We start from the raw sequence: 288,358 nt of genomic DNA on the forward strand, positions 1-288,358 counted from the left end.
GACAGCAGCAGGACTCCAGCCTGCAGCAAAGGGCTTTCCTGGGAGATTTTCCCTCTGACCAGGAAGGAACCATGTCCCCCTGCTGTTGAGACATTTAGGCCTCTGGTCTCCTCCTTCTGACGCTTGGGCTCTGCCTCTTGTCCAGACCCAGCAGTTGCACTGCAGTCAGTCCTGCCAGGTTCCTCAGGTTTCTTTCCTGGCACCAGACATGGTTTTCTGCTGCAAACTTAATCCAAATAATTTTTGCATTGTTCTTTCCTGGCCACTGTCTTATCATCTCTTCACTGTTCCCTCTTGGCTTCCTCTGTGGTTCCCATCTGTCTGCTGGCTCTGTGTGTATCTGTAGGCTTTGCTTCAGTCAAATTTTGATGTCATTCATTGGACATCTTGTTATTACTTGCCTCAGCATTCTGGTTTCTCTCTGCTCTTGTCAATGCATTCCATGTCTTTCAGCCTCTCTGAGTGGAATCTCAGTGCAGTGTATCCAAAAAGGCCTGAGCTGAAGGGGAAGGCAGGATGCTGTGAAGGTGCCCATGAAAATGTTCACAAGCACAAGGTGAACAGAGCTGAGCCCAGTTGGCCAAAACCCCTAAGATGCTCTACAGGTCTGTGTGAACTCTGCCAAAATACAGTTCTGTTCTGAAAGCAGGCACTGCTTAGAGTTTTGCTGGAAAATCACAAGTTTCCTGTCTCCACGTGACTGCTGAGGACCCGCTTTGCCAATCTCCACGCAGACAGCCAACTTGATGCACATGGGAATAAAATTACTTCATGCTTCCAGGTAAGTACCTACCTATCTGGTAAGCATTTAACTATGCCTTGGGTCATTCATTGGAGACAATTCAGCAAGACTGACATAAATACATGATATTTGGAGAACAGTTCCAACACTTCTAGAAGTTGCTCAGCAGCCTTCATGCAGCAAAAGTGGCCAAAGAGGAAATGTTAAAAGTTTAAGCTTTAAACCACCATTTGTGTCACCTTGTGAAAAGGGAGGGTGATACAACAATTTATAATCTTGGGCTGAGTGCCTCACTGTACAGGGACATCTATTTTCAGTTTAATAGAACAAACCTGTCTTTTATCAAATGTTCAGCAGTTCTTGTCACAGCTATGCTCAAATGATCAATAATCCCTTGGGACTGAGGTGTTGTGGTCAGACTGTCAGCAATATGCCATCTCTGGCCATCAGTCAATGACATTTTCCAGCAGCCCAGCAGCCGCAGCCCACACAAAAAAGAAAGCTTTGTGTCCTGTGAGACTGGGCCATGCCAACCTCCTCTTCACTGCCCACACTTCAGTTCACAGCAGGGCTACACCTGGGCAGGGAAGGCTGAGCCTCCTGACAGTCACCAGTGTGAACCCCACCATCAGCACTGTCCTGGTTTGGGCAACACCTCAATAAACTGAGTGCAGCCGAGAGTTGTTTTCATTCTTATTCTGACAAATCAGCTAATTAGAGTACAAAATAATATTCTCAGGCTTGGCAAATCCTTTTGACTTTGAAAGATTTTAAAATTTATTTTGGTTTTTCTTGCTCAGACAACATGGAGACTCAGTGCTAAACTACACAAAACAAATTAAATATCCAATTACAAACAGTTGGCTCTGGTCTGGAAGCACTTCAGTTAACTGCCATGATTCAAAGGAGAAAAATTATTTCATTTTGAATACCGTAATGCTTTTTAAACACAGCACATTGGCTGACCCATCCTGGATCATGACCTCAAGAACTTCACATACTTGTTTTTGAAAATGAGGTTTGTGCCTTGTCCTGTTAAATGGATGTTCAAGCTGCAGTGAGGGGAGAGGAGCTGCCCATCTGCCCTTGATGATGTTTCAAGCAAGACACAGAGAGGTCTAGGGTGACCTCTCTAGTGTTGTCCCAGGCCTAACACCAGTCCTGACTCCCTAGCCCTGGACCACAAAGGTGCAAGAAACCCCCCAGCAGACAGAGACAGCTCTTCAGCAAGGAAGGGAATGGCTCACCTGTATGAGTGTGTCTGGCAGTGCAAGGATTTAAAGGGTGTTACATCCCTGAGTCTTCCATGGCAATATTCACAGGTGCTGCCATCAGGGATTGACAGAACAAAACCATTCTTTTGGGCTGGGTTCATACCAAAGTGTGTTTTTCAGATCCAATGCTGAAATTTCCTAAGAAGACACCAATTCTCATAGCTCAGGTGGACATTGGTACCTGCTTTCCAGCATTTGTCCTTCAGCGTCACAAAGCGCAGAGTTTTAAAGCAGCACCACATGCCTTCAGAAAAATATTGGGGTGCAACACGAGGTGAATGAGCTGCCTGATCCTGTAGAGGAGATATTTGTGCTCAGAGGTGTGTTAAGTTTCACAAGACTCAGTGCAATCCCCAGGTTCCATGTGGACCACCCAGCTGCATGGCAAGAGACCCATTTTTTTTCTCATGGTTTTGTCCATACTTTTGCAGCTTTTACAGTTCTTTTGTTTTCCCAGCTGTTTGCCTGAGATCAGGTCACAGAAAGCAAAGGGCTTGGTCAGAATTTAAACAAAAGCTCTTTCAAATTTAAAAAGAAGAAACTTGCAGGGAGACCCCTTTTCCAATGAGGAAGAGTTTGATTTGGAGGCTTTTCTGCAAGGAATCCAAGGCTAACTTGACCCATGACTAGCACTGCCAAGGTGTGTAAGGTGGGTGAGATTTGATTATCTCTGTAAAGAAAGAAAATTTCAGGAAATCTGAATATTTTAGGTCATGGGTTGGACTAGATGATCTTACAGGTCTTTCCCAACCTAGTTAATTCTGTGATTCCGTGAAAAGGCTTCAGCAACAGAAATACATACCCAGGATTTAAGACAGGGGTTAAAATCTCCTTCCTGATAGGCAGCCATCAGAAAAATCAAGGAGGATATAAGGGAAGGATATAAGGGAAGATCAAAACCTCAGATGTATGTATGCAGAACAGAGAAGCTCAGTTCCTAGCACAGCCATGAACTGGGTGGGTGATTGAACACAGTCCTTGTGAGGGGGAAATCCCAGCCTGACTGCAGGGTACCAGCCCAACCCACAGCACAGCACAGCAGGGCTGCAGGGCAATGGTGAGGAGCTGAGAGAGGCAGGTTTCCCTGGACACAAAGCAAATGCTGCCAGTTTTACCCTTGGACAGATTTCCAAGAACCACACTGTCATCAAGTAATTCAATGGTAGCTTCCTTTTGTTCCTAGAGCACAGAGATCAAGATTTCTACTTGCCTAGCAGGAACGGAACAGGCTTTGAATGAACCAGAATTCCTGGAGAAAAACATGACCTCTTTCATTTTATATATGTAAATCCCACAACTTCAAGTGTCCCATGAGCAAATCGGGGTGTCATACATCAATCGCTGACATTTTATGTCCATGCAGACAGAGTATCCTGCACTTTAAGCAACTGCAAGAACAGAAATTTTGTTCCCATGGAAGCTATTTTTTTGTTACACTCCTAAACCTAATCTTAATATGTCCCAGTGTACTTTGGACAGTGGCCAAGCTGTGCACGTGTGGTAGGAAGCTGCCTCGCACAGCTCTGTGCAAAACGGGACAAGGGAGAGTGGCTCCACAGGCTCCTGTGGCATCCAAGCCCAGGAGAGGCAGGAGGCAGCAACAGCAGCTTGGCTGGCGAGGGGATGGTGAATGTCACCCCACAGGGGCCAGGCAAGAGGCTGCTGTTGCTGAAACAGGGTGGAAAAGCAACATGTAGAGATTAAAAATAAAAAAGGGAGAGCGAGCTCCTTTGATAGCCTCAATATCACAATCAGGAGAGACTTCCTGGCCTCATATTTTCCATATAAACACCCTTCACTGGGTAAAGTTAATGGTTCCCCAACTGCAGGGCAGAAGGGCTTGATCAGTTTAATTGACGTCACAGATTGGGTATTTTAATGAAATGTGCTTCCCCCATTTATATGTTTGACCCTAACCTTTACCAGATGTTCAATTCCTGCTCCCTCACAGACACTGCAGCTCTGTGTTTGGGAGGCTCTTGGAAAGCTGAAATAAAATCCTCTGACATGAACCCTTTTGTTTGAGCTGCTCCCTGCCACAGGGACGGGCTGCACAGAGGGCTCAGCCAGCAGGAGTTGCCCAGGAGAGAAGGGGAACAGAGCCAGAAGGATCACACCGTGCTTTGCCTGCCTGTGTGGGAGGGTAAAGGATACAGTGCTGCTCCCCTGCCACTGGACAGGGATGAAATCACAGTCTTCCCTTCCAGCCCCTCCAAACTGTGGCCCTGAGACCAAAAGAAAGAGCCAGAAAGCCTGAACTGGGGATTTGGCTCTGCCATGTCCCCTTGGGCACTCTGTTCCTGCCTCTCAGCCTTGTTTTCCCAGGCATAAAACAGGACGATGTCCCTTTGCACAATTACATCCTGTGTTTATCAGGGGCAGGGCTGGGCTGGGGAGAGGCTACAGGGCTTGGATTAGGAGTGCTCCCTCCCGTCCCCTGGGACAGCCCAGGCTCTTCCTTGGGCAAGAAGAAAATAGCACCGCACACCCAGCACCCTTGTGTTGCTCTGGATGCAAATCGGCTCCAGGCTGAGACCCTCAGAAGTTCTATCTCCCTGAGCTCTGCAAGAGTGAAGCCAGCTGGAAATAAACCATCAGGAAAAGGGCATGTCATCAAAAAAGATGCCATCAAAAGTTTTCTAGTGTTTGATGGTCATTTAGAATGTTTTCTGCTTATTCTTTGAAGATAAAATGATGGAGCGAGAGAGGGCTAAAAGAAGATCCACATTGCCAAACCTCAGCTTTGGTTTTCAATCATTTTAGATAAATTGCAAGCTGAACCCCAGCCACCCTTTAGTTCTGGGCTTGGATTAGCAAATTGAAAGTCACAGATGAGGTTTTGCAAAACCAAACCCATATCCTCCTTGGCCTGCTTCTGTCTGAAACTGATCTTGTCCTGAGCAAAAATGAGTGAATCACTCTTTAAAACACATACACCAAAAATGCTGAACTCAACAACCACAAACTGAGTGAGGGAGAGTACAAAAGCCTGTGCAAGGCACTCATTCCTTTTAACCCCAGAGAGACCGAACTTGCAGCACCAGCACTTTCCAGCAAATTAGGCAGCAAAAACATTTGGAAATGTCAAAAAAAAAAGAAAAATGGATGATTTTGTTTTTGGTAATTCCATGCACACACATAAAAACTATGTATTCTGTGGCCAAACATTTGTTCCCAAGCAGATGACAGTGGCTGTAAGCATGGCAGCCACAGACCTGCTCATGTTTCACTTTGGCATTGATCCTGCAACAAGGTTCAGTGGATTTAATCAAAGTGGGTCTGGGGTTCTCCTGAACCCAGGATAAAATCCAGTGCAGCTGCCCTGCCTCAAGCACACACCTCGCTGTAACCCCAAACAATACCCATGTGTAGGTTGAGTTTAAAGTGTTGATTATGTTCTTGAAAGTCACATCTGCATTTCATTGCAAATGAAATCTTCCTCCTGCCTGCTGTAGCCAGAGGATGAAGAGATGCTCATGAAGGACAAGCCCTGCCCTGTCAAGGAGCAGAGGACAAAACGTGATGTCCCTGCAGCACTGCCCATGTCAGCACTGGCTGTCCCACAGCACCACCAGCCAGGGGTTGTGTTCCCAGAACATGCAGAAAGAAGTGGGAAATATACAGTAAATCAGATCCCATCTCCTTATCATGAACCCGTTAACATCACCACGCTTTTATTAGCATGAAATCCTAAATCCAGCCATCAAGATATTCATGTAATTGCAATCTGATAAAAACAGCAGGTAGAGCCTCTCTCAGCCCCAAAGTGGGCAGAAGGGCTCCTCTGAATTCCCAGAGTCACACAGAAAACAGAGCACCAACAGTTAAGAGTACTTCACCAGTGGTAATAAGAGGGATTCCAGCAGAGCAGGAAATAACATCATTTTCATTTGAATCAGGGCTGAGAATGAGACCAGGCTGTCTTCCCTGCCATAATTTACACATCCTCACACACAGACATATTGGAAGTGACTTTTCCAGCCAGCCAGGAGACAGCCACACAACCCACACCAGCTCTGGCAGGACTCACATGCCACAGTGTCCTACAATGTGTCTGTCTCTCTGGAAGAAACATGTGGAGAGTTGTTTTCCTACTTACTGGCAATGAATTGTTCCACTTCTCTTGCTCACCAAACGCTTTATGTTGTGGGCTTTTTGTTTGCTCATTTGTTGCATCTGGAGTGGCAAAAGATTGTCTGGGCTCTCGGGATCACACATCAAAGCTGACAGGGGCAAGCAGCTTCTTTAGAGACACTTCTTAAACCCCACTTTCAGCCCCACATTCCAGCCCACCCCTGAGGGTCACAGCCATGCTTAGAAGACACCTGGACCCTTAACTGTCCAGGCTTTCCCAGTTCCTGCCTTCTTACACATGACTTTTCCACCACCACTTCTCCCCAGGGAAGGTGAAAGGACTGATGTCTTGTCAGTGCTTGCTGTGTATGGATTTGTCATGGTTTGACACCGGCCAAGTGCCAGGCACCCATGAAAGACTCATAAAAAATTAATAAAGGCTTCATGTGCTGAGATAAGGATCAGGAGAATACACTTCAAGGGCAAAACAGGCTCAATTTGGAGGTACAGAGTAAATTGATTGCTAACAAAATTAGAGGAGGATAATGAGAAGTAAAATAAGCCCTTAAAACACCTTTTCTTTCCCCCAGCCCCTCCCTTCTTCCCACCAACAGCGCAGGGATTCCGGGCAGGGGGATTTGGCCAGTTCATCACCTGAGGTTTTCTTCCACTTGGCTCAGGGAGAGGAGCCCTTGTCCTGTGAGGCTGTGGGGTCCCTCCCACGGGACAGTTCTCTGTGAACTTCTCGAGTGTGGCTCCACTCTCAAGAGCAGCAGCCCTACCACACCTGCAGCAGCGTGAGTCCCTCCCAGGGGCACACAGCCCTCCCAAAACTGCTGCAGCGTGGGCCACTCTGCCACGGGGTGCAGTCCTCCAAGGCCAGGCTGCTCCAGCCTGGGAGCAGGGCCCCCTCTCTCCACTGGGGCTCCCACTGGATCACAGCCTCCTCCAGGCATCTTCCACTGGATCACAGCCTCCTCCAGGCATCTTCCACTGGATCACAGCCTCCTCCAGGAATCTTCCACTGGATCACAGCCTCCTCCAGGAATCTTCCACTGGATCACAGCCTCCTCCAGGCATCTTCCACTGGATCACAGCCTCCTCCAGGCATCTTCCACTGGATCACAGCCTCCTCCAGGAATCTTCCACTGGATCACAGCCTCCTCCAGGCATCTTCCACTGGATCACAGCCTCCTCCAGGAATCTTCCACTGGATCACAGCCTCCTCCAGGAATCTTCCACTGGATCACAGCCTCCTCCAGGCATCTTCCACTGGATCACAGCCTCCTCCAGGCATCTTCCACTGGATCACAGCCTCCTCCAGGAATCTTCCACTGGATCACAGCCTCCTCCAGGCATCTTCCACTGGATCACAGCCTCCTCCAGGCATCTTCCACTGGATCACAGCCTCCTCCAGGAATCTTTCACTGGATCACAGCCTCCTCCAGGCATCTTCCACTGGATCACAGCCTCCTCCAGGCATCCACCAGCTCTGGCATGGACACCTCCCCCAGGGGCTGGGGGTGGATCTCTGCATCCCCTGTGGATCCCCAGGGGCTGGGGATGGATCTCTGCATCCCCCGTGGATCCATGGGCTGTGAGTGGATCTCTGCATCCCCTGTGAATTCCCAGGTGCTGTTCATGGATCTCTGCATCCCCCCTGGATCCCCAGGGGCTGTTCATGGATCTCTGCATCCCCCGTGGATCCCCAGGGCCTGGGGGTGGATCTCTGCATCCCCCGTGGATCCCCAGGACCTGGGGGTGGATCTCTGCATCCCCCCTGGATCCCCAGGGGTTGTTCATGGATCTCTGCATCCCCCCTGGATCCCCAGGGGTTGTTCATGGATCTCTGCATCCCCCCTGGATCCCCAGGGGTTGTTCATGGATCTCTGCATCCCCCCTGGATCCCCAGGTGCTGTTCATGGATCTCTGCATCCCCTGTGGATCCCCAGGGACTGTGGGTGGATCTCTCCATTCTCCTGGATCCCCAGGGCCTGGGGATCGATCTCTGCATCCCCTGTGGATCCCCAGGGGCTGGGGATGGATCTCTGCATCCCCCTGGATCCCCAGGGACTGTGGGTGGATCTCTCCATCCTTCTGGATCCCCAGGGCCTCGGGATGGATCTCTGCATCCCCTGTGGATCCCCAGGGGCGGCAGAGGCTGAGCTGCTCCAGCCTGGTCTCACCATGGCTGCAGAGGAGCCTTGGCTCTGGCCCCTGAAGCACCGCCTGCCCTTCTTTCTCCACTGACCTTGGTGTCTCCATGTTGTTTCCCTCACATGTTCACATCTCCTCTTCTCTGGCTATGAAAAAACTTTGCTCACTTTGTTTTGTTTTTCTTCTTAAGCCTGATATCACAGAGGTGTTACCAACCTCCCTCACTGGCCCAGCCTTGGCCAGCAGCATGTCCATCTTCAGAGCCACCAGGGACTGGCAATGCTGGACATGGGGGAAGCCTTCAGCAGCTTCTCACAGAAGCCACCCTGTGCCTCCCTCTTCCACTACCAGAACCAGACCATGCAAAACCAACACATATCCCAAGGACAAGGAGCTAAAAAGAGAATTCCAGATTCCCTTTTGGAGCAAAATCCCTTATCAAGGGCTCCATCCCTAAGAAACTTCTCTTTAGAAATCAGCTGTGGCATGGTCTGACAGGTGGGCTGGAGGAGATTATTCACTATCACCTGGGGTGTGTTGTTTGGAGACCAATTAGCCTTTCCCAGTTAAATGTACTTTTCCTCTCTGATTAAAAAGGCACTAAAAGCAATACCCTGTAATACACAAAGTGTCAGGATCTGAGCTGATCTCCATTAATGCACAGCTCCTCTTGCTGCAGCCATCTCCCTGGAAGGCTTCACTCAACTGCAAAAGGAAATTGCCTCAAGTGAAGGAAAGTGGAGCCAATGAAGCAGCCAGCATATGAATTCTTTTTTTTTTTTTTTTTTTTCTGTTTTCATAACTGGGGACCATAGACAGACAGTCTGGATTTATGGCAGGGTTCACAGCTTTGCTGCCTCCCAGAAGCTGCTGTACAAAATGAGTTATCACCCAAAACAAAGAAATCACCGAGTCAAGAGCCTGAGAGGGAAGAAGTGCAGGTTCTTCTCAATGAAACTAGTAATTGATAGTTAAATATCCAAATGTTCTTTTCATCTTCTCACTGAGATGTGTCACTCCCTCTTTTTTGTATTCATGAATGCATTTATTCAAAAGCATGGATAAAAGTAAGGTGACAGGGCCAGGCTGGCAGGAAGATGCCACCAGCACCAGCATGGAAATGACAAGTGCAGCGAATTTGGTGGCTCTGGCTCCCTGGCTCACATGGGAGGGGAAGGAAGAGCAGGAATTTGAAGATGGCTGTTGTCTTGGAAGTGCTGAAGTCGCTGTTGATTTTAGGCCAGGGAAGGATGATCTGATCTGCTGCTGTTCCCTTGTTGTCTTGGCTCCCACTCCTAAAGGCACTTAAAAAGCTGTCTAGCTTCAAGTATGTGCTTAAGTGCTGAATTAGTGAATTAGCATATTTGCTTGTCTGCAATCTCTTCAAAAGCCAATTGGAAGCCCTGGGATTTTGATGAATGTCTTTGATGGCCCCTGGGACAGAGCACAGGTCCCAAGTTACCCTCTCTGACCACACCTCTGTGTCTGTGGCAGCCCTGTCCTGAGGAGCTGCTGTGTGAGAAGAAGCTGAGCTTGGATGCTCCTCTCTGGTCATCTCTGAGCTATACTGATGTAATTTTAGGGATCAGTTTCCTCCTGTCACTTGCCACACTCAGTGCTTTTTGGAAACTTTTGGTTGCATGAAGCAGAGCTCACTGTCCCCCTCCAGAAATGAGCTGATGTTCTCATGCTCAGAGTCTGCTTTTCCTGTTGACTGAGGCTCTGAATTGCAGTGATGCTTTTCCTTGGATTAAATTAGGGGGAGCTGTTTCCAAGGAATCATACATATAGCTCACACCAAAGCTCCACGAGCAGTGATGCACCCCAAGATGCAGCGGACGTGACTCACGGTGACTCACGGGCCGTGTCCAGCTGCCAAACGAGTCAGCACTTGCAGCAACCTCACCACAGTCCTGAGACCTGTGGTACCCTGGCCATGCCAGGTAGGAGGAGATGAGCCCCACACGTCCCCTTGCTCCTCAGACCACAGCAGTGGCCCATCCCCAGCACTGTCCCCGTGGGACCTGCAGCTCTGCACCATCAAACTCCCCAAAAGGGAACTTAAAATCTTCTTCAAAGCTTTCGTTTGTTCATGGATGCTTATAACAAATAAGAGCTGCATTTCTGGTGAGTATCAAGCCTGGGTGCAGAAGACCTCAAGTCTTCTCAGCTCATTAAAAAGCAGAGAAGCCAATTCCAAAGGAACTTGAAGCCAAATGAAGTGCTGAAACAAGCTGTTTCTTTTAAAACTTCTGCGGGAGCAACATCCTTGTTGCTGCAGCCTCAGGGGAAGATCTCAGCCCTGGCTCATGTGCCCCTTCCCCTCTCACTTTTGCCAAACTGCAGCAAATAATGGATTTTTTCCCCTTCTGTGGAAAGTCTAAGCTAAATTATTGATGTTTCTTGTAAAATCTGGAAGATCAAGCCTGACTTCCCCACTCACACCCCCGTGTAATTTATGGTGCGGCTCTGCAGGCGCAGGGGAGGACTGTGACCATCTGTTTTTCTGGATGGGAGAGGGAAGGAGCCACAAGGAAAGTTCTGGTGGGGCAGCTCAGCTCTGGGCTGTGATTTATAACTGCAAATACAACAAATCCTCTCCAACTGCCCTGGCGTTGCTCAGGAACCGGAGTCCAGCTCACAGAGCAGGCTCAGGTCACTCGGGTTTAATGACCACTGACTTGGGAAGGTGTGGAAAGGCAGATAAATTGCTGCCCTTGGTCCAAAACCCCTGAGGCTGCAGCTCTACAGCTGACTGATGGGATGGAGTGGTGGACACTGCCCTGTCCTGGTGACCTGACTCACAAAATGAGGCTTAAACTGCAAATGGAAGGGCTAAGTCCTCTCCTTCCCATCCCAGAGGCATTGCTGGCACCAACAGCCACAGCAGCTCCATCCTGGCAGTTTCAGCACCTCCACTTGAAAAGAGGAGGCAGGATTGAAATTTTATTTTTGAAAAAATTCACTGAAAACATAGCTCAAAAATTCCTTTTTTTTTCACATTTTCGAGATTTCAATTTTTCTTTTTTTTTTTTTTTAGTTTATTTCTCATTTGGAGGAAATGCTGGAACTATTTCCACTTCTGTTCTAAGATGGGGCACCACTTTAATTTTGAGAATGTTAGAAGAGGTCTTTGAAGTTATTTTTAGAGGAAAACCTGAAAATCTGAACAAAAGTTTCAGCAAAATACAACATAGGTTCAGAAAACATCCTAATATCTACAAATCTGTACTTTTCACTGGAAAAAGATGCATGAGAAACTATTGCCTGTGTTTACAGAGAGCTGATGGGAAGAGTCTGGTTGCTGCTATCCCACAAGGGCCTGTTCCTGTCCCATCCCATCCCAACCGTCACCTCCCAACTGGGATCCCCCAGATCCCCTCATACTCAGCTCTGCTGGTACAAATGGCAGCACCAGAGTCAAAGGGATGAGTTAGAGGATCAGCAAGGAGCTCAAATTTCCCAGAGTCCCATCAGCTGCTCTCTCTGAGGACCATGCTTGAAACCACTGTTGGAAGCAGCCAGCAGGAGCAAAACCATCCTGTCTTCTGTGAATTCTATGTCCAAAACAACTGGGTGCATTATTTAGCTTAAATGATAAACTAAATATTCTTGGGTTTTTTCATATCCAGCAAGGCAGACTAGCTAAGTCAGAGATAGGGTATTCACAAGTCAGTTCCTTTGGAATAAACAGCTCTTCCGAGAGCATTTTCCAAATTGCACCAGAATGCAGGGAGACCCTGGGCTGGGGTTCCTTGCTCTGCTGCAGTTGGGTGCTTCCCTCTGTGGCTGTGTTCCCCACTGGAGACAGTGGGATGGACACAGCGAAACATCCTTGCACACATACATGGCACTGAGTGCCTGGCAGCCTGTAGGGATGTCCCAAGGAGAGGGAGAATGGACACACCGATAGAAACCCAGCAAGAGGGGCAAAATCTCAGACTTTGCTCGCTCACCACTGCTGCAGATAAATCACTGCTTTTACAAGGCATTATTGAATTCTTTCCAGGCTGACCATCCAGCCCCTCCACCACCATAGAGCAGACTGGCACAGAGTTGTCCAGACAGGATATCCTCCAGGGAACAGCCTCTGCAGAGCACAGAACAATAGAGCCCTGCCTCTGGAACTGTGGATACACAACGTGCCCAGCCTCTTCTCCCCCAGCCCTCAGCTATCTGCTCTCAGCACAGCACCACGGTATCAGATCTGCATCAGCATCTATTTCCTGTTTGTGAGAGTCCCACCATTGCTACAGGGAGCAGAGCAGGCTCTGTCCTGCACCTCTGCCCACCCTGTGGATGCTGCAGGTTTTGAGAGCTCAGGTACCTCCACGTTTGCTCTCTGAGCACAGCAAACCCACCAGCCAGTCCTGCCCATGGCAATGGCTACAGGGCCTTCTGCAGCTCCACTTCCATAGGTTCCCATCCCTGTTTTGGGATCAAGCACATGTACATAACATCATATCAAAGTCTCTCATGAGGGCTTTGAAGAAACCATAAGACTGAAGCATTTTCCAGTCACCTTGTGCACCAGGTGGAGAACATTTCCAGCGGTTGTAAAACACCCAGCCAGTTGCTCTTGGTTAAGATGCACTGAGTCAACTGCTGCCAGCTCAGCTGCCAGGCCCTATTCTGCTCTCAATTATACAAATTTGGCAAATTTGGAACAACTTCTCTTTCACAGCATAACCTTGTTTAATGAAGAACAGCATCTGGTGTGCTTTCTAGGTTCATGCTGTGTAATGGGGAACAGACTTGAACCTCTGACTCATCAGCAAGGGAACATATATGGAAATTAAGCTCCCAATAGGTAAACATCTCTTGAGTACAGCTTTTTCTTGCCCTGGTTGTGGAAGCAGTGTGACTTAGCACTGAACTGCAGCCTGATACCCACTGCATGCAAAGGGCAACTTCTGTAGCACTGAAAAGGTTATCTACTGCTTGACAGTGAAATAGAGAAAGTCTCTTTAAAAACCATTTCAGACTAAATGCAAAGCCCTGACATCCTGTCCCTGGAAGCACGAGCTCCCTGATGGGCCCAAAGGGATGGCACAGCACTAGCTCCAAGAGCCCCAGGGATATTTTTTGTGGTGTGTCCCACCTAGCTCCTCCCTAGTGACTCCGCTGAAGCTGGGTTTGATTTGTTAATGTATTCATCAGCATGGAAACTGTTTATACAGGATTGTGGGAAGAAAACCCTTCACAGAGGCGTTTGCTACCATGGGTTGGCCATGTGTGGGGCCAGGTGGCTCCTTGCTGGCTGCCAGTGTCCCCTGGCATGCCCTGCCCTGCAGCACCCCCATCTTTCGCTAGCACCTGAAGACAAAGAGCACAGAAAAAAAGCTCCTTTTCTCCCACAGGCAAAGCAATCCCACAGTGCCATCACAAGCAGGAGGCACTGTTGGGAATGCCCGAGGAGGGGGGCGCAGCCTGGATTTCAGCAGTGCAGCACTAACTGGCCCGTGATCACTTATATCCCAAGACTTGGCCATTGATGAGGATTTTGATCCTTTGGGATCTTCGTCATCTTGAACCATACCTCAATTTCCTAGCCTCTGCAGCAGACAGTGTACAGCATCATGTAAGTCTGTGAGAACAGAATGGAGTGAAAGCCCTGTGACTGAGGAATCTCTCTCAAAAGACTTAAATGAGGCTCAAGCAATTTTTTTAAGCACTTTTTCTTATTTGAGCACATTCTTTCCATGTGCTGAGTACTCAGGGTATCACAGAGAAGAAGCAGATCACAAAAAGAACCTTAAAACCCCCTAAATAATCCCTGGTGTCACTCCATGACAAACCAACCCCCAGCCTGTGGCGCTGGATGCATTTCACAGCAAGAAGAGCATTTTGCTTCATTCCAAGCAGGAAACACCCATTCCAACATTTGCTTTCTTTGCTGGGTACTTGTCTTTCATTCTGCATCCCTGAGCTACTGAAGGACTTGCAAACATTTTGTAATTCCAAGAACAAGCACATTAAAGCCTCAGAGCAAGGGGAAAGCCCTTTTCCTGCCAACGAGGCACTTTATTGTCAATACCCCATTGTTGTACTCACTCTCACCACCCCTTAAAGCAATTAATGGATAAATCACGGATTTTTCTGTGGCATTTCTGTGGGTGGAGTTTATTCCCATCCTTATCTGAGCAGCGGATCTTTCCCACCAGTAACCTGGTGCCAGGGTGTCCCACAGCCCCTGACGCCGGTGCGCGCTGCAGAACAAACAAACTCAATTAGGGGAGGATATTTACAATTGCTGACCAAACTCTCGATTTCCTTGGTAAGCTCCTCCAGACAATGTGCTCCAGCCCCCAATTGTACTGTCAGAAATTCATACGGGCCCAAGAATGAGAAAATATTGTGTTTAGATTTGTGATAGGCAAAGCAAAACAAGGGAGCGATGTTTGTGGAGGGTTCTTCCCCAACCCCATGTGTTTGTTTATTTTTACAGCCACAGAATGGAGCAGGATGAGTGCAGAGCATCCCCTTGCCCACTGTCCTGCTCCTGCCCAGAGCCAGCCCTCAGTGCTGGCAGCAGCAGGGCAAACTCCCTGGGAGAACAGAGCTGCACCGTGTGCATGAGGCTTGTTGAGACCCCAAACTCCTACAGTGCCTTCACTGGGCTTATTTAAACAGCTTTTCCCAGATCTGCCAGGATTCAAACAGGAAACTGTGGTGCCAACACGGTGGCATTTGCAGTGGAGGATAAAAGAAGCGTTCACCTCTTATTACAGCTGCAATTCCTGCTCTTTCAAGGGGAACCCTGCAGGCTGCAGCTCCCAGCCCCATCCCACACAGCTCTTACAAGCTGAGATAAAATACCCCCGTTTGCAGGGCATTTTCCCCCTCAGGGGAGCCAGACTTTGCTCCCTTTCAGCCCTGGTTTGTGTCAGCATCCAAACCGCCCCCACAGGACATGCTCACCTCAGGCCGCTCTCGGCTGTAAACTCCTAAATCCCCTGAACTGAGAAGTCCCTCCTGAATTTGAGCTGCCCTGGAACAAGCAAAGTGTCCCTCCTGGAGAAGGTCTGGCAGCCATGCCCAGGTGAGTGGTGCCGTTCCACAGAGCCTGGCCCTGAGCTGCTGCTGGAACACAGCCTTGCAGAGGATGATGCATCTCTGGTTTATTCCTGTGCTAGAGCAACCTTGCTGGGGCCATGCTTCCCACAGGATGCTAAAAGGTGCCACATTAGGAGCAACACCTTTGGAGTTTTCAACACAGAGGAGATCACGTTCAGCCCTTATTTTTGCCCCAAGCAAAATTCAGGCTTTTACCTTCATTAATGCAGACTAACAACAGAGCGTAACTCTGTGTGGGCTGATGGCTTAATGTTGGAACCAATTCTGTTTCTTATTAAATCGAGAGCAAGCCTTGAGTGATGGCACTGCAAGCAGTGTTTTCCATATTTTCACCAGTTTAATGAAAGCCAGAATTTGGCTCTACATCTTAAGAGATAACACTCTCTGTACTTGTGGCCAATTTATGAATGTCTTCCAGCATTGTGCATCTCCCTCCAAAACCCTTGCAAGCCTTCCTTTATAGGTTATCAAGGGATCAAGGTCTGAAAATCCATGAAATACATGGGCTGTGCAAGATTTGCATTTAATTTAGCATGGCTTTTCTTATCTTGTTTCACTGAAAACCTCCCTTTGTTATTTAGGGGATTAGGAACGTTCAACAAGGGAGGAGGAGAAGGGGCTGATGGCTGTGGGACTTGAATTCAGTAAAATACAGAATTATAGTTGTTCCTCCTGATTTACAGCAGACTAACATCGACCTCTTGTTCAGAGAGGGAATATAAATTAGTTGGTTAATAAGAACTGGATTCCAAGCAGCTGGATTAGGATCCTGTAACACTCATGTATTCTGCTTCTCTCTCCTTGCCCTGTTAATTGAGTGCAGGCCACCCAGGGTAACAAAGACATATGACAGAAATATAGTGTATATTTATGTTGGCTCATCTTGCTGTAATCTCCTTCAGGGTATGACCTGATTTTAATAACTCAGCCTATCACTTTCTGGCTCATTTCCTTATGTGCTTATAGCTTATATAGTGCCTTTTGGTTTATTCTTTTAGCACATTTGGAAAAAGAATGTTAAAAAGAAACAAGAAAACCAAAGGAGAGAGGAAGAGGGAACATGGCTACAAAAATTCATTAAAATCCATCTCCATCCTAAAAATATTTATTAGCACAGATCACCTCCTGACAGTGTTTCCACACAGCCAGTAAGAGCATTTTCAGCACAACTGGAAGATGTGAGTGCTGCCATCTGTTCCACCCTCAGTGAACTGAGAACTATAAACATCTCCAAGGCTGGGTCATTTATCATTACAAGAAAGTATACAAAGAGGCAGGAGTTGAAGTAAAATCAGTTTCATCGTGGGAAGAAATCTGATTGTAAAGGCACACCAAAATATCTTACAGTGTATTAGTCTTCCTAAAAGCTTGCAATGGCTTGTACATTTGGTTCTCTGGAGCAGAGATTGCCTAAATTAATTTAAACCTGCCTGTTTACAATTCTTTGTGCACTTCTGATATTATTAGTTTAGATAGTTGTGTGGTGTTGATATAGTTATGCTGCTAGAGTACACTCAGAGAAATTATGAACTTTAATGGGAATTCCAAATATGTTACTGAGATAAAGAGGAAGAAAACCTACTGAGCCTCAGTTGTTTAGCATGGAGCAGAGAGGTATTTGGGGTGGAAGTCTGCAATCAATGATTTTACCTCAAGACCTTTTAGTTTCCACATCCTCTGTTCCACAGCGCTTGTTCCCCCGTCTTAAAGCAGGTACTTCCTAAAGCTGAGTTTGGAAGAATTAGAGTATGAAGAAAATGTCAGATGAAGGTAAGCTCATCCCAATGAGAGGAATGAGAACTGCCAGCCAAAGAAAGGGAAAAAGCAGCTGAGAGCAGATTGAAGAAGAGATCCCCAGGCACAGTTGTGCCTCCACGATGCAACAAAGGGTTCAAAGGAGCCAAACATCTTGAGGAAAGAAAACAAAAGAACTGGCCTCACGTGAACTTTAATTTTGTCCAGAAATTCCACTCTGGATCAAAGAGCTACAGTGAAAGTTTAGTTGGAAACAGCATTTTCCTGCACAGAAGTTCAGCTTCAGCAAGTGGAAAACTTTTCCCCTCCTCTTGAAAGACTAGTTTTGTCAAAGTCCTGGCCTGTTCTAGCCTAAGTCCAAAGGCTTCTTTTGAGGAAAAAACAAGTGCAAGTTTGGACTATTATCTGGGCAGGCAGGGCAAGCACAGAGGGAACATTGGGCGACCCCTTTAACAACTGCTCTGCCAAAAGCCCGGAAGGTAATTATGGGTTACAAAGAGCCAAGAAAGAAAGTGGCTGGTCCACGGGGAGATGTGGACGTGTCCCTGGGCCTGAACTAGGAGGATGTGAAGCACAAGGTGACCTAGAGACAGAGTCATGAACTTTTGAGATGTGTCTGCTGAGTTTGGTGCTGTTCCTGTGAGGAAAGGAGCTCCTGGATGAGGCTGAGGGAAGAAGCTTCTGCAACAGCAAGCAGAGACAGCTGTCTCTTGTGTGCCTCCTCTTGAGTCATTCCAGTACAACTGGAGCACATGGACACATCTGTGAGTTGTGTCCTGTTGTGGGATGAAATTTCACATTTCAGAAAAGCAAGAGCCATACCAGCTCCGAGTGTTAACCACCCACACTGCCCTCTGATGAGGATTTCATAATTTGGCTTATAAAGTTCAGACATGAAGGATTTACTGACTTCTCCCCACAGTTTATTATTTATTGACATGGTTTTCTTTGCAAATTTCAGTATCCACTGATGTGCTAGTGTTAGCACTGGAAAACAAAGTGTAGAATGATGCCAGTGAGCTCTCTGGCTGCTGCTCTCAGCTCTTCTGAATAGACTCAAAAAGTTATTGGAAATCTAAAGACTTTTGTCCAAAGCTGGAATTACTATCACTTAGGTTTTCAAGGAACTGCACAGGGGGTTCTTTACAAAAATTAGCTGACAAAATTCTGCCTTTATCCTTTGAAATAGGAGCACAACTCAGGAAGGGATCCTCAGCACTGCAGACACATAATTGTTCATATCCACCTAGTAAACTTCATCTTAGGGGGCAAAAAACCCAACCAACAGTTTCTTTCCCACACTTCTTGAATGAAATAATACTCTCTGGTGGCTAGAGAGACCTCCTTCCAAGAATATTCCACCAAGAATATTTATGGCCAGCCTACACTTTTTTGTTCTTATGCCAATGTTGCCCTGTTTAAACAGTTCTTTCTCCCTGGTGCTTTACCCCTCCAAAGCATTTATTACCATCCTGATATAATCCAGTGAGGATGGCTTTTACTCAGAAAGCTTTTACATCTTTCCCATTTGTTTCTCTCTTGCTGTCAGAGACTCTTAAGTACCTGTCCCAGGGGTCACTGCACCTGGTGGCTCACCCCAAGGTGACAGCATAGCAACAACTGGATCAACTCACAGATTACAAAGAGTTGTTGAACATCTTCTTAATGATGTCCTGTTTGTTCACTGTTAACGTCTCTGAAAATGGATACAGGAAGAGGAATCTGACTTTTAGTCCCAAGGCTACCATTGAGTGACACCTCAGCCATTGGGAGCCTGTGAGACATCAGCACAGAAAGAGTCCATGGAGGTATAAATGCACATCTTCATCCAAACATCATTAAAAGTTAATTTATATCTTCACAACAGTGACCACGACTGGATACAGGACCTGATGGATCAGTATTCCCGCCCACAACCCCTCCCCAAGGTGCTGCAGGTATTCAGTGCTCACACAGCAGCTCAGGGCTCTGGCAGATGTGTCGTGGCATTTCAGAAGCCCAGAAAACGATGTGTCATCCTTGCAATAATTAGGTTACAGATGTAAAGAAAGGCCAAAAAACGTCACACCACACAGATCTGAATGTTGGTTCTGCCCACCTCAAGAACTGTGGATGTTTGCTCTTGAATGTTTTTGCTCAAGCTGAGGCTGGAAAGGAATCAGCTTGGCACGTTCACACTTGATGTCTTTCTTTTGCAGTGATCCCATTGTTCTGAAACATAATGGGGCAGAGTTTTCTATAGTCCCACTGGGACTGTATGAAAATTGAAATCAGCACTGAAAAGTGTGCTGTGTAATGCTGCTGCCTGCTCTTAACACCGTGATTTCAGCCAAGAAACAGTAAGTTATTCACATTTACGCCCAGTGAACTGGAAAGTCTTTTATTCAGGCTCCACATTAAATTTCAGCTGCCAAAAATGGTCTCATTCTTATTCAGGTCAATACTTTTGACTTCTTAAACTTGTACAGTTCCCAGGGCAGCTCAGGCCTGCAGCAGCTCTGAGGAGCTCTGTTCTCATGGTGTTGTTACTTGACAGCATGTTGATTTTAGGGCACTGGTTTCCTTCAGACTCCTTCAATCAATACCCAGTAAAGGAGCAGGGAAAACAAGCTAGTCAAAGGCATTGTATTCTCCCCAAAATTCTGAATTCCTGTCAACATCCTCACCTTTAACATTAAATCTTGAGGCTTGAGGCTAGACCTGATTGCAGAGTATTTTGTGCTTCTCGCCTTACCCCACACACATGTACAGCTGAGGTCCAGGGAGTCAGACTGACCAACAGCCATTCTTCAGTGCCACATGTATAAAGCCTCTGTCAGTGCCTCACAGTGCCTCATTTCACAGCTTGCACTTCTTTAGAAAAGCCACTGATGAACTTTTCCCTGCCATTTACACTGGTGACATTCACTCAGGGACTGAATTCCTGCTATGTGCTGAGGGACAGAAGAGCACCAGGAGCCCAGGGAGGATGCTGGGGAAGAGATGCTATTCAGGGCTCCTACCCTGATGAGAAAGGGCTCACAAACCTGAAGAGGCTGCAGGTGCTGTGGATCTATAGGAACTTAAAATCTTCAAAAATACCAAAATGGGTATCATGGGAATCATAATAAAAGATGAAAAATTACCAGACTGCTTATCCCTGAGGAAATGATGTTTCTTCTCAGTGATTTGAGATGAGGTTCGGGGATATCCAAGAAGCTCAACTGCCTGTTCCCTCAAGCAGGTAGGGACAGAAAGCACTGGCACAGAGTTAGTGGGGAAAAACCCCAACTTAAACTGCAGCCATTCAGTAAAGGCTGTCTGGTCCCCACCAGCAGTGACAGCCATGTCAGCAGCATGGGACAGCACTGTGGTCTGCACCAAGCCCTCTGAAAAGGAGCTCTCTTTGTTTTTAATTTTCCCTTTCCACAGAAGTTGTGCCAGCACAAAGCTGGGGAAATTGAGTATTTTCTTTGGAAATGCCTCAGAGATAACCAGGCTCTTAGTAAGTGCTGCAGATATGGCACCTTCCACACACACACCTCGGCAGAGGGCTGAAGGAGCAGCTGGATGTCCTTAAGCAGTGCTCTGCTCCTGCTCCATGCTGGGGCAAAGCCTCACAGTCCTCATCTGATAGGGCATCCAACCTCTCAGTGGGTGCTGGCCTCCTCTCTCCTGGCAGAAAATGGTGAGCAACAGGCTCTTGTGAGTCTGTACCAGAAGATTTCCTGCTCCTGGACATGCCTCATCATGGTAAAATCCATTTCACCACACCAAGCTTCCCCCCAGCTCAACACAGGCTGCATCAAGGGTCATTTCCTCTGTGCCCACAGACTCTGCTGGGACTGTGCTGCTGTGGCCAGCACAATTCCCTGCTAGGTCAAACCCAGGGTGTATTTGGCACCTTGACATAAAGCACCAGGCCAAAACTGAGAAAAATCCACAGTTCACACCAACAAAGGGCAGGAGGTGCTTTGCTTCCTTCTAAAGATCAGCCAAGGTGGCATTTAAAACCACAGTCGATGATATGTGACAAAGGATGGAACACCAACACACCTGAGCTCACTGCTCTGCCCTCCACAGGTTTGGGTGCTGGAAACCCCAAAGATACACACTGAGGAATTTTGGGACATGTGGATGTTTTTGCACCTGTTTGTAAATGCAGCTAATCCAAAATTAGCCAGGAGAAGTGGAAGAATCATTTGTCAGCTCCTGGTCTCCTCAGCCATCTTGAAAAAAATGTCACAGATACACTGACGCTTCTGCTGTTGATTTAAATAGCAGCCACCGGCCAGGATCCACTGCTGGGTGAGGGGCAACGTGGAGCTCCTGTCTCAGGCTCCTCCTGTATCAGATGACTCACCAGCATGCCTGAGAAACTCCCTTGGACCACAGACTCCAGTAGCAACCCCACAACAAACACTGTGCGGGGCTTGCAGCCACCCCTGGGGTTTAGGACGCGGCGCTGGCAGCGCTTGGCAGCGGAAGGGAGATGGCACAGCTCTGCTCCCTTCTGCTGCTGCCTCGTGCCCACGCTGCTGGGCTGGCACTGGGCTGGCCATGATTTCCTTTGCCCCCTAGTAGGTTGTTCAGTCTCTCAGTCCTGTTTTTTCATGAGTACATTCATGACAGTAAAACCTCCTCCCCAACCTTTCCAACCTTTCCTGTGAGCTCCTTGAACAAGAGGACGCTCATGCTCACATTTATTGCTCACTGTGGTGGCTGTGCCCTTGTGCTGCCCCATCTCTGGACTGTGACTGCTTTTGTGGGGCTCCACTGAAGTTTCGTGGTGCACAAATGCATCCTCAGAACATTGGGTTTGTGAAGCAGAAAAAGTCATACCCCAAAGCAGCTCCTGCAGCCACCCAGTACCTCCTGTCTGCAAAACAGGCTAAGGAGGGGTTTCTGTTCCAGCCCATGCTCTGGCAGCATGACCTGCCAAGCCTGCCTTTCTCACATGGAAATGCAGAACTCCTAGGAGTGACTAGGAAAATCATTTCCCCTCCGCCTCTCCTATCATGCTGAGGGCAGGAGTCTTGATTGCAGTGCTCCCACCCCTACCCCAGGAGAGCTGTAGCTCTACCTCCAAAATGCAAGTTAAGCATTCTGCCTCTGTGGCTCCCCAGCTCTGGAGAGGACACTCCTAAAAAAACACTTCTCATGTGGACCAAGAGAAACTGCAGAGCTTCCTATTAGCTCATTGTGATCTGCACTGTGACCCTCTGCAGCTGCATCAGACACACCTTCAGCCTCCTCCAAAAGCAACTCTTGTGCCTAACTCCAGCTTTACTCACAGGAGTAACTTCTGCTCATTCTGTTTCACCAGAACTAGTGGGGCTGCACACAGTGAAGGGCAGTACTTTAATATGGGTTAACAGGAACAGGCGCTTCATGCCTTAAGGTATCCCAGCAAGATCTTAGCACACAAAATATTTTCTCTTCATCTGTCAAGAGAACTTGACCAATATCCAGGGATTTCCCCAGAAAGACTTGGAAAAAATCCCTGGAATACAGATGATGTATAATTTTCAATACAAGAGTGAAACTATTACATAAAGGACTTCAGAGCCAATACAAGTCAACATCCTATGAGGTTCTCATATATTTTCCACATGAGATTCTGCTCTGGCCACACCGGTTCCAGTTTAGTTTTTTTGTTTTGTTTTGTTTTTTGTTTTTTTTTTTTTGTTTCAATGTTGTTTTTTTCCCTTTTAAGATGCTAGTTAAAGCAAGGGATTACCTACATTTTAATGAGAAACAAATAATTCTGGTAGAAAAGCAATTGCTGAAATAAGCATCTACTAGTCCTAGAATATAACCACTAAGCTAAGTCTGATGATCCTTCTTAGCAAGACAAGAAAGGGCAATCTTTTGTTGAAAACATTATATGTAATTTTAATATTGAACTTTTCTTGCTGTAACTTCACTTGTGCCATCTTGCCTCCACTGACTATTAATTCTCTAAACACACAGTAACTCAAGCTATTAGAGTTAGAAATTTACTTTGTGGGAGTTTTTAATGCTCTGAAGATAATGTGTGTTTATATCTGAAATCATGTCTTTATTTGGAACCCTACTCTTCAAGCACATAATTATGTAAATAGTTCTTGGCCAGGCAAAAAAGAAAAAAAATTGTCTTCAGGATTTGTCAGCTGTGAGTGAAGATCCCCAGTCTGCTGTGGCTGTGTTAGGAGGAAGCCTGCAGAGGCAACAGAGCAAGAAACACACACCCACCTTGTGCTGGGGGGTCAATATTTGGCTGTATTTATTCCCCATTCAGTGCTCACCTTTTTTCACACAGTTAAGGAGTCTGGGGGAGAGCCAGCCACAGCATCACTGAGTGTGTCCCCTGACCAACAGAGCTGCCATCCTTGCTGTCCCAGGTCAGACACAGGTCCTGCCAGACCAGAACCCATCCCCAACAGCCCCTGGTACCCGTGGCTATGGGATTTGATGTCAGCAGCCCAGGAGCCAGCCCTGTAAATCATGATATATATAATTCATTGTTCTCACAGACCCAGGAGAGGCCCAGGGCTGTGTGTACATCCAGATGGAACCACAACCCTTCCCCACTGCTATCTACTGCACAGTGTTTATCAGGGCTTACAGACCACTTCCTTTTCAAAACCCTTATTGAAATTCGCACAATAAACAATTTGCCCAATTGGGTTTAGGAAGCCCTCAGCCCTTTTCCTTTCGAGGCAAAAGAAAATAGATTTATTTATTACATAGAAGCAGCCTGGACTCTGGAGGGGCTGGGGGAGTCAGGCGAGAAGGTTCGAGGCTCTGGATGTGAGCACAGGCATTAAGAGGGGACATACCTGCCCCAGGGGACTGCAAGACCTCAAGAGACAAGAATATAGAGTACCTACCCCCAGTCTAGACAGTAAAAGTCACCCAGATCAGAGGTTGAAGCCACTTTGCTGAAGTGTGGCAGCAGCACAGGTGTCCCACACAGCAGGGTCAGGAGTCACACACAGCACAGCCTCAGCCCCTCCCTTCGTACAGGAGCCTCCCCAGCAGGAGAGCCTGAGCTCCTGGAGACCCCATGGCCCATGTGTGCTGGAGCCAGACACAGCTCTCACCTCCATTCTGGTTTTGGTCCCTGGATTTTGGTTTGCTCCCAAGGAATCTGTGCAAGGCATCCCCAGGGACACAGGAGCAACCAAGAAATCATCTCTTATCAGATATGGGTGTCACAGGAGGGAGCACAGACACTTCCCCCCTACTGGGTTTACCTTTCAAGTGTCTTCCACATCTTCCAGGTGCAAAACTCAGCATGAATGCTGCATCCCATAGGAATGCCTATGTGCATTAAGGATTTGAAGAGCAGGCACTTCAGGCCAAGCATACACTGCTGCATTCAGGGCATCATATGGGAGGCTGAGAGACAAAGGAAGAAGGAAGAATCTTCCTGAACAGAAAAGGTACATTTTTAACACCATTCCTCCAAGAAGAGGGGCCAAGAGAAGCAAGGTAATGCTTGCTTCTTGGGAGAAGATGCCCATTCAAATGAGGTTTTCTGAAAGCCACACAGATACGAGGAGGACGGAGGAAATCTGCTCCCAGCTGAGAGCTGCTGAGACCAAACCCCTGCCCCAGGTGAGCTGTTATGGGGCAGAGATGCCAGTGCAGGAGCAGGGGAAGCTTTGGGCCTGCAGTAATTTCCAGGTACAGAGGACTCTCAAAGGGGAGCAACAGCTTTTCCTATTCTTTCAATAAACAAAGGATTTCTACCAGCCTGAAGCCTGAACAGTTTCCTCTCCCTTTTCTAACATGAAAACCCCTCTTAAAATCCTGTGTTGGATTTTTGGTGGGATTTTTAGTTTTTCTATCTGAAGCTGCTGGTAGTACAGGGTACAGTGGGGAGAAGACACAGTTATCACCCAGGAACTGTAGCTTTGATGCAAGATATAAATGATTTATTTTCCTCTTTGAACTGTCATCATCTGCAAGGGGCAGCAGAGCCAGGATGCCCTTCCCACCCTGGGGAAGGCAGGCAGCTGGTTTGGGCAGGAGCTTCCACACTGCCTGGAGATTTTGAGCCTTTGCCCAGCCAAGCAGTGGGGATACTTTTGCTGGGGAAATGCTGACCTTTCTGCAGGGCAGGAATTCAAGGCAATGCTGTGAATATGAGAAGTGCAGCAGCACTTGGTCTGAGATGCCACATTAATGATCCACATAACAGCAACAGAGGGGCTTTCATGTCAAAGAGCTCCACGCTTCTTTTACTGAACTTTACAGCATGGGCAGATCTGACAGGAAATGCAGCCACACCTGGAGGGGAAGGACTTAATCAGCCAGCACCAGGCACGCTGCAGACAGAGAGAAGTCAGCGATGGGTACAGTGGCACCAGGCATGCATCAAGTGCAAAATCATTAGTGCTACCAAAACAAAAAAGAGAAAAAAAAAAAGGATGGGGGGTGGGTAGAGTACAGATTTCTGCTGGAGTGCTGGGTAGGAAGTGTCACAGCTGGAACTGGGATAGTCCAGTCTTGCAAAATTCTATTTGTATTCTCTCAAGGCAATGAGTACTTGCTGGGCAAGCCAAACGCAATTAATTCATGGTAAGAGCTGGCAAGTACAGTTCCAGGACCAGATTTCCACCCTTCCTGTCCATCCTGACACACACATTCTGCCTCCAAGAAATATACTCTCATCAGGAAAGAAAATGAGGAGGAGTTCTGTGTTCTGGGTTCCAGCTCTGTCTCCCAGCACTGAGTTCCAGTGTCCAGCCTTCCCAGGGCCAGTCATTTTTTCTCTCTGCTTTGACTGTGGTTAGCTTTCTTTGGGGAGGGAATTAAATTCACAATTAATCACAATTTTAAAGCACTTCTCTACTTTTCAGAAGAGAGATGCTGCAGATGGGGAAGTGCTAGAAGGGAGCAGTAAAAGGCTGGGATTAAGCACTTGAAGGTCAGGGATGGCCTCAGCAAGGAGGAGGGAAAACTTCCCCCTCACTACCCCCATCCCTTCATGATAGCACAAATTAAAAACACAGACAGCTGTTCAGTCGGGAGTGACTTTAGTTTAAATTTTTCTGTTTCTTGCTCAAGAACTCTCATTATTAGCTTCCTGCTGGGGGAGTTTGTGAGCCAAGGCTTGCTACTGAACACGCAGCACTCCGGGGCTGCAGAGTGCAAGCGGCCAGCACGTCCCTGCCCACATCTTTCTGAATCATTTCAGTTTCTAGATCTGATGGGGCAAATCCACAATTAAAAAATAAAAATATTTAGATACAAGCTGTTCTCTGAGAAGCTAATCCCATGCTGGAAAGCTCTTTAGCAGCTTGAGGAGGAGTCAAGAAAACAGAAGCAGCCCAGGGATTTGTGTGAAGCAAGTTGTTCCTAGCCCTGCACAGATTACATTCATAAAATAACTTTTCTAATTGAAAAAGTTTGATCATTTATAAGCTAGCTTCAAAGTCCATTGAACTCTGTAGGAAATTCCCAGCATCCTGGATGGGCTTTTGCTCAAGTTCTCCATTGTTTGCATGAAGGGAAAAATATGAATATTGATATAAGTCCTGCAGCTTGGAGGCCTTGCTAACAAGCACAGGATCTGAACAAGGGAGGATGGAGACAAATTAAACACAGCCAGAAAACTGACCTGGTCCACCAGTGGAATGTTTAAAATGGCTGTTGATGGTTCTGGGACACTTAAACCATTTATATTTGGTATGTAGATACAAATTGAAGAGCATCCCACAGTGCCTCCAAAAAGCTTCCTCTGAAGCACTGGTCTCAGAAGTGACTTTATCAAAATCACTCAGGAGTGGCTGAGTGATGTGACTGTAAGTTTACTGAGCAATGTTATTTTTTGTGTTACCTGCCTGCCCACATAACTCCAGGGGAAGTGCACAGAGCCCAGACAACCCAGTGTGGGCTGTGACCTCATGGACACTGCAGGCAGGGAAAGCTGCTTAGTAGCATCCAGAGAGTCCAAATATCCCCCCGGGCTGGGAGCATCCAGCTTTCAACCTTTTGAGTACCCCTAGCTCAGATTTTTCTTCTGCTGAACCATAATTGAAGTCAACGACCTCTTCTAAGCTTCAGACCTGTCCACACAAACTTTGTTTATTCAGGCTTGTCAGCAGTTTAGCAAACCATACTTAACTGGGCTGGCTCCATCCCCACGAGAACACTGTGGCCATTCTTTTCCCTTCCAACACCTCTCGACCCGCACGTTACTGACACCAGAGAGCCCACACCATCCTCCTCCCCCAGCCCCGCAGTGTGTATTCCATTCCAACAGGTTCACCACCTTCATCCCCAAAGCTGCCACTTTACCTCACTAGGTTACTCATTTTGGGTATATTTATTTGTCCAAGGCTGGAATATCCCGTGTCAGCTGACATATGTGATTGCACAGCAGCAGAGGCTCCTCTCCCACACACAGAGTGTGCTCAGGCTCTTTTGGGGCTTGCTCAGACCTCACAGGCAGCTGGATCTGTGAGACATCAATCAATCTTTCAGAGCAGTGGCTGACAAATTCGTTTTAACCCAAGTCTCTAACCAAAAAATCCTACTGCTCTTCTACTGCAAAAGTTAAAGGGGAATTTTTTTTTCCCCTACAATGAAACCTGAATACCAGGCCTGTTTCAAATGATAGGAAACATGAATGTTTTGATTACAGAATTTAGCTTGCAAGTGGAAGAGGACACTGCCTTCTACCTCAGAGTGAGATTCCACTGTGCAGCTACAAAAACACACAGGAGAAGGTAAAGCCCGTGCCAAACCCTAATGATTTGCAGTAGCTCTGCAGCGGAGGCTGACTGTTACTCCTGCAGCAACGATCCCTTGGGAGGGTAACACACCCCTCTAAGATCAGCCTGAGCACAACACCATTCCCAGGGTTTCATCCAGTAATCTCTTCAGTTTTCCAAAGGCCTAATATAGAATGTAACTTTCAAGAGAATCAAACCTATTAAAGCTTTAGAGCAATAGCCCAGTGGGTTTAATCTCTCTGAGAGGCAGAACAATCATTAAATGAACTCGCAATGTGCTAATTCGGGGAATATCTTTTTTTCCGAAAGGCTAGCGTTACAAAATAGCATCACTAGGCACTACCAGGAAAACAATCCAGTCCTCTCTAAAGTTCAGCAGTGCTCATGACGACATTCCTGTTCTGAGACTGCCACCAAGATGTTCTCAGGCAGCCCAGGCATATGGAAATCATAGCTCCCACAGAACAGCTGTGTTTTTTGGAAGTGACTTCATATTTTCGGATGTTGTCTGCCACATGGACTCTGTCATCTTCAACAGCAAATAAAACTCTTCCTTTCATCCCCTGCCATGTTTCCTTCATGTAGTAAAGGTGGTAGATGATTCTTTAACTCCACAATCACTTTTTTCCCAGCCTTTCCTTAGAGCACAGGGACTGTATCTATGTAAGTGCCTTTGCAAGTTTCTGGCATTTCTAACAGGAATTGCACTGAGATTTTACCCAAGAATGGAAGGATTCTTCCCACTGGTCTCACATCTGGGCTGATCTACTGACTCACTCCCAAACAGTCACTCTGGCAAGTAAGTTCCTTTCCCAAAACCATGTGTTTCATAATGGCAATTTCACCACATGTTTGCCTGGCAAGTCACACACATTGTTTGCTACCATCTTCAGGAGAGGTCCAGACTCTGTGGGACATGCCTAAACCCATCCTGGGTCCTGCCATTGGAACCAGCAGCTCAGAAGGCTCGGGGTTGCTGTTGGCCAACACTTCTGCAGCCTCTGGTAGTTAAAGAGGTGGTTGAAAAATCCTGTAAGAGGGCAGTGAGAGAGGGAATGCCAGGATGCAGCAACAGAAGGGATGAAGGGCTGGGTTCACCTTCTTTATCGGTGGAAAATAGGAGAAACTTCCCTTTTGCCTGGCATCTGCCCTTCCCCAGCCACTCCCTGCAGGTGCTGTCCTTGTAAGAGGAGGCAAAGCATCCTGGGGGCAACATTTGTCCCCACACACCGGGGCAGACAAGCACAGGTACAGCAGCAGCTGTGGAGTCACAGAACAGTCCCCCCAACCATCAGCCAAGGCAAAAACAAACGCTCCAGTCATCTCTCCTGGCCTGCTTTGTGTGATAACCAGGTCCCTCCTCAGCCTTCCCTTCCTCAGTAAACAGTGCTCAAGCCTCACTGCAAACAACTGGAGAGCTGTCCTTTGTCTGCTCACAAACACACTTGATAAATAAACCCCAAACATCTCCATTTGCAATAGCAACCAGCTGCACACGCCGCTGCAGTGGAGCTGCCATTCCATCCCTCCCCATCTGCTCGCCCCTGGAAAGCAGCTGGATCTCCACAGGAGCCAAATGGACGAGCACCAAAGGCAGCTAACGGAGCACAGGGAGTGCTGCTCCCTGACCCTGCACTCAGCATCTGCCCCAGCTCTTCTGATTTGAGAAGCTGTGCCAGTGGCTCCCAGATCCACTGGCATATGACTCTTTATTAATTCAGTTCTGTAGGTGACCATGTTTACTCCCTGGTGTGCCAGGAATTGACAAAAGAGCATCTGACTCGAGCATTTTGAAATAAACTCCAGACATACATCAGGATGTTCAGCGGTTCCAGGCTCAGCTCATTTTACCACTTCACCCAGATCCCTCAGGCAAAATGCAAATTGCAGATTTCACAGAAGGGCTTGAGGATCCAGATGATCAAAACAGCACCAGGTTCCTAAGGGGCTTTAGCAAAAAAAAAAAATTCTTTTTCATTTTTAAATCCTTAAATGCCTTATATGTACATTAAAGCACCTTTGAAAGTGGAAGGTATGTTGGTGTAAGCAATTAAGGCACTAAAGGCCTTTGCTTCAAGTGGACAGGCCTAAAACATCAACATTTTCCCTCAAGATTTCCCCCAGCTGCCTTTGCTTTCCATTTTTCTTACACTGAGAGCACTGCTCAAGATCACAACATGGTTAATAAACCTAGGTTTACATTGAAGTTATGCATATAATGCTGGAAAGGTCCAAAAGCGATTATATATACGTACATAAAAAAAAAAACCACACGTAAAACATATTTCTATCTAGCTTAAAATTAAAGGCAGCAAGAGAGTGTCTTATCAAAAGATAATAACTCAATAAGGGAAATAAAAGTATCTAACAGAGTCCAGGTGAGGAGTGTCAGGCAGGGATTTGGAAGGGCTACAGACTGTTTTGTTTTCTTGGGTAAGCCCTGTCTGGCACTGAAAATTTGCATACCTGTATTAATATATATATACAGGCTGCTGCTAGCCAGGAGGGAAACAAACAAGGAAGTAGTCAGGAATTGGGAAGAGCAGGGTGTCTTTTAGTTATTTAAGGTATTAGCTGAGCCAATGGGCATGCTTTTCCTGTTTTAAATAGACACAATAAGATAAAGGTCAGCAGGGGAATTGGTTACATTTCTCTTTCCCACATATAGGTATGGCTGTGGAGGATGTAATCCCCCCAGAACACTTTAAATATACAGAATAATTTGGAGATTTTATAAGCATCACATTGGCTTCCTCAGCCCAAAGCACAGTGCATTACAGGTACCAATTCTCTGGGAAAGCCAGAATAATTTGGACTTTCTGATACTAAACAATAAAACTAAATCTTGTTATGCAAATAAGGGATCCTGTAGGAAAAATTACTTAGCATCAAAGCTAAATGCCCTGTATGGTTATCTTTATAAAAGAAAACATCACCTTGCAGGTAAAGAATATTTTCTAATCCACTTTTCTCTTCTTCAGTAGATAATTGAATTAGAAGTCAAGCTCCAAGTGCACCAAGAGGCTTAATAAATACCAACAAAACCAATAATTGCTTAGGCCAGGCAACAAGATACTTACTCAGTGACATTCTTCCAGATCTATTAACATGCAAGCTTAATACAGACACCAGCCCAGCCACAGAACCCACCTTCATTTTAGTGACTTTCCTTCTCAATCCTTCTCAACCCATATTTTTTTCAGTTCACTAAACAATTATAGAAACAGCTTTTTCAGACAACAAGAAATAAAAGATACCACAGTCTCACAAACCTGCATATCCCACTGGGATCAGTAAGAGCCTTCAGCTTACTGGGAGATCAGGCTGACTTGAAATTATATTCATAATGCACTTGGGTTCATTAGAAACCAATTAAGGACACTGGCTTCTGGAACTGAACCCATCAATCAGTTAATCAATTGCTAGTTCTAAAATGCAAAGAAATATATGCTTCTTATTACGAATTACTTTTAAAGATTACTCGATTTCTTAAAGGAAGAACATTAAAGACTGAGATTTGTATGTATGTGTACACACACAGGTACACATTAACACACAGGGATGTAAATAAAAGCCCAAGAGAATTTGTCTCATAGGGAGTTGTAGAAGGACCTCTGCAATGGGCACAGTGGGCATTCTGAGTGCTGCTTCTGTAGTCTTCAACATGAAATCTAAGACTGACAAATACCCAGCAGTCTGGCTGAGGTCTCAAGTGTGCTGTGTCCTGTGTCCAGGTTCCCCTTTTACAGTTTCCTTGTAGCCTCCAGAATCAATACCCTAGAGAGCTTGTTGTTAACTCGGGAAAAGGCAGAACCCTGCTGTAAGGAGCCCAGGGAAAAGCTATTACAGAAGCCAAAGCATAAGGTGGGATGTTATTGGAATGTTCCTGAATAAGCAACTTTAAGCAATCAATTAGTTCCACTTTTGTTTTGGAAAGAGAGTAATGAAACATTACTCTTAGGGCCAAAAATGAACAAGAGCTCCATTCCCTCCCTTTGTTGTAAAAAGCCCTGCATCCTGCAATATCTGCTTTAATAGCTCAATTCTGGTCCAGGGATTTCAAAATGTACATGGCTGTCCTCCAAACCTTCCTTGAAATAAGTGTGTATTTTGGTTTAACTTAGAAAAAATATTCTTATTGCATGCAAATCCCTTCCCTGGCCTGCAGCAAAAATTCATCAGCGAGACCAAGAGCTGTGAAGCCTTCATTGTACAGACCACAGTGGCTGGAAAGACGCCTCACTGCATCTTTCTGCTTGGCCACTTGAGCTGTCACTGAAGGGCAGAGGTACAAGAATATACACAGGGATTGGTTCAGGAACCACGTGCATTAGTTCAAGTTTGGTCCAGCAGAGCATCAGAACCCAGTTCAGCCTTACCCATCTCTGGATTCTTTGCTTAATCCACAACAACAGCAGAAAGTCCCAAAGTCCAGACCTTTCTGTGGCTTTTATCCCAACAAATGTGTTCAATGATTTCCAAATCAAATACGTAGGCCAGGGAATAAGGGGATTGGATACTGATCTTAACTGCTGTTCTTTGGATGCACTCAAATACTAGTTTTTGGAAAGGCTAGTTTTGCAGCTCATTGTGATACTACCAAGAGCCTCTGGCATGGGAACAAACAAAAGAAGTGTTGAAGATGCCAGGGCTGGCTCTGTGAGAGGGCAATTTAAAGAATAATGGACCCCCAGCAATAAAGTCTCCATGCTGTGCTATTCTGCTGGCAATTATTGAGGAAGTTTGTTTAGGATTTAGGCCCAAGAGTTCCTAAGAGAGGTTTGTAAACAGCATGGAAGTTGAGTTTCCTGTTGGTGATAGGAAGATTGACGGCTCACAGCAACCTTTTGTGTGGCAATGACAAGTGTGATTACTGTGCAGTTCCCCTGCAATGTGATTAGATTGTAATCAGACTGTGGCTCTGCTGGATTTCTTGATGCCTTAATTGATGGCCCCAAACCAAATGTCTTTCACCAGAAAGAAAAAACCCTGAAGCTTGAATTCCTTGACACTGAGTAGGTTTAACACCCTCTAGTGCCATTTCATGCTTGTGGCAAATGAACCCTCTTTCCTTATGTACTTTGGGTATAACCTAGAAAGCAAGGAAAGATCCAGTGACAGATTCTGTTTCCTATTTTGATTTAGAAAATAGGTATAAATTTCTTTTCTCAGTTCCATAAAGTTGTTATGAAGATGAAACTCCTTTTAGAATTAAAAAGTAGTTGTCAACACTTAAACAACTGTGGCTACAATCTTGGGTTTTATGGAAATCTGAAGGTTGGGTTACTATCACCAGTGGGACAAAGACATCATTTGGTGCATTAAGAAAAAAGTAAGCACTGTAGTTTCTTTACATTATATAATTTTATAGGTGTGTTGCTCAGAGCACATTTCTAAATTTGGAGAATAAATATTTATAGATTATCTACTAAAGTGAAGAGTAAGGCATAAAAGGATGATGGCTTATACGCAGAAGGATAATATGTTTAATCGAACAGATGTGAAAAACAAACAACAAAACAAATATTGTCTGAAAAAAATAACTCTGACAAAACCAAATCAAACTAAATTAATTTAATCAATTAGGAAAACATGTCTCGTGGAAAGTGTTGCTAATAAGCCCATCTTGGAAATTTTAAAATTATCCAGAAACCTGAGCCACAAACTTGTATTTGACAAACACTGCCAAAATGTTCCAACACCATACGGTAAGACTATGTCATAAAAACATAGCCCTTGCGTGAGAAAGTTGCCCATTCATGCTTCATAAATCAAAAAAGATGATGGAAATATACCAGTATTTAAGAGATGCTATTAAAAGATAATGACTTCTTTTACCATTCTCCACAAGAAAAAGCAAACTCAGAGATGGGAGCTGAGTTCTCTTCTTGGGCCCACAATCACGATTTCCCTTCAAAAAAAATCAACACAGCTTTTTTTTTTTCTCTTTCTGGCATCAAGGTTGCTCAGTGATCAAGGGGAGGAGGCCACTATGTGGCTGTACATGTTCATCTACAAATAGACTTATAAACCGCATAAATGAGCTGATGTTCTAGCACGTGTTCTTCCTCTGTGGGGAGCCTGGGGTGTTTCTCTACACTTCAAGGCCTTCCATGAGCAGCTGCCAGCTCTGCCACAGGCCCCTCTCTAATCTCTCATTCCATCATCACTTTAGGACACTTGTAATGCTTGATGGGACTTTAATATCAAACTTCCCAAGGCAGTTGTTAGACGGCCGGGGTGCATGACATGGGAGGGTCCTGACCATGACACAATTCACATGTTCAGAAATCTAATTTCATGCTATGCATGTTGCTAAACTGCAAGCTTTTGGTTCTGACTTCATGGTACTTAATGTCTTCCATGCCAAAAATTGCTTAATGGCATCTCTTATGTTCAGCTGAACTGCTGCACTAGACCAAAGGGAAAATTTGTTTCAAGGTAGATTTAAACTTTGCTAGAAAAAAAGAAAAATCTAATTACTTAATATAATTTACACTGTTTTTCCTTCTGTCTATGATGTGCAGGGGATGCAGAAGGGCTCTGCTGACCTCAATGAGCACACTCACCAGCAAGGCAGATCAAAAATCAACATCTGGGCTGTGTTCCACACATCCCACAAAGACTGGAGGGTCTAGAAACTAAATTCAAATCCCCAAGCACTGTCATACCCAAAGAACAACCCTCCCACTGCCACTTTTGAGCTGGGAAGAAAGTGAAGAGTCACTTTGCAGGATGCCCTTCACACGGCTCCTGCTCAGTCTTGTCGCTGTGAAGAAATGACCCCTCTGCACAAAGCCCATCTGAAAGCAGCCAAAAAGAGTGGCTGAATGAGATGGAAATAGCAGCCATCCCCCACAGGTGGAGTGCCAACATCAGGGGCTAACAGGGCTGGAGTCTGAAGAGCAGCCCTCTAACTCCTGGGCAAAATTGGCCACTTTTTGCAAGTTATTTGGAGACCAAATATTTGCAGCTCCTCCCCCAAGCACTTCTGTGCTTCAGTCTCTTCAAATCATTCCTCAGCCCAACTGGAGGTCTGCTGCCCTGTGACCACACTGCAGCTTTCTGCAACAGAGGCTGGCTCCCCAAAACCTGATGTTCATTGAGGACATGAAGCTGGGGAGACTCTCAGAGCATTTATTCCTTTTAAAGACAGATCTGCAGAGATGAGAACTCTCCAAGTGCTCTGCAAAACTGATGCCAGTCACATTTTCAGCGTTCCAGCGTTGAACAAAGAGTTCACTCTGGGGATAAGAGCATTGTCCAGCAGAGGAGGTGACAGAGACGTCAAATCTATCTGCCAGATGTCGGTGTCGTAACTTGTACCGAGACTCCTTTCTCTTTGTACACTTGGCCCTGCCGCCTGCAACATGCATTTCCCAGCTGGAAAGGCCTCACACACTCCTATTACTGGGAAAAAGAAAACTGCCCAAAGGGAGAAAGTACAAAAGGTTTGCCTTTGCTACAGGAAACTGGAACTGCCAACAGTCTTGCTGAACTGAGTGCGTCGGCAGAATTCGGGTTTAGCAAGGCATCAGCAATGGGACAGAAATGGAGGGAAATAATTTCCCAAATCAGGTTATTTTCTCTCAAAACCAAGTAGAATAGAGAAATAAAATTCAGTGATCAGAGCTCCTCATAGTCTGGAATTTTATTGCCTGAAAAGCTCCAAGGTTGTTCTCATTTTCTTACCTTCCCAAATAAGGATGCAAATCACAGCCTCAGGAGTTTATCTGAGCATGGATTTAGGTACAGAGCTTTCATACTTGTGCATACTTCATTTCAGCAAGATGAAAACCTTTCGTGTTATCCTGCCCTTTCTGATTTTTTAAATACAATGCGGTAAAATTAAATTAAAATGAAATTAAAATTAAATGTGGTAATCCAATGATTAGAACTTCCTGTAAAAATGAAGAAGCAATAAAATTTACATTTCTGTGAAATGTTTTGACTTAACGAGATCATAGTTTTCCAGTGGAAGACTATTCCCTTGGGAGTTTCTGACCAGCTGTAACTACAGCATTTGGAATACATCTGTCATCCTAGGAAATGAAGGATTATCAGAACCATAGGAGCACAACTAAGTGTTTGTTGTGAGGCTGAGGGATGCTCTCAGTGGTGGGAGCACCAGGGTGCAGAAGTTTTCCTTTCTCATTCTTGGCAATTTTAAATCCTTCCTACATCTGAACACAGAGTGTTGAATTACTGAATCGATATGTCAATATACACACTTAAACTGTGCCATTAGAAAACAGATAGAACCCCAGCAGATGGCGCTGAAAAATATCCCAAATCTGTGTCCCTGCTCGGCTCTCAGGACCTCGGTGCCCTGCAAAGGCAGCTCTGCCAGCAGCCCTGGGCAGCCTCGGCACCATCACTCTGAGAGACAGGGGATGCTCAGAGCTGCAGGGCCTGTAACAAAGGTGGGCTCAGCAGTGGCTGGGAACACAGAAAATACACCAAAAGCAAGTGGATTAAGAGATCTGGGTCCTGTAAAAACATAGCAAAGTTTTGGAGGAGTGTTGGGAACCCAGGCGGTTGTAGAACATGACTTGCAGGCGGGGGAATGTCTGGCTGCCAGTTCCTGTGCAGTCTTGTTGTTCAGTAATGGCCAGTTCTGGGCTCACATTTAAATTCTGTAGCTCTGACTGGAAGGAGCCTGTTGTATTTCAAAGGCTGCTGAGCAGTAAATTCTTCCACAGAAGCACAATTGGTTTTACCACCACCAGGGGAATGGTTTTTATTGACCATTTTGACCAAAGACCAGAGTGAAAGTTGATATCTGACTGAGTCCCTGGTTGATGGCCCATGGGAAATGATCTAATGGCCAGCTCTTCTGCAGTCCCACAAAGCCACTGCCAGAAGTGCATCAGCCACTCCAGGCTGTGATGCAGCTGATGCTCCGGGGTGGCAATGCTCAGTGTGCAGCCCAGAGCTCCTGGCTGTCCTCTGCTTTGTGCAGAGGAAAAGAAAGCCTTTCACACAGCCAGGGAAGAGAAGCCTCCCCAGGCTGGCTGCCAACATGCTTCAGTTCCTCCTCTGCAGTACTTATCTCTGCTTTAGCATTAGCGTGAGCAAAACACACATGGGCATATGGGTTCTCCCTGATTTTTCTGTCCCATCCTGAGCTCCAGGCTTCATGCTTTCACTTCTGGTCACTTTTTTGTGTCTGTGTCTGTAGTCCCTCTAGTCCTGCTTGGCATGGAGCAGCCCAGGCTGCAGTGAGGAAGAGGAGGCTGCTCAGAAAAACCACCTTAGCCCCACTGATGTCAGCACACAGAGGGGCAGGAGGCGAGCAAAGTGGTGACTGTGATGTGAATGCTGTGGTCAACACTGGTAGTTTGTGTCTGTCACAACACTTGGAGCTGGTTGAGGCTGCCACACCTATCATGGCCCAGCTGCTGCGATGGAAGAATCTCAGGGCTTTGCCAAGGGAGGAGCAGCTTGCTCTCAAAGTTGTTGGGGTTTTTCTTATAAAAGTCTAATGAGGTGTTGGTCCTATATGCATGTAGTCAGTCATTTTGCAAGAGCTTAAACATCAGCAATAACTTGACCATCTTTATGATCTTTCACATGAGTTATATTACTCACTTCAGCAGTTTTGCCTTAGGGGAAAAAAGAGAAAGGGGTGACAGGATGCTTTGCTCCAAGCCTGCATTTCATTAAACTTCTGCTGTACCACTTTTGCTTCAGATTAGGGAACAATTTTCTTCCAGACCCAGTCATTAGATTTTCTTGATAAAACTGTTTATAGAGAAATGGTTAAGAGATCAGGATGTTTCTTTACAAGTTCATTTTGCAATCCAGAGTGAAAAGTCCTTTGCTTGCATGCTAGCAGAGGTTGTTCTTTGAAGCACCATCAGTTGGTAGGCAAAGAATGAAATTATCTAGATAGAAGCAAAGCAGAAGTGGCAACAGAGATGGTCATCCATACCATACCCCATGGATTCCAGGGAAACAAGTCTGTTCAGGGGAATCTAAGCCAACTCACATGGAGGCCTACTTTGTCTTTTTGACTGTGTGAAGCAGCAGATTTCTCTCTGCAGTGTAGTGAGGGTGCAGGGCAGAGAACAAAGAGCAGCAGGCAGTGAGAATGTGACACCATCCCTTCCCACAGCGCTCTGGGCTGCAGCTCTGCTGGCTGGATGTTATTTTAGGGGCTGTGCCTCCCTCCCATGCGCGTCCCAGGGCCCGGAGCCGCGCGGCTCTGACGCCCGGTTAGCCCGAGGCTTATTCATGTTCAGGAATGGGAGGGTCAGGGCCATCGACACACACCAGCATCCTGCTGCCTATTATTTCCTGCCAGCCCTGGCGTTGCACCAAGCCCTAACATGACAGGTGGATGGAGTTCACAAGGAAATCATGTCATGGGCCAGTTTTCCAGGAAAGCTGTTAACTCTATTCACAAACCCGGGCCTTCAGATAGAAAGGGAGCGTGGCTGAGAAGAGGCGGTGAAGGGCTGCTCTGCTGTTATTTATGTTTTTGTCACAGATTATTCACTGACATCTCTTGCTGCAGCACAGAAATCTTTACCTCTGCACAGTGCCTAGCCCCTCAAGAGCAGACTGTGGCTGAACACCTTTTACCTTAAAAAGCCATGGGGACACTGCCTCTGCAAATCCCACATGGGCATTCGATGTCAGTCAGGCTGCAGAAGATGGTAAAAGAATCTGCCTTTCACTGAGCTAAGTGGTTCCTGGGAAACAGAAAATAAATATGAGGTGAGGATCTAAGACCGATGTTAACCTGGGGACTTCAGACATTTTGTAAGAATGAAACTGAGGATAAAATCCAGGATGTATCAGAAACAAGACTCACATATTTTTAAAAGTCTCCATCAACAAGGCACATTTACTATCCTTCCATTACTCTACGCAGTGTCCAACATCTACAGTTGTATGTTCTTCTCTTTCTTTCCTGTTTTTCTGTTTTTAAAATGTAATAATTTTTCTATCAGTGTAGAAAGCACAGAATAAGAGTTAAGAGGAAAAGCCATCAATCCAAAAGAAGTGTTTTTCAAAATTGCCATGTCTGCTACAAATGCAAATTTTAGGATGCACAGTCAGGACAATAGGACTCCAACTGGCTGCTCACAAGAGGAAGGATTAGGTCCTGTGTCATATTAATAGTGACATCAACAACCTGAATAAAAGCCAAAAATTCAAGTTGATTTTGCAGTTTAAGACCATTGTTCTCCCGCATGGTCTAGCCTGTAAGATTTAGTCTACACATAGATTTCTGCCAGAATTTATAGTTTTCACATCATACAGTGCAGTTCTTGATATGTAACGTACTTCAATATATAAAAGCCTTTCATGACTGGCAAATATTTATATTTATATAGCTAAAATGTCATACAAGCTACAGGCAACAAAGGTACTGGAAATATAAAAGCGAAATGATGTCTGTCCATGCTCAGAGGTACTGGTAATATCTATGCAAAATGATGGCTGCCAATATTGTTCTGTTCTTATTTTGCAGCCCATTGTAAAAACAAATTAGGTGAAACCTGCTAATAATATGCACTGACTTCCATCTCAGATATCAAAGGAGCAGTAACCCTGGACTTGACTCTGGATAAGCAAAGCTGAGGCAGGAATATGGGATATTCCAGAGAGCTTGTTCCTGGCCTGACTCTTCCGGATGCTGATGAGACTCTCAGGCCTCTCTTCGTTCCACACTCCGAGCTGGTTCCTGTTCTGTGGAGCTGCAGTAATACTGTACACTTGGTGTTTGGTAACAGGAGCTCTCCCAAGTGTCCATGGCAGAGAAACTTAATTCTTGACACAAGTCTGTGAAACTAACCTTTCTTTCTCTCTCTTTTTTTTTTTTTTTAACCTGGAAAATCATGGTATTAGAGCCAGAGTCACGTACAAAACACAACATGTGAAATGACTGGGGAATTGTAAATTGGGCGTTTTGACTTGAACAAAATCTAAGCATTGTCATACCAATCTGATTATTCTTTTAAAATACTGTCCCAGGCTATAACTGTCTTTGTGTACAATAGCAATACAGGGTGTAGTTACAGACACAATTTCCTGTGCTTAGGTTTTGAAATGATTATTTAAGTTCACTGTAACATTTGTTACAGAGCACCAGCGCAATTCCTTTATTAGATAATTTTCTATCCTTGTGAGGGCAGTTTTGCTTGTGCAGTGCTGCCAGGGTTTTCAGGAAGAGATAGACAAGCAATTGTGACAATAAAATTTGCATCAGCTCCCACCCAGCCTCTCCCAGAATTGAAACACCATTTGTGGCATTCAAAGCCTTTTCACACCAGAAGGAAGGTGTTTCTGAACTGGAAAGTCACTTTGATCTCCACAGGGTTGCATCCTTCTGCTCCTCAGATTCCCATGAGAAACACCAAACAGCAATCATGGAGTTCCAGATGGCTTTGCATGAAAGACTTGGTGCACTGCAGCACCCAGCACCCAGGCATGAAACTCCAAATGAATCCAGATTAAGTCATGGGGTTCAAACTCCGAAGCAGAAATTTTGGTTGGGCATTAAGGGCTGAAAAGGATGTGTTGTTCCTGGGTGTGTACAGAGAGAGAGGATAATAATAAAAATATGTGAAATAAATAGATTTTCAAGAAGAAAAAGGCATAGACTGTGAGACATGGGTAGGATATCATCACTGGTCAGTCAGAAAAGATCCTACTACTGCTTCAGACTGGCCCAAAATCAATGCAAATGAATTACAGGGTAAAAGTCAGTTCCTAAGGCCATGGGAACACTTAGCAATGAAACCTTTAAAACATCTTCAACAGCATAAAAATCTCTGCCTGAACTGCTCACAACCTTTCCTTTGCTCCTGCAGGACACCAGGATCAGGTGCTGGAATTCTCCCCCATAAAATTACTGTTTTGCTCCTCTGAATAAAGGACAAACAAGCCTGACTTTGTGCACAGCCTTTCATTTGCTTCTTGGTGTGAATATGCTTGTGCATGTACCTCATCTCTACAGGACACAGATGATGCTGCTGAGCTCAGCATTCCCTCTCCCCCAGAGGCCTCCCAGCCTGTCCAGTTAGGTGGTACTGCAGTGTGCCTGAAGCTTTGCTGTGCCCGGGATCACATCCAGGCTCTGCAATGTGTCTGTCTCTGCACACAGGCCGGGTAATGCCCGGGAGCCCACAATTACCAAGGCAGAGGCTGGTCCAGGAACTCTGCTGTGTCCTTGCCTATGCACTGCAAAAGTCAGAGAGCAGAGATATGGAAAGGGAAATCATCTCTAGTAGCAGCAGAGCAATTCTTACTCACTCCTATTTACCCTTCCTGAAAAAAAAACTGCTCCAAAACCCCCATTGTCTACATTCCACTGAGTTTGGCTTTTCTTTTTTGACTTGGAGCTGAGCCTCACCTTGTACCTCTCCCCTCCTTTCACAGCAAGCTCAGCTGTATCACAGTGATGGCCAAAGGAGGACCCCTGTGTGGGAAAGACTTCTGGAGAGGGCAGAGGGCAGCTCCTGCTCCGGGCTCAGCCTAGGAACCACGGAGCCAAACTGCCATACACTTAGTGGAAATCACAGCATCTCTACAGCCCCTGCAGTTCTCTCCTCAGCAGCCCCCAAAATTCCACTGACGAAAAAAGAAATGGGGAAGGGAAAGAAGGAGTCAGAAAAACTATTGTGTTCCCAGGGAGGGAAAAAGATGAACAGCTCTATTTAGCTTATCCAGCTTTGCTGATGTCAATCACTTCTCTCATTTTAAACAGGAAAGACACCACTTTAGTCCACCTGTTCCATTATTTATCATGCTATGCATTTCCCATGAATTGTCACTCATGCAAAACCTGTGCATCGTAAGGGGACACCCTAATATTTTTAATGACCTTAAGCAAAGTGATTGACACTGGACACCGGTGTCAGATGTTCTGGTGACGCAACATGTTCTCCTAGCAGCAGGAAAGCTTCCTGCCGCGATTAAGTGAGGGCTATGGAAGTGCTAAAATGTGTTGTCAGCTTTCCTCTGATGCAAGTGATTTTATTATAGCGTCTGGTAACCATGGAGTGTGGCAACGCAAATACTGACCCCAAACATCCCCTCCTGCACATATAGCTCACTCTATTTAAAACACTAGGTGCAGTTTGCAAATCCAGGGATAAGTTATGGATGTAACAAGCTTAAACCATGGAGGGCAGAGGAAATGGTGGCACCTAAGCCAGAATTCCTGTGTGGTTTCAGCAGAAGGACAGGGATCCAGGATGAGCTGCAGAAGGAACCCCCTGCAGGACCTCTTTGGCAGGTGGGCTCTGCAGCAGCATCACCAAAACTGTCCCAGCTGCCAGAGGCTCTGAAGACACAGGCCTGTCTCACCTTGATAGTGGAAAGCAAAAATCACATCCAGCCCTTTTGAGCCTGGAGAAAATAAGAGGGAAAATAAAGGAGAGAAAAAACAGTAAGGACTCCATGCAGCCCCTCTGCCTGCTCATACACACCGGGGTGGAAACCTGTGACTCAGCTCAGCACCACTTGTCCTTCAAGAAGGAGAAATCATGTTCTGGTTTGCTTCAATTTGGGACAAGCCTCTCAATACTCCATTAACTGAGAAAAGTTGGAAGACCTCTACAACACAAGAGTAACAGAATCAACACCTGAGCCACAAGCAGGGGACACCTGGCACCTGCTTTCCATGAAGATTTGTAATCCCAAAGCTCAGTCAGCAAACACTACACATAGCTTTGCTTCCACAAGTTATTATTAATAGTTATGTCTCAAACTGACTGTGACAGTGAGTGTCTGCAGAACTGTCTGCTGTGATTTTCCAATAACAGAGTTGTTAATCAAGCTGCAGGGGGTTGGACTATCAAGCCAAAGTCCTCAGGCTGCAGAGGTTTTTGTAAGAGATCAGCAGTACATGTGTTCACATGTAGGGGTTGTTCTACAAAAACAGAAATATAAAGCAGTGAGAGTTGAAGATACAAGCTATCTTGATAGCAATAAAGAAATATTTTCTAAAAGTCTAGCAGCACTGGATATTATTTTAATGAAATTTATTTTTTAATTTTATAGCAAAATAATCAAAAGTGCTAAACCTGACCACTTTAATTTACAAAAAAGTCTCATGTTTTAAGCTATGATCATACCTCGTTATTTAGGTTAAACAACATAATTATACATTTCTACTGATTTCTATCCAATAGTGAAACAAAATCAATATTAGTTGGTTTAAAAAAGGGGGAAAGTACCACAGGTATTGGGAGGGGGAAGTTACATAAAATATAAGAATCAGCTTATTAAGAAATCTGCAATGTGTTCTTATTGCCTTTTTTTTTTTTTTTTTTTTTGAGCTACAGTTTAAGTCCCAGATACTCTGGCCATAAACTTGTAGTCACTTCAAATGCTATGATTTCTCCCTTGGACAAATGTCAGTGTTTTAAGGAGACCTCTGGCATTTCAAGTCTATTGAAATTATTTTCTCAGTTCCCACACATTCCCTTTCCAACACAATCAGCATGTGGGAGAACACAGTTAGGATGGTTGCAGTTATGTGACACAGTTTTCTGTGAAGGAAAAATGGGTTTTCCTCTGTCTTGGAAAGAACCACTACCAATTCTGCAGTAAGAAATACATTGAGAGCACTTGCGGAGTTGTTACAAGTATTTCTTAATCCATTCCATTTTCATTTCAGTTGGTTTCCACAGTTAAATTAAAACCTGCAGTCTCTCTGACTGATAAATAGCCAAGTTGACTTACAAAGGTTCTGCCTTCTGTCCAGCCTTCTCTTGGCTGCCTTTAACCGAACAAGGTTCGCTGGTTTGCCACGAGCGCTGTCTGGCTCTCCCGCCTCTTTGCTTTCTTCTTGTGCTGCCTGATCTTCCAGCACACGGCGCTGGAAGCCAGCAGAACGAGTCCTGAGGACAAGAGGACCAGCCCAAAGACGGAGATGATGGATCCATGGGAGTTGAAGATGTATGCCACGGCAGTGACCACAATGCCAGCTATCAGGATGACCACGCCGAAGGGGATGGTGCAGCGGTAGCAGGAGAGCTCTGCTCCCCCCGTGGCTGCTGTCAGCTGGCACTCACTGACCAGAGGAATGGCGGTTATCACACAGTCATTGTTGTTACTCTTCTCTGTGGGTACAGAATCAGGGTGCTTTGGGGTGCCCAGGATCTCTTTGATAGGTTCGTTTGTCATCTTGATTGTCTCGTTTGTCATCTTGACTCGGCCCGTTCTTAGGCTAGGGCAGGCTCTGCTGAGCACGTGCTGCAGTGTGGAGAGAAGAGCATGAGTTCAACCAATGATTACCAATTACTTATAAGACAAATGGGGACACAGAAGTATCCCCTTGGGATCACAAACAACCAGACATTCAGACCTCACAAGGATTTATGCACAAGATCAGCAGTGACAGGACTGATTGTGAAGGATCTGAATCATTTCCTACAGTATTCAACAATATGTAAGTAAGTTCTGGAAATAAGAGAGTCACAGACCAAGACAGACACCAACATTAAAATGTTGTGGGCCAAATCCTACATTAAGTTACATCCTAAAGTCAGTATTTCTGGACGCAATTTAGATTTCAATGGCATTATATTTTCTCACAAAGAGGTGAAGTTCACATACTGTTTTGATTTTTGCTCACACACTTTTCACACAGTTTCTCTATACACCTACACACAACATGTTACACAGATTTGCTCCACTGCATATCACAATAATATGGTCAAGTACTAGCCCAGCAAAAACCAGGATGAACTGTGAGCTCTTTCTCAGTGCAAGTGCTGCTTAGGGAAAAAATTCAAACGGTCATGACAAGGTGCAGATGTGGGGGGAGTGGGGACGCAGATTCCCGCACTCAGCTCAGCTCAAGGCTCGTGAACCTCCAGTTACAGGAATATCAATGCCAGACTGACAGCTTGCTATTTACACTGGCTCCATGCAAAAGCAATGGGTCTCTTATAAATCCATGAAATTACATCCCTGTTACTGTGGGAGGGAGATTTACCATCATATTCACTTATCTCAGATACAGCAGGTTGTTTTCCTCCTGTTTCCAGACTGTAAACACACTCTCAGTCCTGACAGCATGTACAGCTTGACTGCATCTGCACAGGACACAAATACCTTTTGGCTCTGGGCCCAGGGAAAAATCAGAGTCCACCTGCTCAGAGCAAGAGGAGCCCATAGCTCTCCACCATTCCAGGCTGCCATGTCAGAGCTCAGCCTTGTCTCCGGGGCTCTGGTGATGTGGGATCACTCTGGGGCCTGCAGTGAGCTCAGCCGACACCGAGGCTGCCACAGATGTTCTGTCCTGGACCCAGCTTCGTGCACCCCAACACACACTCCAGAGACTGGGACACTGGGAACCACTGGGAACCACTGGCTGTCCTGCTGGACAGGACTCCCAGGACTCCTGCACCACTCTGGTGTGGGCTGTGCCGCTTTTGCTTTCATGAGCGGCATGATACGCAGCTCAGAGAACAAGGAAGAGCGTTGGCAATGCAGTAATGCTTTTATCACTTTTATCACCTTCACATCTGTGACTAGGAAGTTAATTGCCAGATACTTGTATTCTCCTTTTCCTTTCCCACCACTCCACCCTTGTTGCTAAGATATATTCGTTCATTGTGGAGAGCCCTTGGTTTTGTATCTCAGAACCTCCTACAACTGACCGTGGGTTTTACATGAAAAAGGATTTCACTCTTTTTAAAAAAAACATAGGCACAAACAGGCTAAATGCTAGATATAGTCAGAGTTTTTGTACACAAAGTCCCCTTGAACCCTCAAGAGAGAAGGAAAGCCTAGATCTTCTTTGCCAAAGCTTTTGTTCTACTGCTCTGGGGAAGAGTGCTCAGCTCCCTGTTGTATCTGCTGTGCAGAGCTGCCTGTGGGCTCAGCCCTGCCAGAGGAGCCTGTCCCTGCTGAGCACACACAACACACCCAAGCACACACAGTGACAGCCCAAGAGGTAACAGACACACACTGAAACACTCTATCTGATCATCACAAAAACTTTTTTACTGTGAGGGTAACTGAGCACTGGAACCTAGTGAAGTTTTGGAGTCTCTACGCTCGGAGATAATCAAAAGCCCTGTGCACAGTCCTGGGCAGCACTGCCTACGTGCTGAGCAATAGGGGGGTCAGACCATATGACCTCCAGAAGTCTCTTCCAACCATGACCATTCAATGATTCTGCCTGTTTCTGTGAGTACTCAGGATCTCCAAGGGCAGGAAAGGGATTTGCTCAGACAAAGCAAATATATCAGTGCTGACACCTTAGATACCCTAAATTCTCCTAGGTTTGGTAGCTTTGTTCTTTGAATCATAATGCATGATTAAATGCCTTTTAAATCAGAAAGAGCCCAGGAAAGCCATGGGTTTGCTCTCAAGTGTCATTAATCTGTTCCCATGTGGATCTGAGCCCAAGTTCTACATTTTCAATAATGACTGACCCAGCAGTGAGATGTACACTGGTGCCATTATGTGGCTGCATTACTTATCCATAAAACGTTACAGAAGTTCAGCATAACATAGGAATGTGGTCCCCAAATGTCACCTTTTTTGATCTTACCATTCAATTAGTGTAACATTTTATTATCAAATTTGAGGGAGAAAAAAATTTAAATATTTTGCATATAAAAGGTCTATTGGCTCAAATACACTGTAATAACTATTCAAAAGTCCAAGTACTCTAACAGTCACTGAAATAGGGAAACTGACAAATAACTTGAAAAAGTCCATAATAAGCATTATTATTCTGAGAAATTTTAACTTTTAATCAAAATGTATTTACTCCTGTCTCCAAAGTCCTTGTTACTCTGGTTCAGATACATCTTCAATGAGCATTAAAATCTCCTAGACCTCTTCTACAGAGATTTATGAAGAAAGGAGATATATTTATATAGTCAAATCTAACAGGAAAAAAATATTCTAATCTATCATAATTAAGTCAATGGCAAAATATCTGTTAATTTCTGAGGAGCACAGTATTTGTCTGGAATAGGATGTAAGAAGGCAGACATTCATATAAAACAAATAAACAACCCTCTATTGAAATACTATTAAATGAAATAAACAACAGAACCTATCTGAAGTGTGAGCAAAGGTATCCAGCCATAGAAAAAAGGGCACTGGATCCTCATTGCCAGCAAAGTCACTTCTGACTTAAGCCAACAGGTGATTTGGTTCAAGTTTCAGGGTAAGAAATTTAGGCAAAGATACCCAGCAACACCAGCATCCTCACACTAATCATACCACAAGTACTATCTTAAGGAGCTACTTTGAGTTGGAGGAAGAATGTGCTTCTGTGGCAATCTGTGGCTAACCCTGGATAAGGGGAGAGAAAAATTTTAGCCACTGGTGAGGGTAAGCTTAGATTTATCAAAAAGACATTAAATCCATCAGCATGCACACCTACCAGATCCAGGAGAAATCCATGGTAAAAGATCCTTGGCTCAGAAAGCAGAGGAAGAGTGCTGAAGATGTCCTGTATGACAGTTCAAGGCAAAAAGAGCTGCTCGAGGCTTTGAAGTGTCAGATGTTGCTGAATGATGAACTGGAGGTGACAATATTCTAGCGTGGAAGTTTCCTACAAGAAAAGTTGTTGAATATTTATGAACTTCTTAAGAATAAAAGTCATGAGTGTAAATGCTGTGGGCTGTGGGCTATGCTTCTGCTGTGGGCTGACTCCTGCTCCTAACCTAACCAAAGCAGGAGACGTTCTCCCTCTGGCTCTCCTAGTGGCTTCTGCCTCTTTTCTTGGAAGCAGCCACCCATTTCTGGCCCAATGTAACATCTTCCTTTGACGATGTGACGTCGCAGTAGTTAGTACCATAACCCAGTCAAGTCCCCAGAAAGAGCCAGGCAGGAAAAGTCAATGCACAAGAAATACTGCAGATAAAAATCCTATTTAATTTAATTTCTATTGCTCACTTCACCTGTGTGAATAATGATTCAGAATATATGGGAGTTTGTCTCTTCTATGTGTCCAATTTCTTTGAGCACATCATTCCATCTCCCTGTTCCTAGCTGTGAACTATGACAACACACCACTAAAAAAACCTGTTAGATCTCTTCCACTATTAGAAAACCTACGTAATATAATCCCAAACGCTCAGAATAAAAAAGGCAGACTTACACAGTCCAAGAACTCTCTGTAATAAACACAAGTCCACTATATTTCATGTTGTTCATTTCTGTTACTGGATTTTGAAAAATAAGATTCATAACTCCAAGAGGGACAAGGCAAACTGCAGCAGGGCAGTGACAACTCTGCAAAAAGCAGAGCGATGGAAATTGTTATCAACTGCAGAAACAGCTGTGAAATCACCAGGCAGCTGGGTAAAACTCACGAAGCAGCAGACTTATGTTGCTAATCTTATGTGACACCCTTTCTAGAAGTGCATGATCACGGAAGATGATTTCAACATGGAAGCAGGAGCCCTAAATGGGGATGAGAGTAAACTCATGAGAGTAACTTTAAGGGATTTTATGTTTTTAAGTTATTTAGACCCTGCTAACATTTCACAAACACAAACATTTACAGGCACAAACTGCTGCTGTTCTCCAGAAGATCCTTGCAATAAGCCTGTGATATTGCCAAATTATATTTAGCTGATTATTGAAGTTAGCTAATAATAAGGAAGTCTACTTGTTTATCTCATTGATTATATCCTTTTCCACAGGACCTAGGAATTAGTTTAACTTTCTGAAACGTTTGGAGGGAAATGCAGGAAAAAAAATCCTGACTTCAGATAAATAATCTAGATTTCATTAAAACAAATGGAGACCTCATAAATGTGCTTGCAGTCAACTTCTACTTGGATTACAGCAAGGTTACATTTGTTTGAAAGCTCTTCCCAGTGCAATTGTGCCCCCTAAGCCACTCTGCCAGCATCTTGCTTGGAAAAGATTAATGTCTCTGTCAGTTATTTATTTGTATTTATCCCTGACTGCACACAGTTTAGATATTTTTATTTTAAATTAATGTTTTTGTAAAAATTTCTGACAGAGCAACTTCTTAGACATGTAATATCTTACCTTCTCCTTCCCTCTCCCACCACAAAACTTTGAAGCAGAAACACATGAAATGTCTAAATGAAGCTTTCAGCGTTTAACTGGGAATCATTTCAATGTGGTGCTCTCTCAGGAGGCTTCCCACATAGGGACTATCTCTGTGCAAGGGCAAAGAGCCACTACAACCCTTTCCTCTTTTTAATATTTTATTTATAACCAGTGGGACACATTTGAGTTTTCCACCTTCAAGCTCTAGACCAGACTCTCTCTATCTTACACAATACTTCAGGCACCCTTTTTTGCTTATGTAAAATCCCAACAAATCATAATGCTAACACTTCACACTATGGCTATGCATTAAAGTGACTATGGAAAATAGCCTAAGGAGTCCTTCTGTCCCAACTGGAGAGCCTGAGTTCATTCAGAATTCAACAGACTGTAGTAATCCTCAACACAATCCCGCAGCTCTGCCCCAGGTGAGCGCTCCTGGAAAATACAAACCAGAATGTGTACTTACAAGACTCCAGGAGCATGCCCTGAGCTACAGAGGCAGGAGAAGAACACATTGCCTCCATACCAGCTGCCTCAGGATGCAGTAAGTTTCTCTCACCAAGTTTTTAAGTAAAATCATGAACAGATATAAACTCTCGCACCTTTTTCGTTTTCCCCACATAGCCGAGGTGTAGGGTGGGAGTGTCAATCCAACTCCTCCAGAAACCAACTTTTTATGTGCCAACTGCAAAACTTTCAAACGCGCCTGCTGCACGGCACGCACACACCTGGGCTAAAATCCTGCGTGTCACTCCCGCCCCCGAGTACCTCCGCAAGAGAGCAGAGAGGCGAGCAGGCGGGGAAAGCCTTGTGCACGTACAGCCCTGCGGTACCGGGAGGCAGCGCTCCGCGGGACACCCGACCTGCAGCGGCTCCGACTGCCGAGCCCCCGCGGCTGCTGGAAGCGGGGAGAGCCCCGTGCCGGAGCGCAGCCCGAGCAGCCCCGGCCGCCCGGGGAGCCGGGCACGGAGCCGGAGCCCCGCGGGCACCGGGAGCCGGCGGGGGCGCGCCCGCGGGGCGTGCGGCTCCGGGGCTGCCAGCGAGCCGAGCCGAGCCGAGCCGAGCCGAGCGGAGCCGTGCCAGTCCCTGCCCCAGGCCGGGCCAGTGCGCCACAGCATGGGCTAGTGTGCCATAGCGAGCCGTGCCTAGCGAAGCCGAGCCGTGCCTTACCTCCCGGCCGCCGGGCGGGACTGCGGCGGCCACCAGCCGGCAGCCAGCATAAGAGGGGATGCAGCTCGCCGCACAAGGGACTGTAAACAAAGTTCTCGGTGAGAACGAAGCAATTAAGGGACCGGAGCAAATTCAGCGGCGGGAGCTGCGGCGGGCGGGGCGGCAGCGGGACGGTCCCGCTGGGCGGGGGGGCCGGGAGGGTGTCCGGGCTGGGCCGGCCAGGGGCCGGGCCTCTCCCTCCGCCCCGCGCTGCTCACAGCCGGCACAGGGATGCGCACGGCGGGGACGCACCGAGCGGAGGCTCCGCATCGCGCCCTGCCCGCGGCAGGTCTCACACACGGGGCCGGGGGCGCGTCCTGCAGGGACGGACCCCGCAGCCCCCTCTGCCCTCCCGCAGCCCCCCATGCACCCCCGCAGCCCCCTCTGCCCTCCAGCAGCCCCCTCTGCCCTCCCGCAGCCCCTTCTTCCCTCCCGCAGCCCCCCATGCCCTCCCGCAGCCCCTTCTTCCCTCCCGCAGCCCCTTCTTCCCTCCCGCAGCCCCCTCTGCCCTACCGCAGCCCCCCATGCCCCCCGCAGCCCTCCATGCCCTCCCGCAGCCCCTTCTTCCCTCCCTCAGCCCCTTCTTCCCTCCCTCAGCCCCTTCTTCCCTCCCGCAGCCCCTTCTTCCCTCCCGCAACCCCTTCTGCCCTCCCTCAGCCCCTTCTTCCCTCCCGCAGCCCCTTCTTCCCTCCCTCAGCCCCTTCTTCCCTCCCGCAGCCCCCCATGCCCTCCCGCAGCCCCTTCTTCCCTCCCGCAGCCCCCCATGCCCTCCCGAAGCCCTCCATGCCCTCCCGCAGCCCCTTCTTCCCCCGCAGCCCCCCATGCCCTCCTGCGCACCCAGCCCCGTGCCGGCTGCTCGGGCACATCCCGGCTGCAGCAGTGTGGGTGAGGGTCAGTACCTGTCCTGAGCTCGCTGGGTGGCCGTGCTGGGTCACTTCAAAGCACAGTCCCTCCCGAAATCCTGATGAAGCCCTAGCTCAACTGCTCAGAAATTAAAGGAGGAGGAACATAGCTTCGGATGGCATTCTTACAGGATAAAGTTTTATGTATCATTTCGAAATATTTTAACTGGCTTTCCTAAGCTTTAATTACTCATTTCTGCAGCACATCAAATACTACAGGGGTTTGGAGAAGATGGGTGTGGGTGTGTGTTAATTTTTTACCATGATTTCTGTTACTTCAGACAAAAAGCAGACAAATTATGCTTTTAAGTCTTGTAAAGGGGCATGTTTGAATTTTGTGGTTAAGCTCAATGACAGTTTATATTTCAAATACACTATTTTATCAATGATTGATAAAAGAACAGTACACCAGATGTATTTAATTAGCCACTCTGTCTCTGAAAGCATGCATGTACTTTTGACTCCCAGGGTGAAATCCTGGCCTCAGAAATTAATGGTAAAACTTCCATCAGCTTCACAAGGGCCAGGATTTCATCCTGTGTATTGTTAAGAATTGCCCAGTGAGGAGACCCTGCCAAGGGTTCATCTCCTCCAGACAAATCAACCAGGTTCTGGAAAAGCTCCACAGCTTTATGCAAGAAACTGTCAATTTTTCCCCCCACTTGCTGGTGCTCCCATCAAATACATCAGCATTTGAGCAGAAATGACAAACGAACTGGATCTGAGGGGATCTTCATTAGGCAGGATCTCCTGGACCATTGTCTGGTCCTTCCCAGTACAGGCAGCCATGTCTGTAATATCTTTATTAGACTTGATAAGTTCCACCTCAAAAACAACCAGGTTTCCTACTCCAGTTGGAGACTAGAAGCCTTATTCTGTTGATATCTAGGAACCTTGTTTTTAGCTGAATGGGTTCACAGACAATTATACATGGACAAGTAAACATTTGGCTGAAGCAGTTACTCTCTCTTTTGGCAATTAACCCTCTAATGCCCTAAGAGGGAGAAATTAAACTCTCTCAGGCTTATTTTCAATCTTTTTTTTCAGATGTCTTACCAACTTCTTCCATGGAAGTGCAAGTATTTTCCTGGCCTACTAGAAATACTAACATTTCATAATTTTCTTCTGATTGTTCAGGATGTCTGGTTTTTTCTCCAGTATCAGTTTCATTTTTCACTTTATATCAGAAATTCTTGCTGTTTGCACATGTGTGCATGACCTAAATTTCACCCCATTCCTGTTACATCAGTTCCTCTCTAGTCCTTCCAGTCTAGTATTTGATCCTCCTATGTTGACAGAGAACCTCCCTCTCAGGCTTACACCATCCACAGCTCCACTAGTACATTCTTATTTTTTCATGCCAACTTCATTACTGAAAATATTACATAAAACACTGGAAGTTTTACATAAGATATCTCATGAAACTGATTTTTAGGAGCTATTCTAATACACATAAACAGGCACAAAAAGCTGGGCTTAGAATTCAGGTTTCTGTACAAACAAATGCCCTAACAATAGGCAAAAAAGTCACACACTCTGCTAGACCTCATGCAATTCTTATTTCTTGCTGTGAAGCATAAAAGCTGCAATAAAAAGTGATGGCAATGAGGTCTCCTCTAGTGCTGAGAGATCAGTGTGCTCTCCCCTAGAAGGATGGATTTGCAGCACTCAGGCACTGAAGGGTTTAAAACAACTTGGGCACCAGCCCTCTGGCTTTTTAAAAAAGGGGATGACTGACTACCTCTGCCTTTTAAGGTCCTGCTGTGTTCTGAGCACAGCTCAACAAGGATGTAAGGAAAGAAGGACCAGACACACCCGGAGCAGCATGTTCGGCACCTGTAGAAATTCAGTGCAAACAGCTGAGGAAACTTCAGGGCTGAGCAACAGCTGCAGTGAGGGGTTACAGGTTCACAGTTTTGGACTGCCAGGCTTCAGTGATACATAGCTCCCCTTTAGGACCTGCCCTAAATGACAAAATCTCCTCCCAGGGGCCTAAACACAGCTGCTTAGAGGGAAGTGCAGCCCCAAAGTTGGGCTGATAAGCAAGAAGCGTGTGTGATTCTGGAACTCATGGCGCCTACTGAGAGAGCAGTTCTGCTCCTAAATTGAGCAATGCTGTTGCTCTGCCGACTGAAACACACTTGCAATACTTCATGGCTTCCTTTGAGTTTCTAACAGTCTCCTGGGCCTCAACAGCACAGCAAACAGTGACTCACTAATCTGGCAAAGTACAACCATTGTGGGCTCCCTATTTGCTTTGTTTTTCTTACCTTTTCCCTAACCCTCTACTGAATTTTCCTTTGATTTTATCCCTAAGCCCACACACGGACACTGCATTTCGTGAAACTTTCAAAAAGTGCCCTTTCAACATGTTCAATATATTATAAATTGTCCTTACCATGCCATGCAGTGTATGTGTTTTGTGATGAGGAGTGGAGTCCAAAAGGAGTCCAAAGCCAGTTAAGCCAGAGTAGCAAATAATTTCACATAAAAAGTTGTAGCTCCCCTCTCATGAACACAGTTTACAGCCCAGCTGGTTGATAGCTGTGTAAACCAGCCACTCTGTGGGTACTCAGGCGCATGAAATGGATGTGCTTATAACGACTGTGAGAAACCTCTTTGGTGGCTGGGAATATGAAAAGGAATTTTCTTTGAACTCCATTAGATCCTACTAGTGCTTTGGTCAACATCAGCTATCCTGCTGTGCATGTGAACTTTGTTATTGCCTTCCTTGACTTTCACTTAATCTTCCTGCAGTGCTGAAGAAGACAGGATATCTGGAACTGAAAACAATTATTCTTATCTCCTACTGCTTTCATAATTACATGAAGTTCCCATTTGAAGATCTGCATTCCTTGTGTGGACATGTGCTTTTAATTAGCAGAGGGATGCATCACACCACAAGAAGCCAATTCTTCAACCTTGCATAAGTTGGTTACAGAACCTCTGAATCTTTGGCCACCGTGGCAGCTTTCTGGCCAAGTCGGGGGAAGCGTGGGAGCAAACGCCAGTGCTGTAATTTCACCATAACCAGGATTTTTATTAGAGACTATTGCAGTAGGATGCAGCAGATTCAGCTGAAATTTAACTTCAAAATAGGAATTATCTATTTTCTTGGTTTTCCACCTGCACTGAGTCACCCAAAGAATTTACAGGGCTTAAAGACATGAAGGGAAATGCAGACAAAAAGCTGAAAAAGTGAGTAGTCCAAGTTAGTGGATATTGTCAAGAGACATTTTCATTTCATTTGCTTCCTTTTTCAGTAGGTAGGGTATAAAGAGCATGCACTGTTCCCTCTGCAAGTGGTCTGTCTAACAAACATGGAGTGTTTCAGCCAGCTGTTATTGACTCTCCAACAGTAGAAAGTGATGAGTTTTAAACTAAGCTATACAGGCCTTTGGCTGAATTACTTCCTGTCTGATGAGTCTTTCTTTGTCCTACTTCACTACAATCCTTAGGACTAAATTTATACACAAAATCTATCTAAAATATTGCACAAAATTAAAATACACAGCTTTTCTCCTATATAATAGGTGACTTGTGTGAAATTTACAGTAAGTCAAGTGTCTGACCTAAAGGGTAGTTTAAAAAGGAAAAAAAAAAAAGAATAATTGCAGTAAGACCATTTCCTACTGTTCCCACAAAAGAAAGCTTTTCATATATATCATCTGCTTTCACATCACCTGCTAAAGGAAATGTTTAGAAATATTTCTACATCCATGTAAACAAGTTAAGAAAGTAGAGGGTGTGGTAGTGATAAGCATTTACCAAACCAAGTGAAGATCTAAACAGGCTGTCTTATCTTTTGAATGAGTCATTTTAGGTCATGCAAGTAATGGTGAAATCCCTTCTTTCCTACAGTGAAATTTAAAATTACCCCTCTTTCTTCAGGGCCAGGTAAACAGGTTGCACCTCTATATCTCCAGTTTGTTTGCACTGGGAGTGTGTTACTTTCCAGAGAAACTGTGGCTAAAAGATGTAAATCAAAAGTATACATGGTCAAATGAAAGAGATGGGTTCTGACACCAGGAGTTCAGCATAATAAACTATCTCCCAAAGGTAGAAAACACTTAGTATCAGAAGGCAGAAAACTGCAGAACTCGTTACCCTCTGAATCCTCTTCTATTTGGGTGGAACTCTGTTGAATATTCCATATAGAAACTGTCATAATTTGGGGTTAAATTCAACTCTATGAAGAAGGCCATTATAAACCAGTATTTAATAGCCACTTATGACATATGACAGCTCAAGCAGAGCATGTTTTGTGCTAATTCTTTGTAAAAATCACCCTAGGTGACCCTCCCTGCCTAAATACTTAGGAATAAAAACATATTTATAAACATATATAGAATACATAAAATATATAAAGGCTATGTAGCAGACAGGCTATATTTTCTGTGTGCTCTAAAAATGTTGAAAAAACAGATTTCCCTTTGACTCATACAAGAGAGGAGAATATGGACTACCTTACACATGCATGGCTGTGATGGGAGATGCTGTTGTTATTTCTCAGCTTTCTGGATGAAGAATCATCTTCTTGCAAACTGTACAAGTCATGAAACAATTTGTGAGAAAGGCTTTTACATGATGCAGTCAATAAAGCAACAGCAGCAGAAGCTTATAATTGCTTTGGCTGTGTATATGAGAAATGCAAATGTACAAATTGTATAAATGGTAAGGGAGGACTATTCAGCAGTTTTGCAAAGTTTTTGGAATGCACTGAGTAAAATGGAATTACAGTAGTATATAAATGTCTGCACAACAGTTGAATTCATCAAAATCCCACATCTTTAATTCATCTTCAAGAATTTTTCAAAGTGCACCAGTGCCACACAGAGACAGATAGAGGAAAACACAATATAGCTGGGAACATTCTCCCACATATGGATGCACATATCCAAAATAAACATTGGGGCCTGAAAACATCAGTGTAGTATTCATTGCTGGTTTCACTTCTGGCCACATGTGATTTTCTGATGTAGGAGTTGTCCAGTTTCCTGGTTTTGTTCCATGCCACAGAATTCATTGGATTACCCAGCACTGATTTCAGTAGCAGAAAGGTTAGGTGTTGGGTGGAATTCATACCGATTTATTTCCATTCTAAGAAACAGGTGGAAGATTTAGGTGCATTAATGCCACTGATAGCCCAAATCAGCAAATTTCCTTGAGGTATATTTCCCACTCAGAGCAGCAGCAGCTAAAGAGAATCATAAAATCACAGAATGGTTTGGATTGGAAGGATCCTTAAAGATCTTCCCATCTCATTCCAACCCTTTGCCATGGGCAGGGACACCTTCTACTAGACCAGGTGCTAAAAGCCCAGTCCAACCTGTCCTTATACACCACCAGGGATAAAAGCTAAACCTTCCCATACCAGAAAGCCTGGCTGAAAACCAGGTACGCTAACTACTACACTATCGGGTAACTAACCTGAAGCCTGAGATCCACCAAGTATGTAGATCAAGTTATGGGCACTTTTGAAACTCCCCCTCATTGCCCCAGAATAGTAACCCTCTATTTTCACTTAAATGGCATTTGGGTCCCTGATCCATGTGTGGGACTGGATTTTGCTGCATCCAGGCTGCCTTTGGGTTCGTGTTCCCAGACCCAGCTGGCCCAGCAGAGTTACTGTCCCACAGTGTTGGGGCAGAGCAGTAGAAAATCAGTCCTGAACTCATCCCAGCCTACAGCCACTACCCAGCAGTGAAGATTCTAAAGGACTTGAGTTCAAACTTCAGCTTCTATCCCTAAGCTAAGGGCAACACATGGAAATACAAGTGATAAATAATAACACTTACGTAAACATACATGAAAACAGAAAATAAACTCTCAGAACAGCTTGTGCTTTCTCAGTAATCACCACTCCTTATTTACCAAGAAAAAAGGTCACATAGTAATGCCTTTTTTGAAAGCTTTTGTCCCTAGAGTGGCCTTGTGAGATAAATCTCTCTTTTTCATGAAAGTGCTGGGGAAAGAGGGAGTGGTCAGGCAGCTGAAGCCAACTTACTGATGCCATGTAGACAACCATATAATACAAAACATTGACCCTAAAATAATAGGCAACACGGAGCTGTGATCACTTCAGTCACTTTGCACAAACAAGGAGATCATGTAATCTCACAGGCATGTGCCCTTGCTGCATGTTAAAGATCAGTTCTTGACTCACAACTCCTTCTTTTTCATACTGGGTCAAAGTCACCTTTGTGCAAACGAGCCACAAGCTCTTTCAGTTTCACTGAGCCTTATTTCAGAGAAAGAATGGGACTTAAAAGTGACAGCAATCTGATAAAAGCTTTGCGTAAGTAAAGAAATATTTCTGCAAGAAAAACTAAATTAGTCTCACCTCCACACCGTTGCCTCATATTCCATTTTAAAGACCAGCTCCTCAGCTGGGTGGCCAGAACAGCTTCACTCAGGGCAACTTAGCCAAGAAATTACTCATAAGGGATCAGCCATAAGAAATGTGTTGCCTTGATATTTGGAGAACCAACTGGGCTCACTGTGAGCGTGCCATTTTAATTAATGTTTAAAGGAAGAACAAAAATAAGCCAAAATATTTATACCTATTTTATAAATAGTAGTAATAATAATAATAATACACATAAGATTACTACAAAATAACTGAAATGCTTGCCAGTCTCAGTGAGGAGGTGAGAGCAGGTAAGATATGAGCAGATATTTATTAACATTACTGACATTATTTTATGAAGATAGTACAGGTCAAGTTCTGGCATCAAATTTACATACTGAGAGGAATTTGGTGAGATCCAATCTTGCCTTCTGCCATAATGCTCTCTCCAAAAGTTTTCTGGACTGTGCAAGGATGAGGGTCAGCCTGTATGTCCAAACCAGTCAGCCAGAAATCCTCATGCTCTGCTTGCAAACCAATTGACTGGAACTGGAAAGGACAGCTGACATAAGTGAACTCTTTGTCAAAGAGCTCAGCCACTTGGCAGGGAAGCTAGAAATACTACATTATTCCAGCCTTGCACAGAGGTTACCACCAAATACATTGGGTGGTGCTGCCAGTCAGTAGGTTTGATGACGTCCCACTGCTCAGAGCTGCTTGTTTTATTCTGAAGACACAGTGTTCAGCAGGAAAATCTCACAGGAATTAGAAAAATAAAGCTGTAATGAAAACAGATTTACAGCTCCTGGGAGCAAAACCTGCCATAGTCACATTTTAAAGGCTTTAATGCTTGGCTGAGTGTGATAGGTGGTGTCACTGCAGAGCCTGAGCAAGATGCAAAATGAGTCCCTGCCAGTGGATTCCTCCTACCCGGGAGCTCACCCCAGTGAAGGTTTTCTGTCCCCTTCCACCCTGCCCACCCCAGTGCACCCCAGTGCAGCCGAGTCTGCCATGGGCCAGAGCCTGCTGCTCCCCCTCTCTGCCAGGCTGGCTGGGCCTCGGTGGGTGGGCCAGGGCCACACTCACCTGCCAAGCAGCTGTACAGCAGTTACAGGTTCTTTATGTAATGCTCTCATATGTACAGTCCGTAAGGAAAACTGCCCGTCAAAATGCGAACACACACAAAAATACACGTGCCCACAGTGTTCAATCTGCGTCCTTGGGGAACACCCCAAAGGGACGGCCCTGACCATCACACCCACGGAGCTGTCCCCGTGCTGGCACCAGGCTGATGTCACACACACTCAGAGGCACCGCCACCGAGACCCGGCCTGACGCGAGTGCGCACGGAGCGCACCTGCCGGGCAGGGCCGGGCCGTGAAACCGCCGCCACCCCGAGCCCGCTGCCCCGGCCCCGCAGCTCGGCGGGGCCCGGCCCCGGGGCGGAGCGGGGCGGGCCGGACGGGGCTGTGCCCGGCCGGGGCTTGCGCCCGCCCGGCCGCCGCCGGGGATGGCGGAGCCGCCGGAGCCGGAGGAGCCGGTGTCGCGGGGCTTCTCGGAGGAGCAGTTTGGGGCCGCCTGCCGGGAGCTGGACCAGCCGGCGCCGGCCGCGGCGGGGCCCTGGCAGCTCCTGGTGGAGACCATGGGCGTGCGGATCTACCGGCTGCACCACGAGGTGGGCGGGCTCGGGCAGCGCGGCCCGGGCGGCCGGGGGCGGTGGTGAAGGGGATGGGGGCGGTGGTGAAGGGGATGGGGGCGGTGGTGGCGGGGATGGGGGCGGTGGTGAAGGGGATGGGGCGGTGGTGAAGGGGATGGGGGCGGTGGTAACGGGGATGGGGGCGGTGGTAACGGGATTGGGGGCGGTGGTGAAGGGGATGGGGGCGGTGGTGACGGGGATGGGGGCGGTGGTAACGGGGATGGGGGCGGTGGTAACGGGATTGGGGGCGGTGGTGGCGGGGATGGGGGCGGTGGTAACGGGATTGGGGGCGGTGGTAACGGGATTGGGGGCGGTGGTAACGGGGATGGGGGCGGTGGTAACGGGGATGGGGGCGGTGGTCCCCGCACGACCCCGCCCGCAGCCGCCGGTTCCCCGCACGGGCCTGGGCTCGGTTTCTGCAGGCTCGCAGAAAGCAGCTTTCCGGCTAATGCCATTAAGTGCTGATGGGAAAGCTGCCGGGCCGCAGTGACCCCGCGGAGGCGAGCATGTGGAACTCCGGGGTGGTCGATGTGCCACCCTCCCGAGCCCCCTCGGAGCGGGTTTGCGGTCAGGGGAGCGTGTCCCTAAACATCTTCTCCCGAGCCCCGCCCGTGTCATTGCATCCTCTCTCCGGGAGCCCCCGCCCCTTCCTGCCTCTCTCCAGAACTCCCTTCACACTGATTTTCCACCTCTGAAACCAGGAGCTGGTTCAGAAAGGGTTGGAATGAAATTTTCTTCCCTTATGGGGGGGACTAACTTCTTTAAAGAACTTCAGTAGCTTAGGAACTGACTTGTGATTGACAGTGTTTCCATTTTGACACAGATTTATTATTCAATACTGACTTCTAAATCCATATAGAAATATATGTACATATAAATATCCTGGTTTTTTAACTGAGTGATCATAGTTTCCTCTCAGCTCCTTCTGGACTTCACGCTGGTCTTTGCATGACAATTTTGTATTTGTATTCTGAGAAATAATTTCAGACATGGTAATGTTAGAAAAAAATCAGCAAGCGTACAGGGCTGTGCTAAAGGCACAATGGGGTGGAGAAAGCCTCTTTAAAAAACCATCACTTCATAGACCTTGGAATTTTCTTCAGTGATAAATAGTCCCTGTTTACAGTGTGTTTGTGGTGACTGGCAATGGCAAGACAAGCTTATCAATAGGTGCTCACAGCACAGGTGAGGCTGGCGTGCCTGCCAGGTATCCATGCAAGAATTAGTGAGTAGATGGAGTTCGTGGCGCTGGGGGTGTTCCTGCTGGAGTGGATGAAGTAGAGGCTTTAGGATCAGAGCTCAACCCAGAGCTGTAGGTGCATTATGCAGTGGATGAAGGCAAAGGAACTTTGGGAAGCTGGAGGCTGGATTTAGCCAGGCACATGGGGCCAGGGAAACCCTGGCTTACTGCAGTGGCTGTGCTGCTATTGTATGAATGCAGCTGGTGAGATGGAAGGGAGCTTAGGCTTCTCCTCTTCATCTTCTTGTGCTTTTATACAGAAGGACTGTAGAGCTAAAAGGACTATTTGAAACAAACAAAAAAAACATTTACAGGTGTGTGTCATTTTTTTTTTGTGTAGTGTACGATGCCCCTAGTTTAGGCTGGATGGACAGACTACATAGGATGCAAAGGACCTTTTCAAGTCCAATATTGTGACTCCTGGGAAATAAATCTCCTGTTTTGTCTTTCAGTTGCTTCAGATTGCTACAAGAGAAGATGAACTCTAGAAGGAAGGTCTTTGTTTAAAGTTGTTACTGGAAAAATTAGCTTTTAGCACTTACTGAATTTCAACTCCCCTGTACAACAGTAGTCCAGGAAGCTGAAAGCAGCAATTATTCTTCCTGTTGCCTTCTCTTTTTGCCTTGTCTTTCCACCTTCTCTTCAGGCTGCAGAAATAGATCTGGGCCTTCCAGCTCAGTGCTGCATTCCAGCCAAGCTGATTGACTCTCCTGATAGCATGCCTCAGAAAAATGGAAACATTTTACTTTTGTTTTAACTTTCTTTCTGTAAATTGCTGTTTTTCTTGTGAGAAAAACAGCAATTTACATTAAGAAAGCAGTTCTTGTTGATGCCTCTTACAAAGATGATGAGTGCATGGGGTTACACAGATGTTGAATAGTTCAGGTTTGAAGCTGGTGATTGGTGCTTCAGTGAAGCCACAGTGAAGATTAGTAGCTTAAGCTCCTTGCTGACATTACTGGTTTCTGTTGCTGACAGTACTGTTTTCTGGTACTTCAAATCTTCATCTTCTGGAGTTGATTTGTGAAGGCAAGGAAAAGAAGAAAATTCATCTATTCACTAGCAGAAGATAATCCTTCTTTTGTATAATCCTTCTTTTCCTTTCCTTGGGAATGCTTTGATTTGATTTCTATGCTGTATATTTGAAATACTCTCATTGTTTTAATTTAGTCCTGAACTCTCATTGTTTTAACTTAGTCCTGAACTCGTACTAACAATGGTACAAACATTGCTCTATAGGCGCAGATGGAATTACCATATGTTGAAAGTAACATTAAAACAGGAGACATCCTGCACCCCACCCCTTCAGTGTATACAGCATTCTGAAAGAAAATAGCTGATAAATATTCAAGGCAGATATGAGTGCGCTGTATATAAGTGTGGACATTGTAAAGCATTCTTGTATCCTAGCCTGATGTGTAAGCATAACTAACTTGTCACAAGAATTTAATGCTTCTGGTAAACCTCAGTGTGGGCAGGATTTAGTCCACACTGACCACTGGAGATGAAAAGGGGACGGTGTCTGTGAAGAAACATGCTCCCTCTGGAACTCGTGATGAAGTAAAAAGGGTACTGGTGTAAGGGAAGGAACAGCCATTGTGCAGGGCAGGTCAGGCTGTCTTGATTTACACTTTCATGTATAGATCAAAAAGTCGAGAGGTTAAAGACTGAATCTTATATTGTTTTCTCAACACTTCTTGAGCATATTTGTAATTTGTGCCCCACCTAACTTCCTTCAGCTGTTCACCCTGATGCAGAGTACTTCCCTTTCCTGTGTGACTTTTCCTCTCTTCATTCTGTTTCCACAGCAATCAGGACTTTATGAATATAAAATCTTTGGTGGTCTCGCTGATGTTCCCCCAAAATTGTGTGTAGATGTCTACATGGACTTGGATTTCAGAAAAGAGTGGGATCAGTATGTTAAAGGTAAGCTCATCTAGGCAGTGTAAAAGCAAGCTGGAGTCCACATTGATTGTTCCCACTAAAACTTTCCTCAAAGGTATTTCAAAGTTACTGCCTACAAAGACTTTGGGTCAGACTTAAATATCTTTTGGGATAAGGTTGCACTCTGCAAATATACAAGTAGACACTGATATGGAATCTCTAATGTCTCAGCATTAGAGATTGGTGGAGGGATCCATTTCCTTTGGAATGAATTCTTTCCATGTTGGTTAAAGCATATGACTGGCATCACTGTTTATGCTGGAGCACCTTGTAACTTCTAGTTGTAATGCTTAGGTTAAATTTTAGTAGATGTCTTGGGGAGAAATGGGGGTGGTACCTTTTGCTCATCTTTGCATATGGCAGTGGAGCAGTGCATCGTGGAATAGCAGGTTGAAAGGGACTTCTTGGATCATCTGGTCCAAACTTCCTTGGTGAGAGCACAGTCAAGACAAGATGGCCTAGCACCCTCTTCAGCTGAGTCTTAAAATTTGTCCTTGGGGAGATTATTTCAAAGGCTAATCTCATTGTGAAAATTTTTTCTCAGGCTTCCACCACTTTGATGCATGATGGAATATCTTTTCCTGAAAGCATGGGTTGTTCTTGGCACCTTTTACAGTCAGGAATGGGTGTATCGAGAGAATATGTGGTAACTTCAGGCTTTCACAGAGAAAGAAATAACTAATTTAGTTAAGTTTATTTAATGTTGTCTCTGAAAAAGGGCGTTGAACCTGGCTATCCATATGGTGTTAAAACATCTTAAGTCAGCAGTAACAAGGTAAGGGTTCAGCTGATGTAGATATCTAGTAATCCATTTATTTTAAAGATGGGTAGCCTTTTCTTTTTAAGCCTGTGCTTGAAGTCAGAGCAGGCCAGTAAACCTGAAAAGTGGTCCAAGTGTTTTGCTGAACAAAGACCAGTGTTAAAAACCAAAGACTTGTTAAATATTGTGCTTGTTAGATTTAGGACAGCTCCATGGTGAATGATAGCTGATAATGCCAGTGGCTGCATTGATACAGAGACCCATAAATTTAACTCATGTCAGTCTTGGTCAAATTTAAGGAGTAGTGTCTTCATTAAGAAGTGTTAATTGTCAAAATGCTCAGTAGCTTTCTTGTAGCAAAAGCCATTTTGCCATTAATGAAACAAAGAGTCAGAGTGGGACTCAACATTATTGTATTGGATGTAAAAATATTCTGTTGAGTACTTCAGTAGTCTTTAAGTGCATTTAGGAGAAATGAATGCTTCTTAAATAAACACTTTTTTTTTTTTTAATTCCTTCATAGCGAAAAGAAAGGAAGCCGCTGGGGGAAGCTACACCCTTTAACTAAAAGCTAGATAATGTTGCAGAGCTGACACTTATATCCTTGCTGACCATGGTTTGTTCATCTGTTAATTTATACTTGTGCTGGTGTTTTAAGTCCAGCATTTCACAGAAATTAACTCTTACAGGGCATAAATATAACGTAATGCTTTCCTTCCTACTTAAAAATTGACACAAGCCCACCTGTTTTTTGGGATGGTACATATGATGAGGGTGCTAGCCAGTGTTTTAAATGCCAGTTCAGCCTGGGATTTTTCTTTCACATTTAGGAAGAAACCCCAGAAAACTTCCATTGAGAGCCTTCTTGCTCTTGGTGTTACTGTTTTTATTCCTTGGTGTCTTACAGCCATGCAAGTGTCAGTCCAAAGGAGAATTCCCTGCTGAACTGCTGGCTGGCATTGAAAGGAAAACCTGACCAGACCAGAAGCAGCTGCCTTTTTAGCTGAAAAGGCAACAGCTTCTGCATGCTTCTGTATATCCACAAGATGTGGACATCCTGAGGCCTGGTTTGTGCTGCAGCTGCCAGTTCAGCAGGGAAGTAGTGACTGAACTGTAGAGTAGTGACTGAGGTACCACGTGCTTCTGTGGCATGATGCAAAACGGTTGGGCCTGAGCAATACTGAAACTTGTTACTCCTGATTACAGCCCCTTCCTGATTGAGATCAGACTTCCCAACAATTTCACAGTAATAACTGACTGTTGAAGCAGTAAGTGCTGCTATGCCTGTTATGGATAGAATGGACTTGTGATCTCTTGTAGTGATGCCAAATGAAATCAGATTATTGATTAAAATGCACTGTATTCTGGTTTGAAGTGAATGCAGGTGGGATGTGGGGATGTGGTTTATGTATTATGTGTTTTTCCTGTGTTTGCAAAGATACACAGGTAAGTGAGGTAGCTAATAACAGTTGTATTGGGGTCTTTAAAACAATGTCATGGTGCCTTTGAAAAAGGAAATCTCCGTGTTTAGAAGTTAAAGTTAAGTGAATAATCCAATGCTCCAGTGACCTCTGGTGGAAAACATAAATGTTGTGGGTTATTACAAGACCAGGTGCATCCAGTACTGCTCCAGCTGGAGAAGAGGAGAAGCTGTTTCCGTGGGTGACAGCTGATCTGCAGGGCATACCAACAGAAGCCTGGTTTGGAATATATTCTATAGGGAAAGAATCTCCCATCTGGGGCACTGTTCTTGCCTTGTCAATGAGATCACCAGTTATTCTGGCCTCGCTTTCAAAAACCTGGCTCTGGAGGATATAGAGCACCTCAGGCACAAGTCTGCTGTAAAGGAAGAAAAGACCACTGTGACTGTAAAGGTGAACCACCTTTCTGGATCACACTCTTCTTTACTCCAGGCCTGAGCCAGCAGGAGTTCACCCTGGCTCAGCCCCATGGCTCGTCACGTCCACTGCCCCCATAGTGGCAGTTGCTGCCTCAGGGAAGGAAGCTGTGCTGTAGATAGGTTTTCAAACTTGACTATGTGGTTTGATTAGAACTAATTTTTCTTCTTCATGCCAGACTACTCTCCAACTGAGTCACTGCCATGTTTTAGGCACTATTCTTAGGTTACTTTTTTTTCATATTCTGCTGCCTTCTGATTTGAGTTTCTAGGCAGACTGAAGGTGGTGTAATGAAGGCTCATAAACTCCTCAAGATTCTAGTTTGCTGTTGCATGTGAAATTCCTGACAGCTTTTCCAAAATTCATTAATCCCTCATGTAAGATGTCTTCAGGTGTTAGAAAGCTGCACTCATCCTAGTTCCATGTTAATTCAGTATAATTTACAAGGGTAATGACATGCCTGTAAAAAAGCACATTGTACTTGTGATTTGGACTTGTGCAAAACATGCACGGGTGAGAAAAAAGTTATGAGATGGAAAGGCTTTGAATGAACAAACTGTTGGAAAAGGAATTTGACTCTGCTGCCCTCTGAATTGTTCTGATTTTATGTTCTGGGGTTTTTTGGCTTTTTTTTTTGTTGTTGTTGTTTGTTTGGTTTTTGGCTTTTTTTTTTTGTTTTTTTTCCCACCAATTAATCCAATAGCCTCAGAAAAACAGGCCACCTATTTTTGTGTATTTGATTCCTGAGCAATCCTGGTACAGAACTTCTTAATGTCTTTTACTGCTAAAATTCTACATACATATCAATTTTGATATCAGGGTTGCATGTAAAATGTGTTCATGTCAGAAATCTGAGCAGTTCTTGATGCCATCTATATTTCTGTTGCAGTAGAAATTAAAAATATCTAACAGTCTTCTTCTTTCAACTGTAGAACTGTATGAGGAAACATATGATGGTGAAAAGGTAATCTACTGGGAAGTGAAGTACCCTTTTCCTCTCTCAAACAGAGATGTATCCTTTCAAGTTTTTGTTCCTCTTGCAGTTTTTGCCACTTGGTCATCCAGGAATCCCAGCAATGAGCTGATTCCATCACTCTGCTGCACTGATCTAAAATCTTGTAGTCCTCATGTTACATGAATATATATGAGTGAAGAGGAGTGTGGGTGCCTCTTCCCACACACAGCTAGAGCTCACATAGCTGAATTACTGCTCTGCAGGATTGAATCCTGTAAGGACATGAGAAATAACTTGAAGGAGGGCCTGTTTGTGATGGAATTCACTTGTCAACGCCTCATCCCTCAAACTGACATTGTTTTGACATGCCTCCTCAACTTGCAATGCAGTATGTCTATATCCGGGAATGCCGGGAGATGGATGTGCATGGAAGGAAGATCTGGGTTGTGTTAGCAAAAAGTGTGGCTGTTCCTCAGTGCCCTGAGAAGCCTGGTATTATCAGAGTTAAGAGCTATAAACAAAGCCTGGTAATTGAAAGTGATGGCAAGGCTGGATGTAAAGGTAAGAGGTCAAGAAAATGTGTGACAAGTCGTGTAGCTAGGAATGTATGTATCAGTAAAACACACAAAGAGGGGGACTGGAAATTTTAAGACAAGGGTTACTTTAAAATGAATGAAACCTTTGGAAATGTTCAGTGCAATGCACTACTGTGAAGAATCTTTTTATTTAGCAGTTGGGCTGGGTGGTTAAGAATAGTCTACTGACCACTTCCTTCTGCCCTGCCATCCCACCCCCAGTCTGTACTTCTTTTCCTGCCAGACAGTTCAGCTGGGGAGGCTCTGCTGCAATTTTCTTAACTCAGCAATGATTCAAATATTGTGTTTGACAGATGTATAGATTAAAGGGTTTGCCTAGAGCTTGACTCCTGTCTTGAGATTAGTCTTTTAAAGACAGTCTTATTTTATAAGACAGGGTGCCAAAAATGGTTTGCAGTAATCTAAATGCCTGTAGTGGCTCTGTCAGCTTCCCAGAGGTTAACAGGGAATGCCTATATTTACTTCACATTTCACTTCAGGAAAAGTTGAATTTTTTGTGCAGAAATTAGAATAGAACTGTGGTAGTTGGTGCTTTAGTGATGCACACTGATAGCTTCTGTCGCAGTGTGTTAGAGCCGAGTCTCAGGTAACTGGTATCTGGTAACTTCTCTCTCCTCTCTAGTCTATATGTACTATTTTGATAATCCTGGTGGCATGATTCCATCCTGGCTGGTCAACTGGGCTGCCAAGGTAAGGAAAGGTTACAGACAATGATCTTTGGCTAATCTGTTTCAAGCAATGAATTCACTGCAGTCATACCCATCTTCTACATTTTGGGCAGAATTAATTTTTTCTGAAACAGATCTATTGGCCTTCGTGGCTTTTACACAGTCCCATATTTACAGTGTCACTATTGTATGCTCTCATGACAATGGTCTTAATTAATTTACTTATTTTAATTCCTGTCAAATTCCTTTGATTTGTCAACCTGGCAGGTAAATTTCTGCAGCAAACCACAAATAATCTGTGTTTCAGAGCATATATGAATGGCCTCAAGACAAGTAAACTTGAATAATGCAGTTTGTTTCCAAAGTGTTAAAGGAATGGCTTGATGCTATGTACCAGATCTTAGACTTGTATCTTAGACAATTGTATATTAGATCTTAGAACTGTATCTGTTTGAAGTCCTTGATCTATATAATGGGAATTCTCATCTTTTACAGTTTTTATTGATTTCATTATGCAAGAATAACTTTTCTGCCTTTCTCTTTACAGAGTGGTGTGCCTGCTTTCTTGAAGGATATACAAAAAGCTTGCCTTATTTATTCTAAGAGCACATAGGTGTTGAAACTTATCTTAATCATTTAATTCCTAGATCTCTGCTCTTACAGGAGCAGATGTTATATATTACACTGGAAAAAAAATCTACCTCTAATATTGGAAAGAATTTTATTTTAGTTGAGTTATGCCTTTAGTTTTATTAGATTTTTTTTTTTGCATCTCCAGCTGAAGAGCTGGCCACTGTCAAGGTAGCACCAATATCAGCTGCAGCTTTTGAAAGTACTCAAGTTTAGCCTTGCTCCCCATGCTTTGGGGAACTTTCTTATGCTCGTTGTCAGGTGTCAGCTAGAGGAGTTCAGTGATGGGTATGTTGCATCCTTGCACAAGAGACAACAATCTTACTAGAAAAATGTCTGAACTTGAACTGCAAATTATCTGCACGTGTTATGCTTGGATCTGCCTTTGTTACCTTGCAGGATGGCTTCCTCCTGAAACTTAGTAATGGAACTTGGATTGCATAGGAGGAAATGCTTTTGCTACCTAAGTTTGTTCTTAAACTCTCTGCCTGATATACCTAAAAAATGCTGAGGGATGAGGTAAATTACTAGAAATGTGCAGTAGAAGTCTGTGATGCTAAGCTCCCTTAAATCCAGATGTAAAAAGAGTGAGCCTAAAACCTTGCATTCACAGCTCCATACTTCTGTATGAAATGTAAAAACCTTTAGCTGTGTCCAGCTAGAAGAAAAGGAGGAGGTGACTTCTTCCATGTCTGATTTATGGGGAACAAGTCTTATCTTCAGAGTCAGTAGCCTTGGATAAAGCAGCTATGGATACCAACTTGAAACTGGAGATAATTTTAAACTGGGTGCCTGCCACTGAATGTGGATGAGCTTGATGTGGAACTTGGGCTTGCTTGCATTTTTAAATTTCATGCTGACATAAAGAATGGATGGTGATGCACTAAAAGCTTAATTGAGCAGGAAATTAAATTTCCAGCACCTTTTGGGAGCAGGGGGAGGGGGGTGGGGAGGGAGTACATAACAGAATGAGAGGACATCATTCTCAGGGATTTAAAATATTCTACATTTTTCCTAAATCTAATCCTCTTTCTGAATAAGTCTGGTAATGGAGTAGCTTTGTGTTGTTAAAAAATAAACAATTTAAAATATTGCCTTTATACCTTGTGTGTATATATACTTCCAATAAGTCATTATTTTGCCCATGTAGTGTTCTTGTTCTGTCTCCTGGGTTTAAGAGTTCCATGCTGGGCAGGTCACAAATGACAAGCTGATACCGTGAGCTGCCTTATTTGTAAAGGATTTTGAAAGAAAAAGTTGGATTAGAACTAAGCAGGACTCTTGTGTTCTGCCAGCAGTTCAGGCATTTTTCAATGTTTTTGAGTTGGAGACTGTCACTGGATTGAATATTACAGTGTTACACAACATGATATAACAAAATTTTAAAAGGAGACTTATCTGAGGATGGATCTTCCTGGAACAATGATACAGACTAATTAATTTCCAGTTCTTTCTGAACAAAACTGACCTCTGTGCCACAATAGTCCAAAACTTACCTGTAATTGTAAATCTACCTTAAAATTTGAGTTGAAATGTTTACAAACAACGTGTACCTAGTGAGCTGAGTATGTGCAGAGATGAACCATGTACAAAAGAGGTCATTTTTTCATTCTTTTTCTCCAGACAATCTAATTTTGTTTAGTCTTTAAGGAAGTGAAAGCAGGAGGACGACTGAAAGCATTTTATAATCATGAATTCACTTTGTCTTAGTTACTTGTCACCAAGACAGAGTATCCATGTGTGTGCAGTGTGCTGAGACCCTGAGGCTGAGAGCTCAGGAGGCTGAATGGCTCCATTGTCAATCCTGCTGAAAATTTGATTTCCTGCAGGCCCTGCACTGAGCATGTAGAATACATGGCCTTTGCTCACATACCCATACTGAAACCATTGCACAAGCAGCTTCTTGTGCTATACACAGCTTGCTAAATTAAAACATGTTTGATTAAATAGCAGATACTAAACCCAGCTTTTGCACTGTTTACCAGCAACTAAGCAATGATGTGAGATGAAAGTGACATCAGATCTTGTCTTTAGTTCCCCCATGGGCTTTTAAAGTAACATAAATATGCAGTGACACTTCAGTTTAAGTCTGGGTTACTACACACATCTTGTATTACCAGGGAAGAAAAGTTCAAGCCTGTGTGGTGCGGCTTCATATCTGAATGGAAGATTGTGACTAGAAAGACTTGGTATTTTCAGTCTTTGGATGTAAAGACATTTTTAAATCATTTTAGAACATTATTAATGATTGATTAAATATTGATCTTCCATAAATTATACATGTATCATGTGAGCCTTTCTGGATATCTTGAGCAGGAATTTACCTGCAGTGAAAGTTGTTAAGTCACCATGCATTTTGAATTCTGGTGCACAGGGCTATAAAACATGAAAACCCCTTCCCATGATATTTGTTAATGTAGTACCTTGAAGTTGGTTTTGTTTCATCAGCTTGCCTAAAACTGGAGTGCAAAGTTATTCTTTTAGTGATCTGTTGTAAGCAAATGATTGAATAAAAAAAGAATGAACATTTCTGTAAGGTGATAACTGAGCCTTTCATCTTCTCTATCCACCCCAATTAATAGATTGGGAAGTATCACACTACAGATTAACAGGGACTAATGAAGTTTTCTCAGCAGCCAACTAGAACTAGAAAACTGCTGTTGTTTCAGTCAACAAACAGGCATCTGCTTGGAAGTGCAATATCAGAGTTTGCATAAATCATAATAAGCTTTGGATCAATTCTCATACAGAACTTCTGTTCTAAATTTAGCAGCTCTTACTGAACATGTTTTGGCATGTTCTTCACAGAAAGAAGTGGTGGTTCTTTTTTTGAATGACTGGTTCCCCATCCCCTGTTTCCATGAGGAATGATGCTGTAACAAAATTAATATAAACCATCCTTCCACAGTGTGTTCCAGCCGTTCAAATCCATTCTTTCCAGTCAATCTCTCTGTAAAATGAATGTATTTGAGTTGGAAGGTAAAGTAAGGTAAAGATTCTCAGTAATCCAAAGTTAATATAGAGTGTCAGATTCACAGTCACTGGTGCTGCCTCTTAGAAGATGATGTGGAAAGGGAACCTCAAGTTTTCTTTGCTCAGGAAACAACTGGTTGATGCTTCACTTCTCAAGAAGGTCATTGTCTGTTTTATAATTTGGTGGAACAAAAAATGTGGGAAGACAGGGGGATAGTCTGCTGATGCTAGTGCAGGCTAGTAGATGATCTATCTTCCCAGCAACAATTTTGCTTCCCATTATGTCAGTTTTCTATGTACAAAGAACATTTTCAAAAGGGATCTAATGATACTTAAATGTTACTCAGCTGAGAGTGATTTCTCCCTAAGCACAGATTTACCTTCCTCTACCAAGATGATAATTCATAACCAAATTTACTGTCTCACTGTAGTTCTCTGACCAAACTACTACACTTTCAGACAAAAAACTTTGTTTTCACTCATCTCAGTTAAAAGACACTGAAAACTTCCATAGAAGTTAGTTTCCAAAATAGAAAAGAAGGCTTGTGGCAAGAGCAGAGTTGTTATAAATCCAGATGGACTGCAAGAAATATAAATGCTTTTTGAAGAGCAATAAAAAAGAACAAATCTTTACAGAAAAATTGCTTTTGCTGGGTTTTTTCATACCACTCTTGTTTACAACTGCAGACTTTGGAGTCCTGATCAATAAGGTAAATAAAACTGGTGTTAAAGCATCCTACTCATTCTTCTCTGTAACTGCCAAGGAACATATTAATTACATCTGCACACATAAAGAGAATGTCATCTTTCTCTTAGCTCAGTATTCCCTGTTCTTTGAGAACTTGACCATAAACAATCATTCTCATTTGGAATCTGAATGATATTTTTAAGTCGTGCTGTGAGACAGGAACATTTTAAATGGGAACTCTCCACTGGAAACCTTAATTTCCAAAGTAAGGACTGCATCCTGTGAATAAGTGTTTTGATGGAACCTGCCTCAATAATCACATCAAAAGGTCTTGAACACACATATTCATTTTAGCTTGTGAAAAATTTCCTGCATCCCAGCTGTGAAACAGGTTAAACTGAGAGTTGTTCCTGCAGTGTAAGCGCAAGTACCTGCAATATTAAGTGAGTTTATCTGCACTCTCTGGATTTCCTGCAAATTCTAATATTTTTCTAAGGCCTGTTTCAGCTCTCGAGACAAAAGAGATTATGTGATGGACTGTAAGAATCAGGTTTTGCTCCAAGCTTAATAGTCTTACCATTCTTCATGTATGGGAGAAACCCATGAGAATGAATCATGTTATTCCTAGAATGACAAGTTTGGGATTGAAGCAGTTCTTCTACAACACATAAGGCCAAGGGTTCCTCTGTTCTGAACATACTGTGACCAGAGGCCTGATGTGAAGTCACAAGGCTCACTGCATTTCTGCATATCTTGGAAGGTTTTAAGTCTTTCCCTGTTTCAATCACTCAGAGCTGTGGGGGGTTTGCCTTTTATTATTCCTGGTGCATATACATGTCTTCCAAAGCATGATAGAAATTGTGTGTAATTGCCTGGAAATGGATATTTGACATTCAGCTGCAACTTGGAGTTATATTTTAAGAGTGGATTTTAAATATTATTTTTATTGAGACCAGGCTACTGCTGTGCATTTTAAAGTTAATGTGTTTTCTCAGCATGGAAGCCATATAATCGATTTGTACATTTGAGTGGATCTCACAAGAAGCCAAAATTGCCTGGCTAACCATTCACCCTGTGAAAGGCTCACAATGCTGTTCAACTATTCAAATTAAAACAAACAGTAGGAACATGCTTTCAGCAGGAAATTACTGTGACACTAGAAGGGCCTATTGTCTCAGAGTGTGAGGTGGGCATGTATAAGAGTACGTTGCCTTCCACTCATTTTTTTCTTGTAACATGGGAATAAACTGACCCTTGATAACATTTAAGGTGTGGTTCTAGGAACCATGAAGTTGAGAGCATTACCGCTGAATAATGAGTTTGGTAAATCCACTACAATGACAGTCAGGCATTTAGAAAAATGACTTTTAAATCCATTTGGAACAAGTTAGAGAATAAGAATAAAGCAGTAATCTGAAGATCTTTTAAGGTCTTTCAGCAAAGACAGGCCTAGAAGCACCCGCCAGGTCACCAAATGCAATTATAGGCATCACATAAGTCCTTCCTTTGTATAAAGTATGTTTTGCAATTTTGTGCTTAACCCATCCTCTCTTTCAGACTTGTAATTCTGTACAATCAATATCCTTGCCAGTTTGTTGTGAAAATATCACTTCTGTAGAGAACTTGTATTTTGCTCTTCTTTCTTTTTTTTTTTTTTTTTTTTTTTAATGGCCAGCAGATATCAGAATGTTTTATGCCAAAATAAAGGAAGTTTTTCTCAGTGATGATAGTCAGCAATGAAACAAGCTGCTTTGAGAGACTCTGAAATCTCTGGTTTTGGAGATACTCAAAGCTGAAGTGGACAAGGCCCCGGGCAATTTATCTGACCTTGAAATTAGAGCCAGCTTCAAATTTGGTGTTGCTCTGCTCTGTGGGTTTGACTGGATGATGAGATGATCCCATATGTTCCTTCCAAGCTGAATTATTACAAGATTTTCAATATCAATAAATCTAGGAGATTACAGTGTGAATCCTTCTGAGAAGGCAGCATCCTTTTTTTTCCAGATGCTGTTATTTAACAGACTGACTTCAACTGAGATACAATGAGACACACAAGTGTATGAAAAACCTACAGTCAAGATCTGTATTAAAAACAGGTGCATAGACATTTTTGGTAAGATGCTTTTTGTAGGCTGCTTTCTTATTGGTATGAAATTGGTGAGAAATCTGGAAAATTTAAACTGAATTAAATGAAGGCAGACTTTCTGAATCTTTGTTAAATAACATCATAATAAGAAAATAAGTTGTGAAACAATATCATAATAAGCATTACATTACATTACATAAGCAATAATATTATTGAGTGAAAGCATGGTGACTAACTTTGGAAAAGGACAGCAAGAGCAGACAAACTGAGTCTGAGCTGCACACTCCCAGAAATGTTACTGGTGCCATTTGTTATTGCTCATTTCCTGTTGCATCCAGCAGCTGCAGATCATACCTGAAAGATTAAAAGCTGGGAAAGGGCCAGCTGAGCAAGGTTGAGATGTAATCAAAAGAGAAGATGAAGTGCAGATTTAGAATATCTAAGAATTCCATGATGATCCTGTAGTTTTACCTTTACTATCAAGGCAGTATTTTGAAGGACAGCATGCTAAGCCAAATAGCAGTCTCAAATTTTTGGCATGTGGGACTCTCTTTTTGTCAGATGGGAAACTATATTCAATCACATTTAATTAAAATTAAATTCATATTATAGGATATTTACTGTTAGCAAGCAGACTCTTCTCCTCCAGATCTGGTGCTTATTACCAGCCCAATTCAACATTTAGCAACAGAAGAAGAACAAATCATTGTGTTGATCCCATAGTGGACTTTCCTCTCCCCAGCCCAATGATGGATATTTCCAATCGACATTTACTGCTGAATACAATGTCCTTTACTGTCACATGTCTTCCCCTTTCCCTTCCCCTTTCAATACTGTGTCAACATTTGGGATGAGCCCAAATCCTAGTGTGTGATCTGACCTTCTGACATCGTAGCCCACTGAGCTACCAACCTGGCCCTGCTTCCTGCTCCAGAGAGTGAGCACAAACATCACTCTCAAGGATCATCTTCTGCCCAGCAATTATTTTTATGTCTGTTGTTGCTTGTCCATTTTAATGTATTATAAAAATCTTGCGTGGATTCGTGGTTGCCTTCCCAAAATATGTATTTGGATCTGTGGGTCTGTATTTATGTGGGAATAGGAATTATGTCTCTTGGAATTTGCAACTGTTGAAATTAAGAAAAATGAGGGGGAAGGATAAAAACCGCACTGAAAAGAGAGTAGTAAATATGAAGTGATGTTGGTCAGTGTTAAGCCGGGCAAGAGCTCTCTGAAGACAGACTATGGTTTTTGTTTAAAATTATGTAATAAAATATATTCAGTATATTTTATAATAAAGTCTTCAATTTAAACAACAGGGCAGTTTTTCAGGGGCATTTGTATCTTTTTTCATTTAGCAGAGACATATTTTGAAATATGCAAATTGAATGTTTTAATTTTCTGGGCCAAATAATGAAGAAACACAAATGTTGGCCAGAGTCCCAGGAAATGGGACTATCTTCTGATTTGTAAAGTGGCAAAACTGTTTAGCACAGTGACACTATTGGAAAAATCAAGTTCTTAGGGCATTCTAGATAAGATAGCTTTGACTTTTGCTGTTTCCTCTTTTCTCCTGATATTTTGAAAGGTAAAAAACAATATAATAATCTGCATTGCTCCACCCTTGCCTTGCACAGAGGCTCCAACTCAAATATTATTTTGTTTGGGAGTGAGTTTGTTTACAGATGCAAACAAGGAAGAAAACAAAAAATGTTCCTTTTTAACTCCTCAGAATGGCAGTGTCAGTAAAACACCTTCAGTGGTTTCCCAGCAGAGATCAGAGGAATGAAATCCCAGAGGGCTTGGACAGTGGGGTCTATTTTTGGCAGTGAAACATCCAGACAGTTCCTCTGCTTTACTGGGGATATCAGAGGAAATTGCAAATGCTGTGGAAGCTTACTCTGATATCACAGCTTTTGGGTGGGTTAAAAGGACAAATACTGAGCCTTTCACTTTGGATTCCTCCCTGTTAGTTGCTGTTTATCAAGTAAAATGGTGTTTTTATCTACCTCACCTTCATTGTCCCACAAACAGCAATTACTTTTTTCAAGTATCGGGGAAATCTGTAATACAGTAGACTACATGAATAAATAAGTTCTAATTTTTCACTGGTTTTACAACATGCATTAAAAAATAGTTATTGGATTTGTTTCAAATGCAAATACAAAATATTTAAACTTTTCCCACTTCATTTTATGCCCACTTTTCAATTGTTAATTTCTAAAAATAAAGTGGAGCTAGAGAAAGATGCTAAGAAAGGTATGGCAGCAAGAAAAATATATCTCCTGATTTGGGCAGAAAATGGGCACAATGTTCCAATTGTCACTGAAAAATGAGGAAAAAAGTATTTTTACTTTTGTGAAATAATTTAACATTTTTCAACTACTATCAGCATTTTCCACTGCTGCAGAGCAGTTAATACTCTGGATAAAACAGAGGCAAAGTATTAAACTTGCAGAAGCAAATAACCCTCTCCTCCTGTCACAGCCATGTGGCATGGGCAGCACTTGAGGCTCATCCCCTCTCACACTGCTTAAGAGTTTTAACACTGGCTTTGGTCCACATCTCTACTTCCCTCTCAGCAGATCCTTTAGAAGAATCCTGCCTCTTTTCCCCTGGGTGGATTCTGCCTGTGTTGAAGAGTGGCTGTACAGGGCAGCACAGTCTAGGTACAGAAATAGCCATCTCTTCAAAGTGTTGATGATGCTGTCTCATAAGGCAGCAAACTCAGAATGAGTTGGAACATCCCAGTTTGGGAACCAAAGGGGAACTGCAAGATAGAAATAAATAGATTTTATATTATCCTAAATTTGGCTTCAGTAGTTACCCAGAGAGCAAACCAGTGTCTGCACAGGGAATACAATCGTTCCTTAATGGACTTCAGACAGCAGATACTGATCATTTGAGGAGGCTGACAAACAAAACTGCTGTGCTCTGATCCAGTGGGTGATGTTCTAAATTGGCAGCCTCGTTGTCTTACAGCATGACCTTGCATCTGCAGCCTGGTGAGTCAGCTGGCAGCAGGATCACTGACTCTGGAATGTGGCAGAGGGGAAGGAAAGCAAAAATACCTCGGCACAGAAAGGCATGCATGGGAAGTAACTGAGGGCAAAGAAGCACCTGGAAAAGGGCAGTAAATAGAGTTCAGTAGTGAGGAAAGACTACAGGAAACTGGGTACCAAACACAGGAGAGCCAGGAAGGAATATCAAAGCATTTGCAAAGGGCCACAGGTACCATGTGACAAACAAGGGCACCACTGGGCACACAGTGCTCACTGGTCTGTGCAGGGACAACAGGAGCAATGTAGACACAGTATTTTATTTTATTTATTTATTTTCTTTTTTAATCTGAGAAGTCACATCAGCATTTGGTTTCCTTTTTCCTGATACTTTCCTGATGTTTCATGTAGCTTTGGAAAAACACCAAAAAAAAAAAAAAAAAAGAAAAAACAAATTTTGTTTAGCTATAAAAAAGAAGCATTTTCCTAATTTATGCTATTCAGAGACTGAAGTACATCTCTAATGCTTTTGTGTATGAAAAAAATTAGGATCTGGCCATCACTGAAGAAAACATTGAGGCAGACTCTGAGTTGGGACTAGCAGTCCCTAGGAAGGACCTCACTCAAGTTTGTGAGAATCATACACAGAAGTAAATTCTGGTGCAAATATTATACAGAATTTTTACCCTGCAGTTTTACTGTCTCAGTGAATTGAAACAGAAACCTCAATTCAATACCTCTGAAATCTCACTAAATCCCTCCTTACTCCAACACATACGTGCATAAACAAATCCCATCCCATCTGGTCATAGGCATCTTTGAATATTTGTTTAATGGCTCCCTAGCTGTGAGGACTGCAAAAATGCTTGAAAACCAAGTACACCCTGAGATCTGGCAGCTGGAAGTTTTAAGTCTTCCACAAATAATAAAAAGCAGAATGATGAATTGCCAACCTTGTTCTTAGATATATTAATTAGTCTACAACTACCTGCACAGGGTGAAGTCCTGCACTAAGACAGTGGGAGCTTTGCTTTGCCTTTCAGCTACACAGGCTTTTTTCAGTTCCTGTTCATGTCCAGTGTGACAAAAAAAAAATTAATTTTTTCTATGTTCTGATTTTTTCCTGGTTACCATGAGAACAGGGAAGTGCTACGTTTTATGCTTTTGTTTACTAGTAATAAAACCAGAATGGATGAAAATGCCATTTTGTCTTTTAAACATCTACCTGGTAACATCTTTTGGATTATTAGTCAAAACTGCCTAGATAAATGTAACATATTCCTTCTGCTCCTCCCCAAATTCAAAATGAGACAGCTTCAGAGAGGCCCATTCTAATACAAATTATGAAAATGCAACATCTCCAATGTTATATCTGCAGCTGGCTGCCCTCTACTTTCTTTTGTAAAGGCAGATTTTAAAGTACATTCAATTTGCATATAATTAATTGTGATCTAAGGTTTTTTAATTAAAAAAATTATTAAAATTAAGGCCCTTTATTAAAAATTAAGGCCCAAAACAAATCTGCTTAGGCTCTGGACATTTAATGACATAAATCTTTCAAAGTGTCTGTACTTTTACAGGCAAATTTTTAAAAGAATAGGACTAGATGGATTAAAAGCTTGGAAATTTTGCTAATCCTATGTAGGGTTGGAAATCTAGACTTTAGATTCAGCAGGTCAGAATGGGATTGTTCACTCAATTCTATTGCTACTTTACTATGTCCCTGTAAAGGTTAACTTAATGTTTGTGTGCTTCTCTTTACACCACCTTTCACATGGGTCTAATTATTGTGCAGAAGATTGATAATTTCAAGGAACAAGCATTGTCCAAAATATAATTCATGGCAGTTTCTAACAGTTTACTGTTTCTCACTGAGACTTACCATGGTATAATATCACCAATATCTCACACTGAAACCTTTTCTCATCCATCAATAACTTGGCTCAGAAGATGGATTCTGGCATTTATGCCTTCATTTGAGGAGAACAGGGTCTCTCACTCCCTCAAATATATATAAACATAACATTATATGTCACCACATAGCTCATGGCAACAGCATATAAAAGTTTGCCTCTGAAGAGATTTACTCTGTGAGTACCCTATCTGTGAAAAGTTAGAGGAAAAAAGGAACCAGTGTAAAATTGTAGGGGTGTACTGGTTCTGTTGATAAAATATTGGTTCTGCTTGAAGGAGTGTGGGGTAATGAAGTGCAAAGGATGGGATAGAATCCTCATGGCTGAAATGAAATGAGACAGTAGTCAGTGTAATTGCAATGAAAACTTGCTTTCATTAGTTTATCTTGGTGTGCTTTCATCAGCATGTGCATTATTTACACACTAAAGACAGAATATGAGAGAAAATTCTTCCCTCAGCCAAAGGCAAAACAAGAAGTTAAACTCAAGTTTTCTGAATCAGTCACTACAAACCTATGCAAGACACTTTGAAATGTCATGAAATAAACAGCATATAGTCATGAAATAAACAGCATATAGTTTTCTGAATCAGTCACTACAAACCTATGCAAGACACTTTGAAATGTCATGAAATAAACAGCATATAGTCAACTCTACAGTGCTGCTTTGGGTTAAACTTCCCTCAAGAACATCCAAGTTCACTCACACAAAACTTGATTAGTCAAAACTTTGCCTCAGCAAAGAAGTCTGCTCAGTCTATAATCAAGAGGTGCTTTGGAGAAAGAAAGAGACTAAGTTTCTCTTTGATAAATGGCTTGGATATTCCTGAAATCATATCTCCATCTTCCATCTATCATCTCCATATCAGCACATTACCAGCAGGAGCTTCTGCAGGGAAACCAGGCAAGTGTTTAACAGTTGCCACTCTTCCAGACTGGTCCACATCTGGTTTGGACAATAAGAACAGAGCTTCTTGTACAGTTACTTCAATTCACACCCAAGGAAAAAAACCCCAGTGTAAGAAAATTGAAACTATATTTTTCAGTACACTGTCTTTAACATCATTTACATTTATCTCATATTCAGTGCAATTTCATGATGACAGATTTGCCTGAAGGTGACAGGCAGAAAGCACTATGATTTTGCTGGTGTCTGAATTAAAAACATCTACATTTTTCTTGGAAGACACAAAAAGAGCTTAATCAAGTGGCTCTTGTTGGGAAGGGGCTGTCTGCAGCCTGTGAATGGGGTGTGTGTGCATAGCAGAGCGGCTTCAGCCTGGTGACAGAAACAAGCTGAGAGAAGCGTGGCTGTGTTTTGCACTCGGTCTCCGTTTCCCAGCCCGGCTCAGCAGGGTCCGGGAATGCTTTCCCTGGAAGTGCAATGTGGCATTGCCCTCTAGTGCCGTGCGCCGGAGCCAGCATCGGCCGAGCGCCTCAGGCGCAGAATTGTGTTACAGCACGTGGAAGCGTTAGATTTAAAGATTACATTTCCTACCCGCTGCTCTCTGTATTTTAGGATTCTGCGGAGCCACGTGATGACTTTTGGTCAAGCCCTGTGATCTGTTTGCTGCTTATATGGAGTAAAGTGAGAATGCAGCAATTAAAAATGCCAAAATCAGGTAAGAGGCATGAAAGAAACTATGTCAAAAAAGTGAGATAACGTCAGAGGAGAGGGGTTGTTCAATGAGCCAGTAATCCCCAGGCAGGGTAGGATTGTCTTTCCCTTCATGAAATAAAACCCCCAGAACTCTCAGGTGGCTTACAGATGGTTTCCCATCACGGTTTTCCTGAGATCGTATGGGAAAAATTTGTCAACATTCAAGACTAAGGAAATTTCTTGTTCAATATTTAGTCCCTCGACTCGTAATGAAAAGAATTATAATTAAAGTTTTGCTTTACGAGACCAGCTTCTGGATGCTGATAAAACGCTTGGTGGGAAATGATTCTGAACCACAAATAAAAGGCTGCCAAAGGAAAAACACATTGGAACTGCATGGGCTCTGAGTACAGTTAGGTAGGATGTGACTAAAATAACTTTGCCTGTCAGCACTGCATAGCTCATGTTTATTGATGGCTGTAATTCTTACTGCTGCAGGAGGAGGATAGTTGGAACTAAAAAAAATATTCATGCTGATATAGTGCAAAACTTGATCAAAAATGTACCAGAGTCCACGAGATCTTTGATTTGAATTTTGGGGCAGTACTTCAAAATGTGTAAAGAGAACTTCAAGCATGGCTCATAAGTGGCATGGACAGTGTAGAGTTAAAATATCTGGAGGAGAAGACTCATGAAAAAAGTGTTTTCTGCATTTCTCTCATTTAAAACCCATTACTTTTTCTCCAGACAGAGATGCTGCTCAGGAACTAGAAAGGTTAGGAATAGCAAATGGAATGCTAAAAATGGTAAAATCCAAGACAAAATTTGTAACATTTGTTTCTTGAATTTAATAAAAAAAACCAAACAGGAGTGCTGGTGAGATCTGCAACAGCCCTCTGGTGTTACAAGAAGCAGAATAAAGATCAAATCTTCATTTCCTTTTGCCCTGCATTGGGCTAACATTTTATGACCTTATAAAACATCAGAACCAGGGGAATGCTGTCATTTTGCACTGCTGTGTGCAAGCAGAGCCCAGAATTAATCCTGTCTTGGATTTACCTGTCTTGGATTCAGCCTGCAAGTCATCCTCACTGCTGCGATGATTGCAGGAGCTAATAATTTACCTCTGTGTTATCATCTCAGGATCTAGCAGTGATGTACCTATAAATGATCTTCCTGAGCAAAGGCCTGCAAGTTCAGTTGCTCCCTCCCCTTTCTGATCCCTCTCCCATCTCTGTGTATATTCGAATCATCATTCAGGCTCTTCTGATACAACATTTTCCAGCATCAGTGTAGTTCCTGTCTCCCAGCATCTGCCCCGGATGGATGACCAATAACATTGGCTGGGAAGGAGCCTTTTATTACTGGAATTCCTTGTGCAGTGCAGACACATTCACTCAATAACTCAAACCAGGCATACAAATCTCCTGGCTCGGTAAAGGATTCATCTTCCCTCAAGCTACCAAAGACTGAAAAGAGCACCTAAAAACCTGGCCATTAGCTGGTTCTTTTATTTGCAATGTACATAAGGCCAAAGCAATAGCAAATGGTGTTATTTCCCACTGAAGAGAAACTATGTTTTTTCTAATCTGCAATCAAAACAGGCTTGACACACATTAGTACACGAATATTGCTTTCAAGTCAAACATTTTCCTGTTCTTGCAACCATGGAAATAGAATAAGAAACTGAGGGACAGAAGCAGCAATCCTGGCAGCTGTTAATAATGGATCTGAAGTTGGTTTTGTTCTGTGACCTTAATGAGAGGTGTGATCCAGGAAGGGAGGCTGCTGAAGCATGTAGGAAACAGCCCACTTCACAAATGAGACTTAGCTAAAATCAGCTTCTAGAAAAGATTGAGTCAGACTAATTCACAAAGTTAAGGCCATTCCATCAAGGAAATAGAAAACAAATATTCAATTCCTGAGTAAGCAGCACTACTCTACTGATCCATCCTACATCTTTTTTGGAAAGGCCAACTCTTTCTTCTACAGTAATTGATGTAAAATAAACTTGGCTGCACAATGGTAACTGCAGAAGCTGATCCAGAAGAACATAACCGGAAATGGATTCCGTTTGAGAAATCAATTGAGCAAGGACTTAACTACAAAAATGAAATTGCTGGTCTGAAGTGTACAAACCAGCCAGAAAGATCATAATTGTTGATTGTAAACTCAATAAGTTTTACTGACCAAATATGCAAATACTTCCCTATCTGAACCTGGAATAAAAGGGGCACATTGTGATGGTAGGATGAGTTTCCTTCAGATTGCATCAAAATGATGGATGGGAATGATTTGTGGCATGGAAAAGTTTGCTCTTGTCACAAGGGAAAGAGCTACTAAAAAAGCAGCCTTGGGTTGTCTCTGGGGTAAAGGTTTTCCCGATTGAGATTATTTATAGAGAATTATTTTTTATGGTGGGCATTTTATTATTTTCTTTTTCTCTTGAAAATTCCATCCGTTCCTTGTGATTCATTTCATGTGTTCCAGATGAATGAAGCATATCAAGGTGTCCTTTGTAGAAAAATTCCAGCAGCAACTCAGTAAACTCGCCATCAATGTAAGTAAATCCAGCAATCAGAAAATTACTAACATTTGTCAAAAATGTACTGTCTTTTCCCTGGAATAATACTGGAAGTAATACTAAAATACTGGAATAAATGGCGCACTTTGAAGCAAATCCTTCACATCCCAGAGTGCATGTATATGTTATGTAATGAATTTCTCTCCAGCTAGATGAGAACTCTCATGAGCAATCTGCATATTTAAAATATTTTCTGAGCTGTATCTGCCAGGATGGACACTTTGCATGGGAAGCTGATTGCTGCTTCTGCTTTATGGTACTTGCAGAACAGGCTCATTGCCGTGGCTGTGCTGTACCAGGGTTAGTGCACCACACTGTCTGCTATACTTCAGCAGTTCTATTATATTAGCATGATTATAGACTGAGTGTCCATTCTCTGGAACATTTATTCTTCTAAATTTCTCATCAGTAGTTCTAAGGAAAATAACCCTTTTTTTTTCCATTAAAATATCCCATGTTCATGCTTTCATTGATGGAAAAGACTCTTTTAAATCAACCCTTAAAACCCTATCTAATGTCTGTTTACTAAATCCTAAGCCACTTTAGGATGATGATGATGATAATATGATTTAAAATTCAGATTAAAAAGAAAGATACAATCATATACCATTAAAATTTCAGGACAATGCCTAGAGGGCTATATTGATAGATTACATTCTTGTTTGTCTTCCAAACTGTTCTTCAGATCGTTCTGACTCTTCTCTGGACCTTTGATATTCTCCTCCCCAGAGAGACTGCTGGAGGTGAACCAGTGCACTATATCCCACAAAACGCTTTATATCTCCAGCCTCATATTGTCCCATGTCCATTTTCTGAATACAGACGCTTCTAAGGGCTGTTAGGAGGCATAAGAGCTGTGGGCAAAGTGTTTCTGTGCACAGATAAGATGGATGCAGTCTCTGTTACAGTGGGAATGAGGCAATATTGGGTTTCAAGGTATTTCTCAGCCAGGTCTACAAAGTGAGAATGAAATGATGACATTCTCAGTGGTCACAGAAAAGCTGTTCAGTTGTTCTAAGAATCTGTGCTGTGTATAAAGTAGAGGTTTGTTTGGCATATTTACACCTATGAATGCTGCTTCTACACAACCCCTCACCCCACCTTTGTGAGTGACTTGGACTTTATGTTATTTCATTTCTCTGTGGCTTTCAGTACCAGACAAAAAGGGAATTCTCCCTTTCTCCATCCCTGGTCATTTTTAATAATTTCTGTGGGCCCTTGGCCACTATGCAGTAACAGATGCTGTGAGTCATGAAACTGGACTGCACAGCACTGAGATGCTAAAATATAATCCTGATGAGTACTGAAACAGCTAAATCTCCTCCAAAAAACCAAAAAAACCCCAAACACACTAAACCCCCAACATTATGGCCTTTGAGGCAATCCTAATGCTGTTGTAAATCACCACTACCTGCTCTGACTCCCATGTAATTCTGACAATGTCAGCCATCTGAGACTGGTCCTCCTCATGCCGTAATGTGGAGAGTATTATGCTTTAACACAGCTTTTAAAAAGGGCAATTCTCATTTTGACTGCCCTTCTCCATTTTTAACAGGACAATGAGGAAGGAATGGACTGTTTCCTTTGTTTTAAATAAAGTATTTTCCTTCAATCCCTTCTTGAAAAAAAAAAAGGAATTGTAAAGGTAGTTTTAATTTTCACTCATCTTTTTTTCTTGAAAGATAGTTCTCTTTTTCAATGAAAATAGAAAGAAGCAGTTGAAGAAGGATCTTCATCCAGAGAAAATACAATTAGAAAGCAGTTTCTTCAAGGAGGACTGATTCAGTAAATGACATTCATCTGTTTGAAGATACAGGCTCTTTTAGCATAATTAGAATGGGCTCATTTTACAGCTGAGTACTTTGTGTCTCTGCCCTCCCACCTTTGGCTATTGTATTTCACCATGTTGTCCAACGGCTGCCTAGGAAACACTGAGGCCCAGTTTGAGACATTGCATGTCTCAGTCTTTCTCTTTTGAACCATTTGTAGTTCTGGATCATTGGAAAGAACATGCTTTAGATAAGCAAAACGTATTCATTAATCAAATGGGCAAATCCTTGCTTAAGCAGTTAACGTTCTTTCTACTTCACATCCCCTCCAGATCTGAATTACTGAATAATTTCTTGTATCAAATTCTAAATACTATAGTCTATAGTTCCTTGTAGAAAAATGCTTGTATATTTTCTTCCAGAAATTACTGGAAGTATGAGTTTGGTCCTTGTATATTGCACGTGAAGTGTCCCTTTGATGTGTTTTAGATTGTGCAATACCATACAAGTGCAAATTCTTTCTACATAACTGCAGTAATTGTCAGAAATTGCAGACATTGCAATAACCTGTTGGAGGTGGAAGAAATCTCTTCTCGCAAGGAACAGTTAATTTGAATCTGCCCTAGAGGAAATGGAAGGGTCTACAGACTTAGCATTAAAGAAATTATTGCAGTGATTATGGACTTCTTAGTTATAGAACTCACAAAACATGGTGTATTTATTCCTGTATTTGCCTGTTAATTTTACTGTATTTAAGACCTTCATATGACAAGGTGTTTGTAATGGGAAAGAGTGAACTGGTACAAATTGAAACACTTCCACTATTTTAAATAAAACAAGAAAGACTTATTTCAACTGAAAGTCTGATTAATTCACTCTAACCTTTTCCTGGTTAGAGATTCCATCCAATTCTTTTAAAAAATTTGACCATCTAAAGATCTTGCAAAAAAAAATTACTGTCAATCAAAACAGTCCAACTGATTTTTCATTACATCTTTATTGTGAAATTGAACAGAAATGGCTGCCAAGGGATTTTAATCTGTTCTGGTGAAGTTTAAACTTTTAAAATAGTATACAGCTCTAGGAGCAGGATTTCAATGAATCCATATAAAGATAAATGTTTTGGTTTCCATTTTAATACCCTAAATCAAGGTTATTCAGTGTCAAGAAGTTTTTCTACACTGGAAATGTGTGGCTGTAGGACTTCACCAAGGCCACACATAGCTCTTAGAGTACAAGCTGGTCAGGGATGTATCCCTGATATCCAAAGGCACTGCAGCTAAAGATACCAGAGTTTGAGTTCCTTTCTTCCAATATGAGTCCAGACAGATATTCCAGATTTTGATTCTTCATCTGGGAAATTAAAAGCCATCTTTTGTTCCCTCAGATGGAGTTAGTGTATGAGCCAGAAAGCCTATTCCCAATTTCAGCAATATGAAGCAGTAAATAACTACTAACTATGTTGCAAAAAGATGAGTGTTTCTGTGTCATATTTCTGAATAGCCTGGAAGCTATTCAGCTTTACTTCATTAATAACAACATTGATTTACTGTGTTAGAATCTGAAGTGTTTTCAACCCTGCCCTCTTCCCCATGAAACTTTAAGATTAGGTCTGGCACAAACAAAAGGCTGCTGCTACAATGCACGAAGAGGTGCAGGAGCCCCAGCTGGTGAGCATTTCATTTATCAGCATTCACCAGTGAAAGGCCCTTTTTGTCTGCAGTACATTAGAGCTAGTAGGAAAAACTAATAGCTTTGACTTCAGGAGGCCAGACAGTCTGTAGACAAGCACTGTGCAGATCTCCAGACTGCCCCACGAAGGCTCCTTGGTTCTTGCCCTCAACACTCCTATTATTCCCTGGCAATTGCTGCCAGTTGGCTTGGTAACCATGGACATATTTGAACAGCTGAATTCTTCCCTCAGTTACACTTGGCACTGCCACGGACTTCAGGGGAGCTACAGGGTGTAACTGAGGGCAGAACTTGGCTCTCAGCACCCACTACAAACCAGGTCAAGGCCACCAGTTGCATTTTTACCCTTAATACTTTAATCCATAGCATTAGTGAGAGGAACCTAAAGCATGCACTGTATCACCTTGCCTGAGAAAGCCCTCGGTGTGGGCATAAGAAGATGGTGTGCATGAAGCTGTGTCCGTGTGCCAGCCCGTTTCTGTGACAGAAGCCATTTGTCATACCTGCAGCGTGGGCTCGGTGTCACTCGCGCTGCACCGATCGCACCGAGCTCAGCCAGCGTCTGGAGCTGCGCTTGAAACGCTGCTTTGTTTTCATCACATGTTTTTATTTCATGAAACAGACCTAAGTATCCTGAAACTAAAGGAGTGTTTTTTCATGCTGCTATAATTTGTGAAATAATGAGACATTTTGGTCTGTTAACTCCTCTTAAGTCTCACCACAATGTTATGCTTTGACTTCATTTGTGGTTGCAAAATATTTACTTTTCTCTTTAGCAGATTATATGAAGCTGTGTATTTTGTCTTGGGAGATATATACATATATTTATATGTATTTAATCTCTGTAGAAGCTGTTAGTAAAGCTATTTTTGTGCTCTGATCTGGTTTTGCATCCTCTTTGAAAATATTTACCAGGATAATGTGGCTTTATTTGCTGATGTGATCTTTTCTCAAAAAAAACCCAAAAGGTTGACATACTAATAATGTGGATTTTTTCAACATGCAGGTCATATGTACACAAATAATTCCTCACTTTTATGGGGAAAAAAATCCCCAAACAATTATTTAGTAATATTAAAGCTTCTCTCATTGGATATTATAAATGGAAGGTGGTATTTTTAAAATTGCCAGAGGGAGTTAGGATCTTAAGCCTTCTAAAAAGTCAGAGTGAGTTTTCACTAGATCAAACTCCAGAATAAAGGAGGCAGTACTGTCTGCTTAGGATTTAAACAGCAGAACACCTGGGCTTACTTCCTTTCCTTTTCCATCAACATCCAGTCATCAAAAACCTGATCATCGCTCATGTACCAACTGAGCTGCTATCCAAATAGAATTCAGACAGTGGAGATCCAATGCAAATCTGAATAGGTACAGCATTCAGGACACTTCTGATTCCTTGTTTGAGCCAGCTGGAGTTACACTGCTGCTTATGCCATAAGACAGTGAAGTAATTAATTTAATTAAATGTTTGTAAGAGGTTATGGTATCCTTTGAGAAAAACAATCGTGTGTCTAGTCATAATTCTCTGCCCTGACACCTCCAGTGACAATTCAAATCTGACTTCCTCAGTGTCCGGGAGTGCCCCATTACCCAGGTTTTCCATGGTAATTAGAGACCATCTCAGCCAGTTCCTGTCTCTCTTCATGCCCTATCAGCTCAGTGCCTTGATGTCTCCATCAGTGTCATTATCTTGGGGACTTCTCTGCTTTCCCTACAGAGTCCCTGCATTTTCACAGGTAGCTTTTCCCATAGATGGTATTTTCCTTGCTGATACTGAAATGCAGTTTAATATTCTCACCATAATGAATGTTGCAGACTCCTGGCAGGATCTTATTTTTTCATGATTTGTCAGTCTGTATGTGATCTGCAATTCCTGCCACTTAGCTTACATTTTATTTCTGCCTGACCTGAAACCCTAGACTTAAGAAAAAGCAGATTTTTAGAAGTCTTTAGGCACCTAAAGAAAGGCACCTTTTTTACATTAAAAAGAGACTTAAAGAAATAAGAGATCTAATTCCTGTTGACTACCAATGGAAAAGTATTTAGAGTATTTAATAACTTCTAACAGTTTAATTAGCTGCTCCCAAGTGTTGTAAAGGCCCTAAAACCTCTTTTGGAGATAACAACCTTTCCTTTTAACGTGTGCATTTTTTCCAACTGTGGAAGCAGAGAAAGAACCCAGAAATAAACATGAATTATATACACTTTAACGTCTGTCTGTATTGGAGAAGCAGGAAGAAGGGGGGGCTTGTTGTACTTTCTGTTTGTGGATCTGTGCTGTCTTTGAACCCCAATTCCAGCTATTGGCAATCTGCAACTGGGAATCTTTATACTAAATATCTTTATTAAGTAAGAGACTCCTAAAAAAAGATAATAAATTCAAACTGGGCCTAAACTCTACTTTTTTTGGTGTTTTGGTTTGGGTTTTTTCCCCAGCAGTTAGAGATAACATAAATGCCTGACCTTTGTTTTCATTCTTATATGGTTTGAAGGTGATTTGGTGAAGAGAGGGAAAGGAGGCAGGAGTGAAAGGGATTTTTTAGATTTTCCACAAGACACATCTTGGAGAAAGATGAATTAATTTAGGAAAAAACAGATGCATATGTCTTCCAAATAGCTCAGGTTTTTTTGAGTTTGTGAGGGAAAATGTGGTTTTTTTTGTTGCCTTTGATACCTACTATTTCTCCTAGTACAGTCTCAGGATTTCTGAGACTTATTTTACACAGGAGCCACAAAAGTTGCAATCAATGGGACAATCTGACACTGCTCTTGCATCTCCAGATGATAAAAGTCAGTTTTTCTGAGAAACCTGAATCTGGTGATTCTATAATTAAAATCTGCTCTTAAAGAACTTGAATACAAGCACTGAGATAATCCTACAATAATCACATTTTTATCAAAGGCTTTGGGGTCTAGCCAGGGATGAACTCCTGCATAGTAATACATATGTAGTGAAAACATGCCCAAAAACTCTGGGTTAAGTGAAGTAAAACACTCCATGTTCTTCCTGCTTTTCAAAGAGTTTAGCCAAGGCTTCCTTTTCCCAGTGATAATTTTCTTGGATGCAAAGAAGAACAGCAGATGTCTCCAAAACTTTACCATGCAGTGCTTTGTTAGTGTACTCCAGAGGGCAGCATGGTAATACTGCTGAAATGGTGAACCAACTCATACAAGATTCCTCTGATTTTTCACACTAAAATTAACTTTAAATTATTTATTAATATTTTTACACAGAGAAGCCAGAAAGCTACATCAGAATGAATGCCGTTTTGGCTTCTTAGGTAGCTAAATAAAGGGATTTATACAGAGATTAAGTTTAAATTAAAAATATTAAAATAATATTAAATAAAAATGGCTTTAATTGTCTTTAAAAAAGGGGTTTTTTAATGATTTTCCTGCTCAATCTCAGTTTTGGATGAGAAAAATATCAATATACTAACTACAAGTATAATAAATTCTGTATAAGGACTTTCTTCAAAGTCAAAGATATATATTAAACCTCTGCTTGATAGTAAATTCCATAATTTTTATTATCTAATTAAGGTAATTTAAAAAAAAAATCAAACTTCTTAAGAAGTCTTATTTCATGAAATGTTCATTGTGCTCTTGGTGCTCCTAGATACTGCAGCCTAAGAAATTATTTGTTTCTGTGATTTATATTTAAGATAGATCTTAATAGGAATAACAGTTCTTTACAGGAGGGAAAAAACATGCAAAGGGTCAATTACAATATTTGAGAAGGTCATATTATTGGAGTAAAATGTGTGTCCCTTATCATGGTCCTTAGTATGTTAATCTGGCAGGTAATTAAAAGTGTGCATGTGAATACCTGTAAGAAATATGCAGGTGCCAGAATGCTGAACATTGAGAATCAATTGCCAACAGCACAGCACCATTAGAAAACTATTCCTTGAGAATAGTATTACATAAAATTACAAAAGGATCATATTCCAATTGTTTTGATAAAGGGACTACAATATGGGAGACTGTTTAGGATTGGTAAGATTGGCCATAGAATGCTGAAATTAAGCCCCAACCTATCTGTAGCAGAAAGCCAGCAAGAGAAATGGGACATAATGCCAGCAAGACAAATGGGAACCCCTATATATTGCAACAATTAAAAAGCTTATGGTGTGTTGATTGTCTTATTATGGATTCTATCAGGGTTTTGTTGAGTGAAGTAGCAATTAAACTAAAAAAGCAGAAACCATTTATTAGCCCAGTGCCCTCATAGAGCAGACTCTACTGAAAGAGACCATGACTTGCATTTCAAGACATGGTTTAGGCTTTCCCTTCAGTGATTGTAAAGAACCTGCTATGGGTCTCTCACAATTAATCTAATGAAGCCAAAAAATCTACTTTTAGGTCAAATTTGTAGATCAAATTTTTAGAGTCGTATGCCTCAGGGGGCCTGACACAGCAGGGGCCTTTCCCAAGCAATTCTTAGGTCATTTACGATGATTTCAATAATCCAATGTAGTCTTAAAGTCAAAGGAAGTCCTTGTGTTTGATGAGCTTTGAAACAAGCCTTGCAGTCTACAGGTATTCATTCTGTAAGTTTGTTCCAGAGTAGTTTAGACACAAGAAAGAAAGCTTCCCAAGGAATTCTGGGGAGGTTATCTTTTCCTGCGTAAGTTTTAACTAATCAGGATCCTTGGAAGAAAAAGTATGCAGATCACTTTTGTGCCAAGGCCTTGCCAGTCCTAAGCAATGCCAGGGCTGTACCACCACAGAGCACTCAAAGATGCTGCAAAACTTTTACCCACAGTCTCCTCCAAAAGAAGGATGTATTTAAAGAAGGATTAGTCTGGGGAAATCAGTAATTATAATCTGTACATTAATAAGGTGAGAGAAAGGTTGGCTAAAGAGAGTATATTGCAAGGGAAAACACATTTTCTGCAGTCGGAAAAGACATAGACACTTCCACTGTATGTTTTTGACAGTTTACTAACTTTTTCTGCTAGGCCTGACCATAGACATGGGGATTTTTGGCTACAACCAAAAACTGAGTTGTAGCTTCATTTGTTGGTTGAGTTCTGCTTCAACCTTTATCTGTGTCCTGCAGGTTCAGCAAAGCTGCTTTCATTCCCCTTTGTCTACTTGCTTGCTGTCAAAATAGATTTTAATAGCCTAGCCAGGAATTGTAATTTGTGTCACTCAAACTGCATACAAGATTTGCTGTCCATGTATAAATATGCCTCAACCTGGGCAGCTACAGCATTGTTTCCCTCTATAATAATTCATGTCTTATCCTTCCATGGGTACCTATGATAATCACAGAGGACATGTAGACATAAAAAATGTGGCAGAGACAAATTGTGAAAAAACAATATGTAACTATGTCCTTAACTGACCTCTTCAGTTAAACAGCAATAAAAATATTCTATTATGCAATAAAAGTAACAGTGTGGGTTGTCACAAAGAGTGTCAAGAAAGTATGCTCTTGAAGGCATAATATTTCCTTCAGACATGGAATCAGTATTCACCTCCTCTCATAAATATTTTTTATTTCACAGAGGAATAACCACCTTTTCTATGCTTTATTTCTCCATGTGTAAAACTCACCCTCTGCCTGTTACACTAAATGAGGATTGTTTGGGACAGAGGCTGTGTAACTGCACTCTTTGTAGAACCTTGTAGCAGTATTGGCTGATGGCAGCTGCGGCTGCTAAGTGCTGTGTGTGAAACAAACATTCTTGGGTTTGGTTTGATTTCACTGCCAACACTTCAGGTCAGCCCCTAAGCTACTTTAATTTTTAATTAAAGCACATCAATAATACCCTTTGAATGCTTGCTTCTCTGTTGTTTCCAGCTACATGCTAATTGTTTTTTGTCCCCATTTGCACAAAATTTAATTTTCTGCTTGTTATCTGGAGAATTTCCATAGTAATTTTGAGAACTTTTTTTCTTTGCTTCCGTGGGTATGCTGACTTTCTCCAAAAGACACCTGCTCTGAAGTTAAATCAGACTCTGCCACCTTCTTACCCACTTCTCCCATGATTTCCACAGAATAAAAGCATTAGTCATTGGCCTGTAATTATCTTTAATTCACTGGTACTTTCCTTGGACCAGCTGCATGAGGGGCTGAAAATGGTGCAATGAAAAGACTGAAGCAGACACAGAGAGCATCAGAAGAGCGAGCTACACACACTTACACACAACTGCACGTGCATCACTTAGCCACAACACAATTAACACTCTTGCCCCAAAGAAATTATGATCCAAGGCATTCTGCAAACTTTAAACAAGTGCTGTGTTGTCTGTGGTGCCAACTCTTTCAGTTCCTACCAAGAATCTTACAACGTATGACATCTGCCTAAAATCTCATCTCTGAAAGTTGTAAGTCTGCATGAGAACATCCAGATTCATTTTGGGGGGAAAAAAAGGGTTTCTGTCATTGCAAAGAAAAAGACTGGAAAACATGACACAAATGTTTCCTTAAGGCTCAGTAAACAGAAAGTGAAGTTAAAAATGCCTTTTAAAAAGTTCTTTCATTTAAAAATCAATTTTTTAAAACTTAAGTGCCAGCCTGATGATGTTTTAGTACTTCAGGTTGACAGAATGATCAGTGGGACTATTCACAGAGTATAAAGATAAAAATGTGCAAAAGATCTTTGTCAAATCTGGGCTTACAGCCAGCGTCTCTCTCCCCAAGAGCATGTCATATGGCACTACTTCTAAATTTGGCTCAAATTTGTTTTGGTGAGTGCAAAATTTGTCTAGATCCAAAGCTACTTCTACATCTACCATTTAAAGCTTTTTCATCCCATGTAGAAACCTCCAAATAAATAAAATTTACAAAGAAGCTTTTATCTGGATGTAGATGTGTTTATAAGTAAGAGTGAAAGCAAAACAACACTGGGCAGGGATCCAGAGGCTGATACCTGATCACAGTATTTAGTAAATTAACTAAAAATACCTACCTCAGTTTCACTGCCTGAAGTCAGATAGCATGCCCCCCTTCTTGCCTTGACTACAATTTACGCCCATAACGCCCCACGGAATCAAGAGAAAGGCAATGGCAGAAATTGAAAGGGATCATTTCCTTCCTCTCCAACATTTTCCATGTAATGTTGGCAGCTCAATCTGCAAAGATACAGTTAGCAAAAGGAATCTTTGACAATGACTGCGTGTCTCACATTGCAGCCCCATCCTTCCCCTTTACAACTGGTTTTGCTGAATCACTTTTTATTTGCCACCTGGAAAAAGCCAATGCCCAAGATAGGGATACACTGTGCATGCAGTGCCTCCCTTAACTCCTTCCAAACTCCACAAAACTCAGAAAAAAGGGTGGGGTTTGCTCATCTCTCAATAATAGCACAAAATGTAAAGACCAAAAGAAAATAACTACCAGGCAGAAAAGGGTTCTTTCCCTTGACCTGCTAAAACACAGAATATCACATAAACAATCCCCCTCCCTCGTCCCTTCCTAAGGGATTCTTCCTTCTGTGAACACATTTAGCTCTGAACAGCGGGGGAATGTCACCTGAGGAAGGCTCCTGTGCAGTCACCTGAGGGAAAACTGTTGTCACCTGAGGGAAAAAATGTCACCTGAGGGAAAAAATGTCACCCCAAGTAAAATTGTCACCTGAGGGGAGGCTCCTCTTCTGTCACCTGAGGGAAAACTGTTGTCACCTGAGGGAAAAATCCTCTTCTGTCACCTGAGGGAAAGCTCCTTTTCTGTCACCTGAGGGAAAACTGCTGTCAGTGAGGGAAAACTACTGTCACAGAGGGAACACTGCTGTCACAAAAGGGGAAAAATCTTGTCACCTGAGACATGTGGTGGAGGGTAGGGAGAGAAAGGCTTCTGGCAGGCCACATTCCCAGTAAGTTTCTGAAATATTTGCACAACTTAGTGTCTCCTCTAGATGATGGGGGAAAGCAGAGGCAGGGAGGATCTAGAAAGGGGATGTGTTGTCAAAAATGAAATGTCATTCTGAAGGTGAGAAAGCTCAGAAACCAGGAGTGGAGCTGTAAGTCCATGGAATGCAGCGTGCTCTCCTGGACATTAATTACCAGGGCCTCAGCAGCCCAAGGGACATTTTTGGGATAGCAGTGAGCCTTTTGAGGTTAATGGTGATAGAGCCAGATTTCAGACATCTTCCTTCTTTACTGCACAGTCCCCAGGGCTGGAGGGCAGCTGTGGGATGGGATCCAGGGCAAGGCTGGGGGCTGTGGATGTTGCTGGAAGCTGTGTGGGCTCCTGGGGCAGCTGAGACTGCTGAGGCTGCACAGGCACTCCTCCAGCCTCCACAAAAATCTCTGCTTAAATTTGAAGATGCAGTTTTGAGCTTCAGCCACGTGATGGCCACATTTAAAAATTCCATTCCTAATAATGCTGCTGGTGCAGTGGCTGAGATAATGAGACCAAAATGTATGTGGTCAGAAAACCTTCCAGGCAGCCCCACACAGGAGGATGTTTGTGCAAATATTTTATACACAATACACGGTTTTGATTGTGTAAATATTTATTTCAATACCTCTCCGAAACAACTGCATAATGTGACATGGAGAAGAGGCAAAGGTTTTGTAGTTGAGGTGGCATTGCCAGTTTAGTGCTCTGCTCCCGTGGCCTGGGCTGTGGTGGCACCCTGAGCCTCAGCTCTCATGGCAGCTGGCCCATGGCCACTCAGAGGCTTGGAATAAATGTAGCTTTGCCTATATCTACTTGTACACAACATAACATTATGAAAATAGAAATATTATAATAACATTATGGAAATATTACTTCACACAGTTTGTGGAAGAACTAGCCATGGTGAGGGACGGTGATTAGCCAATCCACCTCCTAATTTCAATATTGAAAGAAAACACACTAGAATATATTTTGAAATTTGTTAAGTTTTTAGATTTATAAAGAAATGTGGAAGTCTAATGGTAGTTTCAAACAGAAAAAGGTAAGACACTCCATGTGGAAAGTGGGTGCAAAATTGGCATTCTGAAATTTTTCAGATTTAATTTCTTATTAAATAAAACATTAGATAAATCCAAACTATTTTCCTGGTTCTTGCAAATTTGTGCTTTGAGCCTTTGATTGAACCCTAAACCATTCTGTCTGAATGGCTCATGGTCAGAGGCTTTTACCTGAGAAATGCAGACCTGCAGTGCTTTTGACCTTTTTTTTATTTTGAAAGTATTAACCTTCAAATTATTCAAAAATATAATCTTAATAGATGCAATTTCCTCTTGCAAATTTCTTCTGACATGGCACATAAAAATGTTGTGGGACTGACTGTCATTGTTTGTACCAAATGTCTTTTGCTTCTACCATAACTTCAGGATTACAAGGCTCATTAGCAGGACCATGGCAGTGTTACTTCAAACAGCATGGTTCCTTTTAATTGTCTTGAGACAATCTGACCTTCTTTTAAAAGGAACTCAAATAAGTTTATTGTTGCCAAAAGATCTTGGGAAATAAAAGGAAAAGAGGCCGCAATAGTTCTGAATTTTTAAAAAATCAAACAAAAACCCCCATATATATTACTGCTAAAATTTTATACGATCTGGGAAATTAAAAAATCATTCCTCTTTGGATTACTTTGTAGTTTATTGGTGGTATTTTTAGACACCAGAAGATTTCTTTTAAACTTAATACAAAAAGTCTGTTTAATATTTTTTTTCATCAGAAAGTTGTTTATCAAAGACTTCGACACAGTCTCCTGAAAATTCATGAGGATCTAAAAAATTAAAAACTTGAAGGAAAACTACAGCTTAATTTGTAGTGCTTCAGAAGTTTGGGGTTGGAATTTGGTTTTATGAAAAGCTGGCTCATTTGGCTGACTTCTGTTAAACACCATGTGTATGTGAAATGATGGACAAGAAGAGCTATTTATTGTTCATTCCTAAATTTTAGTCTCTTTGAATCTTTGATCAATAAAATAGAAAATAAGCCATCTTCCCTTTGGCCATTATACGTTCTAGTATTTGCTCATACTTAATAATGAAGAAAAAGAAAACATGCTGCAATTGTTACTATCCTTTGTTTTCTTCTTTCACTCCTTTTTTTCCCTTTCCTCATCTTCCAGTGTGACTGTGGCATTGAATACAGCTGAGACAGAGCTGGTTCCAAACTCTGGTACTTATTTTTGGTTCATTAATTTTTGGCAAAGAAGGGACACTTAATAGGTCTGACATTCCCAGCTAGGTGGTGATTGATCAAAAGTCGCCACAGTCAATGTTGTTATTTTTCCCAAATTTGTAAGTGTGTTATTCCCTAGGAGCCCACAAAAACAAAACAATTAGTCTGTCTTGACAGGAATGAGGGTGGCTAAACCAGCATCAGAAGTGAAGGCATACCATGGGATTACCTTTGCCCTATCTTAAGTCTGCTGCAGATTAATTTACAAAATGACAAGGCAATGACTGCTTTATTTAAAGTGCATTATCTGCATTATGCCAGCTGCACACTTCAGAAACGTGACATTGTTAAATGAGATTTCCACACACCTACAGGCATGTGCAGACACTGTATTTATTAGCCTAGTAAGCATACAATCTTTTATCAATGACACCCAGTCTCTCTCTCCATTTCTTCCTGTTTGTGTTGTGTGTCTGTGTCAGCCTTGTTCTGAGCCAGTGCTGTCAGGTGAACTCTCCAGAATCTGCCCAGCTGGAGCTGGGAATACCAGCCAGAAATAGCCAGCCCTGCTCAGATGCCCCTGCAGTCAGTAAGTGCCTGTGGAAGGTACACACAGCTATTGGCTGCTGGGATTGAGCTTCTCCACTGGAGATGAAGTTGTAACTGGTGTGGGACAGTGGGAGGCTGGCAGCTTGCTAGAGAGGGTGGTTAGTGAGGATCTGGGTGGCAAATTCAAATATTCAGATGCTAATCCAGTCTTAAGCCACTGAGCTACTGGGTACTTTTTAGCCAGTATCTTTCCTGTGACTTGATTTCCCCATCTCTGAAGTAGAATCAAGCTGCTCTTGAATTTGAAAGATTAGATATTATAAACAAAAAACATTATTCCTCTTATTGGCAGGGAAAGTACCCCAGCTGGATTGATTTGGGATTTCATAATGTTGGTAATACACTCCTGAATAAGGTTATGCTGCAGGTATTCAGTGGCTGACATTCACCTTGGCACAAACTAGGCTTATGTGTGACTGGTGAAACTGATAACATAAACTTGCTTCATGCACATTTCAGTTATTCCACTTTGAATCTGTGGAAGATTCTCTGTGGGTGTTGATCAGGTCCAGAATATTGGACATCTGCCAAAACTCTGGCAGAACTTATTTTCCTTCATTTGGACATGTACAATGACTGAGACAAATTGAGAATGTCCATTTTGGTCTTATCTCAGTAGGTTTAGAGTCTCCCTAATTCTGATAACTGTATTTGGAGAATATGAGGATTTGAATGAGCCCTGAGAAAATGTGCCTCCACGGTTAATGAAAAGAGTAAATAAGTCTGGTCTGATACCCAGCAAAGCAGTTCTGGATTGCTTGCTGCAGCTGGTAGACTTCCAAGAGGAGCCAGAAAAGAGAAAACTCAACTTTGTTTAGGCATACAGCTGGATGTCAAAGGCATGGGAGCCTGGAATTTCTGTCTGAGTTTTCCTGTATAGTGATAGACACAGCAGGACATTGCTTTCTTTGGATGTCAATGTCTGACTCACTCTTGTCTGAGCCTTAGTAAAGCTCCAAGTAATCGGTGCTTCAGAGAAGCAGGGAGCTGCAAGTTGTCTGCTGAGGTTTGATCTTGAGGGGAGTGAAAGACTTTTTGTATTATTTGAACTTCAGGAAGAAATTAAAAAAATGTTATCTACCTGTAGTGTTGAGTCATCTTAGCTGGCAAGTGTTAGGAGCTGCTTAGGTCAGCTGAAAGATTGGGAAGGAAAATACTGACTCAATAATTTTCTTGTGTCAGCAGAGGGTCTCTGCTGCACCGTGGGCTAGGATTTAGAAGTGGAGATCTAAAGGAGAATATTATAAACAGCAGCTGCTTTAAAATTAGCCTCATTCCTTTGCTTCTGACAATTGCATAAAGTCATAGGAAATCCTACCACAGCAATCCCTTCTAATTTTTTAACAAACAATATTCACATCTCTGTTATTTTCTAACCTAGTTACATTACTTAGTGCTTGTTTAAGAAAAGCTTGGTTATATATTCTTTCCTTAAATTGGCTTTGTCTCAAGCACAAATTTCAGATGCATCCAAGTGATTTATATGCCTAATCTGACTGAATCACTCCTGAAAGTTAGACTTGACATTTTTACAAGTTTTATCTGTGGGCTATTGCTAAAATGAATCTGAATATATTTTTTCAATTTCTTTGGCTGAGGGTCTCAAGAACCTTGTGAACTTCTTAATAAATAATTCTATTCTAAGAGTGAAAATATTAATTGACCCTCCCCTCATATGATGACAGCAGTATGACTTACCCTTGGTGATGGGGAAAGTTTGGGAGGGCTTTGACAAAAAATTTGGAAAATGCTTCAGCTGGGGCTCTCAAGGCTTCACTTATTGCATGTTCTACTGTAATTCCTGTGAGGTTCCCTGACCAAGACCTTTGGCCTGGGCCTTGAGCACAGTTTGGAGTGTGCCTGAACACTTTGTTGCATTCTAAAAGTGTCCAAGTGGCAACTACTTCAGTCTCCTTTTTGCTTTTTGCCTTCCCCCTGAAATAGAAGACACAGCATGTTCCATTCTTCTTCCAGCTATACATGCTGCATCTCCAGCATGCCAATATCTGCTCTATTAAGAGCTGTAAATAGCTCGACAGTGGGAGGCTTTTCTTTACCTATGCTGTGAAATGGTTTGTCTTCTATCAGTTCTTTGCATGAGGCATAAGAAATAAAGATTTACAGCAAAATAGGTTCTCTTTGGATTGCACCAGAAAATCTTTCATTCAGACAAGGGATACAATGACATTTCCACCAGGTTCCTTTCTCCTCCCTTCTCCTTTAGCCTATTATGTATCCAGGGGATGAAAACAGCCAGTCACTGGCAAGACTTGTCCATAGAAGGTCACATTAAACCCTTGTGACCATAATTATTTTGTCTCCTTGCTCTCCAGCACTGCCATGTGAATGAGGTCATGGTATTAAGTGATTCTAGCTGCTTAATATCTTCACTTTATGTCCTAAAGGACTTCTGGCACTTGAGCACTGTGTTTGGGGACTATTAGATACGAATATTTTCTTGAGAATTTACTGACATTGTTGAATTTATATCCTTATGTGTTTCCCATCTTTAAGTTATTATTTCCTCCCAATAATACAAATGATCCAAATGTCAAGATTCTGATTCTGTGTACTCTACAACGAGAGTGGGGGGCAGAAATCCCAAGTCATTGATTTCAATTAAAAAAGGTAATACCCTCTTATAAAAGCTGTGTTATCTCAGCCAGATTCCAATGCAGAAACATTAATCTAGGCACTTAAACTTTTCTTCTGCCACCGTGCTTAATATTTCTTTCTTTTTTCTCTGAAGTGTCAGGAAGTGGTGCCGAGTTGGCAGCAGTATATACCATCCCAGAGGAGGCTGTAAAGTAAGTGTTAGAAATGTTTAGTCCTGTCTATAAAAATAAGTTTTACTGAACTCTCAAAATGTAGTAAAAGAACTGACTCTTCTAGCAGTTTTTGTGGTTATTAATAGATGTTTAGTGCATTAATTATGTTCCAATGGAGATTTAAATTCTAATCCAAACTGTCCCTCCAAATTGAATGCTTTCTTAACCTTAGCACTATCTGATAAAATTTCTGAGAACTCCTGTACATAGAATGTAATTTACCTCTGTTTGAATAAGTAGGCCTGTGGGAATGATTATTGATTCATATAACTGAATATTGAGGAGGAGACCTCTTTTTAATGGAGAGCTTGCCTTGAAGATTCATATTACAATTCATCTGTTCGCTTGTTTCAACACAGAAGTTATTGTAATTAAGGTATCTCATACACTAGAATAAATTTAAGAGACTGTTAAAAGATGGCCCTTCATCAGAATATCAGAATTATTTCTTGTTATTCCTTCAAAACAGAAATTTTATTATTTAAAGAGTTACACGGCTTTTAATTCTCATGCAACATAATTGCCAATGCGATAGTGCTAATATTAACAGTGTCATTTAACTTATTGAAGGAAACATAATATCTGTCAGAAGTATTGCAGCCTTTGCTGCTGTCCTGGTAAAGAGAAATTGAGAATTTTTCCTTTTATTAAGACATAATTTAATTTTAAAGGAGCATCTGCTTTTTGAATACCATTGTATTCTTGAGAATGATTGCTTTAAAATCCTTTTCTAGCGTTGTTGTTCCCTCCCAAGCTTACTGTCAGTATTTTACAGTTTTTCTGAGGGTTCAAAATGCCACTGGAGGACAGATGACACACTTCAGTCTACCCTTACCATCTAATGTGTTACGTTCTGGTCTCAGGTTGCTTTTCCTTGAGTAGTTGGACACTATCAGTTGTCGGTTTCCCCTCTATTGTTTCTTTGCTGCAGAAGCTCAGCAAGTGGGAGATGACAGAGCGACTGTGCTGCCTCTGCTTGGGGAGCAGGAGAACTCTGATAGGGATATAAATTATTGGAAGAGTGTCCATCTCGGGAATTGCAGACAGACAGAGCAGCTCTGAGGAAATGCAAACTGTCAAAGATGGTTTGTTTCAGTTGAGGCTTGAATAACAGCACAAGTGGAAAGGGGCAAAGCACACTGGAGTCACTGTATGTAAGTATTCTCAAATAATTTCTTAGACAGTTCACTTACCCGATGAGCAGAATACCACATGCATTTCTAAACATTGCTTTTCATCTTTGAAGAATAAAAATTGCATTTCATTTAATGTGACGCATGAGCAGATTATTTCTTTGCTGTTCTCTAAATATGTAGAATATTTTATATGAAGAATGGAATTTGAATTATTTGTTGGGGAGAAAGCACTTTTGTTATGCCTTCCAAGTAAATGCTACTGTTTTAAACTGAGTATATACTGATACTATGATGTGTGGTCAATACCTTTTAATGGGACATACTTATAAACCAGTAATCATCATATTTAAGACTGGGTGTCCATAATTTCTATTTATGGAACTGTTTATATTTCTACAGTTTTTTTCAAGAGTCAGTTTATGGGAAGGTGTTAATAGCAATAATTTACCTGCATTTACACATGAGCAAAGCCAGTACTAAAAACTGGCAACCTGGAATGAGTATGCATAGAGTTTGTGATAGTCCAAGACAAACAGGGGTGTATTTTTAAGGAAAAGTTCTTATTTCCTTTGATTCTCTGGAAAAATGTAGAGGTTGGGTGTGTGTGTGTGGGTGTGTTTGTGATAACAAAAGAAAGACTAATTTTGGGAGTTATCAAGAACTTTAGGGGACCAGTTTTGAAAAGAACCACTCAACTCCAACCAATGAAGATTAAGGAAGCTAATTAAGATTACATTGCACTGTACTGCACACTCAAACTGCTATGACACATGGAATAAAAGTGGATCCTTTGGAATTTCTGAAACCTGGTTATTAACCTGCAATTATTTCTCAGTATGTTTTCCAAGCACTGTTTATTAGCAGCAGATTCAAACCTCATGTGCCTTCTACAGCAACAGCACTTCAGGTTTTTACAACATTTATGTGGTACTGCAACAGGCTAGACTTTTTTCATGTTTCACAAACTGATTAAGATGCCTTTTGGAAGTGAAAAAGAGGGAAATAAGTTTGCATGGATCTGTCTTCTCTGAAAGACTTTGATTTGACTGTCTCTTGTCAGAGGCTCTAGATAAAGAGTGATTCATGTAACTAAACAGTTTCCACAGCACTTACCTAAAACTTTGTACTGAGCTCAGTGTAAGCAATGACAGAAGGGTAGCCAGTAGCTCACCAAGGAATTCATACCCATTTCCTTTGTTTTCAATGTGATGGCATGTCCTATTACTCTGCTAATCTCAACAGGTCCTCTCTTGCACTTCTTGCCTTTATTGTTCCTGCAGCTTTCCTAGTGTAGACTTGGTGGATGATGCTATTAGATGTTGTAAATATAGGTTCTTACAAGTGCTTTCTGCACTTATAGAATAAATTGAGGACTTCTTGTTCAGCTAAACTGAATGATGACAGAGAATTTTCCCTATTATTAGGACTGGCTAGAAATCCTTTCCCCTAAAATCAAATTGGTTTTGGCATTTTTACTGTGAAATCCAAAAACTACAGCTCTTTTTTGGTTTTAGGAGAAACATGGTCTCCTCCTAAAATAAGACAGATTTTTGTTTTAGTGACAACAAATTTCCCTACATATTTATGACTGAAAAAGTTCCTATATAAAATAATATTAAACTTCACCTCTTAGCTATATTTAGAATATTTTGCAGAGTTTAGTCCATGCAAAATTCTTGTTGAACTCTGAACAGTTTTTTCAGTGCATACCTATAGAACAAGTCAATGCATTCAGTGAAACTGTGTAATACATATAAAAAGCTTTTTACAACAACTGTGTTAATTTTGTGTTAGTCATAAACACAATAATACTTGATGTAGAAAAATAATTACTCTCTAAGGTGAAGGAATTGGGAATTGCTAATCTTTTGAGTGCAAGTTCTGTTATTTATCATTGCAATAGTGTTCTTGAGGATTCTGCATTTATCAAAAAAAGAAATATCAGTAATGATGATCAGATAGGGTTAAACTCACAACTGAATAGATTAATTAAGATCTATCCAAAATTTAAACCCATTCTTTCCCTGTTTCTTTGCTCTTTCCAATGTTTGTCAATGCCCTTTCAGTACCTCTGTTAGGGAGGGAATGTCTTGCTATAGGTGCCAAGTTTGGCGATGTGTTTACCTCCAGTTACAATGTTCCACGTGCAGCTGAATGTACCTTGCAAAAACACTTCAGAGACTTTAAAGCTTTGTTTGTTACAGAACGGAAGCTATCAAAACTAGAAACAATTTTTCATTTAGTTTTCCCTCATAGTTTTGGGGTTTGTTTTTTTTAAGGTTTATTGTAATCTGAAGCTATCCTATAACACAGGGGAAAATCCAGATCCTCCATGAAAGCAAAGATTAGATTAGATATCTGCAGAAAAAACCTTTGTGGAATATTTTATTGGGACATTAAGTGTTTTGAAATCACACAGTTAATTAATTTCTCCATTTTAATGTTAAAATCTATGCATCTGGATTATGATGTCTCTTTAAGAAATAGGGGGGCTCAGGTTTCAATCTCTTTGAAAAGATCCATTTATTATGAAAAGTATTACATTTTCAAGGCACTCTTTTTGAAAACAGGATTTAGGTGTGTGAGGTCATTTGAATTGCCAGGATAATGCTACTTCTAAATGTGTTTTTGTGTGATTCTGGCATAAATGACAGACTTCCACTAAACTTGGAGAAACTTTCTTATGCTTCTGACTGTTTCAGCCTCCAGTGCTTGTGTGGCTCAGTATTAGCCAGCACTGGTTTGATGTGGGGCAGGACAAGGGTGAGAAGAGGAAAAGAGAAACCAAAAAACACTGATTTTAAATTTGTTCTTTTTCATATAGTTAGAGCTACATTTTAGCTTAGTTTATTTTTAGGTGAACAACACTTTATCAACTGGAAGCCATTGGTGAATCAGTGTGAAACTTCCCAATGGTTTATCAAAAAAACCAAGCAAAAATGTTGTTCTACTATGTTCACCACCTACTTATGCAGAATTTCTGCTTTGCAACCCAAATGTACTACTTAAATGGCCCAGCTGATTATATGATTTGTTGCAAACACTGATAGACTTCTTTAAGTGGTATTGGAAAAAATACAGGCAAGGTAGCTCTGTGGATGTTTAATAGACACAAGAAAGTTTTGTATTTAAAACATAGCTTTTGACCCTTTTATGATATCTCTTATAGCCAGTCTCCAGCATTTGGATGTATTCGTGAGCCCAGTAGTAGATCTTCTGTTTTCAACTTTGAAAAAACAAAGTGGAAACTCATCAGAAGGTCAGATGGAAATATTCTGCAGCCTGCAGCAGATTCTGAGCTACATGGCCTTTAAGCAGCCTGAAGAACAATTGGGAAGTGTGGGAATTTCTCTAGAGAAGTCCTGAATTGTTTTGGGATTTACTCAGCATATTCTAATTTTGGATGAAAGATGTGATTATGCAAGCACATAATAAGCATTCTCTCCTACACTCACAAAGAGTTTGTATTCAAATCATTCTTTGTTCTACATGCTCAGATTCTGTGGCATTATATCAGCCCATGCACGTGCTTCAGTCAGGTTCCATAAGGGATTCCTAAAGATGCTGTGGTTTTTTTTTTACTTCTAAATGAATAAACAAATGGAATTCCTACCTTTCCTACAAGTAGCACTGTTCTTGTGACAACTGCTGTGCAGTGAAGCTGGATGTGTTTCAGGTGCAATGCCTTCCACCCCTCCATAGAGCACAGAAAGGGAGTGAAGACCACAGTTTATTTATCAGGTGGAACTTGTTTCTCATGTTCCATGGAAGAATGAGCAGAGAAAACCTCATGGAAGCAGTAGGTGGGGATGTTTGGCCAACCTCCCACCCAAGCAAAGTAACTGAATTAAGACCTTGGCTATGTTGAGTCTCCACTCCATAAAAAGGGACTTGGTGGCACAACGAGATGAATCTAAATCAAACATGGCAAAGATAAGAACATATCCTAAAAATTTCTGAGCCATGGTCAAGCCCAGAGGCATTTTTCCTTAACCTAAGGGAGCAGTTAAAAAGTCAGCACTTTTGCAATCATAATCAAAACTCTCTATCAGTTGGCATTGCTTCTTCGTGTCCTTCATTAAGGGAAAATAAGTAAAATAAAAGCACAGAATTAAGCTCAGCAATCCAGAGCACTGATTCATGTCATTTATATGTAAAAAATTATGCCCTAAGAAGTTCAAATTTATATTTTCTGAAAGCATAAGTGACTATTCTGCTTCTATCCTTATCCTCATACTTTTCAGTGGCTATAAAATGTGGATATTAAATCTACAGTGTGTCTTCTGCAGTGGTTTCATTGTCCATATATAGATATCAAGACAGCTACAGCTAATGACAGCCTTTTGGTCCAATGAATGTGTCAGTAAAGGAAACCAAGCATTTCTCTTAATAAAATGGTTTTCATCATCCTTAAGGACTCATTAAGTGATCTCTTTAGAAGTCATATTCACTGAGCTAATTAACATGATCAGAATGTGCATTCCTTCCTTATGATTAACTCCATAGCACTGAGAGGAAAACTCTAAGTAAAAGTCTTACAGTGATATTAAATACATAGATCCTTATATTCTGTATTGGAATGCATGACACACTGGCTACAGTTTGAATAACTGTTTAAGGTATTTTGAAAGCAGCAAGGACATAATTCAACTTAAGCTCTCACTTTCCCTCAACAGAAATACACAGGGCATTAAACAGCTTGGGCAAACAGTCTGGAAAGTTACATTGCGGTTCATCTTGTTACACTCGGTGCTTTATATGTAATGGTGGTTTTTACTCTGAGTTCCACTCAGTAAACCTGGGACTTCAGCTTTTTTATGAAGACATAAAATTTGCAATGCCTAATCTTCTTTATTGTGATAATCTACTCACCATGAAGCAAAGATAAAACATATGTAAGGGACAAGGATTGTTTTCATCACTCTTAAAAGTTTGGTATCTCAGAGATTAAGAATATTAAAATATTAACCACAGGAAAAAATGTTACTGATGGGTTTTAAAATTTTTAAAAACTGAAATATGAGTGACATGATTTATTCTTGAGGCACTTGCATTGAAGTTTATTGGCACAATGACGTTTTTATAGCATCCACATGAACACTGCTCTAAAGTATTGTCCTGTAGGGTTCAAAATCAGTTGTGACACACTCAGGTATGCTGTTTCCTATGAACTAGTGTAATCTTGGTTTAGTTCACTGAACTATACTTGAATTATTGGAAGACAATAGCCTTTGGTGATATAATTTGATTGTAATAGGATAGAAAACTAAATGTTGTATTCCATAGAGTCTGTGACTGGAACAGAAGAATGGGATGGAGCTATTTAATACTGCTGACACAATTTGGGCAATGAGCTTTTCAGATACTTGCACACCTTAAATATTCCATTTTCCTCCGTGTCTGACGCAGTGCATTGACAGCCTGCCCTTCTTACTTTGCTTGAGCAGACGTCTTGTTCCAGCTATGATGAGATACATCAGTGTAGCTCCCACTAATACTCCCTGATTTCTATCCTATTGCTGGTTTATGTCAGTCTATCAGTCTGACTCCATTTGCAGATCTCTCCATGTTTGAAGAGCTGGCCGTTGAACCACTTCTAGTTGAAGCCATACTAATATATTTCTTTAGAAGAAACTCTTTACTAATTTTAAACCACCAGGTTCATATGAGAATGAATAAAATTTGGTAATTGAAAGAGCTTTAAAGGTATTATCCCTGGGAAATAAGTTTTGAAACAAAAATGTGCAAATTAATGCAATTAATTGTGCATTATATAAAGACTAGCTTACTAAAACTAGAAGAAGATGCAGGTCAAGTAACAGACTAATGATGTTCATTTGCAAATAATACTAATTATGAACTATTTGAAAGAACTAACCTGCATTGTTTTCAGTAACAAATTATTTATATATTTGGCATTATGGCACTGTAATAATAAAAATAAGATTTTAAGGAAAATACAAATATCCATTCAGACTCCTGGTTATTGGGCATGTTCTGCCTGTGCTCATGAACATGTCTTTAAAGGACTATTATACTTGATTAACGACCACGATTTAGGTGTTAAAGCTGACAATTAAAAAAAAAAAAAAAAAACCCAACCACTAGATCAGTACACCAAGCATGAATTTGCTGTTAAGGTAAATCTGGGATCAGAAGAACTGTCCTGATTGTTTTCAGCACTTGAGTCATTCCAGTTCTTATTTAGAATGCTACAGTCTCTGTGAATTTTATCAGAGAATGCTGCTTTATGAGACACTGTAGTTACAAATTACTGTCTCTAAAGCTTGTCCTACAGAGCAGAGAAGGGGAGAATTCAGCTATATGTTCCATCTTTACTACTGCATTCCTTGGAATGTTCCATATGTTTACCTTTATCTGACTTCAGATTTTGTGCCTTTGTGGTTGCTGGCAAGAGCAGTTGAATTCTTTCATGCCTGTTGCTTTAATAAGAAATGTGAAGCCACATACACAGTAACATGAGAACACAACAGCATGAAGCAGAAATAATCCCTGATGAGATGCATATCTTGAGTAGGGATTAGGAATGCTTTGCACCCAATTCTTTATTTGGACTGTTACTCTGAAAAATTCCAAAAGGGGGCAATCTTACCCTCTGCCTGGAAGTCTATAATATAATTCAACTGAGAAAATACAGCACACTACTTTCTAAGTTCTCATTTACCTTAGAGAGCTGAAGGTTAGTGCAATGGTAAAAAACATTTAAGGGTTTGGTTTTCTTTTTGAAAAGCAAATTTTAAAAGTGACACTGGATTTTCAAACTTCATTAACTGCAACATGTGGTCACTTTCAAATTGTGATGGTTAAAATTATCTAATGCTCTTACTTAGAGTGAAAAATCATGTTGTTGAGAGGGAGATACATTAAAAATTAATATACTTAAATTCTTTATGAACATAAGGCAAACATCCTTATGCTGGAGATTGAGGGGGAAACAGAATCTCAAACTCACCCTCCGTTACCAGATGATTGGAGCTTACAAACTTGAGACATATCTCTATACTAGCTTGGACGAATGAAAATTTTGGTTTATAATTTCTTATCCTTCTGTAGTGAAGTAGAAGAAATAACTTGTGCTTGCCATTAATTTGTGGTGACTTTTTTACTTCATAGAGCATATTCTTTAAGAAGAATTCCTATTTACTTCCTCAGCAATGTGTTCTTGACCCTTCTTTTGTAATTTGATTGCAAAATAGTTTAAACAGATATTAGAAATATCCCCAAAATAATTTAAACAGATATTAGAAAGCCAACACCAAGCCAATATCCTTTGGCTGAACTAAATGGATGTTCAGAAGGAAGGCTGCAGGAAGCTGGCGAGGAGCATTCTTGCTGGTGACTGTGTGGCACAGGATGCTGCAGTCCCAGCCCTGTGGTTGTCTCCAGAGCGTGTGAGTATCCTGCCATGCTCTCAGACTGAATGTCTGCTGCATGTCCAGAGCTCTGGTATCTCACTGAGAGCTCCCTGCCTCAGAAATCAGGGAGTTATTTCAGGCCTGGTGTGCTGCAGGGACAGACCTGGCACTGAGGTGTGTGGTTTGTTACGGGGCAGGTGAGAGCTGTGCTGGGAGAAGGAAATAGACACATACAGCTCAGAGGTACAGCTGAGCTTGGCTTTGTCTTACATTTAGAGAACACTTCTGATGTTTTAAAGATATTCAACATCTTGAGAGATTTCTGAATGCTGATCTTTATGAACTGTCCAATAACTTCTCTTTTTACCTGTGCTTCATCCCCATGACACTGGGGCTGGGTATCCACCCATGATACAGCCAAATCCTAAAATGAGTCATTACTACATGGAGCCTGGCTAAAGCTGATAGATTACCTGTAGTTAAATGAAATTTGGTTTGTGATGTTTGGAATCTTGGGCTCCAGTCCATATGGTATGAATAAAGAGGCACAGACTGTCAATCTGTGTCTGCTGCAGTGGCTCTGACCTCTGATTCACAGCCAAGAGGGAGCTGGTACAGCCACAGCTCTATAAAGCATTATGGTTAGATATGTTTTCATAAGATGTATTTGAAGCTAAAAAAATTATAGCACCACTTTATTTTTATTGTGTTAAGCAATACACATAATTCTATTTCTTTTTTTTTTTTTTTTTTTTTTTTTTTTTTGCCTTGCTTCACATTCATATGATTCACATTTTAAACTCAGCCACATTTTTCTCCCCTCTAGAGAAGAAAGATGACCATACCAATTGCCTCACTATCTGTTTACATTCTGGAAAGAGTCATTTGGGATTTTCTCTTGCTGAGATAAACGTTTGCTTATGGATTTTTTTTTTTTTTATTGTCACATCCATGGCATTTTAAAAGTAAATATGAGTACAAGGTTTATATTATTTTAAATGTATATTGTATTTGTCTTCCCAACACTGTGGTTTTTAGTACTGTGAATAACGTAGTATGGAGCCAACCTATTAAACAGCCTGTTTTTGTAAGGAAACTGTTAGTCCACCTACAATATTCTATTGCTTACTGTGTTCTTCCAATATGCTTAGCATTCCACAACCTAAATGATCATTTGTTGAACAAATTCATGCTTTTATTAGTCAAAATACAGAGAAAACAGAGCCCCCCTGTTTCAAGATATTTGCTAATGCACGGTTAATTATCACATATAGCTTACTATAATTCATTTTACAGGGAGACCTCCTGCAGGTAACATACTAGCAGTTTATGAAGCAAAATAACCTCACTATAGATTAGAACTGTTTCACTACTGGTCAGACAGTTGCTGCTTCTAGGCCTTCTCACTTCACATTGCTAATTTGAACAAGGCTTTATTTTTATATTTGTCAGCAGCAAGACTGTAGCATGGTTGTTAAACCTCTCCCAGGCCTAATTAGAGTAGCAATGCTAGCATTCATAATGAATCTCGTGTCCTGGGTTGGAGGAGGTAGCCATGGTGCTACAGTAGCTTCCTGGCAGACAGTTGCTGGCAGGTTTAAGGTAGCTTGTGGCTTGCAATATTAAGTGACTGTTGAAATTCATTGACTCCACTGCGGCTTATGTGTCTAGATGACAACAAGTTTACACGGTTCTTTTATAGTTACAGCAAATGGGTCCATTTAAATATTTATTAGGTGATTATGGTGATGTGAAATGGAAAAAAATTGCAAAGTACAGTATTGCATGTATAACTGTTTTAACTGTTTGTACAAAATAGGCCTGTGGTATCATTTGAAATTACAGCATCTTTTTTTCCTCATAAATATTTATAGCATATCAGTAGCTAGGAATGCTAATTTATTTGCATTTTGTTTCTTATTTAATTTGACAGCCTTTTGGGTAGCCATTAAAGGCACTCACTCTGATTTGAATGAAGGATATTTCAATCAGCAGTTGAGTGGCATTTTGATTGGAGTGGGTGAAGTTCAATTTTAGGAGTTCTTTCTGCTTTATGAGACACAGAAAGGAGTATTACCTGTGTGTGCTCGATGACGGGAGCACCCCCAGAAGGCCTGCTTCTCTGAAACTCTAACTTCTGAGCAATTTGTTATAGCTGCTGCATTAAATGCATTCAGTCTGGTTTATTTTGTTATTTTTTTCTGGCTTAATAAAGGCGAAAATAACACAAGGGCCAGGTATAAATTTCTGCAAAAAATTGGGCAAGAGTTGTTGTAAAATATGAACATGACTTGGATGATAGAACAACCTATTTCAAGTATATAGATAAGAGGATTAAAAGCAGACAGAAGAAGAAATCCAATTCTTTGACAGCTTTGTAGCTACTGTTTATTTTGTCACAGCAACAGAAGAAATGGAAGTGAGTCAATCTCACTCAAGGGCATGAGAGAACATGATGATATCTAGAGGTGTCAGAGCAAATATATACATTGGAAATGCCTTCAGTGATGGCACAGAAAGTAGTTACAGTGAAGACAAATCAAGCATAGTACAGTAAATTTAATCTGAATGTATGTGTGTCTACCTCTATGTGCAAACTTACACATAGTATGAGAGACTTGCTCTTTGTAACGAGAATAATTATGCTTCAGCAGCTTCACTCACAGTGTTATCACTGAACTTCACTCTTGTTTAGATATTTAAATTTGCTGCAAGTGGGTGGCAGAACTTTCTGAATCTGTATTTTCTAAAGAACAGAAATAAACAGCAGAGATAAAACTGAAGTCAGCTCTTGTCAGAGGAGGTGGAAAATGTGCATCATTGTCAGATAGAGGCAGGAAACACCAGCTGGAGTTCTTTGACTGTTTTGAGATATCGACTAACATGTATCCACAGGTCTGACTTTTGCTTTGCTAATTCTGTGCACATACTTTCTTTGATAGTTTCACATCAATTTCAGCAAGCTTGGAATATTTTCTGTTTCCTTCTGCTGAAAAATGAATTCATTATTTGGGCCAATTTTGCCAATTTCACTTGAGGAAAGTGGTTACACAGCCTGGAAATATTGACAGCAACTTGAAATGGAGATGAAGAATTTTCATGCATTTGAAAATGAGGTGGATTACTCTTCCAAATAGAAGAAGAAATTCTGAGAAGTAAAATGGAGACATGGAGTTGAATTAACTCTGCCACATGAAGCTCTTGGAACACCCAGAGGCTTCCTTAAGACATGCTGTACAATGTCTAGGATTTGGATATAGTCAGCTTATAGAGCTCAAGCTTGCATGACACTTTGTTACTGCATTAATGCTTCTTTCATTACCAGTAAGAAAAAGCAAGATAGAAATCCTATGGGTATGTGTTTAATGCTGGGTTTAGCTCAAATTGGGTGCCCATATTTAAAACTGAGAGAGCTAGTGACCAAAAGATACTATTACAGTACCAGTATTAACAATTATATATTACAGCTCAGTTGAGAATTGGGTTCACTTTCTTTTCTGCTATAAGAACTCAGAAGATTATGGGGTGAATTATTGCATGATTATTTATGATTATAAAGTTATTTATTCTCAGACTGAAGACTTCTGTGCTTATCTCTGCACTAGTTTTGGGTGAAGTCCTATGATGCCCAAGACGGGAAGTTAACCATGGAGCTCAGAGTGAACATTCATTGATGTGAAATGAGGACAGTGGAAATGTGTCCTTGTGTGTCCACAAAAGCCCTGGTCCTTAGGGCTGTTGATCCAGTTATTTTCACAAGGACTAAATTAATTTAAAAGAAGATGAAATGGAAGGGGGGGAAAGAACATTCCTTAGCTTTTTGAATCTGGAACTTCTGTCCTATGCTTTGCTCAGATTTTCCAGTGAGATCACTTCCTGAATGGGGTGTAATATGAATAAGTGTTCTGAGAGGCAGGTTCAAAAGCTGAGCACATGGAATTGGCCCAGCTTTGCCATATCCCATCAGTGACAAAGCTGAATTTTGTTCAAGTTTTCTAATAAGCTCAGAATTGTCACACATGCAGCTTGAATGAGATGAACTAAATTATCTATATTGCATACACTTTTTTGTGTCAAAGAATCTGTGAAATCAAACGTGTGCATTGCATTCAATATAGAGTTGACTATTCATCCAGTCCTGTAGCTTTCCCTACTTCAGTTTTCTGCCACAACTTTGTGTCATCTTTGCTCAATATAATGTTAAATACTTTACTTTTCTGCAGTTTAGTAGTTGAAGCTACTATATTTTATACATTTCTTAGAACTGTAACAGGTTTATTGTTATAATCCATATCTATGAATTTCAATAACACTTCACGGTGGGGATGTACTGTTTTTCCTACTGAACTAATATAGAAAGTAAGACGGAAATCTTGTTCAAGACATAGTTATTTAAATCTGTCTCTGAGTTCAAAGTGGTGCTCTCACAACTGAGTCCCTCGCCTGCTGACATTCCTTCTTGTGATCCATTTAGATGAGATAAAAGAGGGATGGGGAGATGGCAAAAAATCACAGAGTCATGAGACAGCAGCACTGACTGCAGATGGCAAAATAAAGCTTCTTTTTACAGTATCAGGAGAAATTATTTTAGACAATCAGTAGTACAGTAAACTACATTCTGTCTCTGTGCATGACACCAGGAAATAAAAATCTATTTTTCAGTTGAATGAATTCTACGAGGTCCAAGCATCAAGATCTTAGCACTAGGACAAACTGGAAACTTTCCAGTGGAACATTTTTCTCTCAGCTAATGCTGGTTCACCAAAACCTAACACGTTGCATGAAAATGTCTATTCCAATGAAATTTTTGATGGAAATGTTCTTGGTTTGCTGCCAGCTCACCCGCTTTTCCCAGCTCTCAGCTCCCCGGCATCTCACATGGAACAGTGCCAGAAAGTCAAGTTTCTTCACGTTCCTGGCCTGTTTGGCAGACTGCCACAAGGGATGGGAGTCTGGGCTCTCAAAAGTGGACAAGAAACCTTATACATGCACATACAACCGTACACATACTCTCACAGGTCATTTAAATCCATGTCAGTTCATTCAAAGTAAAGGGGTTTTCTTATATAGAGGGTCTTTTAAATATGGCCCTCCTATGGAAAATTTCTCATGTCGGAATTTTAATTCTAACTTACGACTGAAAAAAAAGAGGAATATGAACAATTCTCCTTATAAGGTGAATACTGGTTCCTGTGCAACTGCATGTTGCGCTATTGTCACTGAGGCTATCAACAGCTCCATCTGCCTTCTTCTTTCACTGCATAACAAGAGGTATATTTGTAACAGGTACAGTGCTTGCACACTTAACCTTAACAAAACAAGATAATATTTTCAGAGCTTTGTAAATATTTGTTTTAAAAATTCCTCCTAAGCCATTTTATATAAGGCACGCAATCTTTTCTTGCTCACTAAGTGGACTGAGGGAATAGGGTTTCAATGTTTTTACCTGAACGATGAACAGAAAATAGGCACATATACTGAAATTCTGACTGAAAGGGCCCTGAAGCAGGAGCACTGTAATGTACTTTTCCATAGCCTCACTTCATGCACTGCAAGCTGTTCAGTTGCTTATTATATGTAAGTAAATAAATAAGCTTCAATCACACTGTGTAGGTAATTTCTGACTGTGGAGATATGTTCACATTTGGGACAAAAAGCAGTTGATTCAAGTAGCCACTAATGAATTCCTTTTCTGACTATTCTTAATACTTTGGATTAGCATAACAAAGTCAGACTGTTTAGGACATCAGTACTTACTGCATTTTATTTTTCAGTTGAGGAGATGGGACTTATTGTAATAGATACAGTTCAAGATTTCACTGAAGAAGAGTTCCTGAGTAGAGTTTCACTTCTTGTAAATTCACATTGTCATCATCAAATCTGAGCCTCACTGCCTGTCTGACAAAAATGTATTGCTTTTGTAATAATGGGAAAGAAGTAAATGTCCTGTATAGGATGCTAAAATCTCTATTCAACTGATAAAATACCTATCTTTGTTAAAATAAGGGGGGAAAGATTGGTATTTTGTTTTATTTTGGTTTTTTGGGGGCTAACATTGTGTAGTAATGCAGGAGGCTACATCGGTGCAGTCCCTGACTCTTTCACAAATGTGATCTGAATTTGCTCCCCATGTCTTTTTATCATGAAGTGACAAAATGGGAATAATCAGAAGAATGCTCTTGTATTAATGATAGTATTATATACCCAAACACTTGTAAAAGGCTTAGGTAAAATGCACTCTTAGACTCACTAAGCACTGATCTGTGGCATTGAAGAATTTTATTATGGTAGGAATCAACTTTGAATGCTCTAAACATGCATGGGTTTGCTCTTGTCATTGTAATTACACTGAAGAAGGTTCCATGGGTTGCAAGCTGCAGAAGAAAGTGGGTAAAGTATTGGCAGAAACTTCAGTCATAAAACCCATTGTCTCCCTTGCTGAGGCTGCAGAGAATCCCAAGATCTTTTATTTGCATTTGCCTGGACATCAGTCTATCCATGAGCAGGAGAAAATGGGATGAGTTTGTTTGTGTGTACACATACACAGCAGGATTGAGCAATTCAAATTAATGCCCTGAAAGGAAAATAATACATATAATCACAAACTTTTAAACTGGTTTCCAATTAAATGTTCCTTGATTAAAATGATGCAATGGAAACCCATTAACAGTTGCTTTCTAATGTCCCTAAACTGAAGTCTGGGTTGCACTCTCTAATCTCCTAATCTTTTGAAAAGAAGAGCAGAAAGGCTTCTCTACAAAGCAATTCTGACTGCTTTATTTGACTCACTGGGGTGAGAGGAAGACAGGAGGGCATTGCAACTCATATGCTGCAAATACAATTCAACATGTGCAATGAAGTGACAACGGAAATCTTCATGTGAAAGTGTCAGTGCTGGACTGGGTTATGTGAGCAAAGGCATCTTATTACTCTTATCTGACTAGTGTTCTCTAAGAGCATCTCTGGTGTTCTTTAAGATTATACTCTAATCTGGCTGAGGGGAAAAAAGTTCAGCTCCCTGGAAAACAGAGCACTGGCTCTGATTTTCCTCAGCAGCTACCTTGCATTAAGTGAAGCTCAGCTCTTTACTGTAAGACTGAACTGACCCCCTCCACTGTTGCAGGCACTCACAGCTGCTCTCTGGTGGAAAAAGAAAATTCTGCTTTCCATATGGAAGCCCATCATCTAGGATATTGAAATTTTGTCTATTTATCCAAACATAATGTAACTAATTTCTCTGTTTGTTCTCTAGATATGTTAAGAACTTTAAAGTAGTCTACGCTTGAAAATTTGTATCTGGATCTGTCTTTGACCATTTCTACCCCATAATACTAGAGTATTAAAACACGTAAATTCACAGTAAAAAAAAATTGCACTGACAGTATTTTGGGGTGCTTTGGCTTTGGCACCAGCTGAGAGAAAGCAGGATGTGATTGTGCTGTGCAATGCATGTTGTGCTGTATATTGTCAGAAAGAGGCTGATTTTCTTCATGCACACAAAATGTTTGAGGTTAGACTCAGGGGATTTCTGTTCCCATGCACCAACCTTCCTGCCAATTTCTATCAGCTCTTCATGTTTTAGGGCCTCAGACTCACAGTGAAATCATGTTTATACCAAATACACATCCTACTGTATGCCTTAATACCACAGAGGGTAAGATAAGAAGCAGGGGTTCCTGACTCCGTGTGCTGAACTGGACTGAGCCCAGTGGGCCTGTATAGAAGGTAGATTTTCAAATATTTGGGGGTTCACAAACATGTCTGTGCTGGGTCTGGGGATAGAGAGGCAGCAGGGCAGAGAAGCTACAGAAATCAGAGTTAAGGATTTGGGCTTGGATTTTTATAGGAGCCCATGTAAGTAAAGGCATCTCTCTTCTATAGCCCATAATGAATACCTGTTAAATGCTTATATTTGTTACTGCTGATCCTTCTCCATTTGTTGTAGTAAACTGGACCTGATTTCTTGATCTCTCTCTCTGTAATCAGCTAACCTCATCCACAAAACTGATTACAATAACTAAATTAAACTGTGTGCAGCAGTGTATTGTCCCATCAGATGGCACACAGGAGTTCTACAGGCTACTTGGAGTCACCCAAATCAACTATTAATAGATGCTTTTAATGTAAGAATTCCTAGGTGGTTCCATTTTTCTAAGGTTGCAAGACATTCTGGACGTTTTATTTTCTCTCTGAAATTGTTGTGCTGTTTTCAGTACTTAAGAGACAGACTCCAAATGAAGCAGCCATTCCTAACCTATGCAGACAAAGGGAGTGGTTCCCTTAGCAACAGGAACCATGTGGAGGTTCTCAGAGAGCTCTCTTTTCCCCCTACTCGTGTTTTCTTTTAACTCAACATTTTGCACAGCATCTTGCATGGAGACTCCGACAGCTGGGCTGGAGGCAAGCAGCTCTTCCGGCTCCGGCTAACCCGTGCTCGAGGGGCAATTGTTCTACACTCATCAGACAGAAAAAATGATAATCATGGGTAAGTGAACTGGCAGACAATCAGAGTTCACGCTGAGGAGGGGGAAAGTTTACTGGCTGGCAACCAGAAGTGTCCAGCACTTCCCAGTAGGCATGTATGCTTGAAGCAGGGGCACTAGTGTGATGCTTGCCTGTTTTTCTGGTGGGATTACATGTCTGCATTTAACATTTCAGGGGTTAGAAACATTAGTACAACTGGGTTCTATCCTTAGCATGCTACTGACTTCCTTTGCAGTCCTGAACATCTCATCTCACCTCTCTGTTTTCCTTCTTCATCCATTAAAAAGAGATTATATGCCATGAGGGTCTCAGAAGGAATGTAAAGTACTGGATTATATTGCTTGTCAAAATTGTATTTGCTTTTGAAGCTGATGATAAGGTGTGCAGAACCTGAGATAAAGTATTGATCTTTTATTGTGAATTTAACTGAATTAACTTTCCTCTAGCTAGATCTAGTTGCTTTTCTTCCTGGTACAGAAGAAGAGATGTGTGCATGTACTGCTTTTACATATATGTGCCTAAGTAAAAGAATTTGTGTATGCTGGTGTATTAGTAACAGAAATAGAGATGTTTATTTCCCTCAGAATAGCTACAGCATGGATAAAGTAGTAGCTATGATTCAGTGAAATCCAGCGTACTATAAAATAATGAAATTTAAGCTTTGTATGTATTGAAGTTAAATGTTGTCTCTAAAGTGTTATGTATTACCAGAGCTCTAGCCAATCTCAGCTGGAAAAGCCTAATGCATAAACTCCGTAAGTTTGTAGTCATTTTACCTAAAAAGAGACATCTGAATGATTCCAATGTTAAGCCAGTTTATTCTGTGGGAGACTTGCATAAGGGATGAATTTGTCTCTGTTTTTCCTAAATGGATGTAAAAAGTTCCTCTGGTCACAATTTTTCATCACATTTGAATTAAAATTCAAGCACCCAAGTTCGTATTTCGACAAATTGTGCAGCATGCTGATCATCTGGATGCAGGCTCTCTTGATTCCACACTCAGAGTCTCAGTGTCGCAGTGAATGCATTCACCACTACGGGCAACTTAGTTCTTGTATTTCAGATGTGATTTGATTACTGCAGGCAAAAGCAGTCACTGTAAGTGTATGCGCAGAGCAGCTGCAGAAGTGTCACGCACCAGCTCCCCACAGTCCTGTCAACAAGGAACTGTCATTGCTCTTCCTATTCCTCGCCCAGCACGAACCCACAGATCCCCTGCTCTGTGCTGGTACAGCAGCCAGCACCTCTGAGCTCTTCCCGGGTATCACAGGTGACAGCAGTCACAACACTCCCGTGCGCGGGGGGACTGATGATTTGTCTCTCAGCTCCAACTTAAATGAAGAAAAATGACCATGTGTGCACCTTTATGAATAATATTAGGTTTTGTGTCTGAATAAAGAGGAAGGCAATAATGAGTCACTGAAATTAATTGTTTATTTTTTCTGTCTGGGATTATTTCTCTCCTTTTATACCCTACTTCAAACAATATTGCTGCTTGCATCGGTGATACTAGCTAAGGATCAGGATTAAAATACTGTATGTTTAGTGTGAAGTGTGTTCCTAAGAGTTCCTAATAACAATTTGGCTTGTACATTTTGCAATATTTGAAGAAAATCCTGGGTTTAGGGTGTGGGGTGTTTTTTAGCAAAGATTTAAAGTCACTGCATATTGATCTTAATTACTTTCCCCATCACCATTTGGTATCTAGTTCTGCAGTTTTCCCTTGTTCAACGTTTTCATGTAGAGTTTATTTTCAATTTTCATTCAGATGAACAAAAATGTCAGTCCTTTTACCAGGCCTGCTGTTAGAGATTTTGTATGATAAGCCACTGAAAGCACTTTTAGTAACTTTACCTTTACTAAGTTTGTCCTGTTATTAGCAATTGTTATACTGCAGCTTTTATCCCAGCATACATATATGCACTGCATACATAAATGAAGCCCACCCAGAAATCTGAAGACAGGGAAGTAACACCAAGGGATCACTTTATCCAGAACCTAAGTAAATAGTAAGAATTCTAATGATCTACAGAAGTGTAGGATCATTTGTAGGAAGCAAAAATCTAATGTAGAATAAGCAGAATGGATTGGTAGCAACACCTATTTCAGTTTCTTGATGCTTTACATATAAGACATCAATATAGACTAAGCTGAAACAGGAGAAAAAGTGGATGTTAGTCTTAAAGACATGTATGATGACTGACCTATAGGAAGAGGTATGAGAAGCTGATTTATGTGGCTGGCAGCCAAGTAGTTGGCAACGTTTCATGGTTTTAGCAAGAAGAATAATCTCACACAGATCAAATATCGGGATCTCACCATTTTTATATACTATATGATTTTCAATGCCAAGTAAAAGCCAAGGCTTATAACATAATTCTTTGTTCAAACTGATTTACTCATTAAAAGATCAGCAGGTTAACTCCTCCAAGATACCTCTGGATACAAAACAGATCATATATTAGGTTGTGTATGGCTTATGGCTTTTTACGTTGTAGTCCTGGAAAAAGGACTGGTGTGATGGTCTGGGGTGGTGCTGCCCCTTGCAACCTGTTATAATTTGTGTGATCCTTCACTAAAATACATCACTACTGCATCAAAGTGGGCAGGGGGCATCCTCCTCTGTAAAAGCTTTTCAGTATCTTTTGAGGGAAAAGCCAGAAAACCTAGGAATTTTGAATGGCTCCTACACAGGTGTTTCCAGTCCTGGAACTGATCTGGCTTTCTCAAAGAGCCTTAAAGGATTTAAGAAGCCAGGACCAGTGACCATATACAGTCTGGTTGTAGCTACACTCTGAGTACTTGGGTCATGTAAGTCCTTACTCTGGCTATTGTCTAATTTGCAGACTTTGCATTGCAGCTAGAGATGCATGTGGATCAAATGCCAATTAGCTCATGGGACTAATGGCCCAGTTACTTGCTTAAACAGATGGAAGGTTTGAAAAAGGACAAGTCACCCCAAGTCTTTCACTGCCCCTTCCCCCACCCCCATTTAGTCATATTGTATTGCTGAGCCATGCACAGTTCTTGCTGTAGCATTGGGTAAGAGCAGTGTGCTCTTACTGACAGGTAACAGCAGCTGTAAAAACACTGCAGCAACGAGCATAGCTTGTTCCAGCCTGATGAGAGGGCAAACTCTTCAAAGATCCATGAGAACACTCTGGTTTCTAAGGTGTACTAAATCCAGTGCTTTCACATCTTCATTCCTAGTATTGCCATTGTTAACTCATTTATGACAAAATTTGCTATAATCCCATTATATTAAATTGATATGTAGGCGTATTGGATGTGGTATAAACTGCACTGAATAAAAGTAGAAAATTTTAGAGCCCAAAGATTTATTTCACTGAAACATACAACAAAGATGTAAAACTAACAATGTGACATGCTGAAAATATAATGGCAATGAGTAGCACACATACATTTTCTAAAGTGCAAGAGTAGGTGGGACATCTGAAAGTGTTCAGCAAGGAGTTTGGATAAACAAAACTCATCTTAAAGTCTTTTCAAATTCATAAACATTATGCATATGAGAAGACTTAGATTAATGTTTGATATCTTCTCTAGAATGTTATCAAGAGAGTTTTAATGGACAACTCTTTGGAGAACCAGTATTATTTCCTTATATCCTGTTTCAATTAATTCTTTAGCCATGGGATTTGAGGAGCTGTTTTCTTATCTTCCTATGGCATGTCGGTTCTCCCTTTTTGTATTTGTTTTTTGTTTTTTTTTGTTTTTTTTACCAGAAGAAAACCCATCACTGATTTTGTAGCCTCCTCTTGTGTCATATTCAAGGCTGTGTTAAGGATCATCTCATGTGTGATTCAGATTGGGTTTGTTCTGTGCTAATAAACCTTGAGAGTTTGGAGTGCATTTTAGAAGAGTTCAAGATGAGCTTGAAGCTGTTGTCTAAACTTTCTTCCCCCAGAAGCACGTCAGGAATGCACACAGAACAGCTCCAAGGTCAGTGTTTGTGTCCTGCCTTACAGCAGAGACTGAGCTAGGAAAGATGGAGATCTGCAGAGGGATCCCAAAACACTCCTTTCTAAATCTTTTAAGGCTAATGTCTCCTTTTCCTTTTGTATCCTGACAATATTGAAATTAATGATCTTCGGATTTAAATTTCACATGGAGTCAAGCTGAGAAGATGTACCTTGACTCCAAGTTTCTTCTAAATGCAAAGTTGCTGCAGCTTTTGTTCCAAGTTAATCTTTGTGTGACTCATATGGCAACGCTCAGCAGGCCTGGGCTCCTGAAGATGTTCCTTTGAGGTCAGCAATTGTCTCAAGCAAATATTTGCCACTTCATAAATCTCTGCTTGTATAGGCTGGATTCTATAGCCTCTCTTTTGGGCAGTACAAGATTATACAACAGCCATCATGCATCACCAGGGGAGGAACAAATTCTTTTAGAAAAGGAGAGTAGATACTCAGACTGAAACACAATGTTTTTTGTAGCCAAACTAAGTTTTAGATCAGATTGTCACTTGAAATAGGTAGAAATTTCAGGTCCAGCATTTTAATGACTAAAGTAACATGTTGTGGGAGTTGACATATGCAGCCCGTGCACATTTGAAAAGTGAAGGAGAAGTCTGAAATATTTCACTGAATGTATGATTACAGTGGTTGGGGAAGTTTATGTAAGAATATTTAAAATTATGACCATATTTCAAAAATTGTTATCATGAAGTGTATCAAATTTGTTCAGAAGTCAGTGTTGAGTTAGAATTCCAATTTAGCCATTTGTACCTTTTAAATATATATATTTACATCACTAGGCATTTTGTATATGGAAAATTTGATCTATGGTCATTGTGGAGGAATATGGAAAAGAACTGGCCATTTTTATTGGATTCTGTCTGGTGTGACAATACTTTTTGGCTCAAAAGAGAAAGTAATCATTCAATTTTTATTTAATACATAGCCAGAAAGTTATTATTTTAAAACAATCAACATAGCACTTTACTTTGAGTAGGAATTTCAAGCTGAGGATGATTTTTAGGGGCTTTTGGAAACTGAATAGGCTGACATAGTACGAAATATGCCACATCTAGCTAGTTGATTACTTTAGAAGTGGCCTCCATTGTCTAATGCCACCTGATTGCTTTTCACTGCTGTACTGTGTATAAAGAAACCCTGTGGCATCACTGGGCAGTTGAATGTCTCTATGTAGTTTATTTAAAGTGTTCTTCAGTTTTCTGGCATAACTTTGTATGGACTTAGACTGATGCTGCCTGAACTTGACCATGGTGGCCAGTCTGGGATTGAAAGCGAATGCCATAATAATGGTATGTTATTATATAAACTACATTTTGTGTCATTATCTGTATCTATTCTGAGCATTTAGGACAGCAAGTGGCTGTCTGAGTGCTCACAGGGGTATGGATTGAGCCTCAGCTGTAAAAAGTTTCAGCACTACAAAATTTAATTGAACTACTACAGATCATACTAGCTAAAGAATGGTTTCTTGCAGCAGTACATGAACAATAACTCGATTTCATTCACATGATAAGAAGCTGAGAATTGCAAGGCTTGATGTCTTATAGCAAGGTGTGTTATTTTACATCATGACACGCTACAGGCATTTTTAAATTCCATAAGTTGAGGGAAAGATGAAGTTTCAGAAGCATACCAGATTCTGAGCAATGGAAGTGAAAAACAGGATGAAGGGAAAGAATGGTGTGAGGAGTTGAAATTTCTTTCATTTTGTCACTGCTTGTCTGCAGTTTAGGGATAACCATTGCTCTGGACGGTTCCCATCCCATCTCATTATTGTTGCTATCAAACAACACTAACTCCTTGCTATTTTCTACTTAAGGGAATGGAACAGAATGGCAAAAGCTTTCCCCACTTGATATTTGCTGTTGTGTTCATAGGGCTCTTTCTTTAAACCCACAGGACACCACAGTTAAGCTGTGAAAGTGCTGTTATTTACACTGAGCAGAGTCAGCCCTCACAGCCTGATTACAGGGCCAGTTAGGATCAGATTTAGATTCAACATTCAAGAGACAAAGAAAGCATTGGGGTAGAGACAGGAGAGATGCTATAGGAGGATGGTAATGGGAAAAGTAAAATATTTTAGCCTGTTACCCCCAGCCTCCCTGGCTGTCCAGTCACAGAGTCCAAGGTGCCTTTCCAGGCATGGTGGCCAAGTGAGAGATAAATGTATGTGGTTTTTTACAAACTTCATAACTTGCAGCTGAACGTTATTTATAGATATTAATTAGTTCTCTGTCTTTGCTGTGTTGTTATGAACCTCTGTTCAGTTTCTGACATGTTTTTCATTAGGTTGATTCATAGCAAATTTTAAAATTATTTAAAAACTAACTGCCCTGCAGGAATATGTAGAGAGCACAAAGGTGATAGTAATGCACAGCTTTATTGCTAGACAAACTGCACGTTGAGAATAACTGTGGTCATTGTTGCAGGGGGCTTTTTTTTTCCTTTGGAAAGTTTTGCTGAGCTTGATATTGAAAAAGGTGATGCTTTAGACTTCATATTTCAGCTGTTGGCATAAAGTGTGTTTTATTGTAAACTAAACTGAGCAAACTCTCTGTAAACCGTATGTCTCAGAGCTTACTCTTGCAAACACCTCCTCATGGGTCTTACCTCACCAAATTCAGCTCTTTATACATATAAGTGTGTTGATTTGCTTTCTTGCTGTAAATCAATGAGCTAGAAAGACGACTGCCTTAGGACACTGATGGGTTTGTGCATGTGAGCAATAAAATATGTAATGTACCAGCATACTTTCAAAGTGCCCAACCAGCTTTATTGGGACTTTTATCCTGCTCACAAAGTTTGCCTTACAGGCCCAGGTTTCAACACTGATAGACTTCTCAAAAAGTGGCTGGATTGTTTATTGCAAGTTAACTGAACCCCTACATTTCTTAAAGAGGGTATTTAGATTTATCTTGGAATTTCAAATTAATTTTATAAAGGGTTTTTGTTAGGACAGAAAGGGAACATAATTCAAAAGCCTCTGAACTTTTTGGAAGTTTTAGCTGATTTCAATGAGCTTTGAGTTGAACTTTCAAGGGATGTTTTAGAGAATTAGCTTACTTAATTACATACCACATTTATGAAACTGATAATAATTTTTTCTGTCATGCTAAAAACTCCATGGTCTTTAGGATCAGAATCCTGAAATTTTTGGTGCCCAGTAACGGAGGTGAATTTGTAGCTCATAATTAATTTTACCTTTGTTGTTGTTCTTGAAGATCAAAATTACCTGTAAAACCCAAGACACACAAGTGGTGAAACACAGGAATGGGACTAAGCAGGATCAGCTGGTAATCATGTCTCCAGCACAGGTAACTAAACCCACAGATAACTCATTTCTTCACCTGGCTGATTCCTCTGTGTCTTAGTTATTTATACTGAATGCTTGAAAGGGAAAGGATTCTCTCTTGCTAACTGTTTGTAGAGGGTATAGACCCAGTTTCAGCAGGGTCTCTAGATGCTGTAGTAATAAACTGTTAAAGCCTAGAATAATTGCTTTAATTAGGTGGTTTAGAGTTGACCAACTTCCAACTGCAGTAGAAATGTGCCGTGCCGGCCGCTGTACTAGGGACAGAATAACTGGTTTGTGTCCTTAAGCTTGCCAACAATAGTATTTTCAACTGGAGTTACCTTTATTTCCCCCAAACTGAAATGCAATACCAGTATGGTAACAAACAGAACAAAAATGCAAGCCATGTGTCCATGTATTACTAAATTGCTTTATTTTGAGAAAAACAAACTACTCTTTAGTATATATTCCTTCCCCCATCCAAAATCTATTATGTTAGGGATCTCCACAGACCTTAATTCAGTCTTTGCATTCAGCACAGCCTCTATCATTGCCTTCATATTTCTGTATTGCAAGCATGAGTAAATATGTTCAAATCCAGAATTTTTTTCTTTTCTAGAAATTCTGGTTTCTGTCTGTAGTTCTCTGTTTTGTAGAGTTTAAAAAAACCAAACTAATAACAGTTTTTCATTTGTAACATTCCAATTTGGATGGAGGTCTGAACAACCTGGCCTAGAAAAAGGTATTCCTACCCATGGCAGAGGGATGGAATAAGAGGAGCTTTAAGGTCCCTCCAAACCCAAGCCATTTTCTGATCCTATGATTTTTACTGAATTTGCATTGTCAATTTTTAATAGTTCAATGCTACAACACAGAATATGCATCATGTTTGGTAAGTGTGGGAAATTAGAGAGAGAGACTCTTTAACTGCTCTTTTGGTTTTGTCCAAAGATTTACTGGAATCTTCTGCTGTCCTTGTCTGTCTGGCAAGATCAGGGAAGTTCTTGTAGACAATTAAAAAAAAATAGACTAAGGAATAAATAAATTATTTCCTTCCCCTAACAAAACATGAATAGTTTGTACATGATTCTACAGGTGAAATTCACCATTAACAGTTTCCCATTCTTTGGTTAAATCTTAAAGGGGAATGGAGAGCTTCCAAAAGTTCTCACTCATGGTTCTTACTATGACCACTGATAATGGCTTCCCCCAAACGTGGGGCAACGTTCCCTGTGTGTGAGACAGCTCTGAGTGTTGAGAGATCAGTAGGCATTTCATAAAATAAGAGCTTGTTCTCCTGTACAAGGAGTATTTTAAAACAGTGGCTTTTAAAAATCTGTTTTTCTTGGTAGTCACTTCATTTCTTGATTTAAAGGTTGGACTCAGAGATTTGTACAGGAAGAACTGGTTTATTAACATGCAAAACCAGGCACCAGCAGACACATAATATACCTGTCTGAAGATTTTTTGAAATGTCACCTAAGATAGGTAATAGTTAATAGCTAGTAGAAAAATTCTAAGGAAGCTAAGGTGTCAGAGTCTGTGTGCTAGAGAATGCAGCAACTCTGTGTGGTCACTCAGAGCACTCAGTAAGTACCAGGGAGTTAATTCCACTTCCTGAAGATTTGGGGCATGGTGAGCAGATTAACAGGGAATTTCTGCTAAGAAATTTGTATGTTGTAAATTTGTGTCCCAGAGTAATTTCTAGTAATTTCCTGGACAGACAAATGCAACAGAAAATGAAAGGGAAATAAAGGAACAGAGAAAAGCCAAGCAAACCTCAGCTTGCAATCCAGACTGCAAAGCTGGAAAAAAACCCGCAGTTTCCATCTGGCTGAACAGAAAGGAAACAGGATCCTTAAAAGTGGATATTGAGATCTCCTACAAGTTCAAACAAGGACAGCTATGCATCCTTACAGAAACCATGACCAAACTTGTATGGGTAGAAATGTAAAAATAGCCTGCCAGCAACGTTGTGGATTTGTTTTCATGTTCTGTAAGACAATCACTGGTGGCAGACAGACCTCCCCTCTTTGCATCTCACTAATCTGCACAGGAGGTTCAAAACCTCCAAAATTAGATTATGGCCTAGTTTCTCCTAGTGAATGGTTTGTGGGGAGGGCTTATACCTGGTCAGACATATTAGGAAAAAGTGGCAAAAAAAATTATTTGCTAATCACTATGAAAATGAAATGCAGCCCCCTCTATGAGATAGGTGGAGATTTTTGCATATAATTCTATTCTAGTGAACTGCAGCCTCACAAACTGCTGTTGGTGTAGGAATGGGACAATCATTTCTGCTTTGGTTCAAAAAGATTAGAAATGGCTCACATAAGCCAGGCACCTGAGCATGTCTTCATTTTAACTGTTGCAGTCTGATCTTTTCCTAAAGTGTTTTCCAAACGAATTCCATAGGGACATGACTTTAACTGGAGCAGGGTAACAGTTCACAGGTGGGTTCACTGTCCCTTCCTCACTACATCTTCCAACAGAGCTATCATCAGCATTTTGATTACAGGATTGATTACATCAGCATTTTGATTATAGGATTTTCTGCCTCTCAAGTATTTATTGCACTTTAAACTTCTATGTCATTAATGAGACTGCATCTATTTAACATAAGTGCATCATTTAGTATTTTACTGCTTGGGAGAAAAAATATTTTCCCATACTGATTGAAAGAGTGCTAGAAAAGAGATTAATGCAAGTGGAGATTCCAGTCTTGTCTTACTGACTGCTCTGGTGATGCTTGCCTACTTGTTCCATGAAATCAGGATCTGAGCCAAATTTTGTCAATGTTTTACAGCGTAGATTTTCACAGTTTGCAAATGGTAGAAATCTGTTGCTCTGAAACTTCTAAGTTGTTCTCAGGCTGTCAAAGATCAGAAAGAAACTAAAAACTGAAAAGCCAAAAACTAAGTGAGAACCCAAAGCCTGAAATTTTCACCAAACTGGAAAATGGGTTGAGGTTCACTTGTCACAGTGTAGAACATGGAGACTGACATTTACAGCAGAAAATACTCCTTTTCTGTTTAGAATTGTAAAGCTTTTAAAGTAAGGTTCTTCAACTTAATCATGGTGACTTCTGTGAATTTCTTCCAGCTTTCAGCTGCAAAATCATTGGGTCCCTGGAAAAAAAAAAAAAAGTAGAAGCTTCTAAATAAATCACTTTAAGTTTTCAGAAATTACCATCTCCCAGTAAAGGATTCTTCAACTGGCATAATTAATTCCCTTTATATTTAGGCTTTCTCTACACACCAATTTTGTTGACATCAGTGGATTCTGTATATGAAACAGGATGAATGTACAGTGGAGAAATGTCCTGAACAGTAAGAACAGCTTTTCAGTAATTGAACTTGCATATAGAGCAGTGAAGAATTTGCATGATTACAGATGTTGTAGAAGATTAAATATAAAGGCACTGTTACCTGCAGGAATGAAATCCATCTTGTCAGCTAGTTGGAAGACTCATGAGCAGGAATTTCCTGTTGTGGCCAATTTCATCCCTCCTTCCTCCGCCCCCATTACGTCTTTGCTGTGCCTCCCTCTCCAGCTCTATCCGAATATATTTTCACTATGGCACATTTAGTTATCAATCAACAGGAATCTCAGCTGCTGTTGTGCTTAGGGGACAAACTGTTCTTTCTTCATACTAACAAGGAATGCCTGAAATAGCCAGACACACAGCACTGATTGATGCAGCTACAGTTTATACACCTAGATTCAGACAGTCTGAAACTGCCAGAATTAATGGCTTATTATTAGAAAAATACTTCTGCTAGACTTATAATTTAAAACCATTTAAATGCCTCAGACATAATCACTGAAGTTAAAGTTTTAGCTTGTAAAGTGCTTGATGGCGTGAATTAGACACATCTGCCTGTCTCAGGTGCATTTGCTTTTAGTGTTTTTGCTGTTTGAGTGGGTTTTTTTAATATTTCTCTGATGTGATATTTGGGATTATGAAGATCAATGCACATCTTTTTATAGATTGAGGTATGTCTCCATATTAACAGTTTAATTTGGGGGAACTTGGAAGAAAGAATATGGGACCCCAAGAGTTTGGGACTCTCAATGTTTCTGCATGAACAGAAAATGACCAAACATTTTCACTTGACAGCCTTGAGCTGTGCAGTTTGCTTAGCTTGTGGGTGCCACTGCTCAGGGAAAACACCAGGAGGATCCTGAAGGAATCCTACATTTGCTGTAGTGTTGGCAAAAGCAGCAACTGCTGCTTCTCCTGGATTTATTCCATGACATATACCAGAATTAAGGGCTCCAAAGAGAACCTGTTGGCAGTGAAGGGAAAGTACCAAGTGAGGTGTGACAGGAGTAAGATACTACACAAACAGGGACTATGGAACAAGCAGCTCAGTTTTGCCACACACATGCTTTTTGCCTCTGTCTGGGACTCTTAACCTAATGGTGAGCCTTTCTAGTTTATACAGGGGAGTTTAGGTTTGTGGCTGGATTTCATCACAAAAATGAAGCATGATTGAAAAGCTATGGCAGCACAAAACGTAGAATATTGAGCTATGGGAAGCCTGCCCAAAGGCTGCATTAGCCTGAGTGCTCAGAAATAGGCCATGGGCTGCCCAGGAGGGGAAATCAGAAAACATGAGGGACTAAAAGAGGTTTGTGACTCCAGCTGAGATTCAAGGCTGTGTGCTGCCAAAGCAACAGTCTGAGCTCAGAAAAAGCTGTCAAATGTTCAGAGTACCAGGACACCTGAGCAAGGACTGTCCCCTTCCATCGTGTTGAGCTGTGGATGGCTGCAGCTTTGCCACCTGTGCTAATGCAGTACTCTGAATTTTTGTCACTGTGCAAAATTGTCAGAGAAAATTATCACTGCACTTAAGGAATCTTTTCACTGATGGAGTTCTATTATCTGAAGAACTTTTCTGAGAATACAGAATACCTCAAAATATTTATGAAAGCTGATGGAGATATTTATTTATTTATCACCTGATGGATATATTATTATCATCCCTATTCTGTTGTAGCCTTGTCAGTCAGAACATCTGCTTGAATCATATAAAACTTGTGAACTGATAAACTAAAAAATGGTGCTGTATGCTGAGAAGCAGATTTCTTTCATAAAAAGTTTATGGTTTAAAAACCTCTGGTTCTGTTATTTTAGCAATTCTCTTTTAAAAGAGGATGTTTTTCATGGTCCACTATCCCACTCTCTCTGTCATCAGTTTAAAAAAAAAAAAGAAAGTTCTCTTCAGTATTGTATTTTACTTTTGAACTGTGCTATTCACCAGCTTTCAAAGAGAGAGGAAGAACCTAGAGTTGATGCAGGGGGGAATCAGAGCCTCCTGTGCAACCTGAGATTGTGTGGGGCTGTGGCTGTGTACTGGGGGGACACAATGTCAGCCTTCCAAATTGGTTGCAAAACCAGATTATTTTCCTGCTCTGGCAAAGGGCATATTTTTTTCCCTGTTTTTACTCCTGGTAGCTGAGCTCCGTGTGTTGATGTGTAGGGCCCAGCAGTCCCCGCAGTGGTGGCTGTGCCAGGCCATCGTCCCCTGCTCTGTCAGAGCACTGAGTCACCCTGTAAGCAAATGTGGGGTGTTCAGCACATCCCTGCTCTCTTTCTACAAGAACTACTTCTGAAAAGGTTCTTTGAACTCAAGCACGGGTCGGAAAAACACAGTACTGATTTCACAGGTTATCTGAGGCAAAATCTTGTTTTGCAGTCTCTAGATAATTTGAGGTATCCTTTATAACGAAGACTTTCAGACACCCCTCAGAAAATAAAGCATTTCAGAGCCTTTTTTACAAGTTAATTCTGGTAAAAGTCCTTTATATTTAGTGTGTCTTGGTGAATCTCAATACTGTGCTGTATTTCAATGAAACATATATTTTTTCTCTATTTATTTACCTTTCATTTGTTTCAGAAATAAATTCCTACCATAGTCACAATATGCAAGTGTTTGTGGGTTTTTTTAAACCTGGCTCTGAATAGCTAATATACTTTTATATAAATTAGGGCTAAATTAATGACATGTTTACATTAGGAACATTAGGACTGTTTGCACTCTCAAAGCACTAGGAAGTTCATGCAAGGACATATTTCTTATTTTTATTTAACATCCCAAATTTTTTTTGACTCAGAGTCTTAAGGTTAATAGGCATATTTATAAATATAACCACATCAATCTATATTGTGGCTCTCAGTAAGTGCTAGAGAAGAGTTGTTTGCACAGGAAGTTAAGACAAATTAACTAAAGATATGATTTTGAAGTATATTAGTTAAAGTGCATTAAAGCCTGGTGTGAATGTTCTCATTCAGAAATAAAGTGACTGTAGTTCACTTTACCTTATGCACTTTAAATTCACACCTTTCAGCTAATTTAGCTTAACTTCCTGTGTGGACAAGCCTTAAGATTGTTCCCATTAAATGGCTCTGCTGAGCTTTATTTTCTACTTCTTAAATCCAAACACGTAAAATAGTCTTACATCCTAAAGAGACTATGTTTTAAAAAGAGAATTTGAGTCCTCCGGCCATGAAATTTGCTTAAATGAAGTTGTAAGTGGTAAATTTTAAGACAAACTATATTTTGTCATTTTTATTTTTAATTTCAGGTATGACATTTTTGAGAGATAGGATGTATTTATCAAGCAAAAATCATAAGACCCTATGGGCAACACACAAAATTATGACAAATCATACTTAATGAGTCTGGATTATTTTTACTTGGTAACCTATTGGAGCAAAATAAAGAGAGTTTGAACTATTTTTTTTCAGGATTTCTGAACTTTTAAAGCTCTGGAGAAAAGATGCTGTGCATGAAGAGATCGACTCACACATGCACAGTGATTTTGGTGCTGTGAGGATGTGAAACTTGGAGTGAAATCTGCACCCAGGGTTCTGCCCACAACCCCTGGTCCCTGACATGGCAGTGCACAAATGTTTTCTGTTTAAAAAGCTACTTCCTTTCACTGTTGTTTAGCAGTAATTTTGGTAGGGGTATTCCACCTTAAGGATAGATGTTTGATGACTATTTACTGCAATACCTTTGTGTGTTTTAGGGTGCTTGAAGTATACAAACCACTCATCATATTACTCAGAATAGATTTTTCATTACTTTAGGTTTGGATTTGTACCCTTTTGTTCTCATGTTTATTATCAGATAATAAATGCTTCTGTAGTTCCCTGTAAGTTTTTGTCCCAAGCACTGCACAAGGCTGGGTGATTGAAATGGAACCAAAAATAAGGATGTGAATTAGTGGTTGGACCTACAAGGAGTGTTGGTCCCAATCCAGCAGCCTACCTGAGCTTCCACTTAATTTTCAAGTATTTAAGTGGTCTCATTTTCAGTGGAATACTGAGACTTTTGAGGTGTTAAAGAAAATCATGTGCTTAATGGTTTCCAGGGTTAGGGCCAGAATGCTGAACACATTTTAGGGTTTAGCACATTGCATTTGACTCTGCTGATGACATGAACTGTAACCAGGGAGTTTTGATCAGAGCTGGCACATGGCTCAAAAGAGACTGTGGCAGCTGATAGCTAAGTATGTGTGTAATAAAAACTGTTATTCTGGTCTTCAGATAATGGTGACAGAGCTCCAGTTATCTTTTGCCATTTCTCTTACTGTTCACATTCTTAGGAAGATGTGATACAATCCTTAGAGCAGTCTTTATTAACTTTGAACATAACTTCTGCTCCCTCTTTGTATTGTTGATAAAAGTTACAAATGTTTGAGACAATGAAAACATCAAGTAACAGTAATTCCTGATGGCTTTTTCCATAAAAATCAACCTCTACCTGAAATGGAAGAACAATAGATGAAATTGTGGGTTTAAAATATGGGTGAACAACAGTAAGCAGATATGGTTGTGACCAAAGACCAACTTCTTCACACACTTCAATAAGTAAGATAAAATATATTAATTGGCGCTTGAAAATGCATTAGCATATGATATGTAGTAGATTTACAGACTATAAAGGAAACAACAAGTCTTTAGCATCATTAATGGTTCATGTGTTTGTAAGACTATTTTGCCGCTGGCAGTTAGGATTATAATACTGTTTTCTGTGAGTCTGACAGTAATTATTGCCATCTCTTGAATCAAACCATAGAATATTTTGGAGGTAACATGTCTTAATAAACATAGGCAAGAAGTATTGCACAGATATTATTGGTGTTACGAGATCCCCTACAGAGCCTATCTCATTAAGTTTTGCCTGTAAGAAGGCAGGCTTGCTGTGCAGGGAGATGATGGATGAGGTTGGAAGGGGTCAGAGAAAAAGGAAGCAGCTTGGTTTCAGCCACATAACAAGAATAGAAATGCAGTCTCCTCACTCCCAAGCCCAGTGTGTTAGCTAATGTTAAGCATTCCACACTGCTGCTTCACCTCTCTGCTCACTTGTTTCTTAAGCTCAACCACTGCTGGAAATTGGACCCTCTGTACCCTGCATGTGACAAGGAGCACCACCAAAATTTTCAGTGGATAAGCTGAATGAGCAGGTTTAGCACATTACTTAGTAAGTGTATTATCAGGTTTTTAATTTTGTCTGCAGAGACCATCATTCCAATTGTATTTTAACACCAAAATAGCACATCAGGCAAAATGAATTTGGCACAAATAGTGAGTTTATCATCTTTTTGTTTCCTCTCTACATATGATAGGAACAAAGTTACACTTCTAGTTACTTCCAGACAAAAGTGTTGTGTGTGGGAAGGACTGTAAATTTCTTAGGTTTCTGTAGCCAAGTATTTAGATAAAGGGAAGACTGTCAAAGGAAACCTTTTTTCAAGCTGTTTTAGCTTCAAGATTAATAATTAACTTGTACCAGCTTTTAAGTTTAAGTCATAAACTCTGTGGACACTTATCCCTAGTAAAACCTTTTCATCTTACAGTAAGTTATTTTGTAAAAGAAAAAAAAGAAAGTTAATTCTATAATTCTGAATCAAGCATTCAATATTGTGTCAAGATGTAGTGAGAGGAGAAGCAGTAAGATTGCTTCCTTTATGCTGCAGTGTGAGAGTAGCAAAGGATACAGGGAGAGAAATGAACTATCCCACAGCTACAAGAAACATTGTCCATGCTGTACACGTGGACATCAGCTCACAATTCCAGTATGGGAAAGTTTAGCTGTTGTTCTTAGGTCACAACATGCTTTAATATTGTTGGCATTACAGTAACTCAAGAATTTCTATGTGGAAATAATTCTTCATGCTGGCATTTACTGTGAAGAAATATGGAATAGCACACCTCCGTATTTTCCTTTCTGGATGAAAACTTTAGCTTCCAATATTTTGACACATTCAAACATTTATCCAGGTACCGTGAGAGGCCAACTGGAGCACCAGTAACTGCGCCCATTGGCGGTTCCAGTGAGACAGTTCTTACAAGAAACATCTGAGTGCCCTCACTACAGCTGTCATCTGCCTGCACTAGAGCTGCCACTCTCCAGAAGTTTTGGGCAGACCTGCCCTACCACATGTGCTTTCAATTCCAGGTACACTCAGTAAGTCACATCCTTCAGGAAGGACCCAACCCACTCCACAAGCTCTGTCTGGTTTTTCCCTGCTCACCCAGATTTGCTCCATTCCCCACGTGCACAGCAATGATCCCCACCCAGGAGGCCTGACGCGATGTTTCCCAGGTGTTGAGCTGACAGCACAGGTGTTGCACAGCACATCTGTAAATATTGCAATCTGGATTTACTGTAGGAACCCCAAAGGCTCTGCTCACATTTAGCTGAAGCACTTGCAATCGGAAACAGAGCAGTGAGTTGTTATAGTATGGATGAATGAGAGATGAGGGAGGGAAGGAACACCTCAAACCATCTCTGCTGTCGCAGAAAGTACTCCTGACTCTCCAGCTTTACGTGCATGTGCTCAGGTAACTTCAAGCACCGTGTTAATGCAGCACTGCTCCTCAGAGCAGCAGAGGGGGTCAGGGCTGGACACCCAGCAGCTGCTGTGCCTGGGGCAGAGGGAGTGCCCAGCGTTAGTGCAGGATCCAGGTTTGCCCAGGGCAGCGCCCAGGCTGCAGCCGGACACAGCCCTGCTCTGCAAACACTGAGTACCTCAGAGTGAGCTGCAACTTGTTCTTCGCTTCCAGTGGTATCTAAGGATTATTTTTCTTCTGAAATACAGAAGAAAATTCTTTCCTCAATGTCCATAGAAGAAGAAAGATGACCTTTTTAAGTATGGTAGATTATTTAATTGTTGATGGAAATAAATTGCATTGTGTAGCCACTTCTATGCCTGGTTTATTTGCACTGCATGTCCCATAAACATATCAGCTTACTAAATTCTCTGTTTACTAAAAGAATGTGGCCAGTATGTTCAGATGTGCCTGGTTTTTACTTTTTAAAAACTTCTTTGTCTGCTCTTAAGAAAAATAATTTGGTTTGGAAATTATACTTTCATGCAAATTGTTGTCAGATAATAAATACAGCCTAAGCGTCAGCCAAAATACACCAAGGCTATGGCTCTCATATTTGCATTCTGTATTCCTTCACTGTCCACTAAGGCAAATGAATTACCCTGTGTTTCTTTTGCAAGTCAGCAGGAGGTAAATTGGTATTGTAGAAATGAAAGGGAAGAGTCTAAAAGAAACTTGTCAATCAATTTGTTAAATTTTATTTTCTCTTTACTGCATTGTTTTGCAGCATCAAAGACTGAAAATTAAATGCCTGTCATTGCTCTGAATATTGTCCTAGTGCTGCTGGCACAGGAACTGTTAGCAGTGAGAGAAAATGTCAGATGGCTTTTTGAATGGCAGCTAAAGGGCATCATGAGAACTTGAAAAATCTGTTTCCTTTAAGTTCTAAAAAATAATTCATTATTTGTAGAGCTGTTGAATAATATCATGTTTGTTTTTTTTTTTTTTTTGAGAATTCTGGTATCTTGGTCTTTTCATGTGGGAGGGATTCCATCTAAATTATTTCATGAAGATGATGTTGTGTCTTTTGCCAGTCTAGGTCATCTTCCATTATATTCAATGGCCTTTAAGTTTGCTTTATATATAAAAAAAAGTGAAGTGTTTTAGAGTGTGTGCCTTGATCCTACTCTTTACACCTGGGTTTAGATTAAAGAAGTGAAGGATGAGGCACAAGCAAAGTGTGTGTATATAAAGGGGAGAGACACTAGGGTTGAAAGGAGCTGAAAATATTAGTAAAGCCTATTTTTTTTAACTTTATATTTAGTGGTAAGTCTGGGGAGTTCACAAAAGCCATGTGGGTTGCTTCCCTCATTGAAAGGGTTAAAGATCTGACTGATCTGAACCTTCAACACTAGTGCAAATTGAGAGATGTAAATCTGATCTCACAAGTCTAGACATAACTGTCAGCTACTTTTGGCCATTGTTCTGTATTGATTTTTATGTTCTTATTTTTACTTAATGAACAGGTTATTTTTCTCTTCCTCTGTAATTCTGACCTCATTCAGTAGAATCTCAGTCTGTAACTCCTCTCTAACTTTCAAGAAAATCTCTTCCAAAACAGGTTCAGAAAGCAGTTTCCTGTGAATTTTTATGAGGATGTTATGAAAATTAGGGTTGCATTTTTGACCCCATTTAATCTCCAAGCATCTGGCTTGCTCTGTTCTGCTTGGTGATGTTTCTTTCCTCCAATATGACTTTGATAAATACTTTTGGTAGGCTGCTTACCCTTTGCAATTCAAAGCATTAGAGTTATTTACTACACTCCTGCAAACTTTCCTATTGTTTCCACTGTCCTTTGTATCAAATAAGTTGGAGACCAGCACCAGCTTTACAGGAGATTGATTATGTGGCTGTTGATGGCTGCTTCTTTGGTAGTTTTGAATTTCAGTGCAGAGTAAGAAGAACTGTGCAAGTACTATAAAATTATATCTTTCTTGCTTTTATTTTCCCTTTGCACATGATGCTTTTATTAAGATGATATACTATTTTTATTTGCCATGAAATCTTAGTTCTACAAAACTAATTTAGTTCAGATGGAAATACTTGACATATGAATTTTTAAGAACTTTGATGTCTTACAGGACAAAATTCTTTTCACGCACCTTTAGTCGATGAGCTGTATTTTTACTATCAGTAATATTTACTTTTTTTTTTTGTAGCATAGTAGTACCCCACTGTGAGAAGATACCCATTGTAGTAGGCACTAAACCAGCACTGATCAACAGAATTCTTGCTCAGAAGAAGTTACAGTCTGAAAATGAACATAGAGAGGAGAGGGAAGGAAGGAGGTTTTATCCTCCTTTTACAGAGGAAAAACTTGAATGGCATAAAGGCATTTCACTGCTGTTGAAATCAACTAATTGATTCAAAGCCCACAATCACTCTGTATAAGTAACAGGAGTGAAGACACCTAAGTTAGATATACATGTCTAAACAAGCATACTGGAAAAAAATCAGCGTCATATAAACTACCCCCAAATACATAGGTTTATGTAAGGCAAATCAGGAGGTGACCATCTGCTGGTGGAAAACACTCTTCCAGTGGGAGTACTGGCAGCAAAAAAACAAATTTTATTCATGGAAATGTATAGTTCCGTGCCCTGATGGTCAAAGAAAATTAAGAGGCATCTCAGATCATTGTGTTTATCCTTAGAAATTTATTGTAGAGCCTTCAAAGTTGGTTGACCCAGACACATCGTGGTGTGGTGGTTTTGTGTGTTCTACAGCAGGGTTATAAATACATGGTTTATAATGCTTTGGTTTACTGGGAAATAGCCTTTGAAAGCACAGAAAATGTGAGCAAGCAGTGTTTGCCTGCAACAAAACCCTTAATTTACCTGTGGGAAATCTTGGTCTGTGGATCTCTCCTCTCTGGATACCCATCCCAAACCAGGAGATAACCCGATGAAAATAAAATCCTGATGTTTTTCTAGGTACTTGTATAAAAAGCCCTTTGGATTGAATAATCTTAGAAGAAGATGGAGAGAAGACTCACTAAAACGAAGCACCCAAAATGAAAGGAGTATTTGGGAGCCTTGTAATGTGTGTGGTTATGTCTGCCAAAAAAAAAAAAAAAAACAAAACAAAAAAAACCCAATGTTTGAAAATCAAAAATTATATATAATCTTTGGTTTTTGCTCCACCACTTTTAGCAGCCAAACTGATGTAAGCCAGCTCATTCTGTGTAAAAAAACAAAACTGCAAATGGCTTCCTTTCACTGAGCTATCTAAACTAATTTTGTATTTTTGAGAAAATCAAATGTCTCATAATTTGGAGAAGCTTTGCCTTGTTATTCTCTTGGCACAGATTATGACATAAAATAATTATCATTTGAAGATCTGTGTAAAATCTCAGAAGTTAATTTTCCCTAAAAACACCTCACTTAAGCCGTATCTCTGTACTTAACTCACAGATCACTCTCTTTCAAGCTCGGCGCGGAACTGCTTTTACATTATCTCACTGGAGAACAGACAATCCCCAATAATTAATGCCAGATCCTCAGCTCTGATACTTTCATGGAAACCATTAGGCCAATGCCAGTTTACATCATTTGAAGATCTGATCCAGCAGGTATAAAAATGAAAATGGCAAGGCAAAAAAATATGAGCAATTTGATATCATTAAAAATGTGCATGAGGTCAGGGAGGAGAGTGCCTTTTCAAGTTTTCCTTTGACTTTTTATCCTAAAGAAGAACATTGTTTTTTTTCCAGTCATTGAGCAAGATAACGCACAGCAAATGATAAATTACAAAAGAAAATAATCTGTTGCAATAAAACCTGGGCAGAGCCCCAAGTATTTGTTCCCAGAGTATTTATTTTTCCCCATCTGTATTTATGCGTGAATTCAATGATGTTTGTAAAACAAGTATTAAAAATTGTAACATTTGGAGTTATGCGTGTTTCCAAAAAAAAGTTTCTCCTGTTTCAAAATTCAAACTTTGACCTTTCTGAAATTTCACTATCACAACTAACAAGGTCCAACTGGTTTTTATTTTGCAATGTTTTCAGAAAAAGAAATTTCCATTCAGAAGTTGGGATGAAATTTCTAATACAGAAAGTTACTCAATTGCCCAGAAAAGAAGCTGTAATAGATCAGAGAACAGAGAACAAGTTATTGTCTCACTTTGAGTAGCAAATATATTTTGGCTTGCATTGAAATTATTCTTGCCATAACTTATGCCCAGAAAAGATATATTAATAATTATTTACACAGCAAAAACTGAGACAGTGACAAATACAGAATTAACTCAAAGAGGGGATGTTTTCTTTTTATTTTACTGTAAAATTTGAGGTTTTCAGCACTTGCAGAAAACCTCAAATGCAAATTCTTTTGAGGAAAATTACAGTTTCAATTAGGAAGTGAGTGAAAAAAAAAGAAAAAAAGAAGGGGGAAAAAAAGAAAAAAGAAATAAAGAAAAAAAGAAAATAAAAGAAAAAAATAAAAGCTCAGATGTGAGTCGTTGTAGTGGTTTTGGTTTGTTAATTTAAGATTTTTTTAATTTTAAGGGGTTTTTTTTGATGTATTTAACAGTGTGGTAGGTTTTGGTGTAGGTCAATTATTAATTTATTTTTTGTTTAGAGAGACGATTGGGAGAAAGGTAAAGTAGGTTTAAAATTTTAAAAAGGCATAAAGAAAATCTATTAATAGCAATTAAAAGAAGGAATTAAAATAAACTTTTTTGAATACTTTATTTTGGTTTTACAACATTTCTGGATGCAGAAAGTGAGAAGTTACGACTGGGCCACCTGCTGTGGGGACAGAGAGCAGCCAGGCTGTGCCTGAGCCCTGTCCCCCTCGCTGGCCCTGAGGAGCGCGCGGTGACACCAGGGCTGCTCCGCTGAACGGCGCGGCTGGCGCCTACCGCAGCGGGGAAACTGAGGCAGGAGTGCTGGGAGGTGCAGCTGCTCCTCGCAGGGCAGTGCAACGCTGCTCACTCCTCCTGAGCCTGTGTGTGACCCGTCCAGCTCTGCTCTGCCTTGTCCAGCCTTTTGCTGAGGTGGATGACAAGGATAGCCCTGGCTGGTGGCAGCTGCACAGGGAACCCGGGAACAGAGGCTGAAACACATTCTCCTTCACCGTGGATCCTACAGAGGAGCAGTTCCCTGTCTGGAGTGGTTTGGGTGTATGCTGGGGCCTAGCCTTGCTATAAGGAATGGAATATATGGAATCAAATGAAATTCTATATGGGACAAGAAATGGGGTGGTCTTTATAGCAGGGTGGTCTTAAACTGAGGTTTAATGTATGTACAATATACAAACATTTTTGACAGACCATTAACACCTATAATCTTGTAAATATTTGCAATTTTCTAGATCATAAATATAGCTGCATAAGCAGTTCTTTCAGAACATCATTTATACTCCATTAAAGGTTAATTTACAAGTTAGTACCTTATAGAAAGAAGATATGTGTACTTTTATGTTAACTTTCTGTAAAGGGAGACTGGTGTCTCCAGCAGCAATTTGTAATTCTCCTGTGACGCTCCCAGTGGCACTATTCAAAGCACTATTTGAATTCTTTTCATCAGCTCATGTTCACAGCAAACTTAATCTTCTGTTTTGAAGGTGCAGGGAGAAAGAAAAAGGGTGGGGGGGGAAGGCAAGCTAGATCTTAGCTCTTGTGTCTGTGTTCCCAAGCATCCAACTGTTTGTTTGAACAGCCTCCCCTGACACACATTCTCATTTGTCACAGGGCTGATGATACCTGCTGCTGTCTCTGAGCCCAGCTGAAGCAGCCTGGGCTGGGGCTGGCTGGGGAAGGGGGGAGGGAAAGGGTAGGGGATTGACTCTGTGGGCTATGACTTTATTCACTGTAATGGCATTTGTGCTTTCTAAAGATCAAAGGCCAGAAAAAAAAAAAAAAAAGGTGGGGGCAGGGGAAGAGAAAGAAAATTGGTCACTGTAGACCTAGTCAGGAGCTTTCAGAAGTGCCTGTGAGAAATTAGGTGCCTCTCTTGTGCATTTGATAATCTAACATTGAAATCCTGGTGAGAGAGCTTAGAGAAGGATCTGAAAAGAAAGGAGAATAACCACTCGTAAGTCAGGACTGTTGGGGAAGAATGAACAAGGAAGGTGCCAAATTTAACTGGATTTTGATTTATTTTCTTTTTCTAAATGCCAACTTTGCTTGTTCAGCCTGGTAGTTAAACAAATGAGAGGCTTTAAAACTGCAGTTAGCTACAGATTAAAAGGAAAAAAAAAAGAAATCTTTTGTAAATGCATATATTTTGTTGCCAGCTATTGGGATAAAAGAAAGTTTTCTGAAATGGTATAGTATGGGTTCCTAAAATGGTCTTTATGGGTTTATTTGCCTTCCATAGGATTTCCCACGAAGAAAGATGAAAGCTTTATGCTCATTAGTCACCATGTACTAGATGTTTATGTTCGTTATTCATATCTTAATACTGTAAAGACTTCAGCAGCATTTTTTTTTTCCAGTTTCAAACCACTGCGCACACTGCAGAATGTTCCAAGCTTCTGTATTTCGTATATGGAGTTTCTTTCAGCTGGTTTCATGCACAAAACGGAGGGTGGTCATTATGGTGCATTCACATCACACTAAATAGGAGTTAATGATGTATTCTTACTGTACTGCTTTCACTGAAAGATCTTCATAAGAATTGAGGCTTTTATCAAAGCACAATTATATCAACACTTGAGTAATTTTCTTGGGCTTAGGGATAAATTTCTGACTAAGGGATGTGAGAACTGGAAACTTTGACCACTGTACATTGATTTTGTAATTTTTTGATCCATACTTACATTTCTTCTCTGAAAAAGGCAGATCAAGGAGTAATTAGAAACTCACAGGCTGCAGACTGGAGTGGAGAGGAGGGACTGAGGTACCACTTGTAACCTCAAACTAGTTATTCCCAATATTTTTAAAAACACATCCTATAAATCCAGTAGCACCAGCAGTGTTGAATGAAATTACTGCCTTTTTGAGGCCTGAACAAATGGAGATATATTTTGGTACAAAATTTAGTGAAAAGACTGCTACTATGAATGTGGCTGGAGTTGTACCAAGCTCCAGGACAGCGCTGTGAATCCTGGTGTCACACCCCACTTGGAAATCTCAGTATTTTTTGCATGACCAAGGGGGCATCTTTGATTGTTTTGACATGCTCACTGATCTTGATATCAAAGTGCAGCTGTGTAGATGCTTCTGCTGTTTAATGCCATGTGCTGTGTGTCTCAGAAGTCCCAAAAATAGGTTAAAGAGGCACATATAAAAATGGCAGAACTGCACCTCTCAGTCACACACCAGTCAGTGCCCTCCTGAGGCACAAAGGTTTTTGCTCTCTTAAGTGGAGCACCGTGTTTGTGTATGCAAATCACAAATGTGGGTTTCATTTATCTTGTAGTAGTTACCATAAATAGCCTTATAATAGTGGATGTTGTAAGTGGGTGGGCAAAACAGGAGTAATCATAAAGGAAAATCTACAATTACTCATTCACTAGGGAGGTCATCAAAGAACAGTTTCTTCCTAAAGTCACTGCTGAAGCGGCTCTGGGGAAGGAACGTGAGGTTTAATGGCTGTGTAGGTGCTTTAATATAATTCAGAAGAGAAACCATGAGCCTAAATGTGTGCAAAGCCTCACATTATTTGGTGGAACTGGTCTATTTGCTGTTGCAGGCTGAAGGCAGCTGAAACAACTTTAATAAAAGCCTGAAAATGTAGATTAAAGCAGGATTCATTCTATTAATTCTTTTCCTCGGATGGAAGTTATTTCAGCTACAATAGAAACTTAAAGGACTGTTTGTTAACTATTAAAGTCACTGTTTAATAATCTAGCAGACTTGCTCGGAATTGCATTAAAATGTTTTATGTAAATTGGCTCAAAAATATGTTCAATTGCCTCATTTTTGAAGCAGTTCTATGTCACACCATTATTCAAGCTCCACAGAAGGTTACTTGAGGACATCATTAATGTGGGACATCTTTCTGCTGATAATTTTGTATATTTTATCATGAATATGTCTTACATTTATCAAGCAAATGTCTTTTCCTTTTTAATTTACAGAGTAAGGAATGGATGGAAGAAAACAGTTTTTCCTCGCTGCTGTGAGGGAAGGGAAATGTACCAGTGCTTATGAAATTACTATGTTATGGTTTGTTTAGGACATAATTAAGACATCAATCAGAAAGGGGTGACTCCTTCAGCAGCAAAGTTAATGAGATATTAACCAGCACTTTGAAGTTTGATCCAAGCTATCATTCCACTATTTCACAAATCCTCCAAATTCCTACCTTTATGGTCAGTGGTACTGGGAAAGAAGACTTCTTCATGTTTTCCTATTATTTTTAAAAATGCTTTATTTTAAATTCCAAATGCAAGAAAGCAATTTTGATCATCGCAATACATTTCTGGGTGCAAGTTATCACTGAACTGTTTTGCTTTAACCTGCTTGCAAATTGACAGTGCAGTGTCTTTCTGGGTGACAGCCAGCTCTGCTGAGTAAGAGCTTGCATGTATTGAAGGCACTGACAATTCTTGCTGAGTGAATGCACCACACTTCTGATCATTCAAGAGAAAGCATAAACAAAAGGAGGAGCTCCCAGAGCAGTTTGTCCCAGTCCCTCTCTGAAGGACTGTATTTCACAGGAATATTGTCATGAAGATGGCCATCAAAGCAGGGAGAAAATCAAGAGTCTGATTTTCTGAGAGAGTGACACAATCTAACAGGTATCTAAATATTTGCTTTAGGAAACTTGATGCAACTTTTTAAAAGGAGTCTTCAATGATCTTACAACCAGGCAGCACAGAGGTGATAATTGAAACTTCTTCAAACTGTAATGAGCAGCTGCTGAATTGCAGCAGAAAATTGCAAGTTGAACAGTTGAACATATTTCTTATCATAAAATACCTTTTGTTACTTAAAATCTTCTAGACAGCTCTTTATCCACTCTTTAATAAGTTTGAATAATTTCTATTTCCCTATATAATAGTTCATCCAAATGACTGAGATTGTGGAGACTTTCCAGGAAGACAAAAACTTGAGATAAATACATGTATACCCATGCTCAAGCAGAGATCCTGGATTGTTTGCTTATATTCTCAAGATCCAATAAATTAGTGTTGCTTTCATTGTTACACAAAGCCCATGTAGTTTTGCTTCATTTAGCTTTTGGAAAAGCAGATTCCTATTTCCTCTGGCACAGAATACACTTAACAGAGAGGGCGTCCTATTTTTTCAGCTGTTAATTAACTGCTGCTGTAATTGAAGAGCTATGATCAGAAGTTGCTTTTAGAAATCCCCTGAACGTTTTCCTTACCCTGTCACAAATCCATTCTAAAGATAAATCTTAACACATCCTGCACCGTTTCTTTTAAAGTTTTCTCATGGAATGATCCAGATATACATCTGTAGGGGCTTACGCAATTATTTACTAAAACAGGACTTCACTTTCTTCTACTGACTGAAGTTGTATTGGTTTTAACTGGTTAGAATTATTTATCTAAGAATATGGCTATTCATAAGAGAAGGAATTATTCCATCTCTGAACTTAAACCTCCATCTCTTTTGGTTTCTCTATAATCTATCCTCTGTCTTTTGGTACTGTTTCAATTTTCAGCATCTCTTCCTGCCTTGAACTTTATCTTGAAGAAATTGTGGATGCAAGAGTGATTTCCCTTATGAAATCACCATTGCTAAGCCTTTGCAATTTTTAAAGAAAATGTGTTTCAGGATTTATAATAATGAAAAATTCTATCTCCAAACAAGTCATAGGTGGATGCTGCACATTTGGATTCCCTGACAGCTGCTGTGATGGTATCAGTGGAGGTTAAAGAGACTTTCTGCTTGGCTGTTCAGATTTCATACAAGGTACCAATGAAGAACAAAGACAGTTGAGTAGTGGGTATTAGCAAAAAGTTCAGCAGAACGTTCAGCCTGTGGCTAAGAAAAGTCTTCCACATCTTCTGTGCTGTCCAGCAAAGAATCAAACCAATTGAAATGTGCTCCTGGAGCAACTGACTGGCTCAGGGCTTGTTGTAGCTAACAGTGCTCTGTAGCTTTGGATGGGAATTTCTGATCCTTGACTCGTCATATGCATTACTCATTTGTTAAAGGTTTTTGATATACTTTTGTATCATTTATTCTTAATACAGTGCTATTTTCAGAACAAGACAGATAATGCAAATGTCATTTTCTGACCTTTTTTAATCATAATTCATCAGTTGCAAAGAAACATGCTTTGGGGTTTTTTGTTTCATTATCCATTTGTTCCTGGATTTTAAAAAAAGTCTAAAATCTGGTGTTATTTCAAATAGGTGATATTGTGTAACAGTTTCCTGCTTGTTTTGTCAGAGACAGAAGTGAAAATGAGCTTATATGGAACTAATATAACATACTCTTTATAGAGAGAAAATGGGGAAAAATCCATTGTAATTACTTTCAGATTTCCATTCCTTTCATACTTCACTCATAAGCTTAATTTTCTCACCCATCTGTGTATGCTAATTGTCTGTATTAATTATTTCATGTTGAAAGAGACTACTTCATAATTAGTTAGTTGTACAATTTGAAGCAAATGCTACAGTGAATTGTACCTTTTTTTATTTGGAAATAATCTGCAAGCAGTTTTCTCAAAAGTGCTATTTACAGCAAATTATTTGCCTGGTAGTTATACTTCAGGAATTGCTATATAATAATGTCTGAAAACTGATTTTGGGTATCTAATATTTAATATATTCTCTCAGTCACTTTTTTTTGATAGACACATGTGGATGTATTAATTTTCAGTACAGTAATTCCTTTATTTTCCTGATTGCTTTTCAAGGAAAGGAAAACTTTTCTGAGAAGACACCTAGTTTTATAGGTGTTTGCTTGGAAATACAGTTCAGATGCTGATTTGTGTAGACAGATAGATGAAGGAAATTAAAAGGAACTGACTCTGCTTTGCTGCATGCACTGGAAAAACCATATCTTGCAGGGAGACAACTTTCACTACAAATTCAAAGCTTGCCACTGCAATCCTATTGGATTTTCTTGTATACTCGTGATCACTCCTTTATTTCCCACTTCACATTTCAAAAGTATTTCTGGTATGCAAGTGATATTCAATTCTTGCACTGTCATCTACTGTGAGCACCATGTGCACATTTGGAAATACTATCTGAATGTGGAAACAGTTTTCTTTTCCATTTTGACAGCTGATTGACAACACAGAACAGCAGTAGCTCAGTACTGCCAAGGTTTGTTAGGGCTGATGTTTGTGCTGTGATTTTCTGTTTTGAATAGCTGAATCTAGGGCTGAAGAAGGAGATGAAAGTATTTCTCATGTGCAGTGAGGTTTCATATCTGGAACCCACTGGGAGGTTGTCCCTATCCAAACCTAAGATCTGAGCCATCAGATCTGTGGGAGATATGCAAAAGGCAGTAATTTAGAGAGGTTGTTATTTTTTGCTAACTAAATAGGAGCCCCCGTTATGGAATGAAGATTGTATTACATGGAGCAGTGGAATTTCACATAAAATTAGAGAAGATTCATTTCACTTTTAAGCCTGAACTCCTTATTTTTCATGAGGGCTGTATGAATGTTCGGGCTGAAAATACCAGTTGTATTCTCCATATTATTTTCAAAAACCTACTGAACAAAATGGTACTTTTTAAAATGCCATTCAATGGTTCATAGATAAGTTTGTGGAAAAAAGTCTGACCAAAATTTCTGGTTTCAATGGTGTATAACTATTTCCTTAAACTCATATTAAAATTACTTGGAATTCTATTAATCACATTTTCCTACTATTTATATTTAAAAGCTAAATGCTGGTATAAGTAAAGGGAATTCTATGCAATCTTTGTAGTGGTGAACTGGTACTATTAAGCTTGAATCTGTGCTTCTTTGAGTGTTAAAAAACAAAACTGCTTCACTTGTCTTTTTGTGTGTCTCAAAATGTTGTGTTCTCCCAGCACAGCTTGTGAGCTGATATAACAGAGCATTCAATTTTTAGATTGCCTATTTTCAGGAGAAGCTGGTAGTTAGGCTGGGATTTCTCACCCTTCTAAAAATCATTCTTTAAGTACTGCACCTCTTGGAACAATTTTTTTTTTTTTTTTTTTGAGTGTCTGGGTGTTCTTCAGGAAATCCAAATAACTATATTATAAGAATATGATATCACAGTCTCACAGTTGTATTTAAACTGTGAGACTGTGTCATAATAATGGGCTCAGTAACCAAACTTCCCTATGATATCAATACACTAATACTCTAGATTTTGCTGAAGTGTGGATTAATTTCTTAATCTTAAACTGGTTTTTAATATAGACTCATTTAAAGAAAAATGATGGAATCATTCACTGGCCACCAGATTTATTCTGTTCTAATTTCATGTAATCTAATCTGTAGGCTTTTCAAACACAAGTACCAATGTGGCATGTCAGTAATTTGAAAATTCAGTTCCATGGCAACTTCTTGAAGGGGGGGCGGGTGTAAAATAAAAGTTAGATGAGCCAAAATTGGACAAAATTCCAACATTTCTGTTAAGCCATACGATTAAGGATAAATAGGCACTGGAACAATATTAATGTCTAACCCCAGCTCTCTCACAGGTCCACTGAGTAACTATTAGATAAACTCTCCCTTCATGCTCCCTACTTTCATTTTCCTGTTCTATCTATTTGCAATCCATGGAACCTTTGAGTGTTTGTACTTAGAGCAGTAATACCAGTACAAAACACCCATATCACTGAAGTCAGGAAGAAAATGTATCTCAGACTTCTGGTAGAATATTGTAAAAGAAAGTACTCTGCCATTGAAACTTCTTTGTTAAAAATTTCAAATGGATTTTTTATACTTTTTTCATGGCTCCTTTTTATCTGTGATTCAGAGTCGTTCATACCAGCTTGGCTTTTTTCCCCCCTCTCCGTAGTTCAATATTTCGCTCAAGAAGAGTCACCTTATTTGTATTGAACATCAGGCAACAGAGCAATCTGCACCAGCAGTTCTTAGAACAAACCCAGTGATTCATGTTGAACTCTGCTTCTTCCCAAGTGCAGCTGGAATAACCAAGTCAACCTTCTGGTTTTCATCCTATTTAGATAAAAGACAAAGCCAGACAACAAATTCATCTTGCATACTGATAGTGGCTAATTTTCAAATTCCTAATAATTATGGCCCCTAATTAAAACCAAAGGACACAGCTTTATTAGACAGTACAGGTAAGAGAACAGATCAGGTGCTTCCAAACTGCTGGAGCACAAGATTTTCTGTTAGAGGATTGTATATAATAAATTGTTATTCACCTCATTGCAAATCCATGGCTTTATTTCCAGCTGAGTAGCAACACTGGATGTTGCATGGAATTTGTTGCAATTGTGCCTGTTTAGTGAGATAAAAGCGAATAGAGGCCCAGAATGAGCTCTCCCAGAATGGTGTCTGCAAAGATGCAAGACATATTCTCAGTTGCAATCATTCAAAAGACCTGCATTGAGTGAAATGCTGCAAAATATGACCTAAAGCATATTATTTACCAATTTTTAAAAAGTTACAAAATGGATATCAAAATTGGTGTGATAAATGTGGACATTTCTGTGTTTGTGCTTTGTGTGTGTGAGAGGGGATGTTTTTGGGAGGATGGTTGAAGCTGTAACCAAGAAGAGCAGCTGAAGTAAAGCCCTGAGCATTTCTTTTTGTCCCAAGGCTCAGGTGTCACACTGATCAGTGCTACTTGAAGGGTAATTCTCTTGCCAGCACTGAATATCTGTAAGACTTCACATGGGCTCAGTGCTGCCTACAGCTGAGACTGGCTGCATTACCACATGAGAATTCAGTGCAGGTTTGTGGGGAGCTCATTACAAGTTTTCTATGACACACATTCACACAGACCATGCCCCTTAAAAAAACAATGCAGAGAAAAGGTACCCAGTGAGAGGTTTCACATTGTGTGAATTCAGTTAATTTTTCCTCATAGCACCTCATAATTTTCCAGAACAGAGATCATTAATCATCCCAAAGTGTGTAGAAGTTTGGGCAATAGCTGTAAGACCACCAAATGCTAACCCTGAAGGAAATTAATTACTAAAGGTGAAAAGCAAGTGTTTTCTTAAATAAGCCACCTAAGCTGCCTGGTTTTGCAAATATTTATTAATACAATTCAGATGAAATCAGATCAGCACTTCTGGCTGCAGAGAGTGTTGTTTCATTGGACCAGGAGTCCTCGTTTCCAAATCCATATTCAATCTTTTAACACAGCAGCAAATTATATTCCCCATCTGTCTCCTGTGACAACACTAATCAATGTAATGACTGGATGGTGATGTACAAACACTTTTGAAGTACCTCATTTATAAAATATAGGAAATAGTTATTTATAATAAGCTGTTGGGGAGTTGGGGCTTTATAGTTTTTGAAGTTTTTAATATTTTCAATTTTCTGCCTGTAACTGAAACATAAATGAGCACGTGATAACCAAACATTCTTGATACAGGAAACTCTTAGGGCTGGGTGAGCCTGATATCTCAAAGGTTTTCCCAGCCAATGTCTCTGTTCTAGGATTAACAAGTGCTTTACCATGATTTGAAGAGCAAAAGGTCCTGAGACTGAAGCAGCTCTGGCCTTGACTTGTCCCACCCACGGTGAATCTGGGCACTTGCCAGAGTCCTGTTGTGTGCTCTAAGCACCTCCTGCCCTGAGGTCAACCAGCATTGTTCTTTCTGATCTGAGGGTGAGTGAGAAGGAGTAAAGCGCGTCCCAGAGGGTCTATGAACAGGATGGAAGTTCATACAGATTTTTGCCAACACATCAGGATTTGGCCTACACCACAACCCCTCCTTGAAGAATTGGCCTGGTAGCCGTTTTCCAAGGACTTTGCTAAATCAGAGCTTGAATATGGGAGATAAAGCCCACAATCTTATAGTCTGAGGCAGATTCTCTTTGACCCGCTGGAAAACAGAGTAAGTCTTGCTGCAATGAAACAGTATGAATGAACATTTCAGCCATGAAAAGTAGGAGTTTATTTCAGATTTATTTCTCACCTTTGGAGTTGGTTGATGCATTTAGTTCACTGTGATGAAGCAAGAGAAATGGGAAGAGGGGCTGTGAACTAAATTCATCCAAAAAGTGTGTGCTCATTAGGGAGCAATTATCACTTTGTATTCTATCTAGTTTGTGTGATGGAGATGGGACTTGTGGCAACATGGCAACACAGCAAGGCCAAGTACTGATGTTTACTGCTCAGTGAGAGGCTGGCATGACTAATTGAGAGGGAACAGATTCATCAGGTTTAGAGCTCAAGAAAAGTGATGGGAAGATATTTTCATGAACTGCTACTCTCACTACTACAGTTCTTAAAAGCCTCCATTACAGTAAAAAAGGAATTATTTTGGTTAAAGCATGATACAGATCTGCTATGTTCTAAACAAACAAGATTTGGTTGCACTTCTTACCTTTTAATTTCACTTTTATTGAAATGTTGCACTTGAGGAAGAACAATCCCATCTTTTGAATTTTGCCACCGTTTTTGCTGTGCCCCACACCTCTTGTAAAGGATAAACAATCATATGTCCTTGTCTCTCTAAAGTATAAAAAGGTTTCAACAAATACACTTATGTCCATGTGTATTGCCTCTGCAGTAAACCTTGCATCTTCGTGATTTGAAGCTATTATAACTTCTCAGCAGAAAATGAATGTTTAAATGATCATTTGAACTCATTGTGGAAAAGAATGGCACTGGCAAATCTAGAATTACTTCACAGCAATCATTTCTGTCTGGGTTTTTGCATTGCTTCTGTGATGGATTTGGGATTTTCCCCTGGTTTGGGATTCCTCAGAGTTATTTTCATTTAAACTCAAATGTAAATGAACAGCCACATCAGACCAAATGACTGCAGTATGAATTCCAGCTTGTGGAAAATTCTCACAGCCAGGCAGGGGGATGCTTCCCTATTGCAAAGATAACCTACAGGGCTGTTCACAAAAGCTGGTCTAGGGAGACAGATCTCCTTGTGGTTCTTCCTCTGATAATGCAGACAAATAGGCTCTTGGTTTGAATTGCTGCTATCTAGAACAATCTGTCTCCATCAGGATCTAGACAAATTATTCACCCCAGGTAATTGTTACCCTTTGAAAACAGCCCCTCTCTTCCTACTCTTTGTCCTCAGTAGCAAAGTTTTCCTGAAATGGCATCTTACTCTGGGTTTTTTTGTGGTTTGTTTGGTGGAGGATTTGTTGTTGCTGTTGTTTTTGTGTTTGCGTTTCTTTCTAAATGTTTGATTTTAATCTGTTAAAATCACTGCCCATAAACAGAATTCTGCTTTAATCAGGGCAAACAAGCTGCTCTTTAAGGAGTATCTGCTTAGTGAAATAAACAGTACTTGGGGTCCACAGAACAGCAGGAAGTTGTTCTTCTGTTATCAAACTTCTTTCTTTATTCACTATGAAAAATAATGGCACTTTTGTAGTACTTTATAATAGATGGTCTTACACAAGTTTTGAAGAAAAGTGAATCAATCTTCAGGAACAGACCTTATATTAATCAGTATACTACTAATTACTGCAATCATACAAAAGTTGCAATGACACCTATCTATATATTTGTATGTTCTTTTTGGTCTTATTAAAGGCTGTGTCACAAGCCTAAAGATGTCTTCAGCTTAAAAAACAAGGTGCTTCTCTGGGATGGTGTGTGTATGCCTCTGTTCAGCTTTGTTCCATGCTCAACTTTGCTAAAATCTGTTTTTTTCCTTTATTCTTTCCTAATCTAGAAATTGCCAGCCATGAAAAGCTTGTTAATTTCTGTTTGTAAAATGTTCTGGTGTAACTTGAATTAAATGTAGTGCAGCTGGGAGCAGTCATGGCTAAACAATACATGGCATAAATTATCTCTATCTGGAGTGTCTGACTAGATAACATAATCAACAGGAGGCTGACAAAACATCACAGCCGCCTGTTGTTGCTGACAACTTCATTATTTCCATGATGTTCAGATGGGTAATTTGTTTCTGAGGAACAGCAGTATCTTCAGACACGTCCAATGGCCTCATGTACTTTTATAGGCTTCCTGAAGCTTCGTGTGTTTGCACAGATCCAGGGGTTTTTCCTAATCTGAGGAACAACTGCAAGAACCATCAGCAGAGCTCTGCTCTTTGTTGGTTTTGCAACAGAGCAGCATTCCCATATATCAGAGTTGGTGCACACCTCCTGATAGGTAACAGCAGCTGCCCTTTAATTTCTTGGCTCGGAATAGGAAGGGCTTTGAGGCTCTGATGGACTTCTTATACTATTTTATTTCTGTTTACCTTAACTTACACTCCAAAAGATCCCAAATGACTCAGTAGTTTTGTAGCTCTGACAGCCCAGGCCCAATTCTATTACACTGCAGCTGGGAATTCTTATTCTCAGGAATTTTCAAGTAAAAAGACTAGTGGGGGTAAAAAAGCCACTGTGACTGTATGAAAAACACGCCATCTTTAAATAATTCTGACCAGAATAGTCAGAAGGTTCTGCTAGTTCATTTAAAACCATATTCTGAAGTGCAAGCAGCAAGTCCACAGCTGCCACAAAGCTGAGAATTCCTCCCATCTGCATCCTTCCTCTGGGAGTCTGCAAGCCCCAGGCATGGGTGCATCTGCCAAGTTCAACCCTGCAGAGAGCCTGGATGTCCTGGGCTCCAGGATGGGCTGGCAGGACCGTGGGCTGGGAGCTGTGGCTGCAGAGGGAACATGGGGGAGCCAGGGCTGCCAAGTCCAGTTCCACTTGGTTACTGACATCACGTTGCCACAAATATTTCAGAATACTTGGAAAAATTCTTTTCTAAGCTTAGTCCAAACACAATTATTTTTTCTTCACTCACAATTTCAGAATTTTTCAAGTTTGGTCATGTCTGTGACTGATCGGCTGGGAAATATTTGTCTTTTTCATAAGCATACTGAATACTTCTGTGTCTTTGTGAATAATAGGTTATTTGCTATGGATTTAGATCCAGAACACTGGCTAAAGTAACTAGTGAAACAGTAAGACTCAAATCAACGTCCTTGAAGAAACACAAGAAGCCAGGGAACAGGACAGAGAAGAAGCAAGTTGGCAAAAGGGTATGGGTGAAAAATGAAAGGTAAACAAGGAGCCAGAGAGGCAGGAATTGCCAAAACCAGAGTTGGAATTTACTACGGTACAATATATGTTCAAAAATGTGCAAGAAATAATGAGTGAGGGGACAAAGAAACATATACTTTTATGTGTTTGGGGGTTTTGTTTGATTTTTATTTGTTTTGTTTGATTTTTATTTTACCTTTCCCACTGAATAGTTTTGACTGTATGAAAAAACCCACCCCATTATCTTGGTTCAAGGGGAAGAGTCACTTTAACTACCTCTCAAGTAATGATTTTTAAATGAATAGTTTTGACTGTATGAAAAAACCCACCCCATTATCTTGTTTCAAGGGGAAGAGTCACTTTAACTACCTCTCAAGTAATGATTTTTAAAATGAGAGTGCATACAGGTGCCAGACAGAGTTAGCCATGTTACTTGCGGAGGGGGTGGAGATCCCATTTCCAGGTATCCAATCTGCCTTGCTCCATTGCTGCGGCAGTGGATGGAGATCTGATATTTCAGCAACATTTGCTCCTTTTGTGGGACTGTGAACAGTCCAAACTGGAGCTTTGTCTCTTATGATGGCAACAGCTTTGCCATTGTTGCGACTAAAGTCAGGCTTCATGTGAGTTTCCCCACTCCAAAATTCCCACCCAGTTTCTAGTGGGAAAACCCAATGTTTTTCACAAACACGGGCACGCGATGTGAAGCAGGGAAACGCTGGGCTCTGGGGATGGAGGGGGTGCTGCCTGCTGGACATCGCGTCCTGGGGACAGGCGATGCCTGGGTGGCCGCCGCTCCGGGGACCATCGCAGGGTTTTGGAGAACTGGGTGGACGCTGCCACCTATCGATGGATGGAGCGCGAAACCCGAGACCTTCCTCGGAGCTCCTCATCCCAGAAACGTCCCAGTGTCCGGGAGGAACACACAGAATTTGCTACACGGAGGTAATGGCCAACACAACGCAAAAAAACAGCTCTGGTGTGTAAAGCTGAGAACAGCACAGGGTGAAGGTTTGGGGACTGTGTCACTGAATCAGCCAACTTGGGCGGCCTCTTTAAACAAAATGTACCACTAAATGTACATCTCCACAAAAAAGTGCAGCTTTAGCAGCAGTAAGAACAAGAGCAGCCTGTGGGATCAGCTCTCGTTGTGCGCTGCAGGCAGGGAACTTTCAGACTCACCGACCATGGAAGGAAAACCTGTCGCAGTCGGTGAAGTCAGCAGTGTAAGTACAGCCAGCAAAATGCTCTGTGCAGCTATGGAGAGTGGAATGCAAGGGCAGTAATAACTGGATGCCTCCTCTGTCCTCTAATGGAAGCATCAAAGGCTGAGGATGGGCAGGTTTCTGCAGGGGATCAGTCTAAAGGATCTTCTTCCGCGTGCTTCATCATAAACCCAGGGTCGCGTGCTTCATCATAAACCCAGGGTCTATTGCTTCTGTAGGTCTTTTAGTCTTCTTCACTTCCAGAACTGGATGTAGGTGCCTCTCACAGCTATTTACAAACATTCAATAATAATTTTTAATTATTTCATTGTCATTATTTCATTTTTAGCATTTGCTAAATGTACCATTACTTCTTTTACCTTACTGAGCATTGTTTTGTGTCTTCTGGATTTTGAACAGGCTAATTATTAATTTATATACATAGGTCAAGAAGATTATAAATATATTTTCTTGAGACAAAAAAGCTAATTGTATTTCACAGGAACTAGGCTTGGGCAAGAAAACATCTTGACTTTTACTATTCTGGTAAATACTGTTTGGGTAGAAAAAGGACTAAGCATTTAAAAAGTCAAAATGGCAATTGTAAAAGGGCTGCTTTCCACCAAGCTGAAGGGAGAAAGCAGAAGACAGAAGTATTGAACCACAATGAGAAGGTGCTAGAAATGTTTAAGAATAGACAGATTTCTGGAAATTCACTTTATGTTTTTCTCCTGAAAACAGCTGGAAATTGAGAATTCCTTTACAAGTGAGTTCCATAGCTGAGGCCTATACAGGCAAAAAAAACCCCTGAATTGGTGACTTTGACTTAGAAGAATCATCCCTATTTAGCACAGCACTGAAAATGGAGTTCCTAGGCTTACATTTATTTTTAACTGATTTAGACATTTCAGATTTTCAGCATGTTTTTTTCCAGATAGTATCTCAGTGTTAGAGAGGTATTTGGTGGTTTTTGAAAGATTTCCAATTCCCTCCTGTTGGCAAGGAGCAGTGACCTCAGTCAGCTCTCTGACTAATGATCCTTGGAAGGAGCAGAACAAAAGAGGGAATCCTGTAAATGGAGGGCCTGTGATTTTCAAGGTACAGGAGGAGGATTGCTGTGCATAGAATATTGTAATAGCACTTTGCAATTCTCTGCTGCAGCAAAGCATGTAAGTATTTGCATTTGATGTTCTCATTATTTGCATTTGATATTCTCACATGGCCACGTCTGCTGCATTACACACACATGTACAGGCAGGCACATGTGTTGATAGAAAACCTTCAAAGAATGGTTTGATCCATATCCAGATTGGTTTAAAAATGCAGATTAGCTTCAAGTTCCATGGCATACAAACATCAGGCCCAGGACTACATTTTAGCTTCAGCTACTTGGGCAAAAGGGTGCCCTTGGGTATGAGGCACAGTGCTCTCTTAGCTGAGGTTTGAAGTGTGGGAGAATCAAGCTGATCAACAGATTTTGGGAGGTTTCCAACATTTTCCAAAAATCACGTCTGAATAAGACCAGGGAAAAAATTTCAGCAGATTGTAAGAGTAGCTCTGGTATCTCCTGAAAAATAATCCAAAATACTTTTTCTGTAGATATTAATGATCATTGGTTACAACCCAGGAGTTGGTGTGTTTTGGTTCTTTTCTATTATCCAGTGTTGCACTGGAGTGTTCTGATTGCATGAATTTAACCCAGTAGACCATCTAGAAGGATAACAATTTTCTAAGTTGTTGTTTATTTTTGTTTGTCACCTTCACAGTTTTAGAATGGTGTATTTGAAATATTCCACATTTGACTTTGTAACATTTTTGTGGGTTTCTGTGGGTTCCAGCATTTGTATTTTTTTTGCCTTATAGTAAAAAAATGAGATTTTGAAATATCACTATTCTCCTATTTTGGAAGCTCCTAATGCAGACATTACAGGGTCTGCTTTAGCATCCGCAGAGTGTGCTTTTGTTTTCCATTTAATAATCTTTTTGAGGCGTAACCTGTTCAGGCTGGGAGCTTTCCAATGATGTTGCAGATGTCCCACAGCTATGGCTATGCCTGCTGCTTTTGTTGCTATGATTGCAGACAGCTGTAGTGGTAGCTTGCTTGGAGAAAGAAGAAACAATACATCACATGCAACAAGCACTACTGCACTGTGATTTTTACCCCTTCCTCTCGCTGTTTTAGCATAAAACCAACAGCTTGAGGATGGCTGCATTAATGTCTTTTTGGTCGTACTTCATGGCAAATTAATTACAATCACAGTTTTGTTTACTCTGGCAGTAATTATTTTTTTCTACTCACACGCAGTGCAGCTGATCAGTTTTAAAGGCTACAACAAGCTAAAAGCACACAGAAGTCATGGCATCTCTCACATGGAGGCTTCACATATTAGTCACTCCTACAGCTGCACAGGTGCCTGGGACAAGTTAAGGCACCAAACATTCTACCTGTGATACAACACTGCTTGCTTTAAACCCTGTTCTGCTCTGAGGTTTTAGCAGCAATCTTGGACTTCAGTAATTACTAGTAATAGGTTTTTTCATATCTGATCATTCATGCAGTGTAAGGAAGAGATTTACTCATTCTGCCCAGAGGCTGAGCCAGCAGAGACAGCAAAGCTAATGTGATTCATTGAAGGAAGAGTGGGGACAATTACCAGCAACTTGTTCACGTTTTGCCTTGGATAGCCTAAGCTGGTAAGTCAAATTTAACTCTTTAATGCACATATTCCTAATTATTAGTTTCAAGTATGATTGATTCATAAACATACAGTGTTGAGTGGTTTCTCAGCTGTTGTGTTTTCCTAAAATCCTAAGAGAATGCTTTTACAGCTATGCTGTGCCCTACCAGTGCACCTGTCTATAGAGTGTAGAATATATGTGCCACAAACAACAGAGAGTGATCTATAATTCAGGTATTCCTTTTCCTTTCTCTGCAATATGTTTTTGAGGAACATGAATATTAGATCAGTATTTGACAATTAAAAAGGAAAAAAAAAACACAAATCTTTTATAAAGGTAACTATTTTATATTCATTTGTATTTGAATTTGGCTTTTAAAGGACCCTGGTGATGGGGAATGAAATGGTTCAGTGCTTAGGTGCAATTAGAAATCTGCTCACAAAGATGAAGCTGCAGGATGTGTAGCATGAAATATGTTTTGGGAGACCTTGGTCCCTGGTTTGGTTCATAGCTATAGCACAGTGACAGTCACACTGGTTTGATGGGTATTTCCAGGGCAGGGCAGTAACTGTTTCCCCAGAGATCTGCTGCAAGTCTTTTGTGCTCTTTAAGTCTTGGAAATGAAAACTGCTGTTAATTATGACTGGTTATAAGGGGAGCTGCTGTTGTTATTTTGTCTACTCCTGCCTTTCTCAGTAAAACCTGGTGCTGTGCTGCCTGTTGCAGTGCTCACCTTGCTGTGGGGATGCAAATTAGATCACACTAATTTGGGAGGGCTACTCCAAATCATATGGAGAGGTCCTTATGTCATCCTGACTTGGGTCAGCTTTGTGCAGAGGCTTCCATAGGTGAAAATATCAAATGGGGCTGTTCTGCACATCTTCTTTTTCTAAATTATTAGTCTTCCATGTGCTGTAAAAATTTTAGTTCTGACAATAACAGATCCTCAGGCTAAGTGCATTTCATCTGGGGGATTTGTTGTTTCAATCAAGACAATGTACATTTCAGGTCTTCACCTGATTGTTGAGGCAAGGATATGATTGTAAAAGAAATGAAATTAATAACTTTTTAAAGGAGGCTAAAACTGCTCTCATTAAATAATTTATTTCTGTAACAAATAACACCATCCAAAAACCCCTGTGCTTTCAATCACAGAATCATGTGAATTGAGCTCTCTTTTCCTTATTTCTTATCATGCTTTTCACCCACAATTTTGCCCAATCTCATTTCCATTGCTCTACTGTGAGTAATTTCTACAGCCTAATAAGATCTCACTTCCAGAAAGTTTTACAGAATATTCAACTTGCCTTTTTTTTCATTTCATACCTTGTATGTGACTAGGAAGGATGCTAAGTATGATAATCTGCAGCAGCATTTTGCACTTTACTGTTTCAGTACACTGGTGAAAAAAGGCAGCTCGTTCACATAATTTCATTCCAGCTATTGCTTTATTGTTCCACATTTATTCCTGCACTTGTTTGGGATATTGATGGTGAGTATACAGGGAACACATCTATGTTTCAAGTCATTTGTGATTCACCAATTCTGTGTGGATGGCAAAGATGCCATCTGTTTTAATGTTGAATAGCTGCAATTTCTAGAGTGTTTACTTAGCTTCTCTATAGATTCACCTGCTCTTGACTTCACAGAAACATTGATGAGATTATAAAAGATTCTGTTCTCTTCTTCCATCAGCGTCAGACTATGGATCTGCTCTGGCTTTTTACTGTCAAAGCTTCCATGTGTGGCAAGGGCACGCCGTGGTTACTGTCCTCAGAAGCTGTTGTTTAGGTGGTTACTAACAAACTGTTGTTTCCTTCTGAATGGATAAATTCTGGTTCATTGGCCAGATCAAGGTGGGAAGGACTCCAGGTACCTCAAGGAACTGTCATATCTGGAGTCAAATTATCTTTAGTCACAGTCCATAAGAACAGTCACCCATGCCATGGGAAACAGACTTGACAGTTAACAGCTCTGAACCTTTTCTGGGTTGGTGACACAGATTAGCACCCCAGTGATGCCTAAATTTGCTTTGGTTCAAAGCCTACACCAACATTCTAGAATGCTGTAACAGTTTCTTTTTACAGTGTACACATGGAAACAGAGAAAACAGCCCTGCCAACTGTCTGAGTTTGGAATGTGTATTGGGAGAGGTGTCACTAGAACACCTCTCCCAAAGACTCTGATTTCCTGGAAAACTGTCCAAGAACTGACAGGTGTTTCTCCTTTACTTGCTCAGGTTAGTATTTTCTCATAAAAGAAAATGCTGCTGTCAAGCTGTTCTCTGTAGAAATTTGGGATTCTGGAAACAATTTCTCCCTTCTCAAGAAAAGCTTGAACTTGATGACTTTCAAGAGATTATGTGAAAAATATCTGGGCAACTGAGTTTAAGAAGATGGAGACAAATACATGTTCTGCTTTAGTGAAGGCTGAAGAAGAGATAGGGCTTTTTTTTGGAGTCAGGCTGGCAAAATTCCTTTTTTTTTTGTAATTATTTAAATCCTTGAGAGTATTAAAGTCAGCAAGCAGGTAGTTTGGTCTAGTGAGACAGGAGGAGGATTTTATCAGCCTAGAGAACACTGACAGAGGCATAAGCCTTGTTAGCTTTAATATCAGGCATTCTCCTTTGTTTAACTAATATCACAGTAGGTAGGAGAAGATGTTCCTAATTTATTTAATGTTTGCTTACTAAATATCTACACAGCCCCTCAGTAAATTCCCATATTGCTTTCATGAACCTTGTAACCTCTCTTGTGCCACTCAGATGTGCTGAGCCTGTTGCTTTTCAAATAAAAACCCATAATCCCAAAGCAGACAGTGCAGCAGGCTGACCTGCCTTTGAATTAAGAATTGGTTGGGTCTACTCTTCTTTGTCCTCATCTTGAGGGTGGTTAGGTCTGTGTGGCAAATGCAAACTGTTCTTTCTATCCTGAGTTCACTACCAACTGTGTATCAGTATTTGTGCATGGTATTGGTATTCAAAATTTGTAGTTTTGGAATCAGATTATTCTGGGAAATTGAAACTTCCTTTACAAATATGCCTATGGCATTCCCTGGCCTATTTTTATTCCCTATTTGGGTCTGTGTTTTGACCCATACTTTACTGATGAAAAGAAGTTCTTGAAAACAGAGGTAAAGGGAGAAATTTATGTGGGACAATCTGTAGCACTGTGTTCTAACAGAAACTGAAAGTGTTACTCTAAATAACCAAGAATTAAATTATTATTAAATTGGGTAACTTCATGAGTTTCTTTGGAATTCTAATAACATAGAAAAGCGGGAGGTGGATAATCAGTTTACTCCATAAACTCAGAGAAAACCAGTCAAAAATCCTTGCAGTATTGCTGCCTCCTGAGTCCCTGAGAGCTTCTGATCATCTCCACACTTGCACATTTATTTCAGGAGTGCAGCTCACATAATTCCCTTTTGATTGCACACACTGTTGTTCAAATGTAACAAAGTCTTTTCATCCCATATGCCGATTGTGTTGACTCTGTCTCTCTTCCTTCAGAGACTTGGTCTCTCTTCAATACCCCAGGAGCGTGGAGAATATGTGAAATTATTTGTAATAAGATACTTTTGTACTCAGAGTGTCTGCTCACCACAGTGTACAGTGAGAATGGAAGATGTAGAAAGCTTAGGAGACCTGGGTGGTGTCTTTAATCTTAAGGACAAATACCTGCCAAAACCAGCCTCAACAGCAGGGTGAGTGTTTAGTAAAGAATGCTTTTATTGGAAGTAGTCATTAAAGTCTGGTCCTGCCATCCAATTTTCTCAGAAGAAGGCTGAAACCATGAGAATAAAACAGAATTTGTATCATAGTACCAAAAAAAAAAAATTATTTCCAGAAAAGATAGGCTGAAAAGGTAGCCAGATTTTCTATTACAACTGTGAAGTCTCCTAGAGAGGCATTCTGCCTTAAATATGTGTACACACTCATCAGGGGGAAAGGAATATGTGAAGAAATGGTGCATTTTTGTTACCTTTTCACTTAGAAATCCATAGGGGTAGTTTCCTATGCCTGCAGCTGGGTCAAATCTGATTCTTAGTTTCCCTTCAGCAAGGCAAAATTATTTCCACATAACATACTTCCAGAGTTAAATATTAATTAATTTTTTTCTTAATACAGAAAAATTACTGTAATGATGGAGCATAGAAAGTATTGTTTAATTATGAGATAATATGTAAATCCAGTTAGGTGAGGCAGTCAGAGAGAGGCAGCAGTCCCTCTTGGAAGGGTTTGTACTCTTAATTGCCAGGGCAAACACAGAGCAGGATAAAGTAACACAACAAATAGACACAACCAGTGCCTGTCCACTACATGGGGAAGAAGTCACTCAGTATGAAACTGACCATAGCAACATTTACTTTTGAGTGTCATTTTTTTCTGACACCTGTATTACCAGAACTCACTCTGCAAAAACATTGTTCCCTTCATTAATTGCAACTCCTCCTCCTTATACAAATTAGCAAATAATTCTGGGGTGGTCTGTTTTATTTTTCCATCTTTAATTCTCTGTCTCCATAGATATCCATGGGTCTAATTCCATAAAGAGCAATTTGCCATTGAAAAAGCCCCAAACGTGCCTCTGTGCAGGAACTGTGTGTGAAAGTGATTTCAGGCACAGCAGCCTCGCACTGTGTGCTTCAGTGACACACTTCTGATCAATGATGTTGGTCTAGCAAAACCTCACTAAATGGCTGCTGTTTTCCTTCTAGAAAACCCTGGCTGAGAATGACCCAGCAAATGCATAACTTGAGCCTCCTGCAGAGCAAAAAGCACAGCATGCCCTCGTCGCCCAGCGCTGCCAAGCGGCTGTACCGGAACCTGTCGGAGAAGCTGAAGGGCAGCCACACGTCCTTTGACGAAGCCTACTTCAGATCCCGCTGCGACCGCCTCAGCCTGCGCAAGGCCTCCGTGGTAATGCCCCATCCCACCACTGCCACTCCACTCTCCCATTTGTCTCCTTAATCATCTGGCTTTTTAATCTGTGCCGTTCTCATCATCTCGCTTTGTTCCCTGACGAGTGCCGTGTGTTCTTCCCAGCCTTACCGTTAATGACCCTTTGTCAAAACAGAGTTTGACCTCCTTGAAGGGTAAAGACAGGCTACCTACCCAAGTGGCGATGCTTTATTTTAGGAGTAAGGCTGTAACTTGGCACTTACATGACAAAACGTGAATTACATCTATAGATGCAAGTGTTTCTCTTACAAGAAAAGAATAAAACATGTTTTGAGAAAAGTGAAGATGTCTCGTGATACAAGTTCCCATTTTTCCAAACGGCAGGGCAAATGGAACTTTCAGGCATGACAGATAAATGCAAGGCTATTCCCAGACTGTGGTGATGGTCAGTAAAGAACACTATGGAAGAAAGAGATCACATGTGAAGGAGTCTGGCCTGGGTACCCCAACCAAATCCCAGCCAAGCACTCTGGTACCAGCACAGAGAAATATAGAAACACTTGCTGGAATCAACCCTCACAAGGGCTCCTGCTGCTGCAAGTGCTGGTGAAGTTACACAACCCCCACTGCACACATTTTGGGGAGTGGATTTTGTTTCTGAAATAACAGCCCAATGTAAATTCAGTGTACAACAGAATCTTTTCTACTTGCTGGAGGAAGATGAACCTGCTTGTGGATATTGCCAAAACAAAATAAATCCGACTTTTTCCTAAATAGGAAAAACAATCACATTCTTCAACTTCTCCTCTGAATTATTTTGAGGGAAAGAGTTTGCCTCCACTTCTGAAGAGCAAAGACTAATGACATTGTCTGAATGCACCAGGAGATGCCCCTTGGAACCAGCACTCTGCTGCACTCAATCAGATGCTTAGTGCAATGCAGGACTGAACTCAGAGTATGGCTGGGTCAGATAACAAAAATACTACATTTTGTCAGAAGGAGAAAGGACACTCGACTCCTTTAATACTCACACATTACGTAAGAGACGTATTATATAAATCAGTGCAAGAATTGGAAATTATTTTTAATTCAATTAGCTGATGCTGTGCCCTAGGATTGTGCTTTCCTGAAGTCAGAAGACCCTTGCATGACCTGTGGAGACTCTTGTCTCTCTCCTGTGAAGAAAGACCATGACCTGAAGGAAGCAGGGGACCATGGCTGCTTCCTCTCAGCTCTTCCAGAGCCAATAGATTCTTGTTTCGTAAGAGAAGCCTGAAATTCAAACAAGGCCTGTGAGCTGGAGAGCAGCCTTTTCATGGTAGCCAGCAGCTGTGCTTTTGAGGCTGTGCGTTTCCAAATGCCTTTCCGTTTGTAGGGATGATTTGAATTGAGGTCTCAAACTATGAACTGTGGGGAAAGATTCTTTAGATGAATTTTTTTAGCCACTATCTTATCTTGTCTTTTTTTTTTTTCCAACTTCAATTTCAAGCGTGACTGAGGGAGTGGAGGAGGATAAACCAGCACTGGCAACATGCCAGAGCAGACTGACATGTAGGCTGAATGAATGCCAGTCTGTGAGCATATCTTCTGACCAGTGTTTATCTAAATACACCCTTCACATTCCATATTCCTTCAAACATGGGCTGTTCTGTCATCCTTCACTAATAAGAAGAGAAATTGCCACCGAGTTGAGCCAAAGGATTGAGGAGCAGGGCACTGCTGCTGGGGGCCGAGTCCTCTGCTAACCCTGAGTCAGTAACTCAGAACCTCAGATCTGTCCCTTTTCACTCTGGATCTGTCAGCAGTGGGAGTGCCTGTTCCATCAGTCATCATCATTAGGAGATTGATTTTATGTTGTGTAGAGGGGGATTTAATGGGACACAGACCTGTGTACCAGTGCTAACTTTTTTTCCCCCAGCCCACTACATTGTCATGGGAGTGTGACAGCTTTTGTCACTGACAAACACCCAGCAGAGGAACCTCCAGGTACCACCAGTCTGGGGTCTGAGCTGGTGTCCACAACAGGCAGTGAATAGACTCCCACTGAACTTGAGAGGCTTTGGATCCCATTCTATCCATTCTGCTTGTTGTTTTCCCAGTTTTCCCTAGAAATAAACAGCAAGAAAATTATTAGTGAAGGGGTGGAAATATTCCAGGTCAAGTTGCTAGCTCATGTATTTTCTAATCATTGAGTTTCTGTGCCGCTGAGCTAAGTCAAGGAGTAAAATCATGTCTCCAGACAAGTGAACAACATTTGTTAGAATTTGTTTTCTTTCAGCTTTGGCTTGTGAAGAGTTTTCTTTCCACTCTCTCTTGCTGTGCAACACTTTCCATTCAGTAAATTGTTGTCTTGCTGCAGACATAGCAATGTCCCAAAATAGCTTTATTCTTGAACTCATGTTTATCAAAACAAGTCTTTGCAGAAACTGCTTTACCACTTTTTCCAACTCCAGTAGTACATAGTGGACTTTTTCAGTCAAACTTAGAGCAAATAGCTTGAAAGGGGCACTTCATTTTAATTAAGCTACATAAGATTGCATTTCTAAACACTCTGGCACTGAATCACTTACTGGAACATGGTTATTACTTACTGCAAAGCAATACTGTAGTTCTTTTCAGTATATACATTTGTGCATCACAGTAACACCTAAATAAATTAATCACATAGCACAGCTGTCCAGCTAATGTTTAGAGGCTGCAGTATTGAGTCAAGGAAAAAGCAATGTAAAAACTGCTCCTAAACTTCACCCAATCACTTTTAAATGTGATTAAGTTTTTCTTTTAATTTAATGCTTTTGTCCTTTCAGAGCAGAAGAAAGTTATCTAGTAAAGGTAAATGATGGCTCTTGTTGGCATTTGTGACAATATTAGCTGGACTAAAATAGAGCACTGGGGTCTAAAAATATTATTCCTTATACCTGTTTGGATTTCTTATCCTGAGGCTGCAGATGTCTGAAACATGCTGCAATACTAGAGAGTCTTCTACATGGAATGTGATAAGCTTTTTGCAGCAAACTATATAATTTTCAAATATATTTCTGTTTTCTCTGTGAAAGCAAATAGTTGGGGGAAAGTTGGTCAGGTGTGTAGAATGTTTTTCTGGACTTGGAGAGCTGGGCTGGATGCAGATTTCCAAATGGGGCAGTTCACTAGCATGGGTGAAGAGGTACTAGATAATTTGCTGTCTCTCCAGGATGTTTTTTGACTGTAGCAGAGTTTAATGTGCTCTTCTATGGATGAGGGATGCACGTATGACCAGTTAGAAAAGCCACATCACAGCTGCCCTGATTTTGCACTCTTTGAAGTTACAAGATTTACCAATGTATTTCAGCCTATTTTATGTCTGAATTGCTCATTTGGAAAACGATATTTCCAATTTGGTCTTGTAATTGTTTGGATTGGATGAAGTAGCTTATAATAGTCATGCTCTGTTTCTCATTTAAATCAGTGCAGCTTTTTCAATCAGATTTCTAATGAAATGAAGAAATAGAAATTTACTTTTCTTTTTTTCCCTTTTGGTGAGACGTTCTTGCCACCAGGTCAGTTGGCAACAGTGTTTATGACAAATTTAACTTAAACATATGCTTAGATTCTGCTCAGCAACTTAGGGTCAAAATTTCACAAATACTTCAGGTATTCCATTTGTCAAGCAGAAGTCTGAAGATGTGTTTTCAAAGGCACACCAGTAGGTCTAAATCATGATAACTGAATCAAAAAACCCCAGTTTAAATCAAAACTTTAAAAATAATCCTACAGCACTCTGACAGGTAGGCAAAATCTGTTAAGGAATGTGTGAGTGTGTGTGTCTGTGTGTGTGCATTTTAAAAAGACAAAATGTTTTTGTCAGCCATAATTTGGGTTAATTTCAGCTATAATAGTGAAGTAGGCCATCTCTCTTTTATTATCATGTAATAGTGATTTTTGATTTATATAATGGAAGAAATTTCTCAAATGTAGTACAAGATTTCCTGAGTTTCTCACAAAATTGGAATTAAAGCCAAATAATGATATGGAGCACTTAGGGTAGCACTCTACAAATGCTAACTCATTTAACTTTTGTGCACATATGTAAAGCCAATTAAAAGAGAATTACTTATTCTGGTTTTTAAAAAAAGGAAAACCATGTGTGTATGCAGTGCCACAGAAGGGAAAATGTGAAGAGAGAAATAACTACCTTCCTGTCCTGAGTGAGCACCACAGCCTGTCACTCAGTAATATCATCAGCTTTACCTTTTTGTTCTGCCCCTAGACTGTTTCCAAAAATTAAATTAAAAAGAAATACAGACCAATGCAGTCATTCCGTTTCTCAAACAATTCCCTTTGTAATATGCTCTTGATTAATTCACTGCTATATAAGTAGATTTTCATAGCTGTGATCAGTTACAAGAATAATTATCTTTTGCTTGTTTTCTGATTAGATCAAAATGCAGATGATTCTGAAGCATAATTATCCCGTGCTCCCATAAACAACACTGTAGAAAAAGTTCCAATAAGAGTAGAAAAAGAATTTGAAATGGATGTTAACAGTGATTAAATTAATGCTGTTTAGAATGCTGATGTAGAAGAGTTGGTGAATGTATTTCTAGTGGCAGGTGTCCCTGTCTGTGGCAGGTTGTTGGCACAAGTTGATCTTTAAGCTCCCTCCCAGCCCAAATCATTCTGTGATTTTCTGATTTTAAATTTCTAATAATTTCCATGATAAAAAGTCTAACAGTTCACAATTCTGCATCATAATAATGAAGTCTCATGGAGTGAAGAACAACCTTTCTTCTTCCTCTGTACTTCAAACATCACTGCTCTCTGTATGTTAATTTTGAGTGCACAATACAGTGATATACAGCTGTTAAATCAATATCAGTGTTGAATGGAGCTGAAGACATACAGAAGTATCAGAATCATACCAATAATTAAAATATTTTGTAATTTTAATTACTTAAAATTCTTTTAATTTCTAGCAAGAGCACTTCATCCTTTCAGGGTACAGGCAAAACACCAGAATAAGTATAAGGTCTCTGATATCAAGATTATAACGGTGTTATATAAGCAAGACAGCAGATATGTGGAGCTACTGGAATGATAAGAAGTATTCCTGCATTGCAGTAAAAATTTCTGACATTTTTAAAGTTTTCCCTTATAACAAGAGAAATATGTGCTGTCTTCTTTTCTAAAATTTTCTAGACATGCACTCTGCCTAATGACAGTGTATGTCCATACAAACCATTTTTATCTTGAACAGAGGAGTTAAAAAAAGAATGACAAATAGAGCTGCTTACCATTCACCTGTACCTTTTTCTGAGATTTTTATCTTATACCAATCCCAGAGTGTGGCCTAAGTATTTGATTATAAAATTAAACCTGAATCTTGTCATCTGGAGAAAAGTCTAAACCCTAAGAATGTGACAGAACCCCATGATCAGCAGTGATGTTTAAGTCGTATCTTTTATTCTGCATGGAAACCTACAGAAAAAATATTTCTCCAGCATGAGCTGTTCTGTACTTCAGTGTCTACCAGGCGATTCCCAAGTCAGCACTACTGTCAGATTTGCAGATTTGCATAGCTCATCTCACCCTTAGATTGCCATCTTAACATAAGTATCTCATTTCTTTACATTGGCAGTTTGGGGTACAGGGCACCTTCTGCATGCTTGTCCTCCTGTTCTGCTGATCCCCAATATTCAGCACAGATGGGGTCTGTAGTAAAACCTTCAGCTAACATCACCTTTGTGATTTCTTAGTGTGGTACAAATATTTCACATGCAAAGAGTAGACCAGAAGATCCCTGTCAGGCCTGAAAATTTTGGAAGACACTTTTAACTTCAAGCACACTGAAAAAAAGCCCCCGTAGAACTGATCAAATTCCAAGTGGAGCTGGGGACTGCAGTTTCCAGAACTGCTTGGAAACCCTTAGTCCATGTGTTTTACAAGGAGACACAGAGATGTTCCAGCAGGTCAATGTTGTTTCACTGAGAGCAAACTTGGACACAGTTATACCCAATAAAACTATTGATAAATTGATATTGAAAAAAGAAAATGAAGTTTTAGTGTGGTCGAAGTGTTAACTTCTAATCACAGTAGAAGATGGTTTCAGTTCAATATGTATTTAATGGAATAAAGAGTGTATTCTGTGATGAGAATTTTCTCAGTGGTTTTGGGACACAGGGAGCTGGTTTACACTGAGTATCTGAATCTGTGCTCTGAGCCCTCCTTGCCTTGCTGGGCCTCTTGCTCCTGCTAATTCATTCCAAAGAGGGGAAAACCCTATCAGGTAATTGCGGCAATGGGACACTGGGAGAGAAATTAAAGAATCTTGGCAAGTAGCTTGTCATTACTGCAGGCTCCAGAAGGATGTTCTCATAAAAGAAACCTGCGGGCCCTGCTACTCTCCTGCACCTGCTTCTCCCCAGCTCAATTAGGAAACAACAGGGGCCTTTGTATTGTGCCATTCTTTTATCTCCTTGACATTGGTAAGGAAAAGGTTCAGTGGTTCTCCCTGCCTGAGAGTTGGTGCCATGGAAGTTCTCATGTTTGGCTGCTTGTGCTCTCTGCTGCTCAGACATGCACACTGGACACATTTTTTCATTTCCATTTCTACTTCTGTTTTAAAGGCCTACAAATTTCGAAGTTTCTTGTACTTACAATTTAAATGCAGTAATACAGGCACCTAGAAAAAAACTGAGATGGTAGAATGAACACACTGGGTCACACTGGAACTGGGAAACTTTTTCTGCAGAACTGCTTGTTTGATTTGGATTTTCATCACCTGATTGTAGTTTTCTGCTTGAAATTTTGAGTTTGAAAAACTCAGTAGTCCAAGGTTCTGCCAAAATTGTAGTGTATCATCCAGTTTCACACTGCAAACATAATGTTGCTCATACAGTTTGATGACAGGACAGATGTCTAAATAAGAATGTGTTTGTTTCATATGGGTTTGAATCTCACTTGAATCTTCCCACAGACCTGAAGGAATTTCAAGCACTCCAGGGGTAGACCAAGCTCAGTTCTGCTGCAAACATTTGCCATGCTTCAAGCTGAGCCTAAGCTGGGGCTGGGAGAGCAATATTTTATTTTGAGGACCAATCTCACAAAACACAAATTTTCTCTATTTTTAAAGCACAAACATATGAAAAGTTTTACTGAATTTCTGTCTTTATTGACACACAGAATTTCCAGTGCAATGAAGCTATGTTTGAGGCCGTAGAGCAGCAGGACCTGGATGCTGTTCAGATTCTTCTTTATCAATACACCCTGGAGGAACTGGACCTGAACACACCAAACAGTGAGGGACTCACTCCTTTGGATATTGCCATTTTGACAAACAACGTCCCCATTGCCAGGACCCTTCTGCACGTTGGGGCAAAGGAAAGCCCACACTGTAAGTAAAGAACAAAAATTGACTTAGATAATTGCTTGTATGAGATCAGTTCTGCTGTTGTTAGTGAAAATCAATTACACGACACACAAAAATTGCCTGGTTTTATCATAAGGATAATTATAACAAGAGTGCTGGAGGATATTTGCAGCAGTATCTGCTCGTTGAATATGTGCTCAATAGATCTTTTTATTTTTTTTCTCTCTCAGATACACCAACTAATCATTCAGGTTGAGCTTCTAATGTGATTAACACTGGGGCAGCTGGGTTAATAGCAATTTTGAGAAAAAATCTTTAAAAAATATGGCAACAGGAACTCAGTGATTCAAATATCATGTAGAGTTTGCGATCAAAAATCAAAGGATGATGAGTTGTCTAGACTTTGTTTTATTTTGATTATCCTTTTGATTTTGGCTATGCTGCCTTCAGGAGGCCAGTTGTATTGAAATCTATCACTTCCATTCCCCAAAGACCCCTCACTACTGGTCTTCAAATGGCCTAAAATCCCACTTAAATGAGAATTTCAAAGCTCTACAGAACCAGAGAAAACCAAAACACAAAACAGACCTTCTCACTTTACTGGAATACCAATATTGCTTATAACTTCATATTGTAGTTATAAAACTTCTTTGTATTCCTTCATGGGCCTTTTTATGCCCAGTTTGTGGGTTGGAGGGTGACTTACCAACCCAATTAATCAACCATATACCATGACACAAACTCTGACGCCTTACGTGGGTCTAAAAATACCCCGATGTAAGAGAATTTGTTTTAAACTGTCAATGCCTATATTTAGGACATTCCCAGCAAGGCTATAATGAGACTGTGTTTGAGGGGTTCGGCCACTGCAGACTCTGCCATTAATTTGAAGTTAGTTAAATTAACAACATTTAGTGCTGGCATGTCAATCTCAGTACTCCAGGAAATTGCACCTTGAGGCTACTAACATTGCCAGTTTTTTCACTGGAGAGTGTGTGTGCATGTGCATGTTGAGTTTTTTTGCCAGACCCTCAGTGTTGGTACACCTTTATTGCTTTTCTATATCCACAGCACTTATATTATCATTTATTCTGGCCTCCTTTAACCTTCCCTGGAGATTTTTGCATAGTGTAGCTGCTCAGTGAAAAGAGTTTTTTAGTTTTATATTTATTTGTTTATTTTTCTGTCATGGTTCATGACTGAGGCTTTAAAAAAAAGTGTGACAGCATTTAGAGTACATGATTGACTGCTGAAGCAACATTCATTAACCATGACAAATCTAGAGGAAAACACAGTCTTGAGTGTTCTAAACAGCAGTAAAAAAGACTAAACTAATTTTTCATTGACCTCATCTGTAAATAAATGCAGTCTGATGGCGAGCAGGGGCAATCATAAATTAGTATTCATTTCCTGTAATTAATGCAAACATGCCTATGAACACAGAGAATATGAATATATAACCACCTCATTTCCATTTCAAAATATACCCACCAAATTTCCACTTCACTTATCTTGATTTTTAGTTTTTCTGATTGAAATAATGGAGGAAACATTCCCAGTAAAAAGCAATCTTTTTGTTTGGGTTCCTTACCTGAAGTGTTTGCAGTGGCTGTCTGAGAGTGAAATGCAAAAATTTATTTTCAGCCCTCAGAACAAAGGTTCACAGCATCTTTGTGCATGGCTTCACTCTTGTGGAACTGATGGCAGTCACCTTCTATTTTGTCCAGACTTTCTGCTCTGCTTTTCGTACTCAACCAACCCTGTTCAAATTAAATCCTGTTTGTATCATCTCAGGGCTGCAGGAACATGATCCAGCACCCCGCAGGAGCATTTTCATTCCTCTGTGATGGGCAATTGAGCAAGACTTCTGCAGGCTGAATGGGAGGGTAAAATCCTGACTCACCCAGTTTTGGGACTGGACACAGCATCTCTTAATGTGATTAGAAGTGTACAAGACAGATGCACAGAGCTGGGAGAAGGTGAAATAGAGGAATTCCTCATTCCAAGTGCAAACAAAAAGCTTCGTTCACAGAAAACCTCTACTCTTTCACTGTATATATTATCTGTAGTGATCCAGCTGAAATTTCATTATAGCTGCTAACCTAACTCTGTAGAAAAGAGGATCTGGAGGACAGATAGCTTCCATGTGTATCACCTGGATTTCTGCCTGGAACAGCAGCAGATAAAGCAATACAAAGTAAAACTGTGATCTTCATCTCCACATGGAACTCAGATTGTATAAATCTCAACAGGAACCCAACATCTTTTAAAAACAAAGTAACTAAGATCAGAGAGTAGAGCATTTAAAATATTAATTTAGTTGGGGACAAGACAAAGTGTTACCTTTTCAGTTACTATCATTCATCATATACTCACAGTTTGTCTTGTTCATGCAAACCTAAATACAAATAAGATTAAAATTCCCACTGGCTGATTGGACATCAGAGACTCGACAAATGTGGATCTGAGCCTTGATTAAACAGATAGAGCCAGATCCTTAGTGAGAACTTGAACCAACGCCAATGCTCAACCACCTGAAGCTCTGGCACATAAAATTTCCTTCCTCAGTCCCGTTGTGCTATCAGATGTGTTGCATGTTTATTGTAGGCATGGATCCAGGAAACCCTATTACCTCTGGCCTCCCAGTAAACAACAGTTCTGAGGATCCCAGCAGGTTCCAGGGAGCCTGGCCATATGTCCCTGATGTCCGTATGAAGAATGATCAAACTTAAGAAAGATGGCTTCAAGCCAGCTTCTGAAAGCAAAGTCTTAGAGACAAACATTCTTCAAAAACAACCCTTTGGATGTCAGAGGTGTTGAGTAATTCTTTGCTCTCCCGTGGCTGTAAAGATCCCAGGCCACTTTTCACATCAGTAGGGTTATTCTTAGACTCTGCTAAACTCTGGCTGTCATACTGTTATGAGAGACAGAGGCAAAAGATAAAATGAGAGGTTCAGGCTGGATGAAACAAACACCTTTTCCACTATAAGGACAGCGAAGCAGTGGAAAAATCTCCATCCATCCTGGGGAGTTTTCAAGACCAGACTGAATAATACCCACAGTACCTCAGTCTGTCTGACCTCTTGGCTGAGCCTGTTTTGAAGAGGATTGGTCTAGAGAAGGTCCTTTCCAAACTAATTTGTCCCATATAATCCCAGTTTAGAAATAACACATTCATATCCACATACATATTTGGTCCTGTGGTGTTTTGGTGTCAAAAACCTATGAGAGTCTTGGTGCTTTATATGGTACAGTTTGATGTTTTCAGAAATGTCTGCTGCTCCTGACTTGTACAGGTGAGTGATGGGATCAGTCTGTGTAAGATTCCTGCTGTTCCTGTGAAAGACTTGGGGCAACCAAGAGCCTGCCTGTCTCTATTTAGCAATTCCTCACTATTGCTAAGAAAAGCCACATATGCCAGGGCACTGATTATCATAAAAAGAGGCCCCTTTAAATCAAGGCTATCTCAGAGCTCTTCTGCAAAATCACCAAACACCAAAGTGATTTTCTGTGATTTCAGAATTCCTACTCTTGTGCGCTCTTTCCTCCATATTGAGAACCAAATCAATACCTGCATTTATTTTCAAATTAAACATCTTTACAAGTCCTACTTTCTAAACTGCAGATTGAGCCATTTTAGGCTAAGAGCAACTATGAAAATATTACTTGATTCACCACATTTCACTGTACAATCAAGCGACTTGTTTAGGAACTCGGGCTAAAATCAAACCTATTCTAGTTTGTAACCTATGTGATCTCAATTTTACCTTGATGTAGCCCACAGTAGTTCACACAGAAAATCTGAACTGCTAAACATCAAATGAATATTATTCTGAGCATGGGAGGAAAAAATCTCCACATAGCAAGCTGCTCACTGCCTGTCAGAGGACTAATTAAGTTCTCTGGACAAAACTGTGGCACAAAAAGCTGGAAAGAGATCCATTCTTTACCAGCCATGGACTTGACTTTAGCAACAAAAAATTCTTAATTTTGCTAATCAAATCTCTTCTTGTTTGTTGAAATTTATATATTGTGTTTGTAACCAGTACAATGTCCTTTTTTTAATGTAAGTTTATGATATTATACTGAAGCAGAGGTTGGAAAGAGAGGTTATTATTTTAGCTTGGTTTTCATATTCTGACTTACAACAGATATGCAATTGCAGTCCAATTAAGACAATTTTAAGCATATAAGAAATACCAGAGGAAAAAGTGTGGCAAATTTATTCATGTTGTTAATGACATTTAAGTGGCCAGATCTTTAAGGAAAATTAAAATAAATGCAGTAATACAGAAATGTTGTCAGAACACAACCTGACACCCCGTTGTTCAGGGTGTTGGTAGCAGTCAGATGAAAGGTGACTGCAATGTGACAGGCAATGAAAGGTGACAGGCAATTCTCCTGTAGTGACAAATGTGATTCTGTTGAAGCAGTGATCCTGTAGAAGGGCTCAATTTTCCTCTGAAGGTCCAGTGGTGGTTATGAAGGTTTGTCCTCTGAGAATCCAGTGGGAAAAGGCTTCTGTGGTGTTCCAACATCAGATTATATCCAGGTAGGAATCCTTGGTTCCTCCCCCTGAGGGATGATGTAATTTTATCAGCCATGCAGTGAGACTCGATGGCCCATTAACAGAAGATATCCCTCAGAGTTATCAGGGATGAGTCATGAAGGAAATAAGGAACTCTGCCCCATCTGGTTTTAACAGCTTATGAAGATGGCAATAGAATACACACTTTTGGGTACATCTTATATTGTAACCTAAGATGTGTTCTGAGCACGGCCAAAATTTTGCCAAGCACTTCCTATTTCCCTCTTTTCCTGGCAGTTGTGACTGTGGAGAGCAGGTCTGTGCACCTGAGCATGCTGGTGCAGGAGGCCCAGCAGAGAGTGGCAGAATTATCAGTGCAAGCAGCGAGTGAAGGGCTGGGCATGGAGAGCGCCGAGAGGGAGAAACAGCTCAAGGGCTGGGAGTGGAGGGCCAGGCTCTACCAGCGCATGAAGGCCGGCTACGAGCATGCCCGTGAGTATGTTGCACTTTTCTCAACTTGGAAATAAAACTCGAGGTAATTTCAATAAGGAGGTAATAAAAAAGAGGATCTTTATTTGAAGGCCCTCAGGGGCAGTTGTAGAAAGATGTCCACAAAAGCCCACCCCTGCAGGGATGAGTATATTTTTATAGGTGTTAAGAAATTAGCATAATGCACAAAAAGCACCAATCAGGAGGATAAGTGATGATGCAATTCCCCCCCAGGTCAAGCCCCTTCTCTGGAGTGCCCTCCTCAGCACTAGCTGTGCTCTGTCCATGAAATGGATCTCAAGGAGCTGCTCTCAGCCTTGGTTCCCAGGAAGAACCAAGACAGCAATGGGGCCCTGCACTTCCTGGGGCTTGGAGCTTTGGAATTTGTTTTGTCTTTCTGCTTAAGGAAAGGCTATGGAAAAGTACTGGGAAAACTAGCTACTAATACAATAGGCTACAGAGCTCCAAATATATGTGTGGAGAATACAGGGAACATATAAAATGAAAAAAGGCAAAAACAACATAAAGTACAACATCAAGGGAAACAGCAAAATTCCAGGCAGGAATCTGCAGCTGACAACCCTCTCCAAAGATGCTGATCCTCGCAGCATTGCTGTGAGCGGGAGAGGGAAGAGGTAAGGATGGAGAAACCGAGGCACAAAGGTGAAATGGCTTTTCCAAGAGGGAGAAGGAAATGGGTGTTAGAACAATAAAGGGCCAAATATCTGAGAGAAACAAGCACATGGCTCCTTATGTTGCATAAAATTAATACGAGATCCAACATCACAACTCTTCATTCAGGAAGCAATGATTCTGCCCTGCTTCTCTCTTTTCACATTTACTCCTGGATCTCATTTAACATGTTCAGAATTTAAAACAGGATGCTATAAAACAACATATGAATAGGCAGGAAGAGAGATGGAGACATTGGCCTTTTCTCTGTTGTAATTTGATTATTTTTCAGAAGAACTTACTACTTTGGAATTGGGATTGTTCTAAATATTTCATCAAGCAGTGAAATTTCATTTTGCACATAAATATTGTGAAAATTTAACCTTAATTTTGACAAGCACTAATCTTAATCTTGGTATCCATTTCATCACCACAGCCACAAATTGAGTCAGTTTAAACAGTTGTACAATTGAGTCTGTATCCAAATTAAATGGAATTTGGGCCCAAATGAAGGAGTAAACAGGCCTGAATTGTTTCTAGACACATGGATCTTTTAGCTGTATCCTATGTGATAAAATACAATCAGTGTCATTAACATTTTAAAAACCATCTTTATATAAATGTACTCACAAATAATTTTCGCAAATTTATTGTATGTTAAGGTTATTTCTTCAAGACAGATGTAGTGCTCCTTCTCTTAGCTACTAAATACAGGAAATACAGAAATAGTGAAAGTTAATATACTGACTTTTTAAATCAATCCCAGCAGTAAGTCATGATATTTTGGTGTTTGTTTTCTGAATTGAGTCTTATTGATATTCTGCAAATTAAGCTTTTTTTTCATTTTCTTTTTTTAAACAAAAATGTTAGACCTCAATTGACAACTGTATTTTTGTACTATTACACCAAAACAATTGTGGAATTTGCAATTTTTGAATCCCAATAGCATAAAAATGTTTTCTGGTTTTTGATAAATTTGAGTTTGTAAGTGAAACCATCAAGGTTTCATTAGCTCTTTGTGGTTTTGTCCTTTCCCTCTCCTCTTATCCACCCCAAGAGATTTATAGGGGCTTTTCATTGACATAATTAGCATGAATCTGTTTTATTGGGTTACATATATACAGGAAGATATTTTTAACCAAAAAGGAGCCAAAAACCATGATAGAAACAAATGGTGTCTGCAGGATATCGTTAGTAGGGTCACTAATTAAAATGCTCAAAAGGCAGAAAACACAAACACCTACAACCCAAAGCTCACAATTGCAGGGTGATTTTCAGTGGGTTCTTTGAAGACTCAGGAACATTGTTTGAATAGGATTTGTTGTGCTGAAGAGCTGATGTTTTCTCTTCTCTCCCAGGAGCCCCCGAGGCGCCAACCAATGTCTGTCTCATGGTAACGAGCAGCACATCACTCACTGTCACCTTCCAAGAACCCCTCAGTGTCAACTCAGCTGTGGTGACCAAGTATAAAGGTACTGGATTTAGACATCTTTCATTCCCCTTAACAATGTACAAAAATTTGAGGGCTAAGTGGCAAAGGTATTTATCTACAAGAGGTTATATTATGAGACAAGTAGTGTTTAAATGTAATTATTTTCCCAGTAAATAGACATAGAAGTGGAATTTTCTTGAAAGATTACCCAAGGACAAAATTTTTATTAAAAAAAAAAGGAAAAATAAATTAACCAAAAGCTTTCTCCATGAGTGCTTTGAAGAAGTTTGCTTGACTCACTGTGGTTAAGACATCAGCTCAATGACTGGGTTGAGATGAGCAGTTACAAAACACAAACTAACTTTTGGTGCCTGTGGGCTCCTGAAACCATGTGTATCCTTGTAAAAGCCAAACCCACACCACCATTCCTTAAAGGAATGCCTCTGGAAGCTGAAACTTCTGGCACAGGCATCATACAGCCCAATTAATTAGCTATTCCAGGGCTGCCACATCATTCTTGGAAGAGTGATACATTTGGGGTGGCACCAGTTAGTTGCAAAGTGGAATGAATAAAAAAATGCTTCCATCTGAATAGCCCTGTTGAATAGAGATGGTTTTAAAACAGAATTTCTATTCCACAGGAAATTCCTACATTAAGGAAAAAAGCAAGTTTTATTGAAGATTAGAACAAAAATGAGAATTTTTTAAATTTCCTGTTTAAAGGAACTTTCAGGTTTTCTACAATCTTTGGAACAGTAAGTTCTTCAGTGTTAAGCACAGCAATCCACATCCTCCAGCTTCCAGTGGGAGCATGAATCTTCCCACAGGTCAAGGGACTGGGGATCTGAAACCTCCTTGGTCCTGCCCAGGGGAGTCAAGGAGTGGGAGCCTGAAAGTCCTCTTGGTTATTTCCCCCAGTTTCTCCCTTCATGCTTCCTGCTGTGTTTGTTTCTTTGTATTAATCATTGAAAACTCCTTTCAGAGGTGCCTAAACCTAAAATTTCCATACTCACAGCCAGCACTGTCCTGGCTGCGTAGTGGGGAATCTGTTTCATGTTTCCATGGGAGGTGTCCCAGGGATGGTTTCAAGAGAAGAGATTCAGAAAGACCCCATCTCTCGAGGGTCCAGCAGCTCAGGGAGCCCTTCCAAAGGTGGGACATGAAGTGCACAGGCTCCACTGGCATCAGCACAAGCTCCCAAAGCACTACAGGAGCTTATTTTGGGAAAGGTACATTGTCTCTTTCCTTCCTCCTCCTGCTTGTGGTCACAGATTCCACTCATCACTGGCTGTGCCCAGCAAAATAATTTTTTACATTCTATGGAAAAAAAAAAAACCAAACCCAACCTCCCAGACACTGCTGAGGCCATCAAAGTGATAATGCCCTCATAGTCTCAGTAGAAGGCAAATTACTGTATTGCACCTAGTCAGCTGTGCAGTGCTGCAGGAAGTGTGATTTTCAAAAACATCAAAGCCCTTTAGAAGCCTAAATCTAATTTTCGGCAATGGGTTGTGTTGCCATGGAACTAAATTTCATTTAAGAGCTTCCCACTGCCTGATTTACTTGTGAAAACAATACTTGGGCTCCTAAAACACCAAAGTTCTCTAGAAAATATCAGTCTGTTCTTGGTAATGGTTGTATTTTAAATAACCCTGAAACATTGTCTACCCTCTAATTATAATGATTCTTGGTATTTTCACAGGAAATCAAATTCCCAAACAGAGCTAATTTTTAAAACTAATTTTGTGAAGGTTGCAGTACTTTTCTCTTGGGTATTCATTTGGGTTGAGCCTGGTTTGTGCCATGTCAGTGGTGTCCTGTTTTTGATAAACACAGCATTCAGAGAAATTTAATCCAACCTGACCTGACTTTCTGATGAGACCAGGTAGCATTGCCTTGTATTTTGAATTACCCTCACTCACGATCATTTTATGCTTTATCAAGTTGACAGTTAGTCTTGCCAGAATATTCTTTTAAAATCCTTTGTCCCAGGACACTTGTATATTTATGGTTAGATAAAAAGAAAGATCATTAATAGCTCCTTTTGGTGACTTTCAGGAATTAATTAAGCACTGCTTGTAGAATTGTTTATTGCAATATGGAGTGAGATTCTTTGTGCTACTTTGAGGGGTCATAAAATGAACCTTTCAAATGATCACTTGCAAGAATGATTAGAACCAGCTAGCAATTACTAGCCCTGAAAGGAGAGCTTGATAACAAAGTGTGAGGATCTTTTTAGTCAGATATATAAATCTCCTGTCCAGAAAACCATTGAAGCATTTTGTTAATTCAGGAACAAAACAAAAAAAAAGAAAAAAAAAAGTCTGCTAATGTGGTTTTTTTTATCCCTCAATGCTTTACCATTTCTTTTTCTAAGCAAATTAAAATTCAGGAGCATTTGCAACTGTGTTTAGGGAATACCTGCTCATTAACAGAAATTAATAGTGTTTTTTTCTCTGGACCTGAACTATAGGGAATAAAAACTGATATCAATTCTATTCAGCTTAGTTTAGTTCCCTAAAAACAGTGAAAAACTGCCAATTCAATTTATCTTGTGTCATCTTTTTTTTTTCTTTATTTTTTTTTAATATATTATTTTGCTCAAAGCTTTATTTGCCCAAACGTCTTTTAGAAACTGGGCTTGGAACATTATCTAACTGTCTGCTGTTTTCCTGTGTGTGATCTTTTCCCTTGTTAGCTGTATAACTTAGAAATAATCATACAGGAGAATAATACTTTGCACTCACTCTCTAACCACTAAAACCATCTCACTTCATTAGGAGATTTAATTTTAACCACACACAGTGAATGGGTATTGACTTTGGTGTCCCAGCTGGATGGCAGCTCAGTGACTGCATTCTGTTCAGCCATTGCTTTCAGGAGCCAGAGTATTCTTTACTTCCTCTCCTGGATTGTTGTTTAATGTTGCAGGCACCATCCTAATGGCTCCCTTCAGTTTCCCTCTGGAGAAGGCTGCAGCGTGGTGGTGGCTGACGAGAAATGATTCCTGAGTATATTGTAACTTAGTAAAGTGTTTTGAGGCTGGAAGCAGACAGGCATGGCATAAATCAATAATAAAAGTAATAATCTGCTCCATGCTGGAGAAAGACTCCAAGCCAGAGACACCTCACCCCAGCCAGTTTTAGGAAGGATGTGAAGCATCACTGTAATATTGAGGAAAAAACCCTGCCCTTGGCTAATTGTGCCCTAGAGCCAAACTTCACATCCCACCATGGAAGTACTTAGGACCTGCTTTAGTTTTACATCTTTGAAAACACAATCAAAACGTTCCATGTTAACATACAAAACAACTTGCCACAGTTTGAAGCCAGGAAGAGCTTTCTCTTTACACCACCACACTGGTACTGCAGGATGTTTTGTTATACCAGAGCTGCACCACTGCAACCATGTCGATGAAAAACACCCCACAGCAGCATAAATCCAGGCAGACAGCACTCAGCTCCCAGGAACTTCCCACCAGAGACGAGCAGCAAGTGCTTGCTGGGCTTTAGGAACTGCTGTCTTTTACTAAGCAGCTTTTTTGGGTTCACATGCTCCACACAACACATACACATAAAGAAAGCAGGGATTTTTTCAAAGAAAAAAATTAAAAGTCGTGTTAAGTAATTTTGTCGCATTTATTTTCTGTGGATTTTAAACCTGATTATTATTTTGCTTTTAGAGTGAACAAGTAAGATAAACCTCCTCTTACCGCATGATTTTTTTTCATCCATTTCCCATGAGAAGTAGTCATAACAATGGTGTGATACCAAAGTATAGAATAAGGAAGAAGAATGGACATAGTGCTGATCACTACCTACTGGAAAGGATCACCATGCAATGAAAAATCTCTGTTTATATTTTATTTACAATTTTTAAACAAACATCTATATTCTCTTTTGAAGAAAAAAAATGAAACAGCTTGTATAACCCAAGTTGAGCTAATTTATTTTAGAGCCTGGAACTATTTATGTTTGAAGAGAGAGGAAGAAAGACATGTTTGATGTAGCAAACAAAGCTAATCTTCTCTGTTTGGTTGTAGCTGTGGATGCCAAGTTATTTTCCAGATAGTGATGCTGAGCTGTCTGGGCCACTTTAGCCCTTGTTACCTTTTTGTTTAGTTTGGTCTTTTAGCAGAGTATTTCATGTTTGTTAGAACTTCCCAGCTGCCTTCCAGGATTTCTTTTGGATGAAGATTTTTATTTTCAGTCAGTGTAGCTCTTTATAACACAAAAAAAAAAAAAAAAACCCAAAACAAAACAGGTTGGCTTAGATCAGGAGAGAAGGAGTTATGTTTTACTTAAATTTTGAGAAAAGGTCATTCCCTGCCTCCTTTCTTCCAAAGCACTTTGTGGGTCCATTTCAGATTTTTTTTTTTTTTTTTAATGAGAATAATTTTAATTGTCTTTGAGTCCCTGTTTCAGTCCTGGTTGGATATGCAGTAGCCCCAGGATGTTGCTGTCACACAGCTGCATGAAAAGGGTCAGTTCCAGTCCAGAACAGACCAGTACAATTTACTGTTGTCACTGGGAGTCTCAGTAAAGGATGGTGGGAGCTGCCTTTGCACTCAGGGTCAGCACCTGTGCTTAGGAATGAGGAGCCTGGGCCTGTTTGAGACCTGCCCTGGAGCTCGAAAGAAACCTGGATCTGGGATTCTCAGCTGGCTTCTCACCAAGTCAGTGGAAAATTTACATTAAAGATTTCAGTGTGGAAAACCTCCAAGACTTTACAGGAGTGATCTATAAATTTTGTGTGATTCTGCATGTTTTATTCTTAGGGGTAATCCTTTCACAACCAAATAATCTCATCTTTTTGTGTGGGCTTCTCCTTGTCCCCACGAACACATACAAACAGCAGATACCACATTTTTTAATTATGTGCTTGATATGTTTATCAAAAGTTGGCCTTCCATGTTTGACCAAGTTTGATTTGTTCCATAGCAGGCTCCCTGCAGTGATCCTCAAAGACCTAAATACACAGATATATTGCTATATCTCTGTATCTCTATATCCATATCTCTATATATCTTTCTCCAGTTTGGTGGCAAATATCTGCGCATATAGCAGTGTCAGAGTGGAAAGCAGCAAGCCTGTGCTTTCTTTGACTTCTAGAAGAACCCTGGTTATGGAAATGAATGCTTGTGGAAACGAGTCTTATGAAAACAAAGTGCTTTAATAATAATACCTCTGTCTCTCTAAAGTAGATGCTGTGTCACTGCTCGATTCTGGTCCAGTCCATAGTGGAATTGAGCAGCATTCTGCACTTGGTCTTGAGCCCTTTCCACTTATTATTCAAAGTTTCTTTGTATATTCTGAAATTCATTCTCTCTTTTTTCAAAACAGTTCTTGCTCCATAAAAAGAAAAGAGAATACATTTCTTTGTAAGACATTTGAATTTATCCTGCTGAATAGGTGTGGTCTGATATTTTTTACAGTAGTTCATTTATGGCATTTTATTAGGTCTCCCGGGCACTTTATTTGCACGTTACATTTTGGTAGCTAACAGGACTGTGCAATTTAACTTCTATTTTTATGCCTAGCCAGTACAGAAATGTATAAAAGTTAAAACAAACCTTTCTATTTCTAGCTCCTGTCAATGTCTGTAGTATGTGCTGGACTTAACATAAAATTTAAGACCTTCTATTATTTAAGTTTGTTATGTATTTAAAATCACCTTTGAACATGAATCACATATTAAGTGATGGTGTAATTAACTAATGTAGCTAATCAAACACTGGTTACTCAGCTGAATCATTCTTTCCTCCTGCTTTGTGTTTTATAAGGATTTTGAACAGCAGCTCAGGATGAATAGCTATGAGAAAACCCAGACATACAGTCTCTACTTTTGTCTGCCTTCATTTCTGAGGAAAAAGGCTCGTATCATGATGTTGTTGAATTTTAGACACTGCTTTGCCTTTTACATTTGCTTTGACTTACCAAAATTATTGAGTTTGGGTTTTTTTTAATATTTTGCATGTGGCTGTTACAACCATTTCATAGGTAAGGCACAGAAGAGGTGAATTCCTTGTAGTCAGTGGCAGGACTAGGACTCAAGACCTTCAGCTTCTGTCTTGAAGGAGGTCCATGATTTAGAAGATATTTTGATTAATGGATTTGGGAATGAAGACTCACTGAAGACTTAAACAAAACCAGAATGTCTTCAAAGGGTTTATGGCAAAGTTTCCCTGCTCACAGCTTCATCTTAGGTCTTCTCTGGCCCATTGTGGACTTTCTTGGTCCATTGACAAGCATCAGAGTTCTGGGTCTTATTTGCCTCCTCAGCCAAAGCCTGATCCTGGTCTCGTAATCAGATCTGACCCCCAGAAGTGATGCCTGTCTGTAAATTTGGAATCAGATCTTGGGATCTGCTGCAAGCTCCTACCTCGTGTATTGAACATAAACTGCAGGGTTTCCTGCTTCCATGCATGAGTGCCCAGATAGTTCAGGCATGAATACCTTGTCAGTTTGTGCACAAGCACGCAATTAATTTACTAATGAACACCCAGCTGGCTCCCCCGTGAGCTCCTTCTTAACCCATGCCTGCGCCCAGTCAGTTCACACCTGAGCACCCACTTGGCTCCCTCCTGAGCACAGTGATGGGCATGGATGGCAGTTTCCAGTAGCCAGGGGCAGCTGAAGGAGGGGAGGAGGTCAGGAGAAGCCGTGTGCTGCTCACAGCTGGCCTGGCCATGTCTCAGTGTGATGGAAAATTCAGCAATGAGTGAAAGCCACAACAGAGAGAAGGGAAGCTGACAGTAGGAGAGGGGGAGGACAAGAATATTAAGTTCAATCTAGGAAAGATGGTGGGAAGGTGTTCACTTAGATATTTTTAAAATTATATTTACTTTCTTCTCACTTTGAATGACTTGTTAAAAATTTGTGTTAATTTGGAAAAAATTAAATTAAGTAATATCTTCCCAAGTCAAGGCTGGTTTGCCTTCAACACCTGTCTGCATTGCTAGGGAAGGCAAAAGTTCTTGCAGTTACTGTAGGGAATATTTTATAAAGAAATAAAAGCCTTAAATATGGTCAATCAACGTCTATGCAGCAAAGTCCCCCTTCATATCACAGAGGAACTAGAGGACAAGGAGTGGAATCCCATTAAAGAGATTCCTTGAATTAGCCTCTGAGTATTTCCTTCCTTTGTTCCCCACACTGTGCAGTGCTCTGCTTTGCCTCCTACATTGTGATAGATTACTTTTTTGTGTGCATTTTCCCAGCTGCTGATTATTAATTCGATTTTAATGTCACGTTTTGGGCCGAAGCTGAGCCTGCCCGCCCACGCTTTGCACCAACGATCGATCCTCGCGCGCGCGAGCTTCCCGCAGCCCTGGCTGCACAGAGTACAGCACAGCAACGCTCCCACTGGGAGGGGAAGCTGGCAGAATCCAAGCCAAGCTTCTCTAGGATGTGAAACCTCTGCATAAGAACCCCATTTATTCTTCAATCCCCTCTCACAGTTCTAACACATGCTCTCTCTCCCACTTTTCTTTCCACGGCCACAGTGGGGTATGTTTGTCATTTCAGGGCTAAGAAACAAACCTTGGCTGTTATTATAATCCATTGTAGCTTTCTAACCACTGGCCCACATTGGAAGGCTGCATGTGCACCCACATGGCGCATTTTCTTAGTTATTTATAAAATGTTAGTAAGAAATGTCATTTTCACTAAGAGAGGAAAAAATTTCCTTCTTGTACTGGAATAGCTGGCCTTATTGCAAACAGATAAAGAATTGCTGGAATTTAGAAAACGCTAATCAAATACTTGAGAAAAAAGATCAGTTGGTTTTTTTTTATGTTCTCTTGGTGAGAATTTTATTAAAATTCAGCAAAAATAGTATCTTATAAATCATTTATATAATGCAGATTTGCTTTAAGATGAACTAGTCATGAAACCATGATCAAGCAAAGATGTGTCTTTGGCACCCAGCCTGCTGTCATAATGGTTCCCATAAATGTCAAGACATAAAATAGAGTATTCTGGCCTGGGTCAAAGGAACATCCAGAAACAGGGCCACAAGAAAGGTTATTTAACATCATTGGTTATTATTAGCAGGTGTAAAACGCAAAGGAGCCCAGAGCTGTTGGGAAGAAGATTTACTGCAAATAAAGCATTTGATTATTAAAAAAAAAAATCTTAAATAAGTATAGTGAAGATTTATAGCCATGGAAGTTGCAAATGAAGATGTGCTCTCTAGGAATAGTCTAGATATGCTTTTTTTGGTACTCTGTCTTGCACTGTTCTGTCTTGTTCTGCTGAGAGGCCTTTAAAACCCCTGCAGCTCTTTCCCACCACACCACAGCAATGCTTTGTTTGCCTCAGGTGGGCACAGAGCTGTTTTTTTGCTTATTTTTTCATTCCTCTTCAGCTTTACTGATGCTTCTAACCTCATACAAAGAGCCTTGGATAAGTTTACAGAAATAACTGAAATGATAGATAAGATCCAAAAAAATGAACACTAGTACTTAGAGCAGTTTGGAGCTCAGGTTTTAATTTAAGCTGTACCTAGAAATCCAAGTCCCAGGCCATGACTGTGTTTTAACTTCTGTGTTTGCACAAACTGCTCAGTGCCAAACATTTGTTTTTTCCTAATGGAAGCATTATGCTGTCAGTAGTCCCTACAGCTGGTATGACTTGTCTTTCTCCTATCATTTCTTGGAGGATTTCCAAACATGAGAGAGGCATGAACACAGCCTGAACTGAAAATCTGAAAAAATTGGGTTCCTTTCTTAAATCAAGCTGGAGAGAACAGTTGAAAACAGCAAGGAGGAGCTGACCAAATACTGTTAAACAATGTTCTTCATCAGAGCTGGATACACTCGACACCAACAGATTCCTGCTTTTCACTAATGTTCAGGTCTCTTCACTCGTTTAGAAATATTTGTTTAGGGTCTTTCATCCTGATTTTATTCATATGCATGGCAGTGTTTAATGTCCTTAAATCCAGCTGCTAAGACATTATGAGAGTAAATCATTAAAATTTTTTCAAGATCAGCAAGCAGAAAAAGATGGCGTGAAGTGGTTTCTGGTGGTGCTCTCTGTCTGTTTTCTGTTTCAAAGGAAGCTAATAAATAACACAATTATTTGTTTGGAGGCCCCTGGAAACACAAGATAAGACCACCATCAGCCCAGGCCCTGGACATGGGAGGAGGGGAAGGAGACAGAACCTTTGCTGCTCAAGCCTGCCTTAAAAGCTGCAGTGACAGAATGCACTGCCCAAGGTCACTCAGCAAGTCAGTGGCAAATGCAGAAATAAAATTCAGAATCCCAGCTCCACACACTACTCTGCAGACCCCAACAAGCAGCAACAGAACTCCTGTCCCTCAATCTAATTAATCTACTCAGCAATTCAGTAATATTAATGCAAGGAAAAACAAATGTCAAGACAAGAAACAAATTCTACTGTGGCTCAGGCTATTTACTTGACTCAAGAGAAGGTGCTTTCCTGAAAGAATGTACAATAGGGTCAGGAGGTGCTTTGTGTCTTCCCTTTGCCCTTTATCTGCCAGTCCATCTCTCTGATAAGATGTTAAAGGCATGCTCAGTATAACAGAAAGATTTTGAGTGGAAAAGAAACAGGTGAAAATAAGCTTCTCCCTTTATTTTGAAGTGCGTGAATTGAGTATTAAAAAAAAAAAGGGAGAAAAAAAAAAAACTTGGCCACAAGTGAGTTACATAACTTAAGCCAGTCTAAAATTATGTGCCAGCAATTTACATGAGTTTTATGTAACTGTTTATACTGCTGTTTATTTAAAAATTACTACTTATCTTGGCGACCGCAGCAACACATCGTGCATTTGCTAGCTCTGGAATACAGGGCACCTTCATTAAAACACATAGTCACCAATATATTAAACACACAAAAAAGCCCTGCTCTGACATAACATGAAGTGTCAGATGGAAAGCCGCAACAGCAAAGACATTCAGCGTTCACAACAAAGCAGCCCTTTGGGGTGTTCAGAACAGGACTGGAACATGCTCCATCCTTAATTCACCCAACAGCTTTCAGGTCCTTTACAGCACAGTTGGTGCAGTCTACAAGACCAGCTCCTGTTCCTGGTCTCTTATAAAGGACCCTCTTCATCCTCAGCTTTCTATACTTGAGCATGTTTATAATTCAGCATTCACATGCTGAGGTGAGGCAGCCTTTTGTTCCTTCTTAAAGTCCCAAGGACTTCAGCGTGACACAAATGGTTGGTAATTTCTGTTTGCTCTCTCCTAGCACTCTCTCTCTCACAAAGGAGGCAAAGATTTAGCTAAATCTTCATGATGGGTTGCTCATGCACAAATTAGATAATTTTTAGGTCCAGATCCTTCACCAGGGTAAGACCATGAGTGAGTGGCTTTGTATTGCTACCAGGAAGAGGTGCAGACATCCCACAAGGCCAGGCAGTGGGAGCAACACTGGCCTGATCCATGGATTTTGCCCTTGTTTTGGGGCCTGTTGACTGAACAAGGTCCTCTACCCCTCCTTACTTCATTTTCCCTTTAATAAAATAGGAAAACTGGTGTTAATGTCCTCCTAGGAGGTTTCTAGCCCAATGAATCAGTATAGCAGAATATTATGTATTATTTTTAGATGACCATTACAGTAGAGAGCTGAAAACTGGCAGTGCAGAGCAGGAGATACAAACCTAAGTGATAAATTATTTCCATCGATTTGCATTTCTTTAAAGCTGTATCATGTCATCTTCTCACTTGAGTCAGTAAAATCATGGGAGGAAAAAAGTTTGTTAAAACTGTAAGTAAGCAAGAAAATTCCAAAACTTGTTATGAGTTTTTTTATGACAGATATACTTTGAAATGAGGGGGAAAAGAAGGCACTATTCCAACACAGCTGTTGAAAAAATATTTATTTTTCAGTTATGGAAATTTTTATTGAAACTGGGGGACGGGTTTTTTTCCAAAAGTGAGGTTTTAAAATAAATATATTTGAAAATTAAGTTTTGAGTAACTTTGGATACACCATCTTGTTAGGTAAATGTCCTTTAAAAGGAGGGCTCTCAACCATGATAACCATAACCTGATCCACAGGCTAATATCATATTCCTGTGTTTCGGTTCCATGGGGCTCAGCCACCACTGGCTAAGCTAAAAAGAAAGCAAAATGCTGGCATTGCTGGCTGCATAAGGAGAGGCACAGCTGAGCCTCAGCCTGGCAGCCAGTGAAGGATGGCATGGTGGGGGGACCACGGGGCACCCAGGGTGCACCTCAGCACCTCATGGCAGGACGAGCACTGGGACACTGGGACACTCTCCTCAAGGGGCTGGGACATCCCAGTGTCACCCAGCACTCAGGGGCTCACTGACACAAGCTGGGGCAGCAGCTTGCCCTGGGAGATCAGAGCAAAGCTCTGTGATTTGCCATCACAAAACCTCTCAACCTTCCCTGCTGCTCCTGAGATGGCTTTGAGGATCACGTCAGCCCATTCTCCCCTTGGAAACTCAGCATCTCTCCCTGAACTCAGCAGTCTTTGATTATTTCTGAGAACAAGCTGCCATGCTGTTGCTAGTCACAACACCAGTATTGTGGTGTTCCTGCTGGTCACAGGCTTGCAGACAGGTAGGATTGCAATTCTGCTCAGAGTAAGGCATTAACTCCTCTTCAGACAGTGTGCCAGCATCTCTAAATATTGGGAGCACTCCTCTAAATGCCAAATGCAAGTGGAAAGGGACCCACATCAAGGACAGGGCTGCAATGTTTGTTTGTGTAAGCTACCCAAATTTAAATATGCCTCTCGAAGTACCAGGTTATGTCTGGTCAGCCTCCAGTCCATAGAACAGTTAAAAATTTGGGAAGAATAAAAGCTGCTTAGAGCTACTTCTCTCACCCTTGGCTTTTGCTTTGTGCTGCCTGAAGTGTGACCCAACCACTGCCCCTGTCTTGGACACTCAGGCACGCCTGGGGATTCCAACGAGGGCAGGATTTGCTGGCAGAATCTGTCCTGAGTGACACTGTCTTGCTTGACATGAATCCGTGAAAAGAAAAATGGTGTCTGAAGTGACTGCAAGCCTGTTGACAACACGTTCAGCAGTTTGAACAGGGTTTCTCCTTCTGGTTTCTCCTTCTGGAAAACAGAAAACATGTCCAAGTCTGCAGCATGTGTACAGTGTCTGCAGTGATTTAATACCAGTGGAGTTAGAAACCTTGAAAATCACGGTTTACAATAGAAACTCTGACAGGCCATCAAGTTCAATGTTACTTTTAAGTATTCCTATAATTAAACTGTCAACAAAACCCTACAATGTGGTACTGCAACAGTCTCTACATTTTCCTACTAATGTGCAGAGATAGCTTCCACTAAAGGTGGCAGTAATTAGGTATTTAAAACCCGTGGAAAACTAGAAAAATACACAGTGAAAAAATTCAATGAGAATATAAAAAACCAATCTTCTTTTCATTGCAGCAAACACAAAAATGTTGCAGAGCATGCTGTGCAATCATAGAAATAAAGTGCAATCATAGAAAAGGAGAAATTAGGGGAGAAAGGAAAAATTAGTTGTGCTATTGATACTTGGCTGTTTCAGAAAAATGTGTTGGCAGTTAAATGTTATATATGATGAACAAGAAATTCTCTGAAGCCATTTTCTTTTAACGTGAAAATACCAGTATGACACTGCCAGAAGATGAAAATTGCACATGTTGAAATTAGAATACCTATATCCTCTGATTTATTCTAAATTATCAACTCCAATACTAATGAATATACAAATAGAGTGTCTAAAAACTATTCTGTGAATAGATTTTAGGAAATAAAGGAAAGCTTTATATTGAATTCTTTGGTGTAAATCCAGGAAATTCATGAGATTTCCCAGTTTCTACTGTAGAATAATTCAAGATATTAATTTCACTGTGGTTTTGATAGGTTTTCCTGGAAGTTTGACTCTGAAGGGCCAGGTCACTAAATCCCAGAGGTATGACTCCAGGATTAACCAGGATGGCACTTCTCATTAATAAGGAATAATTTAAGAAAAAAGGCTGGTTTCCTGCCTGCAGCCATCTGTTCCTCACTTGCACGTATCCTTTTTTCAAAATCATCCAGTAGTATTTCATGGTCTGCTCAATACTATTTTATGTGCACAATAATATTTGCAAGTATTGGGGAAGAGTATGGACAGGAGGACTGCTGATTCCATAACCCCTGAGTTCAGCCGGAACAGGAGTGATAGGAGCACTTTGGTGAAGATGCCCATCACAATTTGGGCTGAAGAAAAGAATGGGAGGGGTCTGTCAGCCCAGCAGCACTCAAATTCCTCCAAAAGTGGATTCAGCTTACCAGGTCCTGGTGGAGCTCTGTAATTGCAGTGACCAGAGCAGCAGCAGGCCTGGCCAGGAGAGCCAGAACCACTGAAACCAACCAGGAGGCTCCAGTGAGTGTCTGGTCCAAGGAGAATATTTCTATCCAAATTAGCCAAGGGTAGTTTGTGGGCCTGAGGAGCCAAAAGGACTCTTTGCCCATGCCCACCTGTGCAAATCCAATCAAGTCAGTGCCTTTTGTTGGTTAGGATGTATAAACTGCCAAATAGCATTAACAGGTCCAATTCCTTCACCTTCTCTGTTCCACTGCTGTTCTGCCTTTAAAAGGAAATTGCTTAAATTAGGGCAATGGTGACCCAAAGTAATTTGTATTGCAGTCTGTTTTTAAGCATTCTTTCCTGAAAGGTTTTGAACAATATTTTGGTTTTATCTCCTATACATAGAGATATAATTTAATCACTGTGTATTTGCTATACATAACTGTTAAACACGACTTTTAGTACCCACATGGACTGGGAAACTGCTAGGAGAAAAGTTAACCTGTGAGTGATTCAAGTCCTTTGACTTCTTTGCTTGGACCTGTACCTGACTTGATTTTCTCCTGCTATTTGTTTCTAGTGGAATGGAGCACTTCAGAAGACTTTTCTCCTTTGGCTGGTGAAATAATTACGGATAATCTTCACTCTTTGAGGTGCTCCGTCACAGGTCTCAGGACGGTGAGTTCCAGAGGACTCATTTAGACCTTCATGGCCTAGTCCCCACAGTGACACAAAGACACGAGCGTTTGCATCACCACCCCTTGGAAATCACTGCAGAGCCTTTCTTGTAGCAACATGTTCCAGTGATTGGGCACGATATGTCTTGTAGCCTTAATCCAAATGTCACAAGGGAACAGAACCATTTTTTGAGTTATCATTCTCAGGAGAAATTGGGACAGACTGGAGCAAAAGCTGCTGTTTTCTGGATCACGGGATAATCAGTGCAGATCAAAGGCTCTTGAGAAATCCAGACCTGACTCTGATGACCAGTACCTCAAATAAGAACTCTTTCTCTTCTCCTTCTTCCAGCAATGCACATGTTTATGGCAATCACTCTCATTTTTGTTATTTGTCATTGTATATCTATTTAACACCAAACAGAATTGGGTCTCAAAACTTGTCCTCACATCTTTGTAGTACGTTTCAATTGATCATGGTGCATTTAAATTATTAAAGCTATTTAAGTTGAAAAAAAAAAAATCTTTGTGAGGCACTGCTTTGCAGTTGTTACAACCAAGATTTTAAATCCAGTGGTAGTTTTGACTCCAGGTGTTTCCATTTGCAGGGCCAGAGATATTATGTCCGTGTCTCAGCATACAACATGAGAGGATGGGGACCTCCATGCAAATCTACTCCTGAATATGCCTCTCCTTCAAGTAGGTTGGGTTTGTCTACCCTCCAGTTTGCTTAGTGATGTTGGAGTTCACAATGCAATTGTTATGCCATCTAGGAGTGAAATAAATAATAAAACTCAACTCCTTCCAACCCCCAAAAATTAGGCAAAATAATAATTGATGTATATTTATGTCTCAGCTTTTATTCTTCTCCAGTCCTTTGACAGAAAATTGTTTTCTAGTCATTAGCACTTTAAATAATTAGAAATATTTTAATTTTCATTTCTCTTAGGAGAGTTCTGATATATGGAATTTCATTTTTCAGTACATTAATGGATCAAAACCTGATTCTGAGCTACTAGAAGAAAAGGACTTACAAGTATCTCATGTAGTTTTATGCTTTACCTTGTAGCATTATAGATCCCATTCACTGGACCACTCTTACAGCATCCTGTACATAAAATACCCCAGTGTGGACACACATGGTGGTAGGATGTAGCCTGTAAATGTTGCAGAAATATCAAAAAGAAAATATTCCTTTTCCAACCTCTGACAGGTCTTCTCAGACTTCATTAGGGCTATGATTTGTCATTTTTAATCTATAATAATCACATTGTATTGTTAGTTGCTTTTCCAGACTTCATGTTCCCTGCCAAACTGGCTCAGTGTATTACAGCTCCCCTCGTATTGATTAATGCCGTAAAGTGGGACTTCTCTTTTTATTGCATTAACACTAGTTTTTATTAGGCTAATGTAGCAATTTAATAACCTTGCATGCTAATGTGAAAAAATATAACAAGCTGTACCGACTCTCAGTAGTCATAATGGAGAGGGTTGGATAAATAACGTTTTTGCATTACCATTGTCCCATTTTGCTTCAATTTTTTTCTTGTGTTTTCTCCAGAACAATACCAGAATTAGGCTAAAGAAATATTCTGCTTGAAAACAAAAATGGGCTACAATCATGGGAAAAAATCTACTGTGGATAACTGAATAACTTGGTGATGTGCAATTACCTTGACTATAGCCAGGTGTAACTACACAGGACTTGGCCCCAGAAACCCAAAATTTACATCAGCTGGGGGACAGATTCTTTCACAGTAGCTGCCAGTTATTCAGCCAAATATCCCCAAAGAAGGAGCACTCCTGGCAAGACAGGTGGTATTTAAGACTGCAACTTTGTATGATGTGAATTTTGCTTTCAGCATATTGCATTCTATTCCCCTTTCATAGTCCCCTGCTATTAACCTTCTGAAATCTGACATTATGTGCCAGTTCCAAAGTTTTGGGACGTGAATGAAATCTTCCTGCAGATTTCAGTGGGTCAGCACAAAAGCCATGGAGAGAATTCTGTTCATTCCCCTTGTACAGTATTTCAGGGTGCTAAGAGAACAGAAAATCCTGTAATTGCTGGGTTAAGGGCCACATGCTTAAGCTTTACAGTAAGACCAGCAGAGCCTAAATGCAAATCTTTTCATTAAGTAATACTTACATTAGAGCGACAAGATGTTATTTACCATTGGAGTTACTGGGGGCAGAACTTCCCTATTCCTATTCTGGCTGAGAAAAGCAGAAGATTTGTGCTTGGCAAGGAGGCAGCAAGCTGACATTACACCACTGCTGCATAACAAAATATGGCCCTGAGCTAAAATTTAAATGGGAATACATTAATGCTCTACAAAGTTGTCAGTAACAGCAGCCATGAGATTATGCAAGGGAAAGGAAAGGTTCAGGGCCTGATGCTGATCCAGTCCAATCCCAGAGCATCAAAGCCTGGTGACACTCTTGGAAATGTGTCTGTGTGTGATGATAGGGAGCACTTGCCACTGTCCTGTTGTTTCCCCCACACACAGCAGCAGCCTATAAAGTGGTGGCCAACATTGTGCAGCTTCTCTCTGAAATCCCAGTAGACAGAAATATTTCTAGGTTTATTCATGATCAGGTGAGTGATGGACAATGATGGAAGCTGGTCTGGTTTCTGTGTCATTTTTAAGGTAGTCAGCAATCTGGAGGTTCAAAAAGTTTGGAAACCACTGGGACAGAGAAATCATGAGGTTGTTTGAAACGCTACCAGTCTGATAACACCAAAGCACTTTGAGACTGGTGAGTTCCAGCTGGTCCCTCCTGGCTGCTCACAGGAGCTCTAAGGACATTTTCCCCACACAGAGCAGTAAATGCAGCTGGCCCTGATGTCTGCAGCAGCACAGAGCACACAGGACAGCCCCTCTGCGGCTGTCACACTGCCCACAGGCTATCAGGATACCAAATGTCTTCTCTTTCCAGCCTTTCATGGGGCTTACTCTGGCTGCTACACTAAATGTAAATAAACAGGTATTTATATCCCTGGCATAGTGAGCCCATTGGAAGGAATGCTTGACTCCAAACTTGCACTAGAAACTGGATCTGTATATTTAGTGAGTGAGCAAACTGCTGGTGGCTATGAGTACATACACGGCCTCTGTGCCAGCAAGATGGGAGCATGTCTCCTGTGCAGACAGATCTCTTAATACCTTGATCCACCATTCCTTTGGGCCAGGAAATGGGTGCAATGAGCTTTTCTCATTATAATCAAAGTACAAAAATAGCCAAGTCTGGAATTAAAGAGCTCCTTTCTGATACAGACAAGTTCTTTCTATTTGTGATGAGTTTGTTTTTTAAAACGAAGACTGAGATTCTCATTAGCAGCAAGTGAGTGAAAACAAAGTCTGTTGGAGGTTGAATGTGTGTGGGACAAACACAGCAGGATTTTGCCTCAGGAGTGCAGTGCTGAGCAGCCCATGGCTGCAGGAACTGCCGGCGTTTGTTCAGGCCTCTGCTGGGAGCAGATCTCCAGAAGTGATTTTGCTCCAAGCATGTTTCTCTGGCTACAGGGCAAGCTCTGGGGGTAGGAAGATGTTCATTCTCTGCTTTGCAGAAGTGTAGGAGAGTTGTGGAGCCTCCTGGCGTCGGCAGGAGCGGCAGAAGGAGCATGGTGTGACCTCGGTGAGGGGCTGAGTGCCAGGACAGGCTGAGGGCAGCCCTGACTGCAGCACCAGAGCCCATTCATGGAGAGAAACAGCCATGGTCAAGTCAGTCACTACAGGAGCTTCTCAGAGCTGCTTGTGAGCTCTTTGTTAATAACCATTGTGATTAATCACCCAGCTGGCACAAGGCAAAGAAAACTCAGTGTACCAGTAAGAATAGACTTAGAAACGACTCCTGCCTGCCGAGATGTAGAACTCCTCTAGAGCCGAGAAGTACCAGAGGCAAGAAAATATTTTTAGACCCTCTCCTGCACCTTTGTGTTTCATTTCTGTTTATTTCCTTTGTTCAATAGACTGGAAAGACTGCAGTGGAAGAGAGCCTCGGCACAGGGGACACACGGAGGCCCTGGAACGCCTCCTTCAGCAGGTCCGAGCAGCTCATCAGCACTATAACTGCAGAGGTAAGGATAAATAGCTGTGTGGTAGGGCACCAGCTGAAGCCTCTGTGGCGCCTGTAATTTTTAGCAGTTTTCTAACTAGGTCATACCTTCTCATTCATCAGGAAAAGAAAGATATTAATATTGGCCCATCTGGAATCACTTTAGCACACTATCTTGCTCTTAACCCTTGAAATTAGTTGGATGAAAATGTCTGAAGGCTGCAATGTGCACACACACAGTCTTTCTCCCTCCATACCCTACACACCTCTTGATTTGTTTTTTCCTACAAATTAGTTTCACACAGGATTCCACTAAAATGTTTCAAGGAAGACTTTTTTATTTTTTCATATAAAGAAATACTTTAGACAGTTAACAACTGGTTTGGATCAAAAGGGAGGAATTGGCTGCCTCCAAATGGAAGACACTACATGGATGGCATGCCAATCCATAATGAAAAATACTTGCACAATGCAATGGGAAGATAAGATTGCTACATTTCAAAACAGAATGGATCAAAACTAGGAGAGAGTTCAAATCTCAGCCAATCTTCATTCATGAGAAACAGACTGTGCCTTTAATAGCTCAAGAGCCAAGGCAACGTCTTGGCATTCTTTTTAGAGCCTATATAAAAACTCCTGTTCTATACGGGTTGTTGAAAAGTACTATTTATTTTCTTAAAATAAACTTCTAACTGGAATAATGCTTCATTGCAAAGGGACTTACTTTAAACGGAAAAGTTAAACTATCATGAAGTTTTCATTTTTCTTCACCTAGTATGACTGATATGTCAAGTTGCATCAATTGATTTAAAATCATAGAAATATTTTCAGCTAAAATCATCTGGCTGAAATGAAAAGATGCAGCCTTTGTTCTTTACATGCAAATTTGTAACCATCACTCTGATCCACGGTCTGACACAACCCATTGTAACCATAGCAACTTAGACTATTCGTCTATGATGCTTGGAAAGGAGATATTGCAAGAAAATGTTGTTTCTCTAATTAAAATTCATGCAAACATTATCACTTGCAGGTGGTCTTGGTACTGAAAATACAGATGATGTATTCTATCTCTTACATGGCTTTTTCTGCTATTAAATAAGGGTTTTTTTGTGGTACAGTTTTTCCTTTCTGGAGTTAGTGCCTGTCTCAGCTCTTTCAGGCCACCTTTCCAGTCAACAGGGACTAAGTGATGGAACATCTGAAAATATTCTTAGTATAAATTGTTTTACTGACATAGCAGCCCAGAACAGAAGCAGTTATAAACATCATGCAGAAAATACCTCCTTTTGACATTCTGACACCAGTGCCTGCTCTTATAAAATTCCACTGCTCCTGAAATTAACCCCAGCCTCAAAACTGAGCAAAGATCACTTTGTTGTTGATTTCCTAACACCTTTTCCTTGAATAATAAATTACAATACAGACAATGTGTTTAGCTCAGAACATTTTATTCCGTGCCTGAAAGGCTGTGGGACCTCACATGGGGCAGTATCACACCAGAGTCAGCTTGAGCAGCACCCTTGCCTCCAACCAAATAGAAATCTCATCATTGCTTGTAATGCTAGCACTACAAAGTAGTATATTTTGGACAAATCAGCATTGTATCATCATAGGAGAACCTTTGGAACTTTCCTTAAATATATGATGATGTCAATCCCTTTTATTTCATTAATTTGGTAAGGAATCAAAACAAAGTTTGCAGGAAAAGTAAGAATTATGAATTTGACTCAGAAATTTTATTCTTATATTTATAAACCTCAGTGGAATCTGAGGAGTTTGATCAAGGATCTGAGATAAGCTTCTCAGAAAACCCCAAATAACAGCTTTTACTTCATGTAATACAGAGGCTCAATCTCTATGCTTAATAATGTAAATTAGCATGATTGACTGACAGGGTGGAAGTCAGCCTGGCCCTGCTGTTGACACACAGGCTGAGGACTTGCCCAGGCATTTTTCTGTTCTTTGCCATGATTCCCTTTACCACATTCCAGTTAAGGCCAACCTTGGGATCTCTGATTGTCCCGTTTGTTGTAGAGCTGCCAGTAAAGAGCTGGACATTGTTTGAGGAAGATCCTTGACTCTGCCTACAGTGTTGATGAGCTGTGAGAGCACAACCAGGCTCTGTAGGAATCAGAGCTCAGTGGGAGCAGAGCTGGGATCAAACCTGGTGTCCAGGCACCCCGACTGCCCCACAGTGATTCCTGTGTGGGACGTCCCGCTCGTGCTGCTCGCGCTGGCTCAGAGGGCAGGACAAGTGACAGGAAGGTGGAAAAAACTGAGAGTAATCAATCTAAATGGTCTGAGATTATCTGAACAACGCAGGCAAAAGCCTCAGAAGCCAGAGGAGCTGGAGGACAAGGCTGTGTGCTGCTGCTCCTGCAGGATCTGGGAGGGGACATTGCCCACATTCCAGGCAGATCCTTTGTCCAAGTCTGTTCATTCAGGCTCTGCCTTTTGCCCTGTGCTCTGCATTGCAGGGGCTGGAGAAAACAAGCTTACAAAAATACCAGGAAGAATACACTGGAATGTACAGTGAGTTTAAGAGCTTTTGGAATTAGATCAGCTGTTGCTTTTGAACCTGCTCTGTGATATGATGAAACCTCCTAGGGAATTACTTAGGAAGCTTTGCTTTCATATGTTTAATCTTCTGGAAAACCCTGATGATTACAAATAACAGTCATCCATTTGTCTTCATAATTCCATGCTACAGACTATCATAACTGAGTTACAACAATTGTATGTCCTGGCAACACTTCAAATATATTTTTAAGTATTTTTTTTCTTTTAGATCTTTCTAAACAATTCAGAGTGGATTAAGTAATTGTGTGGCGCTTCATTAAGAAAGGAACCCAACTCTTCAGTAGAATTCTTACCAGATTTTTTCCCTCTGAAATTCAGTTGAAATATATTTTAATAGAGAAGTCAAAGATTAAATAAAAATGTTCTTATTTTAATTTGATTCACAAGCAGAGCACATAGTTTTAATTGCATTTAGCAAAGAGAGGGATCTCTGATTCTGCAAGGCATTTAAAATGTTTAGATTATAATTCATTGTGAGAATATAGAAAAGTAGACTTGAGAACCAAGCTATAGACTGAGAAGTCCAGGTTGGGAATTTGAGAAGAGATCCCAGATGCATACAAGCTTGAGGGGATGGTCCTTATTCTTCCAATAGGTTGCTTTTAAGTATGGGTTGCAGTTACATAAAAACCTGCAAAGAAATCTTTATACACCCTCTACATTCAAAGGGAAAGGCTGCCAATGTCATAAATGCACCTTTTTATTTAACTGCCTATTTCAGACCAGGTTTGAATGTTTCTGATCTAAATCTAATCACTGGAAATTCTCCCATCTTGGCTGCTATGTGCTCACTCTCAGGCTTCTATTAAAAGAGCTCAAAGTTCAGTTGCTGTATCATTTGTTAATATAAACTTACTGTGTTGCTACTGGTACTTTCCTATGATGGTTATTCTGTGTTATTTATTAGTTAATTAAGTAACAGACAAAGTTCCATTTCCTGCAGATCCAAATTATCCCCTAATCTCAGCTCCGTGTTTTCTGGTTTCTAGACATACAACACTGTAAAACAAAAGCAAATAGCAATATAGGAGGGTTTACCATCTCCATCTAGTTTTACATTAATTCTTTTGCTGTTGGCTTCTGCAAAGCTGTGGACTAAACCCAAACCACTAAATAGACCAATAACATATATTTCATTTGTAATGCGCCCTCTTATTTTAATCCTGCAGTCTCTTGGTGTTTTATACAAAATTTTGTTGCTTTGCCTTCAGTAATTTCCTCCTCCATTCCCTCTGTATAGATGGAGGGAATACAGAAGAAAATCATTAGAACGAAATTTATATTCCTAAATTGATCTTAACCTTGCAAGAATGAAACAGTAAGACAGGAGTTTTCATGTACCATTTAGTTTATATTACTGCAATACACTGAATAAGGCTCACAGTAAAATAACTCTTATCTGAGGAGATATGGATAGAAATACAAATGAATATTTTTAGGAGAAGAAGAAAACAAAGGAGTAGTCATGAATTTGGATGAGTCTGTTTAAGCTGAAGAGTGCATTGCAGAATATGGCATGGAGAACAAGTTTGCACTGGAAAGACAATGGATTTGATGATCTAATAAGTCTCATACATCTGAACTGTATGATTTCACCCCCAACAGAACCTTGTTCTCTTTGTACTCGCTGTTCCACAGAGCAGTAATTATTGCTAACAATGTGTCTGCTTGCTGGGGCTTTCAATGTGCCAATCATGGTGCAAATTTATTCAGCATTTAAAATATGCCGAGCACTTCCACAGATGGGGTTGTGGAAACAACAAATTTAGATGTTCTTCAAATATTCAAAATTAGAACTCACCAGGGAGACACAGACAGGCGCCTCTTATTCTGCACCAGAGGTAAGTGGGAAATACTCTGAGAACACCTAAGCAGGTGATCAGCAGCTTTCAGCAAGCGCCTCTTCACGAGTCATGGTTTTTTCCCCACTGCAGAAGGATGTCCCTCAAAATGTTTCACACTTCTCTCTGGATGGGGATCCATGCTTCATCCAAATAAACAGTCAGATCCTGGAAAAGTGAGATGCACTTTCACAGTGATATTTTTTGTTTTGTCTTTCTTTTCATATCACAGCAAATATCTGAAGAATTAACTCCATTTTTCAAAGTATTTCTGCTGTTTCTCTTACGACAACATTAAACAGCACAGACATTGCAAAAACCAAAACCAAACCCAAACAGTGTTAAATGCCCATTGCTTTCAAATCCAGATATGAATAACAACTGCCAGTACATCATAAAGTCCTGCATGTCACTGATTGCCATCTCTTGGTGTCCCCTCCAAACCTACTCACAGGCACACAGCTGTTCACAGCTGTGACACAGAACTCATGGCTTTCAGTGCTCATGGGAAGACATTTCCTTGGCTTACAAGGCCATGCATGAGAAGGGAAGACATGTTGTCAAAATCATCAAAGTGAAAAAGAATGCAAGGTATAAAAATTTAACAATATTTTCTTAGAACATTGGGACAATTTTATAAAATTCTTCTATTGGAGAGCTGGCCCAGAGATGCTGGCAGGCACACAACACGTCTCAGCTTTGACATGAAGTGAACAAAAGAGTTTAACACCTCTCTCTTGGACTCAAGATTACTAGGGAGCAAAGGTAACTGTGGAAGCTCTGAGGCAATACATGAGTGGAAGTTGTTGTGATGGACAAAAAAAAATCCAAGCAACAGCAGATGCATTTAATGTGATATACAGAAAGATGAGGGTTAATCTGGTCTCCTTAAAGCTTTTCTTTAGGTTACACTGGTGATGCTGGGATGTCAGTGTCAGCCAGTGCACCAATTATTCACTTCTTAGAAGCTTAAGCTACATGTGGTAAGAAATTCAGAAATTACAACACCCTAAAATATTGACTGATGATTCAAATCCCTTCTTGGGTTTTTGAGACCACTTGTAAAATTCCCATCCTTTCTAAACATTAAGAGTGTGCAGGACTGGTTCAAGCTTGCCTCAGAGCAAAAGAGCTTTATCTTGTCTGAGTTTGCAGCAAGTAAGGAAATTGTCTGCTGCTGTGTATCACTAAGTTAATGAAAACACCATCAAAGGGTTGCATTTGGGCATCTTTCTAAATGTTGTCTTTTGAAAGGAATGTAATGAGCACTGACTGAAATTGAGTACTGTGGTTCAAGAAACAAAAGGTTTTTATGAGACACTAACTGAAATTTAAGAGATGGGTTGGGTTTGCTTCTTTTTCCCATTTCAGAAAGTTCTAAATTACAAAATGCTGGTCGCAAGCAATCGGTTTCCAGAAGCCTGAAGCATCTTTTCCATTCATCAAACAAGTTTGTGAAGACTCTGAAAAGGTTTGTCATTCCTCCTCTATTCGAGGCATTCTGAATTTTGGAAGTTGCTGTTCTGTATTAGAGAAAAGCACCTCAGAAATACGTGTGAATATGCCACTACTGATGAGACAGCAATTGGTCAGAATGAATTGATAAAATCACAGATGTGTAAGACTGGTGCAGCTGACAGGAAAAGAATGCTCTAGCTTCTACTGAAATCAACAGAATTTTTTCCTTGTTACTTTTGGAAGTGGATTCAAATTGTTACAGAGTGAAACATTCTGTGCAAACCCAAAGTGCAGCGACTGAGCTGTTTGAAAGCACTGCCTCTGTTGCTGCTCATTAATGAAAGTACAACATTTATTCATTCATAGTATAAAGCACAGAGCTCAGATAACACTTGAATAGTCCACTGGCAACACACATAGAACTCTGACATCCCCAGCTGGGTTTGCAGCCCACTGTGGCCCAACTCTCAGCCCTGATTATTTGTTTTAGCAAATGGAAGTTGCTTATTCTGGATTATTTCTTCTTTCATTGTCGGGAGTGTTCAATTTGCATTTTCTTCTTTGTATTTTGGTAAGATTTTGATTCTTTCAGAAGAGCTCTCCAGAGTCTTTAAATTCCCTGCAGTTAACCACTTAACATATGTAACTAATTGTGAGGGTAAATATTGAAAGGAATTATCCCTATAAAGAGGTTTGTAGATATGTTGGCCAAATTGCACTCAATTATACCAGTGTAAATCCATAATAACCCACCTGATTTCAACTGAGTTACTTCAAATTTGCTCTGAAGTAAAGGAGGGCAGAACTAAGCATATTAATGATAAGTTTTAGTAAAATTTCTGATTTGTAAAGGGCATAAGGCCTCCATTTTGTACTGTGTACTCTGGCAAAATTCTCACTGAAACTGATGTCAGTGGCTTGCACAGATCCATAATCTCTTAGACTAATGTAATTCACATCATCTAAAGTGATAAACTTCCCAAATATTTTTCAGAATTCACTGACTGATGATGCATGACCTTATGTTACACAGAAGTTTAGACCAGATGATCCACTTTGTCTCATCAGAACTTGGCATGGATGTGAATAGACATGAAAGGTGTTTGATAGTGTTTCCTTCTCTCTTTAGGGGACTCTACTTATCTGTTATACTTTTTTACAAAGACAATTTGTTAGTAACCAATGAAGATCAAATCCCAATTGTGGAAATCGATGACTCTCACAGTAGTTCAGTTATGCAGGATTTCCTGTGGTTCACAAAGGTAATGGGAGTCTAATTTCATCTATTGCTTCTGCAAATTTGTTGCTAGCAATGCACAGGCCTTAGCTCACCACTCTGAATGTATGAAATTATGTCAGTAAAAAGCTGCATGATGAAATGCTTTATCAATCATGTGAAAAGCAATTTTCCCAAACCAGTCCTGTGGATTAAATCCTGACTGGGCCACTGACAGTGATACAATTAACTCTTAAGGTATGATCCTAGATGAGTGATAGCTATGTGGGTGCTTACAGGTTTTATGGACATTTAGAGCAAGAGCCTAAAGAAATAACCAGGGGTTTTAAATTTGGTATTGTGGTTGTGCCATCACTCAGGTTGTCTCACACTACTTTTTTTATACCACAAAGAACAGTAAATCAGTTTTGCACAACAGCCCAAAACCAATTGAAATGGTTTCATGATGTTTACAGAATACCTCCTGTGTGAGTCAGTATCTGTGCTGTGTTTATCCAGTCAGCTGATTGCCATCTGCAGAAACACAAAATGTGCAGTATCTATTGATTTTGCAAGTGCAAATTGCATTTTGGTATCACTTCTGCTTTTGCAAATGCTGAGAACAAGAACTGGTTGGAGTGGATCTGTTTTTGCAGTTGTCTTGCATGTGGGATGACATCAGGTGGCTGAGGCAGAACATGGCTGTGTCCGTGTCCTCATCCACAGCACTCCAGGCCAGGCAGAAGATGCTTTCAGCAGCAGCACAGCTACAGGTGGGTGCCATGGCATATTTCTGGCTGGTAGCTCGGTGATCTGCAAGGGACAGAGCTGCCAGCTGTCCCTAGGAGTGTTCTTTGGAGCAGCATTCTCATCTCCAGTGAAATGAGGCACTGAGCCTTTCCTGCCGGGAAGGAAGGAGTTATATTAAAAGTAAAGAGTAGGAATAACAAAGGAAAGAAACAATAGGAAGAAAGAACAGACAAAGAAACCAAAAAAGAAAAAAAAAAAAAAAGAAAAAAAAAAATAGAAACCGATATAAACCAGTAAATAATGACCAAGCAGAGAAGCCTATGAGTTTACAGATTGGGAATTCAAAGTTATAATCCTGATATTTGCTGCTCAAAAGCCTCTTATGGGCCTATTAATTATTAATTATTAATCTCTTAATGAAGCATTTAAAGTCTGTTCTATTCCAACCTCTGCTACAGATGCAACCTGATTGTTACTGAACAGGTGACTTAAATCCTTCTGTGTCTCAGTTCGCTACTTTTCATGCAAACAGAAATTACACTTTCTCCAGCAGAACATTTCCACCTTTATTGTAAAGCTTTGAAGCTGGGTTAAGTTGGGTTTCACGACAATATGAAGTCTCTAGATGGTAGGCAGACACTTTCATTAAAATAGCTACTTTTGTGGGAAAATACATTTTCAAAAAGCTGTGTGCATGGTTGTTAGGGAAAAAGTCTATCCAGGCCTCACTTTCTTCTACCTTTTGTTGAAGTCACCGAAACTTCCCGGAAAATCTGTGGTGCACTCCTGGCATTACTGCAGATCCCCACTGCTGGACACTGTGCTGGCCACACGTCCCCCAGGGGCCGTGTCAGCACCATCACCTGGTGTGCAGCAGCTGGGAGAGCCACACACTCTGGGGCCACTGCTCACAATATGCACGGGGGGTTTGTTTTACACCTTTTGGTGAGCATGCTGTGCAGGAGAGCAGCCTTCCTGGGCAACACCTGTCTGGACTGATTTCCCCAGCGTGCCCCAAAAGGCCAGCCTGCTGCACCTTTATTGGAGGACCACCTGTGGTAAGCAGCAGCTGCTCGTCAGTCCTTTGAGCTGTCACTATAGCAAGTTTTCACTATATCTGCTGAATATTCCCCCAACAAGCTGGGCTTGGCTCAGCTCAGGTGGCACAGGTTTGGTTAGCTCAGCTCCATCTCCCCTGGGCAGATCCCCTTGAACAAAGAACTGCCCAGGGAGATACCCAACAGCCCCAGGGCATCGTGGTTTTATTGGCTATCAGAGATGCAAAGTGCAGAGCTTGAAACACAGAGGCACAGCAAATATGCCCATGTGGTGTACCCCCTACTGAAGTTTTGCCAAATTTGTGGCCCTAAATGCCTGTTCTGTTTGCTTGGTCCCGGAGGAGAACAGGGATTGTCACCCAGCTGCCAGCGGTGTGTGGCCTAGCGGGATCCGCCAGAGGAAGGATCTCAATAAAATTTATATGGTTGAATACTTTTTATTGAGGCAGTTAATAGACTGACTCTGCAGGAATTTAGGCCAGAATGGAAAAGATAGTGATGACACAGCTGCTCAGGGACAAGAGCAGTAGGTTCAGAGACAACAGGGACTGCAAGTTTGCCTGTTGTTACCAGCAGACAACTAAAGCAAACAAAGCACAAGTGATGGTGTAACAAGCTAAGCAGACACAAAACTTTTTTAGGGCATGAATCAGTCCCGTATTGATATTAGTAGGTCCCCCATTCCCTGTGCTGGAATGTCATTCACAACATAGTGACAACAAAGAACTGTTTGTTTACATCTGGGCACATTCCTGTGCTGCAGTGATTAATATGACAATTAGATGGCCAAGGACTACTGCCAGGATCTGCCCCAGCTGGAGACACAGGGATTAGCACAAAATGTACACTCAAGGCACCAGAGTCAGTCAGAGAAGGAGACAAACACCAAAAGGCATAGTTGAAAACAGTTTAAAAAGGCAGAGGAGATGGGCTATATAGACACCAACAGTCTGCCCTGGAAAGAGATGCACAAAGCTGAAAGAGACAACTTATAGTGCCCAAACCTAGGCACTGTGCTGACTACTGAGAGTTTATAAACAATTTAACAATATTAAAGTTGATAAGTAAATATTGCCTGCTAAGTGCAGATAATTAATTTCAGTATAATCTATCAGTTTACAATGTCATTAATTTAATGTACAGTACTTCCCCAAAGATACAATGTGCTTCATTGTGAAGTCAAGTTTTCCTCTTACACTACCCTTCTCCCTATCCAGCTTACTGTAGATCTCTTGAAAAATCACAAAGTAATGAGCATATTTTAAATGTTATGCATTTTTCTTGACAACATCTGGGAATGTCTTCAGTGGCTGGTCACTGGATTGAGTGTGTTTGCACCTATAAGCAGATGCCTTACTGTGTGAGGAAAGGGATTTTAACCAAAATATGTATTTTATGTGGAGTCTTTTAAAATTACTTTTCTTTAATCCTCACATATTTTCCCGGAGAACTTTGCGTTGGTAGTTTTGTGAGTTTCTGCCTGTTTTGTCTAGCACATTCTTGGTATCTGAAGTAAAAGGATTTGTGTCTCTTAAATCCTGTGCTTCACAAACACACTCCACAGTTTAGCTCCAGAATTATTTACATTCAGCACAAACATGAGTGTCTCTTGCTTTTGTTGCTGAAAATAATCTGAATAATTTTTAAATGGAGAACAGAGAATGGAGATTATAGTTAATGAGCATAGCAAAAATATATTTAAAGAGTCTGTTATGAGTGATTTTGGAAAAAAGGAAGAATTTGACATGATTTCTGACATTGGTTGTGGGAAGGTTCAGATAAGCACCCAGCTCTTAAGTAAGTTCAAATCAAAGGAATCACTAGCACACCAGTGGGTGCTTTCAAAAATCACATCCTTCATCTTTACATGACTGGGCAAAACTAGGACGTTTGGCCCAAATAAGTGAATTCCTTTACAGCAAATAGGGGAATGAATTTGCCTTTTACAAAGGCATTGGGTCATAATAGTCTTTCTGAGGTTCTCCATTACACATTGGAGTAAACACTGCTGGATCAAAATGCTTCATAGGATCCACCACTCAATCTACAAACACAGCCTAAGGGAAAACATTTCCTTTTGTCACTAAATGATACGACTGTAAGGCAAGGGTTTGAGAGACACAGTGTGTCTCATTCTTAGTGAAGCCAATAGGAGTGATGTCAATGAGCACAAAGTTACGTTTCAAACTATACTCTCCAGATATGTGATAAATAACTTTCATTTTGTATTTGTTTTCTAGAATTTGCTGGGAACTCACAATTTAGGCAGAGTTTTTTATGAGCCAATCAAGGATCGACATGGCAATATGCTGATAGTTACTGTAAGAGAAGTGGAGAGTCTGTACTCATTTTTTAATGGCAAATGGATGCAGGTATCCAAACTACAAAGCCAGAGGAAATCCCTTTCAACTCCAGAGGAGCCAACAGCATTAGACATCTTGCTTATAACAATCCAGGTAGTGCTTTGCTTCTCTTACTGTGTGTTATTTGCTTTTGTAAAGCCTGTGCCAGAGCCCTGATTTTTGGAAGCGTCTTGTAGAATTTTAGGCCTCAGTCCAGTGCCCAATAAAATTAATGGCAAGGCTCCCGTTGAGAGCAAAGACTTATATTACTTCCAGTGGATCTGGGATCAGATCCTTAATATGCAAAATATCCATGAGATTCTAAAGGAATTACTTCAAAGTCCTAGCAGAGAATAGTAGTTTCTATCAATTTCGGGAAACCAGGCTATGGAATTTTGTAGCAAGAGATACAAAACAGCTTTAAAATTCTCTGGGATGTTCTTAAGCACCTATACAGACACTTAGAATTCCTACACTCTATAAGATTTTTCCATCCAACCTTGAAAACGAAATCTAGGTTTTAAACTTTACTGTTCTACTTAATAAGCTTGTTCTGTGGGGTTCAGGGTTCCTTGGAGCCTGGTATAGCTGCTAAGGAATCCTTTACTGACCATAACCCTCCTTTAATTTCTGCATCACATGCTCCTAGACTTGCAATTAGAAAAATGCCAAGGTAAGGACTGATCTGAGAAGCTGCTTGGCACACTCAGCTCAGTTACCATCCCTGAGAGCCGTGAGGGTTCAGCCCTTCAAGAATTATCTCTGAACACGCATTAAACAGAGACAGTTCATGTTAAGATTAATACATGTTTTCTGTAGGTAACAGCAGCCAATCTCCCCAAAACTGTTGCACAGTTACCCAAAATACAAGCCAAATAATTGTCTTAGTCCCTTCTTTAGCATTGTCCCTGAGATGCTGGCTGCTGTGCTTAATTTTTGAATTAGAGCATTTTCTCAGGCACAGACTCTGCTTTTCATACCGGGAAGTGACAGGCAATCAAAATATATGTTACCAGGTTTTAGGAATGTTAAAAAATTTCCAAAAGACAATAAAACTTACCTGATCTATGCTAGATTTAATGTATTACAATGTGTTAAAGGTGCAGAAAATTGTCAATCTGGGCAAAAGTTTTATATTAGGAAAAGCAAACTACAGTCCTGATCAGATTTCCACAGAGATCCTAGTGGAAAAAATGTTCCCCTAATGGTTTACACATTCCTATCTAATGCCCACCCTTTCTTCTATTACTTGTTTAATCATCCAGTGGGTATTTTGTTCATGAAGTGCTTGTGAAAATGAGGGTCTAATTGCACTGGTCAGAGCCAAGCATAGCACTGGCAGATAATTTGATGGTTCCAAGAGTAAAGGCATAGGGCCAGGTGTCTTAATCCTCACCCACTGCAGAAGCACACATTTCTCAGGATGGATGGCAGCAGACATCATTTTTCAAGTAGTTTTGGAGAACTGCTATACATAGCCCTAAAAAGGTCTCCTGGCCTCAGCAAATTCACCACCAATACTAATTTCTTCTAAGCTCTATTTGTTGATAAAGATATTTGTTCAGAAAATGCTGCCACTTGTTCAATTTTGCAAACTACCAACGCCCATGCTGACAGAGATCTTCCTGTTGACAGCAGGTGATACAGAGCAGTTTTTGGAGAGATGTGGGCTGGGATCTCCTTGGGGACAGTCCTGGCTCCTGCAGCCCCTCTCTCCCAGCTCTTCCCCAGTGCTGCTCTGCTCCTTCTGTGTAGTCACGAACCAAACCCAAAGCAGGGAACTGCTCGGCTGAAAAACAACTGCTCCTTTTCCCAAGTTGTTTTTCAGAGGAATCAGTTCCCTGACCCAGCTCACCACTGAAACGATCAGACGAGAGGCAGACGTGGGGGTTATTTAAGCCAGTTTAAACACCACAGTTGCAGAAGATTGAAACCTCAGGTTGCCAGAGCCAATTCCTGCATGACACAGAGACCTTAGAGATCCTGTGTATGGCTTTAAGTGAGAAGTTGTCCAAGTGCACCCAAACTACCAGAGATTATTCATATGCTTAAGCATGTGCTTAAATGCTTTTTGAATTGGGAACGACTGCTGTAAAAACATTTGTTGCTTTTTGCTCCCAAACTCTTCTGCTTATGTGGAAAAAAATATGAGATTCTTATGTAGGACTGTTTCCCTTAAAACAGGACATACTTTCCTATCACAAACGAAGTCAGCAGCGCCTCCCTCCCGGTTTGTATCTGGGTTACCTTAAACTCTGCAGCTCTGTGGATCAGATCAAAGTGCTTGTGTTGCAGAAGCTGCCCAATGTCCTGTGTCACGTCAAAATCCGAGACAACAGCAATGTCTCCAAGTAAGTGAATATACAGATATACTTGCACAGAGAGAGAGAGAGAACAGTTGTTTTAAGTTTGGAACAACTGATCTAATGTTAATGCCAAGGCAATTCTGCCATTGCAAAATTGTAGGTGGCAGCATAGTTTGGCTCTGGTGTGTGGCAGAAGGGTTTGGCTCCGGTGTTTGCCATCCCAGAGAGCCCTGCTGAGCTAAACAGGTGCACCTGAGTTTTCCCAGCTGTCTGAAGACATATCCAGAATACATGGATAGGGGCCCATTGGTTTCTGAGGATGGTATTCCATGGTTATTCAAGTTCTGCACAGGGGTAATGTTCAGAAGATCGTAGCCTACAGCCCTGACTCAGCCTTCAGTGGATTCAGTGCCACCCTTTCTGTGGATTTTCACTGACTATGGGGTGTTGATGTGGGGAATTGGGGAATTTTTCTGTTTATTCTTTTGTGTGATGTCTGGTTTTTTCACTCTAAACCACAGCAAACACACAGCAATTGAAAACCATATTTATAAATGCAACTAGCCAGCAACCTTCTGTGCTCTGGGAAAGCCATTTTCCCCTTGTCCACTGCTTCCCTTATCTATTGGCAAGGGCCCTTGCCTGGTCCTTGCCTAGTGGGAAACACATTTTATTGATCTTTTTCTGGAGCTTTTTAATCCTGTATCATTTCAGCAGTCAGCTGAGAATTTTGCAGGAGGAAAAAGGAACTGGATATTTACATAGACAACAAGGATATCCAGAATGTAGTAGTGAATGCTAACAACAATGTTGGAAGGAATATAAAGGCTAAGGCTTCAGAGTTTATAGCAATCCCTGACTCTTCAAGTTTAAGAACAGATCTTTATTTAGGAACAGATTATACCACAACTATTACTTGTCTTGTAGTGGGGTTTCCTGTACATTTTTCTTTTAATGTTTGATGCTGGCTGCTATTCAAGACTGAATACTGGGCAGGGTGAATTAGGGATTGGATCCAGAACTATCACTCCCATGTTTATCAGGTCTCAAATAGAGACACATGGAGGAAAGCAGGAAGTTCTTTGGCTGCAGTCAGTAGAAGCTAGTCCTGTACAGAGATCAAACTTCCTGCTAATTGTAGCAATTTCAAATGCATGTTTTGTAAAATATTGTGGTAGATAGGGAATGAAGAATGTGAAAGAGAAAACCTGAAGTGAGAAGCCTTACTAAAATATTTCAAAGGCAGTTGGACTTCCAGAGGAATGTTCAGCCTGATGTACATGTGCTAGAAAAATAAAACTTTTCAAAGCTCAATCAAGATTGCACAAGTTTAGAATGTTTTGGTATATGAGGATTAAACTATCAACAGATCCCAAATGCACATGCACTGAATTCCTGCTTGTGCATTGAACTGTTGTTATATTTCTAATTTTAACTTGACTCAACATACAGAGATGAGTGGGAATGGATCCAAACACTTTCTGGCTCAGAATCCGTGGAAAGTATGGATCATACTTCAGACTGCCCTACTCAATTGTTCTTGTATGAGCTCCAGACAGCAGTGAAAGCACTCCTCAAACAGATCAATCTACCTCTGCATCAGGTATTTGCCTTTGTGGGATTTATCACCTTTTAAAAACCCCATTCTTAAGAATGCAACAAAAAGCTACAAACTGTGTCACTGAAAAGTAGGGATTCAATGTCAGGGTTGCAAGAAAAGCAAAGCAGAGAAGTTTTGTATTCCATTATTCTAAGGGGGAACATCTTCAGTAAAACAGTTCTGTTCCTGGACATGTGAACATTCAAGGATTAAGAGGCAAATTTCAACTGCCTGTTATTTTTTTCATCTTTTAGCTTATTTGTGCAACTTCAGGCAGGTCCAAAGAAGCACTTTTGCATGAAAATAGTAGTTTTGAGCAGCTTTACGAGTCTGACAAAGAAAGAGGCACTTTTGCAGGCAAGCACAGCAAGTGACTGTTTTGTGGGAGGCTTTGAGTGAGGCTGTAGGAAAGGCCCACTAAAGACGCAGCATTTTGCTTTTCTTTTGCACACAGATGAATGTACCCCTTCTAAAACACAAAGTCCCAGACCTCCAGATTTCTGTGGGTGAGGAGAGGTGTCTGGCTTCTGGCTTTACATTTAGGTACAAGAAATGCATATGTGAATGAATAAATAAAGTCAGGGAGAATAATCTATGATGTGAAAGATCCATCAAAAAATAAGCTAAGAAGTTTGTTTCTTGTTTACATTAATTCCATTTTATTTTGGTTTGCAAAGGTAAAGAGGCCTTAAAGTAGAAGTAAATCACCTTTATATTCACTTCAAATATGTTTGTCCAGCTAGAAAGATGTGGTCTTAAAATGAATTAATCTTGTTCTACATTTCTTGATTTTGAAAGGTTTACGCTTTGCTTTTAAAAAGGAATCCATCAGTGCTTCACCTTCTAGCCAGGGAAGAGCCAAGTAAGACTCAAGTAAATCCAAAATTAAGACAGATGGTGTGCTGCCTTGTGGTCAGTCACTCTAATTCAATAGGGCTCTGTACAGGTCTCCATGTTACTGCATTTGCTTGGAGGTTATACCTTTTGTGCAACTTTTTTTTTTTTTCTTATAGACTTAGGGACTAAAATATTGAAATCACTGTGCAATATGTTCCTGAGGCTGCAGCTCAGGCAAACATCTGAGCTCATCCTTTGTGCCTGAGAGATAGACATCAACATGACCTTGCAGTTAAACACAGACACAAATGGTCTCATGGCTCAGCACCAAACTTTTATGTTAATGAATTGCATTTTTAATTCCATGGATTTATTTATGTATTTTTATTATTTTTGTCGTAACCAGGAGCAGGGACAGTGGCACTGGGGCACAGCCAGGGCAGAAGGCAGTGCTGCACAGAGCAGCTCTGAGCAGCCTCAGGCCACTTCTGCCTGGGCCATTTTCTCTTGCTGCAGCACTTGTTAAACCTTTTCAGTGCTGTGTTGAGGGAGAGCTGCATATTTCTTTTAACCAACCTTAAATTGAATCTTAAAGGTTTTTAATTGAATCCATTTTCATGTTTTCACATAATTATGCAATCATAATCTTGAAAAGCACATGGCATGTGATCATTTTCTGCCTAATAAGAAACATAAATGTTGTTTTCAGGGGGGTTGTGCCTCTGTGTGTTGTTTTAATGTGGAACATTGCAGCTTTAAATCTTTATTTTATGTAGTGACATGAACCCACATTTAGCCACCACCGCCCCCCCCCGCCCCAAATATTTACGTTTTATAAAAATTCCAAGTTTGATGTTGTGCAAATTTTCTTTAATGTTTTATATCATTTGGGGTGTTGTTTATATAAGTGCCATGTTGTAATTCTCTCCTATTCCTTCCCCCGCGCGTGTCCCTGTACAGGCTAAGCACTTCCGTCTGTACACACAGGAGGTGTTGGAACTGGGTCACAATGTCTCCTTTCTTCTCCTGCTCCCCGCCTCAGACGACGTCTGCACTGCCCCAGGACAGAATAATCCTTACACCCCACACTCAGGATTTCTTAACCTCCCTCTTCAGATGTTTGAACTTGGTATAGTAGCTTGCTTCACCTAGAAATATTAACCCAGTCTCCTTATAATAAAATCACAAAGTTGTATCTGTTTTCCCCCTTGTCCCAGTGGAGAATCAATAAATCACATGATGGCTTTGGCAACAACACTCCCTATAACGGTGTACAAGTTACAGAGGGAGCAGGGCAGTTAAAGCATGCACTGTAGCCATCGTTATTGAAATGCAAAGCAGAGAGCAAGGCCCACAGTTATCCACTATGTGTCTATAAGCTTCTTTGCAAGATGATGTTCTTTAAAACACAGAACCAAGAGAAATTACACATGACACAGCAAGGCTGGAGTGTGACAGGAGATGAAAAAAAAAACATCTCTCTAAGTTCTCACAAGGATAATTGCTGGTTCTGTAATGGGGAATTATGCAGATCCTGATTACAGATGGTCCTACTCAAGGTCTGACTCCTTCACAGCTCTGTGAAAGGTCTGAATAGATTTTCCCATGTGAGGGGCATCTTTTTCCCTTTGATACCGGGAAAAATGCAGGAGACTGTCCTATTGCTGTGGTGCAGCAAAAGCCTGTTGTGAAAAATGCCAAAGCACTGGACTTGAATCTCTTTCTTTGGAGAGCACATCTTGTGCTGTAGCAGATTCAGCTCTCTTCTTCCACTGCACTGCTGACTGGGCAAGAATTCCCCAAAACAGAGTTTTCCAGCTGTTTCACAGAAGGCATAAGATGCTTTAGCTTCAAGGTCCTCTATTTCTCATTTCTTCTTCTTTGGTCCACAGAGAAAAGAAAAGGTTCCACATAAAAGCAACTCATAAAGACTTAATAGTTCTTTTTAGAAAGAATATTAAAATGTTGGGGCTGCTGAGCCTTATGCATCAGTCTGCTCGGTTTCCTTCTGGCCTGTAAAACTGGGGATCTTTCTTTCCTCTGCCTTCGAGAAGAGAGAAAGATATGAGCCAAAACTGATCGAGTCAGTGCACCAGGAGCCACTGCAGGAAAGGTCTTAGTGCCAACTGTGTCCCTAGTGATGTCCCTCTCAGATGTTTGTGACACCATTACCTCCCTATCTCCTGTGCCAAGTGCTGCTCAAATCATTTATGTAGGAGTTTAGATATTAATTGTGTGTCTTGCCTTGCCTGCGTTTCTGCAGTCACAACTCATCCATGACCTACCATCACCCAGCAACACAAATTTCATTTGGATCAGGCAGGAATACAGCACTGGATTTATGCCACATCAGCCACAGCACACTGTGGTGCTGTGACAGCTCTGGGGGTTTCTGCTGCCTGTGGGAGGACAGATGCCAGCTGAGCTGCCATACAATTATGAGTGGAACAGCCACACAATACATGGTGTAGTCTGCCAAGGAAAAGTTACCCCTTCAAAGGAAAGCTAATGTAAGAGTTAGCTCAGTGCTTTGGGTCACATGGCCATGGCTGCAGTGCCCTAAAGCCAGACTTTTATCTTCTGATGTGCCACCCTGAAGCCTGTTGGCCTCTGAGTATGGAGCACATCATTTCTCCTGGTGAGAGGGGCCTGCTGCCTTGCTATGCAAGTTAATGCACAGAGCAGTTTGATCTCTGATGCAATTAATCTCCTCACTAGAGGTTGAGCAGACTATTTGATTCTCATTAGGTGGAACACAGGCCAGGGGCAGGAGTGCCTCTCATTTCAGGGACACAGCCTGCATGGGTCTGACAAATAAATAAAGCCTGCATGGGATGCTGTGGTACCAGCAAACGTGCAACAGAGCTATCTCCCAAAAGGCATTCCTGGTGCAACCCTCTCTGTTCTGCAATGTTGCTGCAGTGGGAAAGCAGTTCTTGGTGGAGAAAACAGTATGGAAAGCTGAATTTTACTTTTGAGTATTTTATAAAGTAAGCAATCCTCTGGCCAAAGGCAGATGACATTTCAATACGACTGATTATATATGTATCCCTGATGTTCTATAAAGTGACTGTGATTCACATCTCAAATATTAGAAGCTTCCATTCCCCATTAGCTGGTGGCTACCAACTATATAATTGCATAACCACAAAAGACTACGTTGAAGTAACATTTGTTAAAGTAACATTAAAGGGTCTGACTTAAAACCACAAAGGCTCAAAACTTCAGCACTGGAGCCGAAACCGCAGCTGTAATTCACTCAAGAGTCCACCACATATGGCATATGTACTGGAAGACCACACACTATTCACACTGGATCCCTGCAATATCTAGGCATTGCTGAAACCAGAAGGTAGAATTGATTCTTTCACTTTTTTTGGGGAGATTTCTGTGTTCATATTAGGCCTTTATTGTTAATGATAAAAATGTTTCTGTGATTGGATCTCAGTTGAACAAATTCTTCTCAATTATTCTAATAATGTTGTTTGTAAGGGATAAGTAGACATGGGACACTGTTTTAATTTTTTTTTAAATAATTTTGATGAGAAGAAAATATGCATTTTACACCTGGAACACCCTGAAAAATGCCCAGTCCAGGAGAGCAGCAGCAGTAAATCCGACTGGCACTCGCTGCTCTAACAAGATCATGCTGTGTGTTTGCATTTACTGCAGCACCAATGAATGGGGAAGTATTTCTGAAAACTTGCTCTCCCTCAGCAAGTTTCAGTACGTCTGCACTGCCATTTGAAGAGGTACCTGCTCAGTTTTGCCTGAACAGTGGCAGGTTCTGGAATAATGTAGCTTTAACACACCAGCTAAATTAACATTTGCAAAGCTCCATGGCACTGTAGCTATTCTGTTTCTGTTACCTCTGGTAAAGAGGATAGCTCTGTGCTGCTCCAAAGTCAAATTACACAAAGCAAGAGGTCATGTGTGAACTTTCTGTGTTACCCTTCTGCAGGAGAGTTCAGAGGATGATGTGTGGTAACACCTAAAAGAGTTTTAATTATTTCCCCCAAACTGTGATATCAGTGCTATACTTTTCCTGCTGAGTCATTTACATTGAAGTTCCTGATTTAAGCCAGCATAGCCCAAGAGAAAGTTACCAGCCTTCAAAATTATTTTTTTTAATTGTTTCATTCTGAAATACTTAATTTAAAAAAATTAAATATGAGTTTCAGTTTCCATCCATGTCACTATTTTCTTGATAAAAGAAATGATGAGCTATAAAAGCCTCAGAAATAGCCTTTCTGATTAAAGCTATCAAGGGCAAGATAGCCTCTTTAGCTGCATACTAAGGACCTGATTATCCCTTCGCTTAGATGTAATTAGAAATGACTCTTTTGAAATCACTGAAGATACAGAGTAAATCCAGTGTAAATGAGAGGAGAACTGAAGTCTGTATTATTCATTTCTAGCTTAAAGAAACCCGTCCAGAGTTAGTTACTATATTTAATAAAATCTGTGTTCTGAAAGCTAAGGATTTCATATTTCATAACCAGAATGTAACAATTTTCCTTTGCACTTGGTCTTTTCACAGCTCATTTTTGCTGTTACAAGGAAAAATTTATAAGCCTGTATTGCCGCCTTTCTGCTGTCATAGAGCTGGATTCTCTGAAAACCCAGCAGTCCCTGAGGGAAGCAATTTCAGACAGTGAAGTCGCTGCAGCCAAACAAAGACACCAGCAAGTTATAGACTACATACAGGTAATAGTCTGTTTCTGACTATTCCAAGGAGAATTTAAGGTGGCTTTCTTAAAAATTGCATGGGGCTGTAATTTGAAATCTAAATGGAGAATTATTCACAGACATCATAAAAAGAGCAGTTGTATCAAAAGTGCAATTCTGTTTTTATGAAATTCAAACCCAGAACATGCTTTCCTTAGTTGTTGCTTTTATAGAAGGATTTTTATGGGTAAAATCAAATGACAGTTATACTAGACTGTTATAAAGAAATGTGTCAGTCTGCTTGTAAAACTCCCTCCCATCTAATGTGAGGTAAGCTAGCACCATGTCTGGGCATTCGTTTGTGTAAGAGTTTTTCTTTGTCTGTATGAACTGGGGACATTTTTCACCACAATAATGTGGCAATTAAAAAATTTAAATGAAAATTCAGACTAGGTTGTGGAGACAATCTCCACCAACAATATCACACTCAGGAACACAGCTCTGCATTTCAGATGTCAAGCTGACCCCAAAAGCAGCTGTGAGCCTGGCCAGGACCATGCAGTGGCACTGCTTCAGTCCTCCAGTGAAGGAGGATCACCAGTGTTACCATACTTGTCCAATTTGCTTATTCTCTGTCTTTCATCCTGATTTTCCTCTACTGCTCCCAAATCAAGACTTTACCTACTCAACTCAGGGCTCTTTGATCAGCAACTCCATTGTGCAGCACAGCAAACCCTGTCCTTTTGCAAATTATTTTGACATTGGGTTATTTATAGAAAAAGCTCATTACTTTTGCCGAGTATATCTACGGGCATGGTTGACCTGTCTTTCTACAAGAGAGATGCAAATAACTTTACAGCTCTATATTCTTAATATTCAAGCTGTCTTCTGTTGGAATAAGGGCCAAGACACCATTTATCCCATTGACAAGATGTTTGGCCCTTCACAGTTATCAACAAAGGGATAATATTTCTATTTCTTTGTGTTCTGCATGCAGACCCCCTTTCTATTTCTTTGTGTTCTGCATGCAGACCCCCTTTGCCTTGTCCACTTGGAGCTTTTGGCAACCTGAAGCAGGGTAGAGAGGGAAGAGCCATTGCACTTCCACTCTCAGTCACCTCACATTCTCACACTCAGAAAATCTATCTTGCAGTCTGTAGGAGAATTTGGAAAATTTTTATCCTTCACATCAAACCCAAGCATTTCCATATTAATATGCAGGTACTGTATAGACAGTTCTGTGTTCCTCTTCTCCCAAGTGTTTGAGTCACATATCTGTGCTGGGAGAATATGGGAGAACATTTTAAACCTCAGTGTTTTGTGCTGAATTATTGTGACAGTGTATTAGGCTTGTCAGGTTTCCTCTCAAATGAAAACCAGCTGTATTCCACCTATTGGCAAAAATATCTCTGCCTACCACATACCACAATCTTCAGTGGTGACCACGAAACCGCAAGAGCATTTGTGTGATCCCAGATCTAAGACAGTGTTGAAGTCACTACACAAACCAAACATTGTAAAGAGCAAGGGAGTCTATATAAATGCAGTTCTGAAAAGGAGTCAGAGGGCAACTGAAAAGTAAAAATTATTGAAAAAAACCCCAACCAGAATGTAAGGCACTTGGAGTACCCCAACCAGAATGCTACAGAGAAAGGAAAGAAATCTTCAGACACTTAAACTAAAACTTTAGTTTTAGTTAAGTTAAGCTGTAATTTATATCATGCAATGCTTCAAATGTTCCTAAATTGTAAAAGAACCACCGTTCATTACAATATCCTGCAGAACAGCACCAGGGGGAAAACCAACAGGATTTGCATTTTAATAAACTGCATGCAGGATGGTTCTTGTCTGGGGTTGAGGGAGGATCACAGAAAGGATGTATAAAATCTCTAAAATCAAATAGGTGAGATGTTTGCTAACTGGAATTCTCTTCATGGAGCTACACTGAAGTCTTGAAATTATGCAGGATTATGAATTAATCTCTGAACCATTTGCTATTCTTATTGATGTATATTCTTAGCTCAAATTAACTCAGTGGCCAGACTTGCACTGACATCATTGGAGTCGGGATTTCACCTTTACATAAAAATGGCCATACTAGGTCAAAACCAAGATCCAGCTGCCCAGCTATCCTGCCTCCAACACAGCTCATCAGGAACTACCCCAGCAAATCTGGCATCTACAGTATCCCTTGGGAGTAAATATCACACTTTGAATATGCATTTTGTGAAGTATCTCCAGCTAAGAGAAGTCATCTTCAGATATCAGTCTGCAGGCTCTCTGACCCCTCTGGCACACCCTGATCCCTCTGGCACTCCCCTAGCAGATAACTGTCACTGCACAGAGTACCCCTCACTTTTGCCTCTCCATTACTGACCCAGAACTCTCACTGCATTCTTGCAGAATGTAGCTTGTGTAACTGCAAATCAGCTTCCCTCAAACACTGCAATATTATTAGGAAGGCTCACTTGAAATACAGAACCTTCTGAAGGAAAAGTGCAAGGGATATTCTGGAAAGGACACTGCAGCAGGAGGGTGTTTACTCACAGCTACTGTCATTTGATGGTTGCAACATTTGCTCAGCCATCAAAGATCTTGAATGTCTTGAAGATGATGTTAAAAATGTTGAAGATGTTCCATTATCAAAACACTCTTCAGAGCCACATTAAACAGCATCTTTCCTCTCTGCAGAGATACTTAAATCTACATCCTGCTATTGATTTAGGCACTTGTCTCTTATTGCCATCAAAAGGCATCTCTTAGAACTGCTTTTGTGTAGATTTATACTTTTAAAATGTATGCAGACTAAAATGGTAAGGGAGAAACTGCAGTTTGGCTCATAGTTGTGCTTCTGCCCTCCATTTATGTATCTGCACATGAGTATGTTCTTTGTTAAAAACTAGGTCTGGCCTGAGCAATTGCCTTGGGCTGGATTTGCAAAGATGCTCCAGAAGTCTCACTTTTATTCCAGTACAGAATCAAACCAGCTTCCAGGTGTGCTACAAACTGATCAATTTTTTACACCATCAAAATACAATTTTCATTTTCTTTCCATGTCAAACTTTAGGTCTGGATTCACCCCTCCTAAAAATGCACATTCTTAATTGAGGTACCTCTTAACCAAAATCATTTCAGACCTCCTCAATCTGAATGTTCTTTTGGGGGATCTTGCTGCTCTCTCCTGGCAGTGACTCAGACTTACTTGGGCACTTGAAAAGTACACACTTAAGCAGAATTAATACTCATACTTAACTGTATTTTGTCATTATTGTTTTCTTCACAGCAAATTGATGAGATCTGGAGGGACATGAGATGGATCACAGAAGCACTGCAGTATGCAAGATACAAGCAGCCAGCAGCAGGCCTGCCCATAAGGAAGCTTGTGGATCTTTCAGCAGAACACTCTCAGAAGAAAATGAGCTCCACCTCTTCACATCTAGATTGTCTTCCTTCACCTCCCCCTTCTCCTGAGCCTAGAATCCAGAGGAGAAAAGCTGTGAGTGGTAAGAGAACTTTTCTTTGTTTACCAAGCACTCTTTGAACTCCTTTTTAATTATAACAGTTCTTGTATGTCTTTTCATAAAAGGAGTAAATTTTTCCCGTACCTGTCAAGGTATTTTAACAATCATTTTACCATCACCACTCAGTATACTGAGATCCTTCTATTATCTTTACAATCATTTTTTACTTTCAGCTACTCAGAATAACTGCTCATCATCAGCCAACTTTGTCACCTCACTGTTCCAGATCATTTAATGAACAGGTTGGAAGGGACAAGTACTATCACTGGCTTCTCCATGATGTTCAGATTTCCAGTAAAATCCATCCATGGAAGCTGACTGCTTCATTTTTTGCCTATACCAACAATCTGCTCTTTTATATGGAGGGAGCTTTCTCTTTGTCCCAATTACAGCTGCAGAGCCTATGGTAAAGAACATTATCAAAAGCTCTTCAGAGCTCTGACGATGGCTGTGTATTAACCGTGCACATATTCAGAGTTTTCTTAGACTGATGAGACATATGTTGTTAGCAAAAGCTACTGACCCATTCTCATCACTCATGTATCTATTATTCTTCCCCACAGTTTTCATTAATTTGGCAGAATCTACCTCAAATTTTTCCACATTTTTCATTTGCCATCTTCTATTTGTCAGGTATTACAGTCATTTTCTTTCCAGGCTTTCAGTGTTCCTCTGTTTTGCAGCAATTATTTCTCATGCCCCTCTTGCTTTGTTTTGATAGAGCAAATTTTATTGCCAATAGTCCAGTTTAACTGCTATTTTCACACACCTCTCAGAGTTTTCAGTGTTTTAGACAAGCATTTTGAATTACACAAATTACACAAATAAGTGCCCACCTCACTGACCATTATTACTTCACTGCATAGCCAGAAAATTAAACTGATGAAAGAAATGGATCACAGAAAATAAAGATGAAACAAATGAAACGGCAACACTCATTTTGCTAACGGAATAAGGACTTTGGAGGAAAAAAAAAACATCATTCTGCTGTGCTGTCTTTAAGCAACAAGTAAATGAAACAGTAGAAACAAAAGCAACAGACGCTGCATTAAACAACTGCCATGACCATTACAGTAATAATAATTTGGGGGTTTTTCAAATTGGCAGTTTTACACAGTTAAGGAAAATTAATAAATGTCTTCTGGTTAGATTTCATGAGGTTAAAAGAAAAGAAACCTGAAGAGGCTGGTGCTCTGCTTCACTCCATTATACAGTGGTGTTCCTCCTCAGCACCCCTCCCTGAGCTGTTTTCCCCTGTATTACAGACCATGAATACCAAATAATCCTTGGCTCTGGTACCGTGCAAACTGCAGTTTTATCTTGTCCTGCACACCCTGGATTCATTAGTACTGGGCTCTATGGCAATTTACACGAGCTCCAAGTGAACAGTCAGCACTGTATAAAATCCATGTTTTATTCCTGGAATTTAAGATAAACTATTCAGGGCAATGGAGCATCAATCTATTCTATCACACATGCCACTATTCATCATCTTATTGATCCTTCTGAAGCCAAAAGACAGCAGCAATTTCAGTGCCAGTGTGACATTTGGTCCACAAATTCGCATTTGAATTCTGTGTGTGTGTTTTGGATTTGAACACCCAACACACCTGATGGCAAAAATGGCAGTTTTTATTCATCAACCTCCATGTTGTGCTTTGAGCCTCTTACCACTCTTACAGTTGCACACTGCTCACCGTTGCAGAGATATAAATCTAGAGTAACTTAACTGACAACTTTAATAAAAACAGACCCTGGATTAGAGATTTTCTCTCTCACAAATCTCCATGTCAATGAAATCTAGTGAAAGCAAGATAAAAGAAAACAGATCCTCTCAGAACTTAATCCCAATTCAAATTCAATTTTTTTCCCGACTTTAACATAATAAATTAATTCTTTCTGGTTTTCCTAATTCTGCCACCACCTGTCTAACATATCTGTGGCTCCTCCCTGACAAATCCTCCCTGACTGCCTTTGCTGTCACCTCGGCCTGTGGCAATTTCACAGAGGAAATACACATACATTTCCAGACCTGGAGATTTAAAATTAGGACAAAAACCACATAAATGACAATTAAGCCATGTCTCTGCTGAGCTTGTCTTGTGAGTGTTAACTGAGCTTGTCTTGTGAGTTCTCCTTGCAGACTCCCAGCCCTGCTCAGATGAAGAAGGCTGCTCCGAGGTGTTCCTCCCAACCGACAGCGACTATGACTCCAGTGATGCCTTGAGCCCAAGGGAATTAGACCTGATTTACTCCTCATCCCAGGACATCTCCCAGCAGGCTGGCAGTGGCCTGGGTGGCAGTGCACCCAACGTGCTCCAAGCCCACGACATGAAGCCCTGCCTGGCACTGAGGGAAGGCCCGACAGAGTGTGGTGCCTTGGACACCAGTGCTGAATGTTGCACAGAGCAGATGAGCAGTCTGACAATGTCAGGGCTCACACTGAAAAGCACGGACAAGCCCTCCGGCTCCAAGCAGCCATTGGGCTTTTTAGGGAAAAAAAAGTTGGGGAAACACCAGCATTACAACTACTTCAGCCGGCAGCACCGCTGGCTGCGCGTGCACAGCGAGACTCAGGCGGGCTCTCTGTCAGAAGGTGTCTACACCCAGCATCTCATGAGATCTCCAGATTTGTCTCAAGAACCTACCTCCAGCGAGCAGGTGGCGATTGCCATCGATGGGTCTCGGAGCACTTTCATACCTCATGCATCCAGCCTTCCAGAGGATGGGAAAGGCAAGTATGAGGAAGCAAGGCAGGATGTCCATAGGATACATGTGCAGCCTTATGAAACAACATTTCAGGATGAAGAGGGTGAGTCCTGGGCAATGAGCACCGAGTCTGTAGAACACACGGATGTGCACAGTGCTATGCAACAGATCACAGGGCCAGAGGAGCAGTCAGGTTCTGCTGTCCCAGAAGTTTTCAGCAGCACTCTTTAACCCCAGAATCCTGCACTGCTTCACTGCTTCCCATCACTCTATAGGAGATATGAGCATTGTGATCATAAAGGCCATATTTTCAAAACCACTGGTAAAAGTCCAGCTCCTGAAATGGCAACTTGTGCCACTCTAAAGAATCCTAATCTTTTGACTTCATCACCAGATTTCTGGTCTCACAGAGGTATCATCTGTCATGAAGTGAGCATTATTATTACTGGCATCTGCAGCTTTGCAGGTAGAGTCATAACAGTCACCATATAACAATGTGCAATTGAGTAATCAGGTTTTGCAGGTCTCTTCATGTCCATGTTTCTCTGAGCATGCAAAATTTTAAGCATGAGTGGTTCTGCCTGCAAGTTATCAGAAGTTGTAACATCCTTGGTGTCCTTATGATAGGACTGTGTCCTAAAAGTCTATTAACCTGTTTCCCACCACCTCCTGCAATTTCTTCTACTTTTCAGCTTTTCTTGAATGAATTTAGGTTGGATATAGCTGAAATACTAACTGGTCTAGTAACACGATAACCCAGAGTTTCTAGCCACCTAAAGAAATCAAAATTCTTTCAAGATCTAGAAAATGTAATCAACACCATCTCTGAATGTTGTCAGAGCCTGACATAATTATCACAATTGTTTTTTCAGGAGCTTAGATTTCAAATTATTTAAGTAGCAAGTTATTTTAAAAGCTCAGGAGATGAACCTTTGAGGTCAAGAAAAGGCAGAATGAGGCCAGGTTCTAGACAAATAATATGCAGGGTGTATGTGAGATTGAAGCAAAGTTTTTCTTTTCTTCTCCCCACCAAACAAGAGCACATTTTGTTGTGTTGGCATCACTGTCACACATCCATTTTTCACACATCCTTCTATTTTTATTCCTGAATATTCACCATAAACTCCAGGGGTATTTGATCACTATGTCTGAAGCTGAGATATTCTGGCAATTCAGATTAGGGAAGTCTGGGGTGCAGTTTGAGTGTAAGATTTTTTTACTTTGGGCCCCAAATAAATACTAATGTGATAAGGAGGTTGGGATCTTACTGTATTGTGTAAAAGCAAATTACAGTGTGTCAGGATTTTGTCCTTTGCAACCACAATAAGCACTACAGAAGATGATCTCAAAAATGAAATTTATATTAATAAGAACCATAACACTGGAGTTACTAAATGTGTAGAGAAACCCCAGCTGTTGCACAAGCTTTAATTTTCTTAAACAGTTCTTGAAGTTTAATTTTATAGGCCACATTCCTGCTGGTTAAATTCCCTCACTCCATGTTTGTGTAGCCTTCTACCTTTCAGTTTTCCAGCCTCCAGGTGGATACATTCTAAGGCCCCCAATAAAGAGATTTGAGTTAAATAGTTGAGTTTACAAGTCCTTGAGGTAAAGGTAAGGATTTGGGCCCATGATCTGTGGTCCTTATTAAAATAGCACTTCCATAACCCCAGTGCTATTAAAGTCCCTGCAAACTCAATCCATAAATTCAAAAATACATGTTATTCACTATTTTATGCTTGCTCAGTATGTAGAAGCCAAGAAGAGTCTTTGCAGTGATAGGAAGGGCAAAAATTTTCTATAAGGGAATTACATTTGTAATGTCTCTTTTTGGGAGCAGGAAGTTAACTTTTTGCACCAAAAGTACTCATTCATTACCTGATCCAAAGTGAGGATGGAAAGACTTCCATTCACTCCCACAGAGTTTGGATGAGACGCACACCAAAAATTCCTGTGGGTGAGAAGATGCAGGGGGAGCAGCAGTGTCAGTGCCCATTTGCAGCTAGAAGGGCACACATTGTATGGAACTGGGGATGGGGAATGCCTGACTCACCACAGAGCCAAGCAGAGATGTCTGACTGTCACTGAGGGCACTCACAGCTGGTTAGATTCTGTTTATTAGCCGAAGGCTTTTCACCAGGGAGAAACAATGTAATGCTCCTGTGCAGAACCAAAATAATAAACCACAGTTTTCCAGTGTCCAGCACCTCACCCGGGCTCCCCCAATCTGTTGTACCTCTAAAGAAAACTGCCATAAAACTATAAAAGAATAAAATAACCATACACTGAGGCCACATAGTTTTGCAGGAAGTGATGAGGTAAGACAAGATGTTCCTAAATGAAATCCACCTCACTTTTCTTTGGCTCATCAGGAACAATGAGGGCAAGAAGTAGCAAAATCTCCAGCAGAGAGGTACACACTGCTGGTGAGATAAGAATGTAAAAATCTCTTGTCTGCTCCTGCTGCTGGACCTTTCCAGAAGCAGTCATGTAGTTAATAAAGGACTGAATTCTCTACTTGTAGGAAGGCCTTGACTTCATCATAATCTTCTGTGCTGAGATGAAATTTGACTCTGGGGGTGCAAATACTAGCCAAAATCTATCCTGTCCTAATTTTAACCTTGCTAGGGAAGCAGTGTTTAGGTGATGGCCGATGGGATGTGCTTCCTTGATCCACTGCCTCCAGACAGAGGTTCTTCCACAAACTTTAATAGTCAAAGTACTGATTGATAGTTCTGGTTTAAATACTTCTGGCTATAAAGCACTGACTTACCTATAGGTAAAAATACATCTTCTTTGTTCAAAATTGCTATCCCTACCTATTTTGGGTCTCCTCAAAAGAATAGTAGTGTACACTCAGAGACAAATAAATAGTAGAAAGCAGTGCCACCAAGTATTGCCATAATACAAATCACAATCGTTCTGCAGTTCTCTTAGGAACATCACACACACATTTCACAAGCAACTTCAGTAATTGAAAAGAATCCTGGAAAATGCACGGCACAGCACTGTTAGCCCCACTCCATAGAGTGACTCCACCAGTGACTCTTCTGAGTAGAGTTGAGTAAAGGCTCACAGTCCAGAATCAAATTAAAATTAGGAATCCAGACATTTAATTACTGGGAACCCTTTCTCCAGGCTGAGTTCGAGTGTACCTTCAAGAATTCTTGCACAGAGCTGGGCCGTGCCACAGCTCAGAGCCTGCACCACACCAGTTCCAGTGGGCAGCAGACAGATCATTCAAAGGAGCCTGTGCCTACATTGCATCAGTTGAAGCTCTCCTCTCTAAAGGGTGCTTGGGCTTTGCAACTTCTGGGTCTCTCTGACTCATCTATCTGGTACCAGAACTTTTGTCCTGCATTTTTCAGGGAGTATATTTTCTCCTGGTCTGAACCCAGTCCCTCCTATTTCTAGCCATGACTTGGACTGGCTAGAAAAGAATATAATGCTTTAATATTATGATTCCACAGAAAGAAAAAAAATGTAGACAATATCTCCCTGTTTAGTGGTCTCAAGCTTTCCTGTTTCTGCTGGTAGGAAGTGAGATATAGGTAAACTGCAAGGTTTATACTCAAAATTCCTTACATCCACAGAAAGGCAGTCTGCAAATGGACAGTTTTTCTCAAGACACCTGTGACTCAAACACTTATTTCCCATGCTTGTATTTTTTACTTTGTTTTAGAGACTAATTAACAATTGGATTTTTTTTTTACGTAGTAAGACAAAGAAATCTATAAAATAATGCTCTTAAATATAGACATTAAAGGGGGAGAGGGGAGATGGAATATTTTATCCTGAATATTCATGTGCTTTGGAAAGAGACGGTGCATCTTTAAATTCTCCACGGTATGAAGAAATGCATTAAGTTGCTGGTCAACTCTTTTAAGGTGTTTAAATGCATGGCTCGTGACTGTTATGTAAAATCTCAATACAGCCTTACAAACAACAAAGGTATAGTGTATTTGAAAATAGGGTACACAGTTTGGGAACTTACTCTGAATTTCTCTAAGGTGTTGAACTTTGCCATCAGCAAAAACTGTTTTCAGTAAACAGGCCCTGAATCTTCAGACAATGGAGATTTCATCAGGTTGGGTCTCTGATTTTTCCACTACAGAAAAACATAAAGTAACTAGAATGGTTTACTTGTAAGTATAACTTATCTTTTGATCACATGAAGTGCAATTCATAAGGCTGAATCATGCCCAGAAGTGATAAGGGGAGCTGTTGGCCCCATATACTGTTTGCAGGAAGGCAGGGCAGCATTCCCCAAGGTGGACCCTGGCACAGTAGAGCTGGCAGCAGGGACTGGCCAGCAGGGCACCCATCCTCCCTGGAGCAGCCCCCAGAGCCCTCCTTTGGCTTAGACAGTTCTGCAAAGCCAGCAGGCATTGTCTTGATCTGATCGGGCTCTGGAGCAGCCCGTGCATCATTGCTGGATGCTGGAGAGATCCCACCAGCTTAGAGGTCACCTCTCCTCAGTGCTGGTGTCTGTGAGCTCTGACCCAGTAGCTGGTTCTCAGCCTGGGTTTGGGAGTGAATAAGAGCCAGGCTGGAATGCCTTCCTCAGTCTTTTCACACCACAGCATCCTGGGCAAGATTCAGCCTTTACACCAGTCAGCCTATAACAGGGGAAGGTGTTACTAAGCTTGGCTGTCACTAGGCTACAGAAAACCACCTATGTAGCTTTTCAAAAAAACAGGAACAAACTTTTTATGTTTATTTTTATTTTAATTTTCTTTCTTGGGAAAGCAATGTGTAACTGATCTGACATTGGAGAAGCTGGTGTGGCACTAATCTACCTTATTACTGTGAACTGTAGTAATTATTGAGCAGATTTGAAGCTGAATGCACAGATTTTTGTGGTTTACTTTATGTAAAGTTCTGTTTGGGCACAGTCCTGTTGTCCTTGGGCCTCACTGCAGGTTCTTTTGCACCAATGTAAACTGGTAGTTTCACTGAACCTGGGTCAGGTACAGACCATGTACAGACCAGCACACCCTGACACACAGTTCTGTGTCACCTGAGACCTGGACCAGTGGAGTCATCAATGAAAACAGCACATTTATGCTGGTGTAAAAATGATGTGTGTAAGGAAGACAAAAGGTGTTTGATCTCAGAATATTCCCCTGGAGGTCACAGGGATCGCTGGAGCCAGGCTCAGAGAGTGAGCCCACCATGCTCTGTGACACCAGTTGTACTGGAGGAAGCCCTCACTGCATAATTCACTATTGCTCCTTATAACAGGGACCACACTTCTCTCCCATGTTACACAAATGAATCCCCTTCTGAATGCAATGGGAGTTCCAGTCATTTTGCTGACAAAAACAAAGACTTAATAGGGTTACTGGGGACTTGGGGGAGGGGAAGAGGGGGTGTTTGTTTTTTCCCCTCCGAGAAAAAGTCATTTAAGTGAAATGTGCGAGGCAGTGTTTAATTGCTTCCTGCCTTGTTTGTACATAGCAATTTGGCTGTTTATTGGTTGTCTTTGTTGAGATTTTTATTGTAACTTGTTTCTATATATGCAACCAAGCGTATGTTAACGTTTAAATTTTGGTACAAAATAATGCACAATTTTATGTGCTCTAGAACTTTGTAAATATCTTGATGAACAATGTATGCTGTGCTAACTGTGTGCTTGGGACTTGACACAATATTTTCACGCATATGTACCTGTGAATGGCTTGAAAAAAATCAAAATATATATTGAGGATGGCCACGAGCCAAGAGTAAATGAGTGCCGTATGACTCATGCTTCTTTAATAATTCCTGAAAGAGGCATGAATAGTACATAAAATAGACAATAAAAATAATTTTCAGTACTACAAATATTTTTTATAACTTCAGATATTAAATACTATTTTAGAAAAAAAAAAGATCAGTTGGTAAAGGAAATCTTACGTTTATTTGAGTGAATCATTGTCATAAAAATGTTCTTAACATAGATTTTTTCGTTTGATCTAATATCATAGAAACTCAGCTCTTTCAAGATTTAGAAGACTTGAATTACTCTTGCATTCCTACCACTCCTGTGATCTTCTAAAATTATGCACTTCAAGTCTTCATTAACAAAGAAATGCTGGTGTGTACACTCACATGATCTTAAATACCACATGCACTTGTGCATAATCTTTAAACAGTATTTCTTGGAAAATACTCTGTTTGACCATCATCAAGTACCCCATATGTGAACTTTACAATCCCTGGAAATCTGAATGTAGTTTGTGTTTCTCCCTGAATTCTTTTATTTTTATTGGAAAGTAACTTTTTCTAAGGCCAAGCTTTCAAATCTGGTCTCCAAATCTTTATTTTAATTTTAATTCAGAAACCTGAATGAAATAGGCATGGCTTCCAGGTTTGTGGGTGAAAATACCCTCCCACAAAAGACAACAGAAATTGAAATTTTTTCACATATTCTTGTACACAAAAAAAGCAAAGCAAGACACTTCTAATGCAGTGTGGAATTGTGTTACTGTATGTAAGTAAGGGAAACAAAAACAACTCTGTTTTGAATGCTGAAGTCAAACTGGAAGAGCTCTGCTCTGGGTCACAGTTTACCTGCTTTCACTGATGGACAGGCTGCTAAATGTGTTTTAACAGTCAGATGATGACATAACTGGAGTAAGTGTCATGGCCAAGGTCACACAGACAGCTTGTGGCAGAGCAGGGACACAATTTCCTGGTTAGCATCCTCCCAACATCAGCATCCTGTGCACAGGTACATGTGGCAATGTCCACGGTGACCATGGTCTGTATTTCAGCTGTGACATCCCCAATTCAAGCTTCAAAAATAACAGCATACCACTGGAATAATATTGGATATTTTCACCTGTGGAAAATATTTTAACCAAACACAGCCGAAGTGGAGTTAAGTGGCAGAGCAAAATAATTCTCAAAATGTAAGATAAAACATGTCTGTCATTTCCACTACCTTGATTTTTAATTCCAAAACATTAAGATTAATACTACCTTTACTAAGTTAGTAAAAGGAAAAAAAAAAAAACCCAAACACAAGTAATTAGTCATGTACAGTGACCTAAGACATTAACTGGGGATAACACTGCAGGACAAAGCAGGATTTCTGTGCGCATGTGCTTCATTTCCTCTGGTGCATTTTGCATGTACCATGCATTTTTGGAGCCTGGTTGTTTGTATGTTTTGCTTGCCCTGAGCTGAGATTCTCCTTTCTCTCAGAAGATCAGTGAGTGAGCAGTGCAGCTCCCCCAGACATTTCCTACACGTCTGCCATGAAGGACAGTGCTGTTCTGTACCTGCCTCGGTGTCCTCTGCTGTTTTACTGAAAAGCTTTTAAACCAACTGGAAAGAAGTTACAAACTTTGCTGGGCATGTTTCTGAGTCGCTCTTCTGACAGCAAAAGATACCCATTTCACTGTTCCACTCCAGTGTATTGACCTATATAAACTCTCATCTCTCTGAGCAAACTATTAACTTATTTTTTTCATTCTGTCTTTAAATAAAAGCTTTGGGTTTTATTTGGGGTTTTTGTTTGTTTTCAAAACACAACAAAAAAATCTTCATTTGTAAGCTTCACTGTTCTCTTCCCCAGGCTGCTCTTCTCCTCCCCAGACTGCTTTTTTCAATCTCTCTCTTCAAACAAATATATCTTTTAGCAAAAGGCTCTAAAAATGGTTCTATTTTCTTAAAGGTTTTAACTAATAAATATTGATTAATTGGTGCTAATTAATCAGTAGGGCTTCTTTTTCTTGCCTGTGAGAGTAACATCTTTTTATTCTGACTGTCCAGTTCATCTTTATTATACCAAAAACAACCAAGTAGAATCATCCACTCTCTGCTCACACACACACACAATTACAGAAATAAGAATAATAAATGGAGCAGCAACTTTTAAGCCTTATAAACTATTATTAAAGAAATTTAAAGACAAACAGCCTTTAATACCAGTGAATATACATGCTTCTTCTTGAAATATCAAAATCACTGAATTTGGCAATATCAGCATATTTTTACTGAATCTATGTGATATTTTCAAATAGATTCTTTCAAAATTTCAACCAGATTTTATTTCTCAGGGGAGAAAAAGGCATTGCCAAAATGTTTTGTCTGGCATTCTTTGTTATCACTTCCTTATAATCCTGAAACAAAATATTTCAAGTATGGATGCCTGAAATGGTGATAAATAATTCTACCAGCATCTGCCACTTCTGCTGATTTTAGTGGTACTTGGGAGTGCCTCTCACTTCTGAAAACTGGGCATTTTGTTGAAGCCCTTCATCACAGAAACGTGGCTCCTGTTCCCCACAGCCGTGATCATTTCTGGACCACAGAAGATTTTTCCACCTACATGGGGGTTCTCACAAGAAGAACCTGCATGGCCTTTGTCTTTTCCCATATTGTTTTTTAAAATATTTGAGAAAGGAAAATATTGTTCTGTTTTTTTCACTTATCTTCTCTTTTCCTGAAATGGTCACAGAAAGGAGCTAAATCGAACAGTGGAGCACCCAACTCGCATCGCTACACGTGCTTTGAACCCAGCCACAGCAGAACAAGGATTTTTTTTTTTTTTCCAGGCTTTTTTCTGGGGCACACTTGCTTCTTTCCCCCTTCTATGCCTTGAATTTTGGTCCTGATCCCCTGCTCTCTCGTGGCTCCATCCTGATCCCTCTCTTCCTCGAGTCTGAGTCACAAGAGCAACAACTCTGCCTGCTCCGACCTACTCAGTGCTTCAGCTGTTAAGGTAAAGCCCACGCTCCCAAGGGACTCACGTTTGAATACAACCCCAGGATTGTCAGGGCTCTGGCTGGCAGTGCTGCCGAGGGGACAGTCTAAGGCTCTATTTTAATCTTCTGGAGCCCAGCCAAAGACTGGAACGGAGCTGCCAGCACGAGGGGGGCCCTCCTGCTCACTGTGCCTGACCTCCCATCAGGAGAGGTGCTAGTGTGTTCCTTCTCAAACTACTAGGGCTCTTTCATTGCGCCTGACCTCCCATCACGAGTGCTACCAGGGATCCAGCTCCGACTACTGGGGCTTAACCCTGGCGCGGCTCCAGCACACGAGCCGCACGCTGCTTGTCTCCAGATGTAAGATGCACTGAGCGTAAATCCAGACTCAGCTGCAAGCGCTGTTTCAGGTACATTGTAGAGCAGCCACGGAGCGACACCGACTGCTCGTCCTGCCTTAGAGAGCTGGATGCATCCCCCACACGCTTTTTCAGCTTTAGTTTGGAAGGATGCAAACCAGCATTTCACGTGTGTTTGTGGTCCCAGCCTGAGTCTGGTTCTGCAGCTGGCCTTCAGATGCACAGTCCTGTCCTGAGTCATACTGGCTCCACAGGCAATCCCCACAGGCAGTGATACCGTGGGCCAAAACCCATACACAACTGCAAAGCTGAGCATGCCTTACCCTCTCCTGGATACCCAGAGAAGGGAATCTTACAAAAACCCTGGCAGGGTGATGGCCACTTTTGATGCTCAGCACTGCAGACCTCTCCTCCAACACGGGCAGCAAAGCACAGCAGCACTGTCCACCTAACTTACTCCTGGTTTGCCCGGAGTGCAGGACACCAGTCCATCCTGGCTTATCATAAATCACCACATCACCCTCTGTGCCAACGTGACACCCCTTGCAACACCGACTTTTCATTGAAAGATAAATATATTTTTACCAGCCTAAGTCAGTGTGTCCTAATTAACTTCAAGTGACGCCCGCCGGGTCAGTGCACAGCTTTACACCAGATTTACACCTCGGCAGCCCGGAGCCTCTGAGGCCGCTGCGGTGACCGAACCTGCGGCAGGGGGACACAGCTTTGTCCTGAGAAGGCTCGGCTGGGGCTCGGTACCAGACACGGGCTGAGCCTGCCCTTCGCTGCCCCGACGTCCCGCCTATGTCCGGTGTGCCCCAGCCCGGGGTGTGCTCTGTGACTGGCGTGGGACAGCCCGGGGCTCACTGCCTGTGCCGTGGCCGCTGTGGGGACAGCTCGAGGATCGCTGCCCGAATGTCCCCGCCGCCGCCGGCCCGTGCCCCCGCTTTCCCCTCAGCCCGCCCAACATGGCGCCCCCTCCTGGCCGGCGCCGGGCAGTGGCGGTCCCGCGGGAGAGGTGCCGCGCTCAGGGGAGCGCCTGAAGGAGGGATCCCCCAGCAGCGCCACACGCGAGGGGAGTCCAAACCCCTGCCGGTACTTCCCGCAGCGCTGCCCGAGAACCCGGCAGGTCCCTGCCCCAGTCACGCGTGGATCGCGGCCTCTCTGTCGCCACCGGCGCCGCAGGTGTTGGCGCTCGGTTCTGTGAGCTGAGCGGTGGCCGCGGCCCCGGTGGGATGGGACGGCGGCCTTGGGCGCCACACACAGCGCCAAACACAGGCCTGAACCCCCCAGAACTCGCAGCCATCGCCAGCAGCCTTCAACTCGCTGTACTCTGTGCGCTGCCCTGGGCTGAAAAAGGTTTTCCGATAAAGAGCGGTCAGGAAGCACCACTCTAAGTCACTGGGAAACGACTGATGTGCGAAAACTTGCAGGCGTTGTTCTTGGTGGATGAGTTTTTGGCAGCTGTGTGTCACCCGGGCTTGGGAAGATGGTTAGCACAGGGATTCTTGGCAAAGCTAAACTCATAAAGATCGCTCTGTTTGAGTGATTGCATCACCGCAGGTTCCGTAGTGACTTCAAACTCAAGATGCATATTTTAAATCTCCCCTGCTGTAGCTGATAATTTGTTCCATATTTACCATATTACTTAGGACTTGCAAATGGGGCGGGTTTTTTTTTTTTTAGAACGTAAATGTTAATTGAATTAGATGGCCATAGCCACAGCAGGCCGAGCTCATCCCTGGCCCCTAATGCCATGGCAATCCCTGGGTTTAACATTCAGGGTGAATTTAGCACTATTGACTTTCCCCCAGCATTAATCCATGGTACTTGAAAAGAGATGGAGCTGCGTAAACTCAGATGGTAACAATTTCTGATTGAGCTTTGTGCTGGCTTTGGGTCCCAAGATTTTCAAAGGATGAGGCTGCTGAAACTGTATTGCTTGTTCAAATTTATATTGGCATTGATATATACGGTTCTGGACCTACCTAAAGACCACAGTTCTTGTATCTGCATCTGCCAAGGTAGGACTTGGGTAACAACGTTGGTAAAATAAAAGGCTTAATGCAACAAACTTTTAAAAGCACATTTCCTCAGCTGGGGTTTTTATGGTAATGTTCTTCCTTAAAATAAATCTGCAACTCCCCATGACCTCAGAAAAAGGGGAAGCTCAAAAGGAAATAATCTCATGCTGTGGTGTCCTACATCCTGCAGAGATTTCATCCAATGTCCAGTATTGCATTGTTAAAAACATCTTGTAAAATTACATTTAAGGTGCCATAGTCACCATTTATGGAGAGAATATCCTTTAGCATGTGATGATAACTTTTACTTTGGAGCAAGTATGGAGTAAATAAGATCTGTGCTGTTGGGATGTGCAAGCTGATGGGAGAGCCATTGATTCTGGGACAGCTTTTAATTTCACTTTCAACCTGCTCTACATTATTTGCTAAATCAATTTACAGAAAAAAAATCACTTCAATCAATGTTTGGGTAAAGATATTTTAGTTTTGGCAATTAATTTTAAAAATGAAATGAAGATTCATGTCAGTGAGAGAGTACAGCTGTCGTGATTACAGTCCAAATAGGCAATAATATAGTTTTCAGCTTTCATGTTAAAAATCTCATTTGAAGTTTGAAATTAATGTCTTTTTCTGGCATTTTTCTTGCTAGATGTCGCCTCCATTTGTGATTTATCCAATTATTTTAACTTTAATTCTTTGCCAAATGAGCAGATTTACCACATACAGATCCCTATTAATGCATATTAATGCAAGTAGTAAAGTATTTCATCCTGTTCTGGAAGTTGAGACTTTAGAAAGGTTCGGAAGGATCAGTAAGGATTCATAAGAAAGATTCAGGGGTTGGAAACCATACCTTAATGCAAGATACTTAGGCAACTCTTTCTAGTTCACTTAAACAAAAGGTGACTAAGAGCTATTAGTTCACATCCTGTGCAGTTCATGAGGAGGGTTTGGATCATAGAGGTGTCCTAACACAGACAAGAAATTCCCTTCTGAACCCCAGTGTCAGGGTACTGGAGCACTTTGGAGTGAAATAAAGAGTACAGTTAACTTTTGGAGAAACTTGCTGAATATTGATTTGCCCTTTGCACTCTTCAATGTGAAATTTGTGTGGAAAGAACCAAGTGTCCCCATCCCGTGTACATTGGTGGACATGTTTGCAGCACAATTTAGCCAGTGCTGCTGGTGTGACAGTATCTCCTGTGCTTTAATCCATACACGAGGGGTTTCTCTGCTAGGTCAGGTTGTCATCACTCAGCAGGGACAGTTGCCCAGATGGTGACCTTGCTGTCTGTGCTGTGCCCACCCAGTTGTGGGAGCATCTCATCCAGCTCTCCATGCTAACTTCTCTCCAATTTTTTGATTTGATAATCCACCGAGACCTCTGGAAAGGATTGGAAAACAATTGGAAGTGTGATACTGACTGAAATTTTCCAGCCTGACAGATACTTAGCTCTGGTTTTGCCCTGTGCCCTCAAGGCTGGCAAGAAGGCACAGACTGAAAGTGCAAGTTAACGCACTGTGAAGGTTCTTTTGGTGTAAATTGAGGGGGGCAGGCAAAAACACGTTGGAACACCGAGGCTACAAAATAAATAAATTGTGACTCTCTGCATCCAGTTCTAGCAAAAACTGGGACAGAACTTCAGTAATTGGAAGAAGCGATGGATACTGGGAGTCAAGTGGCTCCAACAGGAGTGTTGTTTCTGGGAGATAAGCAAAGGTAAGACCTGCCTTTTTGGATGCAGCTTGGCAGGAGTGAAAGTTGGCAGAGCTGAGCCAACAGTGAGCTCTTTAAAAATCCCATCCTTGCCCTTTGAGTTCTCTGGGTACTGCGTTCCCGTGGGCTGTGTGACTGTACACAGCAACACATCTTTAAGTACTTCCGTGCTGGGTTTGAGTATTGGCTCATGCTCTTCTTCAGTTGCCTGTGGGTAGGTTTATAAATTATGTGCTGAGGCTTATTTCGTTTATGTGGTTTCTTGAAATATGCTTAAACTTAGGAGATATTTAGTCAGTATCTTTGCCTCTTTAAAAACCTTCTGCTATGTTACTCATATATTAGTTTTTGGGTTTTATAGAACCTCTTCAAAACCTCTTGACCAGAAGATCAGTAAAGGTCTGCTGGCCACAAAGCCCACCATCCTGCTGCCTGTCAAGGTGCCCCTTTTTCCCTGGTTCATTAACTGAACATTGTTGGCAACAGTGAGCAGTTAAGTAGCTAAATGTCTATTCAAAGAGTGGCCTGCCAACTTATCAGTGCAGGCATATTTTTGTAAAGAAATATGCAGCTCAACTTGTAGTGGCCATTGAGAAGCTGAGCTGCAAAAACATCAACACCACAAGGACACAGTATTTTTCTCCTGCTTACAACACAGTCGTTTATTTTGGAATTCTTATGCCAGCTGAGGACTCCAGGGCAGTGACAGCAGAAGAGTTGTCCAGATGCCAGGGAGAAGAGAGAACTGTATATGTATTCCTGTTCTGAAATGGTAGAGGGCAGGGAGAATAGCTGGGTAATGATCCGAAAGAATACATTACCATAAGCTTTCCAAGGGAATTCACAGATTGTTCCCACAACAGATAACCTGCAATACTTTGAAAATATGTACAAAATGAGATTGCTAAATGATGATTGCTAAATTCCCTTGTCTTCCTGTACCCTTTGCAGAGATCTGCAGATTCAGAACAACCTTTATATTAAGATAAATGATTGCCTTTCAAATTAGCTGGGAAAGCCATCACATAATAAAGTGATTGTGATGGGAGCAATCTTTGTGCTTATGGCCGGAGAGATAGTGGGCTCTGACATCAGGGTGGCCAAGCAACAGACAAAGAGTAAACAAATAACTATAACAGAGACTTTGTTTGGGGTTAAGTGGAAAACTCAAATCTTTCTATAGTGTGTCTTTCTATAGTATATGGAGACAGGTTTTTTTACCTCTTACTATAGTACCATTTCTATGTGGAGACAGCCCCTCCAGCTCTCAGCATTATTTAAAACTTTTAAATTCTCTGGCAGTTCATAGCACTAACTTTTTGAAAGAGACTGTGTTCACCAAAATGTAGGAAGCACAGTCTGTATAGTGTTGTGCAGAGGCTGTGCAGAAGTTTCTCCTGGGTCATATCACAGAATCTGATGTTTTTAAGCCTTCGTTTTAAAGGGTTTTTTTCTGTTTTATCTGGAAACAAAATTTGAGCATAGGTGCTGAGGTACAGGTGTGCTGAGGCAAACCAGAAGATAGTTCTGTTTCATTCTCTAACTTCTGTCCTGCCATATGTTACCTCAAAGGTTTAACTTATGCTATAAATTTTTGAGGGAGCAAGAATGCCTTTTTCTTACACATTTGCACAACACCAGAAATGGCTGGTCCATGTCCAAGCTTTTAGGTACTATGATAAAATAAATAATAAATCTTTCAAATTATATCTTTTTTTTTATACTCCCATGATCGTCATGGGTGTGATGTTGTTTTATAGCTAGAGAACCAAGACATAGATGGTCTCCAGTCAAAGTTATCAAGTATCCCCTAATTATGGCTGTGCTTATTCAAACCACCTAAGAGCTGGTATTTCATACCAGGACTTTATGTGTTCAAAGCCCAGTTCCAGTTGGTTTGCACTGCAGCTGTTGTGAATGCACGCCCTGCTATGAATGGAGCCCAAGTGAGGCTGCATAGCTTAAGTGTTGTTGAAAATGAGACACAGACATTAAGTGGCCATCTGTGGAAAGTTTTCAGTTGCTTTCATGCTACTGCACTGAGATTCGTGGCAGAACCCAGGGAGAGAATTCATTTTTCTGTGATGATGTTCACTTCCTGCAAGTGCTGCCTTTATCTTCCTGCAATCTTCTTCTTGGATCAGATCATCTAATTACTATAACAAATCAGGGAGTCCTGTTTCTGCAGCAGTTTCCTTTCACTGTATATCCATTGTCAGGTGCACCCGCACCAGCACAGAGGTGAAAAAGGAATGCACGCACTGACTGTAGAAAGAAGTGTGGGGAGCAAATGGCACTTGCTCAGATAATGAAAAGCTGTAGCATGAAGTGTGAGAACAATTCAGGGCTGCTTCTCAAACAATAATGGCACATGACAGAGCATGGTCCAGTATCAAAGACACACCAAGACAGTTCAGCTTCATTCCTTTGTATATCACACTTTTAACTAAAGGTAGTTGAAGGCCCTCTGTCCCCTGGGTGGGTATTTGTAAAGCAGAGATAAAATATTGAGAAGTATTACAAAGCAATTATATTTCTAATTGATGAGTAACTTCCATTGTAATGAAATCAGAACATGCTATAAAATCCATGAGGCCCTGTGGTCTATCCCTGCCAATATGATACTCTACAAAAGATAGGAACTGGTCCTCTTCTTGGTTTTGCTGTTTTGTGACCCTGAGCAAGTTGATTTGGTACTTTATGTTCTCAGGTTTTGTCTGTGCTGTCTGTTGAGATGATCAAGAATGCACACCCTGACCTGCTGTTCAACACATGCCCAACACCCACTGCAGAGGGATCCTGGTTACACTGCCCTGACATTCACCTGATACATTTCACTGGAAGAGCACAGTGGCAGAAGGACCTGAAGGAGCTGAACTCAACAGAACAGTCACTGAGCAAACACTGAGTACCCATAGCATGGTGCAGAAAACGGACTGGTTTGTATGAAATCCATTGGATTATCTTACCAATGGTTCTGATAAAAAATCTCTTTACAAGACTACAGCTGTCCTTGTATACTAATGTATATGTGTTCTTGCTGTTTTGAAAATTTTCAAAGCAGCCTTTTCCAACATTCTCAGTCCATATTACAATAGCCTTATCTCCTTGTACAAAATGGCTTGTCTAATGAATGATTTAATTGAAACCAATCAAATCAAAGTCAACCTTCATTATGAGCAGCAGCACATGGCACTGCAGGATTTTAAAGCACTGACAGGGATTTCAGACCTCAGTTTTCAGTTCTATCATAGATTTGTGCAACCATCTCTTCAGTTCAGGGGGTGACTGGTTGCACCTCTATCAGCAATGAGCCATGCACCCAGGTGGAGAACAGTCAGCTTGTCCTGGGCCTTGGGAGAGAGGTTGAGATGGGCTCATTTAGCCAACCAAATCTGCCTCTTCCCACTGTAGTTTTGCCACTGGTTTGAGCATATCAGGGTTCTACTGACTTGATGATATGCCAGGACAGTGGTTCAGGAAGCTGTTCTGAGGGGTTTGTTCCGCTTGAACATTCATTGGCAGCATCCCTGCTGAGGATACCTGTGTGTACAAGCACGCACACTCCCATCTGCTGCTTTTTCATCAGCTAGGCAAACAGGGATCTCAGGGAATCAAGAGGCTCGATTGCTCTTTGTTGCTGTCTTTTGGAAGGCTCTGTTGCCCGTTAAAATGCATGTGAGGTTTTTCTGTCACTTCACAGGCTGATTGAATTAAACCCCTTCCAATGTCAGGGTCTAAGCTGCAGGTTCAGGCTCTTACCTTTAAAATCTGTGCATTAAGTGCCTTGTATCTTACCTGGTATAGCTGTTGAAGTAATCAGTGAACATTCTTTCTACTATTTACGTTTATCCTTCCAAGCTGAAACATCATGCACCACTGGCATTGAAAAGGCCAAATGATTTGCCCCGGTTCATGCTTCTGAATAAAATTGACAGCTATGAGATGGAAATGTTCAGCTCATATTTTAATTTGCTGCAGGAAAGATTTATCAGACAGAGGTGAAGTCTTTGACCCAGTTTTGTCCTACTGGGGTCTCTCTGTACAAGCTACAGAGGGAAAGCAGGGGTCCCAAGCACTGATATTTTCAGGCGTCTCTTGCTCTCCCAGTTACAGCCAGTGGGATTTTTGGATAACTCATAGCACGGAACTGCAGCCTGAGCAGAGAAGTGTTGCAGGGCTGCTCAGGGATTGCAGCAGAGCAGGGCTCGGGGCAACGGGAGGCTGGGCACGTCGAGGTACCACATCCACTCTCAGGAAGCGGTCAGGGAGCAGAGGATCCCTCAGGATGCTGCCGGCTGCAGCCCGAGTGGCTCTGTCAGCTCCAGGAGCTGCTCAGAGGGACTGCGGCTGGGGAAGGACAGGGCAGGCCGTGGGCTGGCAGAGCCGGGGGTTGGCAGAGCCGGGGGTTGGCAGAGCCATGGGCTGGCAGAGCCGGGGGTTGGCAGAGCCGGGGGTCGGCAGAGCCATGGGCTGGCAGAGCCGTGGGCTGGCAGAGCCGGGGGTTGGCAGAGACGGGGCTGGCAGTGCTGGGGCTGGCAGTGCCTGGGGCTGGCAGTGCCGGGGCTGGCAGTGCCAGGGCTGGCAGTGCCGGGGCTGGCAGTGCTGGGGCTGGCAGAGCCGGGGGTTGGCAGTGCCGGGGCTGGCAGTGCCGGGGGCTGGCAGTGCCGGGATTGGCAGAGCGGGGGTTGGCAGTGCCGGGGCTGGCAGTGCCGGGGCTGGCAGAGCGGTGGTTGGCAGTGCCGGGGTTGGCAGTGCCGGGGTTGGCAGTGCCAGGGCTGTCAGAGCCGGGGTTGGCAGTGCCGGGGCTGGCAGAGCGGGGGTTGGCAGTGCCGGGGCTGCCAGAGCGGGTGTTGGCAGTGCCGGGGGCTGGCAGAGCGGGGGCTGGCAGTGCTGGGGTTGGCAGAGCCGGGGTTGGCAGAGCCGGGGCTGGCAGTGCCGGGGCTGGCAGAGCGGGGGTTGGCAGTGCCGGGGCTGGCAGTGCCGGGGCTGGCAGAGCCGGGGGTTGGCAGTGCCGGGGGCTGGCAGAGCCGGGGCTAGCAGTGCTGGGGCTGGCAGAGCGGGAGCTGGCAGTGCCGGGGGTTGGCAGTGCCGGGTGTTGGCAGTGCCGGGGTTGGCAGAGCCGGCGCTGGCAGTGCCGGGGGCCGGTGGGGCTGAGCCGGCCCGGCCCAGGGCTGTTCTCCACGCAGGGAGCCGGCGGTCCGCGGGCCTGGGGGCAGGGCGGCTGTCTATTTTTAGTGAGGGTTTTATAGAGTGGATCCCTGCGGTCTGGCTCCACACTGAAATATTGTCCTAGTCTCAATGACATAAACACAGGGCCAGCCTGTGATCCTGGCGCCAGCTTCAGCTTAGGGAATGTGAATGAAAGTACCAGTGGGGTCCAGGCAAGGAGAAGAAAAAAATCCTGACTGTAATTACAAATAAATCCCAAACCCTTTCGCTCTCATGGCTCACTTAGTGCAGCAAATAGCCTCTGATTCTCTACAAATAAGTCCCAGCTTAGTTACTGACAGATCTACCAAGAGGCAGTTAATGGAATAATGACTAAGGGAAGCTTAGGGTAATTTACAAACAGTTCCCGGTGTTGGAGGGTGATTGCCCCCACCTCGCCCCCCTCCCTGCTCCCTTCAGGTCCTGCAGCGGTAAGCACCAGGCAGGACCTAAGCTTAGGCATACCAGGGCTCTCTACGGCTCCTCAGGGAAGGCTGCTATTTTTTTTTTTTTCCCAAGAGATCTCACACAAGAATGATGACTAGCAAACTCCAATATCTGTCTCCCTAAAGACAGCAGTTTAGATTATAGTCTGCTGAGCAAGGTTATTTCTGCCTTCTTTTTTGATGAGAAAAGTGGGGAGATCTTAAGTGAAAGTGGCATAAAAAGCCATCCCTGCAATGAGATGCCTTAAATGCAGCATTCTTCCTTTTGCTTCTTTTTCTGTTACAAAAATGTATCTCTTTGAATCCCTTGTCTGAGCCTGTTTCAATACCTCGTATTTGAGTTGAAATGCTCATTTTGTTGACCAAAGTTAACCCTCATGTTCAAAGTAGAGAGAACTCTTGTGACACTTCGAGAGTGGTCAGTGCAATGCTCTTTTTTGTTCGATTTTGATATTTTTGTAAATCAGAACAGGATCATGTGTCTTTGAAACACTACTCCAAGAGAAATGGGAAGGCTGTTCCTGCATGGGAACAATTGCACATGTATAGACACATGTAAAGAGAACAAATAATAGTCAAAATATATGCCATTGTGTCTGGCATGTTATTGAACTGCTGATGTGTTTATTATGAGAACAAGTATTTCAAAAGGTGATGTGGCTTCAGGACACATGCTAGGCAGCAGAGATACTCAGTTGAAGTGTTATTTCAGTGATGCTTGAAAGAAAATCATCCTGACCTATGTCTATGCAGGAAAGCCTAGCTGCTTGTTAGTCCTGTGATGGGTTGTTTTTTCCTTCCTGTGCCATCCTATTCTTTCCAAGTATCTGTGTTCAAAGGAGGAGGGTAACAGTCACTTGTTAATTTTCTCTTTGAAAGAATAACACAAAGTTCTTATTCAGGTTTATCAGAGGAACTTCACTGTACATAAGCAAAGCTGTGCTGTGTGCAAAGCAGTAATTCGTGACTTCTCAGTGTGCTGTGGGGCTTTTTGTCTCAAATTCCTGCTGTACCCTCCTATACCCCCTGTCAATTCTCTTTTAGAGACTGTGGTGTTATGGGATGTTGCTCAATATCCAAAAGCTTTTAACTCTATCCTGTAATTGATGTTTTGTGTAAATTGCAATAAAGGAAGAATATTAAAAAAAAGGGGGAACGGGGACTACGAACGGCCAACATATTTAATGAGGATGAGTAAACACACCCAAGATGTAACTGTAGATATAAGAAAAATAAAAGCAGCTGGGGGGCTTCTGAGACATTGTTTGTCTTGAAAGTGATGAGAAGAGTCACCATCAAAAGACTTGTTTTACTACAGTCATGCTTCATTATGGGCAAGGAGAGTGTGGGGAAGGGGAGGGGTGGGGGTTCCCTACGTGACCAGGTTGCCAGAGGAGAGAACCTAACTCGTTTGCATGGCCTAATTAATCCCTGAACCCAGTCAAAGCCTGAGTCAGAGGGAGAGAGCAAATGTCAGATCTGTGTCTGGGAAGCCTAGATTCATTATTTTACTCTCCTGAGTCCCTTTGCCTTCAAGACGCAAAGACTTGAAACTCCCAAGCCAAAGAAACACATCCCAGAGATTCCTACTGAACATCAGCAGATTTGAAATCAGTATCAGACACAAATGTCTGTTTCTGTATTTGAATTAATCCCATAACCCCATGAGTGTGCCTGTTTTATCATTTGTGAGAGAACGGGGAAATCATTCCATGTGCTATTAAAGGTACAAGTTTCTTTGAGAAGTCTCCCATTGAACATAGAGCTTTTCACAGCCAGCCCAGCCACTGTGGGTTTGTATCTTGAGACATTTTGTAGTGGCTGCAGAGATAATGCTATGCATGCACACAACTCTGGCTGATCATTGTGATCCACTTCTTTTTTAAGAGATCAGATTCCCTGAAGGGATAAAGCATAAGAAGCTGGAAAGGAGTGATAATACAAAATGCTGGGGAATGACATGCAGTTTAATCTTTTTCTAGTTACTAAAACTCCTTCATCCTTGTACATTTTCTAGCTGGAGCAAATTTAAAGAATTTGTAATAAAGCAGTGGTTCTGAATTTGTGGGACCTTCTGCTGTTGCATTAATTCTTGAGGCAAAACCCTAGTCAGAAGTTGTTTTATATACAGGCTAAATTCTGCTCTTTTATTACACTGTAGCCCGGATACTTGTGAGCATAAAGTGCAGCCATTCTACACTTAGTCCAGGATTTCTGAGTCAGTTATATTTGGGATCCTATTCCCTCTGGCTCTCTGATCAGGATTAGACCCTGCCTCTTGGACTTTGTACTTCCACAAAACCCGTGAGTCTCTTGGAACCTTTTACACCAGAGTCTGAGGCAACATTTACTGAGTGCAGGGGACCTGGGGGCTCAGGACTGAGTTGATAGAAGTACTTTTAAAATAAGTTTCAGTTTTCCTTCGTTCATAACTAACGGGGTAAATATGATGTAATTGGATTTATTTTTTTCCTCTTCACCCCCACTGGAGCCAGAAAAATGAAGTAGTTGAGAGAAAATGGGTTATCATTTTCAGTCAAGCAGTCATTCATCACGTAGCATTAGACAATTAGCAATAAAACATTTGAAGGGCTCCATTGGTGCTAAAAGGGCGAGGGGGTCTTTTTAAATATCAGAGGTGAGAAATGTTATGTATCAGGGTTATTCAGTAGCTGGCATCAATGAATCACTCCCATGCACACAGGGCTTGATTGGGGGAGGTTGCTGTATTTTTCACTTTATTGAATCTTTGTCCCTCAGTTGTCTTTAGCATTTTATAAAAAAAGGAATAGTAAAAACTTGGTTTATCTCAATAGATGTTTCTTTTAATGACCAGGCTGGCTAAAATGAATAAATACATTCCTACTTGCCATGTGTGTATATATGTAATATATGCTGCCACAGGGAGTTTGTTTGGATAAACAATGTTGCCTGTGTGGAGATTCAGATCCCCTTCAGGAGCCATTGCTTGTAAATATAAGAGTCATTTTTTAACATAAAAAATGCCTTGGTTTCTGTTTCATCTTTTCCAATTCTCCCACTGGCTTCCCTGCCTGTAATGAATTGGTCTGCACACTGTGAGATGCTGGTCTCTTCTCTTGACTGCTGAGATGTTAGGATTTGGCACAAAAAGTAGGATGTTTAGGTGGGGTAGAGGAGGGGGAGGATTTAGAAAAACTTTGGGTTTCCTCTGTTGCAAACCTTTTGCGTAAATAAATAAATAAATAAAACTAATTCCTCCAAGTGGGGTTGTAGCCAAGAAAACTCTGTTCTGAGAGATTCAGATTTACAGCAGAAGACACTGCTGAGAGAAAAAGCAAGAAACAGAGACAGTGGAGTTCCACCTCCCATGATATATAGAGCCAAGGGAGGTATAAATACCCGTCACTTCCCGGACCCTCTTTAAAAAAAAGACAAACACCCAGGATCCTGTCTCTGGCTGGCTTGCAGCAAGGCGCCCTCATAAAAGCTAAGATAAACAGTTTATCAGCAGATGAATGCACAAGCTCTGGTCTAAAGACAAAAGTCTATACCTTAGGAAAAATGCAGAAGCAAGAAGAGAGTGGGCTGAGAATCAAGGAGGCACAGTATTTTAGGAGGAAGAATGACATGCAATGAAAAAAATACAGTAATTCTTTAAGGACATTTTTAAGGCGATGGATGCATCTATGTATAGCTGTGCTTAAAAGACTAAGAAATAAGTGGTTTTTATTTGTGGGGTATCCTTTTTTTTGTGGCTTTTTTTCTTCATTGTTTTAATGCATTAGTCATCTTAGGATTTACTCCACTATAAAACATTCATCCCAGAGCTTAGTTTCAAAATACATTATTTATATATTATTTATCACTGCAGATACAGGTTCTTGGCCAAATGTATCCTTCCTTGTCTCCATTCTGATGGGATTTCAAGGTAGAATTTTGCTCTCTCAAAGTATGTTTTACCTTCCAAAGTTTTTGATTCAAAACTGTTTTCCTTGAGAGCAGCTGATCGCCTGCTAACATTGTCATCCTTAGCATAGTCCTTATTCTGTGTATCAGAAAAGGGGCAGGGAAATTGATGAGGTACCTTCCTCATGCGGGAAGGGGGACAGAGCCCCACATTTCAAAGATCCAGCAGGATCTCCCTGAATCTTTCCACACTAAAGAATGTAGTTTCAAAGTAGTAGAATGGTGATTTTTTTTACCTGTGGTACATGGATTCCAGGGAAGGTCATACATGACCCTCGATAGCTCATAAGGTAGATTTGTCATCTGATATATTTGGACTATGTAAAATGGCTGCAAGCTGTGCATCTCCTTTAGAATTTCTTTAGGGATTCAGTTTTTAAAGAAAAGGTAGAAAACTTCTTTATAAAATGTATACAGGTGTATAAAGGAAGAGGAAACTAGCAGCTTGCTAGGACCTAAGACTAAAATTGAAGTGGTTTTAATTCAATTGTCTGCTCTTTCAACAGGTCTCCTCAACAATTTTAGTAAAACAGGAGTCTCTTCCCTCTGCATTGTTCCACTGATACTGGTAGCATCTAATCAAACTCTCCAACACTTCCATGAAAGGGGCAAGGATTAGCATTCCTGCTCTACAGATAAGGAAAGGCAGAGCTATGAAATGTGCTGCCCAAAGCCATATGAGAAATTTGCGGAGCAGAGGACTCATTTGGTTATGCTGTTGCTTTTCCCTTCCTTTCTTTAACAATCATTTGATGCCAATGGATTTTTTTAAAATGAGAAGCAAAAGGCAATGAGAGCATGATTTAAATAATCTCCAAGTGTAAAGGGATCCAAGAATAGTTCTAAGGAAGCCTCCAGTCCTAAGGAAGGCACAGCTTTGCCAATCACACCTGGCATAGTTCTTCTTAATCCCAGTTTTGCAGTGTTTTATTACTTTCTGTGAGAGTCCCTCTGTGGTTTAAAGTGGTGCATGAGACTACTGCTTGCAGACCAGGCTGATTTGAAACCAGGGGCTGAATTCAGAGGGATATCCCTGAGCCCTGGGTTGGGTGAAGTAGGTCAGACCATTTTCTGTTAGTAGATTTAACAGGAAACAAATCTATTATGAATTGTTTTTGTACATCCTCACTGCTGTGGACTGAAGTCAGCTGCTAATGTGTTTTCAGAGCTGTGCCTCCAAGAGCCACACAGGCTGCATTCCTCTTCTCTCCTCATCAGCGATGTCACCCTGAAGAAGTAGCATCTTACTCTTGCCCACACTGGCTTCCTGTGTGCCTTGAAGGTTGTATTTGTTTTGTCTACTGAAAAAACACATTTTTACTACTGACAGCACTCCAGAACCACTAAAACTGAGGCAAAGGGAGTTGTTCTACTCTGCTTCATGCATCATTGCCAGTAGAATGACCAGCTAAGGCCTCTGTGAGCTGCTGGCCTCTCTCCCTATCCCAGGAAGGGCTGGCATCATACACAGACCCTGGATCATGCCCTTTACCTCCAGGTTTCATTTACTGCTGTTTTCAGCAAGCCTTGGAATAAACCAGTTCCTTTTCCCTCTGACCCAGAGGCCTCTGGCAGAGTTACTGGCAGCTCTTTCCCAGCCCTGCTGTCAGCCATTCCATCAAGAAATTCTTGGGCCACAAGTGACTTCTATCACTTCTACATCCCTCAAGATTTCATGGCCTCTCCAGGAGCCCAGTGCACCTGAGGCAAGGCAGACACCCGTGCTTGAGGAATTACTGAGCCCCAGCCTGCTCTGCTCAGAACAGATCTGGGGCTTAAAGAGGGACAGACGGGCTTAAAGAGACTCATTCCAGAAACATTTCATTGTACAGGTAACTCAGTTGAGGAGGAAAAGGTCTTGTCTTCCAGCCCTTGTTTAGGGTCACAATTCTAAATGTGGAATCTTAAACATCTGGCATGGAATAGATGGAACATAAGCCTTATTAGCTTTGCTTTTTAGACTTAAGAGACTGGTAGTTAAAGAACTGGTTTCAAATACCAGCTGAGTAAAACTTAATTTATTATTAAAAAGTACATACAAGCAATTAGATGTAACTTCTGAATTTTTGCTTCTGTTCTGTTTCTGAGGTGTGGCTTCTCACTTATATCGAGGGACAACTTTTATGCCAAATTTCAGCAATTAAAGTTTACCAGGGTCTAGGTGGAGGTAGAGACCTCAACTTGCAGGTGAAAAAATAATTGTAATAAAACTCCAGCAGATCTTTGACTGACATTGTAGCAGCAAGTGTCACTTTGAGGCTCTTTCACAGTGTTGACCTTAGGTCAGTTTTCCATCTTTTTCATGTAATTTTTTTCACTTATGTATAAAATGCCCTATATGTTCTGGAATAAAGCAAAGTTAAGAGTTCTTTTTAATTGAAAATTGGGAATGAAAGTAGTTGGGAAAATATCACTTTTATAAAAACCACCCTATATTGGTAATATGATCTATGTACTACTTTCATAACGAACCTAATTTTGAAGGTTAAGATTTAAACAAATGCATAAATAATTTAGGTGAAATGGCTTAGCTTCAGCCTCATTAAACTTAGGCTCCTAAGTGCCTAAATAGCCTGCAGGAATGGGATTCAAGCACTTCAGGAAATTTTATTCAAACCATAATAGAGCCTTACAGCCATACTGCCTGCCACACTGTGTAAGTGCTCTTTGCGAGACAGTAATTCTGCCATGGAAGTGGCATTTAGTACCAAATTTTAAATTGTTTTATGTATTTCCATTGAGGCACTTTCCATCTTTCCTGTATGGATTAAGGGCATAACTGGAAATTGCATTTCTGATTAAGAAGTCTTAGCGAACTCCCTAGAAAATCGCTAAGCAAGCGCTTCGGAGAGAGCAGCGGGGCCGGGCAGTCTCCCGGAGCATCCGCCATGGGAGCCGAGCACCCGGGCTCGTCTCGGGGGAGCGCAGGTCCGTACGCGGGGTCCCACCCGGCCGTAGCCCCCGAGGTGCACGCAGAACCCGCGGGAGCCGCCTCGTCCCACCGCAGCACCCCCGGTGCTCTGCCCGCCGCTGCCGCTGCCCGCGCTCACTCGCGCGGCGCGGGAGGCTCTTCCCGAGTTTCTCCGGCGGCGAGGGCATCCCGCCGCTCCGCGCTGTCCCGGTGCCCCCTGGCCCGACCGCGGGCAGCCCCCGGCCCGGCGCGGCGCCGCCAGCAGAGGGCTCGCTCCGCCCGGGAAGGCGCCCGGCGGCCCCGGCGCCGCGGGCAGAGCGTCCGCAGCGGCCCCGCGGGCGGGCAGCGCGCCCCGCGCCCATGTGCGCGCCTGGGCGGGCGGCCCCCGGCGGCCGCGCAGCGCAGGCCGGGCCGGGAGGGCGCGGGCCGCCCGCGGAGCACCGGGAGAGCCGCTGCTCTCCGCGGGCGGCCGGGCCGCGCTCCTGCGCGGGACCGGCGAGAGAGGCCGCGCTCCGCGCCCACGAGGAGAGCGGCGGGGCGAGGCGGCGGCCCGACGAGCGGGCGCCCGGCCGGGCGGAGCTGCCGGCGGCTGCCCCGGGCAGGGCAGCATCTCCCGGGGCGCGGCGGCTCGCGTGAGCGGCGGCGTGCGGAGGGCGGGGGGAGGCGGCGGCTCCCGCCTCAGCCTTCCCCAGCAGAGGGTGCCTGCCGGTGGGAAGGGGGAAGCCGCGCTCTCCTGGACTTTTGTGGGAGTGGGGGTTGTGTTGTGTGTGTGGGTTTTAAGGGGGGTGGGGTGGGTTAGGAGAGAGTCTGTGGTTTCCATGGAGATGAAGCTGAAAGTGCAGGAAATTTAAAGGCTTTGGGTCCTTGCAAAGCAGACAAACTGGTGCCAACGTGCGTGGCTGCTGTTGCTGCTGAGGAGGCTGCTTTGCAAACGGCGGAGAGCAGCGGGGAGGAAGAATCGGCAGCTACTTCTTCCACACGCACGGGCAGACAACGGGGAGCGGCGGCAGCAAGCAGAATTCGCAACAAAAAGAGGCATCTCCCGTTCCCGGGAAGGGCGAGAAGAAGCACCAGCAGCAGCAGAATTTTGGAGCGGCTCCACCAGGAGAAATTTTATAGAGAAGCCTGCAAGAGAGAGTGTTTGCGGGGGGCTTGTTCTCCGCGCTTATCAGGGGGCTGTCTTTGCTGGTGGTGCGGCGAGTGGAGATCGTGATCCCCTTCAAAGACGAGCTATTTTGGATATCCCCGTACAAGTTTTCTGATGTATTTGCTTGCACCTTCTTCCCTTGCTGTTTGGTGAATCCAGCCCCCTTTCCCCCCCCCCCCCACCGGTCTCCCAAGGATGGATCATTCCCAGTGCCTTGTGACTATATACGCCTTGGTGGTTCTGCTGGGTCTCCGGCTAGAGCAGGGCGCCTGCCAGCACTATCTGCACATCCGACCGGCTCCCAGCGACAACTTGCCCTTGGTGGATCTAATCGAGCACCCGGACCCTATCTTTGACCCCAAGGAGAAGGATCTTAACGAGACCTTGCTAAGGAACCTCATGGGCGGACACTTCGACCCCAACTTTATGGCTGTTTCTTTGCCCGAGGACCGGCTCGGAGTGGACGATCTAGCTGAGCTGGACTTGCTGCTCAGGCAGAGACCCTCGGGAGCGATGCCCAGCGAAATCAAAGGGCTGGAGTTCTACGATGGGCTGCAGCCGGGCAAGAAGCACAGGCTGAGCAAGAAGCTGCGCAGGAAGCTGCAGATGTGGCTTTGGTCCCAGACCTTCTGCCCGGTCCTATACACGTGGAACGATCTCGGCAGCCGCTTTTGGCCCCGGTATGTCAAAGTGGGCAGCTGCTACAGTAAAAGGTCTTGTTCAGTCCCCGAAGGCATGGTTTGCAAACCTGCCAAGTCCGTGCATTTAACGATCCTGAGGTGGAGGTGCCAGCGCCGGGGAGGGCAGAGATGCACATGGATACCCATCCAGTACCCCATCATTTCGGAGTGTAAGTGCTCCTGCTAGGGCTGGCACTTCCCTTCGCGCCCCTTCTCCAGCGGACTCACGTGGACCTTTGCTGCAACAGAAATAAAAGACATTTGCTTTCTGATTAACGTTGTAATGCACTGTAACGTGTAGGAGAATGTATATTGTGTGTATATATGGCACCGGTTTAATATACTATTAAAAGGTCAGTATTATACGTGAAATAATCAGCGTCTACTGTATTTTCAAGACTATTACCCTGATCGTTGCTAATGTATTCTTTTTTTTTTTTTTTTTTTTTTTTTTTTTTAATTTATATTCCAGAGAGAAGTTGCTTCGCTTTGGCGAAGTAGGTTTTTGTTGGGTGCTTTTTTAATAAAAGGATTAAAAAATACAAACCAAACTTTTTGATAAGAAAACTTTGATAATATTTTCCATTATTCGGAAAGCGTGTGTGTGAGGGTTTCTTTCTTTTTCCTTACGGACTTCAGATTTAAAATAAAAAAGAATAAACGCCTAGAGCACAATGTTATTGTAAATAGAGAGAACAGTTCGAATGACTTAATCCTATGTAAATGAAGAGTATCTGCTATTTATTCTTTATATCCTTGTAGTAAAAGTGCAGTGCAGAATTAAAGTCAACCACTAAAACACGAGCCGTTTGGATTCTGTTTGCTTTTTGGTTTGGCCGCCGTCGGGGGGGCTTTCTTCTCTCCCCTCCTCGTTCTCCACGCTCAGCAGGACGTTTCGTGGTGGCAGGGGGAGGTGGGAACCTGCTCACGACTCTGTTAGAGGGGCTCTGCGGCACCTACACCGCCGGAGTGCAGCGGGCTCCGGCCCCGCAGGATGGGGGGCTGCCGGCAGGGGGGTCCCTCCGCTCCGCGCTGCGCTGTCCCCCGCGGAGCCGCTCCCGGGGCCGCGCAGCCCCGGCGAGCTCGGTGGCAGCTGCTCGGGGATTTTTCTTTTAACCGCTTGACATTTCATTTACAACGGGACACGTGTCTTTCACACCTACCATTGTGGTGGGACACTGCTGAAACTTGACCCCTGGGCTTTGGGGGGTTTCAGCGCAGACACGTTATTAGCCTGATCCTGTGACAGCCCCGCACACCGCCCGGCCCGGCCCGGTTAACTCTTTGGGCTCCCGCTAGCGCCGGGCCATCGCCACCCTGACGGGCTGCCCGGGGCTGCGGGGCTCGGGGACTGCACCCCCTTCCCTCGAGCCTCCTCTCCCCAGGCAGCCCGGGGAGCACCGTGGCCCGCAGCCGGGGAGCAGCGAGCTCCGCAGCCGGGGAGCAGCGCGCTGTGCCGGCCGTGCTGCCGCGGGCTGCCCGAGCCCCGCCGCCGCCCGCTCCCGGCCCGCCCCCCGGGGCCGCCCCCGCCCGCTGCCCGCTGCCCGCGGAGCTGCGGAACGGCCCGGCCCGGCCCGGCCCGGCCCGCGGGGCTCCGCGGGACCCGCAGCTATCCCGCGGCTCCGTCGGGACCCGGCCCAATTAGAGATGTGTTGGACTTTGACGTGCTGGGAGAGCCGGCGGTTCGTATCTCATAGATACCAACTGCGAAAACAAACTCTCCACGTGCTCTTCAAAGGCTCCCTGACAGTGCAGAAAGCGTTTTCCTTATTTATCTTGGAGTCAAAAAACCCTCTTTTTTTTTTTTTCTTTTTTTTTTTTTTCTTTTTTTTAATTTCTCCTCCAAAACTCGGAGGGAATCTATGCTAATCATTTTAAACCCGTGGGTCTTTCACAGAGACGAGCCAGCCCTGCTTTCTCTAACGCTTAGTTCGGTATCTCCGAATGCATATTCATTCCCTCGCTCCGTCTCTCGGTGCGTTTTACCGCCCGTCTCTTTGCTCTAATTTCAATAGTTTTGGGAGGGGGGAAGAAAATCAGATCTTGGGACATTTAGGGTATTCATTAACCTAGTGAAGAGGAACAGAGGCATTATTACTCACATAGAAGGCACCCTGCCCCCATGTCTATCTAAGGGTTCATTGTAAAAGGATTAAAAGTTAAAGACCTTCATCTTATGATTCTTTCATTTAATCTTCGTGGCGCCTGAAAGACATGCTGGATGGATGATCACATTTAAAATATTCCTAATGTCGGCTACCTTAGGACTCCAGGCAGGGCAAACAAACGTAATTTATTTCCAGAAGAAAGGGTATATTGAGATGTTTAAGTTTATGAACCACCATTACCATGTATATTTGTTAGGTTCTGACAAATACCCAAATAACATTAAAATCAGCCATTCATCACATATGAATTTATGCAAAACCTTGTATGCCTGGGGCCAATATTTTTTTAGACAGAGTTTCACTTGCAAAAAAAAAAAAAAAGTTTATTTAAAAAAAAAGCAAGAGTTTTTCATGACTGGTAAACACGAGAATTATGTGAACAGAAACTATTTCATGCTGGGATGGCAGCCAGGGACTCGGGAATGTCAACAAAAGTTCTCCGAAGGTTGAAAATGTCACTGGATTACAATACAAGGTCCTTTGCCCCATTAGCAAACTTTGCTGAAGTAATATTCCCACTACTTAGCGAGGGGGCTCACCCAGTGATTTATCTGTCTGTGATCCCAGCAATGGGGCAAACAGGGACTTCATCTGGAAACCACCTCTGACTACTGGCTTCAAGATTTGAAAATTTTTATGTGTGCAGAGCTGAGTGTGTATTGGTGACTGTTACGTGAGTGTAAAAGAAGTGTGCTGTTAATGCAGTCTAAATATTTATCACCATATCTGTCTTAATTTTAATCCAAGGGTCATTGTTACCAGAGAGTCATGTGTACATACATGCCTTTCTCAGCCAATAACACCCTGTTAATAAATTCATGAGAATATTTTGGGTTTCAAAAAAATCAAGTTTCACCATCCATAAGGCCCATTAATTTTTTTTTTTTTTAATAAATAGCTAAATTTTGTCAGCTGGTAGATCAAAAGTAAATTAGTAGTTTTCACTGTTGTTTCTGGTCAGGTCTACTTTCTGGTCCTCCTGCCCTAGTGTTGAAATGTTTGGCTTGTAGTGGAAGTGTTTCAAGCCAAACAAATAAAATATCTTTCTGATGAATGTTTCTATGCAAATCTATTTAATATTAGATTTTGTAATATGTTTTTGTAGCAAAATTGAATTATAGCTCTTTTAAATAGAAATCAATTCATAACACAGCCAGTTTTTCTTTGCTGATCTTTGTAGTGGCATCATAAGACTGCACAAAGACCATTGTGAAAAAGAAATAAGGGAAAAGTTTAAAGTTTGCTTTTAGATACTCTGCAGTTTCTTCTTTTGCAATTTTAGTGTCTTAAAGCATAATAATGGGAATTTCAATTAATTTCTGTGTCTGCCATAGGCTCATCTTGAGTCATTTAACCTGTGTGCTGCAGTTCCTTGTGAGGAGAACAGGACTTCATCTTCTTTGCCACTGTAGTCAGTCTTTATCAGAATAATCTGTTCTCTCACACCACGCGTTTATTCAAAATCTAGTAAAGTTAAGGCCCAGTGTTCAAGGGAGGGTCCTCTAGGACATTGCATTTAGCATCCAAGCCACTGTCTTTGCCAGTGCAGAGCAGTATTCTACATATCATTCCCCAATGCTTTATACTTCTGATTATAAGGGAAGAACATGTGGCTTTTAACCGAAGTTGTGATGATGGCTAATTTGAAAGTGCTAAGAGGAACACAGTCAATAAAAGCATAATAAAGTAAACCAGAGTAATTTGTCCAAATTAACTAATTCAAAATTAGTTCAGATAGTGTGAAGAAAATGGACCAACTAGGAAACATTACACATTAAAGTGCTGTGTCCTCATATACATACTTAATTGAAAAATCTATTTTATTCCTTTTATCATTTTCAAAATACCACCACAAAGATGAATTCTTGAGATTGCATGAGGGCACTGTGGAGTCATCACCAAAATAACCCCAGCTAGAAATTAGAGCAGTAGTATTTGGGTAAATACTGGACAAGTTTTTCTTCTTCCATAATTTTAATAGAGAAATAATCTTAGTTTAGTTACATCAACACCTTGAAAAAAATTCCCAGCAGTTCACCTCACTGGGCTGTGTTATATAAATGTAATCTGCACCACATTGGCTGGATCTTAGACACATTAAAGAGAAGATATTCCAGCTTGGAGATTCGCCAGAAATCTTCATTGAAAGCTGAAATAAATATAATGACGCCATCATATAATGTAACATCATAGCTTTCAAGATGAGCCAAACCAAAGGTATGCTGGCAGGGGAATGTTGCCACCTGGTAGATCCATGCTAGGAATAGATACGATACTCTCATGCAGCGGGGAGGAGAACAGCCACACTCTTCCTGGAGTGCCCACAAGGATCCTGCAGTCTCTCTGAGCCTGCAGGTCCAGTGGGAGCCTTGCTGCACGTGGGAGCTGCAGGATCTGTGTCAATGCTCTCTTTTAAGAGAGCAGCTCCAGCAAATTTGAAGAGACCTTTTCATTCCCTCTTTCCTGCTCCCAGGCCAAGCAAGAAGCTCCAATGGTTAAAAGGAAGGGAATGAATACAGTCACTTGAAACAACTGTTGGAATGGTTCAGACAGGAACAGAAATATTCAGCAATCAACATTAAAGACTCTAAATCCTTGGAGGTGTTATTGCAGGATCAGCAGCTTACAGCCCTCTTCGTGAAGCCTGGGTACCAATGTATTACTGTTAAGTCCCCTGCAGCTTGTCCCCTGAGGGGAAAGCAGCTGCCCTGTGTGATGTGCTTTTGAAGAGTCTGGGAGAAAAGCTACTGCAGAGAAATCTGCACTGGTGTAACGTCACAGTGAGTCACTTTTCCCTGCTGAACGGTGGGACAGGAGTGCAGAGATGCCACAATTTTGCCTCTGACTATGTTGGCGGATGGCTTAGCTGGAAACCAGCTGAGCTGATGCTGTGGGAGCTCACTGATCGTAGTTGTGCCCTCTCTGGGGGTATATTCATGTGCCTTTGAGCATCGTGTTCTGAGTCAGCACTCAATGCCAGACCAACCTGGGAGTGCACTGAGGCCCTGCCAGCCTGCAGATGTCCTGGAAAGCTTTGGAGCCATCCCTGTGGGGGGCTCTGGCTGTGTGTGGGTGCTCCCATCCCAGAGCCCAGCTGAACTGACTGAAGCAGCAGCACCCACTGAAGGCACACACATCCTGGCACTGACTGGCCTGGAGTCTGCTCTTCATCCAGAACAGACATCACCCAGCACTCAGGTCTCTCCCATCGAGAATCCCAGAGTAGTTGCTGCATCAGATAATCATAACAGAGTTTGAAAATAGGTTTCACACTCCCTCCTCGTTGTTTTCTTTCCCTCATGAGAGGGGGAGTGGCAAGGCTCCCATCACAAAGAACGTTACTCAGAACCAGAACAGATCTTAAGGCACAACACTAAAAACCTGTATGCAATGGAGAAGGACTGGGTGGCTCGAGGGATTGGTAATGGTATAAAGAGCTTTTCACCACTAGGCTTCTGGCTCTGATCCAGAGGTAGTAACTGAAAGCCACAGTCATCTGATGCCTGCAGAGTGGGCTCTGTAGAATGAGTTGTTGGTCTCTGCATAGATCCTACCAAGCAGGATCCAGATCACAAAGCCACCACCAGAACTGTCATGCTTGCAGGATTCTCAATCCAAACTGCAAAATGAAACAGGAATTAGGATGTTTGATCTGTGTTTGTGGTTAGGAGCTTAGCAGATTGTGATTGTGATTGTGATTGTGATTGATTGTGAAGAGTATATTTTTGTTGGGTATTTTTCTTTTGTGGGGGAGGGATTAAATTAGGAGAATGTAGCCAGTGTAGCCCCTTGTATTGATACAACCTTAACAGCATTTTCTTTCTGGCATAGTAATGCCTTTATTTTTGGCCTACACCTGGCAACTTACTACCTGGCTTGGATGCAAACCGTGGTCCAGAGGAAGAGCAAACAGAAGAGCCAGGCACTCCTGTATTAATTGAAGTGCCTCCTGCACTGGGTGGTGTAAATAACTTCATAATAAGTGCATCTTACACCTACTGGTGCAAATACCTTATTTACAGCAGTGCAACTTCCCAGGGCTCAGGTTAGAGGTTACCCTTCCCTAGGATTCCCAATCACACAGCTCTGAGGACACATTTCTCTGGACAATTTCAGAATATCATTGCCAGGCTGCTCTTTTGAACCTGTGCAATTAAAAAAATCCTGTACCTTTCTCGGCAATAAATAAGCTGAGTTTAATTTGAAGTATTAGGGAAAAGAAGTACATAAAACCCGTATATATTTATATAAGGGCCAGTGTAAACATCAGTCCTCTGTTTTCAAATGAACCTTCTGGTATTCCAGGCACTTCATAATATTGTCTGGGAGTGAAAAATGGACAGAAAATAACTTTCCCTCACTCCCTCTCCTAGTTTGCTTTGGACATTTAGACACTGCGTATCTAGCCAGGTTTATTTTGCCTTTTGCGTGGATTTGTTCCTCCAAGGGCATTCCATTTTTCACACAGCAACAGAATGTTGAATAATATTGCACAGATATTATTGTAAACATGCATAAATTACTAGAGAGATTTTATAGCCCGGTGAGACGAGCTGAAATACTATCTTTTAAAATCAGGTGGACTTCCAAGTTCATCATGTCCTTTTGGAATAAGAGGGTAAATTTTTGTTTTGTAGGTAATACTTGCACAATAAATGAGGTCATTGACCTGAACCTTGAAACTCTTGTAAATAAGCCTCAGTTAAAACCAATGCCTAAATTAGGTCTCAGTGCTACATCTCCTGGCCATGGAAACACCCAGGTACCTCTCCTCCCTCTCATTGTATCTGCTCCTGGCTTCATGAGGGTGTGCAGAGACCTTTTCACCCAGCAGCGTACTGGGTCTGTTGGGGGTTCACCCTGGCAGGACTCCAGGTGCCCACCAACGCTGCTGTATCACTCCTCATCTGGAGGAGGGGCAGAAAATACAACAAGGGGTTCTTGGGTCAAAATAAAGGCAGGGAAAAATCCCTCATCAATTACCATAACAGGCAAAGCAGATTTAGCTTGGGGAAATTTCTTTATTACCAATCAAATCAGAGTACTGAGAAACAAAACCAAATCTTAAAACACCTCCCCTCCACCCCTCCCTTCTTTCCAGGCTTAAATGCACTCCTGATTTTCTCTGCTTCCTCCCCACCAGCAGCACACAGGCTTGGAAATGGGGGCTGGGGTCAGATCATCACATGTCATTCTGTTGTTCTTCCCTGCAGAGCGAGAGAATTCCTCACACTCTTCCCTGCTCCAGGGTGGGCTCCTCTCTCCATGGGGCCACAGGTCCTGCCAGCTCCAGCATGGCCTTCCCATAGGACAGCTTGGCCTGGGCTCCTCCAGGGCTGCAGGTGGATGTCTGCTCCACGGGGGACCCAGGGACAGCCTTCCTGACCATGGTCTTCAGCAGGGGCTGCAGGGAAATCTCTGCTCTTGGAGGCGCCTGGAGCACCTCCTTCCCCTCAGTCTGCACTGACCTGGGTGTCTGCAGGGTTGTTGCTCTCCACTATTCTCACTCCTCTCTGGGGCTGAAGTAGCTGGATTTTTTGTTTCCATTTCTAAATACCTTTTCCCAGAGGTTCTCCTGTCACGGCTGATGGGCTCAGCCTTGGTCCACCTTGGAGCCAGCTGGAATTTGCTCTATGGGACATGGGGGAAGCTTTTCACTTCAGGGATGAAGGCATTCATCCCTTCATTCACTACAGGGATGAAGGCATCCCTGTAGCCCCCCCAGCTGCTCAAACCTGGCCACACAAAGCCAGCACCGTTGTGTGTGTGCACAGTGGAGTTTCTGGTGAGCTGGGAAGTCTAATAAAGCTCCCTGAGCACTACATGAAGAAGGCATTAAGGCTGGACCACCAGGTTGGGAACAGTTCCACTGTACTTAAGCTGTCTTCAGAAGTGCACAGCATTCTGCTCTGAGCCAGAAAACCTTGAGCCCAACTCAGCCAAGGCTTCACAAGCGCGTCCTCAGAAGGACTCACCGCTCACCCCGCGTGTCTGTAGCTCTCTCTTGGACCAGCTGAAACCTCAGCACCCTGTACCAGAGTCCCGAGGGAACCGGGAGCAGCTTGGGTGTTCAGGGGAGGGCTGTTCTACCTAACCAGGAACAGCTGAGTGTTGTGGTTTGTATAAACTGTTTGCCATGTATGTGTGGCATGTGGCAGTAAATGAAACACTTACTTTAAAACTTATTGAAGTTCTTTCAGCAAAAAAATTAATGTGGGGTTGGCTTTTATGCGTTGTTTCAAATGAAGCAGAGATTTATACACCTTATTATCCTAATTTTTTTCCAGACACTGCCCTGAATATCTCTCATATCTTATAGGAAATCAAATATCAGAGATCACTGTTAATTTCCCATCTATGGTAAGAACAAAAAAATGAGTAAGTCTAATGAAGTGGCATGTAGTCAAATGTTCAGACTGTAATCATCCACGAAATATTTAAAGCAATCTGAAAGAAACTTTTCAGACTAGGCAGACTAGGTTCCTCTTACTCCTAAGCTTCTGAGAGACGCCAGCAAACTTTAAGGTTAACATTTGCAGTCCTGGGTGCCTGAGATTAGGCATCTTGTTCAATAAGATGACATCTATGGCAGGAAAAACTTTTGGTTTGAATTTTTGGATGCAGGAATTCACCGCTCTCAGTAGGAGACAATGATAATACACCACACTGTGAAAAACAGCAGATGTAGCTTGACAGCTATGTACAAGACTCTATCTGATATGGTGAATTTTGCAATTGGTTATAATAAGGTGTTTTGTTTTGTTTCATTTTCAAAAGAGCTAATGGGTGCACATTTTTTAAAACAGGGCATTTAGGTATATAACATTCCTAGGAGCTGCAGAAAACCCCATTTCCAAATCTTCTCACTCTAAAGTAATGAGAAAAAGAGGTGGACTTGTAGTTTCTCACAGACAAGAGAAATCCTAAAGCAAAATAATTGGATTCTAAGCCATATATTCTGTCAGGGTGGATTTATAGGGGTAAAGGCAGAATGGGGGAGGAAGAGCTAATGCAGCATCACCCTCTTTTCACTTTTTTCCCTCCTTCTGCCTTCCCCCAGTGTGGGTGATGGTGTCATGCTGAAGGAGTGGTTGAGTCCCCTCCATCCTTCATTTCAGCTCTACATCAGTCCCTGCAGATGTGATAGATAAACATATTGACTTCAATACCATTATTTTATGCCAATCAAATATCTTCATCTTCTTTTAAAAATATGAAGTATTTTCAAAGATATCTTTTTCTGTTTCTTATTGCCTAGAATCTTTCTGTCTTTGTTACAGTAATTACTTGTCACTGAAGTTTCTCTTTGCCTGTTATATTTTCCCTGAAGGTTGTCCTAATATTGTGATTAAAATATTTTTTTACTAAATAGTAGGTGTTCTGTGAAATTGCACATTTTGTCTTGCAGGTTTAGCTTTGTGGAATTTCTTTCACTTTCTGTAAAAACAGAGCAAAACATGGACTTTAATGTTCATAACTGGGAGACCATAGAGATTAATACAGTCCACCATATAGACAGCACGGTCCAACCACCCTAACTTCAGCTGAAAACAAAATATGTTTAAAAATTGCTGTAGCATTGAATGATAGATCTGAACAATGAGTAGCTCTACTGTGAGTATAAAATAGCCCCATTAAAAATCATCCCCAAATCTCTTCTTTCCTCAGATGCTCTTGAGCATCATCTCTGTGATGCCACTTGGAATATGTGAGTCAAATATTTATTTCAAAGTATGCCTTCCAGCCTTACTGAGCAATTCTATAGTTTATTCTGTAACCCTTGTCCCCCTTCTTAGTATTTTGGATTCAAATGAGTGTTCCTGCTGTAAATTGCTCAAAATAGTTTAGGTTCTGTAAGAGAGTAAATGCTCCTGGCCCTACCTGTGCAAATTGTCTTACTAAGGTAAACAAATATATCTACTGGTACAGTATGAGGAAAATATTTTAGCAGTTTTTCTGGGGCAAAACCGGTGACTCATTGGCAGCCTAACATTTTATAGATTCCTATCAGCTGAAAAATCTGGCCGCTTTGAGCTTTGAAAACAATAAACTGTTTTTTTTAATAAAAGATTTTGTTCTGATTTTCAGGGTAATACCTGTTGATTTTTTTAACTTAGTGGGTTTTTTCATTTTAGAAGTCCTCACACAAAATCCATTTCTTTTTAGCCTGCATAAACTGAAATCCCATTTCAATCAAAATTATACTCAGTAAGATGGAACATGAGGCGAAGATGGAACAGAGCATTCCATGCAATTCTGAGCCAGTATTTCTTATTTTTCAGCTCACTAAAATTTTTTAAATGTATTATTTTTGAGCTCAAAGCATATATTTAAATTATTCACCAGAGCTGTGAGGAATGGAAAATTTAGATTGTCTCAGGGCTCAAATCAGGTGCCAGATCCATGGCTGCAGTAAATCAGCATAGCTGTGCAGATGTCGGGTGAGCTGGGTGGTTTTATGCCAGCAAGGAATCCATCTCCATTTAAATATTTGGCTCAGTAGGAATGTGTAGATTGGCTCTTCAGGTGGCTATGGCTTGGGGCTGAGATCTTGAGAGGAAAGAGTTGCAAGACAAAAGTACTGTCTGACTTACCTGTGGCACTAATGTGTGATGTTTTCTTACTAAGCGTATGCATGGCCAGTATTGCATGAATTCCCTTCCACACTTCTTCACTAGGAATATTAAAAGTTGCATAACCTCCAAGTCTTTCTATGAGCTGTTGATTAGCATTCCACCAGGATCACTAACCTATTGGATTTTCTGTCACTATTGGTGGAAAAGAGTCTTTTATTTCCTTCTCAAATGATTTTGCTTTTCTTCAGTGGTGTCCATAGCAACCCATACTGGTAGTGATGAGTCCCTGATTCTGTTGAAGGCTTTCCACAGCAGTGTCTTGCCAGGAACAACAGCTGACCCGGCCTTGTGAGGCTGCTGGGGGACACGAAGCCACACTGGCTCTCCTGAGCAATGGGAGGGGTCTTTCCACACGTGGCAGGTCAGGTCTAGTAAGTGGTGTGGCTGAGTTCTAGTCACACTGACATTTTCTCTTATTCTGAATACAGTGATGGGAATCTTACTCTGGAAGGTCTTTTGCCTGAAATCTGAAATTCACCTTTTCTGAATGTGTCAGTGCACAGATGTTTCTCTCCACATCTGTAACTATTTCCATGAGTATGAGTTTGCTGCTCCAAGCTGAAAGTTAGTTCTGGTAGCAAATAGTCTGTGGAAGAGGTTGTCCAGAATATGGCCAGGGGACCAGGAAAGCAGTTTGTTCCTTAATCTTCTCAGTCATCTCTCCTTGTTTTAACCTTTTTGTCTAAGTAAAAGACATCTCAAGAAATGATTAATCTGCAATACAGACTATCTTTGCTGCAGACATCAAATCAGAACCAACAATCTAATGTCCCTCAAACAAGAATGATTTCATTACCTAGACTGAAACTGTCAAGGAAGACAAAATGCTCTCTTGTGGTCTCTTGTGCCTTAACCTAACAAGTGTTGGACTTAGTAAGGATTGGCTTTATATCACAACGGGCATAAAGCAGGGACTAGATCCAGTGACCTTTCTTCATGCAAGCAATTCTTGCTCACATGTGTAATCAATGGGATGGTTTGCTTAGGTAAAGTTTCCCTGCATGTGTAAAAGTGGAAAGGACCTGGACAAAATTCCACAGTTATTCTTTCTCTGACTCATACTTGTCTCTGGATTTACTTTGTGTGTGTATTGGCACTGCCATTGCATCCAAGCCCCAAGTACATCTCTGCAGCTCTTTAGGTTGCATTTTGAGTGCCAAACAGACATCCTGCATTTCTCATGCACCCGTAGAAGATCTGCCTTTTGGAAGCAAGCAGTCTTGACCAAATGTCTGTTGCATGAAAGGAAAATTATTTGTGCCGTCTGAAATGCCCCTGGCATCTTAATTTGTGCTGGTGGTGTGTCATTTCTGGCGTTCAGTGTCATTTCTTCCAGGCCAGCTTCGCCCTGAAGCCCTGGACTGAGGGTCCCAGCTGAGCTGGGGCCAAGCACAAGGAAGGTTGTGTGAACAGATGGACAGGCAGCAGTCAATAGAGCGTGCCTGAGTGTGAGAGCAGAGCTCACAGGTGGGAATGGCCAAATGTCTGTCTGTACTGTGGTTAGGGGGACATACCATTGCTAATTCTGCTCTGGGCTGACTTAACTGAAAAAAGGAATTCTTCCCTCACCACATAAGGAGAGGTTTTGGCCTGTTGGAATTGCCTGGGTGGTGCAAAGGAAGGTGGGGTGTAGAGAGACATTCTAATTAAGTCTCTATCCCCTTTTGTTCATATCTTTTTAGGAAAGCCCCCGTGGAATAGACCAAAATAAGCTCCTACCCCTAGCTGAATAAGTTGTCAGGGTGCAGAACTATATTCTGCAGACTTATGCATGTGTAAGGGGTGTGTAACATTTTTGTCTGAATGGAGCCCTATGTTCTCATAATTTATAGTAAGTAATCTTATTTGCAAAGCATGCCCTTACAGTTTTAAAAAACAAGTTAATTGACTTGCATAAAAATCAAACATGTCAAAGTTTTCCATCTCGACACAAACACCACATTGAGCAGCACATTGCTACAATAGCCATGATGCAGTCTGAGCTACCTATTGAGATATTTCATAAACCAAAATGGAATCTTTAAAAGTTTGTCAGTTTTGCATACCTCTGAGTTTCTGAATTTAGGAGTCCATTACTCGACTAATTATACAATGTTTTATTTTTTTCCTTGTGTAAATAAACAAACTTGTGTCTGAATTTTGGCAAGGGGCACTAGAAGCCAATTAGAAGGTGTTCCCAATGTATTACAGTATTACAAACAAGATGCCTTTTCTTAGAAAGGCGAACACACCATGTTTCTTTTAATGAGTGTGAAAATATACCAGTTGCTTAATCACTAGCAACTTATAGTTATAAGCATAAGTGAGTCCTTTCTCAGGAATGAAAAACATAGCTTAGTTTCTTTACTAACAGATGACATTTTAATTTAAGGCTCCAGTTTTTGTCTGGAAGGGCTAAAATATCTGAATTATTTGAGAGAGAAAAAGGGGGTAGAGGGGAGCTATGGGAGAGCAGGCAGGATTTTCTTTGAGCTGACTTCACCCCATGCTCCTTTGAGTGGTGAGAGGAGTGTGTGTCCCCTCAGGCTGTGTCTGCAATGCCATCTGAGGTACTGTGCCATGTCTAGCATGAAACTGGATCCAAAACTAAAGCACCGTGACTTACTTAAGAGTAAAATATTCTTTCTGCATGCTTTAGGTCTGGGTTGGAGCAGCATCCCCAGCAGATTGAGCCCAAGGAAGGATAGTGGCTCAGTAGTTTCTTCCCATGGTCCTCTTCTGGGTGAAAAACAGGAATACAGCTTGCAGTTACTTTGAAAGGATAAAGCATCCTCCTGTGCAGCCCAGGCAAGTCACAATATGCTCGTTGTGAAGCAACAAAAATATTAAGCTGGATAAGAGGCTGGATAGAACAAATAGCTCCATATAGAGACCCTTTATCCTTGTTTTCCTTGAAATGTTTGTCTAGAAACATAAAGATCACTTGATTTATGACTTGTTCAACAAGCTCCCAATCAGATGGTGTTGCATTCAGAGCAGTGAATCTGTCAGCCTGGAACTGCTCCACTGCAGCCAGTGGAGTGCTGAAAATTCCACACGACACATCCCCAGCTGCTGCTCACTGGGGTTATGGCAGGAGTGTGGTGCTTGTCAGCAAATAGAAGTGTGGAAGGATCTGGACCATCACAAGTTTTAATCCTTCTCAGAAAAATAAAATAAGCCTTGGGAAAGCTCTCCAGTGTTACTTAAAAATAGAAGAAAGGGTGTTAGTGGTTTTATACGGATTATATAAATTACTAGTTTATTAGAAAAAGGGATAATTTTAAAAAGAGAAAATTTCCTTTGAAGGGAATATTTAACTTCTTTGCATTACTTTATGGATTTTTTTTTCTTAAGTTTAAAAATAATTAAATCTTATAAAGCAGAAATTTTCTCTTTCCTTTTTTGTTCTTTTTTTTATTCTTTTTGTCAATTAATGCTGTTTCTGCTTCAGAGCACCCCAGCTTCTCATGTGCCATCCTCAGTGCTGCTCAGCCTTGTGGCACGAGCTGGAGCTCAGTGAGTTACTGTGCCTGGCTTCAGCCAGGGTCTGTGCAGGTACTCTTAATTCAAGGCAGGGCAATGCTGACTTAGCCAGAAAACCAAGCACAGGAGGTTTAATCCAAAGCCAGCTACAGTGCCCAGCTTTAGTTGTGCCAGGTACATGAGTTAGATTCCTAAGTTAGCAGTTTGTGTCCCGGGTTCCAGTGGAGCGTTCAGAGAGGCAGAGCACAGTTCTCAGCCTATTTACTGCCTTGTGTGCTCTAAAGCACCCTCAGAATTTTCACACAGGCATTTTAATAACAGCAAAAGCAGCTCAGGAGTCCCTGAAAGATAAAGATGAAGAAGACGAAAAAAATGTAGAAAATTGCCCCTTGTGCTGTGATTTTTTAGTGGAAAGTCGGTCTTGTCAAAAAATTGGGTTATTTTTTCCTTTTGCTAATGCATCTCAAAATGTTCAGGTTCTGAAAAAATGGTGAGGCTTTGATTGAGTAGAAAACCTTCTGTTAAAACCAGGAAAAAAATCAGGTTTGCTTGTAAAAATTCTTTGGATTTCAGTACCCAAAAGCGGAGGGGAAGATCTTTGTTCAAAACTAAAACATTTCAGCTTTCTGTCACTGAAAACCAAAAAGTTGTCATTGAATTTTTTGTGGTGAAAGTAATAGTTTCTAATCTGGTTCTGAGATTTTCCAGGACATTTAGGGAATAGCAAGGCATGCTCTGGATGGGGACACAGAAAGCCAGTTCTCAGCTTTGTCAGAGCTTTCTGACCATCTCTTTGGGTATGTCCACATGCCCTGATAGAGGTGACTCAGGGCTCTGCTGGAGTCAGTTATGTCTAGGTTGGTAGAAAATAGTCACTTAATGCTTTTCTGCCTCAGTTTTTCTTCTGTAAAATGGGAACAATATTCTTGACCTCTTTTCTCTCCTCATTGTGTTGGTGCTGTCTGACAGGGTCTGTGTCTCTTGGCAAATGAGGTCCTGTTTGTAGCTGCAGAGACATGGCTGTTAAAGGCTCCTGGTAGTACTGCTAAGGAAAGAATATATGTCTAAATACTCCCTTTTATTCAGATTTTTATAAGCATTTTGCTTTACTAGGAAAGATCCTCGACCATTTTAAATTTGGAGTGTGTCCACCAAAAGGAGAGCAGCTCTACCAACTTACACCAACTGAAGAGCTTGGCCCCAAAGTGTGCTTTTGGGGGGAAAAGTAAACTTTTGGTGTAGGAATCCTTTTGTTAATACAATTAGCATATTTTGTGTTTACAGCATTTTTAAAAGTTCTGTTAAAAATAAATTCTAGAATTCCTGGATAAATAAATACTGTACAGAAGAGTCCTCTGTAGCCACAAAGGTGCCAAAAATTATCAGTAATCCTCAGTCAGATGGAATGTACAGTTGGCAAGGGGATGGCAGGAAAAAGTCCTCACCAGTTCTGCCTCATATTCCCATACAATGAGAGATGCCAAGTTTTTCTGTTAGTGTCTGTGATGCAGTTGAAGATGGGAATGTTTGTCATTACAGAGACCTTGTTTTGGTTAAATAACCAGTGAAAGGCTCAGTTCAGTTGCATATTTTTCCATCACTAGACGTCAATTTCACATGAGCTGCTTTATTTTGTTAATGAAATTTGACCTTCATTTCTTCTCCCTCTGCATTTAACTCAGTTTAGGTCAAAACATATACTATGCAAATGAAGAACCACAAGTCCAGCCCACTAGTGATGTGGTTTTAAAGTCATGAATAAAAATAAAAATTATTTACAGGCTAGTCTGGGGCAATATACGCCTTGAAAACTGTCATCCAGGATCCTGGCAGCTGACGTATGTATTTATTTAGGCTTTTACACTGCCAGGATTTATAACTGGGGGGGTGGGGGAATTGGGCTGGTTTTTTGGAAAGTGACTGGTGATTTTAAAGGCCTTTATTCTGAATGACGAAATTCAGACAAATGAAACTGGCATGTGCTCCCTGCTGTCTGAAATGCGGCTTTGTTTGAGCCCTGTGTAGTAAAGCTTCAAGCTCCTGAGGAACCCCAATCACTTGTCAATGCTGTGTATCTTGGCCCCTGGGCACAGTGCATGTAAGTGGATAATGGGCCAAGAGCTGTTTTTATTTAAAACTCTGGAATTCCCGCTTGGTTCAACAGGAATTACACCTGTTCAGCCATAGGCAAACTTTTTGGCCCAGGCATTGGAATTTAAAGATGCTGCTGCATCAGGGCACAGCCACCCCAAGCAATCACAGTCTCAACACTGTCTTGTCTCAGAAGTACTGCACCAACACCAGGCACACCATGAAGATGAAATCACAAATAGTAAGAAAATGGGAAATCTACTCAATCTGAGGTTCTCCAGTCAGTTTGACTGGCTCCAGCCCTAATAAATACCCTCCCTAAATGTTCCACCATTAGATCTCTGTGATGGCATCGCTCTGCGCCAACAGAAAAGTTAGAAACACTTTGCTGCTTAGAAAAACCATCTGCTGAAGAGTTTAGTAGCTTAATTGCAAAGTGTGTAGAAATGTTTAATAGCCAGAAGAGTAGAGCTGTAGGAGTGACTGTGCCTGCATAGCACTTGAATCTTTTCAATTAGCCCTGAAGGTAGTCTGAGAACAGAAAAATCAAGAGACTGAAAAGATTTGCCATCAATGCCGTGATTAAGCCCCATTCATACTCAATTTCTCAGTGTTTTCCAGACCCCAAAAACATAAAGGAAAAGTCTGAACTGTTTAAGGACTGATGCAGCTCCAGATTAAATTAATATCTACATTATAGCAGCTACTACTGTGACTGTCAAAAATTAGTTTTACCCCAGAGAGAAGGTACAAAGGAAACAATGGAAGGTCTTCTGCATGAAACCCTGAAATCAGATCCTAACAGGCACACAGAGCTGTGCAGATGTAACACAATCTAACCTTTTCATGTTTAGACTAAAGCACTTTCATTTAACATTACACTTAACGGAACAGCTTTAAACCAGCCACAAAGAAGTGACCTGGCATGTTTTGACTATAATAAGCATTGATTCCATGCCTATAAATTTTATAGTTGAATCAATTATACTCTTTCTTTATAGGATTAAGGAAAATGTTCCATTTCAAATGGAATTTTTCTTTTTTATTCTCATGACAGAGAGGAATTGAAGAGAGAAAAAAGAAAAACGAGTGAGCAATGCTAAAATTATTAAGAAAATGCCTAGAGTATTTTCTGCTAGAATAAAAGCTGTCTAGATAGACTATCTCAGACTGTGGAAAGATCCACAAGCACTGAAAATATTTCTTAGGTCCCATAAAATGAGAAAATCACCAGCTGTGATCAGTTCCCAGAGCAGTTATGAGCTGACTCTCAGATCCCAGTGCAGATGGGCCTGTGCTATCAGACTCAGTACTGATGAGAAGGGACACACTTTTCCATCAGAAATAGGATCCTGGGCTTTGGGCAGGAGCCACAAGCTTCCTTGGGCAACTCTTCTTGCATTGGAAATGGTCAGGCCTGGTACTGTGTTTTCATAAAGTGCCCAGTCAAATGGGACTTTGAGTCTTTGGTGGGACTGGACACAGAGCCTATTGATCTGATACAATTAAAGTATCTCTATGGAATAGAGATGATTAACTAACTAATATTACTAACTGATACAGTTAAATTATCTCTATGGAATGCAGTGTTCTCAATACTTCTGGCATGTTGAGTGGCAAAGTTGTAAAGTCAAGTAGTAGGAGAAAGCTCTGAAAATCTTTGGTTGAAGCTGTATGGAGGTTTTGAAGTACTTTTCAAACTCCTGATCATGTTACTATTATAAAGCAGGCAATTCCAGACATTTGCAGAAGATTCCCTAAGATACCAAAGCCTGTTGTTATTCAGAGGTCACAGAGCAAGGAGAGGCCAGAATAGAAGCTCTTCCCATTGAGCCACATCCCACTCTGGAGTGGAAATATCCACTTCACCGTGCTGAAGAGAGAGCAGCTTGTGACATATATCAACAACACAAACCAGAATTCTTCAGAGTCTCCAAAACTCAGACAAACTTGTGTACTGCAACACTCTTTATTTACAAGGGCTCTGGGTGAGGTGCCAATCCAGAAGTGCAAAAGACTGCATCATATATAAGGATTGAAATCACATCCTTCATTTTTTTAAAAAACAACTAGGGCACAGTTTATGCCCAAAAGTTTGGGGTACATGTTACAATATGTGTTCCTATGTATCCCCACAGAACATTGCTGCAAGCCAGTAAAATCTTAACGTGTGACCCAAAAAAAAACAGCACAGTGAGCTGGTCTGGGGAGACACCTCAGAAAAGCTGTACCAAGAGCAGAGAAACCCTTGGCTTTGCCCTGTAGGATGCAGTGCAGTGCAACATGTTCACAGTGAAAACAGGAGTGGCACAGACCCTGCTGTCAGAGGACAGCAAAGCATCCTGGCCCAGGGCACATCACTCCACCTTGGGAGGCATCCTCTGGATCAACAGTGATCACACAGGAGCAGAGAAAAAGAGCCTCTGGCTGTTCCTTTGCACTTCCTGAAGGTCAAAGCCTGGAGCAAACACACTCTGTTTAAGTGACGAAATGCAGCTCAAGGTGTACTAATTTATTATGTTTGATTTTATACCTCTAAATTACACCTTTTTTCTCATCACAATTACTCTAAGTACCTGACAAAACAGTGCCCAAGCAAATGTCCATAAAATAGGGGTGGGTAGCCAGCTTCTCTTGAAGAACACACCAGGACTTCTACAACAGAAGCAGTAAAATATCCTTGAGGCTTCTAAAAACACTGCTAATGTCTTTTCAGTCTTTTCAGTGAATATATGTCTTTTCAGAGATAAGATTTTTAATAATCTTCTGGTCTAAATATCTGAAAAAAAATACTGATCTCTCTCTTCTTCCTTTGTTGGAGACAGAATAGTGCAGACATTACTGTAAAATAGCAAATTTTAATTCATTTAGTCAGTGAATTTTTGCAAATGCATAAGCTTTAAGACCTGTTGATGCAACCAGCATGTATTTAAAGATGCCCTTCAAAGATTTCCTATAGTCAGGTAGGTAGTTCTGAGCAGGTAAGGATGGATTCTTTTTGTAAAAGAGGATTATTTCACCCATTAAGAGCCTGCCCTGGTTTGCCATCATTAGTAGCCTGATATGGGGAGTGATAATGTAACATTTCCCTGATTATTTTGGGGGTTATTTTTAGAATAGTAGCATTTATATAACAGTCTTGGTAGAGATTTAGGGTACAAAACCCCCCTAACCCAGGCTACAGCTATTAACCTCATCTGTTGTGTTTATAAAAAGCCACTTTATACAGTGCTGTATAAAGTACGTATAAAAAGAAAAATCCATTTCAACCAAGGGGATTTTCAATTAAGTATTAGGCTGGTAAGAGGGTTAACAGGTTTGGTGGCTTTGCTTCCCTTCCTTTCTTTTTTCTTTTTTTAAATCAAGGCACAACTTGTTATAAGCAGTTAATGTGCAATTTTGGTGCCACAGATTAAATTGTGCAGGGACAAGTACTGTGGGTTTTGTAAAGACATATATTCAGTACATTGATACATATAAATAAGATTATAGCCTTTCCCCTGTATTTGCATTAGCCAAGACAAGTATTAGACATCATAATACAGAATGGTTATTCAGAGTTCACTAATTATCGCTTCGTATCTTTAAATGAGATTATAATATGGCCAGCTCTGGATCCTGGTACAGCCTGACTGAGTTATGCTGTGACACTTGGAGGCAGCAGGAAAACAGCCTGGAAAAAAAACTTCACAAAATATTTCATATCAAATTGGTAAAAGTGTGTGTGTGTGTGTGTGTGTGTGTGTGTGTGTGCAGGGCAGGAGAGAAAATGGACCTTCCCCTCCAGGTTACAAAGACCTGTTCCAGAGCTGGGATTCCTGGTACTCCAGCTGGCTCTGCAGGTGCTCAGGGGAAATCTCAGCAGGCTGCACTGCACTAAACCTGTGGTGACCATCAGGGGTGGCTGCTTCCCAAACACTCCCACGCCGCTCCCATAACAAGGAGCTTTCAAGGACTATCCCAGAGATTTCCCATCCAGCTGAAGATGGGGCTGTGCAGTTGTTGTATTGGCTCTGGGGTCAGTAGACTTTTCCCAGTTCTGGCCTTCAAATGTTTGAAAAAGAGGATGCAGGCTGGGTGAATTTTTATTTTGTATGGGACTTTCATGGCACTGATATCAATGTTCCATCCTTTTTTTTTAGGAGCCTGTTGAGCCACTGTTGCTCTCCCCCTCTTCCACCTCTTACATTTTTTTAGCACAGTCACATCCCTGGCTCTCAGGATGGCAAAGGGGGCAGGCAGCTCAGCTTTCCTTCTGTTCCCCATTGAGCTACAGCCTAGAATGCTTAACATCATGTGTAAATCACAATTAACAGTAAAGAATTCCCAGTAACTGCAATAAGATAGGGAACAAGAGAATCAGGCTCTGCATGCTCCCGACTGGAAGCTGCTCTTTGGGGTTGCTCTGGGCTGCTGCTGCTGCTGAACACACTTCACCCCAGGTCTGGCTGCCTCTCCGTGATGAATGAAGCCACCCTGTGTCCAACATGTCTGGTTTGTTTTAATTCTGCAGAGCTCTTTGGAATCTTCTAGGAAGAAAGGCACAATATAAGTGTGAGATTGTTGTTTTTATTTGAATTGGGAAATAGCCTTTCTGAAAATAGTAGTTGTAGATTAAGTGCCAAACCAGGATGAGGCAATACTGCTTTGTACACAGAGAGGATTATTAGAAATATTTCTTTAGAATGATACCCAGAATGCGAATTACTCAACTTGCCAGGTTACTTATGAAACAGAAAAAGTTACAGAAGTGCTTATGTAACATTGTTTTTCCAGAAAAAATAGGTGATTTTTCTCAGCAGTTCCATCTGCTAAATGGACTAACATCTTGCAAAACCCCCTCACTGCTTTCCCTCCCAGAACTCCTGCAAGGGGACACACACAAAAGCAGATCTATGCGTTACAAAGAGCAATCTCAGATGGTTTAAGTAGGCAATCGGATACAAGAACAAGCTTGGACTATTTGATGGGTGAGAAAGGTCAGTTTGTTTTTAGCTTCTCTGCATATAAATCATCTATGAAAAAGTTTATTTTGCAAACGTCTTGAGCAGTACAAACAAGCAATACAAAGTCCAGTGATTTGGGGGTGGGCGGCAAGTTGGCCAAAAAGGTCTCTTGACGTGCTTCATCCTTGTCACAGCAGCACTCTGTTACACCCCTCTGACACAATCCCAAATTATTCCCTTTTTGCCAGCAGTGATTTGCAGAGGGTTGGCATCAATGCAGAGCGACTCTTGCAGGGCTCACCTCTGCTGAGTGCAGCAGTATTTATAGATTAACAACTGCTCCCTCTGCTTTTGGAATGACTGCAGGAATGCTTAATATTTGGTGCTGAATTCTTCTAGAAATGTAATTATTGTTTAGCACAGAAGGAAAAAGGCTTAGTCAATGCAGAGTATTCCCTTCTAGGCAAATGTATGGAAGATCTCCAGTGATACAAAGTTATGTTGTGCTACTGTTTTATCTCTTAATAGAATGTGCAATTTTGGTTACTGAGCTGACAGAGATCTCTTTCAGAGGGTGTATAATGCACCCCTTTAAAACAATGCTTCTTGATGCTTATTTTAAAACTTTTTACAGAACAAAAAACAACAACAAACACTCCTCCCTGGCTCCCCAGTAAAGCACCAAGTGGGTGTCCATGTCACTCCTTTAATGGACATTTCTATTTTATGCCATATTTTAAAAATGCATTTACATATTTCTTTCTACTTAAATGCTATGGATTAATTTACTGCTCATGAAAGTGGATGATTAATAATAGTGGCTCAGGCCAGACATAGTGGGGTAGGCATTGTGCAAACTTCCCTGCATGGCTCTGCCAGAGCATCTCAGTCTGGACCACTTTTACCCTGGAGAGTGGGGCTGGCCAGTTGTGCAATAGTTGGGGCACGTGGCATGGCTTTTTCATCACATGCCAGCAAGGAAGAATTTCCCTCTGGAGTGGCTGGCATGGTCCTGTAGTTTCTGCTGCTGCCATCCGTGGGGCTGGCACTGGTAACTACAGGAGAACCTGGCTGGGAGCTTTGTGCTTGGCTCCCATGGAAGCACAGAGGAGACCAAAATCCCTGTCCCTTGCAGAGGGGCTGAAACTTCAGGACCTGAATAATGTCAAGGATGTAAATACTTACTGTCTTTAAGAGGAGAGTCATTTTTTTGAAGTCAAGCACAGGCTGAAGCCATTTCTTCCTGTGAAGGTGTAAAAGCAGCAGAAGCCGTAAGACAGGGGAAGTAAGAATGACAAAGGCTTGAGATCAAGTCATTACAAACTAGAAATCAGCATATCACCAATCTGTCTATATTAAGGCATAACTGAGAAAGGTAGTCAATAAAAAAGATTCCCTTGTTAGTCCTTACCTGCTATTCCTTGAGAATTCCATTTTTTGTGTGTGTTCAGAGCAACTCAAGTAAGTACTAGGCATTTATGGCAACACGACCTGAAGTAACAATAGGAATAGCTCCATTTCCAAAAGCTTGTAGTGCCCAGTGGATTTCCCAGAGAATGGTTCCCAGTCCTGAAATGCACATTGATTTTCACAGCTGTAATATAATTCTGAGCTCACACTTTGGCATCTTCACAAATCTTATTGATACTAAAAACATGAAGTTATAAGCAGCTCTGAAAGATACAGGTCTGAGCTTTGCTCAGCAGGATTTCTGAGAACCTAGTTTTGAGTATAACTTGTGCTTTGACACTTGCTGTTTCACAGAAATCCCTTTTATTCCTCTGGAAAGGAATCTTATCTTTACAATGACTGTCACAACAGAGCACTTCTAGAAAGCAGAATTCCCTGTAACAGCTGTTCCAGGCTTTCCCTTCCTATTTTTAGACAGTGGGCACATCCCTCATCTGATATAATCCCAAGTAGCACTGTGAGTTAAATGTAAATTTTCAGTAGCAAGTGTTTAGTCCCAATGCTTTAAACATTTCTACCAAATACACTTTAACTCTGACAGACTTTATCATATTCTCTTTACATTTTTATGGAATAGACCCTCTCTTCACCACATACTTTCCATTAACAGTTTTCCCAGTCCATTTAATACTTAATGTTTATAATGCCTTGACTTTGGGATTTGCATGAAGACATTAGAATAACAATTTTGAAGTTTTATACTTAAAAATATATCTCTCACTGCTGTGGGTATGAAGCTTGGACACTTTTTCTAGGACAAGAAGGCAAACAGAGGCCAATAAATATTTACAAACTGTCATAAGAGGTTATTTGTTTTCTAAAAAAAAAACATTGTAATTCTGAGTCTGCTACATCATTTCTTCAAACACTTTGAAATGTTGTAATAGATATGAATTACCATCTGGAGGCAAAAAGGCTCTGGACAGAATGAAATGATGCCACAGTTATATAAAGAGTAATTACCTACAGTGTGTAAATAATGCGTGTGCTGCTTGACCAGAATTAGCCAAGCCTCACACAACTCATCTGATAATGCTATTTGTGGTTTTAATTTTTCTCCCAGAGAGAGTTCTGGCAGTCCAGAAGAGTGCAATGAAAAGTCTAATGTAAGACTAATGAGAGTCAGTGGAGATTTAAAGTAATGCTGGTTAATTCTGTGGGGTGAAACCAAGGATGGTTGCTGAGAAGTTTTTAGAAAACAGCAGTTGATCCAGTAACATTGGAATAATTAATAGGTTTTCCCTGGACACCAGAATCAATGCTGATACAGCTGGAGGTTTCACATGGAATCAGCTTCCGCAGGGTGACAATGGAATTTGACATATGGACTACACCTACACTCCTAAAACTGAGCAGAGGCTCTTGCATTGCAAGACTCCATTGGACCCCTGGTACACCCTGGGATCTGCTTCCTGCATTAATTTCAGCACAGATTTTAGGCCATTTCATGGGGTAGTGGCTACTTAGACGAAACCCAGCAATGTCTTCCTAACCATAAACAGTTAATGTTAGGCCAAGTTGGTACCTACAGTAAGGAGCAGAGTAGCTACCATAACTGCATATTTTATAAATAAATAAATATGTGTACATTGCACCCACATTTTCTTTCCCCTTTCAAAAATTTAGCTTTATAAACCCAGGATACCAAGCAGGATTTTATTTCTAGGACTTTATATAAATTATTTTCATATACTGCCTGAAATAACCTACCTCATTATGATGAAGCTTTATTATACATTGTCTTTAATTTATTCACACCATATTCTGCAAGGCTGTCATTCTGGAAATCGCTTATGAAGAATGTTCCACTAGGCAAATGAAATGCCAGTTGAATATATTATGTAAAAATATTACTAAATTTAAAGAAATAAAAATAAAATCAAATAAAATCAAATCTTGATTGACCATAGAACGGGGCTTTTCCTGGTTAAAATCATGCTGTCTGCACTGAATTGTGGGTACACTTTTTGCAGAGCTCCATAAAGAACTTTCCATCTCTCCTCCTCCTGGCTTTGACTGCTGTAAATCCAATCTAAAACCTGGTAAACGAAGAAGGATCTTCACAAAAGAATTTAACACTTGTTCGTTGGGAAAGTGTAAAGAGTGACCATCAGATAGGACTTTGCAGAGAAAATATTTACCTGCATTGATGTCTCGGTAACTGTGAAGAGCATTTTCCAATGAATAGTCAATGTTTGGCTTAAACTCAAGTGGCCCAACACCTAATTCAAGCCGGCAGGTTTTGTTGACCCGCAGACCTAATTATTTACACTCTCCAGGTATTGTGACCTTTAAGAAGCACATTTCAGATTGACGTGAATGGATTTACGCCAATTTGCACCAGCTGTGGAACCAGTCCTTAGTTTTACACCCTGTTCTTAAACATTCTGAGTCAGAATCAAAGTACAAGGGTTCATGGAATTTAAGTAATTTCTGGATGTGCTCCTGGATCCATATCCAAGATACCCTTGTTTTAGCCTACCCTTGCATCATTATGAGCTCCAGAGGATGTGTTCAGTACGATACTTCATGCATCAGGAAGGAGTCATTGCTGTTCAGTAATTCCTGTCTACGTACAGCATTTTTTGTCAAGGCCCAGTCTGCTGCTGGTTAACACCAGGGAAATTCAGGAGCAATGTCACCCACGTGGCTACAAAAAAAAATGAGAATCTTTGCTGAAGACCACACCTCAGGAAGAAAGAGGAGGGAGTAAAGAATACAGCAGCACAAAGCAAGTAAACTCTAAAGCCAGAAATCTCATCTATGTTTTCCAATGTTCTCTTAGTGTCCACTGGACTAAACGGGTGTGTAATTCAGAGGCTGAATTCAGATGTAAACTAAATTCATGGAAACTCAGCAAAGGAGAGCTAGCCAGAATATCAGGAGCAAAACTTTGTTTTTGGAATTGGAAGGACTCTTTCACCAAGTTCACAGAGCAGTTCTGGAGTCCTTTGCATGTAGAGCACCTCACTTTGAAGTGAACTGGCTCCAGCCTCTAGATACAAACAGACAATTCCTTTTTGTCCCTTGAGCAATTGTGCACCTACAAAGAAAAACTCTAGACAAATACACAGCTATTAGTGCAAAGAACTGCAGCTGTCCAAAACACAGCAACTGCAATTATTAGAGAGTAGTGGTGACATGGTTGGTGACTTTCTTGCTGAACGTCACCAGATTCTGGTCAGGAGAATCCATCTTCTTCGAGAGTTCAATTCTTAACTTTGCCCAAGCATTGCTGTGATAAGGATCTCTATCTACACTTAAGGTGTCTTTAATCCATGGAAAGGGGCACACCACAGAGTGAGCTACAGTCAGAGGAAAGATGTCAGGGGTTCCTGATTCAGTGGGTGACAGTGGTGCTTTGAAAAATAGGCAATGATGAGCACTAACTGCAACTGTCCTATTATTTTTCCACAGAAAAACACCAGTTTATCAAAACAGATTTTAGATTTTAATTCAACATTCTGATATTTAGGAAGAAATTTGGATCAAAAACAGAGAACAACAAAGAGTGAAAGGACCTGCTACTTCCACCCATTTCAAAATAGAGAAGAAGGTGGTAACTGGGACAGTTACTTAGAACATGAGTTGACTGGCTTCTAGTCCCTCTGATTCAGAGATTTAAAGCTTATACAGCTAATTATTAGTGTGGAATTTTTACCTTTTTGGCTTCTTCTCTGATTTTTGGGCATGAGAATTCAAACAAAGTTTTTTTGTTCTTTGGGAAAGGCTTGAGAGTAAGTGCTAAAATTTAGCAATTCCTACAAAGTACAGTTCTTATTTCCTAACCTGGATTTATCTCTGAAGCTCTCACACAGCTGTCAAGAAGGGTTCCTCCACTCTTCCATCCCAGTTTCAGCTTTGAGTCTGTGTTGGGCCAGGGAGCTCTACTCCTATGGACTGAGATTTCTTAGCAAACACAGACGTTCCACTGTACAGGAAAGACTAGACAATATATAAACGTTCTTATTCTTTCAAAGTCTTGTTTTATCTGTTGGCTTTAAACTCACAGCCATGTGTATGAGGAATTGGGTGTGCCAATCCCATTAACAATAATGGGAGCAGAGGGCTTAATTCTCCACCGACTATGCTGAAAATGTGCCCCCTAAAGAATGCTGCGTGTGTAATTGATTTGGGCTATTTGTTTGAACTTGCCAAATGGATTTCTTGAATATTTGTAGCTAGTTTTGAAAGCACTCCCATCCTCAACCAGACACACAGGTTATTAAAGGATTTGATTTGACATTTAACAATTTTGTATATTAATATTCCCTACTTTTTCCTAGATCGACATAATCCTTCTAAATCCCAGCATCAACAGTCATTACACCAAAAGAACAAGATGTTGCTGCTGTCGCTGTGTTCCAGTATTGAATTTTGTAGGAGCTTGGTTAATTTGGACAGATTTATATTCTGCCATTTCCTGAACTGTGAGCAGGACCTTGCAGGTTCAGCTCTTTGAAAACATTCACATAAACAATCTCACTTCATTACTTTGAAGGAAATAGATTCAGTGGCATCTGCTAAAGTGGTGATATTCTGTGACACAGAAAGATGTGTTTTTGCTCTCAGTCCTGGCTAAATAAGAGTAAATCCTAGGTACCGAGAGACTGGTACCTGATAGAGATCTGATCTTATATCCAGTGAGGATTCCTGTCATTTTGAGCTACTCTGGATTTCAGCTGTTTCAGGAGAGAATGACAGCAAGAAGCTTATTTTCAATTGATGTAATGATTGATAGTTCTTTCTATAGACAATGTGAACTGCAAACCAAAGAATTCAATGTGTTTTTTTAGCCAAATTTTCCTAGGACTATTTTTATGATCAGCCCTCTTTCTATCTGGCAACACTGAAGTGCTTTTCCTGTCATCTCATTCCATGATCTCAAGCTATAAACTGTGTTTTGCCAACCTGCCTCAGACTGGGTATTGCATCACTCAACAGATAATTCCATTGCAGTGAGTTGGGCTACTCAGAAAATTTACTCTTCAGCTTCAGATCTGGGTGTGATGGGATGAAGAGGATTCACTCATCAAGTGACTTCCCTATTCCAGTAGGTAAAGCAAGGAAGGAATGTTGGCTGTATTTGAAGAGTCAGGAGCCAAAACAGCAAGGTCAGCATAGCAGGAAGATGTAATTTGCTGCTGGTGTAAACCAGCAGTAACTTTCTACCCCCAAGAGAAAGTAATAAGAGTAGTGACTCAGAGGTGTGTCTGTGAGTCACAAACAGCCTGGGGTTTATCTTCAAGACAGTGTGATTAACACTCAATCCCTTGTTGGAGGCTGTGCCTAAGGGTACAATATTCCCTACACGATGAACATGGATCTGACCTGGGATTGCTGCTGGATTGAGTAACATCAGTGCTGATCCCAGAGTCTGGATGGTGAATGTGAGTAGTACAAGTCAGCCTTTAGCAGAGGACACTTTTGAGAAATAAGGATACCTGAAACTTTTGGTGGAAGATGCTTTTTTTTTTTTTTTTTTTTTTTCCTAAAACTCATGCTTCAAATCCAGGCTAAGGAGCTTGGTTAGGTTAATTCAGGTAGAGTTGATTGTTAGTTATGGCAGAAACCTCCAGTGAGTGAGTGAATGTTTAGTGCCATCCATTTATCAGCAGAGGTTTGTTCCCATGTATCAGCCTAATGCTGACACTGTAGGGTTTTCTGGGCTTGACTGCATCTCTCCAGGCTGTATCTATGGCAAAAGGGAGAGAGCAGCTCTCAGTCTAGAGAAAGCCTGTCTGACAACCCCTTCCCCTGGTCCTACTGCTCCATACACCACACTGAGCACCTCAGGAAGTCTTTCTGACACTTTTGCCTTTAGGTGTTAGTTCTGGATTGAGACACTCGGACCTTCTAAAGTTTATTCATCATATAAACCAGCAGTAACTAAAGATATACCTCTTTTTTTTTTTTTTTTTTTTTTTTTTTGGTTCTAATATGCTACCTCACTCTTCCGTCATATTTCTGGTGTGATTCATGGAAAGACCTTGAGTCGATGATTCATGTATTTTAAAAATGACCAGTGTTATGGCCTTTATTTCCTAATGTGGTGACAGAAGTTGACAGAAGTTGTGGTCTTGGTTTTATTTTGTAGTTTCCCCTGGTAAAACATCTTGAGAGAAGTTGTGGTTGACGTTGTTATGCAAAAGAGGATCTCACAATGAGGAGGATGAGGTGTAGCTTATTTGCTGGGCTCAGCAGGACTGAAGGGCCGCATTAGCAGCACAGACGTTGGCTTTTCTAAGCCTGCTTAGGACACACAGTCCAAGTCTCAGTAGCATCTCCTTTTCTGCTTTCAAAGCAAATTAATTAAGTAGCAGAGAGAAATGGGGTGAGAGCTTAAAATCTTCTCTAGCTGTTCAACAACGCGTTACACTTTGGTCAACAACACGTTGTACTTTTAACAAAACAGATTTTTTTTAGTAAATATACTGTGCTCTTGTTCATAGTGTTGGCTGCTTGCTGTTAGTGTTGGAACCTCGTGGATCCCTAAAAGAATGAGAGTAGCAATCTAGCCATTGACTGTGAGCCCTGTGGGCATTGCCTTGCCCATGGTGGAGGGGCTGAAATGGTGCAGTGCCTCCAGCCTTCATCTTCATAGCACAGGTACCTAATCCATTTTCTGCCCTCAGCAGCTACAGCTCAGCATAAAAGCCACATTACCAACTTCAGGAGGAATCCAGAGAATGGCTCCAGTGTTGTTCTTAGGTGGGTCCCTGGCCCTGCTTCTGTCAGCTGCCACTGGCTCAGCCACTGCTGTGGAGAAAAAGGATTTCCCCTGAAAGCTGCTTCTCCAAGGCCAAAGCATTTTTGTGACACTGCTGGACTGTGAAAGACTGATACACAGCAAATAGTATTTGTGCATTACTGAGAAGACCATTTGGGGGTTCCTGTACTGTAAATGTTGAAGAGACAGAACTTCTGGGGAGGTGATCTTGTCATATTCCATTCCACCCTCTCCAGGTTAAGATGCAGAATTGCAGTCTCAAAGGAAATTATTTCCCCTCCACAGTCTTAAACTTTTCATCTGGGCTTTCGTGTTTGACTTACAAAAATCTTGAATTGGGCAGGAAAAGAAAAACTCTGAAACAAGGGAGCCCATAGCTCATCTTTATTTGAGCTGAATTTATTTACTCTGTTAACAGCCAGTCTTGGCAGCAGCACTAAAGACCTGTCCCAGCTCCTGGGAGAACGGGCATTCACACACCCAAACCCACCTCATCTCGAGCACTTGCTGTGCAATCCTGCAACACGTCCAGCCTGGACTCAACTCCTGGAGCAGGAGCTGTGCACAGGGAGGGGGTCCAGCCCTCCCACCTCTGCCTCCTGGCCCAAGAGGGCTGCTCCTGGTACCCCAAAACCTGAAACAATCCCACCCCAGGATGGAAAGACACCGTGCTCAGAGAGCAGGAAGACAAGCTGCTGGGTGGGGTCAGGCCCACTGTGTGAAAAGGGGTGAGTAGAGCAGCAACATTGAAGTTTGTGCTTCTGATCAGCAGGGTTATTTTACAATTTTTCATGTCCCTAAAACTAGTGTATATGTTCGACAATAAATGGTCAAGAGCCCACAACTTTGGTCTGTCAGCTCCACTGAGTTCCGTGCATGTTCCATAAATATGAATCATATAGTGAACTAAAAAAAAAGGGGGGGGGCTGATTTATGCTTATTTCCTCTGTACAACTACAAACATCTGTGTAGAAAACAAATATGGACACTGAAGGGGAAAAAAAAAAAAAAAACAACATTTCACCCTTTTCCTTCCCCCCGCCCCTTATTTTGAAGCCTTACAAAGACAAGCCATGTGGTCAACATCTGGAATGTATGTGGGAATTATTCAAATGAGCCTTAGTGGTAGTTGCCTTGTGCCAGGCTCCTGAAGTGGCAAGGAGGAGTGACAGCCACCACACTGTGTACATGCCACAGTCTTGTGCACCACATCCACATTCCAGTCATCTTCTGGCTGGTGGAACATGACTCTGCCTATTTCATGTCAAGTATATTTTGCATGTGTCTGGCCATGTCTGTTCCAGGATCTGTGTTTCACAGTGCCTTTCTTTGGGAGGGAGGGAGGGAGGGAGGGAGGGAATGGATGTTGTGTTGCTGGCTTTAGTTTGGCAGGATAACCTTGAGCCACCTGAGCAGGCAGAGGACAGTCAGTCACATGCTCTGTGCTGGAGCATACCAATCAGTGCTGTTCATGAACTGAATTCAGTGGATCAGCACCCGGAGAGAACTTGGGCCACAGCAGAGACAGTCCAGCCCCTGCTACAGCTCCCAGGCAGTGCCTGGGACACTCTGGCACTGGATGGCCACCAGGTGAAGTCTGTGGCCCTTGTGCTTGGGCTCAGACTCTGCTCGCCTGAAGTGCACAACCCAGGCTCCAGTTCACCCTTTACCTGTGCAGCCAAGTTTGTAGCAGCCCACCATGCTCTGATTGGCTTCCCTGAACTTGAATATGTATTTGTGAATATATGGATCTAAAACACTGCATTTAGCATCACGTAGTTTGGAGTTTATTTTTCTTTTCCCTTGACTATCAGCTAAAAGTCACTGTCCATACTTAGGGAAGTCTTCGGCAAAATCTTTGTCTTCTTTGCTACTCTGAAGAGTGGCAGAAAACACCCTGGAACTAAGCAGACTGTCTCTCCTGACCAGACAAATCTTGCTCCTTTTCTTCCCAAGTAGCCAAGCATCTTCTAATTCGACGCTGGTTCGTGGATGCCTTATTCACATCAGCGGCTCATTACATCAGTCATCCCGGCACTTACGCCGGTTCCGGGCTAATTCTCTCCGTGTTAACTTCGATGGGATAGGCGTGCGTAAGCAGCCAGGAGCCAGCGGGAGCGTAGCGATTCCTTCAGTGAGCTCAGCAGAGAGCGAAGCACTGCGCTTTCACCAGCGGAGCTCGCGGGCTGGGAAGGGGGCGCGGAGCCCGCATCGCCACCGCGAGAGCAGCGGGAGCGGCGCCGGGAGCGCTCGGGACTCGCTGCCACCGCATCCCCGGCGCGGGGCGGGCGAGGAACGCGCGGTGTCCCCGCGGCAGCGGAGCCCTCTGACAGCCCCAAGGCCGGGCCGAGCTGGGCCGAACCGAGCCGGGCCGGGCCAAGCCGAGCCGAGCCGGGCCGAGCCGAGCCGTGCTGAGCCGAACGGAGCCGAGCCGGGCCGAGCCGAGCCGTGCTGAGCCGAACCGAGCCGGGCCGAGCCGAGCCGAGCCGAGCCGAGCCGAGCCGAACCGAGCCGAGCCGAGCCGAGCCGAGCCGAGCCGGGCCGAGCCGAGCCGTGCTGAGCCGGGCCGAACCGAGCCGTGCTGAGCCGAGCCGAGCCGAGCCGGGCCGAGCCGAGCCGTGCTGAGCCGAGCCGAGCCGAGCCGAGCCGGGCCGAGCCGAGCCGTGCTGAGCCGAACCGAGCCGAGCCGGGCCGAGCCGAACCGAACCGAGCCGAGCCGGGCCGAGCCGAACCGAGCCGAGCCGGGCCGTGCTGAGCCGAGCCGAACCGAACCGAGCCGAGCCGAGCCGAGCCGAGCCGAGTCGAGCCGAGCCGTGCTGAGCCGAGCCGAGCCGAGCCGAGCCGAACCGAACCGAGCCGAGCCGGGCCGAGCCGGGCAGGGCCGGGCCGGGCCGAGCCGAGCCGAGCCGAACCGAGCCGAGCCGAGCCGAACCGAACCGATCCGAGCCGAGCCGAGCCGAGCCGGGCCGGGCCGGGCCGAGCCGAGCCGAACCGAACCGAACCGAACCGAGCCGGGCCGGGCCGGGCCGAGCCCCGCGGCCGTGGCCGCTCCGCCGCTGCCCTCTAGCGGCGGCGGCCCCGCGCAGCCGCTCCCCGGCTCCGCGGTGCTCGCGCACCGGCCCCGCCGCACCGGCCCCGCGTGTTCGGGGGCTTCTCCCGAAGGCTGTCCCTGGGCATCGCTGCGCGTGGGCGAGAGCAGCCCCTTGGAAAGGCAATATGTCTCCCTGTTGGTAGGGCTGGCCATCCGTATTTTGCCAAAGCTGTTTTTCAGTGGAAAACTGAATTCAAACAAACAAACAAACAAACAAACAAACAAACAAAAACAAAAACAAAATAAAAAACAAACAACAACATCACAACAAAGAAAACAAAACAAAAACCCCAAAAACATCTTTTTCACAATGGAGATGTGCTTTTGCAGAAGAAATGTGTTTCCCTCGAGAAAAATTCTGCCAAAATTTTAAACTTCTGTCTGCTCTTAGTTTCTGTTGAAATTACTCTCTTTTTTTTCTTTTCTTTTTTTTTTTTTTAACACAAAGTTTGCATTTCTGAAGCAGAAGAGGAGTCATTTTCCATACAGGTCTATGAATTAACTCTCATAAAACCCCAGCCAGCAGCATGAGCATAGTTTTCTTTTTATGGATGAGAAGCCAAGAAGCAAAGAGGTTAAGTGATTTGGCTTCAATTCCTACAGGCACAATTAAAAGTTCCTGGCTCCCAGTTCTGTGCTCAGAATGTTAGATCGCATGACATATCTTTGAGGGACCGTTAAATGCTTTCAGACTCCCTTGGATTTCAGCGGGAGGATCAGCCAATCGAAGGAGAACAAAAAGAGGGATGGTGCAGCCTCGGCTCACACAACGCGTCCTCCGAGGGCTGGAGCGAGGCCTGGGGACTCTCAGTCCCTTGCATGGCACACCACACAGAACTGGCACTTCCTTCTGGGCTGCCCAGGCAAATCTTGTGTCTTAAGATGGAAGAGTGGTGGCTGTTCCATGGACAGTGGTGTTTGGCCTCAGTTTGAAATCTAGTTGAGACCCAGAATTGCAAACTGGATCCATTGAATCTTCCTGAGTGGTGATAGCGCAGCATTGCACCATTAGCCCCGAGAGGTGATGGTCCACAATAAAAGATTAAGTAGCTGAAAGGGGACTGAAGGGCTCATCTCAGCCTTTCTTTGATTAGAGCCAATGAGTGGAAGTGCCTAACCTATATTTCCAGTATGAGTACTTTCATAATGTCTAAAAATGGTTAAATCATAGCATTCCAACTCAAGCCATTCTACAGCTCTGTTTTCCTCATACCTCAGTTTTCATATATGCATATAAAGTGTTTCTTAGCCTTGTGAGGGAGCAAGGTCTTACTAAAAGGAATGGAATTTAGCTGGGCAGGAGCTTTGGTCAGCCATGCTGGGGGTTTTGTGTATTCTCCATAGTTGCAAGAGGCAAGATAACCTCCCGCTTGTGCTCTGCCTGCACATGGAACTCCAGGGGCCGCACCTCAAGTGAGGCTCCCGCTGTGGTGAGGCAGCAGAGTCTGGAGTGACGTGTTTTTAGTGATTTCCACTGACGTGTCTCTTCTCAGATGTTTGGGATACTGAATCACTTTCTATATTGACTGAGTATCTCACTGAGCAGCCAAGACAGAAAATGTTACTTGGATTCTTTTGCACACTGGAAAACACAACATTTTTTCTGGGGTGCTTCAGATCTTCTCACTCTTCATACTCTGTGTGTGTTGATGTTTTTACACTGAAGCTTTATTGACTTCATTCACAATTTCTCTCTTTTATGACTTGCTCTTCCTTCCCTTGATGTTCTTCTCTTATTCTCAACCAGTTTCTTGATGAACCAGGTTGAGGAAATGAACTGTAAGTTCAGGACAATTCCCAATCTTGCATGAGCTACACAAGAAGCCCCACACCGAGTTCAGAGGCCACTGACCAAAGCATGCCTTTTATCACAGGAGCCAGTACAATTCCTTCTCACTTCAGAAAGAGATTGCTTTAAAATACTGTTTCAGGGATGTTAGCGATTTATTTTTAATTCAGAATAATTGGTTATGGAATCCTTACAACTTTAATAACAGGAGGTTTTTTATGAGAAACTTGAGAATTTTTTTTTGCTGTTCCTTAGCCACTTGTGGAGTTGGAACGTGTCACTGAATATTCTAAATTTTAAGGGGGGGAAAAACCCATACCTTTTTTCCACCAACACAAAACTTCTAATCTTGTTTTTCTTTGATCTCTGTAATTTCTGTTTCTTCCCACAGCAAAAAAAAAATGATAGATGTTCCTTGTTTTAGGGCCCTGTGAGCACTAATGGCCTTAACTGTCCTGCACCTGTGGCCTCCCCACACTGCGCCCGTGGGTCCAGGAGCTCTGTTTAAGCTCAGCTCTGGGCTCTGAGCTCTTGTTTGGTCAGAGCTGTTGAGGCGCCTCTTTGCAGCTCTCTTGTGGCTCTCTTTGGCTGTGGCTCCCACACTGTGGCCTTGCCTTGCAGGCTGTTCTCTCTGCTTGGTCTTGGACTTATTGCCATGGGCAGGGCAGCACCTGGCCCTGGTTACTGTCACCAGAGCTGACCCTGACGTGACTTCTCAGCTCGACCTTGTCACCAGGGACTCCCCTGATGTGGGTGTTGGCTGAGGCTGGTGCTGCCTGGGGCCTGCCCTGCTCTCCTTGCTCGGGCAGGACAAGGGCAGTGCCTGCTGAGGTCACAGCCCCATATTCCTTGTGGAGCAGCCAGCCCAGTTGTTTCAAACACATGGAAGCTGGGCAGGTGTTCATCTGGCTCTTTTACTGCACAATTCTTTTTTTCTTCATAGTGGGGAGATAGAAAGAGTGATCAACTAATGCTAATCTTGTTCTTTTCCTCCTCTGTCTGAAACATAGGCTGTTGGAATGTTCAGAATTAAATCTATATCAGTGAGAGATTTGGAGACATACAGACAGTAGCTGCTTATGCAGTAACCTGACAGGAAGCCTAAAAATTAAACTCACTTCTTGAAACAATGATCTGCTACCCAGCAAACCAAATTAAAACTTTTTAAATGCATATTCCCTTCATGTGGAAAAGGGAGCTTTTAGTAATTCAGTTTTTATGCCCTTCCTCTACTCTGTTAAGGAGTAGCCAGGTAAATTGACTCCTCCTAGTCCCTGGTGCTTATGCTGTTTTGAATCACAGAGTTCATGTTGGTGCCAACTACTTTGCCCCTCATATGAGAGGTTTGTGAGATTTTATTGTATTGAAATCACCTTTATTACCAAGTCAGTTCAAATTCAGTAATTTCCAGTTCAAATTTTTCTATTTTGCAACTCAGACAGCAGGTGAACATCTCGATCTAGATGCACCTATATATGAACCTGAGACTGGTATGTAACCATCCACTTTAGTGATGTTTAGGCAGTGTAATATGTATCCTATACATTATGTAACAATTCCTAGAAAAGCCCAAGCCATTCCTTTCATTAATTGTTTAAAATCAACAAAATCCGCCAAGAAGCATAGGGTTTCTGCCTGAAATTGAGGAAACACAGGCACCTGGAGTCACAGCAGTGTGAAGTGGTGAGTTGGTGGCTGTTAGTGGAAAGTCACACATCACGTGAACTGGTGTCCATCACTGAAATACTCCATGAACATTAGTCCTCATAATCCCTCCTTCAAAGGCACAGAGACAGAGCTGGTTTAAAATAGCCTGTGCTGTGCCTTGCCCAAGAGCTTGTATCAAGTCACTGGCAGACGCAACATGAGGCCAGGCTCTTCAGTCCTGTTACTGTGCACCCAGTTCCCCCTCTGCCATGGTGACCCTGTCCTGTGCTCCTTGTCCTGGGCAAATGCTGCCAGCTTGAGCTGGAAACCTCTATACTGGGAGGAACTGGAAAAAAAACCTAAATTGGGAATTGGTGACCTGGATTGTTCCCATTCTTTGACATATGATTTCTTCAATCCCACATAAAATGAGTCTTGCCATCTCACACCAACACATCTCACACCAACGCAAATAGAAGGAAAATGATGTTCAGTGTATTTGAGGGAGAGGGCAATGAGGAGCACTTCTCCAAAATACTGCTTCAGAAGTGTTGTGGGAGTTTGAGCTCTGGAGTCAGGAAAAGGCAATTCAGCTAGGCTTTCAATTTTCCTTTTTTTTTTTTTTTTAGCATGCTTTATCATAATTTATTATTGCTGAGGTCTACAAAGAAGTTGTGTAAGTGGCCAGGACTTTCTCTGGCGAAAGCTGCTAAAATTCCCTGTAATTTGAGCAGTGCCACATCGATTGGCATGGCCTGGGCATGGTCTCTCTGGAATTCAGTGGACTTCTACTAGTATCCAAAGCAATTCTGGTTGGAGATGCACTCTGATTTGTGTATGAGGTGCCTGGCAACATGGTAATGAGCAGCTTTATAAATAACTCTGTATTATTATCTTTATGTCTTAGTAGTAGTATTGTTATTTTTATGGTACTGTAATGTTTATTATGGCTATTTTATGGTGTAATTTGATTAGTGTGTTACTGTAATATCACATAGAAAAGGGGAGGGCATTCCTGTCATACCTCTGAACACTACCCCTTCTGTTTCCATCTGAGGAACCCGGAGCCCTTTGGTGATCATTAATTGTCCCACACCATATAAGTGAACTCAAGCACAGAGAACTTAAATAATTCCCCCAAGCCCACACAACAAGTCCATGGCAAAGCTGAGAGTTAGACCTCAAGAATCCCACTCCCTGATGTCTGTGTTAACCACTAGAAAACAATCCCATCACAGGAACAGCAGGTATAATAGAAATGAAGATTGCCATGATGCAGGGTTTTTATAGGTCAGTTGTAATTAGAACACTCAACGTTTTACAAACCCTTTAGGTTTCCTGTTTAGGACTTGATCAAACCATAAACTGCTCGTTTAAGTAAGCTCCAAAAACAAAACTTACTAGGAAGCTGAGGAGCAAGGAGACAACATTTAACAGCAAACTTATGTTTATTGCTCGTTTGCTTTCCTTGCTGGGATGATGCCGTGTACTCAGATTAAATATGCAGAGCCAAATTTATCCCTAGGGTGTAGTTTTTTTGGACTCTGAATGACACCAGGGTGAATTTGGCACATTTACACTTAAAATTATTATGGGTTTTACGAATATTTGGAATGGTGTCAAAATGTTGTGGGTTAAATTCTGTTCTCAGTTCCACCAGTGCTAACACAGGTTAACACCGTTCTGATCTGACGCTGGATTTACAGCAATGTAATTCCACTGGCCCAGCCTTCAGCTGGTGTGAATTAGTTTATCTGCACTGGAATGCAGGCAGCTCAGCTGCTTTACACCAGCTAAGAATCTGACCCACATTTAAATAGAATTACTCCTAAAATACACAATAGTAAATGCAATGCGAATTAGGTCCCCTGTGCCCCTGATTTGCTGTGGGGAAACACAGCTGAAGCTGGTTCTACTGCTCTGGTGTGCAACAAGCCAAGCTGGTGTCACAAACCTGAACCTGACCCCCACTCGCTCTCGTGATGCTTTGTAAGTTTTAAAATAACACTGCAGTGTTACACATGCTGTGTGTGTGTAAATCATCTCAAACTGCTGCAAATCATCGTCCGTTCTCCTGTTTCAAAGCAGAGATTGGGAAGTGCTTGGTGATATTTGGGCTCAGTTCAGATATTCCAAAGCTTGGATGGATGGATTGTTTTGATTCTTTCTTTGAACTCCTTTCCCACCCCTGCTAAAAGAAACAGATCCACTCAGTTTAGCGACAGACAAGTTGGAGACAACGCGCCAGTGCCCTCCCAGTACCACCCCCCACATGCCAAATTTGCAGACATCTGCGAGCTGGAGCACGGCGCTGCGGCAGGAAAGAAGTGCTGGTATTCCTGGGATGTGCTGCCTTTAGCAGTCACAAATGACTGAAATTAACCTCTCTTCTATGGGCCTTAACTCGCTTTATGACTGGGGGTCTTTGGTTTTATACCACTCTACAGAGGTGCCTTTGCCATGCTAAAGATTTAACTAAATTATAATGAATGATCCTCACCAGCACTGTGCCCCTAATTAGAACAAGTCGCACAGACATATTGTCTCCTTGATTTCCTCTGTTACATTTCTCTCACTCTCTTTCTCTGCCTGAGACACATGGGTCCCATTAAACATTTAGCATTTAATGTGGTTCCCTTAAATGACTTCTCAAGTTTTCAAGTTCCATTTAGAATTGTATGTTACTCTCCTGACTGTGGTTTTGATTTTGTTATATTTCATGCATTTAGCCAAAGCAACTGCTCTTCTCTCCCCTCTAGTGGGGAGCAGCTTGGGTCAGTGGAAGACTGTGTTTTAGTACATTTTGTAGTCATCCATACAAATCTTTACATTTGTATATAAAATAATGAGACTGGGGAAAATAGCTCCTCATGATTGGTAAACACACGTGTGGTGATTGTGTGATGTTCTTTCAGTGCAGTGCAGTTGATTTGTCAATGAAAACAAAGCATCTTTTAGTTTACTGTCTTATTTCTATCAAGCTCTTTGTAAGTGGTTCTGTAATACACAGAGTTTCTTATTAATCTTTATGTATTTCCAATCTAAATAGGAACTATTGACAAAAAGCTTTTATGACACATGGTGAGGTGTACGATGTGTATTATCTCCACTGACTATCCCTGTTGTACATCTGGGGTGCTGAAGGACAGAGATTTTGTTTATGACTGCATTGTCTCTAATATACTTCCTCAATAGCTGCTACAATGAGAATTCCAAATTGTCCTTTCCAAGGATATTGAGTCAAGTTCAAAGTCTGGACACTAATCCTCAAGGTATTTTGTGGCCTGTGCCCAAGGTGTTTCATAAATCTTGTCTGTGCTTGTCTTAAAGCTTGTCTGTACCACTGTAGTTATCCCATTTCAGATCTATGCCTGGATAATTATTTTGGAATAAGAATTCCTCATTTCCCCCACTCTTTCCCCATTTAGCTTATGCTCCTCTGAAAATGGGATATACTTTTTTGAAGGAAATGGGCAAAATAATCCAAGTTAAGCATCTCTTTCCAAATAGTGTCATTAACAGTAAAGAATATTATAATAGCATAACTTTGCAATGGATTTCTGTGTTTCTGGTTACCTAAGTGGCACGGTATGAAGGATCCATGTCTGTAAAGCTGTTGACTTTCTCAGCACCAGATTAACCCTGGCTGCTGTGTTAGGATTGTGAATCCAGAAGCATATTCCTTCTTGCTAAAGGCATTGATACCCTAGTCCTCATCCCATTGTTGCAGTATTTTAATGGTGAAATGTGACAAGCAGCAACAAAAACATAAGATGAAATTTCAATGACAATGTCTTGCTGCTTAGAGACCTCAGATGTGAAATCAGCTAATATTTCATTATGGTGACTTACCAACACTGCTTGTTCTTTAGGTAATTCTTAAAAGTTTCTGTAACGTATTGGGTTCCAGGGTTAAGTCACAAGAAGCTTGAAATTTATCTCTGGTGCTGAGATTTATGTTTCATTCACAGTTAAGCCTCCGTCTGGAGTGCTGATAGGTTCTGCAGTGGGGGACTTGGCTTGTTAGTAACATTAGCAGATTTGTGAGTCCTCCAACATGTCCATGGATAATTGTGTTTCAGCCTTGTGTTCTTTCCTATAATCTGCTGTCTGATAATGGGTGACAGGGGAGATAAGAGGAGGAAACGTGCCAGGAAGATTTCATTCAGTCTTGTACACTCTACCTGCAGCTGCTGGTTCCTCTGAGGTGGTGGCTGGCTTGGCATCTTCTGCTTTAAAGCAGAGAAAGCCAGGATTGATGACAGGCTCTTTAAGGCCTTTCTTACCAGCCCCTCGTGGAGACTTTGCTGCAAAGAGATATCACAGGTCTAGGGGCTGTTTCTGGAATCATTCTTCTTGCCATAATGCAAATGGGCAGCTTTTGTTTCTATCGCAGCAATGATCACTGTTTCTATTAAATAGAGCTCCTTGAAATTCTTTTTATCGGAGCAGTTTTCTATTGATAAATGCTGTTCAACTAAAATTGAAGTGTTTCTCCATGGAGAGCATCAATTTTGGAAAAATTTTCCATGGGAAAGTTAAAAAGAAGCATCTTGGCTTTTTTGAGAGGAATGTTATGAAGTTAAAGTATTCTGGTTTGACTCCATAATTTTATTGCTGTCTAGATTCTCATTTTTATACTAAGCTTACAAAGATAGGTATTTAATACCATAAAGTTGCATTGGTAGATTTCATTGTTTCTATATGATTGTAATAAAAAGGTTTAGCTAATTCAGAAACTTGGAAAGTCTCAGGAATGCTGGGCTGTGGGGGAAAACGGAAATTTCAATTGAGAATGAAAACAAATTCTAAATGCTGAATTTTCCTATTAGAAGAAATGCTGGTTTCTGAATAGTTTGTGTAATAAATGCAGACATTAATTTCTCTAGCTGTTCTTTTAATTCTTCATAGCTCTGCAGTCTCTGAAAAAACTAGTATTGCATGAGAACAGTTCCTCAGAAAATATTATGATAAATATTTTCCTTTCTAAACTATAGAGTTGTATTTCTTCAACTTCCCAGGAAGGTAGCCCTGTTTCCTACAGACCTTTTCTCACAATGCTGATCCCTTAATTTATAGAAATACCTCACGTCTGCTGCTACTGTCTTTGCAATATATTTTAATCACAGCTGTGATTATAAGCACTGATGTTGCTGTAGAGATCAATTTTCTTCTATTAATTAAAAAAGATGATGTTTTAATTTATTAATAAAAAGGTGGTGTTTTAATTTATTAATTAAGAAATGTGAGAAGCCAATATCCAGGCTCTCAAAGACTCTCACACTCACTTGCTCTATCATGGTACTCCTG

General features: G+C 41.7%; 4 protein-coding genes and 2 long non-coding RNA genes across 11 annotated transcripts; 3 read left to right on the forward strand and 3 right to left on the reverse strand.

Moving 5' to 3' along the window:
- Nucleotides 1-43,046: 43,046 nt before the first annotated feature.
- TMEM100 (transmembrane protein 100) lies at nucleotides 43,047-44,451 on the reverse strand. Its single transcript, XM_068209672.1, has one exon. The coding sequence runs from the start codon at nucleotides 43,950-43,952 to the stop codon at nucleotides 43,527-43,529; it is 426 nt and encodes a 141-aa protein (XP_068065773.1). The 5' UTR covers nucleotides 43,953-44,451; the 3' UTR covers nucleotides 43,047-43,526.
- A 14,285-nt stretch (nucleotides 44,452-58,736) lies between these two features.
- Nucleotides 58,737-68,527, forward strand: PCTP (phosphatidylcholine transfer protein). 2 transcript variants are annotated; one of them, XM_068209673.1, is made up of 6 exons: nucleotides 58,737-58,941; nucleotides 62,011-62,128; nucleotides 65,737-65,816; nucleotides 66,149-66,320; nucleotides 66,978-67,045; nucleotides 67,571-68,527. In XM_068209673.1, the coding sequence occupies exons 1-6, from the start codon at nucleotides 58,777-58,779 to the stop codon at nucleotides 67,634-67,636; spliced, it is 669 nt and encodes a 222-aa protein (XP_068065774.1). In that variant the 5' UTR covers nucleotides 58,737-58,776; the 3' UTR covers nucleotides 67,637-68,527. The 2 variants fall into 2 exon arrangements, with proteins under 2 accessions (XP_068065774.1, XP_068065775.1); XM_068209674.1 differs by lacking the exon at nucleotides 58,737-58,941 and adding an exon at nucleotides 61,196-61,231.
- A 22,461-nt stretch (nucleotides 68,528-90,988) lies between these two features.
- Nucleotides 90,989-94,544, reverse strand: LOC137485255 (uncharacterized). Its single transcript, XR_011005242.1, has 3 exons — nucleotides 94,437-94,544; nucleotides 92,880-93,042; nucleotides 90,989-91,221 (listed from the first exon to the last, which is right to left on the reverse strand). It is a non-coding gene; the product is annotated as an uncharacterized lncRNA (long non-coding RNA).
- ANKFN1 (ankyrin repeat and fibronectin type III domain containing 1) lies at nucleotides 93,531-225,607 on the forward strand. Of its 5 annotated transcripts, XM_068209676.1 has the most exons (22): nucleotides 93,531-93,679; nucleotides 93,710-93,782; nucleotides 99,393-99,450; nucleotides 100,403-100,625; nucleotides 155,466-155,600; nucleotides 160,305-160,506; nucleotides 167,650-167,860; nucleotides 172,662-172,856; nucleotides 174,884-174,997; nucleotides 188,832-188,929; nucleotides 189,537-189,627; nucleotides 192,902-193,009; nucleotides 198,783-198,882; nucleotides 199,999-200,131; nucleotides 200,742-200,858; nucleotides 204,134-204,349; nucleotides 206,420-206,586; nucleotides 207,994-208,144; nucleotides 209,939-210,107; nucleotides 213,519-213,685; nucleotides 216,930-217,149; nucleotides 219,311-225,607. In XM_068209676.1, the coding sequence occupies exons 6-22, from the start codon at nucleotides 160,321-160,323 to the stop codon at nucleotides 220,105-220,107; spliced, it is 3,240 nt and encodes a 1,079-aa protein (XP_068065777.1). In that variant the 5' UTR covers nucleotides 93,531-93,679; nucleotides 93,710-93,782; nucleotides 99,393-99,450; nucleotides 100,403-100,625; nucleotides 155,466-155,600; nucleotides 160,305-160,320; the 3' UTR covers nucleotides 220,108-225,607. The 5 variants fall into 5 exon arrangements, with proteins under 5 accessions (XP_068065777.1, XP_068065779.1, XP_068065778.1 ...); XM_068209677.1 differs by lacking the exons at nucleotides 93,531-93,679; nucleotides 93,710-93,782; nucleotides 99,393-99,450; nucleotides 100,403-100,625 and adding an exon at nucleotides 116,151-116,468; XM_068209678.1 differs by lacking the exons at nucleotides 93,531-93,679; nucleotides 93,710-93,782; nucleotides 99,393-99,450; nucleotides 100,403-100,625; nucleotides 155,466-155,600 and adding an exon at nucleotides 116,150-116,468.
- LOC137485256 (uncharacterized) lies at nucleotides 220,552-229,706 on the reverse strand. The gene is made up of 2 exons (XR_011005243.1): nucleotides 229,517-229,706; nucleotides 220,552-226,702 (listed from the first exon to the last, which is right to left on the reverse strand). It is a non-coding gene; the product is annotated as an uncharacterized lncRNA (long non-coding RNA).
- Nucleotides 229,707-245,772: 16,066 nt separating this feature from the next.
- On the forward strand, nucleotides 245,773-247,819 carry NOG (noggin). Its single transcript, XM_068209681.1, has one exon. It carries the CDS (start codon nucleotides 246,531-246,533, stop codon nucleotides 247,200-247,202), a length of 672 nt encoding a protein of 223 aa, XP_068065782.1. The 5' UTR covers nucleotides 245,773-246,530; the 3' UTR covers nucleotides 247,203-247,819.
- The last annotated feature ends 40,539 nt before the right edge of the window (nucleotides 247,820-288,358 follow it).

This window comes from Anomalospiza imberbis, chromosome 19 (assembly GCF_031753505.1).
Source record: "Anomalospiza imberbis isolate Cuckoo-Finch-1a 21T00152 chromosome 19, ASM3175350v1, whole genome shotgun sequence".
Lineage (NCBI taxonomy): Eukaryota > Metazoa > Chordata > Aves > Passeriformes > Viduidae > Anomalospiza > Anomalospiza imberbis.

Excerpts from the sequence above, each read along its gene's own strand:
- TMEM100 (XM_068209672.1), bottom strand. The coding sequence starts at position 43,952 with ATGACAAACGAGACAATCAAGATGACAAACGAACCTATCAAAGAGATC.
- PCTP (XM_068209673.1), top strand. The coding sequence starts at position 58,777 with ATGGCGGAGCCGCCGGAGCCGGAGGAGCCGGTGTCGCGGGGCTTCTCG. Across the intron at positions 58,942-62,010 it reads TCTACCGGCTGCACCACGAG|CAATCAGGACTTTATGAATA; the intron begins GTGGGCGGGCTC and ends CTGTTTCCACAG. Across the intron at positions 62,129-65,736 it reads GTGGGATCAGTATGTTAAAG|AACTGTATGAGGAAACATAT; the intron begins GTAAGCTCATCT and ends TTTCAACTGTAG.
- ANKFN1 (XM_068209676.1), top strand. The coding sequence starts at position 160,321 with ATGACCCAGCAAATGCATAACTTGAGCCTCCTGCAGAGCAAAAAGCAC. Across the intron at positions 160,507-167,649 it reads GCCTGCGCAAGGCCTCCGTG|AATTTCCAGTGCAATGAAGC; the intron begins GTAATGCCCCAT and ends ATTGACACACAG. Across the intron at positions 204,350-206,419 it reads TCTTGCTTATAACAATCCAG|GACATACTTTCCTATCACAA; the intron begins GTAGTGCTTTGC and ends CCCTTAAAACAG.
- NOG (XM_068209681.1), top strand. The coding sequence starts at position 246,531 with ATGGATCATTCCCAGTGCCTTGTGACTATATACGCCTTGGTGGTTCTG.